The sequence below is a fragment of the Nycticebus coucang genome, chromosome 11 (genome assembly GCF_027406575.1).
Source record: "Nycticebus coucang isolate mNycCou1 chromosome 11, mNycCou1.pri, whole genome shotgun sequence".
Classification (NCBI taxonomy): domain Eukaryota; kingdom Metazoa; phylum Chordata; class Mammalia; order Primates; family Lorisidae; genus Nycticebus; species Nycticebus coucang.
This window is the reverse complement of record NC_069790.1, coordinates 106,483,990-106,772,347: the sequence shown is the minus strand read 5'-3', so window position 1 is coordinate 106,772,347 and position 288,358 is coordinate 106,483,990. Positions and strand designations below refer to the sequence as shown.

Below are 288,358 nucleotides of genomic sequence, written 5' to 3'. Positions count from 1 at the left end.
TCATAGGTCCTAAAACGAAGCCATGTGCTTAGAAAATGCAAGTATGAGGTGTGGTGCTTCTTCCCATGGATTTTATGGTCTATTCTAGAAAGCCAAGACTAAACTACATGAAGGTGCAGTGAATACAACACAGCAAATCAAGAAGTGATAGTCTCAATGGACCACACAATTTAAATGCTTTGCATTAGATGTCTACTAAAGTAATTCATAGTAACATATTAAAGAAGAAAAATCATATGATCATCAGATGGGGAAACAGCATGACAAAATCCAATAGCTAGCCACAATTTTTTTTTTTTTGAGACAGAGTCTCACTTTGTCACCTGGGATAGGGTGCAGTGGCATGATAATAGCTCACTGCAACCTCAAACTACTGGGCTCAAGTGATCCTTCTGCCTTGCTTGGACTGCAGGCATGTACCACCATGCCTAGCTAATTTTCTTTTTTAAAATTTTTTTGCGGAGATGGGGTCTTGCTCTCTCACTTAGGCTGCTCTGGAACTGCTGGCCTCAAGCTATCCTCCCAAAGTGCTGGGATTATAGGTATGAGCCACCGCATCCAGCCAAAACTCTTAAGCTAGAAATAGAAGGGAATTACTTTAATCTGTTAGAAAATATCACAAACACCATACTAAAACTTGAGAAGTATTCCCCCTAAAAGCAAAAACAAAACTAGGATGTCCCACTCTCATTATTTCAACTTAAGTCCTACCTTACATGATGAAAGGGAGGACGGACAAATAAGAGTAATAGAAATTTAAAAAGAACACAAAACTGTCAATTTTGCCTTCACTGGAGACACCAATGCCTTTGCAGTACTGCCTTCACCGGCTCACTTTCAAGTGAAGTGACAAACTACTGGAGCCAAAAGACAGGCAAGATTGCTGGATCCAAAATCCATATGCCAAAGTGATTAATATTTCTATGCAACAGCAACAACTAATTTGAAAATGTAATTTTGAAAAAGTCACCACTCACAATAACATAAAACGGAAAAGTGCCTAGAAATAAATACAACAAATAAGGTATAAGATAACTCAGAAGTTGAAAACACCAATGAAAGACACACGTACTACATATAAGACATAAAGAAATGGGAGATGGACCATAATAGTGTAAAGACATAATGGCGTGAAGATGTCAGGAGCTAAATTCATCAAGAAGGCCTCACGAGAAAGATGGGAGGTAGTCCACGAAAAGCAGCGAGGAAGACAAAGACTAGGATAAAGGGGAAACAATGTGGAAAGTTTTGAGCACAAAAAGCCCACAGGTTGGTTAAGATTAGTCTAGCAAATCTAAAACAAAGGCCTCTATGTTGAAGGGCAATGTGAAAGGAAAATGGAGCCACATCACCAAAATCAAGTGAAAATCAAATAAAAGTTATTATGATTTCATGTAAAAGGATGGACACAGGGGCCACCGACAGTTTCTGAGCACATGAGTAAGGCAATTAATCTAGATGACTCTGGCAGCGGCAAGAAGGAAGGACAGAGCCAAGGGCAGCAAAAGATACATACAGAATTAGAGCAATAGCCCTGCTTTTCTATGGCTTATCAGATTGTCAGGGCAGTGCCATATTTAGAGAAGTGTAACCAGCATGAACTTGAAATCATGGATAATGGATGGAAGAAGAAAGGTTTAGCTGAAAGACAAGATGGAGGAGGGGTGTGAGAGGGGTTGAGAGAAGTGCCAAATATATAAAAGTATGTATAAGGTTTCAGAGGAAATAATGAGCCCTATTGTAAATGGAGGTGACCAAATGTAAAGGGGATGCAGTGAAGACTGAAACATCGACGTGTTAGCTGGACTAGAGAACCTAAAATATCCCTCCAACAAAAATTGACAATTCTATACCAGCTATCTAGTGTAGCTAGTACCAGACTGAAGTGGAAAAGACTTGCCCTGTGACACTGGCAGTGGGAACACAGAGAAAACTCTTCATAAGGTGGTTAGTGAAGATTATTGCTTAAAACAATAATTAACATATACTGAGTGCTTACTACATGTAAGGTAGCACTCTAACTCTTTTTTTCACGAATTAACTCATGTTCTTCACAACCTTATAAAGCGGGTACCATTACTGCACAGTTAATGTTTAGGAAACTGAGGGACAGAGCAGTTAAGTAACTTGCCCACAGATGCATAGTTAGTAAAATACTGTATGTGCCAGGCACATGATGGGTAAATTATATGGGAAATAAATCAAAGATCATGTCAACATTTCGAATTTGAGAGACTCAGGATAGGGGAAAAAAGAAAACTAGGTGTAGGGTAGGGAATGGGGGCTGGGTGGGACTGGCAGCAAGGCCAGACATGTGGGGTCTGAGATACAGGGTGAGAAGAGAAATGTTCTGTAGGCAGCAGATGCTAGAAACTATAACTCAGAGAAAAAGATTCAGGTAGTTCTGGAAACTGTCCACAAAGAGGTGAAAGGTGATGGCATAACAAAGATCACACACTGAGGGTGGGTTTGGAGAAAGGATCAAGGACCAACCCTTGAGCAACACATAGTAACCAAGAAACAGGAAAAGTAGCCAGTAAAAACAGGAGAATTGATATAGCAGTTCCCTAACTGGTGCAACCAGATATGATTCCCTCAGCCTGTGGAGGTGCCAGCACCCAGAGCCTATCACCTTCACTCTGTGCGGGATCCTCTGTAAAAATAATTCTGGTGTGTTGTAATGTGAAAGAATGTTGGAAAATATTGAGGTATGGGATCCCAAAGCCAAGGAAGAGGGATTAAAGATGATGTGATTTAAGAGTACGAAGTGCTAGGGACTTTAAGAGGTAAGAAAAGCAACAGATTATAACAGTAACAGTACCATCGGCAGTGTGCTGAAAGCCCCAGCAGTGCCTTTGCATATGTATTAGGCTAACCTTCCAAAGCATCCTTAAAATAACTACAGCTAAACCATACAATTAAGGAAGCTACTGCAGTACAAGGAAAGAAAAAAAGAGGCAGCAATATCTCATGAAGGAGGAAGAAAGATGAGGAAAATGGGTATTTTAATCCCAGGAGGAATCAACACTGGAAGGAACAGCACAATCGAATATAGTGGTTTTCAAACTGTGCTCCACAAAGACAACTGTAGGAAACATCTTAGAGGGTTCCAAAATGTGTGATGACAATGCACGTGCTTAACTTGTGACTGTTGTATCACTTCCAAACCTTTCCCATCACATACCCTTCTTAGGGAAGCTAATCCCCATTTCTGAGAAGAAACTACATCACAGTTCAACTGACACCCTGCAAAAGAAAACCCAAACAATATCTGAATCCATTTTTAAGTACTTTAATGTGCTAATTTATTTTTAATCTTCACGATGAAGGCATGAGTTGAGTTTCCATTTTCAGATGTGGAAACTGAAGCATAGGAAATTTAAATAATCTGCCCAAGTTCCCACTGCTTGAAAATGATGGAGGCAGGGATCAAACTCAAAAGTCTGATTCTGGAATCTAACCTCTTAAATACTAGGACACAATAGTCATTGTTTTATAGATGAAATGACTGAAAGCAAAAAGACAGACATGCTCACCTTCACAGACTTAGTGAATCATTTGACAGAGGTAGAATCAATGTCAAAAGTATCCACTTTTTTTCAAGGAAAGAAATGAAGTGAAAAATCAGAGAGGAATAGAACATCAGCATTCCAGTTACTTCCAAGCTAGGAACTGAATGGATGGTTTGGGCATCTTTGCTTAAATGCTGAGAATTCTGAGTTCTCAAATCAAAATCCACATTCCTATATAGCAAAAAAGTTTATCAATTTATTCCGCAAAAGCCCTTAAAAAGTTAACTGTAATTGAGTCAAGTCCTCTAAATTTATCAACAAGCAACAGATGTGGTTAGGTGTCTCAATTATATCATCCTACACCTGGACCAAAGTGATACTGCTTTTAACCTAGTGTTTCCTCCAAGTAAATGACTGTAATTATTCCCAACTGTAAATGCCTAGTTAGGATACTGGAGAAACTCCTCCAGGTAAAGGAGCAGACCTGTCTTAGCTGGGCAGTTTGGGTGAAGGATACTCTTTTGATTAACTGGATTTCACTATCAATTACCTACCATCTTTCAAAGCACAGATGAGGCATGTTTTGTGTTTTAATCTCCTTTATATAAAATACAGCATCTCATTCCCAGAGCACCAGATCTGCACTGAACACCTGAAAGATAATAGCTTATCTGCCTCTTTTAAGAATTAGCGGGCAAAAACTTCAAGTTCTGAATGCACAAAATCTTGGTAGAAAAAAGCTTTCACTTGCAAATTTAGCAAGTCTTCCTGGAACTTTCACCAGGTGATCTTTGAAATATTCAGTTTTGCCAGAAAATTCGTTTTTAACTCAAATAAGGAAGGCATAAAAAAGAATCTGCTTACTCATGCTTACTCATTTTGGAGAAAATTACTTGTATGCCAGTGTCTGACTCCCTCCTCAAAGTCTGAAAGATATGAGGAGGGCTCCCTAAGCCTCTGTCTCTGACTGACCTCGGATGATGGCTAATTTAAGGTTTATTCCTGTCCCTCCCGCCCTCCTACTTTCTAAAAATGCCAACCAGCAGGGCTCTAAGTCAGGGATAGGGTCTGTGTCTATGTCGGGGGCGAGAGCGCACAAAGGGGGTCGACTACACAAGGTCATTAAGGATTACACACGCTTTAATGCGAGGTTTACACGACGGGGCAGGGCGCGGCTCACAGTAAGCAGCTTTGAAGACGGACACTCTCTTGACACCTCACAGTTTCAGACTTGGATGGCTGCATGAAAATACTGGCAAAGGGATTTATGGGGAGGCACTTTCCGCGGTGCCCTGAGCCCCCGCGCCAGGTCGTCAACCTCTCAGGGTGGTCTGTGGGTTTTCTTTCTGCCTCCCTACAAATCCCGCTGCCGGTGAAGAAAACCCCACGGCCACCCAGAGACACGACGAGCAGGCGCGGGGCCGAGGGGACCGCAGGACTACGCCCAGGTCCCCAGGCCAAGGCCGCCTCGAGGAGAAAACGGGCCTGAGCTGAAACCCAAGGCGCAAACCCTCTACTCGGCAGCTCCACTCACCAGGAACTGGAGCATGATGTCGACGGAAAGGGTGCTAAGGAGGGCTGCAACTCCGCAGGCCGGTCCTAGCCTGGCCGCTCGAGGGGCGGACCCCGCCATTGACTTCCGGGTCACGGCCCGCCCCTGCCGCACCCGGAAGCAGTTCGCGGCGGCCCCAATGGCGGAACGCACCTGGCTCACAGCCTGAGTCCACTCGCCGATGGTTCTGATGCGCATTCCGGCTTAGGGCTCCCAGTCCTATAACGGGACGAGGCTCGGTACCATCCCTTGGCGTGCAGCTGAATGGCCCTTGCAGTCTGGCACAGCTGGGTCCAAGTCATGATTGTCTTGCACCACCTGGCCGCCGTGAGCAAGGCAGTTAACCTCACGTTCGGTTTCCAACTCTGTAAACGGTGCCAACACCAGCCCCTTTGCTGAGCTGTGGTGGGGACTAAATAAGACGTGAGGGATCAATAAATGCTAGTCATCGGTCTGGTGTGGACAGATATGTACCTCCTGATGGGACACACTGGGGGCACAATATCACTTATACGGTTGTATCTGGGCCAAAAATGCTTAACATGAATCTAATCAAATGAAATTGTGGGTCCTTCTTTAAAACAGGTAAAAAATGTCATTTATGAAATCCACTCACTCCTCCAAAAAGGCAAGGAAGTGTTACAATAAAGGTAAATTAAAGAGGTAGCTAAATGTAATGTGTAATTCTTGATTAAATCCTTGGTCAAAAAAGAAGTTCCAAAGTACATTTGGGGGATAACTGACATTTTAATGTCAGAATATTAGGAATTTTTTTTTCCTTTTTTTTATTGTTGGGGATTCATTGAAGGCACAATAAGCCAGGTTACACTGATTGCAATTGTTAGGTAAAGTCCCTCTTGCAATCATGTCTTGCCCCCATAAAGTGTGACACACACCAAGGCCCCACCCACCTCCCTCCTTCCCTCTGTTTCCCCCCCATAACCATAATTGTCCTCATATCAAAATTGAGTACATAGGATTCATGCTTCTCCATTCTTGTGATGCTTTACTAAGAATAATGTCTTCCACGTCCATCCAGGTTAATACGAAGGATGTAAAGTCTCCATTTTTTTTAATGGCTGAATAGTATTACATGGTGTACATATACCACAGCTTGTGAATCCATTCCTGGGTTGGTGGGCATTCAGGCTGTTTCCACATTTTGGCGATTGTAAATTGAGCTGCAATAAACAGTCTAGTACAAGTGTCCTTATGATAAAAGGATTTCTTTCCTTCTGGGTAGATGCCCAGTAATGGGATTGCAGGATCAAATGGGAGGTCTAGCTTGAGTGCTTTGAGGTTTCTCCATACTTCCTTCCAGAAAGGTTGTACTAGTTTGCAGTCCCACCAGCAGTGTAAAAGTGTTCCCTTCTCTCCAATCCACGCCGGCATCTGCAGTTTTGAGATTTTGTGATGTGGGCCATTCTCACTGGGGTTAGATGATATCTCAGGGTTGTTTTGATTTGCATTTCTCTAATATATAGAGATGATGAACATTTTTTCATGTGTTTGTTAGCCATTCTTCTGTCGTCTTTAGAGAAAGTTCTATTCATGTCTCTTGCCCATTGATATAAGGGATTGTTGGCTTTTTTCATGTGGATTAATTTGAGTTCTCTATAGATCCTAGTTATCAAGCTTTTGTCTGATTCAAAATATGCAAATATCCTTTCCCATTGTGTAGGTTGTCTCTTTGCTTTGGTTAAGCTGTACAGAAGCTTTTCAGTTTAATGAAGTCCCATTTGTTTATTTTTGTTGTTGTTGCAATTGCCATGGCAGTCTTCTTCATGAAGTCTTTCCCCAGGCCAACATCTTCCAGTGTTTTTCCTATGCTTTCTTGGAGGATTTTTATTGTTTCATGCCTTAAGTCCTTTATCCATCTTGAATCAATTTTTGTGAGTGGGGAAAGGTGTGGGTCCAGTTTTAGTCTTTTACATGTAGACATCCAGTTCTCCCAACACCATTTATTGAATAGGGAGTCTTTCCCCCAAGGTATGTTCTTGTTTGGTTTATCAAAGATTAGGTTGTTGTAAGATGTTAGTTTCATTTCTTGGTTTTCAATTCGATTCCAAGTGTCTATGTCTCTGTTTTTGTGCCAGTACCATGCTGTCTTGAGCACTATGGCTTTGTAGTACAGACTAAAATCTGGTATGCTGATGCCCCCAGCTTTATTTTTGTTACAGAGAACTGCCTTAGCTATACGGGGTTTTTTCCGGTTCCATACAAAACGCAGAATCATTTTTTCCAAATCTTGAAAGTACGATGTTGGTATTTTGATAGGAATGGCATTGAATAAGTAGATTGCTTTGGGAAGTATAGACACTTTAACAATGTTGATTCTTCCCATCCATGAGCATGGTATGTTCTTCCATTTGTTAATATCCTCTGCTATTTCCTTTCTGAGGATTTCATAGTTTTCTTTATGGAGGTCCTTCACCTCCTTCGTTAGGTATATTCCTAGGTATTTCATTTTCTTTGAGACTATGGTGAAGGGAGTTGCGTCCTTAATTAGCTTCTCATCTTGACTGTTATTGGTGTACACAAAGGCTACTGACTTGTGGACATTGATTTTATATCCTGAAACATTACTGTATTTTTTGATGACTTCTAGGAGTCTTGTGGTTGAGTCTTTGGGGTTCTCTAAGCATAAGATCATGTCGTCAGCAAAGAGGGAGAGTTTGACCTCCTCTGCTCCCATTTGGATCCCCTTTATTTCCTTGTCTTGCCTAATTGTATTGGCTAGAACTTCCAGCACTACGTTGAATAGTAAAGGTGACAGAGGACAACCTTGTCTGGTTCCAGTTCTAAGAGGAAAAGCTTTGAGTTTTACTCCATTCAGTAAAATATTGGCTGTGGGTTTGTCATAGATAGCTTCAATCAGTTTTAGGAATGTGCCACCTATGCCTATACTCTTCAGTGTTCTAATTAGAAAAGGATGCTGGATTTTATCAAATGCTTTTTCTGCATCTATTGAGAGGATCATGTGATCTTTATTTTTGCCTCTGTTAATATGGTGGATAACGTTTATGGACTTGCGTATGTTAAACCAGCCTTGCATCCCTAGAATATTAGGAATTTTTATTGTACACATATTTTGTCGTCAAATGCCTTCAATGTGATAATGGCATTACTGATTAGGAAGGAAAATACACTTGTTCTCAGTTAGTAAAGTGTCATAATGTCTACAACTTAAGAGAAAACCAGTGTATAAATATAAAAAGTAACAAATGTGCAAACTGTTGACAACTGGTGAATCTAGGTGAAAAGTCCATGGGTTCATTGTACTTTTCTTCCAAGTCTTCAGAAGATTCAAAATTTTTCAAGATAACTTGGGAAAAACAAATATTTAGAAAAGGCTAGATTGTGTATCAATAGCTATTACAACTCAGATAAAGTTTGGACGTACAATTTCTATATCAAAACTACAATAGTAATGACTTGGAAGAATACCCGTTTTTGATATTCTAATCCCATCAAACTGATTAACTCGGTAGAAACAACAAATAAAAATCCTGCATTTAGTATTGTTGATGAATAAACAAACTTACCTTTACATGCTAAAACTTTTATGAAACAAAATATCTAAAACCTGGTTTTATCCCCTTTACTTTGCTTTATTGGAAAGGGCCCACTCTCCATGCCCCACTGCACAGAATGCTCCAGGGCACAGAGTCTAGCCCAGTGTTAGCCTGACCTTCCTGTTTCAGACAAGCAGCATTTTCTGGTCAGCTGCACAATGAAGCTGTTGTCCTTCTTGCCACTGCCTCCCACACACGTCTCCACTGCCCAAACTTCTGAACCAGCCAGCTGTAATTTAAAAAAATTAGAAAACAAGACAATGAAGGTTGGTAAATCCAAAACCTTAAATAATTCCAAATTTAGCTAATATATTTGTCCTGTTGGGAAGTCTTCACACTTCAGAGGTTTATAAAACACTTTGATTTCATGCCCAGGGCCCTTAGCTGATTATTTCTGGGTTCATACCTGTGTTAAACAACAAAGATTACCACGGACCTGAACAGCAGTGCACCAGGCATTATGACATTTTGGATCCAGTTATTTATTTATTCACATCCCTCTAAGCCTTGAACTTATTAATTGGATGCTTTCCACATAAACGGTAATGTTTATAACTAGTGAGCACTGAACACTGACAAAGCCTATTTTAAAAGATGATAAAAAGCCATAGAAATGTTACTGTAAGTTATTTTTTAAAGCAACACTATAAACACTATAGAATTAAGTATTAATTTTCTGCTAGTACATGAAAATCAGGACATTTTGCTCTCTCAGCAGTCTCTCCTATATATTTGGCTGAAATAACTGTTGGCCAGAAAGGGAAAAATGTACTTTAAGATAATGTGATCACTTGAACATGATAACTAGCTAAGAAATGAGTGGTGATTAAGTAAATTTTTTGTCCTAGTGGTAGATAGCTATCATAGTAATTATATAAGCAGATGATCACTTTGAGAAATTTCATAATCATTTCTAAGGAAAAATGCAAATTATTATACAGTCTTCTATTTTCTCAGATTCTACCAAAGAACAAAAATATTTGGAAAATAAATGGAACTTTACCCTGGGAGTGAGAACGATGTAACCTAAAAATTTGTACCCTCATATTAATTTGAAATTAAAAAAATGAAATGAAAAAAATTGGGAAAATAAATAATACAATGAAAAATAATTTGAAAATACAGTGTAACGATTTTTTATTTAGCATTTGTTAGGCATTAGAAGTCATCTAGAGATGATTTAAAGCATATAGGGAAATATGCCTAGGTTGCATGCAAATACTGTGCCATTTTATATAATGGACTCGAACATGAGTGGATGTGGAAGTCCTAGAATCAATCCCCTCTGGGTTACAAATGACCAATGTAATTTGGTCATTTGAAAAGAAAAAAAGAAAAAAATGAAAGGCTAAATAATTTTAGGAAAGAAATGCCTTGATTTTCTGAGATATTTCCATAATACATTTTCACATTATTGAGTACATTATAAAGAACAAGGTTATGGTTTATTATCTACTCTACTCCATGAAATAATCCGGAATATCAGAAAAATGTGATGTAGGTACAAAAGGTGAAAAAATTGGAGTCTCCAAACTGTGCCTTTAACTTAACCTTCAGAGTAGCATGATACCAATGATACTACTATTTGTTAGACTGCTGATAATGTCGATCAGTTTCTACATAAAATTTCAAAAGACTAAGTAGATGCTTGTTTTGTTTCTTTTTAAAAGTATTTATTTTTTAACAGTGAGGATGGAACCAGGCAAAGAAGTTTACAGAAAAGATGTCCATATATAAAGAAAGAAATAGCAAAATATTTTTTGGTCATAATTTAGAAACAAAGTAGTCTATAAAAAGGAGACAGTTTCCCTAATTCATCTCTTTCACAGAAGAGCATAAGCACAAGCTGTCAGTTCCTCGATATCCTCAGTAGGCCACGGATACGTCTGACAAGAGCCTGTATGAAACTATATCGAGATCGAACTTTGGAATATAATCCTTCAATGTCCAGAAGTTTCTTTTGTAGTGATTCTCCGAAAGCACTGATGGCATCAGCCTGGAGCTAGAGGTAACAAAGATGACATTTTATTATTAAAAAGTTGCTGTCATAAATATTTCTTTCAGTCTATGTCTTCCTATTTAAAATATCTTTGAATTTTTGTCATGTGGTCTTTCCAATACTTTTGAATTTTTGTAACATGGTACAAAAATTAACTAAACATTCATGTATTCTTTTTTTTTTTTGGAGACGGAGTCTTACTTCGTTGCCCTCGGTAGAGTGCTGTGGCATTATAGCTCACAACAACCTCAAATTCTTGGGCTCAAGTGATTCTCCTGCCTCAGCCTCCCAAGTAGCTGGGACTTACACATGGTCGCCACAATGCCTGGCTGCTTTTAGAGACGGGTCTCACTCTTGCTAAGGCTGGTCTTGAACTCCTAAGCTCAGGCAATTCACCTACCTCGGCCTGCCAGAGTGCTGAGATTACAAGCGTGAGCACCATTCACATTTTCTATCTTAGATTTTGGGCTATGATTCTAATGTTTTCCCCTCTCTCCTTTCCTGTATAAATTTTAAAATCTGCTTTAAATAGCAATGACTGTTGATACTGACATACACTAAAATATTTCCTCAAGGGCCATACAAGAAGCTAGTATGAGTTAAGTGCCTCATTTTGCAACTTTTTTTTTTTTTTGAGACAGAGTCTCACTCTGTTGCCTTGGGTACAGTGCTGTGGTGTCACAGCTCACAGCAACCTCAACAAACTCTTGGGCTCAAGCGATTCTCTAGTCTCAGCCTCCCAAGTAGCTGGGACTACAGGTGCCTGCCACAACTCCCGGCTATTTTTTGGTTGGGCTGGGTTCGAACCCACCAGCTCCGGTGTATATGGCTGGAGCCCTAGCCGCTGAGCTACAGGTGCTGAGCCCCTCATTTTGCAATTTTAAAAAACTATTTGCATGCTTTTGTTTTCAAGAACTAAAAGGGGATAAACCTGGTATATGCTTTAGAATTCATATGTATTCTAGAATGCATATGTAGGGTTAAGTCGACCCTTTTGATATTAGACTGAAAGGCTAAAATTAACAAGAAAATAAATCTACTTGCCTTCCATTTCTCAATAAAATCACACATTGAGATTATTTATTAATCGTACATTTTTTTCTAGCTTTATAATATAGACCAGTCTAAATGAACAGTACTATCAACATGTATTCATTAAACATCTTCTGGATGATCTACTCTTCAGCTAATTCTGCTATTCTTTAGCTAATTCCACACATGGCACCACTTAACACTAGTTTCCCTAAACAAACCTAGCAAAAAAATGAATTTCTTTTATAAAGCCACTGAAGACTCGGATGAGAGTGTGGTATCCATAACATCTCGATAGGTGTGGTCTGTGGGCTGCTTAACTCCACCTCTCTTTCCTGGGTAAGGCTCAACCTTTGGCTTTAAGAAAGGCAGCAACAAAAAGGGATTTTATCAAATCATGCTAAAGACATTCAGAGGCCTACTCGCACATCTGACTATAATTCATCTTCCCTAATGGCGCACACCCTGATAGATACATGACTTTTAGAAACATGACTTTGCTATTTGTTTAATATGAGGTTTTCATTTTAATTGTTTTTGGAATGTTCTTCATTCATTCCAACACTACTAGATCAAGAGGTTAATAAGAGCATAATGCCATATATTATTATAGTCTATTCCAGTGGAATTTTTAATGGCTTCCTTTGATCTTACCATTAAACTATTTCTTGAAAAATTAAGTGTGACGTGATACTTCGTGCCTAAAAATTCTACAAAGTTAATCAGAAGATATTAGGGGTTTCCAGATCGTAATGCCTGCCAATTACTGAACATTTCCCACATTCCACATGTAACACTAGTCTCATATAAATGAAATCTCATTTAATTCTAATAAAACCCTTTGAAGTTAAATTTTTCTTCCCATTTCTTATGTGAGGAAATTGAGGCTCAGTAGTTAAATTGTTTAAAGTCATATAAACTGTTAAGGGGCCAAGCTAGAATTCAAATCAGGTCTCTATATGCAAACCTAAAAATCATAATCTTATTAACACATTAGGCATTAAAGAAAAAAAATGTAAATAAGAATATAAATAAAAAAAGTAAATAAGAATATAAAAATAGAACTTTACCTGGTCTATATCATGTTGGCTCACAATGGTCAGCCCATTTCTAAAATCTAGATTGGTTTCTGAGGCGAAGGAATCTGGAGATAAAAGACACAGTCATACCAGCTCTGCAAGTACTTATCTACTACCCAGAGGAGGAACCTGAATGACAATGAGCAAACAGTATCAGGAAAAACATGGTCTGAGACTGGGGGCTCAATTTTCAACTTTCAGCAAATGTAAGCCCCTGGGAAGTACGTCACTGCACCAGACCAGGGTTGCTAGCTTTTTTCTATTTCTTCCTACCTAAGGAATATAACACATGTTCATCAGTCAGAGGCCCACTCCAGCAGTAAGAATCCTAGGCTAGTGGCTGACCCACTTCCATTCTTTCTTTTTTTTTGGTAGAGACAGAGTCTCACTGTACCGCCCTCGGTAGAGTGCCGTGGCGTCACACGGCTCACAGCAACCTCTAACTCTTGGGCTTACGCGATTCTCTTGCCTCAGCCTCCTAAGCAGCTGGGACTACAGGCACCCACCACAATGCCCGGCTATTTTTTTTTGTTGTTGCAGTTTGGCCGGGGCTGGGCCTGAACCCGCCACCCTCGGCATATGGGGCGGGCGCCCTACTCACTGAGCCACAGGCGCCGCCCCACTTCCATTCTTTCTGGAGAATTATATGTGACCAGAAGACTCTGGAGCTGGGTCAGCCCTTAACTACAAGAATCTGAGGAACAGCTGCTGAGTAGGCTCTAGAATACTTTTGTGCTCAGCACAATTTTCTAAGGACAGAAGGTAAACCGCAAGAAATAGCTTTGTCTGGCTCAGTGCCTGTAGCTCAAGCAGCTAAGGCGCCAGACACATACTGGAGCTGGCGGGTTCAAATCCAGCCTGGGCCTGCCAAACAACAATTATGATAACTACAACCGGGAAAAAAAGAAAAAAGAAGAAAAGACAATAGCCGGGCATTGTAGCGGGCGCCTGTAGTCCCAGCTACTCGGGAGGCTGAGGCAAGAGAATCGCTTAAGCCCAAGAGTTGGAGGTTGCTGTGAGCTGTGATGCCACAGCACTCTACCGAGGGTGACATAGTGAGACTCTGTCTCAAAAAAAAAAAAAAGAAATAGCTTTGTCTAGTGACTCCATAAATCCTGATTTACCCAATTTACTCTTAGTAACATGGAAGTATAAAAAAGAAAAATGTAACTCTTTTTTCAAGGTGCTAAAATCTATAGGCATTTGTGGTTCACTAATTTTCAGCATAAAGTTTACCTTGTAGTCTTCGGCTTTTAAGTAAGGTTCTGGAGGCAAATAAGGAATCTTGAGAATCTGTGGGTGTGCAATGTAACAAGTAGTACTCCAGATGGCGCCAAAGAATAAATAGGCAGGTCTCTATGATGACTATAGATGAGAGCTCAGATTAAAGGAAAATAATCTCCTCAGACATTCCTCACAAAGCAGTTTCTGAGGGCATAAAGGAAACACTGCACTCACTGAATGATGCACCCACAGCCTCAGTATAATGGAGAAGGTAAGCTTCCACCGAAGGTACCTCCAGGGGAAGCAGCAAGGCATGATGAGGAGGGGGGCGGGAGGGACCATGGGGTTCTGTGCCTGCGGTCTCACTTACTGCTGCCCCAGACAGAAAATGTTGGTACATACCATCAGTGTTACTAGCTACTTTAAAAGGTAAGAACATAAATTACAAGTTGAAACTAGACCGGGCATTTACTGGAAAAAAATTAACAGGAATTATGTCCTCTACCACCTGGTTTTGGTGGCCAAAGCATGTGAGAGTAAGTAAACAGTTCCTCCATTTAAAGGTCACCATTCAAGTCTATGATTTCACAAAGGATACAAGAACACAGGGAAAGCAGTTTAGCTCGATTGTTGATCAGCTTCACCAAGCGCCGTCTTGCTAGAACATACTTCTGGCCAGTGGAAATTTTATCAACACCAGCAGGCATCACAGACTGACACAACTAAAAGAAACAAATGTAATATAAGAATGACATAAATGGTTAAATTTAGTGAGATCTACTACTATAAAGCAGGTGTGGTTAAGTGCTATGAAAAACACTCAAATTTAAATATCCTCGAGGACAAGAGTTTATAATCTAGTTAAAAAGACAGTAATTTTTCAAAATGAAGGCAAAGAAGGAGTCACATTCACAAATGAATATTTATCTCCTGCCTCTTAAAAAGGTCTGCCCCTGAAATAGATACTTGCCAACTGCAGATGGGGCCACCAACCCTGAATTTCCTGGCATATTAAAATAAAACAAAAGAGAGGGTGGCGCCTGTGGCTCAAAGGAGAAGGGCCCAGCAGCATATGCTGGAGGTGGTGATGTGGCGGGTTCAAACCCAGCCCCGGCCAAAAACTGCAAAAAAATAAAAAATAAAATGAAAGAGTAGGTTTTTCTAGCAGTGGCTTATACATCCACTGAGGACAGAGTGAAGTGGACTTCTAGAGCATAACAAATGTATAATCACCAACCCAAGCCTCTCCTAATCGCTTCTCAGTCTGGCATACACCCAAGCAAGCATCAAGTTAGTGTTCTGACACTGGGTTTGACAGAAGGTGTCTCCAGTGAGGCTGATGGAATGCTGTGTGCTTATATTATGATGATACAACTCCTCTTGTGAGTCTGAGCATCACCAACAAGCTGCATGTTGGAGAGGAGGGACTGCCAGGTGTAAACCACACAATTTCAGGGGTTACTAAATTCAGTCAATAACTTCTGCCTCTCCCTGTTCCTGCTAGCTATGTGCTTTTGGGAAAGTTATTCAAGCCTGCTGTGCCATTTGCTCACCTGAGAAATGGAACAGCAACAATATCTGTTTCATGTATTCAAGAAGAACTGGCAGCTCAAGGACTGACACATCGTAAACTCTCAATAACTGTTCTCTATAATTATCAAAAAAGGGAGGAGGCTTTGATTACTCATAAGAGTGACATGGAATTTTTAGAAAGCCTGATGTGATCCAGAAATGACAAAATGGCTCAACATCCAGGCTGCGACTGGACACCAGGAAGCTGCAGCACAGCCTTGGGAGCTGTCTAAGAGATGCCTTATACGTGTATAGTTCAGGGGCACCAAATAAATAAGAAGGCACGCCCTAGGGAGCAAGTCTAGTTATTCAGCATCATTAGTTATAATACGTATTCTGGGTCACTGAATGAAGACAGTTAAGTCTGATATGCTGTCTCATTCATTTGAAAAATTCACTAAACAGTATCAAAGATGTTGAAGGTACAGAGACACTCACTTAAATTCTACTTAAAAAACACCTAAAATAGGGTGGTGCCTGTGGCTCAAGGAGTAGGGCACGGGCCCCATATACCGGGAGTGGTGGGTTCAAGCCCTGCCCAGGCCAAAAACTGCAAAGAAAAAATAGCATACCATGTTTCTCAGCACAGATTTTATGGTACCACTTATCCAAAACTCTTTATTCAAAGGCCAGCTGTCTTTCTAGTTTCTTAAACAGGTGCTACTTCACTGTTTTTTGCAGTTAAAGAAGTTCTATGCTTATGGGGCTGGTGCTAAAATGAGAGATTCTTTTTCAAGTCGCACAGAAGAATCATTGCAATTCCTTTAGTCAAATCAAAAACATCTTTACTCAGTCTGAGACCAGTATCCCCCTAATAATAGCAATGACTTCTCAAGTCCCCACAGCTCCTTACAAGACTCATACCTCTTTTATCTCATCTGGGGGAAGCTGCTCTACATTCTGTAGCTTGTTGACACTGCGTCGATGACTGTCGTAATAGCTGAAGAAATCATTTGCACTCTGTTTCAGCAGGTAGACAATGATGCCTAAACCAGGCAGGCGCCAATATGGAACCACTGGAGCTTGGGTATCTAATAGAGTTGACGATATAAAACAATGTTCCACTTATAAACATTTTATACAAATTTCAAATGACCTCTTTTAAAAACAAAGGATGCCCCAGAATTTAAGGACATGTAAACTATCATTAAAATCAACCCATGACTATTTTTAACCTTCACTGGTTCAAAGAACAGGTGGTAAGGAGCTACTACAATCACGTACATACATAAGGCTGGAGACTTTGAGAGAATAAAGAAATTCGGCTGATAAATAGCAAGAGCCGCCCCCTTCAATGGATAAGGACTCTGTCAAAGTTATAAACCGCCCTCCCCCAACCACTTACACAATTCTGGAGCTTCCTGACCCCAGGTGAACACTTTCTGCCTTACTCAACAGCTCTAGTTACATAGATTCATTTCTGGTTTACATGTTTCTAGTTACTATGTTGATAGCTGAAAGTCGTTTTTTCAAAGAGACAACAGACATTAACTGAAATATTCAAAAACTATAACTGGATTTCAGCTTTAATAAGTCTTTTATGACAATTCCACTAGGGTAGCAAAAAAAAAAAAAAAAGGCAACAAAAACTGATTTGCCTTTATCTGGCTACCTTCTAGTAAAGGGGGCAAAGGAACAGTGGGATGTCATAAAAGCTATTTGCAGAGGGAAGAAGAACATCATCATCCTACAGACAGTGTGTGGTGCAATTACAGCACGTTCCTCTAACATTAGAGGGATCTCTTGGAAACACTGTGGTAATTTCAAGTTCATTGGAGACAATCTTTATTTAATGCACCAAACTGCTGTGCACACTGAAGGATAGATATGTGTTGCCTTTCTTCACTGCCAACTCCCTTAACTTTGCCCTAAAGTCAGATCTCAAAGATCTTTATACAGAAGGGGAGAGAGAATACTGCCTTGTCTGTGGATACAGCCACCAACCAGGATATCCCAGACAAGTTCAATGTGCCAGGTATCTTTTCCAAGGATAAAGTAAAGATGTTACAGTTAGGTAATACAGGGTGTTAGTGACCACAGCAGAAGCCCCCCAGGACAGGGGGAGGTGGCAGACTAGGTGCTACTTCATGCCTATGACCATGGGCACACAGACCACTTAAAGACACTAATCTGGTAAGACAAGTAGAAAGAAGAAGGAAAAAAATGTGCAGACTGAGTATGTATTTAACAGGTTCTTATTTAACCAGAGAGATGGGTCTAGGATTTAAGCTGAGAAGACTAATAAATTTAAGATGGCAAGTAACAAAGGCAGAAGCTCTGTGGAGTGGTCCTGATGAGGCTGCTTAGTTATGTTACGGAGAAGTAAATTTCAGTTTCATGAATCAGAATCACTTTGACTTCTCCACTAGAGAGTGCCTCAAGGCAACTCTGTATTTCCTGGTGTAGTGCCTAGATTTTGTCCCTATTGTTAACTATTTTTTCTTGATAATGTAAGTGCTAAACTTAAGTATCAAATTTCAAAAGTACTACTCGTTCACTAAATACTACATCATTCACTAAAAAAATTTTTAAGTTCATCTTCAAGTACTAAAGATCAAAGAATAACCTTTAGGACTGGCTCGAAATGAGTAACAACTAGAAGATATTTTAACAATTACCAGCGATATATTATTAGCATATGATTAATGTTATTAAAGAATAAACAACAAACTAAATTTTTGTTTGAAAACTTTATATTCACATTAAGCGTATTTTAAAAGGTTACTTTCAAAGCAGAAAAGCTGCTCTTCTGAGGCAGAGGTCCCTATCAAGCTACATCAGTCCACAGAGATTAACAAACAGACTGATGTTCATTTCCAAACTTCTGGATAAAAAGGGGATCCATTAGGTTACTAGTCACTGCTGGGTAATGGGAAAACCCCTTTACTGAATGAGAAAGGGTCTTTGGTTAAGATTCTTAATTATTCCATGCCCTTCCAAAGAGAAGATGACCTCTCTTTTCACATTTGTTCAGTCACCTTGACTAGAAAGACAACTTTGCCCTTATGCTGATGAGGCCACGCAAGGATTGGAATCCCCTTTTTATTCTAGAATGGTTTCCTGGCAGCAAACTTTTTGAATATAGGACAAAAAAGAACTAGGTAGAATTATACCAATTTGCTAACTAAACCAAAAGAATTATTTCACACATCCAGTCTAATTTAAGCATTTTACTCCACAGAAGATAACTATAAATCTTTACAATTACTCCCCCAAATTCCTTAAGACACACTCTCACCCAAGTAAAATTACTCCCAATGAATTCCTGAACAAAAGGTGTGTTTACGTCAAGGTATCTCACTAGCTATTAAGGACTTCTGCTTTGAATTGTGACAACCTAAGATCATACCAGATCAGACTCTCCTTTGTGCTCCTCTAAGGCAAAACCCTAAAAAGCCAACATATAAAATACATAGAAAGAGAAAAAGTGCTTTTGGTGGGAAAAAGTGAACTACTGTGACAGAAATCAGAATAGTGGATGCCTGGGCCAGGGGCTGAAGGAAACAATCAAATGTAAAGAGGCAAGAGGAAACTTTTATGGAACGGGGAGTTATTCTGCATTTTAATTGCAGCAATAATAACCCAAATGTATATAATTACCAAAAATTATTCAAACAAATTTTAGATTCCATATCTGAAATGGGTGAATTTTGTTATATATAAATAATAGCTCAACAACAAAAAATTTTGACCCCACTGGCTAGGACATTTTATAATAGAGCCTGTCTATTAATGGAGTTCTTAGCATAACTTATATATGATACAGTTATATATTGTTAAACCATATTTTTCATAATATTTTATACTATTATTCTACTAAATACATTTTTTGTAATTAAGCAATTTTCAGGGAAAATAAGATCTTGAAGAAGATGAAAATGTGACAGAACTATTCTCAGAAACCTCAAAGGCTTCCTGAAATCACCAACGGTACATTCCATTACACAACCTCGATACTCATGGGCTTTGTTTTCTGAGGGTCTCGTAGGATAACAGCTTTAACTGATCCATTACCCTATCCCATATTCCAAATCCTCCCCACCAAGTCATTAGAAAATCATAGGCTAAGTCAGCCTACTTACTATCTAAATTTTATTTTGTTATTTTATAGAAATTTGGAGCTATAACTAAAAAAAGAGCGTTTTTTTGTTTGTTTTTGAGACAGAGTCTGACTCTGTTGTCCTGGGTAGAGTGCTGTGGCATCATAGCTCACAACAACCTCAAACTCTGTGGACGAGAACGATCCTCTTGCCTCATCCTCCCGAGCAGATGGGACTTCAGGCACCTGCTACAAAGCCCGGTTAGTTTTTCTATTTTTAGTAGAGACAGAATCTCACTCTTGTTCAGGCTGGTCTCAAATTCCTGACCTCAAACAATCTACCTGCCTCGGCCTCCCAGAGTGCTAGGATTATAGGCATGAGCCACTGTGCCCTGCCCTCAAACCCCAGTTTAGACACTAAATTCAACTTAACATGATTTAACATATAAAACTATTTTCATATTTTTCATACACCTAGCTTACGCTCCAACCCTAGCTTCTTTCTTTGGGAACCCCAAGTAATATTCAAAATTACCCTCTCCCCCTCCACCCCAGTCCTCCTTATTATCCCCAGAAAAACCTGAATTTCTCTATTCTCTCTAACTCTCTAGGCTTATACATAGGTCTAACAATAATACCTCCTACTCCCTTAAAAAGTTGTTTAAAAATTTTCCGATTAATGACTCTTAATGAAAAAGACAGCATCTTACTGGAGCCAAGATAAAGAGCTGTGTCATGGTCACAGAAACGTAGTTCCTCAGATACAGAATGAAAGAACTAGGCTCACCTTGCCGAGGTCCATCTCTATTAACAGTTTCTGAAAGACTAGGTGTGAAAAGGCACACAGCATGCTGGAAGGTGGGGGAACTCTGTAGCATGAGTGACTGGCAATATTCCATTACATTGGCACGAATCTACAATGGAAGAGCAGCAGTGATGAAAACATTAACCCCCGAAAAGCGCTGATATCATGGAAATCTAGATTTGAAGGAGAACAGGTTACAAATTCATAAAATTTCTCACATCTGTTATTTTCATCAAAATTTTCCAAAAACATAAAAACCTTACAGAATTATCACACAATTCTCACTCCTCTTACTTGTTGCATGGCCAGCTCAAGCTCATCTTTCCTGCTCACTCTATCCCCCTGCACATGATCATCTTGAAATTTAAACTGACGAAGTCTGTCAGAGCCACCAAAACGACTTAGTAGTCCTAGGCACTGGCGCTAAGAAAGAAGAAAGATATTTGGTTAATATGTAGCTGAATATATTTAAAATTAGTAACCTCTCTTTTTTGAGGGATAGAAAAAAGAAAAACTCAGTGGACAATGGAATCATTGTTTAAAGCATCTAATATTTTACTTCCAATGGAGTCAACTAAAGGTAGCACTATTAAAATTCACCTTTTTTGAAAAGGCAACTCATGAAAAGAGTATCAATGTTTTTTAGCAATAAATCCCTAATATGATCTAAATGTTTGCCCATGAATTTTCTGTATCATATCATATCAAAAAAACTATTTAATAATTCTGTGGAAGATACTCATTAAATAAAATACAAGTTGATAAACAAACGTGAAGTAGAATGAGAGGCAACTACAAGATGGTTCATAATTAGCACACCATGACAACTTGGGCTGCAGCACAAAATCATCATGTGTCTACGGCACAAATTTAAAGGTTGTAACTAACTCCTGTGACTGCTTCTAAGGACTTCAGAAAGGGACTGGGAACACACAGGTAGCCATGGGAGATAAAATGCAAATGTCACTAGCTTTCAATGTTGGTACTTTTCACCTGAGAATACCACTGTTCCCATGGTTCTCAGGGGGAAAGGACAAGCTTTTGATTCGAGAAATATGTATTCCAATAGCAGATGTAACTTTTTGCTATTTGATCTGAGACAAGTCACTTAATTTTCCCAAGCCTGTAAGTTCACATTTCTAAAGGTAATAACAATTCATATTTATAAGATTGTTGTCAGAATTAGAAATTATATTGTATTTAAAATGCTTAGCACAGTGCTCTGCACATAAATTCATAATAGAAACATTTTAAAAATTGGTTACACCATAAATATAAACATACAAAAAAATATATATATATAACATATAATATCTTAACTATTTTCTTTTTTTGGAGACAGAGTCTCACTATGTCACCCTGGGTAGAGTGCTGTGACGTCACAGCTCACAGCAACCTCAAACTCTTGGGTTTAAGCAATTCCCTTGCCTTAGCCTCCCAAGTAGCTGGGACTACTGGTATCCGCCACAATGCCTGGCTATTTTTTTGTTGTTTTTTTTTTTTTTTTTTTTTTTTTTTGTGGTTTTTGGCCGGGGCTGGGTTTGAACCAGCCACCTCTGGCATATGGGACCGGCGCCCTACTCCTTGAGGCACAGGGGCCGCCCTATTTTTTTTTTTGTTGTTGTTGTCATTGTTTAGCAGGCCTGGGCTGATTCCAACCCGCCAGCCTCAGTGTATATGGCCAGCACCCTAACCACTAAGCTACGGATGCCAAGCCTGTCTTAACTATTATAAATGATGTTAGTTTAAGTACGTTTGGATAAGGCAAAACATATCAACAAGACTATAATATACTTACTTTGCCAGAATAGTTATATCTATTTTAAAAACTTATAAATGTGTTTCCTACTCTTAGAGATAATACAGATGTACTCAAATAATTCCCAAGGTCACATTATGAAAGATTCAGCAAAAAGACCTTTTTCTCCCTTTAAATGAAAAAGTACAGGACTTAAAAAACACATGGTATCTTGGTTTTGCTAGAGAGTATAAACCTTTCTGGAGAACTACTTGACAATTATGATGTAAAAATGTACTATGTGTATGCCCTTAATCCCAGTGATACTACAGGTTATTTAGCATAGAGTTTAAAATATGTACACAACAACACTCATAGTATTTTTCTTTGAAAACTTGAAAAACAGTTCATAAAAACAAGAGTAGTTAAGAAAATTATTGTATCAAAAACTATTGAATATAAAATTCTAGTATATATAAATAAAATCACTCTGCAGCCAATTAAACACGAAGATGTTGGATTAAAGCTGGTCAGGAGGCTCCCAGAATGATAAAAAATCTAATTGATAAACCATCTAATATGTTTGAATATATTGAAAGTTTACAGAACTAGAGGACAGTATGGGAATAAATTAATAATAAATAAAAATCAAACAAATAGCTGAGCGTGCTGGCTCACGCCTGCAATCCTAGCACTGTGGTAGGCCAAGTTAGGTTGCCTGAGCTCACAGGTTTGAGACCAGACTAAGCCATAGTGAGACCCCCCATCTGTAAAAAAGGCCAGGCATTGTAACAGGTGCCTGTAGTTCCAGCTACTCAAAAGGCTGAGGCAAAAGAATCGCTTAAGTCGAAGAGTTCGAGGTTGCTGTGAGCTATGACATCATGGCATTCTACCAAGGATGACAAAGTGACATTTTGTCTCAAAAATATAAATAAATAAATAACCAAAATAAATAAATAAAAATAAAAAGCAAATAAAAAAAGAAACAATTACTAACTCTAAGGAAAATGAAACATCACACAGAAAAGTCACAGTATCACCCATGGCTTAATCATAAATGCCATTATACAATTATAAGGATGTAACACTAAATATTAATATAACCAAAGTTGTGATGTAATATATTGAATTTCAGGAGGGTATGATGAGAAATGTGCATACTGCAGGATGGAGAAAAAGGAGTAAAGGAATCTAAATTCCTATCCTCCACAATGGAAGTTAACCGTTGATTCCTGAAACTGGAAAATCAAGCAGTAGCAACATATGAATGCTATTTAGAAATACTAAAGAATCAATTAAAAGAGTTAAAAGGGGTTCCCAAATCAAAAGAGCAAAATGGAGAGGATGGGTCAGAGGACTGTTACATTTTGTAACATGTCTTGTAACTACTACTTAAAGAAATAAGAATCAGTTACCTGGAATCTGCCAATATGTCCCTGCAGCTCCATTAGAGATCCTTCATTTACATCAACATCAAGTTCACTTAATATACCTATAAAATTAGGAATCTTGATTTAGATTTCAAATACAGTTTTACAATAAATAAAAGCTTTTATTAGAAACTAGGAAGAGAAGTCTTAATATTTTACATTCTGTATGTACATGAACAAGTATTCTTGCCATGAAAGAGTTTTGAGATATACACTTTTACAAAGACTGTAAGTACCTTTTATATACTATGTTAATAACAGCAGCACTAGCACATGTGCATTCATATGTAATCTAAAACAGAGCAGTTTTAAAAGTTTTCAAGAAAAAAATCTAATTGTGGGGCAGCGCCTGTGGCTCAAAGGAGTAGGGGCGCCGGCCTCATATGCCAGAGGTGGCGGGTTCAAAACCAGCCCCAGCCAAAAACTGCAAAAAAAAAAAAAAAAAAGAAAGAAAAAACCTAATTGTTTTTATAACCATAGAAGTTAAAATTTTCTAAATTCAGTAGTAAATTACTTTCTCATGAAAAGTGTTTAGAACACAAAACACCAAGAATGAAAACCCTGGCTCAGTGGCTAGCACGCCAGCCACATATACCGGAACTGGCGGGTTCGAACATGGTCTGAGCCTGCCAAACAACGACAACTACAACAACAAAATAGCCGGGTGTTGTGGTGGGCACCTGTAGTCCCAGCTACTTGGGAGGCTGAGGCAAGAGAACTGCTTAAGCCCAAGAGTCTGAGGTTAATGTAAGCTCTGACTCCATGGCACTCTACCCAGGGTGACATAGTGAGACTTGGTCTCAAAACAAAAGAATGAAAATCCTATCTTTTTCACTTCTCTAGGTACCGTATCACTTGATTTTTCTTTTCCCTTAAGCAAAATAGTTTGCAAAAAAAGTTTCCATTCAACTTCTCATCATGGACTCATTATAACATTCTAAATCAAGATACTAACTCATAGTACCACGGCCTCTCTTGGTTTCTATTCGGCCCTCCAAACAAACCTGCATGACATTCTCACCATTAGTTTCTCCCCTTGTCCTCTGACCAGTCATTCTGAGGAAAACCCACCTAAACCTGTCCTAGCCACTCTAACTTTGTGTATTCACAATCTCTTTCTCTCATTCCTTACTCACTTCTAAGCATATATCCTCTATAGCACATCACAAGACCTTTATCATCCTCCCCTCAGAATGATAAGCCTTCCTGTTTCTAGATTAGCTCAGCCCTCAACACAAACTGACAAAAAATTCTATCATCTGCTACATGAGGACACATGCTTCTAGAATGACTTTCCTTTCTAGCATACTAAAATCTACGCTGCCACAGAGGATCTTTCCTCAAAAGAAGAGCAGGTTCCAAGTACCTGATCAGGCACGGTATTCAGCCCTGCCCAACGCTCGACTTCTCCCAACCCTGAGGACTCAGGTATCTAAACATTCCCAGACAGGAAAATCATTCTGATGGTGGGGTGACTAGACTCAGGGGTGACTCAGACTTCTCCAAAGCAACATAAAAATGGAGGTAGTATAGTCTAGTAGTTAAGTGCACAGGCTCAGAAGCCATTCAGACTCTATACTACCAGTGTTACCTGTATGACTCTGAGTAAGTTAGCCTCTCTCATGCCTCAGTCTCCTCATCTGTAAAATATAGATACTACTATGTCCTCAAATCAATTAACGTGTCAAGAATTTAACAGTGGCTGGCATATAAATGCTTAATAAATGCCAGCTATTAACACTGATATTCCACATCCATGTTCTGAGAGAAAGAAAATCATAACTGGCCATACTGTCAATCAGGAACAAAAGCAATCTTAGACATTCTGAAACATTAGAGGGTTTAGGAAATATAAAACAGTATATACTTTTTCCTAAGGGAGGAGACCTCAATATAAATTAAAAATACCAAGAGATAAATCAAAAGAAAGAACTTATGAATGGTGGAAGCCATGGAGGTGCAGTGGACATAAATGATGTTTTGTAAATATACAATTAAAACTAAGCAGTTGATTGTAGGACTAAACGTAAATGTTATAAAACCTGACTTGGCGAAAATCATGTAAGCAAATATAATCTGAAGGTGGAAGAGGAAGTGTAAAAGAACTAATCATTTCATCTTTCCCATCAGGGAATAACTGATTCTAAAATTTACATGTAGTAAAGAAATTACATTGGGAAAAATAACTAAAATACCTTCATAATTTTTTTATGATCTTTTTTCCTTAATCATACTGATTTTTTAATAGATGATATCTCTATACTCATGTAGTAATGAAACATTTGCCTGGAATTCAGCAGTTCCTTCACTTTTTCTTCAAATAATTTATCTCTTAAATTTTTATAAAATTAAATGTTTGTTATCTAAAACAGCATGTAAAAGGCAATCCCATTCTCATAAGTTACTTCTGTATATCTCTGTTTTTATCTGTCTTTCATGTGTACATAGACATAGAGCAATGTTAGAAAAGCTATTTATCAAATGTTAGCAGGTAGTGAGCTTTTAATTATCTCCTTAAACTTTTTAGATTTTTTTTATAATGAGCACATTATTTTAATAAACATAAACTTACTACTTACATAAAGGCAATTAACTCTGTTAGTAGTATCAACTGCAAAAAAGTCTTACATAGTTGCAAGGTAACAAAATCTCATTCTGTCAAGGGTAAGTCAGTCTGTAAAGAATTATTAAAAGTCCATTCAACATCCTCAACTTACCAGGAAGTGCTGCTTTACTTATAATTCCTGTCAGCAGAGCCAATTCCTGCAAAGACCCAGCACTGACATCCTGACAGCGTAGAATTGCTTGTATGGTGTCAGAATGCGAAATAAGAAACTGTAACACCTAAACCATGGAAAAGGTGAAATGGAAGAAACTGAAGCAGAAGAGTAGAAAATTATAAATGCATAACTCATCTTTTAAATAATGTTGAAGCAAGTAATTCCTTGTAATGAAGAAGAATAAGAGATAAGCAATTGTTTACAACAGTTACGTAGTTTATTTCTTCAGAAAGCAAATATTTAACTAAAATTAACAAGAGCAGAGTACGGTAGCTTACACCTATAATCCTCACTCTGGAAGGCTGAGGCAAGTGGATTGCTTGAGGTCAGGAGTTCGAGAACAGCCTAAGCAAGAGCAAGAGCAAGACCCCCATGTCAACTAAAAATAGAAAAACTAGCCAGGCATAGTGGTGCGTGCCTGTAGTCCCAGCTTCTTGGGAAGATGAGGCAAGAGAATTGCTTGAGCCCAGGAGTTAAAGGTTGCTATGAGGTAGGATGATTCCCACAGCATTCCTCTAGCCAGGGCACCAGAGTAAGACTGTTTTGGAAAAATAAAAAATAAAATTAACAAGAAAGTAAATGATTATTTCTAAGTTTATAAATTATTATATTAATGATTATTTCTAAGTTTACATTTAGAGGCTACTATAGAATACTGTAACTTGAAACTATCATGTGATAACTATGTGTATTATTTGACCTCTGTTTTGAAGCTTCTCTATGAAAATGTGATTGACATGGGGGAAAAAAAAAATCAAACAGTTGTGCCTAATTCTCATTCTGATGTGGTAAAAACAATGCAGACATAAATCAGGGCCCTTCATATTCTGCCCTTCACCTTGGCATTTTATAGTGTACCAGGATGGAAGATTCCCTTGGTGTATTTACATGTTAATATCTCAATTAGATTATAAACACCTTGAAGGCCAGACTATAACAAAACAAGTTGAGGATTTGCATTACTCAGGAACTATGACTGTTTTTATTTTATTTTTTTCTTTGAGACAGAGTCCCACTTTGTCACTCTTGGTAGAGTGCATGGCATCATAGGTCACAGCAACCTCAAACTCTTGGGCTCAACCAATTCTCTTGCCTGAGCCTCCTGAGTAGCTAAGACTACAGGCGCCCACCACAACACCCAGCTATTTTTAGAGACGGGGTCTCACTCTTGCTCAGGTTGGTCTCAAACCTGTGAGCTCAGGGCAATCCGCCCGCCTAGGCCTCCCACAGTGCTAGGATTACAGATGTGAGCCACTGAGCCCAGCCAGACTTTTTATTTTTTAATACCCAGCCTTCACCTATCATCACTGGATACAGAAATCATCTATACTTTTCTAAGAGGCTACTCAGGTGATTCTGCTTCAGTCAGTACAAGAACAGTGCTGGGGGGCGGCGCCTGTGGTTCAGTGAGTAGGGCGCCGGCCCCAGATACCGAGGGTAGAGGGTTTGAACCCGGCCCCGGCCAAACTGCAACAAAAAGTAGCTGGGCTTTGTGGCGGTGCCTGTAGTCCCAGCTACTTGGGAGGCCGAGGCAAGAGAATCGCCTAATCCCAAGAGCTAGAGGTTGCTGTGAGCTGTGACGCCATAGCACTCTATCCAGGGCGACAAAATGAGAGCCTGTCTCTTTAAAAAAGAACGGTGCTAGGAAACCAATGTCATGTATCAAAAAAATCTTAATCTCAGTCAAGGAGAAGATAAGCAATGAAATACAATGCCCCTTTAGAAACCACAGCATGTACCCTGGTGAGATAGGCCTGAGGCTTGATGGAAGGAAAGCAGATAAAAATCATCAGAAATTAAAGCATTTAGGACATAGTTCCACAATACAATAAAGCAATACAATATAAGGTTTGAAATTAATTACTCAAATATTAAATCATACATTGTTGCAGCCATCATTGTTGTTTGGCGGGCCTGGGCTGAATTCGAACCCACCAGCTCAGGTGTATGTGGCTGGTGCTGTAGCTGCCATATATTGTATTATTAAAGAAAAACATAAATCTGTTTGAAGGTTTCACTGAAAAGTAATGTATATAAAACTAATTTCTAGTGTTTAAAATGTTTCTTGATAATTCTAAATATCGTATATGTATGTGGCATTATCACCTTTTGTATTTTTGCCAAGGCCTAGCTTAGGCTTCTCTCAATAAATATCTGTTTAGATTACATTTTAGAAGCCAGCTCATTCCTATCACAATAACTGCACCCTTTTATAGAAGAACAAATTTCCACTTCTTGCTCTCTATCTCACTAATCTATTAGCTGTTTCCTTCAAACAAGAGTACAAAAATGAGGCAGGGCAGTTCAGAGCAAAGTATAGGGACCTGTGGCAAACTACATCCAACTGTGCCAAACTTTAGGATTAAATTCACTTAAGTTTTCTATTGGTAGGGTTTCTGCATTTGTAAAATGAAGATTTTGCACTAGACAATATCCAAACAAAGGCTTCCTCTTACCTGCCCTGCTGCCTGCAGGTGCTGGGCCATACTAGATGTGAGGATGACCTGGCACAGCTGGAGAGCTGGGAGGAGAATCTGACGGTAGCGATCCACTGGGGTAGGGATGAACACTGGAGGGTCTCTCATGCTGAATATCCTTTATTCATTTCAACCAAAGAAGAGCAACATTACAAGAATTAGGATATACTCTCAGCAATTCCTTACCATTTACGTGGCATGTGGGGCACAGCCAGGGGATTAACGTGTGAAACTGCTAATGAGCATGATCCATACCATATGTACATCCGTGATTCAAAGAAACGTGTTTTTGCCTAAACTCATGGTGCATTTGGATTTTGAAAAATCTTATTAAGGAAAGCCTATATAATTTGAAAAACCAATGCTTGAAACTTCCCAAACATATTTATTCTTCTCCAAATGCTCCCTTGGGCCACAGAGACTGTGAGCAAGAAATAGGCAAAACCCAAGGTCTCTCTCTCCCCATTTCCTTCTCTACCCAAGTTGAGTATCCCTTATCTGAAAGACTAGGTACTGGAAGTGTTTTGGATTTTTTTTTCAGATTTTGGAATATTTGCATTATATACACTCACCAATTGAACATACCTAATCTGAAAATTCAAAATCCAATATGCTCCAATGAGCATTTCCTTGAGTGTTGCATTGGCACTCAAAAAGGCTCAGATTTTGGAGCATTTGAGATATGAGATTTTCAGATTTGGGATACTCAACCTGTATAAAATAAAACAAGATTTAAAGGAGTTTAAATGAGGTATAAAACACTTAATCTTTAAGATAAAGTCTCAGAATACTGTATTAGTAAATCTTACTTATTATAAATGTTTACATATTTACATTTTTGGACAAAAGAAAATGGCTGCCTCTTAGAATAGAAGCAGCATAAGGAAATATATAAGAAGCTTTGTACAGACAAGTGATACTATGCCACGAACTAAGGAGTATTTAACTCGATGCACTTTACCTAAAGTGAAAATAATAACTCTTATATTTAAAACTTTATTTATTTTTTTTGATACAGAGTCTCAAGCTGTCGCCCTGGGTAGAGTGCTGAAGCATCACAGCTCACAGCAACCTCAAACTCTTGGGCTTAAGCGATTCTCTTGCCTCAGCCTCCCAAGTAGCTGGGACTACAAGGCACTCACCCAGCCTTGTTTATAACTTTAGAAAGCAATACCAAAGCAAAATTTTTCCCCAGGAGGCAAAATAGTTCTGTAGTTAAGTTGCCCCAAAAAACATTCAATTTGGGAATGGATCCTCTGAAAACAATTAGTAAATCCAACCAAAGTATTATTTACTGCCAAGAAGGTATACTGTCTCTTTAACAAGGCTGCAGTCAGGTAGCACCTGTGGCTCAATGGGTAAGGTGCCGGCCCCAGATACCAAGGGTGGGGAGTTCAAACCTGGCCCCGGCCAAACTGCAACCCGGGCATTGTTGCAGGTGCCTGTAGTCCCAGCTACTCAGGAGGCTGAGGCAAAAGAATCGCCTAAGCCCATGAGCTGGAGGTTGCTGTAAGCTGTGATGCCACAGCACTCTACCAAGAGCTATAAAGTGAGACTCCGTCTAAAAAAAAAACAAGGCTGCAGTCATGCAGCCAAAAATAAGAAAATGCAAACTGAATTTTCCCTTTTCTAATTTCACTGAAAAATCTGAAAAGCATAAAACTTAAAAATAATTTCATTTGAAGCTTTCAAATTAGCAGGCAGTAGGTAAAAATTAAAATAAGAAAAAAATACATATATAAATGCTGAAATTATATTCAAATCACCAGACAGGAAATCTACAACAAATTATAATTTTACTATAATTCTTTAAAGGACCACAGTAACTGAAAACTAGTATTTCTACTGAACAGAATACTGAGGTTGGGAAGGTACTCCTTCACCAACAAAATTCTCTCCTATCTCTACCCATTTTTACCATTATTACCAACTTCTATTTATTAGTAAATGACAGGAGCATATGACCAAAAAACCCACATCCAGTAAGCGTACTGCTTGAACAGTGGCAACACTGTGTTTGAAAATTTTTCCCTTAATTATCCACATGGACACTTACCCCTGTGGGTCCATTTCCGGGCGCATGTCATAAACCTGGCATTGCGCTAGTCTCACAATCACCCCAGATCTCAGCAACTCTAAAGCACCCTGCTGTATCTTAGCCACTCTTGTGAGAAATGCCTAAGAAGTTACATAAGAAAAAAATCATCAATCCTGAAATCATGCCCACGGCCCTCATATAAAACTGAAACACTCCGATAGCACATTGCTCACCTTCAGTCACCACTGAAGAGAAATTCTGGGCTAGCCACAGGGGCATGATATACCACCTTTTTCTTAAGATTTTTACAAGGCCTACATGGTCCAACACCTAAAGTGCCTATAGACAGTGCCTTGTATGCTTTAAGTATTTATTTAAACTGTGGCTTATATCATCATGTGGGCTTAAGGGGGGAAAAGATAATCTGTTTTGCTCACAGTTGTGTCTCTAGCACCAAGTACCTTGTCAGGCATATAGTAGCATTAAATTAACACTCGTTGAATAAATGAATGAAGGAGGAAAAAGAGTTAATGAAGAACCTAAGACTTTAGTCCTTCTATTATTTTGATATTTATGATCATTTTAACCAGAGAAACTGAAACAGATCTGGAGGCAAGGAAATGATGAATTATATACTGGGTTGAAAATTCTGTGTTTGAAGTAGAACTAGTACAACTAAATTAAAATTTTCAATATGGAAACTAATATAGTCAGAATTATGCTATAAGAGGACAATTCTGCTCTCTCCTCATGGAGCACTGGGTGCCATATCACCATCATTAGCAGGCTGAGCCAGTAAGCAGCAGTCCCATTATCTTATTAACCCTCTCAAGATCATTTCACCCATTTTTGCATACTACAAAGATACACAGATCTCCAAATTTTAAACTCCTTAAAAATGATTACAGCTTATATGATAGAAATATTCAAAATGTATGCCACATTAACTTTGCTAATATATCCTTAACTCCAAGAGGAAATGACCTGTTGATTGAACATCAATGTCTATAAAGCCTTACCATTTTAGATTCATAAGTATAAAGGGCTTTTAAAAGGGGAGGCTGTGGAGTGAGTAAGCTCTGCAAAATATGGTCATCTTCAATCAAGCTGTCCACAAGGACCTTCAAATAGCCACTATTAGAAAGATACAAAAGCCACTGCTGCTGCTTGTCCACAGAGACGATCCGATCCAATAGAGCCAGGGCCAGCATCTGAAGAAGAAGAAATCAAAGTCTAAAACACAGAGATGGCTACCAAAGTCAATGAGAGTAGCTACCTTCATTTGGAAATACTACAAACTTTTTTAATAAGGAAAATGGTCATTCACAATAAAATTTCCTTATTTTGTTTTCTTGAGAAGTAAAAACTATGGATCTAGAATCTCTATTTATTAAACAAAAAGAAAACTTTCAGGGTAAAATTATATTTCTGAAACAAAATCAAAAACACTAAAATAATGGCATTAAGTGTATTTTGGCAAAATCTAAACATCATTAGAGGAAAGGAATTTTTAAAAAAGAGCTTTTTTTCTAATTGTAAAGTTTTGTACCCTCATTAGAGAAAATATAGAAAAGTACACAAGAAATACACAACCTGATAAACACAGTTAATCCATTTTGTTCTATCTCCTCCCATTCTTTTTTTATGCATAAAAATACTTTAAAAAAATTTTTTTAAATAACACATTTTGATATAACTCAGAGATTGCTATTATACGTAGTTTATATTTTAGCCCATTTTTTAAAATCCTGTTTCCCATGGTCTTCAAAACCATAATTTAAATGGTACATAATTTTCCTCTAGGAGAAAATTATCATTTCATTGCATCTTCACCACTGTGCCACAGTATTTAAAGAAATATAAATGCAAATTCTCTATGAAGCATTGAGGCAGAGAAAGATACACTCAGAATAAGGGCAATTTATCCAGCATTCTCTTTTTTTTTTTGGCCAAGGCCGGGTTTGAACCCGCCACCTCCAGTATACGGGGCCAGCACCCTACTCCTTTGAGCCACAGGCGCCGCCCTATCCAGCATGCTCTTAACTCAACATCTTTACTAATCAGCATCTCTGTTGTTTCTGCCAGTGTTGTTCCACCAACCTACCTCAAAATTAGCAAAAAAGATAATTCTAAGGGGAAGTTATGAATTAATTAAGATTCTAAACATAATAAAACATGAATAAACAAAATACAAGTCTTGAATTATAACAAATAAGCAAATTTACTAATACATTGCAAAAAATAATTCTTAGATATAACACACATTTTGAAAGTTGCTTCAAAAATATTTATTCAGTTATAACACTAAAGAAGAGTCACCTTACCCTTCCAATCTCATGACCATCACAAGCATCTCGACAGACTACTTCCATAAGGGCAGCCCCATAACTCTCAATGATAGCTATATTTTCTCGCTGCAATTTACTAAATATATCTTCAGGAGCTGTCAGCCTCTCCCACATGGTTTTCTTGGCTAAAAAAGATTCAAACAGAAAAAAGCATTTCAATAAAAAGCAGTTTAATAACTAAGCAATGACTTTTCTCTCATACGCAACATCAAAAAACTGCCTTTAATTACTGCTTATACACAAAGACCACTGACGAATGACCCTCAGTCTAGCCAGGTGAACTTCAATGACACAATGCGCATATTTCATGCATGTACACAAAACTATACTATTTGGTTTCTTAGAAAATCAAAAAGAATTATGAGGCTCCAAGAGAACTCTCAAGAATATCCTGTTCTTTATCCTGCTAATCAATCTTTTATCTTTTACTGAGATCTTTGTGAATTTGGCTAGAAACAATCTGGTACAACATAAACAAAAATGTGCCTCCAAAAAATCAGATATTCTTATTCCTTATGTCTTTTAGGGTGAAATACTTACTAAAAATAAAAGCACACCCATTATAAAGCTAACTTTAAAGTACAATGACAATTAGTGATATGATCATACATTTTATTTACATGAGATTGCTATAAACCTCTTAGAAAAGTTTCAAAAATACATTAAATAAAGTAACAACTGAAGCCAGATGCAGTAGCTCACATCACACACTTGGGGAGGCCAAAATAGGAGGACTGCTTGAGGCCAGGAGTTCAAGACAATCTTGGGCAACATAGCAAGACTCTGTTTCTACAAAAACTAATTAGCCAAGTATGGTGACACATCGCTATGGTCTCAGCTACTCGAGAGGCTAAGGCAAGAGTATGCGAATGCCTCCAGCCCAGGAGTTTGAAGCTGCAATGAGCTAGGATTGTGCCACTCCACTCTAGCCTGAGCGACAGAATGAAACCCTCTCAATCAGTCAAGCAAGCAAACAAACAAGCAATACCTGATTTGGAACTAATCTCATGATTTCCCCTCCCAAATACTACACAGCACAGTTTTTAGTCATCCTGATGACTTAATACAAAAAGCCTATTGTAGGGCTCCATCTAGTGGTTAGGTAGTGGATTTTGCAGATTCAAAGTAATAGTATGTTTAAAAAACTTTGGAAAAGGAAAACATGGTGGGACGTGTTGGAGACAAGAAAATCCCAGTACTTTATCTCTTTTTAAAAGAAGCTCATGTTTGTTTAAAAAACATCTTCTATCTATTCTGTTATTTTTCCTGACCTTAAAAATATCTTCATGCATTATTCAAGTTTCATTTCTATAAATCTACTATTTGGCTATTAAGTCCTAGGTTACTACTTATGGCATAACATACAACCACTACAAGAATAATATGAGATCAAGCAGCGCCTGTGGCTCCATGGGTAGGGTGCCAGCCAAACTGCAACAAAAAAATAGCCGGGTATTGTGGCGGGCGCCTATAGTCCCAGCTACTTGGGGGGCTGAGGCAGGGGAATCGCCTAAACCCAGGAGTTGGAGGTTGCTGTGAGTTGTGTGACGCCACGGCACTCTACCAAGGGCAATAAAGTGAGACTCTGTCTCTACAAAAAAAAAGAAGAATATGAGATCAACTGAGCCTTACACACACAATGGTTTTTAAGAGTCTGCATATAAAATAGCAAGCACTCATAATGGAGAAGGTACAAACAAAGCCTGCTATCAGATGGTGCTGCTTATAAGCTCTTACAAATAACAGAATAACTCTGCCAAAATTATTATATACTCAACTGTTTAGCAGTCCAAAACATTTTTCATGTCTGGAAACCAAAGGTCCCAGATTATTATTCTCAATTAAAAATGCTAACTACATTTTAGAAATCAGCATTTATCAATATTTTGAATATGTAAGTCTTTAGGCCAGGAGTTCTACTTCTTGGAATTTCTCTAAAGAAACTTTGCACTAGTACAAAAAGATATATGTATAGTACTGATGAGAGTTTACACGGCTAAGCTTTTTTTTAGAAAGCCATTTGATAGAATCTAGTAAAATAAAACGTGCATACTCTTTCATGTGGGAATTCCACATGAAGCATACTCCTTGAGAAATATAGGCACATAAAAGAACAGTTGATGCAGCAGTTTTGTGACAGTAAAAAATCAGAAATAATTTAAATACCTAAGAGTGAGGAAAGTGGCTAAATGTTACATCCATGCCTTGGAATAACAGAGCCATTTTAAAAGCATCAACTACGTATGTACTTATGATACAGTATGAAGGAAAGAATGACATTGTACCACTCTATCCATATTGTTCAGTGGGATGGGAGGCAAATGAAAGAATTATAGAAGTGTACAAGGTCAGAGTATTATTTGAGGGTGTTTTATTTATTTATTTATTTTATAGAACTCATGCACTATCTTCATAATTCCTTTATATATATATATATATATATATATTTTTTTTTTTTTTTTTTTTTTTGGAGACAGAGTCTTACTCTGTCATGTTAGGTTGAGTACCGTGGCGTCATCATAGCTCACAGCAACCTCAAACTCTTGGGCTTGAGCAATCAATCCTCTTACCTCATCCTCCAGAGTAGCTGGGACTACAGGTGCCTGCCATAATGCCTGACTAATTTTTCTATTTTTAGTAGAGACAGGGAGTCTCACTCTTGCTCAGGCTGGTCTTGAACTCTTGAAGTCAGGCAATCCACACACTTTGGACTCCCAGAGGGCTAGGCTTACAGGAGTGAGCCACTGCACCTGGCCTGAGACAGAGTCTTGTTGAATTGTCTAGGCTGGACTGCAGTGACACAATCCTAACTCACTCCTCAAACCCTGGGCTCAAGCAATCGTCTGGGTCTCAGCCTCCCAAGTAGCTGGCACACAGGTACACGCTACTGTGCCTGGCCAATTTTTCTATTTTTGGTAGAGACAGGGTCTTATTATGTTGCTCTGTTGGTCTTGAACTCCTAGTCTCAAGTGATCATCCCACCTCAAGCTTCCAAAGTGCTAGGATTGAGCCACCATGCCCAGTCCTATCTTCACAATTCTTAAAAAACTAAACATTCTTCCTCATGAATAAAGTGCTTTAATGACTACACCAAGAATCATTTATTACAGTTGTTCTTAGTCAAAAGGCAGAGAAATTATTTTTTAATTTAAAGTTATATTTCTAAAAACAGAAAGAAAAGATTAGGAACCAATCTAATCCTACCTGTTTCTAAGGTGTCTGGTTCATCTGGTCTCTGGGCAATCTGCAAGTAATAAAGCAGAGAACCATACAGGTGAGTCCTCACTCTCTGGAATCCACCACCTATCGAGATAAGGGAGATATTGTCAAGTGAAAACCTTTTTTCAATGAAAGTTAAAAACAAATACAAAAGCTGTTATTTATAAAAAATTTAGATGCACAACCTGTCTTCAAAATGAAGTCTAATAGTTTCTTCAATATGATGTGAAGTGAAGAATCTCCAATAGAAGCAAAACCCACCAGTGGGCTCTCTGCTGGAGAAGGTGAGGTCAAAGAACAATCCAGCATAAAAGCATAATGAGTCTCTCCTGGTCCCAAGACTAAAGGCTGCTTCTGTTCTGTGCGGACGGCCTGGCTTAGGTGAGCAGTCAGGGTGAACACTGCACCAGCAACCACAGGCATCAACTCCTGTGCTGCTTCATCATCCAGTATCTTAAAGTACAAGAGCAAATTAGGGTGAGGACCCTGCTTTCAGCTATAATCACAAACATAATTTACATATATTCAGCTTATCAACTACTATAACAATATAAGAATGAAATACAAGAATCATTTTATAAAGAAAAAAAGGAAAACTTACATACAAAGAGAAATGTAAACATGACTCTGGGTAACATGTTTTGTTCTTAACCAGAAGATATTCATATCAGAATTCCCTAGGGAGGTTTCTGTTCTTGAAATTCACACAAATGGTCTCCCCACTAGAAAGTCCCATTCAGTAGGTCTGAGGTAGGATCCATACATGTGTATTTTTACAAAGCTCCCTAGATAATTTCTGATACACATTCTGGTTGAAAGCCACTACTGCGCAGAATTAATCCCTTTCTCGAGGAAAGTGTTAACACTGGTATTGTATAATTCTATTTTACTACTAATCTAAAATAGGAAAAACTTAGGGTGGCAAAATATATCTGTTCACATTTTATATATACAAAACCTATATATATATAATTTGTTTGGCAGTATGTATAAAGTAATTTAGGAAGTTAGATCACCTTATCGTGTACATCTTGTAAAATATCCCGAATGATCAGCTGTCGATCCTCTGCTTGAATGAGATCCTGCGGACAAGCTGTCAGTATAATTTCTACCAGCTGCCTCCATGACTCCAGCGCGTGCCGTTTTGCATGAAGACACTGCAGCAATTTATTTCTTCCTACCACATACTGAAGTATGGTGCTGATTTCCTGAAACCATAGAAATTGAATTGAAAGGTTGACACACAGGCAAATAAGGTCTGTAATCAACAGAATCTTTTAAAAATTGTCAGTTACTCAGAAAATTTGAAAACTTACCATCTGCAAGCCAGGCAACAGATACCTTTCCATATTATTTTAGTGGCCAGGGCTCTACCAAATAATATACAAGGCTGAAGGGGCACACCGTGTGTGTGCACCCGCACCTGTGCACGCACGCATGAAAGGCCAGGCACAGAGGTAGTAGAGATCTATCTTCTTTTTCCTTACAACTATTTACTTAAAATTACTCTAGAGTACTAAAATTGTCCCAAACCCAAGTTCAAAGGCATGTTTCCTGCCATACCTTTTATTTCTTGGTCTCTTGCTTTGGCCTGGCCAGTTGTGTTTCCATCTGTGTGCTGATTCTCCACCCCCAGCCTCATACCCATTACTCCCCATCTGTGATTACAATGACTCTCTCCTCCATGACAGGACGCAAGCAAAGTCAGGCTGCAATTCCTTAACTAGTCTAGGAGAAAAGACGCTATTTCTTTTGTCACACAGACATTAACTTCAGTTTACAAAAGCTATAAAATCAAAGGCGAAAGATTCCATTAATGTTTAATTTTTAGTTTACTAATTAACAAACTACATGTCAATTTACATGTCTTTCCACCAGCATTTATATAGGCAAGTAGTTAAAAGCTTAAAAGTAACACATACCCAGTGGTGCTTACCTCCATTAGCAGAGGCCTCTGTCCTATGGCTGCCATACCCTGCAGGGCATTTACTTCTGCTACAAGAACTCTATGAAGAAGCTATATAATTAAGAAAAGAGAGAAAAACAAGACCACATTACACACTGGTAGAATAGTAATACCCAGCAATTATTATAAACTGTCCTACAGAAGAAAGGTTCGGATACCTTTATATAAAATCTAACAATGGCACTGTCCAATTTCCAGACAAAAATATTAAATATCCCTCATATTGCAGAGAGTGGTACCACAGAGCCTCTGTAGCACCTAAGTGAAGGCAAACGCTTTGGATATCCTCTTCCTATTGACAAAGCTATTACCATTTACCTGGTAAAGAGTTAAATAATTAAAACCACTCCATAGCTCTAGCTGGGCAGGATAATGACTAAAAGAGTGATGGGGAACCTTTTGAATAAGTTAGTATAATCTAAAAAATTAAGCTTTATTTCAGGGTTGTTTAACAAAATCCCCAGTCCAATAAATAAGAAACCAATATCTCTATCAGGAAAAAATCCTGTATGGTTATATTTTTTCCTGATGAATCAATGTCTGAACCACTTGATAATGTAGACACATACTTTTATTTTTATTGTTGTTACAGATGAGGTCTCATTGTCACTCAGGCAGGGATGACCACAACTCCTAGACTCAAGTGATCCTCCTGCCTCAGCCTTCTGAACAGGTAGGATTACTGGTGTGCACCACCACACCTGCTACTTTTTTCCTGATGAATCAGTGTCTGAACCACTTGATAATGTAGACACATACTTTTGTTTTTATTGTTGTTACAGATGCGGTCTCATTGTCACTCAGGCAGCAGTGTGATCACAACTCCTGGACTCAAGTGATCCTCCTGCCTCAGCCTTTTGAACAGGTAGGGTTACATGTGTGCACCACTACACCTGGCTACTTTTTAAAAAATTTCTTATAGACATGGGGGTCTTGCTGTGTTGCTCAGGCTAGTCTTGAACTCTTGAGCTCAAGGATCCTCCCACCTTGGTCTCCCAAACTATTGGGATTTTAGGTGTGAGCCCCGACACCCAGTCTACAGATACATACTTTAAAACAATCCTTACCTTGACATTGCAGACCGTCTGTCCTCGTAAATTCTTGTGTTCACAGTTAGCAATAACTTGTTCAATTTGAGCCCGATCAAAAAAGTCCAGTTGCAAAGGTTCAGGGATCTCCTGACTGAAGTCAATTGAGTCAAGAATACTTAGAATTTTTCGACGTACTAAAAGTAATAAAAAGTTATTCAATTTTACTTGGAGTACTGAGGAGAAAAGCAAAACCATCATATTCAGCTCACTCTCAAAGACAGTGCTATGTTCAAAAAGGGCATTAGTCCAGAAACAAAACAGTGTGTTGAAACCTAAGTTTGATTTCCATACATCCACTTACAAAAATATTTTCATTCCTATCCTAGTTTCATAGTTACAAAAAAAAATTTGTTTTGATAAGAAATAATCCTCTATATAATAGCTTTTCTATACCAGTTCAGAATTTGAAGACATAGGCATAACAATCTCTTGAAGTTTTAAGCAATTTAATATATGTCTATAAAATACATTCATTACAAATTCAAAAGTCTTTACCTTTTGTAGTAGTGTCAAAGTGAAGGAACCCAGAGACAGACCTATTTTCATCTTCTATACCTCCTTCACCATCTGTTGGAAATTTAGATCAGAATAATAATAATAGGTCAGAATAAGATGGACTTATTCTTAAAACTACATTTATTTAGAAATAACAAACAAAGCATTTTATTTTTAGGTCATTGTTTTTAGGTCAAAGAGCCCTTTGCAAATAGGTAATGAAAATGCAAACATTGATGAGAACTTACTATCAACATCCATCTAATTCTTTCTGTCCCTTTGGGATCCACTTCACAATTATAAAGAGAATAATCAGAATTCCAAAACTGTAAGACCTAAACATGCCAATAAGCTGATTTAAAAAGCCTGTGCTTAATTTGCATGTATAAAACATAGTGAAGGATCTTGGGTCATGCTGGCCCAGTATGACAAACTCCACTGAATATTTTGTGTATAATATCTGTATGACTATGGCATAATGTGGATGCTTAAAACAATAACAAAACATCTAACTACCATGGGATGATTTTTAAAATGTATGTTTTAAGAGAAAAAACATTCTCAAAGTAGGAAGAACTGTTTTGGTCCTTAAACACACACTACGCATAAGATTCAGATTCATGCTTGTCTTCTCAAAGCCCAGTCACCAGCTCGATAAAACAAATGCCAATATTTACATATTCACCTGAGTATGGTTTCACTGGCATGTCATCCAGTAAGAGGTGAAGGAGCCTCTGGGTATGTGACCGTTGACGATTCAGAGAAGTCACCCTAAGTTCTATCGAAGCAGTCTTCATAAGCCATGACATTTGGTTCAACATAGATATTTCATATTCTAGAATTTGAACACATAAATTTCAACTCACAGAACAATAACAAGATCAGAGCAGACTTAAATTCCTTAACTCAACCATTTCCCATCTAACAAAGTCAATAATTTATGAAACTTAGCAACACAGTAATTTACCACTCCATAAAATACAAATGGAGAAAAAAAAGATACCAAGGGAGAAAAAAAATAAGCTAGTATATGATGTCCATGAAAGATGAGCTAAGGCAAATGAAGAACAAGAGACAAGTTTTCATTATCAGATGATTTCACAAAGATCCTCAGAGTCTGTCATATTCTGACATTAATACACAACTTAACATTTATTTAAAAACTATCATACAGACTGATACAGAATTCATAAAATATTTTAAAGAAATTAAACTGAGGCTCGGTGCTGGTATCTCAGGGGTTAGAGCACCAGCCACATACACCGGGGCTGTGGGGTTCAAACGCAGCTCAGGCCTGCTAAACAACAATGACAACTACAACTACAGCCAAAAAATAGCTGGGTATTGTGACGGGTGCCTGTAGTCCCAGCTACTTGGAAGGCTGAGGCAAGAGAATAGCTTAAGCCCAAGAGTTTGAGGTTGTTGTGAGCTGTGACACCACAGCAGTCTATCCAGGGAGCCATAGTGAGACTCTGTCTCAAAAAAAAAAAAAAAAAAGGGAAGGGCGGCGCCTGTGGCTCAGTCAGTAAGGCGCCAGCCCCATATACCGAGGGTGGCGGGTTCAAACCCGGCCCCGGCCTAACTGCAACCAAAAAATAGCCGGGCGTTGTGGTGAGCGCCTGTAGTCCCAGCTACTCGGGAGGCTGAGGCAAGAGAATCACTTAAGCCCAGGAGTTGGAGGTTGCTGTGAGCTGTGTGAGGCCACAGCACTCTACCAAAGGCCATAAAGTGAGACCCTATCTCTACAAAAAAAAAAAAAAAAGGAAATTAAACTGAAACGGCATAATTTTATAATATTTCTTAAGATAATCAAGGACATTGGTTTAACAAATATTAAGTCTATAGGAATCACTTATGTAACGGGAGTTTTTAATGTGATATTATTTACTATGGTTGGCTTTGAACTCCTAAATTCTGAGAGCACAAACATAAAATTCATCAAATAATAATCATAATCATAATAATTTCAGGGAAAACTAAATCTTTTTTAGAAAACACATACCATAACAAGCAAGATATTAATGATTCTTTGCAATTAAGTATAAAAGAGGGTTTCTAAAAGCTTCTTATATAAACAAAATCTCAGGACTAAAAATAAGATATGTAATGAAAATAAGGTGAAAAATCTTTTTTTGGTCCAAAACTAAGTGGCCAGAATGAAAATCTTTTTCTCATTATATAATTCCCTAGAGTCTGATACCAGTACTCTATTAAAAGCTGACAATAATAAAGGAAATTTATTTACAAAATGTGGGGTTCTCAATTTCCTAAAATATAAAGAAGATACAAGGTAAATTTTAAAAAATCTCTGACAGAGTAAGAGTTCTTAGTGAAAAAAATACCTCAATAGCCAACACTGTCTAGATTTAACCTAAATTTAGAAAATTATTAAAAATCAATCAAAAACAGGGCGGCACCCGTGGCTCAAAGGGGTAGGGCACCAGCCCCATATGCTGGAGGTGGTGGGTTCAAACCCATCCCCGGCCAAAAACTGCAAAAAAAAAAAAAATTAGGATAAAAGGCGGCACCTGTGGCTCAAGGAGTAGGGTGCTGGTCCCATATGCCGGAGGTGGCGGGTTCAAACCTAGCCCCGGCCAAAAACCACAAAAAAAAAAATCAATCAAAAACAAAATTAAGTAGAATCCTGATAAGACATCAAATGCTTGGGATAATTATTAGCTAAGTCAAAAAACTAAATGAAGCCTACCATAATCAGTTTTCAAATTTTTGTTTCAAAATCTCAATTGGTTTTCATATACACAAAAGAAATAAAAGTAAATCAAGGGGGCGGCGCCTGTGGCTCAGTTGGTAAGGCGCCGGCCCCATATACCGAGGGTGGCGGGTTCAAACCCGACCCCGGCCAAACTGCAACCAAAAAATAGCCGGACGTTGTGGCGGGCACCTGTAGTCCGCTACTAGGGAGGCTGAGGCAAGAGAATCGCTTAAGCCCAGGAGTTGGAGGTTGCTGTGAGCTGTGTGAGACCACGACACTCTACCGAGGGCCATAAAGTGAAACCCTGTGTCTCTACTAAAAAAAAAAAAAAAAGTAAATCAAGGATTTTTATAAAACTAAATGTTCATAAACATTGTTCAACACAATCTTTATATGTTATAAGTAAAAGAATCAAATTGCATCCTTGATGGTCTATGTTAAATGAGTTTATAGTAGCAGCTAAAGCACCAGGCTTCTCAAGTAGGAATTACAAAAGCAACCCAAAGTAACAAAGAAGCAAAGTCTCAAAATGAGAACAGAATTCCCTAAATATTGTATAAATAGAAATCACTCAACATGGACTTACAAATTTGTTACAATATTAAGAGTAAATAATGTCCTACCTTTGTTTGAAAAAGGCAGATGCTGCAACTGAGAAAATAAGAAATCCTGGCTGGTTCTCAAGTACCTCATAGTGGGTCCAGATGTATCAGAACATGCACATAACTGATAGATGACCTAGAGAAGTAAAATGAGAAAGTCCTTCTATCAGCCTCTCTACACTATACATTTCAAGACAAAAAAAAACATAAACTGAAATCTAACAAATAAAAAACTAAGACCAATCAACAACTCAAGCAAAATGGATATAAACAAATATATGAATCACAAGCTCCAAGTTATGGACATCCATAACTAGGATGGATCCATATGGACTAGGCTTTGGCATCCTAGTTCAAAAAAATATACTGAAATACAATTACGAGTGCTGATAACAGTGTTATAGGACTAACCGTGAAATCACTCTAAATAAATAAACTTTTTTTTTTTTTTTTTTTTTTTGAGACAGTCTCACTATGTCACCCTTGGTAGAGTGCTGTGGAATCACAGCTCACAAGCTGTGAACATTAAACTTTCAGGATTAAGCAATTCTCTTACATTAGCCTCCCAAGTAGCTGGGACTCAGGCGCCTGCCACAATGCCCAGCCATTTTTTTGTTGTTGTTGCAGTTGTCATTGTTGTTTGGCAGGCGTAGGCCAAGTTCTAACCCGCCAACTTCGGTGTGTGTGGCCAGCGCTGTAACCGCTAAGCACTAACTTATAGGCACCAAGCCAACAAATAAACTTATTAATGTACCACATTAACACATAGTTTATTAACAAAAAAGTTTTTAGTATTTTAATTCGTAGTAGTAGCAAATTACTTAGAAGTAACTTCTGAGAACCATAGCCATTTCATCTAAACCTCAGGAAGATAATGAAATTACTATAATTGAAGCAAACACAGACATTACAAAGAAGATCTATGGGATGCAACTAAACAACAACTATAAACTCCAAATAAAAATTAGATGGAAAACTATAGATGAGGGGGAAGTTTATATAACAAATATAGGAAAAAGTGACTAGCTCTAAAAGATCTCCATTACAAGTATCATAAAAATGATGAATATGAGTATCATAAAGATCTAAATAGACAAAATGACAAAAAAGAAAACATTTTATATGAGAAAAGTAAAAGATAGCCCATAATCAAAGAAAAATGTCCATCAGTTTTCCGGAATTAAAAAAAAACTCAGGCAACAATAAGGCAAGTACCATAGTACATCTTGCATAGCAACAACAACAAAAAAAAAATTCTTTTTTTTTTTTATTTTTACATATACATGTGTTTATTAGGTTTCTACTTTTTTGCCTTCAAAAATTAAAAAGGCTTAAAATTTAATCACAATAGGGCGGCGCCTGTGGCTCAGTGAGTGGGGCGCCAGCCCCATATGCCGAGGGTGGCGGGTTCAAACCCAGCCCTGGCCAAACCGCAACCAAAAAATAGCCGGGCGTTGTGGCGGGCACCTCTAGTCCCAGCTGCTTGGGAGGCTGAGCCAAGAGAATCGCGTAAGCCCAAGAGTTAAGAGGTTGCTGTGAGCCGTGTGACGCCATGGCACTCTTCCGAGGGCAGTAGAGTGAGACTCTGTCTCTACAAAAAAAAAAAAACATTTAATCACAATAACAATGTTTAAGATAAGGACTAGAAACAAAAACCTCGTAAGGAATGAATGAACGTAAATACATTCAGAAAAGGAATCAATTGCTACATCGAAATATTAAGCAATAATAGTAATAATAATATTGCAAAGAAAGTAACATTCACATTGTCAAATAAGAGTATGTCTATTATAGAATGCTTTGATTCTGAGATTCAGTATGGAGTCATCAGTTAACCTCTTATTTTTTTTAAGTCTCAAAAAATAGACAACTAATATTTATAAATAAAAGTAGAAGATAATTTCAAAAAACAGATCATGCCAAATCTTATGGACAACAGAAAAAGAAGAAATACTTCAAAATCATTCTACTTGATCTGGGTACACCTGATATTAAAATTGGAGAAAATATTTCTTATAAAGGGGAAATTACAAACATATATCACTTATAAATGAGGATGCAATATTCTTTTTTTTTTTTGTAGAGACAGAGTCTCACTTTATGGCCCTGGGTAGAGTGCCGTGGCATCACACAGCTCACAGCAACCTCCAACTCCTGGGCTTAAGCAATTCTCTTGCCTCAGCCTCCCAAGCAGCTGGGACTACAGGCGCCCGCCACAACGCCCAGCTATCTTTTTGTTGCAGTTCGGCCGGGGTGGGGTTTGAACCCGCCACCCTCGGTATATGGGGCCGGCGCCTTACCGACTGAGCCACAGATGCCGCCCGAGGATGCAATATTCTAAACAACATATTAACAAGTTGAATTAAAAATTAACGTTTAAGTAATATACTTTGGTCAAAATTAAAACACACTGTAGTGTGTGCACTACAAACTGAGATTCTATACAATAAAACTAATAGGAGGTGATACAGTGTACTATAAACTGTATTAAATAAACACAAATAAAATAGGCTCTCAAATAAAAGCAACACTCTGCCTTCTTGTTCCAGCTCTCACAGTGTACCCAGGGCCTTCTGGTCCTCTGAATATTATTTAGTGCCACGTTTGTTGAATTTTTTTCATGGTTTTGTTGGTGATCTTCCTGTTTACAAACAGCCCCAAGCATGGTGCTGAGAAGCTGCCTGATGCTCCTGGGCACAAGAAGGCTGTGAGCTTTTCAGACAAAATAATGGATGTTAGAAAAACTTCATTCAGGCCTAAGTTACAGTGCTGTTGGCCATGAGTTAAATGTTAAGGAATCAACCATATAGATTAAATAAGATGTTGTTAAACAGACACATAAATAAAAAAGGCTATGGACTCATCAGTTGACAATAATGTTGGAACCAGTACTTTCCACAGGGACAATGGTTCAGGATTCCCAGTTCACAGTGACTTTATAAAACATAACTACTGTGAGACAACACATAAGGGCTCTGTTACAATCATCAGTGAAAACCAACACATGCAAACAAGTGTCCCCAATGATGACAGTGAAATAACATTTGTTCTGACACTGTGCCAGGTACTGGGCTAATTACTTTAACTGCGGTGTTTATTGTTCAATCCTTCAGCAAAAATTTACTGAGCGCCCACTGAGTGTCAGGTGTGTCCTAGGCACCTATATTGAGTATATTCTTAAGAAACATACAAAACAAAAGGTAACTAAAAATGTTCATTAGAGCAGAGTAAACAAACTGGAAACAACCTAAATGTAATTTACATTGTAGCAGCACAGAAAGTTTATACAAAGAGGGAGAGTAAAAGGACAAAACAAAATAGTATGCATACTAAATACAACTAAATAAACAATAGGCATACACCGAAAAAGACGAAAAGAAATCACGTGGTAAAAAGCGTATGATTTTACTACAAATGTAAGCTTGACTTTCAAAAAGCTTTCATACTGTTTTGATATTCTATGAACCAGTAGTTCTCAACCCATAGGAACTGTATTAAAGCGACACGGCATTAGGAAGGTTGAGACCCACTGCTATAAACAAATAAAAATTTAATAAGCTAATACTTCTTAAAATAAAGTTATGCATATTACATGCAAGTTAAGAAAATACAAGAAGATGAGTTAGAAGTAATACTGTTAGAGGGAAAAAACACAAAAAGTAAGTTCAAAAAGCACTACAAGCGATTCTTCTTAGTTTCCAAAACCGGGTAGGAGAAAAGGAAAAAAAAAATCTATATCCCCCTTAAAGAGAAGAGGGCAAAGACATAGGCTTGATCTCAATTTCTTCATCCAGAATCCCTTACGTTGCAAGACGATGAGGCTCAAATTGACAAGGCTCAAATTATTTTCTTGTTACTACAATCAGATTCACTTAAACTGACAAGCTCTTCTTAAAGCTTTTAATTTTTTCTCTGAAGCAAGGTAAAGTATAAACCTATAGGTGAAGGAACTACTTTTCTTACAAATAGAGCTACATTTCTTGTTAAAAAGCAGATTCTGATTTAACAGGTCTGAAGTGAGGCCTGAGATTCTGCACAACTAAACTAGTAGGAGGTGATACTGATAATGCAGTTTCTGGGGCACAATGCGAGTAGCAAGCCCACAGAGCCTATATTATACACCGGTAGACTCCTGGTGTAGACATGCCTTCTTTGGCCAGTACAGTGTTCTAAGAATTTAAAAAAAAAAAAAAAAAAAAAATCACAAAAGTTCAGATTTTCAAAGCCTACCAAAAAAGTAAAGATATAAAAATAACATTCAGAAAATCTGGCAAAACAAGGTTTGCACTCTGACATGATAAAATTAGCAAGAGCTGCCAGGCGTCCTGGCATACCCTGCAATCTTAGCATTCTGGGAGGCTGAGGTAGGAGGATGATTTGAAGCCAGGAGTTTGAGGTTGCAGTAAGCTATGTTGATAGCACTCTGGCACTCTAGGCAAAAGAGAAAGACCCTGTCTCCAAAAAAAGAAAATAGCAAGACCTGAGTAGTAAGGAATGTGCTCTCCAGGCTGCTGGATTTTCCTCTCTCCTTCCCTTTCTGACTTAAACCTGGCTTTATTCACTTACTTTACCTGCCATCAGCCTAGATGATTAAGCTTATCAATTGCATCTACCTAGATAACAAACTCTACAACACTGTGCTAAAATTGACATCGAATTTGTTCCCCATATTAAGGAAGAATAAATTTTGATTCAGAGGAAAACCTAGGTACAATACTTACAGTGAAAGGATGTACAAACAGAGGACAGAGGATGATAATAATAAAGAATTACAAAAAGAAAAGCAGGAAATTAACAAAGAAAAATCTCCATGCCATTAAGGTTAATGATGCATTTCTTATCACGAAAATGTGAATCAGGGTGTCATGAAATTGAGAAATTAGTCGCAACTTATAAAGCCTAGCTTGTAAAACACTTATAAAATGAATAAAGCAGGAAATAAGTAAAAGGAAAGTTCTCGTTATACTTTAAAGTTTACACTAAGCTGATATTCTACCACTTCATATAGCTGTATGCTTTCACTCATATTCTCATTTAAGTCTCAAGACAACAGCCCATTTCTCAGAGTGAAAAACTCAAGAGAAGTTTCATGGCATCCCCAAGGGGAACTCAGCCTGTTATAGGGCAGATATGGGATCCAAAGGTCTTTTGACTCAAATCCACTGCTCTCCCCATCAAAAAGAGCTACTTTTAAAGCACAGTACTATTACAGAGTTTCTATACTACCTATTCAAAATCCATCATAAAAAAAATCTAATTTCTCTGCGCGGCGCCTATAGCTCAAGGAGTAGGGTGCCAGTCCCATATGCCGGAGATGGCAGGTTCAAACCCAGCCCCAGCCAAAAACCACAAAAAATAAAAAAATAAAAATAAAAAAAAGTCTAATTTCTCTCATTTTTCAAAAGATTAATATATGGATTTAGATTTATAGGATCTTGGAGTTTGTGCTCTATAGGTTTTATTCATAAATGAAAAGACTGGCCAAACTACTAAATGAACTCATTGCAACTCAGTTTTACTAGTACACTCTCATATCTGTAGTGCATTCAAGCAGCTGGTCAAGCTTGTTCTATTCGTTGCTACCAAGCAGTCTTCTGTATACCTGGTAACACAGCTCAGCCAGTTGAGGAGATTCCCGCACTGCCACAGGGCCTGTTCTCCGCTCTGTTCCTTTTTCCAAGATGTTTAGAATGGCATGAAGGCATGTCCGAGGGCAACCTAACACTCCTACACAAAACCAAAAGAAATTCAATCTTTTAGAATTTCGGTATTACATAGCTTAGACTGCTTTCACAAAAGCTAAATTCTATAAATATATGCTCTACTGTAAACACCTCTTTCAAATACTGGTTACAGCATACTGAATGGAGTAAAGCTGAAAGCTTTTCCACTTAGAACTGGAACCAGACAAGGTTGTCCTCTACCACCACTGCTATTCAACATAGTGCTGGACGTTCTAGCCAATACAATCAGGCAAGAGATGGAAATAAAGGGCATCCAAATGGGGGAGAGGAGGTCAAACTCTCGTTCTTTGCCAATGATACGATCTTACACTTAGAAAACCCCAAAGACTCAACTCCAAGACTCCTGGAAGTGATAAAATAAATACAGTAATTTATTTTTTTCCTCAGGATATAAAACCAATGTCCACAAATCAGTAACCTTTTTATATGCCAGTAACAACCAAGTTGAGAAGCTAATCAAGCACATAATACCCTTCACAGTAATGTCAACAACAACAACAAAAATGAAATACCTAGGAATATATTTAACAAAGAGGTAAAGGACCTCTATAAAGAAAATTACAAAACCCTAAGAAAAGAAATAGCAGAAGATATTAACAAATGGAAGAACATACTATGTTAATGGGCTGGGAAGAATCAACATTGTTAAAATGTCTATACTTCCCAAAGCAATCTACACATTCAGTGCAATCCCCATTAAAATACCAATATCATATTTTCAAGATTTGGAAAAAATAATTCTTTGTTTTGGAGATTTTGGTTCCGAGGCCGCGTAGATGCGGGCTACGCAGCAGTAGCGTAACCGGACGTCTGGGCTCGGTTGGGCGCCTGGGCCTGCGCGCTGCTCCGGGACTACGCCGAAGCCTGTGGGGACAGGGCGGCGGCTCGACGTGCGGTTGTGTATGTGGGGCTGCTGGGCGGGGGTGCGGTCTGCTGCGCCCTGGCTCCAAGTGAGACTGCCTTCGAGGAGGCGTTGCTCGATGCATCTGGGACCCTTCTGCTGTTGGTGCCGGCCACGCGAAACCGCAACTCGGAAACCTATGTGCAGCGGCTGCTCTGGCTGCCGGGCTGTGGCTGCCTGAGCCACGTGAACCTGGGGCTCTACTCGCTTGTGTAGGAGGCCGCCCTTTGATCCCCAGGCCAGTCTCTATCAGGCCCGCTGCAGCTATCTGCAGCCCCGTTGGACCGACTTCCCGGGCCGGATCTTGGATGTGGGCTTCGTGAGTCGCTGGTGGGTGCTAGAGGCCGGGATGCGCGACAGCAACGTCAAGAATGAAGAGTTCCTCACCTGCCAGCACACTTACACGTCGTCGGGCCCCACCAGCTGCTCAGAGACCAATGAGCGGCTCTTTGATGAGAAGTACAAGCCTGTCGTGCTCACTGATGATCAGGTGGATCAGGTTCTATGGGAGGAGCAGGTCTTGCAAAAGGAAAAGGACAGGCTCGCCCTGAGCTAGGCCGACTTGCAGGTGTAATCGGAGGTCCAGAGATGAGTTCACGGCTCCCGTTTCTGGGAGACTGCCTGGAATTGTGCAATTGTTTTTTTGGCCGGGGCTGGGTTTGAACCCACCATCTCCAGCATTAGGAGCGGGTGCCCTACTACTTTGAGCCACAGGCACTACCCAGATAAAGCATTTTCTGATAATCTATGTGGCATCATGGATTCTGGGTATGTTAATACTTCAGTAGCCCTAAAACACAGAAGTCTAAGAAAAGTAATAAGTTATTGTATATGGCTGGTACTTAAAGAGGTTATGATAATTATACTTTTAAAGCTGAAATATTAAGGGAATGAAAGTATCTCTGCCACCTTGGTGTTCTATGGCTAGTTAATAAAAGTAGGCATTGAAACAACAACAACAAAAAATTCTTTGTTTTGTATGGAACCAGAAAAAACTGAGTATCCAAGGCAATTCTTAGTAATAGAAACAAAACTAGGGACATCACTCTACCAGACTTTCGGCTATACTGTAAGGCCATAGTGATCAAAACAGCATGGTATTGAAAACAACCATGCTATTGGCACAAAAATAAAGACACTGACATTTGGAACCAAACAGAAACCATGAGATGAAACTAACCTCTTATAACCTAATCTTTGACAAACCAAACAAGAACATACACTGGGGAAAAGAATCCCTATTCAATAAGTGGTGCTGGGAGAACTGGATAATAACATGTAAAAAACTACAAGTAGACCCACACTTCTTAACACTTATAAAAATTGATTCAAGATGCATAAAAGATTTAAATCCAAGGCATGAAACAATAAAAATCCTTGAAAAAAACTGGGGAAAACACGTGAAAATATCGGCCATCTTTTATGAAGATGATTTCCGTGGCAATTCCAACAACAAGAAAAATAAACAAATGAGACTTACATAAACTGAAAAGCTTCTGTACAGCTAAGGAGACAACAACCAAAGCAAACAGACAGAATGGGACAGGATATTTGTATACTATGAATCAGACAAAAGTTTGATAACTAGGATCTACAGAGAACTCAAATTAATCAATAAAAAAAGAGCCAACAATCCCATATATCAGTGGGTAAAAGACATGAATAGAACCTTCTTTAAAGAAGACAGACAAATGGCTAGCAAACATGAAAAAATGCTCATCTTCCCTAATCATCAGAGAAATGCAAATTAAAACCATTGAGGTATCACCTAGCCCCAGTGAGAAGGGTCCACATCACAAAGTCTCAAAGCTGCAGATGCTGGCATGGATGTGGAAAAAAGGGAACACTTTCACACTGCTGGTGGGACTGCAAACTAATATAACCATTTTGGAAGGAATTATGAAGAATCCTCAAAGAACTCAAATTAGACCTCCCATTTGATCCTGCAATCCCATTACTAAGCATCTACCCAGAAGAAAAAAATCATTTTGGGCATCTGTCTCTTAGGTCTCCTTCCATGACTACGGGGAAGTTCTCTCTCTCCCTCTTAGTGAAATAAATCGGCTCTGAAGCACACTTAAAAAAAAAAAAAAATCATTTTATCATAAGGACATTTATACTAGACTGTTTATCACAGCTAAATGGGGAAACAACCTAAATGCCCACCAACCCAGAAATGGATCAATAAACTGTGGTATATGTATAGCACAGAATACTATTCAGACATTAAAAAAAATTGGAGACTTGGGGCGGCGCCCGTGGCTCAGTCGGTAAGGCGCCGGCCCCATATACCGAGGGTGGCGGGTTCAAACCCCGCCCCGGCTGAACTGCAACCAAAAAAAATAGCTGGGCATTGTGGCAGGCGCCTGTAGTCCCAGCTACTCGGGAGGCTGAGGCAAGAGAATCGCTTAAGCCCGGGAGTTGGAGGTTGCTGTGAGCTGTGTGATGCCATGGCACTCTACGGAGGGCCATAAAGTGAGACTCTGTCTCTACAAAAAAAAAAAAAAAAATTGGAGACTTTACATCTTTTGTATAAATGAGAATGGAGGTGGAACACATTAAGCAAAGCATCACAAGAATAGAGAAGCAAAAATCCAACATACTCAATTCTAATATGAAGGCAGTAGATGAGTTATTACAAGGTGGGGGGTAGGGGAATGAGGGGATGGGGTAGTGGGCTGTTACGGTGTATGGCACACCTCTTGGGGGCAGGCCATGATTATAAGAGGGATTTTACCTAATAAATGCAATCAGTGTAACCTAACTCTTTGTACCCTCAATGAATGATACAGCAAAGTGATAAATGCTAAATCTCTAAGTTGAAGCTAATTCTCTAAGCGAGGGATCCTCAAACTACAGCCCGTGGGCCACATGCGGCCGTGTGATTGTATTTGTTCCCGTTTTGTTTTTTTTACTTCAAAATAAGATATGTGCAGTGTGCATAGGAATTTGTTCATAGTTTTTTTTTTTTTTTAAACTATAGTCCAGACCTCCAATGGTCTGAGGGACAGTGAACTGGCCCCATGTTTAAAAAGTTTGAGGACCTCTGCAAAGCTCAATTTCTCTAGTCTTAATCTAAGTCCTAAAGACTGATATATCACCTTTCATATGCTAGTTTTCCTTTCAATGAAATATCCTATGAGCCTAAAATTCAATTAATGCCACTGAAATACACAAATATGAAAAGAAATAAACGCATAAATATCTTACGGCTATACCTGGATCTTGTAGGTTTGTGGTACTGACAGGTTTCTTTAATTCAAAGCCCAACAGGTACAGAGCAAGATTGGGTGGATTGCGCTCTAGAGAGGTGATGAGAAGATTCAAGATGTGGATTCTTGTTTCATGACGGATCATAGCTAAATTCTTTTCAAATTCTGATCCTTAATGTAAAAATCACAAGAGAAAATTACAAAAAAAAGTTAACATAAGTCAAGTTTGCAAATATACAACTTGTATTTCACTTCCACATTTTCTTTAATTTCAGTTTACCTGATTAGCCATTACATTGGCTTCAGATTTATTTAAAGAGGAATCCTAAAAATTTTATAAATTTACAAGTGAGTAAATCCGAGATGCCTGGTACCAGAGTGTTTTAGATTTCAGACATTTTGGATTTTATAACACTAGCATTACACTAGCTGAGCATCCCTAATCCTCAATGACATATCGGTGCTCAAAAGGATCTTACAGTGCTTTGGACTTTGGATACTCAAAGTGTATTTTAGCAAATTCTCACTTTCCCTTACCTCACGACTACAGAGTTAACAGTTTTAGGTTTTTTTCTTTAAATCAAGTATATATACAAAGTAAAAAACATGCATGTATGCATGTTAATCTAAGGCAGTGATTTCTAACCAGTGTGCTGTGAGAGGACGTTCGGTGTGCTGTGAGAGGACGTTCGGTGTGCTGCGAAAATTTTTATAGATCATTATTTTCAAAAAAAATTCAAAGTACAGTAGGTATATTCTTTGTCTTACTTTTCTTTTGGTCAACATTATTATTATTTTTTTTTTTTGCAGTTTTTGGCCCAGGCCAGGTTTGAACCCTCCACCTCCAGTATATGGGCCCAATACCCTACTCCTTAAGCCACAGGTGCCACCCTTTGATCAACATTATTTAAGTGTGCCATGGAAGTTTTAACTATAGGTTCAAGTGTACCGTGAGATAAAAAAAGGTCGGAAAACACTAATCTAAGGCGTACCCTCATCCAGACGTACAAATTCTTCTGTATCTTCACTATCCAAACACTCCACAAATCCAGCCATCAGCTTCTGACTTACACTCTGAAGTCATATAAAGGCAGAAAAATGACAAATTTTAAAAAACTTCTATATATGACAGAAACTATGGCAGATATATTTGTAAATATTTATCTATAGAGAAAAAAGGCAAGTCTGCTCCCAGGAAAGTATTTAGGTTTTAGCTATATTCTTAATTAATACAAAACTTGGTTCCTTAACTTGTCATAAGTTGGCTCTCTATAGAAACAATTTAAAAAACAAAAACTTAAAAAATGTGTTGGCTTTCTGGAAGAAAGTAGAATGATTTTGAATTATTTCTTCTTTTTCTATTGTCTATAAGATTTGGCATGATCTGTTTTTTGACATTATCTTTTATTTTTATTTATAAATATTAGTTGTCTATTCTTTGATACTTTGGGGGAAAAAATAATAAGTTAATTGATGACTCCATACTGAACCTCAGAGTCAAAGCATTCTATAATAGACATACTGTTATTTGACAATGTGAATGTTACTTTCTTTGCATTACTCTTATTATTATTGCTTAATACTTTGTTGTAGCAATTGTCTGATTTCTTTTCTGAATGTATTTGTCTTCGTTCGTTCTTTGCGAGGTTTTTATTTCTTAAACATTGTTTTTGCTGTTAAATTTTGAGCCGTTCTAATTTTGTGAAGGCAAAAAGTGGAAGCCTAATGAACACATGTATTTGTGAAAATAAAAAAAAAAGTATTGGCTTTCTTAATTTCCCTTCCCAAAGCATCAACCTTTCAAAAAATAGTATTGTCATTTCTTTTATTTATTTATTTTTTATTTTTACATATACATGTGTTTATCAGGTTTCTATTTTTTTGCCTTTGCAAAATTAAAAAGGCTTAAATTTTAAAACAATGTTTAATATAAGGACTAAAAACAAAAACCTTGTAAAAAACGAACGAACATAAATACATTCAGAAAAGGAATCAGACAATTGCTACATCGAAATATTAAGCAATAATAATAATAACGCAAAGAAAGTAACATTCACATTGTCAAATAAGAATATGTCTATTATAGAATGCTTTGACTCTGAGGTTCAGTATGGAGTCATCAGATAACTTCTTATTATTTTTTTTAAGTCTCAAAAAATAGACAATATTTATAAGTAAAAGATAATTTCGAAAAACAGATCATGCCAAATCTTACAGACAATAAAAAATGAAGAAATACTTCAAAATCATTCTACTTGATCTGGGTACACCTGATATTAAAATTGAAGAAAATATATTATTATAAAGGGGACATTACAAACATATGTCACTTATGAATGAGGATGCAATATCCTAAACAACATATTAACAAGTTGAATTAAAAATTAATGTTTAAATAATGTACTTTGGTCAAAATTAAATCCAATTTATATGAGAATTAGTCCCTATTCGATTCATAGGGATCAATCCCTTAGTCATTTCTGATTGAGGTTATTAGAGATTTTACCTTTTTATTTCTAGTTAGTCTAACCAAAGGTTTATCTATTTTATTTATTTTTTCAAAAAACCAACTCCTTGTTTCATTAATTTTCTGAATGATTCTTTTGTTTTTAATTTCATTAATCTCTGATTTAATTTTGGATATTTCTTTTCTTCTGCTGGGTTTAGGCTTAGATTGTTCTTCTTTTTCCAATTCCATCAGATGGCTTGTGAGTTTGTTGATGTGCTGTCTTTCTGTTTTTTGAATGTAGGCTTCTAAAGAGATAAATTTTCCTCTCAGGACTGCTTTTGCTGTATCCCGTAAGTTTTGGTAACTTGTGTCTTCATTGTTGTTATATTCAAGGAAGTTAATGAATTCCTTTTTTATTTCTTCCCGCACCCAACTGTCATTCAGCATAAGGTTAACTTCCATGCCTTTGTGTGAGGTTGAGCATTTTTGTTGGAGTTGAGTTCCACTTTTAGTGCCTTGTGGTCTGAGAAGCTGCAAGGTAGAATTTCAATTTTTTTGATTCTGTTGAGGTTTGTTTTGTGTCCTGGGATATGATCAATTTTGGAGAAAGTTCCATGGGACGATGAGAAGAATGTATATTCTTTATCTTTGGGATGAAGTGTTCTATATATGTCTATCAAGCACAGTTGTTCTAGGGTCTCATTTACATCTCTAACATCTTTGTTTAATTTCTGTTTAGAGCATCTGTCCAGCATTGGGAGAGGGGTGTTGAAGTCCCCTGTTATTATGGTGTTAGAGGATATCATATTGCTCAAATTAAGCAAGGTCTGTGTCAAGAATCTGGGTGCATTTAAATTGGGTGCATAAATATTTAGAATTGAGATGTCTTCTTGTTGTATTTTTCCCTAGACCAACATGAAGTGATCATCATTGTCTTTTTTGACTTTAGTTGCTTGAAAGTCAGTTCTTGATCTCTTCACTATATACTTGATGTTATGAGATCTTAACTAAAATATAAAATTTTCTTTTTTTCCTCTTTAGAAATATATTACTTACCACTAGTTTTATATTTCTGAGCTGGTTTCTCTTTTAGAAATCTAGCACAATGTTAAATCAGCAATAATAATTTATACTAAAATCAAATAAAAAATCAGCTAACCCAAAACCTTCAACATTCCCTGATTATCACATGGTTTCACAACCTCATCCATAAGCCACAGATTTGACACACACACTTATTATAAATAGTGGTTCTCAACCTGGGTGGTACTACCACTCCAGAAGGCACTTAGAAATAGTGTGGTCTTTAAAGAGTCATCACAACTAAAACCACTGATGGTGGCAGGGGACTAGGGTTGCCAAAGGTCCTGTAATGTGAAGAATAAACGATTAAATACTAATGAAGATCTGTCCCACTCAACACGTCAGAAGAATCCCTATTTCAAAATGCTGTGAAAGAGTACACAATAAAATCCTTCAACTAAAGAAGTGATTTCCAACATAAAGATACAATGGGATAAATGTTCATAAAGAAAAAAAAGCAAAGTCGCCAACGATAGCTATTCAGTGAATAGAACTATTACAAACTCAATGAAAAGAGCAACTCCTAAAGAATAAAAAGCAGATTCAATATAAATTAAATAAAAAATTAAACAGAAAGAACTCTATAGTGAATTACCAAATGAAGTCATACACATGTGGATCACAAGAAAATCATAAAAGTAAACAACTCATAAAGTGAGACACAATTAGAATTGCAGAAACTCACTTAGAACAGAGGCAACTGACAAGTTGGGGACAGAAACCTAATCATTTCAAATGTGCTCAGTCTCATTAGGATACACAGTCACATACTATGGTACGTGTAATATCACTAAAAAAAGCGTTAACTTCAAAGACAAATTACAGCCAAGATCACAGGTAAGTTTTCACTTATCCTACATAAATATACATACTTACTGTTAAAAAAAATTTTCCACAAACAAAAATATGATTCCTCCACAGACAATATGACTTCCACATGTACCAGACACCAAACAAGAACAAAATCAGTTACCTGGTCATGCGTGAAATCTCCAACCAATTTTATCTGAATATTGGAATTGCAGGAGATACAGCAGAGGATCTTGGCACTTTCAAAACCCAATTCTGGATTAGTATTTCCATGGTACAGGTATCTTTAAAAGAAGAAAACATCTGAGGAACAGTGTGATAAAACTTTAAGCTTCTCATTATTATCAATAAAGTTTAGGCCAGGACCAGTGGCTCATGCCCATAATTCCAACACCCTGGGAGGTTGAGGCAGGAGGATCCATTGAGCTCAGGAGTTTGAGACCAGCCTGAGCAAGAGCAAGATCACACCTCTACAAACAATACAGAAAAACTAGGCATGTGTTGTGGTGGGCACCTATAGTCCCAGCTATTCCAGAGGCTGAGGCAGGAGGACTGTCTGAATTCAGGAGTCTGAGGTTGCTGTGAGCTAGACTAACACCATAGCACTGCAGCCTGGGCAAGAGTGAGACTGCCCCCACCCCCACTCCCAAGAAAACAAAAGAAAGAAAGAAAGTAAGCAAGTTTAGAACCAGGGCCTCCCCTACCCATATAGAACTTTAGGTAAATCAGAAAAAGCTGTTCCCTTCTAGATAGATGCTAAAAATTCCTATGTGAAATCCTAACACATATGACTTTACTTGGAAGTAGGGTCTTTGATCAAGTTAAGATGACATCAATAAGAAGGACCCTAAAACAATATGATTGATATACTTACAAAAAGGGGGAATCTGGACCCAGATATACGAACACAGGGAGATTGCTATGGGAAACTAAAAAGGAGTGATAAAGGTAATGCTTCTTTCTACAGGCCATAGAACACAATGGAGATAAATGTATCACCCAGTTCTGTAGTAGTTTGGTGTTCCACATCTTATAGAAGCATGTGTGTGTGTGTGTGTGTGTATAAAAGTTTGCTTCCTATCCAGCCTTATCCTGCAGCCCCTATTCTCCAAACACCTAATATCCTTACAGGAGATAAACAACATTGTCATTTTAGACTTAGAAATTGTTAGTATATAGAACAAGTAAGGAGGAATAAAGTAATTAAAATCAGAAGAACAGGAGAAAGTAAAAATAAAACGAGGCATAAAGGAAAAAAAGTGATGTATTAGATATCCCATAAGATTTGGAAATCAAAGTTAGAATGTCTATCTGATTAATTTCATCACTTCTCTACCTACAAATGTAACTTACCTGGCAATATTTACTACATTATCAGCCTTCTTAGTTCTGGGATTAATTCCCTGCAAAAGCTGTTCTAAAGGAGAGACGATGAGAGCCAGCTGACTCTCTCTTAGAAGATCCATAAAGAGATTTTCCTTTTGCAGAGTAAGATTGAGAAGTGCAAGACAATGCTGCACTGCTTTCTCCAGGTGTTTCTTCCCTATAAACCAAAAATAAAGGTAGAAAGTTCTAAATGAACCCTAGAAATTCAGTCAATTCTTAGGAAAAAAAGATAAAGAACAAGTTTTAATTCAAAAGCTCTCATTTTTTCAAATTTTCAGTAGCAACGTCACAAAACCATTCGCCTATGCAAGTCATGGTTATTTTTGTCCAGATTATTTTCATGGAATGGCTTCTTGAGTGGCTTCTCCTTCTCCCATCTCCAAAATAAAGGAGATCATTATCCCTGATCATTTAGAGCAGTGGTTCTCAATCTGTGAGTCGCGACCCATAGGAACTGTATTAAAGGGCCACAGCATGAGGAAGGTTGAGAACCACTGATTTAGAGCAGTGATTATTAGACTGGAGTGATTTTGCCCCAGAAGACATCTTACAATGTCTGGAAACACTATTGGTTACAAACACAACTGAGCAAATACTACTGTCATCTAATGCACAGAAACCTACAACATATAGGTCATTACCCACAACAAAGAACTATTAGGCCCAAATTATCAATGGTGCCAAAGTTGAGAAAATCTGATTTAGAGTAAGTTCGAATCATTGTGGAAAATAAAGTACAAACAAGGATCATGTAGAATACCACCACTCAAATTTACAATTCTAGCCTCTTTCCATGGTTTCTTATCTGTGTGATTGATATGTTTAAAATCTCTTTTCTCACATCACAGCCACATTAAGTAGAAACAATATAGCACAGTGGTAAAAAGCACGGGCTCCAAAGCCAAACTGCCTAGGTTCAAATCCCAGCTCTGATGATTAGTGGGGAAAGTCAATGGAAGCATGTGCCTCAGTTTCCCTACCTGTTAAATGGAAGACCTACCGTATAAGGCTTTTGAACAGATGCAATGTGCTTTTAAAAGAGCCAGATAAGCACTTAATAAATAGTATTAATAATAATATTAAATAGAATGTATTGAATACTATGTATCAGGCACAATACATATTACAAATATTATGGGGAAAGCAAAGCAAAAAGTACTTCAAAGCTGGGCGGCGCCTGTGGCTCAGTCGGTAAGGCACCGGCCCCATATACTGAGGGTGGCGGGTTCAAATCCGGCCCTGGCTGAACTGCAACCAAAAAATAGCCGTGCGTTGTGGCGGGCGCCTGTAGTCCCAGCTACATGGGAGGCTGAGGCAAGAGAATCGCTTCAGCCCAGGAGTTGGAGGTTGCTGTGAGCTGTGTGATGCCATCTATCTACCGAGGGTGATAAAGTGAGACTTTGTCTCTACAAAAAAAAAAAAAAAAAAAGTACTTCAAAGCTAGGTATGTTAAAGATGTTAAAGTGATAGCAATATCATTTTATTTATAAAAACCCTGCCATGAGACATAGTTACAGTGAGGGTCTCTATATTTCAGGCTATTTTACCCACAATGCACTCTCATTTAAACGACTCACTGAAAGGAATATAACAGATCCAGAGAGAATCTTACAGTGAAAAAAAAAAAAAAAACCGTTCAGAGATCATCTATTTCAAACTTTTAGTTCAGAAAAGATAAATAAAGATAAGAAAATGGTTTTCAAGGCATAAAGATTTTCAGGCACATACCCGGAAAGGGGGCATAGGTATCAAGCTGCTTAACTCCTTCCTCCAATAAACTAAGAGCGAGCTCCAACATTGGTGACTCATTCAGGAGATGATACATCAGACTGAATCCAGGCGGCTTATATGCTATGATTTCTTCTCCTGAATAGAATATAACATATTCCAAGAGATGATGAATTAGTATTTTTGCCACACCCTTGATTTATAAGAAATATAAGAGATTTTTAAATTAAATGGCATCTAAACATATGACACAAACTGTATACAGTAATATTTTCTGTAAGGACTGATTTGCACATAGCAGGCAGTCACCTGTTATATGTTAACTCATTAAAGAAGCTATAATGCAGTATTCTGGATCTTCCATTCAGTAAAATTTTCCTTTTCCTTGATTAGAACAACTAAAAATTTTAAAACAAAAATTTAAACTGTAATTTAAAAATATAATCTTAACTTGCATATAATATACAATTTATAAACAAGAAATAACTTATAAACAGCTGACATCTTATTTGAAAGTGACAGAATTAAATTACCTTGTAGTTCCACAAACTGGTCCACAAAATCTTCAAGCTGCGGCTCATAATCTCTGAGCAATTTATAAAACACTTCCAAAACAACCTCAGCAACTTCCCACTATAGAAAGACACAAATATTTTAATAACAATAAAATAGCCCAAGGTTAGTTAAGGTAGCCTTGCCAGGCTTTTCATTCCTCCCACTTTTTTCTCCAGAAAATGAAGGAAGTCCCTTATCTACTTTTTTGACTTATACTAAATAATAAAGAGATACCAATTCATTTTGCATTATTTTGCTAAAAGATAATGAATTGGCTTATTTTCAAGGTAAAACATTTTTTAATGCATTCCTAAAAAGATTCATTTTTATAGCAGATGCTTGGGCTTCATTAACAAATCTAAAGCATTTAGCATGAAATGCTCACTTACTAATTAAACATAAGATTTGGACACCTCTCCAAGTGTCAGAAATTTCACATTGCCTCTAAGAATCTCAGCTGGAAAGGATCTGAAAATCATCTGATCATCCAGAGCAGTGAATGAATCCCCCAAGACCATAAAGCGTGACCGCAAACAGGCCGGAAGGCAAGCCCAGGTCTTTTAATTCTTAACAAAGGATCCATCCATGGCTGTAGTCAAAGAAGGTAAGAAGACATAACCACCAGGAGGCTTGCCCCAAAAGACTACATTGTCATCTTGTTAAAAATGTATTTAAAAGTTATTTACTAAGGTAAGGAAAAATACTTATGCCAAAGGAAAATTACATACAACTGTAGAGACAGTAAAACTAAAACTTTGCTTAAAAAACCCACTACAAAAAAATGTAATAAGATTGGTTTGGTCATTACAGACAGAGTGGGTTTTTAAAATTATGTTAAAATCATTATTTCCATTGCACACAGTTTTATCAAGCCTGAGTTTGGGAATAGGACAATAGGATGACATTTTAATATTTTTAAATTATTCACTTTTTTATATTTTCCAAAATTTTCCAAACATTGAAATAAATTTTTTATTACCACATAATAATGGATTTTATGACTGAAACACTGCTTCTGTCCCTTCGCATTTGTTATTGATCTCTATCCAAAGCACTGTTTTTGTGAATAGCTAGCATCCTAAAATAAAGTTATGCGAGTAAGTCAGGCTTCAAGAAGACTTTTAAGTAAAGTAAACCCACCAAATTAAGGAGAAATTTTTTAGAATAAATATTCTGGGGTAGAACTGAAGTCACTGGCAAGCAGAAAAAGCAGCATCACTTGAAGTGGAGCTACGCACCAGTGAAAAGTGGTAACATCTGGAAAGAATACAGCTGATTGAATCTTTAAACACTCAGGTCATAATGACCTTTTCAGGAAAAAGAACACAAAATATTTTTACAAGTGCAAAAAAGTGTTAGAACATTTTATTGAAAAGATCTCAAGTACCAGCATCCATTATTCATATAAAATGACTTTTATTAATAAGGCATGGTTGCTGTTATTGTTTATATCCAATCAAGAAATATATGTTAACAAGGTAGTTCAAGAGCTTAAATAAAATATATAACCCTCTCAGTGTTTATTTTTATTACAAGCAAAAATTTAAAGCAATTGACAAAAAAGGAACTTCAGTTATTTGTGACCGAATAGTAAGAACGAGTTATGTCCAATGACAGGGAAATGAATAAATAAACTTTGCTACACACAAGTAATGGATATTGAGCAGTCACTAAAAAGACTATTTTCGAAGAATCTCTATGTTCCTGAAAATATGACTACAGGCAAAAAAAGGGAAAGAATCTCTAATGACATGAAAATTTTTCATGATGCTAAGTGGCAAAAAAGGAATATAAAGTAATATAACAAATTATCTCAAATGCCATTTAAGTATACATGCATAGGAGAAAGATCAGAAGTAGTTATCCTTCCTTTGGAAATAGGATTAAGGGTGATACGTGAGTCACTACAAAAGTTTTGAGACAGACTGTGCTATGGTCCGTTATTTCACTTCCAAGAAACACAATAGACAGCGTCCTTTCCGATTTACTGGGCAAGTTACAACTTGCTTGACTTATCGGTGTTGCTGGGAGGGCTTGAGAGCTTCATTTTTTGCATCTGTACAGATTTTACATTTCTTGATTTCTGTGTATCTCAAAACTTTCCTTATGACCCACATATAATTTCTTCTTTTATTTTACATTTTCCTAATTGCTCTAAATTAGCATGAACTTAATTATTTTTATAATCATTAATACAACAAAAACCCAACAGGTTCAAAAATAGCAATCTATATAAATAAAGCAAAAATGTCCCTACAGAATACATCGAAGGATATTCTGTGAGGTAATAAACAGTTTTATTGACTAAAATGAATTACATCAGAACCTGGAAAAGTCTCTTACATAGCTTAGTGGTTATGAGCTTGGATCTGGAATCAGAGTCCTACGTTCAAATCCTGGTCCTGGACCTTAGGCAAGTTCCTTAACCTTGCTAAGCCTCCATCTGTAAAATGGGAATATTAATAGTACCTGCCTCACAGTAATACTGGAATTACATAAGATAATATACACAATAAACTCAGTCATGAGCATCTTATAACCAGAGTAAATGTGTGCATAAATGTCAGTGTTCCCATTGCCGGGGGGTGGTGGCTCATGCCTGTAATCCCAGCACTTGTGAGGCCGAGGTAGGTGGATGGCCTGAGCTCACAGATTCCACACCAGCCTGAGCCAGAGCGAGACCTTGTCTCTAAAAATAGCAGGGCGCTGTGGCGGGCGCCTGTAGTCCCAGCTACTCATGAGGCTGAGGCAAGAGAATTGCTTAAACCCAAGAGTTTGAAGTTGCTGTGAGCTGTGACGCCACTCTACCAAGGGGTGACAAAGTGATACTTTGTCGCAAAAAAAGAAAAAGTCAGTGTTCCCTCCATCCATTGCAGACATGTCTAATGGATCACAATATCCTTTCCCATTAAGCCAACACTCCATTAGCCAGTGCTACTCATCAATAGAAATTGATGTGCAAATTTAAACCTATTCTAATCTCTAACCTAAATCATACCAATAAAGTGTAGCAGTGCGTTTCCAATAAACATGATATTTTTGGTTCAATTTCAATCAAAATTTGTTCAACTAAGAATCTGAATTACTAGCAACTCCTATCAATTACATTACTGATCACTAATGTGTCTATCAGTGCTTTGGTTTTATTTTCTAACGCACACAACTAATCAGACTATAGACATTTCAGAATTAAGACTGAATTTTATTACCTTTCATGAATTCTTATTAACTGACATGAATTTATAGCATCTTATACCTTTGATACTACGTAAAAGAAAAAGCAGCAGTAAATAAGGAGAAAAAAGTCTTTCTCTGGACATCACCTTTTCAGCCGCTCTCCGGTAAGCTCTTGTACGGAATCGAAGAAACACAGAGTCTCTGAGGAATTGTAAATAAGGATCAAAGCCAGGAGGCCGTAGTCCAGCGCCCAAATTAGAAGGAAACGAGCTCTCCACCAGGGTACTAATGAGCTGGCAAAAGGCTCGAGTCAATGGGTATTCTTCACACCGGGACTCTATTTCATTGAGTTCAACCTTCCAAAAAAAAAGAAAAGAATATTTGATAATATAAAACTATCACCTATGAAGTTTAGAGCATTTTATAGTCATTTACTCATTAATAGTGCTATACCACACCAAAAGACGTTAACAGATTTACCATTTTTCATTTAGATGAAAAGATACAAAGACAGTATACGAATCTAGATAAGTCAGAAGGAAGAATTTCAAATTCCCACATATCATCCCCAACAGTGAATCAAATACAAATCATTGGCTCAGTGCCTGTAGCTCAGTAGGTAGGGCACCAGCCACATACCAGCAGAGCTGGCAGGTTCAAACTCAGCCCAGGCGTGCTAAACAACAATGACAACTACAAGCAAAAACCAGCCAGGTGTTGTGGTGGGCCCCTGTAGTCCCAGCTACTAAGGAGGCTGAAGCAAGAGAATCACTTAAGCCCGAGAGTTTGAGGTTGCTGTGAGCTGTGACACTACAGCACTCTACTGAGGGCGACATAGTGACACTTGGTCTCAAAAAAAAAAAAAAGAAAGAAAGAAATCATGAATGTTTCTTTAAAAAAGAAGAGAGTAGATAGAAAAGAAAAAAGCTAGAACAATTAAATTTTCACTTCAGGTTGACTCAAGTAACCTCATTAAACTGAGTTCAAACCAAGGATTTTCAGTTTGGATGGCTGCTAAGTAGCCATTTGAACTCAATTCTGAAATATTACATATTGTGCTTCCTTTCATTAAGTTTCATGTCCATTTCAACACTAATCAGAAATCACTTCAAATGAAAATACCTTAAATTTGAAAATTATAGAAACTTAATAGGGTAAGAGTAAGTTTTCAGTCTTTTTATCATTACATGTATGAATGATTGATAGCATAAAAGGAAAACTTTACCTCAATACCAATAGCTTGCCTCTGGCTTGGAACCCTGACGGTCTGCAGTATCTTAAAACAGTAAGAAATAAATGTCAAGAGCAGTCTTCATTCATCAATGAATAGTACTGGCTTGGCAATATAATAGTTATATAACCTCACCCACTGCACCCACACATCTCACAATGCCCACCCAAAAGGATAATTGAGGAGTCCCTGACGGGCTTTCATTAGCAATTCTGTCAGGTTCAGGTGGAAATGTTGATTGTCCGGAGTTATGAAAACAGATAACTTCTAAGAGCACACAAGGTATTTTTTTCAGCAAATTTCCTCTCACATATTCTAGGAATGAATCTTAAAAAGGATTTATGGGATGAAATATTACCAGTGCTCAACACACTGGTCTGTTTACGACAAGCCCTATTGCTGGCACCAGAAAACCCAAAGTAAGCTTATTAATGGGTTTCCTTTTGGAAAGTTGAAACAGGAGGATCACTAAGCCCAGAAGTTTGAGGTTATAGACCTACAATTGTACCACACCACTCCAACCTGGACAACAGAGTGAGATCTTGTCTCTTAAAAAAAATTCTGTTTGTTCAATTTAAAAAATGGTTGCTTTGCGGTGCCTGTGGCTCACTGAGTAGGGCGCTGGCCTCATATACCGAGGGTGGCGGGTTCAAACCTGGCCCCAGTCAAACTGCAACAAAAAATAGCCGGGCGTTGTGGCAGGTGCCTGTAGTCCCAGCTACTCGGGAGGCTGAGGCAAGAGAATCACCTAAGCCCAAGAACTGGAGGTTGCTGTGAGCTATGACGCTACAGCACTCTCCCAAGGGCGACAAAGTGAAACTGTCTCTACAAAAAAAAAAAAAAAAATGGTTGCTTCTATGAATAATGAGTTAGAATTATAGCCTCCTTATGTTACATTACTTCTAAGACAAACACACATTCCACCTAACCATTTTCTTAGAGATGTTTCCATAAAGCATATCCTTACTTTTCTTTTTTACTTTACGTATATACAGTAACTATACTTGATATAAAATTTCCAATAGAGCCTACATTTTGGGATGAACAAAGTTAATAATTCTGAAGTCATTGAGATGTCAATCATCGTATCACCCACTTATTTCCCCTCCCATGTCAGAACAGGTATATTCCCTCGGTGTGCAGAAGACAAAAATTCCTACTCTGGCATTCCCACTTTGCCCAAAATTAAGTTTATGGTCTTAGAAATAAGCCTTCATGACCACCAATAAAAAGTCTTCTGGTCACTGGCAAAATTTCTGTGCAAACTTGACAAATGATTAGACCCACTGGTAGAATTCCAGTTCTAAGAATGGGGAAAACAACCACAGTGGCCACATGTAGCTATATAGAGATATGTATCAGGCAACAGGGACACAAAAGGAACAGAAAAGAAAAACACACAAACAGACACTCCCCACATTTAATGAGTGCAGATGACTTCTTTCTGAAGGCTTATGTTAGCCTCATCTAACGACTGAGTGAAAGAATTCCATTCATCCAGTAGTATCTTATAGACATTGAGGAACCAGTCTCCAGCAGCCTACTAAAGTTATCAATTGATCTGAGAGAAAAACCCAAGCCTATTAGTTTCTGTTGCTGTTCCGTCCTCAAACCATAACTCTAGTTGAGAAATTCATGATATAGTGTCCAAATCATGATAGAAGTCCCAATCGAGTGCCCATCCTTCTAAGAAATTATCAAGCCTCACCTTTCAAACTGGAATAATAAATATGGGAGTTAATAACACTACCTGAGTGTATTCCAATGACTGCCAGAGAGAAGCAGCAATTTCGGGAGATTTTCCAAAAGCTGCAAGTGTCTTCAGGAGCTCAGCTTTTAGAACAGGAGAAATACTGCATTGCAGAAGACCCAGAATTACCACAACAGGGGTCCACTGAGGATGCTCACAAAGTGCCAAACGAGCATTTTCACTCTGAGAATTGAACACAAAAAGAGTAAGAGAGACTTTCCATTGTTAAAAGCTAGGAAAAATGACCAACAATCATCTAAATTGCTAGGACTACAGTAAGTCCTCAGAGGTTTAATACATACTAACACAAGGATAAGCCCATGATTTATATTGGAATTCTACCAGTGGTTCAAATCAGACCACTAGTTCAGTCACCATAAAGAATGGAAGTGGAATAGTCTTTGTAGAATTACTTTTGCATCTACAAGTATGGAAAATACTACAAACAGAGATAAATGATCTGCTAGGGTCACAAAACTTATACCTACACATTTTATATACTTTCTGGAACAATACAATTTATTATTCTACAATATAATGTGTGAAGGAAAAAAATGGAAATTATGGCATCAAGTATCACTCCATTATTTTCCCTTTTATTCTTAGTTGACATGTAATAATTTTACACATTTACGGGTTACAGACTGATCTTTCAATAAATGTCTATAATGATCAAATCAAAGTAATGACAAATCACCTTGAATATTTATCATCTTTTTGTTGAGAACATTCAATATCCTCCATTACAGCCTTTTGAATATACACAATAAATTAGTTAACTACATTTTCCCTACCATGGTATAGAACAATAGAACTTATTCCTCCTATCTAGCTGTAGTTTTGTTAACTGTTAACCAACTTGTCCCTATCCTCCCCTCCCATCTCCATTTTAACTCAATGAGAAATAATTACTAGCTTGACATTTTGATGCCTAATAAGGTATTACAAAAACCAAAAAGTTAGAAGACACCATTTCTATCCTTTAGAGACAATGTCAGACTAAGCAGTTTAACTTTACTGAACACAGAAACGAAAGATATTTCTCAGTTGGGAAATTATGTGCAGTAATGAAAAATAATGTTTTTCACAAAGATTAATTTGGTAGTGGCAGGTAAGATAGTTTGGTATAAGGAAGAAAAATAATAATTCAATAAGTAAATTCTTTTAATTAACTAATTTATTTATTTTGAAACAGAGTCTCATTTTGCCGCCCTTGGCAGAGTGCCATGGTGTCACAGTTCACAGCAACCTCAAACTCTTGGGCTTAAGCGATTTTCTTGTCTCAGCCTCCCAAGTAGCTGGGACTACAGGCACCTGCCATAATGCCCAGCTATTTTTTTGTAGTTGTCATTGTTGTTTAGTAGGCCTAGGCTGGGTTTTAACCCACCAGCCCCTGTGTATGTGGCTGGCTCCCTAACTACTGAGCTATGAGCACCAAGCCTAAACTTTAATTAAAAATTTTCTTTATGGGCTGGGCAGCACTTGTGGCTCAGTGGGTAGGGCACCAGCCCCATATACCATGGGTGGCAGGTTCGAACCCGGCCCCAGACAGCTAAAACAGCAATGAGAATTGCAACAAAAAAATAGCCAGGCATTGTGGCGGGCACCTGTAGTCCCAGCTACTTGGGAGGCTGAGGCAAGAGAATCGCTGAAGCCCAAGAGTTGGAGGTTGCTGTGAGCTGTGATGCGACAGCACTCTGCTGAGGGTGACAAAGTGAAACTCTATCTCAGAAAAAAAAAATTGTTTTTCTTTATGGGCTCAGCACCTGTAGCTCAGTGGCTAGGGCACTGGCCACATACACTGGAGCTGGCAGGTTGGAACCCAGCCATGGCCTGCCAAACAATGACAACTACAACAAAAAAATAGCCCGGCATTGTGGCAGGCACCTGTAGTCCCAGCTACTTGGGAGGCTAAGGCAAGAGAATCACATAAGCCCAAGAGTTTGAGGTTGAGGTGAGCTGTGACACGACGGCACTTCATCGAGAGTGACATAGTGAAACTCTGTTTCAAAAAAAAAATAATTTTTTTCTTTATGTATACACACATACCCACCAACACACATATACTAGGAAACCTTCTAGAAGGATGTGCATCCAACAACTGATTATCATTTGTCCTTCTATTTTCTCTCAACCTATTATATTCATACTGAGAGTATGTCAATGAGCAGGGATATCCTAACTTCTATCCTTTAAGAGGTCAAGAAAGCAAAGAGCTTAAGGACAGAATGCTACATACAGAGGGTGCCAAAAAATCTTATAAACATTTTAAGAAAGGGAAAAAAATATTAAAATTGTAATACTCAATATATACCAACATTTTTATCCTGCCTATTGTTTTCTCTATCACTTACAATTATAGAAGTCTTATGTGACTTGAGTATTACAATTTAATACAGTCTTTTTCTTTCTTAAAATGTATATACATTTTTTGGCACTTTCTGTATATGCATGTTAGCTCATAAACTTTAAGCATGTGTTTGGGCTCTTAAACTGCCGCTGTGCTATAATACAAAAAAGATTAGGCTGTGGATGAGTTACCTACCCAAGTAATGATGGTAGATGTGAGCTGTAAAAAAGCAATCAATCCATCTTGCTCCTTTTGGGTAATGCCACGTGAGGGAAGATGGCGGTACTGGACACTATCCGCACTAGGAAGATCCTTCCGGAGGTGTTCATGGTAGAGCATTAAGGAATGAAAGAAGTGTTCCCAGGAAACAGGACTGCCACCTGCTCCCTGAATATTTTCAACTATTTAAAAAAAAAAACATGGAATTTTTTTTTTTTTTTTTTTTAAAGATCTAGGCATTTGCTTAGAAATGAAGAGAAAAGGAATTTAAAAATATAAACTTTGGGGCTAGATACAGTGACACAGGACTGTACACCTAGTACTTTGGGAGGCCGAGGCAAGAAGATCACTTGAGGCCAGGAATTTGAGACTGACCTGGGCAACATTGTTGAGATCCCTCACTACAAAAAATTTTAAAAATGAGTCAAGTGTGGGGATGCATGCCTGTAGTCCTAGCTACTTGTGACATTAAAGTGGGAGGATGACTTGAGCCCATGAGTTTAAGGCTACAGTCTGGGCACTCCAGCCTGGGCAATAGAACAAGACTGTGTCTCAAAACACACACACGCACACACACACACAAACAATAAATATTTTTCCCCCTTGACTTAGCACAAAGGCAATCTTCATCTGAGATAAAGAGGATACTGAAATGGGTTAGAATCTGTGAGCTAGAACTCAAGATTAGTTTTTACTCTGGATTAGTTTTTAATAATGGCGTAATATGCATGTTAACCTAAAGGAAAATTACTTTCAGATGTCAGTTATATATTAATATCCCATAGTGTGCTGTTGTGTAACTATATAAAACTGGTTTTTCCCCATAGAATAATTCATAAACGTTGTGTCTGAATTCCTAAAGAGATAAATATAGATTTGTAAATTATAATACTCCATTACAAATACCAAGCACTGGAAATAAAAGCACAGCATACAACACAGGCAAGACTTGACATATTAAGCAAAAACCTGGCTTTGGAGCCAGGCAGATCTGCATCCTAATCATGGCTTCTGAGTTACCTGTAACCTTGGGTAAATTACTTAATTTCTCTAAACCTCAGTTTCTTCGCATATAAAATCGAAAATAATAACTACCTAACAAAGCAGGTATTTTTTCCCCCTTTTGCAGTATTTTTGGTTTAACTAGACCTAAGTCTGAAAATTAAACGATGAAATTGGAAGATGATCAAGACAAAAATTCTTAGTACAGAAATTTAGAAGATAGGGCAGCGCCTGTGGCTCAGTCGTAAGGCGCCGGCCCCATATACTGAGGGTGGCGGGTTCAAACCCAGCCCCGGCTGAACTGCAACCAAAAAATAGCTGGGCGTTGTGGTGGGCGCCTGTAGTCCCAGCTACTTGGGAGGCTGAGGCAAGAGAATTGCTTAAGCCCAGGAGTTGGAGGTTGCTGTGAGCTGTGTGATGCCATGGCACTCTACCAAAGGGCCATAAAGTGAGACTCTGTCTCTACAAAAAAAAAAAAAAAGAAATTTAGAAGAAGATAAAGAAATAAAATTTATGGGGCAAAGGTATATACTTTGGTTTGTTCACCAGGTATGTTCTTGAAATTTTATGTATAAGGCCAGGCACAGTGGCTCACGCCTGTAATCCTAATACTCTGGGAGGTCAAGGCAAGTGGACTACTTGAGTTCAGGAGTTCAAGATCAGCCTGAACAAGAAGGAGACCTTGTTTTTACTAAAAATAGCTGGGCATGGTGGTGGGCCCCTGCAGTCCCAGCTACTGAGGAGACTAAGCAAGAGGATAACTTGAGCCCAAGAGTCTAAGGTTGCTGTGAACTATCATACCAGCACTCTACCCAGGGTGACAGAGTTAAGACTCTATCTCAAAAAAAAATAAAATAAAATTTTTATATTTATTGGGATTTGTTAAACTGAACTATATTTCATAAAGGAGAATGGCAAAATTCCCCAATCTGTGAGACCATAACCAAAGCCACCAGTGTGTACTTCTTTTCCCTATTACTTTAAAAATAATTTATACTTTTGTCCTAATGAACAACAACAAAAGAAATTTATACTTCTGGTAGAACCTAGCACAAAAAACAGTATTATTTAATACACAGTGGGATACCAGAAAGAGTGTAACAAAGAATTTTAGCATTGAGATTTTCCTTACCATGACTACTACCATTGACTTTGAGCAGGCTGAAACAGTAGTGGGCACACTGGGGCCCATTGGCCAACCCCTGGAGCATTTTCAAATAGGGAATATAAATAGTGGGAGGCAACAGGTCACCCATTTGCCTAACAAACTTTGATAAGACAACCTGAAATAAAGAGAAACAAATAGTTTATATTATGTAAATTTGAACTTTAAGGCAAATAGACTAGCTAGTAAAGACTATACAGGAACTATTATTTTTGTTTTCTTTTTTTTATTAAATCATAACTGCATACATTAATGCATTTATGGGGTACAATGTGCTAATTTTATATACAATTTGGAATGCTTACATCAAACTGGTTAACATATCCTTCACCTCACTTATTATGTTAAGACATTTATACCCTACACTTAATAGATTTGACATGTACCTTTACAATATGTATCATAGGTGTGGTATATAGGAACTATTAATAAAACCATGTGCTCTGATTCAATCCTCACAAAAGATAAATGTAACTGATATTCTATTTACAAAAAACTGTTTTGCCCAGGCTTGCTGTGAGAAATTTAATCCAATTATAGAATACCTTTGTGAACACAAAGTACATTTTTTCAAAAACATCACAATGTCTGGCCAGGCACGGTGGCTCATGCTGTCATCCTAGCACTTTGGGAGGCCAAGATGAGTAGATTTCCTGAGCTCAGGAGTTCGAGACTCGCCTGAGCAAGAGAGACCTCATCTCTAAAAAATAGCCAGGTGAGCAGCACCTGTGGCTCAGTGAGTAGGACACCGGCCCCATATACTGAGGGTGGCAGGTTCAAACCCAGCCCTGGCCAAACTGCAACAGAAAATAGCCAGGTGTTGTGGCGGGTGCCTGTAGTCCCAGCTACTCAGGAGGCTGAGGCAAGAGAATTACCTAAGCCCAAGAGCTGAAGGTTGCTATGAGCTGGGATGCCACAGAACTCTACCGAGGGCGATAAAGACTCTATTTCTACAAAAATAAAAAATAAAAATAAATAAAAAACTAAAAAAAATAAACCACCAAGTATTGTGGCGGGTGTCTGTAGTCCCAGCTATTTGGGAGGCTGAGGCAAGAGAATTGCTTTAAGCCCAAAAGTTTGAAGTCCTGTGAGCTATGAAGCCATGGCACTCTACCAAGGGCGACAAAGTACAACTCGGTCTCAAAAAAAAAAATACATCACAATATCACAGCCAGGCCCAGTGGCTCACATCTATAATCCTAGAACTTTGGGAGTCTTAGGCAGTGGATTGCCTGAGCTCAGGAGTTTGAGACCAGCTGGGGCGAAGTGAGACCCCATCTCTACTAAAAATAGAAAAGCTAGCTGGGAGTTGTAGTGGGCACCTATAGTCACAGCTACTTGGAAGGCTGAGGCAAGAGGATTGCTTGAGCCCAACAGTTTGAGTTTTCTGTGAGCTATGACACCACAGCACTCGTACCTAGGGCAACTGAGTGACACTGTCTCACAAAAAAAAAAAATCACTAGGTCACAAAATGTAAGACTACTCCCATTTTAAATATATAAAACACCTGAAGAAATTTACAAATCCAAAATTAACCAGCAGATTCCAAGGTATACTTGGAATGGAGAGATCCTAAATCTCAGTCACTTGAAATCACTTTGGATGGTAACTTAAACGTCTGCATTGTGTTCCCATCAATAGCATGTTCCTATATTCATTTCTCTCAGTCCACCTCTGTGTTTTTCATTTTTTCTTATTTATACCTTAAATATTTTCTGAACAAATGAAAACATTATCAAACCTATTAGCTGGAACTCAAAAACTAAAAGTGTTAACAGATCTCTGGAAATTATTGTTAAATTTGTTAAGAGTAACAATCATTTTATAATGTAGAAAAATATCCTTATTTTTAAGAAATACACCTTTACTTAACTACTGAGATGAAATGTCACATTGCTTATGGTTTACTTAAAAGTAGTAAAAATAATAGTGGTAGATAAAGCAAACATGGCAAGATGTTAATTTGAGTATTTATTATAATTATTTTCTCTTTCATGTTTCAAATTGTTCATGATAGACAGTTTTTTAAAAAACTTTTGACATATTTTTTAAAAATCCCTCTCCAAAATTTTCTTAAATGAGAAATAAACTGAAACACCAAATATAAGTTTTTTACAAAAGGAAACTGATTCTAGATTCTTGGAAAAATGAAAAATATATGGCTTGAAAGCTTCTAGAAAAGAATGCCCCTCACAATGAACACTGATACGGTAATCCATTTTATTTGCTTCTGTTTCTCAGACTTTAGTTAATAGAGACTAAAAACAGACTTTCACCCACATTATCTACAGACGCAAAGGAATTTTGCCATCAATCAAAACATTTAAGCCTTTTTCTTTTTTTTGTAGAGACAGAGTCTCACTTTATGGCCCTCGGTAGAGTGCCGTGGCCTCACACAGCTCACAGCAACCTCCAACTCCTGGGCTTAAGCAATTCTCTTGCCTCAGCCTCCCAAGTAGCCAGGACTACAGGCGCCTGCCACAACGCCCGGCTATTTTTTGGTTGCAGTTTGGCGGGGGCTGGGTTTGAACCCACCACCCTCAGTATATGGGGCCGGTGCCTTACCGACTGAGCCACAGGCGCCGCCCTTAAGCCTTTTTCTTAATACTCATATCCTATGGTCCCCAACCCGCAGGCCATGGACCCAGGTCTGTTGCCTGTGAAGAACTGGGCCACACAAACAGGAGGAGGGCAAGCAAAGCTTCATCTGTATTTACAGCTCCTCTCCATTGCTTGCATAACCACCTGAGTTCTGTCTCCTATAAGATCAGTGGTGGTCTTACATTCTCATAGGAGAGCAAACCCTATTGTAAAGTGTACATGCGAGGGATGTAGGTTGGGTGTTCCTCGTGAGAATCTAATGCCTGATGGTCTGAGGTAGAGCTGACACGGTGATGTGCTGGAAATATAGATTATCATTAGCAGAGAGGTTTGACTGCACAGAGACAACAATCAGTCAATCAATCGCTTGCAGACTCAAATCAAAACAAATCTCCACTCCACCAGGCCATGGAAAAAGTGTCTTCCATGAAACCAGTCTCTGGTGCCAAAAAGATTGGGGACCACTCTTTATATTTATTCTATCTTCTGCAACTTGATAAGAATTATAATTGGTTATTGTCACACCAATAGAGGACAGACTAAAATACTATTAATATTCAAATAACTGATACACAAAGAAAGTAGATGCCTTTCTACTTTCAACACACATGTAGTATCTAATAAAGGGCTAATCACCTAAACTCCAAAATGATCAGAACTTAAATTTAAGTATTCATAATTTTCTTAAATAAAAGACAAAAGTGTTCATTTTTAAAGGTTACACTAGTAGTTATTTCTGTTAGTATCAATAACATCAGATAAAAGTAGGAAACCAGAGTCTTTACTCACCTGGCGTTGAGGGGGTCGCTGATGAGCTACCCCTAGATAAGAACCCATGATAGTAGGAGTCTGAAGAGGCTCTGAGGGACACCAATATTCTAGAGCAAGTTCCAAGTGAAAAGGGTTCTTTTTGTATAGCTCACCAATCTGCAAAGAGAAAGTAAAGCCTGTGAGGAAATACACATGACTGAAAAATTACTTTAAATTAGAAAATAATATTTGTATTGAAATTTCTTTTGGATTTAAAGTATTAGACCTGAAATTTTCACAAGTTGGAGAAAAAATAATGGAGGGAGAGAAAAATGACAAGCTTTCCAATACAATGGCTTACCAAGAGCATTAAATGTTCCAGATCCCTTCTAAGTGAAATGGGGGGCTCATTACCCATCTGCATACTCATGTGAATCATTCGAGCATCTTCATCTGCCCGATTCCTCAGCTGTTTCACCTATTAAATTTAGTAGATACAGTTTAATTTGTGAATTTATTATGTATGGGTTAATAATAATGAAATCAGAAAGTCAGGCAACTATCTGAAAAATGATTACACAAGAAAAACACTATTTAAATATCTATTCCAGTTTAGTGGCCTAAAGAAATATGCTGGGGGGCGGTGCCTGTGGCTCAGTCAGTAAGGCGCTGGCCCCATATATCGAGGGTGGCGGGTTCAAACCCAGCCCCAGCTGAATTGCAACAACAACAAAAAAAAAAAAAAAAAAAAAAAAATAGCCAGGTGTTGTGGTGGGTGCCTGTAGTCCCAGCTACTCAGGAGGCTGAGGCAAAAGAATAGCTTAAGCCCAGGAATTGAGGTTGCTGTGAGCTGTGTGATGCCATGGCACTCTACCGAGGGCTATAAAGTGAAACTCTGTCTCTACAAAAAAAAAAAGAAAAGAAATATGCTGGGAATTTTATTACAATACAACTATCCATGATTTATGTCTTAAAACTTCAGTGCTTTTTCTGCTACAGACAAATGGAGTTTAATCACAGTGTTACTCAATGGGGACATTCCTGACATTTTGGGTAGAATACTTCAGTGGATGGATTACCCTGAACATCGCATGACATTTTAGCATCCTACCTACTAATTACCAACAATAATAACATGACAGTTATAACAAGCAAAACTGGCCTCACTCATTTTCGTAAACATGCTCTGAAGAACATTTTAGGCCCACCTGAGAATTACAGCCTTGTAACATATGTGTGAACTAAATGCCAAAAGAAATAAGAAACTAATTCTCCCTTAGAAAAATAAATAAATCACAGCTAGACAAATCTACAATTATAGGTGAAGATTTCAACACCTCTCTCTCAACATTCAATAAAACAAATACACAAAAAATTAACAAAGCTATGGAAAATTTGAACAGTATCAACCAACCTGACTTAAGTTGATAGTCATGGAAAAATCCACAGAACAGCATTAGAATATGTGTTCTGTAAACATATACATTTCCCAAGACAGTCTATATTTGGAGTCATAAAACAAACTTCAATAAAACTAAACCTCAGTTTAGAAATCCTATAAAGTATGTGCTCTGACCACAACAGAATTAAACTAGAAATCAGCGACAGAGCAATATCTGGAAGTCCCCAAATATTTGGAAATTAGACATACTTTCAGATAATCCATTGATCAAAGGAGTCTCAAGGAAAATTAGAAAATATATTAAACTGAACAAAAAAGAAAACACAACTTATCAAAATGTGTGTAGCACAGCTAAAGCAGTGATTAGAGGTAACTTTAAGGCACTATTAAATGCTTACATTAGAAAAAAGAAAGGTTTCACCAATCGAGCCAGGTTAATTAAGAACTGAGGGAGAAGACACAAATTACCAATATTAGAAATTAAAGAGAAAACATCACTATAGCTCCTACAAAAACAAAAAGTATAACACAGGAACATTAAGAATAACTTTGTGCCAATCACTTTGATAATTTGAAACAAATTCATTGACAGACATCAATTACCAAAGTTCATGCAAGAAGACACAGATTACCTAAGTAGTCCTATATCTGTTAAAGAAATTCCAATATCCCAGAACTGTGTGAATAAATTCACTGTTCACCTTATCCGAGCCATTTATGAGTTTTCTATTCAAACCCTTCAGCCTTCATCTTTCCAGACAGTTATCTTTCCATGATCAAAGTCCCACCTGGAGTACTAATTAAGAAAAATTTTTAAGCCTTAACTTTGCTAAAGGTTCATTTTCACAAATAAAAAATGAAAAGATTGATAAGCTTCTTCCTATTTTAAAATTCTGTGATGCTAACCTGTGAAGTCTCAACGTTGCAGAAGTCTAAAATTATCTGTTAAATACATCCTGACTTTTCCAGTCCTAAGTGAGCTATCCTTAAAACAAAGAAATCCATTGTAATTTATTGTCTTCTCACTTACTGTTACTATCTATATTTGTCTTACCTCTCCAACGGTATTAAACTTTTTTGCTCCAAGAAATAGATCCCCTACTTATCTCCCTTCTTCACAACATCTAGCATAGTATCTAGAACACAGGAAAGACTAAAAAAATACCTGATCCATTAAATAATGTATAAGTACTATACTCTTTGTTTGCTGCTAAGCTAGGTACTTTTTCCACTTGCCTTATGTTTTTCAGGAGATATGGTATCAGAACTGCGTAATTAATGTATTACAAGTGTAGACCTTTCAGGATACGTTTTAAAAATACACATACGAAAAAAGCAATTTTATAACACCCACACAAAAAATGCGGCTTTCTCTAAATAAAGTAAGCCAGTCAGTTCTTTTTGGGAAGAAAAAAAAAAAATGCAGCTTTCTCCTTCATTTAACTCCTGCAACCATTTTGATGGCTTCTTTGGCACACAGAGTACATACTATGAAGGAAATGTCTGAAATGGTTCTACAACCCTTCTTCTTGTACCATTGGATCACAGTTAGACCTTGTACCATTTACTCAAAAGTAGCCTTTGCATTACTTTTGTAAATCCACTATCTTTACCTAGTTTACATGCATCCATGTTGAAGCTCATTTATATGCTACAATTAAGAGACCACCCAATTATCTATCTATGCCTTTTCCAAATTGTGTACAAAAACATTCAGTTAAGTCACAAACTGATTCACAAACTGTCATACAACTACTGTCAAATTTTAGTCTGTATTGAAAGATGTTATTAGTTTTCAAAACACAAAGATAATCAATCAGCTTTAAATTATGTTTTAAATTCTTCTACTTACTCATCCTACATTACTACACTTACCTTCATTGGCATAAGTGCAAGGAAATCCGTGATGAGATTATGGACTCTACGAACATAAAATTCCTCCTGATAAAAGTTATCTGAAGCCACTACTGATTCAGTGAGGAACAGGAAAACATTGTCAGCAATTGAGAGCTCTGCCATAGCTTCATCTGCTTCCGTAAATTCAGCCAGAGCTAGAAATAATATGACACATGGAGGAAAAGTCATTAACCAAGATTATATCCCATGATACTCTGCTGATGGTTCAAACCACTTCCCAACCTTCTAGCATGTGCTCTGCACAAAATGAGACTATGCATAACTGTAATTTATAAACCCAAAGAACTACTGAAAATGTACATAAGAAATACACATGCTCTTTTAGTAACATTATGAGTGATAAAAATTATTTCAGAGATTTGTGACATTAACACTGATGTAGCCAGGGAGTATTATATAAATACTAACATATTAAAATCCATGCTAAAGCCTTAATCCCAGGGAATTTCATGAGTCATTTGGAAAAAGTTCTCACAGCCAAGTGAAGACTAAAACCTGAACATAACTAGTTAAATAACTCTACAAATTTGTTACCACATAGCTAAAACTGAAAAACTAAACCTTATTTGAAGACAATCTGATTTGCTTATAATTCTTAACATTAGAAAAATTCAAATATCTAAAAATAGAAACACTAATATAATGACTCTCCACATGCCTATTATTTCAGTTCAATATTGTCAATTTATGACGAATCCTTTTTTTTTAACTTTTTGTAGATCAGGGGTCTGGCTATATTGTCCAGGCTGCTCCTGAATGCCTGGCTTCAAGCAATCCTCCTGTCTCAGCCTCTCAAAGTACTGAGATTACAGATATGAGCCATTGTGCCCAATTTATGGTCAATCTTATTTCATCTCTATCTTCCCCCTCTCTTCATTCATGTTACATTGAAACAAATTATGAACAATTTAACATTTGACCCATAAGTATTTCTAATACACAACACAAAAAGATACTTAAGAAACAAAGCAAAAATAAACTACACACATAACACCATATCTTTTTTTTTTTTATAACACCATATCTTAAAAAGTAAATCCTCGGTGTCAAATATCCAACAGTAGTCAAATTTACAATTGTCTCATAAATGTTATTAAAGGTTTAGCTTTTGCATTTTATCTTTGTGCAATCTGTGGGCTTAAATCAGGATGTGAATAAGGTCTACACAGTGCAATTAACTAATACACCTGAAGCTCCCCATCCTTTTTATTTTTCCATTGCCCCTAATTTGCTGAAGAAACTGGGTCATTTATCCTGTAGTTTTATACCCCAGTGGTATAGGTTACCACATTCCAGTGGCATGGATTATCCTCTTTCATCTGGGTATACCAAAAACTGGCAGTTTGATCTAGAGGTTTGATCTTACATTCAATTTTTTGGTAAGAGTATCCCATAGGCAGTATTGTATCCTTCTATCAAGATTGAAGGATACGACTGATTAGTTCTTTTAAAATAAGAATTGCTATGTGATTTTGTAGCAATCTGGTTTGGAAAAGCAATGTTAAATAGTTTACTGTGTTTGACTGTCATAGAGTCCAAACACAAAGTGTGTTACTGAAAGTACATTCATTGCCTTAAAAAAAGCCACCAATAGATAAAAGCCAGAACAGTCTCGATCAGAGAAAAACAAATGGTTTGAGTTTGTTTTTTTGAGACAGATTCTCACCTTGTCACCCTAGGTAGAGTGTTATGGTATCATAGCTCACAGCAATCTCAAACTCTTGGTCTCAAGAGTTCCTCTTGCCTCAGCCTCCCAAGTAGCTAGGACTACAGGTGCCCACCACACCACCTGGCTATTTTTTAGAGATGGATATCACTCTTGCTCAGGCTGGTCTTAAATTCTTGAGCTCATGCAATGTACCTACTTCAGCCTCCCAGAGAGCTAGGATTATAGGGATGAACCAGTACATCTGGCCCTGGTTTGGGTTTTCTTTATTGGTTTATGTTTTGTTTTGTACATCTACTCACAACATAGAAACTCCTTGAAAACAAAACATTTTCTTAATTCTTTACTATGACTAGTAATGATTACTAAAATTATCAACTAATTCCAAACCTCCACTAAAAAGTTGAAAATACTGGAATTAAAATCACAAAATAATCAATTCAAAGCTATTTCCTGAACACTATTTAGGCAATAAGGCATCATTTTATTTATATATATATTTATATATATATAAATATATATATTCACACACATATATACACATACACACATATACACACACATATAAACATATGTATATTATTTTATGTACATAAATTGAGTTTTAATGCCTAAAGCAGTACGTTAAAACTTTGTATAGTGAAATTGCAAACATGCTTTTTATAAAATAAGAATGCAATAAACATGTTCAATAAATTTTTCAGAATCCTATGAAAAGAGTAGGAAATACTTTTTCAAATTTGAGATTTTTGTTAGAACTCATCTGGATTATTTCAAGAAGTGGCCATTTCTACAATAGAAGATAAGCTATCCATCTTTTCAAGCAAATTTTTAATACAAATTGACACAGAAAAGTTTTTAGTTTAGAAATTCTAATTATAATACTCCTACTTACTGAAGTTTATAAAGGTTATGCACATGTAAATCCGAAAAGATTAAGTAGCCAAACATCCAGGACTTGAAAAGATTGTGATTCCTAAGGTATTTTTATCTGCTATTCCATAGCAAATTATAGCGTACTCTATTGTGCCTGTCAAGGTTAGGAAAATGGTATGGAAAATTATAGTATAAGAATTTGTTAACTATCACATAGCCACTTAAAAGTTTAAAGGGTAATTTAATGCCAAAAAAAGTATTGCAATAAGACTTACAAATGAATAGGGTATATGTAGTTGAGAAAAAGAATTTGTGCATGAAAGTAAAGGCTAATTAGCTGTTGACAAGGTATTAAAATCTGTTGACACTTTAGGACTAGAAAACATCAACATTTCGTAAATTTGACCAAGACTTACTAGATTTATCATAAAAACCTATAGAAGTGACAATTCTTTAGGCTTTGGATTGCAGAAATAGTTCTCTTCCTGTTAGATTAAACCACTATTACTATGATAATTACATGAATGTAAATAGCAAAATAGGATATGTTATGGTATATTAACAGAGTCTTTAAAAGTCAGAATTCCACACGTTTGTTTTTTTTTTTTAAACATATAGAGATTGGGTCTTGGTATGTTGTCCAGGTCAGAATGCAGGTGGCTATTCAGAGGTACAGTGTTCAAGGCACAGCGGTAGCCTTGAACTTGAGGGCATAAGCACTCCTCACACCTCAGGAAGGGTGCAGTGGCTCACACCTGTAATCCTAGTACTCTGAGAGGTTGAGGCAAGTAGATTACCTGAGCTCATGAGTTCGAGACCAGCCTGAGCCAGAGTAAGACCTCATCTCTAAAAAAATAGCTGGGCTTGTGGTGGATGCCTGTAGTCCCAGCTACTTGGGAGGCTGAGGCAAGAGAATCGCTTAAGCCCAAGAATTTGACTCTGTCTCAATAAATAAATAAATAAATAAATAAGCCAAGAAGCAAAAAAATATAAAAATGAAAGTAAGAGTAAATTTTAATCTTTTTTTTTTATTTTAATTAAGAGATGGAGTCTCACTCTGTCACTCAGGCTGGAGTGCAGTGGCATGATCTTAGCTCACTGCAACCTCAAATTTCTGGACTCAAGTGATCCCCCTGTCTCAGCCTCCCAGGCTGCTGGGACTACAGATGCATACCAATATACCATTGTCCAGGCTGGTGTTGAATCCCTGGCCTCAAGCAATCTTCCTGTCTTGGCCTCTGAAAGTACTAGGATTATAGGTTTGAGCTATCATGCCCAACAACGGTAAATTTCAATTTAAAAAAATATTTAATGTGATATTATCATTTCAAATTTTAAACTCTTAAACTCTTACTCTGGAGATAAAAAGATACTGTCACCGGCTCTAAGAAAGGGAAATAATATTTCATATAATTTATGTGGGGAGACAGAAGAAAAAGTTTGTATTTTACCACTATATTACAAAGTTTCATTCAACACAACTCTAGACACCTTCATATGCTCATGCTTATTTGTCAAAGACAACAGCCCTTCCAAAATTTCATTAAGTGCTACTCTTTCTCATAATAAAATTATCTATAGTCAACTTACCTGTCACATCAGGTAGTTGAGATATTCCCCTCAAGGCCAGTGCCCAGGCAAGTCTAACAGTGGCTTGCAGCCCAGGCAGTTTCCAAGGCTGTGAGTCTTGAAGACGAGAGTGAATTGTTGCAATGTACTGTCTCTCTGTCAGCAGTGGAAATTGATGAATCATATCTGACAACACAAAACAGACACTTCACCAAACACTAGATAAATACATTCTTACCTTTGATACATGGGAATAATGTTTAAAAGTCAGAAACTCTGAGTATACTTACCAGAAAATGACTAACATTAATTTTTAATATATCAAAAAGTACACTACTAAGGATCATAAACAAACTAAAAATATAAAAGGAAAATGACAACAACCCTAAATTTCAATTTCACTATTATCAGTGACTTTTATATGTGTTCTATAAACTAGATTAAAAATTAGAGCCACTCGTTTTTTTCTGCATATAAACTATTTTTTTCCAAATCTGTCTTTGAGAAAGAATTGCATATAAATCCTAATATAAGTTAATGCTATCTAAAGGCCAAAAGTATTTTATCTACTTACTTCACAGAAAATATAGGTCAAAGATAAATATATCACAGAATAATTTCTATGTCATCTCTTAGAATGTTTTCACGAATGGTTTGAAAATGTAAATAGTTAAGGAAACAAGTAATTAAGCAAGCATGTCTAACTCATGAACATGTATTATCTATCATTTTACACTTTCCACACCAAATACCAAAAGGATAACAGAAATAACTTGGTAATTATTTTAAAAATAGGATCATATATATAAATATTCAAATACGGATGAACAGTACACAAAGGAATATAACAATTTTTTTGGTTTTTTGACTTTTTTAAATTTTTGTAGTCAAAATACCAATGTTCTTAAATGTTACCTCCATAATTTAAAATGATTTTTTAAATAAAAGTATAAAAAAATAAAAAATTCAATACCATCTCGTTCCTCCGTGCTTTGTTCTAGAAAACTGATATCAAAACAGTACAAAAGCGCCATAAGAAGACCCAGATTTACAGCATCCAGTGAGCCATTAGCTTCAACTGACACTCTTTCCAAATGTCCAATGAGGAGGAGGGTGTCATCTTTGCCTAAAGGTGACTGACAAGCCCAGGCATAAAGGCTTTCTGCCAGAGCCTGTCTGCACTCCTTTATGAGATCAGAAACCTAGAAATATAAACATATGATTATCAGTGAAGCCTATAATATATTCCAAAATATAAACTTTAATAAAAAAACCTATCTGAATCCACAAGTAATCCTAAAAATCTCACATCTGGGATTCTGGTGGTGCCCGTAGCTCAACAAAAACAACAACTACAACAAAAAAATAGCCAAGTGTTGTGGTGGGCCCCTGTAGAGCCAGCTACTTAGAAGGCTGAGGCAAGAGAATCACTTAAGCCCAAGAGTTTGAGGTTGCTGTGAGCTGTCACACCATAGCACTCTAGGGAGGATGACAGGGAGACTCTGTCTCCAAAAAAAAAAAAAAAAACAAAAAAAACTCACCTCTGGGATTCTGAACAAACCCTATTGTTTCTTCCTTGTTCTTAAGTTCCTTAAGAAATTGGAATGACCAATTTCTTAACAGTCACCAATTTCCTTATTGGGCAATTTCCTTATAATTAATGATTTATTGCATACTGTATTTTCAAATAGCTAGAAAAATGGATTTTGAATCTTTCCCATATTAATAAATAACAAATGTGGTGATAGATATATTATCATGATTTTATCATTACACACTGTATACATATATAGAAACATCACACTGCACCCTGTAAATACATACAACTATTATGTGTCAATTAAAAATAATAATAGACACCTGCGGTGCATCTTACAAGGGTATATGTGAATCCTAGTAAATGTGGAATGTAAAGGTCTTAGCAAAATAACTAAGAAAATACTACAAAGCTACGTTAACTAATGTGATGAAAATGTGTCAAACGATCTATGAACCAAGTGTATGGTGCCCCACGATCATACTAATGTACACAGCTATGGTTTAATAAAAAAATAAAAAATAAAAATAATAATAGGGTGGCACCTGTGGCTCAGAAAGTAGGACACCAGCCCCATATACCGAGGGTGGCATGTTCGAACCAGGCCCTGGCCAAACTGCAACAAAAAATGCCAGGCATTGTGGCGGGCGCCTGTAGTCCCAGCTACTCGGGAGGCTGAGCCTAAAGAATCACCTAAGCCCCAGAGCTGGAGATTGCTGTGAGCTGTGATGCCATAGCACTCTACCAAGGGCAAAAGAGCGAGACTCTATCTCTAAAAATAGTAATAATAATAATAGCAAAAAGAAAGGTGGTAATTAGGCATGGTGTGAGCTACATGATTCTTCCTGGAATATTAAAAACCCAATATAATTAGTGTAACAAAAACGCATTACTAATTTTTCTTTGCCTATATTAAAAAAAAAATCCTAATTGTCATGATGTTTCTGACTATGATATTTGACATAGCCCACGAATTGATTTCACTGAACCCTTGCCTCTTTACGATGTTTTTCTCTGCCCAAACCTCTCTCTCGCTGCAGCTTCTCAAATTCAGTATTCACATCAATCTGTGACACCAGAGTAAGGACTTTATAAGTCAATCCTTGCTCCATCAACTCATCTGTAAAGCGTGTTATCATGGAAACCAGTTCTGGACTGTAACGAAAAGAAGTCAATAAATAAAGCAATCTTAAACAATATTGCTCATACTTCGTTATGATAACAGATACAGCATACTCTTTTGACAATAGTGCATTACTGAAAACAACCAAGATGAATTCTAACTTCTTTTCATCCTTTCTAGATCATTAGGCTTCAAGAAACTTTTAACCATAAATAACTGAATTATTATTTTTTTATTTGTAGACAAACAGGTTTAAACTGTGATGTCATTCTTCACAAAAGGGAGTAAACTGCTCAGCATATGTTACGTATTTTACTTAAATTATACAATACTAAAGGGATATTTTTGTTATTTCTAAAACTGTAACTATAAGTAATTTCAGCTTAACCCCTGAAATCCCAGGAAGTAAACAGACCTCAGTTCTAGGGTCCATGTCTTTCCCCGTCTAGACTGTATTAAGGCTTTCAGAGAATTTGCAATGCACCGCTTTCCATCCCAGTATAAAAGCACAGCTACTAATCCTCTGGTGAGGCCAGGAAAATGTGGCTGTTGGTGCTCTCCTAGAAAAGAAAGTTGAGAAATAATTTAGAAAAAAAAAATGCACATGTTTAGGATACGACAAAAATCACTATACCAATGTTCTGCTCAAAGAATCACAGCAGCTCAGAGTTTAAAGGGTTCTATGATTCCTCTACTTCAAAAATCCATCCCCTGTTTTACTCCTGGCACAAACAATATACATAGGGACCATCTAACCTATGCCTGAACACCAGCAGTCACATGGAATCTACCACTTTTCAAACTTTCAAGTTTATCTTCATCTGTGTATACATATGACAAGCAACAATCATTTGGTCTCACTGTGGTCCATGGAATCTAATTTTATACAAGACCATTTTACTCTCTTACCTGAACTCTTTCAAATATTGGGAAGATTTCTTCCTCCAGAATCTTTTCTAAAAATTAAATAACCTTTTTGTGCATTTCAAGTTCACTCACCCTTTTAAACGCTCTCCTTGGAATGAGTTCCATTTTATCTTTTTAGTGCACCTTGCCTATAGTTCCAGTTTCATATCCTATAACTTTCTTCTCTCCTTACTCCAGTAACACCTCCACTCCATTCCCTTCAGTCCCCCCAATTCATCCCCTTGCTTCATTCTCCTACACAGGTGATTTTTTCTGTTGGGATGCCCTTCATCCTCCTGAAAGCTTACCTATTCTACCATATATACATTTATTCATTTTGCAACAACTACCTTAAGCCTTACTATCTTTGTAAAGACTTCTCTGTACAATCCTTGGTCAATTTAATCACACTTCCTCTGCATCATCTCTAAGTCTTGCATAATCTTGCATTAATGTACTTAATTGTGTCAAAATTATTTGTTTCCATGTCTTTCTCAACTAGACTATGAGCTTCTTCAGATTAGTTGAGACTTTATTCATCTTTACATTCCTAGAGGCGTAAGATAGTGCCTGGTACATGGTAGGGATAGAATAAATGTTTGTTCATCAAAAGTTCTGAATTCTAAACACAAACAAACTGGGTATGGTAGTTCACGCCTATAATTCTAGCACTTTGGGAGGCCAAGGTAGGAAGATCACTGAAGTCCAGGAATTGAAACCAGCCTACCCAATAGAGAGACCCCAGTCTGTACAAAACCCCCCAAAATCAGCCAAGCATGGTGGTATGCACCTGTAGTCCCAGCTACTTGGGAGTCTGAGGCAGGAGGATCCCTTGAGCCCAGGAGTTCAAGACCAACCTGGCCAATTCCAAGTCCCTATCTCTACAAAAAGTAAAAAATAAATTAGCTAGGCATAGTGGTGCACACTTATAGTCCAGCTAGTTGAGAGGCTGAGGCAGTAGGATACCTGAGCTCAGAAGTTGGAGGCTAGAGTGAGGTATGATGATGCCATTGCACTTTAGCCTGAACAACAGAGCAAGACACTGTCTCAAAAAGAAAAAAAGAGAAACTACTATGGAATCTAAACAATATAATATTTTAAAATATGAGTGGATAATTTTACAATTCTGTATCAGTGTACCATAGTTTCCGTTAAATGTCAACCTACCAGCAAGGAGAAGCTCAACAGCTGCTAATTCTCCAATATCAAAAAGGTCACTGAGAATGAAGGCTTCTTTAATGAGTTGTTCAGGAAGAAGTCGGGTTCCCTGTTGACCTTGAATGGCAACTCCCTCTGTACTGGCTTTCTGAACCTTTTCATGCTGTTGAACATTTTTTGGCTACAACGATAAAATTATAATCATAATGAAAATAGTACTTTGGAGACAGGTCCTAAATTGTTACCTACAGAAGTTTAATCAGGATAAACTTCTGGTAATATGACAAACAAAAATATTTCTTATTAGATAATCTAGAATTATACCTTTATGAGCTAACATTATGCGTTACCTTCAACTTTTTATCCTAATACTATATTTACAATAACTGTTTTTGTTAAACTCTAAACTATTAAAGTTTAGAGAAAACACAAAAAATAGCATACTATTTTTAAAGTTTCTAGGAAACTTTTAAATTATATATTTAAGGAATAAAAATAACAAGGCCTTCAGGCCAAGTGCAGTGGCTCCACCTTTAATCCCAGCTCTTTTGGGAGGCCAAGGAGCGAGGATCAGTAGAGGTTAGGAGTCCAAGACCAGATTGGGCAATGTAACAAAACCTCATCTCTACAAAAAAATAAGAAATATTATCTAGGTGTGATGGTGCACAGGAGACTGAGGCAAGAGATCACTTGAGTCCAGGAGTTGGGGGCTGCAATGAACTATGATCGTGCTATTACTCTTCAGCCTGGGGGACAGAGCAAGACCTTGTTCCTTTAAACAAGCAAACAAACAAAAAGTCTTCAAATGGGAAATAACAAATGAATACGTAAATTATTAAATTACCTAATTAAGTGAATAATAGTTTGTTAATATAGTATATAAAATGTGGCCTTATTTCAAAAAAGATTGTTTGGTTCAAATATTTAATAAATGACATAGAATTATCTGAAAGATCATAAAATTGTAAAATTTTAGACCTTGAAAAAGCTCATTTCCTCCAGCTCCTCTATTACAGGTGGGAAAACTGAATGCCCAGACAAGTCAGATAACTTGTCTGTCATACAACTCTCCAGAAGTAGAGCCAAGACTGGAACTCAGCTCAACTGGCTCCCAGGCTAAGACTCTTTCTACCAGAGTATGCAAAAAAGACCAAAAAGAAAAGAGGCATTATTGTAACACAATCCTGAAAAGTTAGATGGTCTTTTTATTATGTAAAAGAAAATTGTCAAACAGCAAGGAAAGGAGTTTCCCAATTTTAATCACCTCCACTGAAATACTCTATTCCTGGCTGTCAAGAATTTCAAGATCCAATTAATTAATGACACATAAGGACAAATTAATTCAGCTAATACAACTTACTTAAATAACACTATGAAGATTTAAAACGCTAAAGTGTACCTGGGAATAAATAAAATCATCAATCTTACCATGATATATTATTAAATATAGGTCAGAAATTCTAAGACAGCTAGCATTTCTGGAATATTCTGAATATCCTAAATTGTCTTCAAATGCTATCATATCTTACTTATCTAGATACATAATAACTAATATTTATATTAAATATATCACCATGATAACTGGGGGAAAAAAAGGAAGATGATAATTACTCCTAGGAAGAATTACATTTTAAGAGAAAAATCACAGAATCAATGAAGTAGACAAGTATGAATATGTTTCATTTACATGTATTAAGAGTTTATTTGCTCCTTCAATCTTATTTAAAAAACAAAGAAATTTAAAAAAAAAGTCCTACTGGGTTTCTGAACAATGAGATGAAGTCGGGTTTGTGTTTCTTCAAAATCATGTCAAGAAGGTGGGCAGCTTCAGGTTGTCTTCTCCAAAGAACATTTCCCACTGTTTGCCAAATGTCTTTGTAAGGACCCCACAGACTAGCAGCTTAAAGAGAAAAGAAAGAAAACCAGCATCAAATAAAACATACATTTGGAAAACAACACAAGATTATCGTCCACATATTGTAGTCACATTCACAGCTACTTTTTAACGTGTAAGTTATGTATATACAGGCTGGACATGGTGGCTCGTGCCTTTAATCCTACCACTCTGTGAAGCTGAGATAGGTGGATTGCTTGAACTCAGGAGTTCAAGACCAGCCTGAGCAAGAGCAAGAGCCTGAAAAATAGAAAAACTAGCCAGGCGTGGCAGGTGCCTATAATCCCAGCTACGTGGGAGGCTGAGGCAAGAGAAATGCTTGAGTCCAAGAGTTTGAGGTTGCTGTGCACTCAACTCAGGGTGACAGAGTGAGACTCTCAAATAATAATAACAATAAAAGTTATATATACAAATCAAACATTAAAATAAAAGCACAGTTTAAAAGAATTTCTTGGCAACAATAAAAATGTTATTTTATCTAATGTAATAGAAAATAGATTCTGACATCAAATTGGAGTATCAGCTGAATCTGGTATTATCACTTTATTAGCTGTGTGACCTGGAGCAAGGGAAATAATCCCTTTAAATTTTGGTTTCCTGACATATAAAACATGATCATCATCTACTTCAGAGGGTTGAAAGTTTTTAAATGAAGTAAACGAGGTAAAACATATGTAATTGAATGCATTATAACCCAATAGATGTACTGAGAAGTATTTTTTAAAGAGGGCGATGTGCAGGGAGAGGACACACGAAATCAGTTAAGCTGATCGCACATTCATTCTTTATTCACTCAATAAATACTTCCTGAGGGCCTTCCAGATACCATGAACTACAGACTGAATAAGAGGGACAGGATCCCTGACCTCACAGAACTTACAGATTGACAAGATAGACATTAAAGATAAAAGTCAAAAAAACAGTATCAGTACAATAAAAAGCACCATGAAGTACAGAGTGTTATGAGAGAATATAAAAAGAGAACCTAAACTATTCTGAGGATCAGAGCAGGAGATGGTATGTTAGGTCTTCAGTGGGGGTTGTGGGAGCATGGGAATCTGCACGTTTAAGACCTTCCTTTCCTAGAAAGATCATCCAATTCCTTGCTTTGCTTCTCCTGCTTTGATACCATACTAGCTAATCTTCTGATTTAAAATACTACTTGTTATATAAATTTCTAGAATGAAGACTGTGCTGACAGACCAACATGAAGACCCATGCAGATACACTTTCCATTAAATCAATAAACTGGCATGCTACTTTGTAAGTCTTTTCGGAATCTGATTAGAGAAAAATCAATGAATGGGACCTAATCAACTCTGGATACACTGACAAATATCAGATTTCTGGGCCTGCCAAAATAAGGATCCGACCCCAGATCCTGGTGACTAGATGACTTTCCTCAGGATCATTTTCTTGACCTCTCTAAGGGCAAAGCATTGGGTAGATATGAACCTTGGATTCCAATGTCAAGATGAAAATTTTCCCATTAATAAATGAGAAAGTTCAAGTACTAGATGACAAAATGAAATTGGCATTATTGGACAATGGAGTTCTAGTGTGGCTGACAGACTAGAAAGGTAAGTGTCAGGAAATAAGGATAATGGATAGGTAAGCCACTCACTCATAAGATAATGGAACCTAAACTAAGATGAAGGCAGTAAATGAGGAAGGAAAGGCCTGTTAGCAGGAGAAGCCAGAATTGGTAACCAAACAGCATAGGGCATAAAAGGAAGGTACCAAAAATGACTCTTAGGCAAATTTGAAATATGCCTTACCATAAATACTTCAGAAATGTGACAAAGAGCTGACAAAAGTTAATACTCTTTCCTTAAAAGTAACATTTAATATATACTAGGGACTCTAAAACAGTAATACATTTCCTTGTACTACACACACTTAGTTGTAGAGGAAAGTTCCTCCCCTCTCCTCCATTACAGGAGGCATCCAAAAACAGGAAAAAAAAAAAAATCCAACAGAGAAAAAAACTGGCTTTACTCAGTTATTAACATCAACATATCACCAAGGTAACTACAGCAAAGATTGGTCTGCAGTTGGATCAATTTTTTTTAAATACCTTCTTTCTAATTATAAATTAAAGGAGATAAAGTTTTCAGAAATTATTGAATATGTATTCTTAACATGTAGTTTACTCATTTATCTTCCTTAATGTTTAGGGATACTTCCAGCAAGTCACATTTATTCACTTATTTTCATGTAGGAGGTACCAGAAAGCTTACAATATAGTAGGCAAACACATTAATCACATAATCGTACACAAAATGTAATAACAAATTGTGGTTAAGTGCTATGAAGGAAGTACTCAGGACAAGAGATCACGTAATAGGAGAATCCTACATAGTTAGAGAGGTCATGGGAGGGAAGGGTTCTTTGAGGAAGTGACAATTAGGCCGAAATCTGAAGGATAAAACTGGGAGATAGGCTTGGCGCCTATGGCTAAAGCGGCTAGGGCGCCAGCCACATGCACCTGATCTGGCAGGTTCAAATCCAGCCCAGGCCCACCAAATAACAATGACAGCTGCAACCAAAAAAATGGCCGGGTGATATGGCAGGTGCCTGTAATCCCAGCTACTTGGGAGGCAGAGGCAGGAGAATCACTTGAGCCCAGGAATTGGAGGTTGCTGTGAGCTGTGATGCCACAGCACCCTACCCAGGGTGACAGCTTGAGGCTCTGTCTCAAAAAAAAAAAAAAAAAAAAAGTGGGAGATAACTGAGATAGGAAGGACAATATGTGAGTTCCTATGGCAAGAGGGAACTCGGCACAGCAAGAACTAAAACAGCTAAGAAAACAGCAGTACAGAGAACAAGGAAAGGGAGGCATCCACCACACCAGGCAGGATTCTGGGGACAGTGTAGCGGCTCATGCCTGTAATCCCAGCCTTTGGGAGGCTGAGGTGACAGGAGGGTTTGAGGACAAGTGTTCAGTATCAATCTAGGCAACAAAGTCAGACCCCATCCAGACAAAAAAAAAACAGAAAGAAAGAAAAATTAGCTGGGTGTGGTGGTATGCACCTGTAGTCTTAGCTACTCAGGAGGCTGAGGCTGAAGGATCACCTGAGCCCAGAATTCGAGGCTGCAGTGAACTTGATCATGCCACTGCATTCCAGCAAGGTTAACAGAGTGAGACCCTGTTTCAAAATAAATAATTTAGTTTTTACCCTGGAAGATGAATCAAGCAAGATGAAGATTTAAAGTGTCTGCTGGACTGTGATATAGGAAAATACACTAATCTTATTGAAAGCTATTTATGAGAATAAGAACAGACTAGAATGGGTGGAGAAATAGGAGTTATGAAAATACAGTCAGTGACTACGGCTACATCTTTCCAAAGCAGTGATTCTCAACCTTCCTAAATGCTGCGTTATATCAAATGGAACAAAGGCGTTGTGACCTACAGGTTGAGAACTGCTGTTCCAAAGGTTTAACTGCAAGGAGGATGAAGAGCACAGTAACTGGAGTGAAAAATGAGATAAAGATAAAAAGCCGGGATAGTGAAGAGGAAAAAAAAAAAGCAAAAGAGAGGTAAATGCATAAGACAGAGAAGGGGCAATAGATCAGGACAACATAAAAGGTAGAATTTACCCTAGATAAGAAAACAGAGGGAAACTGATGTTTTCCTATCTAGGAAAGTGTGCAGATGTATCTAGGATTGTAGGGTAAAAAAGGAAAGTTCATGCCTGTTGGTTCCTATTTTCTTTGTAAATACAGGAGTTTGAGGGGTCAGTTGAAGGTTAAAGTTTTGAGGAGTATGAAAAGGTCTGAAATCGGGCAGCGCCTGTGGCTCAGTGAGTAGGGCGCCGGCCCCATATGCCGAGGGCGGAGGGTTCAAACCCAGCCCCGGCCAAACTGCAACAAAAAAAAAAATAGCCGGGCGTTGTGGCGGGCGCCTGTAGTCCCAGCTGCTCGGGAGGCTGAGGCAAGAGAATCGCTTAAGCCCAGGAGTTGGAGGTTGCTGTGAGCTGTGTGAGGCCACGGCACTCTACCAAGGGCCATAAAGTGAGACTCTGTCTCTACAAAAAAAAAAAAAAAAAAAGCAAAGAAAAGGTCTGAAATCATCACTGCTGGAAACAGGGGTGACCAGGCTCCCAAAGAATTGCCAAGCAGTATTAATGGTTAGTTATTCACAACAATCCTATGAGTGTATCTACTCACTTGCAGCTGAAGTTCAAGCATAGGTCTTAGATCTCTTCAACCTCTATTTTTTTTTCCCCTACAACTCTAAGATGCTGAACTTTTTAAAACTGTGGTTAAACACACACACAACATAGAATACACCTTCACCTTTTTTTAAGTGTATAGTTCAGTAGGGTTATGTATGTTCACTGTGCAACCAATCTCCAGATATTTTTCATCTTGCAAAATGGAAATTCTATACCCATTAGAATGGGTACCCAACTCCTCATTTCCCTCCATCCCAGCCCTTGGCAACCACCAGTCTCATTTTGTCTCTTTTAACTGGCTTCTTTCACTTAGCATAGTGTCCTCAAGGGTAACCCATGTGGTAGCATGTGACAGGATTTTCTTCCCTTTTTAAAGGTTCATAATATTCCAGAGCATATTTGTCACATTATGTTTATTCATTCATTGATGAACATTAGGTTGATTCCCCAAAATGTTTAATTAAAAAAAAAATCTCCAGACTCTTGGCTTTTAAAAAAGTTTCCTATGTTACCAATTAAACTCTCCTGCCACAGGCTTTATTATACAATGTATACCATTTACAGCTGTTGGCAATTCCTTTTCCTTCAAAAACTGTTTAATGATTAATAACTTGAGATAAGTATGTACTAAAGAAATGTATATAACCACTATAATATGCAAGCCTTGCTTTTAAGTACATCTACTCAGGAGGGACTAACATTCAGACATACAAACATCTGATGCCATAAAGTGAATTAGGTCGTGCTTAAGTAGTAGCATACATGCAACAGTTTAAGCACTAAGACTGGGTTAGAATCATGAGCTGTTTATATCTGGGAAAGTTACTTAGCCACTTGAAGCCTCTATTTCCAAACTTATAAAATAGGGTATCTAATACCAGCTACTTCACAGATGTATAATCATTTACAGATTTAGACTTTTCAAGTGTATCAATCCTGTGCAAAGTAGAACAAACCAGAATAATAATAAAAATAAAAACTTGGAAAGGGACAGAAAATGAACTCCGATAAGAGGGTCAGAGTCATCTTGAGTAAGACTCTCTACAATCAGTATACCACACAGTCTCTTAATTTTGCTCGCGAATTTAAGTGTACCTCAATCGAGCTACTAACATTCTGAGCAGAGAATTCTTTTTCAGGACTGTTCCTCCCGGTGCAGGACTTTTGGCAACCTTGCCCCACCTATTATACACCCGCAACGTGCCCCAGGAAATGTGACAATCAAAATGCACCCGTTTTTTCAGACACCCTAGAGGGCCACACGCAGCTACCGATTAATCGCTAAAATGGTGCCCATCCCAAATCTTCCAGAGTTCCTTTATACCTTTTAGATTTTACCCCACCCTGAAAATCTATTGCTCCAAAAGTGCAAAAGCATCCAGGGCCGAACCACACCCGCCGAGCTGGAAGACATCAGCTGATCCTGAGCCATTCTTCTTGGCCACCTTCTGGATGGCAAGCTTCTTAAGAGGGGTACTAGCTGCCTATAAGACACCCCATATCATGAGAAACCCCAGTGCCTAGTTTGAGGTGTAAGTTTTCAGCCTCCTCTGGTGGCTGAAAAATATCTCAGATCGTCTGGCTTTATTTACTGGAGACTTGACGTGCATCCCCGAGAAATCCGGGTCACAGACTCATGCGTGAGATTGGGAGTGAGAGGAAAACAGGCTCAGCCCTTGGATGCGAAAGATTATACATCTAGTTCCAGCGGAACAAGACCTCACTATCTCCTCTCTCAACCCCCAACCCCAGGGCCAGAGCCGCAGCGCCGACGCGCGCCATTCAAACTGGGGAGGGGAGGGACTGCAGTTCCACAGATAGAAAAAAAGCAGACACTGCACACAAATGAGCACCTAGTCTCCGAGAAACCTCACACTCCGGGTCTCTCCCTGAAGAACGGGTCACCGCTCTGCCCCATCGTTTCCCTTCTGCCTGGCCGCGCTTACCAGAGTTTACCGCCAACAGCGTCGCCATCTTGGAGGCGCACTAACGGAGGCCCGCTGCAGCAGGAAGGCCCCAGGAAAGGAGAGGCTGCCCTCGGCGACGCCTGAGCAAAACAGTACCACACTCTCGCCTCCGAAAACCGCCCTCTGGCCGATGCAGGAGTACAAAGGACTACCACATCTCCTTTGATTTACCAATATCAACTTTTTCACTGTCATTATTCCCATTCAAATAAGGCGAGAGCAACCAGGTCAGAGACACGAGGTCCTCACTTTGACAGTCATCGCGCAGTGCATCCTGGGACTGGTAGTTTCTTTCTAAGGATGAGAGACGTTGGGTAGGCGAGGGAAAGTAGGTAAAATAGAAAAAAGTATGCAGAGACTAGTTATTAAAATGATACCCACTTATGATATAAAAGCTGTAAATTCAAATAATCTCCATTTGAAATTATTAAATCTTCCCTGCATTACTCCCTTGCCTTGTAGAGTGGGGGGAGTGAGGTGTCTGCACCCCAAAAAGGCATTTGACCTGTTACTCCTTACCAAGTGTATTGTGTCAACATAGTTACACAGCCGGAAACAAAACATAATTTGTTACTATGAAATTTTCAGGGCTAGGCGTGGTGGCTCACGTCTGTAATCCCAGCATTTGGGGGAGGTCAAGGTGGGGGGGGGGCAGTTCAAGATCGGCCTGGACAATAGCAAAGCCCAGTCTAAAAAAAAAAAAAAAAGCTGGGCGTAGGGGCACACCCCTGTAGTCCCAGTTAACTCGTTAACTCGGGTGGCTGAAGCAGGAGGATTGCTTGAACCCAGGAGTTGGCGATTTCAGGGCACTGCAGCCTGGGTATCAGAATGAGACCACTGCACTGCAGCCTGGGTATCAGAATGAGACCTCATATCAAACCAAAAACAGAATTAGAATAATGGGCCAAGCTGGTGGCTCACTCCTGTAATCGTAATACTCTGGGAGGCAAAGGCTGGTGGACTGCTTGAGCTCAGGATTTCAAGACCAGCCTGAGCAAGAGTGAGACCCCATCTCTACTAAATAGAAAAAACTAGCTGGGCATTGTGGCAGGCACCTGTAGTCACAACTATTGGCCAGGCTGAGGCAAGAGGTTCGCTTGAGACCAAGAGTTTGAGGTTGCTGTGAGCTATGATGTCACAGTACTCTACAAAGACGACAAAGTGAGACTCTGTCTACACACACACACACACACACACACACACACACACTTAGAATAATGAACACCAAGCTTTAAACATTAATGGCCAGTTTCCCTTACCCCTGCACATAGATCATTTTGAAGCAAATTCCAGGCATATTTCATAATCACTGGGAACTTTCCTAGCTAACATCCAAAACAGCTGGACCCTCTTTTCTTCACTTGTTAAATTTTAGTTTGCTATTTTTCAAACTAAATGAATAATCATTATGATTTACCATCACATGCTAAATATCTGTCAAGAATTTTACATGTATTATCTTATTTAATCCCCGCAACAGTTATTTTGGGGGGATGATAGGTAGTATAACTACAACGACTCATGTCAAAGATGCTCTGTGTGCCTTACAATCTTAATCAATTCTCCATATTCTATTGAGGGTGAAAGGAAACGGAGCTTTTATTCCCATTTCACTGTTGAAAATCAGAATCAAATAATTTAGACGAAATATAGCATATGTTATTCAGAATATGTGGCATATTCATTCTTTTGAACAGATACTATCAAGCGACTTGGTGTACACTAGGTGAAATACAAAAGGCACGGGTGATTTTTTTTTTAAATCATTGTTACATAGAGACAAATGCCAAACTACAATGAAAGCAGTTTTAAGGAGTGAAGAGAGGAAGAGAAAATGAAAAGGCAAAGGGATTTTGAATTTTATTTTTATCATGAAGGTTGAAGAATAGTGAGCAGGAACTTGACAAGACGTGGCATTCAAAGGTTTTCTTTCTCTGCAGAGCTATTACAAGGCTTCTTTCCCCTTCCCCCACACATTCTTTTAAGCCCACATACTTCCCTCTCAATAGATCATTTTGCTTTCTCTTTAACGTGGCAGCAGCTTCCCCTCACCCATCATTGTATGTATGAGCTTTCTCACACAGGATTCCTCAGTCTGTAGCAATCAGGATACTGCTATCATTGCTATTGTAACCCCTTCTAAAACTGCTCTCAGAATGGTCACCAGTGATAAACCGTCAAATTTCTTGGGCACTTTATGTCTGAATTGTAAAAATTACTGTGGCTTGTAAGACACCACTGTTCCTGGTTTTCCACCTATCTTTCCAGTTTGTCTGTTTGGGGTTGTTTAAATTTTGTTTTGTTTTGTTTTTATGAGACAGAGTGTCACTCTGTTGCCCAGTCTAGAGTGCTGAGCAGTAGCATGACCATATAGCTCACTGCAGCCTCAAACTCCTGGGCACAAGCGTTCCTCCCACCTTAGCCTCTTGAGTAGCTAGGACTACAGGCATGAGCCACCACACCTGGCTAATTTTTTAATTTTTAGAGAGATGGGATCTTATTGTGTTGCCCAAGTTGGTCTGAAACTCCTGGCTTCAAGTGATCCTCCTAGAACTCCCAAAGCCCTGGGATTATAGGCGTAAGCCACTGCACTTGGCAAAACTGTTAGATTCTTATGGTAGATTATTATTTAAAGCCCCCCACCCCCCGACTCACAGGTCCCTGAATTCAACCCATTGTATAATTATCTACCATCCTGACTTGCTTGGACCAAGAGAATGTAGAGGAAATGTGCAAGTTCCAAACCTAGGACTTATAGGTCTTGTCACTTCCATTTTTTGTTCTTCTGGCCATGTAAGGAAACCCAAGCTAGCTCCTCTGAGGATGAAAGAAGACCATGAGGCGGGATGTCTAGTACGTCCCCAGCCACCAGCCATCCCAGCTGAGATGCCAAACATCAGTGAGACTGTCTTGGATCTTTAGTACTAGTTGGGCCACTAGGTGACTGCAAATGTGGGAGTCCAGACCAGATTACAGACTTATGAACAAGTAAATGGCTTTAAGTCATAGTTTTGTGATTTGTTATGCCCGAGAATTAACTCCTGGAGGACAATAACTACGGCTTTGTATTCCCTGCTCTTATCACCTCTCTGACTTGCAATTACAATTCAGAAAAATAATTTGCAGAGCTTGTTGGTGCCACTGTCTCCTGGAAGTGAGAGACCACATCCAATTGTGGTTAAAAGCACAAACCTTAAACCCAGGCTTCCTGGATTCAAATTCTGTTTCAGTCGTTTATTAGGTATGAAACCCTCTGTAGTATTTCCCTTTTTCCCTCTCTAAACGGGATGATATTATTATTACCTACATCATACAGTTAAGAGGCTAATGTAAAGTCCTTAACATGTGCTATATGAGGTTTACTTAAATAAAAATAAACTGTTTCTCAGGTAAATAAGTATAAATAAAGGTATAATTAATTACCTTGAACTAATTTAACCAAATTGTTAGAATGCACTACAGATGTGGAAGCACTCAGCAATTAAACAGTTGTGCCCTATTCTAATTAATTCATTATTGGTAACTTCCCTCACTGCCTTTCAATTATACCAGTGGTTCTCAGCCTGTGGGTGAACTGTACTAAAGGGCCATGGCATTAGGAACGTTGAGATCTTAAGATAAGCACAGCTAACTCTACTTGGAATCTAGACAATGAAGGTTAGAGAAAATTACACAAAGTAAGTGGCAATTTAATGGCTAGATAGGACTTTATGTAGTCATGAAAACAGGTGGGGTAGGGAGAAAGGGAATAGACCAGTGAAAAAGTGATAAAGCCCAAAGTTTACAGAGCTGCAACAACTCCTCTGGATAAGGCTTAGAAATTTAAATGTTTCGAGTTCTGTAATTTTCCATATCTTGCCCAGTAGAGGACCCCAGACATGACAAGTTCACTATTATGTGTTTTTGTTTTTGTTTTGAGATAGAGTCTTATTATGTTGTCCTCAGTAGAGTGCCGTAGTGTCATAGCTCACAGCAACTTCTAACTCTTCGGCTTAAGCAATTCTCTCGCCTCAGCTTCCCAAGTAGCTGGGACTACAGGTGGCCACAACAACACCCGGCTATTTTTTGCTGCAGTTGTCATTGTTGTTTAGCCGGCCCTGGGCCAGGTTCAAACCTGCCACCCTTGGTGTATGTGGCCGATGCTGTGACCACTGTGCTATGGGCACTGAGCCCACCATTGTGTTTGGTACCCCAGTCATTGGCTAGCTGTGGGCCGCAGTTGCAGAACGTGGCATACTGGCAGTCTCAGGTGGAGCAGGAAGCCAATTTGCCCTAGATTTTCCTGTAGGAACCCACAACCAAAATGCAGCAAGTGGGACCCACAAAAGGGCTTCCTTTCAGAGGCTGAATTACCCTAACAGCCTCCTAACCAGTCTTTCTCTCTTTCTTTTATTTTATTTTATTTACTTATTTATTTTTTTTTTTTTGAACCAGAGTGTCATGAGCATCTTCATAGCTCACAGCAACCTCAAACTATGAGGCTCAAGTGATCCTCTTGCCTCAGCCTCCTAAGTAACTGGGACTACAGATACGTGCCACAACACCTGGCTAATTTTGTATCTTTCCTTTCTATTATAAAATATAGTTAGCCCCTTCTTCATCTGGTTAGTCTTACTTAACCTTCAAACCTCAACCTTCAAGCATCACCTTCTCCCCACTCTATTACTACTCCAGACTGGATTAAACACCCATCTTGGCTTTCTCATAACACATTGTAATTTTTTATAACTTGGTGCCTCAGACTGAAAGCTCCACATGAAGGAACAGATAGAGCCAATAAAAGTTTGTTGAATGAGTAAGGAAGAGGAAAGGTCAAGCTGCCATCTTCTATCCACTGCCAGACTATATTGTGGGTTCTCTAGCAAGTATCTAAAACTCTGAGATAAAAAGGCAAGTCCTTCTTTTCTGATAAATGGACCACCAATGTGGTTCTAAAGGGGACAGGCAACTCCACATGCCCCTTGACCCTGTATGTCAAGCCTTTGGTTCTGCATGTAGCACAATGGTGCGTAACATAAAACAGGAAATCAGGCAAGAGTAGTGTGAAAGTGACTTTGCATATATATATGGCAAAGTCAATATACACATGATCGTTAGGAATCTGGATTGTATTCTGGGACTTAGCATGAATTCTTGACCATCGCCCTTGGCAACAGTGTGTAAAGGAGAGTGGGGAGCTGCTGAGGAAAGCAGAAAGTCCTCAGAAGTGGAGGAAGATCACAGTCGTCTTCCTGTCAGACGAAGGCTCAAAGTGAAACTATGTGTGAGGATCAAGGAAGTTTTAATTGAAATCAACTACAACTGTTATACTGCTTGGGACATGACAGAAACTGACAGAAACTCACAGAAATGAAGGACAATGGGAAATAAATAAGGAAATATGCCAGATGTGGTGGCTCACCCCTATAATCCTAGCATTCTGGGAGGCAGAGGTAGGAGGATCCCATGAGCTCATGCATTCCAGATCAGCCTGAGCAAGAGCAAGATCCCATCTCTACTAAAAATAGAAAAATTAGCCGGGTGTTGTGGCTAGTGTCTGTAGTTCCAGCTACTCAGGAAGCTGAGGTAGGAGGATCACTTGAGCCCAGAAGTTTGTGGTTGCAGTGAGCTATGATCCAGCCACGACAGTATAACCTGGGCAACTGAGTGAGACTCTGTCCCTAAAATTAAAAAAAAAGTAAATAAATAAAAGAAGATTTTAATTTTTTTCAAGGCAGTCTTACTCTGACGTTAGCTAGATATAGTGGCATATCATAGCTCACTGAGACCTCAAACTTTTGGGCTCAGGTGATCTTCCTCCCTCAGCCTCCAGAGTAGCTGGAACTACAGGCACATGCCAGCATGCCTCACTAATTTCTATTTTTTGTAGAGACAAGATCTGGCTAGGTTGCTCAGGCTGGTCTCAAATTCCTGACCCCAAGTGATCCTCCCACCATAACCTCCCAAAGTGCTAGGATTACAGGGATGAGCCACCTTGCCCAACCAAAAAGATTTTTTAAAAGATTTCAGGTTAACATGAAACTGGTGTACATGGCATTTCTCCTCCTAACTTGGCTTAGGGAAGTTCATCAGTGATGTGTATTTTGTGTCTTCTCTTCCCATGTCACAGGACAGCTGAGATTTCAGAAAGAAATGGGTAAACAATGGAAGGCAGAGCGTGCTGGTAGAGCAGAGAAGAGATTCCAGAAACAGATTGCCCAGAATTTAAATTTTTACTTCACCAGTGGCTTACTGTGTGATAATGAGCAAGTTATTTAATCTCTGAGCCTGAGTTTTCTCATCTATTAAAATAGAAACAACAATACTTCCCTTGGATTGCTATGAAGATTCAGTTAAATAACATATGAATTTAACGTGAAGTACTTGGACGATCTCCGGGGCTAGTAATAGGATGTTTACACTGAAGAATAAAAAGTATAGGAATTAAGGAAAGGAAAAAGGAGCTATTGAATAAAGGGTCTGATAATATTGTATTAATTCGGTACTAATAATAGTACAGCATCAGTGAATTCTATTAATGAAGTTCTCATGGCAGAGTTAATTCAGCCATGTTGTGTACCCTGTATGTTTTAAATTGCACATTTAATAAGCACAAAAGTATCAATAAGGCTAATTTCATGCTTTTAAAATTATATAGAAAATTGATGTGGTACTCAGAGTTGAATTTTACTGTGATTTTAAGATTTCAATCTCTAGCCATAAGAATAACTCCAAAGCCAGGCAATCATTTTTTAAATTTAATTGAAAAACAAAAAGGGGGCTAGGCATGGCAGCTCCATGCCTGTAATCCTAGCACTCTGGGAGGGTGATGAGGGTGAATTGCTTGAGCTCAGTAGTTCAAGACCAGTCTTACCAAGAGCGAAACCCCATCTCTACTAAAAATAGAAAATCTAGCCAGGCATAGTGGCACATGCCTGTAGTCCCAGCTACTTGGGAGGCTGAGGCAAGAGGATTGCTCAAGCCTAAGAGTCAGAGGTTGCTGTGAGCTATGACACCACGCACTCTACGCAGGGGGAGGGAATGAGGGCTCTGTCTCAAAACAAAAACAAAAACAAAAACAAGAACAAAAAAGATACCACCCAGCATTAAAATATTGTTAATTGTTAAAGTTACTGGTATTGTTCTACAGTTAACAGTTAAGTACTGTAAAATCATAATGCAGATATAGGAAGGAAACAGTATGTTAAAACTTCAAAAAGAAGAGAATCCTTGGTTAGGGATAAATACAAGCCAAATCATAAAATGGTAACCCCATACTAGAATGCATGCTCTGTGTGGGCAGGGATATCATTTTATTCACTCGTGTCATTTAAGTATCTAGAGTAGTACCTAGCACCTTGTGAGAGGTATCAACTAATATTTGTTGAATGAATTAATGTACAGGAGGAGAAGGTCAGTTCAGGAGACAGAGTGAGCTCTTGCCATGTGGCGACTTCCTCCATGTTCTGATGCAGCAAGAAGCACAAGACGCTGTCCCCTCAATCTTGAACTTCCCAGCTTCCAGAACTGTAAGAAATTAATCTCTGGTTTTTATAAATCACCCAGTCTCCAGCTTATGCTGCACAAGAAGAATGACACTAACCACTAGTTCTTTGAAAAATAAAATTGATAAATCTTTATAGCTCAGTTGTTTAAGCAAAAAAGGAGAAATTACAGATACATCACTTCAGATCCTACAGACACTTAAAAAGACAATAAGGGGACAGGTTCAGTGGCTCATATCTGCAAATCCTGCACTCTGGGAGGCTGAGGCAGGTAGACTGCTTGAGCTCAGGGGTTTGAGACCAGCCTGAGCCAGAGTAAGACCCCATCTCTACAAAGAAATAGAAAAATTAGCGAATTGTGGCTGGTGCCTGTAGTCCCAGCTACTCAGGAGGCTGAGGCAAGCAGATGGCTTGAACCCAAGAGTTTGAGGTATGATGCCACACACTCTACCCAGGGTATAGAGTGAGATTTTGTCTCAAAAAAAAAAAGGCGGCGCCTGTAGCTCAGTGGGTAGGGTGCCAGCCACATACACCCAGGCTGGTAGGTTTGAAACCAGCCCAGGCCAGCTAAAACAACAATGACAACTACGACAAAAAAATAAATAAATATCCGGGCATTGTGGCGGGCGCCTGTAGTCCCAGCTACTTGGGAGGCTGAGGCAAGTGAATCTCTTAAGCCCAAGAGTCTGAGGTTGCTATGAGCTGTGATACCATGGCACTCTACCCAGAGCGACAGCTTGAGACTCTGTCTCAAAAAACAAAAACAAAACCAAAAAAGATAGTATTTAACTTTATGTCAACATATATTAATCAAAAACTTAGATGAAATGGTCATTTCCTCTAAAAAGTGATATTTTCCAAAAGCAAAAACACAAATAGCTTTATAGCTGTTAGCTGTTAGTGAAATTGAATTTGTAATAAAGAACCATTTTATAAAGAAAACTCAAAGCTTCAATGGCTTAATTGGTGAAAGTTAATAAATATTCAAGTAAAATATGATACCCATCCTACACAAACTCTTTCAAGAAATAGAGGAGTAAACCTTTCCCAGTTAATTTTATAAGACCATTATTAACCTGATAGTGTCAAAGTCATTACAAGAAGAGAAAAGCATGGACCAGTACTCCTCATGAACATAGATGCCAAAATCTTTAACAGGAAAAACTATTAAAAATAGCAAAACAAAACCAGCAATATATAGACTATATCATGACCAAATGGGCTTTAAAAATTCAGTTTGGGTAGTTTCTCTTCAATCACAGAACAAACTAGCTCTTAATAATTCAATTTTATAAGGAGAGTAAATGACAAAAGATCATATTAATTTTTTTCCCCCCAGAGATATAACTAAGCCAGCTGAAATCTTTGGAGAAACTAGTAGAGGTACTCTCTTTAGAGAACCAGTCATAAACCTAGCTCTTTTGCTCTCCCTTTCCCAAGAAGACAGGCCATTTTTTTCTGATAACATTTTTTTATTTGTTTTACTTTTTTTTCTAGAATCAATTCCATTAGCAATTTCTCCATGAGATTAAGAAGCACTCCTGTTTCTAGTTTGGATGTGGTATTCCCAACTTTTATAACACTTTAATACTTCATCTCTTAGGATTTCATACAAGTGACGATTTCATCCATTAATCTGTATGATCACTATTTTAACTTATAAAATCTGTATGATCTGTATGATCTGTATGATCTGTATAAAATCTGTATAATCTGTATGATCACTATTTTAACTTATAATAATCAGTGTTAGCTGTGCTCTTAGATTATCTGGCAAATTAATTGTTTCATGGCTAACTCTGTCTCTAAAGGATAGAAGGCACAGACCCTCTTCCTCTCACATGTCACTTTCAACAACTGGCACAGTGCCTGGCTCAGTAAACAATTCAATGAGTAAGTCTGGGAATCTTAAATTATTAACACTTTCTTGACATCATTCTCCAATTCTAGGACATCTCATTATCATGTTACTATTTTATTAGGCATGATTTAACCAAAAGTCCTGTTTCCTTTTTGTAGTATTTTTGGGTAATTTGAGTAGCAGTAATCCTGTCTCAAAAATATGGGGATGGGAAAAAGTACAAGAATCCTTTCAATAGCTAGGACCTGAACATAGATGCCAAACGTAATACTATTTTTTTTTTTTTTTTGTAGAGACAGAGTCTCACTTTATGGTCCCCAGTAGAGTGCCATGGCCTCACACAGCTCACAGCAACCTCCAACTCCTGGGCTTAAGCGATTCTCTTGCCTCAGCCTCCCGAGTAGCTGGGACTACAGGTGCCCGCCACAACGCCCAGCTATTTTTTGGTTGCAGTTTGGCCGGGGCCGGGTTTGAACCCGCCACCCTCGGTATATGGGGCCGGTGCCTTACCAACTGAGCCACAGGCGCCGCCCCAAACGTAATACTATTTACTATTATGTAGGACAACATTTCTAATTAGGGTCAACCAAAAGTGTTGTCCAAAAATGACAGCACCCACATAGGAGTCTCCCTAGAGAGTCACTCACTACCACAAACCAACTTGACTTTCTTGGCCCCTAACCCATCTCAACATTGCCCCCACCCCTAACCTGCTCATGGGCAGGTGACCAAATGGAGCTCTGAGCAGCATTTGTCTGTTTGCTGTACAGATAGGAAGCATGGATCAGTACTAAAAAAAAGCTTCTCCAGGATGAAACCTCACTTCTGTGCCCTCCTGTTAGCTCCTGAGTACTTGGGGTATTTTGAATCATGGATCTAATTGCAGGGTCCTCAGCTAGACTCAGAACACGAACAGCCAAAGAATTCAATCAGTCCTGGACCTTGGCTGGAGGAGAAACTGCACCCTTGTATATGAGCTCAGTTTGCTGACCCTGAAACATGGATCTGAGAGGCTCAGTTAAACTGTAGGGCGGCCCTGTCCTATCAGCTGTGCTGGCAGCTCACTCTGTGTCCCACTCAGAGTGGGAAGGACCATGTTGCTAAATAGGTAAAGGAAAGGCTGGAATGAGGGCTGGAGTCAGTTCAAACAACCATTTTTCATCACAGAGACCTACAAACCAAGTCTAGGCTAAGAAAACTTCTGCAAGGAAAGAAGGTCCCCAACAGGTTTTGGAGAATAATAGGAGACAGAACATGGGGAGATGGATCAAGGCTCTGAACCTGAAGGCCAAGAGGCTGTTAACTACAGCCCTACCCCAAGGCCCAGGGTGCTGCATAGTATCACAGCATCATCCCAGCTTAGATCACCACAGTATGGTGCCAACTAACATTAAGATAACTTAACTCAATGATTTTCAAATTGTGAGTTGTGACCCATAAGTGGATGTTAGAGTCTCTCTCTCTTGCCCAAGCTAGAGTTCCATGGCATCAGCCTAACAGCAACCTTAAACTCCTGGGTTCAAGTGATCCTCCAGGCTCAGCCTGCCAAGTAGCTGGGACTACAGGCACCCACCATGACACCTGGCTAATTTTTTCTGTGTTTAGTAGAGATGAGGCTTTGCTTTTGTTCAGGCTGGTCTCAAACTCCTGGTGTCCCCAGAACCCCCTTGCCTCAGCCTCCCAGAGTGCTAGGATTACAGGTATGAACCACTACACCCAGTCCCATAAAAAGATCTTGAAATCAATTTATTGGGCCCATTCCTCAATATTTTTACTAAAAAAAATAGAAAATAGAATATAACACGCTGGACATAGTGGCTCACACCTGTAATCCTAGCACTCTGGAAGGCCATCGCGCCTGGATTGCATGAGCTCAGGAGTTCAAGACCAGCCTGGGAAAAATTGAGACACTGTCTCTACTAAAAATAGAAAAATTAGCTGGACATTGTGGCAGGTACCTAGTCCCAGCTACTTGGGAGGCTGAGGCAAGGGGATCGCCTGAACCCAAGTCTTTGAGAAAGAAAATATTAGTGTTTCAGGAGTATAAGCCTATATTCTGATTTGTAAAAATTTTGTCTTAGCTATAATTTTTGTGATATAAACTAGGTCACCATATAAAAATGTTTCTCCAACTAGGGGTCACGTTTGCTAGCTATAGCTGTCATTAATACCCCTTGCTCTCATTTTTCACAATCCCTAAATTAAAACAACTATTGGTTTTAATTTAGCTTCCCATTTAAAGAGATGCATTAATCAATTAATATAGGAATTTAGACCGATATTTTTATTTTTATTATGAATTAATGCATTAGAATTATGATTTACTATCATCAATCTCTTATAATTTACTTTAGTATGAGTCAAATCCCTATTTCCCATATTATGCCTGGTAATTAAAAGAACAGATTTCTTAGCCAGGCACAGTGGCTCATGCCTGTAATCCTAGCACTCTAGGAAGCCAAGGTGGATGGATCACTTGAGCTCAGGAGTTCAAGACCATCCTGAGCAAAAGTGACTGTATTCAAAATGACTCCTGACTGTATTCAAGTGAATCCTGACTGTATTCAAAATGAAAAACTGAAGCAAGAGGATCACTTGAGCCCAAGAGTTTGAGGTTGTGTGAGCTATGATGCTATAGCACTCTACTGAAGATGAAAAAGTGAGACTCTGTCTCAAAAAAAAAAAAAAGATTTCTTGGCTAGACACGGTGACTCATGCTATAATCTTAGCATTCTGGGAGGCCAAGGTGGGTAGATTGTCTGAACTCAGGAGTTCAAAAACATCCTGAGCAAGAGTGAGACCCCTCTCTACTAAAAAATAGAAAAGCTAGCCAGGCATGGTGGCCTATGCCTGCAGTCCCAGCTACTCGAGGGGCTGAGGCAAGGGGATGGCTTGGGCCCAAGAGTTTGGGGTTGCTGTGAGCTATCATGCCACAGCACTTTACCCAGGGCAAGAGAGTAAGACTGTCTCAAAAAAGTCTATATATGGAGAGATTTCTAAGCTAACGAATCTGAGGGCTGAGTATTAGAACAGGTCCATTTCAAAGCAATTGCATCCTCACTGATCTTTTCCCTGCCTTTCACCCGCTTCTTATCTACCGCCCACCCAGTATCCAGGGCAACCCTTTCACCACTTGAATCCAGTCATGATTCTGCCCATTTTAGACCCTTTTAAGAGAGTTCTATTTTATTAGGTTGAATCAAGTGAAATGGTTGATCAAAAATGAAAATCAACAATTTTATATTGATCAGTTTAATATTAAAAATAAAACAGAGAGGGAGGGGGGTGGGGCCTTGGTATGTGTCACACTTTATGGGGGCAAGACATGATTGCAAGAGGGACTTTGCCTAACAACTGCAATCAATGTAACCTGGCTTATTGTACCCTCAATGAATCCCCAACAATAAAATAAATAAATAAATAAATAAAACAGAAACTCTATCTGTATGGATACAGGTATGCATGCTTTGAAGAGGGAAAGGGGAAGGGCTAGGAAGACAGGTAAGCTCATCTAATAGGTACAATAGAGGGGTATATGGCACACCTCCTGGGTGAAGGGCTCAACTACAACTTTGACTTTACCCAACAAATGCAAACAATATAACCTAATCATATGTACCCTTATATTAATCTGAAATTAAACAAAGAAAGAAATATTGGACACTAAAGAAAAGCTAAATATACAGAATTTGACTTGAAAGAAATGACACATATCCCCCCAAAAATCACAATGGTAAAACCGACAGTTTGTAAAAATTGTACAAAAATAGCCTGGTGCATGCATCAAGTGTTTCACATAAAAATGGTCCTGATAAAAATGACTTATATCAAATAAAAGTGAAAATTGGAAAACAAACAAAAAAAGATATGTACGCTCTGGATCCAAACTTTTCTCACCCTTTTACTCATGTCGATACCTTCACCATGCAATGATTTTTAATTTTTTTACGGCAACTCAGTAAGAAATACACTTTATATTCAGGATTTACACATATATAAGCAAATGTATAGCACTTCTGGTCTTGATTGGACATTGCTTCTTAAGAGAAGCGTGGCCCCTTGGCCTCTTTACCTACTTGCCCTGGCAATGGAGGCCAGTTCGCTGTCTATGGCATAAACTCACCTTTTTCTTCCTCAATAAACTTTTTTACATGCTATGCCTTAAAAAAAAAAAATAAATCCAGTTCAATGTAATTTAATTTAAAAAAGAGAGAAGCTTTTTAAAATGTGTTAAAAATTAGGCTGGCTCATGCCTGAAATCCTAGCACTCTGAGAGGCTAAGGCTGGTAGATTACGTGAGGTCAGGAGTTTGAGACCAGCCTGAGCAAAGTGAGACCCTATCTCTACTGAAAAGAGGAAAAAGAAAACAAAAACTATCCAGGCATGTGGCAAGCACCTGTAATCAGTGCCAGCTACTTGGGAAGCTGAGATGAGAGGATTGCTTAAGCCCAAGAAATTGAGGTTGCTGTGAACTATGATGCCACGCACTCTACCTAGTCTCTTTTTCAAAACAAAAACTTGTCAAAAATTAATTTATTTTATTTTTGTAGCTATGAGGGGTGTGTCTTACTATGTTATCCAGGCTAACATCAAACTTCTGACCTGAAGCAGTGCTCCTGCTTCAGTATCCCAAAGCACTGGGATTACAAGTGTGAGCCACCATGCCTAGCCAAGACCAACCCTTACAAATGGATGCCAATCCCAACCCCTTGACTCTCTGTCATTACGTCCTCTTTATTTTGCATAGCACATAGTATTATCTACGGTTCTATACTTACACATTTGCTTGTGAGAAAGACAAAAAGTTCTGATATTTGGAAGCAGACCTGATACACCCATAGTTTGCTGTTTATAATACACTTCTGTGTATAATGTGCACCCACATTTTGGGCCCAAACTTTCAAGAAAATGACCCTGGAGAAAGTAGCCAGCTCTTACCTGAGAGAGACACATCTGGGGAGGGATAATGCTCCTTTAGTAAACGTGCAGATCACCCCACCCTCCCACAGCTACCCTTTCCAAAAAGGCTGCTCTTCCCTTTCTCCCAGGGGCCCTTCACTTCTCACCACATTGGGGGTTGTGGCTGAAATGGCCATGTGTGTAGCTGGCAGGAGCTTCTGAGGATGCTTGGCCCACATGCAGCCAAGTCCCTGGTCCCCTCCATGTGGCCAGGCCTCAAGCCTCAACTCTTTTCCCACGCAGCCACAGCCTGCCTCCCCAGCCCCACCATGACCCCTCCCCTGATTGTGTGCTCAGCAGAGGCTGCTTGGTTTGCTCCCGGCAGATCCCAGATCCTCCCAGACTGGGATTCCAGGCATCTGATGGGCCCAGATGGGAGGGCATGGCAGCCCTGTGAGGTCTGTTGGACTGCCCCACACCTAAGCTATACTACCTAAGTATAACACACATCTTTATTTTCCATTTCCCCTCAAAAATGTGTGCCAAAAAGTATGCTTACACATGGCAAAATACGGTAATCTCTTAGTTCTTGGTGTTGGTACAAGGTATCCCAGTCCTCAAGGCTAAGTTTTTCTGTTTTTCTGTTGAATACAAACAACATCATAGATAGAATATCAGCATCGGAGAAGGACACTCTGTGTCTGTGATGAATCAAGACAAAAACAAGACCACTCAGTAATCATGTCAGAACACAGAGAAAACATTAACATTTTCCAAGCCATGAAATACCAGATATCCTCCCTGCAGCTAACATGAGTGACTGCCACTCCTTTGCCAAGTGGAGTTTCCTTCCCTCTGGTCTGCTCTCCTGATGGGTAAGACACATAAAGACTCTATCACAAAGTCATAGATTTTTCCCTCATTTCCTGAAAGCACCTAATCCTCTGCTTCCTTGGACCCCACCCGGAAAATTCAGACTCCTGGGCTCAAGTGATCCTCCTGCCTCAGCTGCCAGAGTAGCTGAGACTACAGACACATGCATGATGCCTGGTGAATTTTTCTGGTTTTGGTAGAGACGGGGTCTCGCTTTTGCTCAGGCTGGTCTTGAACTCCTGAGCTCAAGCAATCCTTCTGCCTTGGCCTCCCAAAGTGCGAGATTACAGGTATGAGCCGCTGCACCAGCCTAAATCACCATTTTTAACTTTCTTTCTTTCTTTCAGAGGACTGTGTGCTGAGAACTCAAAGCCAGCATAATCCTCCAGTGCGTGGATATAGAGTCCTAACTTTATGTAACTTCTCTCCTAATACTGAATGTTTAGATTACTTCTAATTTTTCATTGCCATAAATACTTAGATGAACAACTTCAAACATGAATCTTTGTTAACATTCTTCAAAAAAGGTTTCCTAGAAGTAACATAATTACTAGTTTAATATGTGTGAATTTCTTAATACTCTCAACGTACTGTAAAATTGCTTTAAAGATTCATTTAATTTACATTTCTGCCAGAGAATTCACTAGTTTCCAACTTTCATCAACACTGAATACTAAAATTTTAAAACAGATCTTATTTGGAATCTTATCTTTGTATTTTTGATTGCCAATGAAGTGAACTAATTCTTTTTGTAACAACCTAGATGGAACTGGAGACCCTTCTTCCATAATGCAAGAATAGAAAAAAAAAACACCACACATACTCACTATTAAACTGGAACTAATCAATCAACAGCCATGTGCACATGTCAGTAAAACTCAATGGAAATAACGCAGGTGGATGGGGGCTGCAGGGGAGGAGTAAACTCATACCTAATGGGTACAATGCACACTTATCCAGGTGATGGTGACACTTACAACTTTGACTCAAACTGTACAAAATCAATTGACATAACCAAAACATTTGTACCACGTAATATTCTAAAATTAAAAAAGAAAAATTCCCCCAAATGGATTAGTAAATTGTGGTATATGTACACCATGGAATATTATGCAGCCTTAAGGAAAGATGGAGACTTGACCTCTTTCATGTTTACATGGATGGAGCTGGAACATATTCTTCTTAGCAAGGTATCTCAAGAATGGAAGAAAAAGTATCCAATGTACTATTCCCTACTATGAAACCAATTTATAGCTTTCATATGAAAGCTATATTATAGCCCAAGAATGTGGGGAAAAGGGAGAGGGAGAGGAGAGGATGGGTGGAGGGAGGGTAATTGGTGGGTCTACAACTATGGTGCGTCTTACAAGGATACATGTGAAATTTACTAGATGTAGAATATAAATGTCTTAACACAGTAACTAAGAAAATGCCGTGAAGGCTATGTTAACTAGTTTGATGAAAATATTGTATATAATTTGTATATATACAATCAAATTGTATATAAAACCAGCACGTTGTACCCCATGATTGCATTAATGTACAGCTATGATTTAATAAAAAGAAAAGAAAAATTATGCTTTCCCTATCCTATATTTTAAAACACAATTAAATAAAGCATAATATCTTATGAAGTAGGTAGTTTTCTCACATAAATATAATGAACCAAAAATGGGACAAAGTCTGATGTTGAGAGATAATATTTTAATCAAAACTGTGATGAAAGAAAAGCCACGACATGCAGTAGACATATTTAAAGCCATGTTAATTCCGGAATTATTAGGTGGGGAAGGAATCACCAGATCATAATCTCAAGGGATCAGGCTTTAGGAAAACATTTCTATAAATTTTGCATATTTATTATGTGCTACTGGGTTAAGCCATGAGATTAGAGCCAAAAGGGAAGAGAAGGAAGTACATTCCAGACAGAAGTACATCTCTGCCAAAGGTTCAAAACTGTCCAGATGTTTCCCTGGTGGTATTTGGCAATTCTTCATATATTGCATTTTTCCGATAACAAAGACCCTAGCCTGCAGCCAAATCTATTTTGCTCCCTTAAAATTCTCTAAACAGAATTGTACAGATTCCCTGGATCCTAATCCCTATTTGTAACCCCTCTGAAATTCTCCTTGAATAAATCACTCGATTTGAGTGTGTGAAATATGCTCTCTCTAAGGTTTGAGTAGCTTCAATTATACTATAGTCTATTCAGATTAATTCAATCCAACAACATTTATTGAGACTCCACCATGAAAAAAATGGGGAATAAAGAGATCCAGGGCGGTGCCTGTGGCTCAAGGAGTAGGGCGCTGGTCCCATATACCGGAGGTGGCAGGTTCAAACAAACCCAGCCCCAGCTAAAAAACTGCAAAAATTAATTTATTAATTTATTTTAAAAAAGAGAAAGAGAGACATCCAGGGCCTGGCACAGTGGCTCATGCCTGTAATCCTAGTACTCTAGGAGGATGAGGCAGATGGATCATTTGAACTCAGGAGTTCAAGGCCAGCCTGAGCAGAGCAAGACCCCATCTCTACTAAAAATAGAAAAACTAGCTGGGTGTAGTGGTGGGGGCCTGTAGTCCCAGTTACTCAGGAGGCTGAGGCAAGAGGACCACTTGAGCCCAAGAGTTTGAGCCTGCTGTGAGCTATGTTGCCACTGCACTCTATCCAGGACATACAGTGAGACTCTGTCTCAAAAAAAAAAGAGAGAGAGAGGTTTAGTAAAAGTAGCAGATACATCAATACACAACCACAATAAACTGTGACTGTCTGTGTAATGTGGATGTACGTAAAGCACTACAGAATGGATTACTCAATTTTCTTCAATCAGGACAAGGAAGAAAACCCCTCGTACCTCTTCTCCTCTTGTTAAATAGGTGGATTAGGGTTTTTCAGAAAGGAGAGAGAAAAATGAGAATGGATTGACAACTAAGAAATTAAGTTCAGTGTCTTTCCCATTCCTGCAAAACTACCCCTCCCAAAAATTTAATTCCTAGGTAGTCTTCCTACAATGATCTGGAATTTAGGTAAGTAGTTAAAGCTTTGGGACAGATAGCTAAGGATTTATTGGGCAACATGAATGGCCCACAGGAGTAGCGGCTATATAGAAAACTGGATCAGATATTATAAGAGGTAAATACACGTGGATGGATTTCTAAATGAGTGGATCTGTACAGGTTGCAAGGTCCTTCTTCCTCTCTCTATTATCTCCTGTGTCCTTATGACAATTCAGTAAATGAGGAATTATTATTCTTTCACTTTAAAGATAATAAAATTGAAGATTATACAGGTCAAGTAATTTACTCAAGGCCACCTAGTGGCAAAACCAGGCATAAAACCTAAGTTGTCTGCCATGTCCTGTGTCCTTTCCAGAACAGGAAAGCTGAAATACAATGTAAAGCATGTTATTATCTATGCATCCGATGGCTCTAGTTTCTAGAATATGCTTGATATTTCCAAAGAGGTCCCCTTTAAACCTACGCTTAAGAACTAAACTTAGAAGGGAAGAGAGGGGGAGGAAATTTTCAGTTATAACATTGACTTAAGCAAAAGATGCAGGAAAAACATAATGTTCTGAAATATTTACCTGTCTTATAAAAGGAGAGGTAAAACTAAAAAAGAGATCTAGGCAAGATCAACACAATAATATTATTATGTTATCATCCTGTTTTCAACATGTAATAATAATACTTCATAGGTGGTGCTTCCTATACCACAGGTACTGTTCTAAGTGTTTTAGATGGGTTAACTCACTTGGTCCTTACCACACCCCAAGAGGCAGATACAATTATGCCCCCCATTCTGTTGATAAAGAAATCTGAAGTACACAAAGGGCTAAGTAAGTTGCTCAAGGTCACATGACTAGTAAGTAAAGAAACCATGATACAAACCCACAGAGTTGGGCTTCCCAGGGCCACTTAACCACTATCCTGTATTGGCTCTTCTGGTGCCTAAGAAGCACCTTCCTAGAACAGCCCAACTTCCCTTTGATCTGGGTTACAGAGGTTCCTCCACAGGATGCTCCCCAAGCACCTTACTCTCCCCTGTCAAAACACTCCTCATATTATGTGTAATCACTTGTTTGTCTATCTTTCACTGTAGCCTCCAAGTTATGGAGGCAGCTGCCATGACCATCTCATTGTATCCCAAACACCTGGCTCCATGTCAGGATCGCAGTGATAGCTCAATGCATACTTGTCAAACTAATTAAATGAATCTAAAAACACTTCTATAATATTTAGTATGTTCCAGGCACTGTTCAAAGAACAAATACATTAACCAACTCTATGAGGTAGGTACCATTTTACAGATAAAAAAACTGAGCCACAGAGAGGTGGAATGATCTGAACAATGTCATACAGTAGGACTATGTAGTAAAGTTAGGATCAAAAACCAGTCAGTCTGGCTCCACTGTCTACGGCTCCACATGTTCTTAACTATTAAGCTGAATGAATGAATGAACAAATGAATGACATTCATCGGTATGTACCGTAAATCTCTACCACCATTCTGAGATTTCTGTTCTGTAGGCTTCTGTGGTCAGTTTTCCTAGTGGCCTCTTGATGGCTTCCTTTTTGGCTTGGGTTTGCTATTTCTCACTAACCACCCCATGGAAAGATGATGAACATTACAATTGCAGCTTGGCTGGGTGAATGTACCACATACTTCTGTAGCAGTTATTCTGCTTTTCATTTAGTCTTGGCAAACATCTCAAGGTGGAAATAATTGTCTAAATCCTTGGAAAAGAATCGAAGAACTGGATTCTCCTAACATTTCTAGCTGTAAGTAGAGTGCCAAGTGCGAAAAAAAGGCTAAAAGATTTATTGTAATCCCAAACTTGCAGCATTATTTTGCTGAAATTCCTAAGATCCTAAGTAAACTGTGAAAAGTATTCAGACAGAATTAAATATATGTTTTAAAAATTCTTACACAGGGCTTGGCGCCTGTGGCTCAAGCGGCTAGGGCGCCAGGCACATGCACCTGAGTTGGCGGGTTTGAATCCAGCCCGGGCCTGCCAAAAAACAATGACAGCTGCAACCAAAAAAATGACCGGGTGTTGTGGCGGGCACCTATAATCCCAGCTACTTGGGAGGCAGAGGCAGGAGAATTGCTTGATCCCAGAAGTTGGAGGTTGCTGTGAGCTGTGATGCCACAGCACTCGACACAGGGTGACAGCTTGAGGCTCTATCTCAAAAAAATTCTTACACAGAAATTTCTCCTATGACCTTTTCTATTAGTCCATTATTTACCTGGTTTATTCTATAAAAGCTCATGATGTGAAAATAAGATCCTGGTTTCTTTAAAACTATTTTAACACCTTCTAGAATATTAGGAGGAAAAAAACCTTATATAGTTTGGAAGTATATTTGCCTGAATATATAAGTTCTTTTGTTTGGGGGCTTTTTAATTGCTAAGTCTCTTTACTCGTATGTCAAGGACTTGGAATGAGAAAATTGCACAAAACTATGATCTCACTGGTAGAGCAAGAGTTGGCATTATCAGGTTTATATTTTCTTCTGCTTTATTATCATAAGAAGATCTGAAACCTGCTTGCAGCATATAGGAGGGACTGACCTTGGTGTCCCTATGGGTGCTTAATGAGTGAATAACATAGAACATACAGTTAGATATCCCACCCTTATGTTCTAGAATGGCTTTTCAAAAATGCAGATCAGCCTCTCCAAAGAGATTAAAGTAAAACCAAAGATCCTGTTTTTCCCAAAGTTTCTGTTGCAATCAAACCAAGAGGAGAAATCAGAAAATATCTAAACTATAAACCAAATCATCTTTAAATGTAGTAATTTTTCAAGGTCTTTCAGATGAATTATAAATTATCATAGTTTTTTATGTCTTTGGATTTTCCAGGAGAATTAATTTACAGTATTTTATTTTGGTGCTACATTGAGCAGGCAGTAAAAGAACGTCTCTCTCATGCTATTTCCCCTAGCCAACAGATTCCTTCTCCAGGGGCAATCAACTATTACTAGTTTGTTGTGTACCTTTCTGAAGATATTCTTGGCACATACAAATGTCTTCATGAACAGTAATATTCCTTACATACACTTCTGTCCCCCTCCTTTTTCACTTACAAGGACATGTTGGTTATGGCTCTATGCCAGAATATAAAAATCTATATCATCCTTTTATATTTATTTATTTATTTAGACAAAATCTCACTTTGTCATTCAGGCCAGAGGGCTGTGGTATCAGCCTAGGTCACAGCAACCTCAAATTCCTGGACTTGGGTGGTGCCTGTGGCTCAAAGGAGTAGGGCACCAGCTCCATATGCTGGAGGTGGGTGGGTTCAAACCCAGCCCCAGCCAAAAACTACAAAAAAAAAAAAAAAATTCCAGGACTTAAGACATCTTCCTGACTTGGCACCTATGGCCCAGTAGTTATGGCACCAGCTACATACACCAAAGCTGGTGGGTTCAAACCCAGCCTAGGCCAGCTAAACAACGACAACTACAACAAAAAAATAGCTGGGTATTGTGGCAGGTGCCTGTAGTCCCAGCTATTTGAGAGGCTGAGGCAAGAGAATCGCTTGAGCCCAAGAGTTGGAGGTTGCTGTGAGCTTTGATGCCACAGCACTCTACCAAGGGCAACATAGTTAGACTCCATCTGAAAAAAATAAAAAAAGACATCTTTCTCCCGGACCCTCCTGGATAGCTGGAACTACAGGTGCTCACTGCAACACATGGCTAATTTTTCTATTTTTGGTAGAAATGAGGTCTTGTTCTTGCTCAGAGTGGTCTCGAACTCCTAAGCTCAAGCAATCCTCCTGCCTTGGTCTCCCGAGTGCTAGAATTACAGGTGTAAGCCCCTGCACCCAGCCTGTATCATTATTTTAAATTACTACATGGGATTCCATTATACAAATACATCATAATTTCTTTAACCAGTATACTATCGATGAACATTTAGACCCTATTTTTTCTATTATAAATATTATTTTTTAAAGTACACAAACATACAGACCACAAATACTTAGGGAGAAAATAATATTACATAAAAATAGAATTTTTGAAACTTTATTTGCAGTACTTATTTTCAAAATTTTAAAAATTGTAGTAATACAGGAAAACAATGAAATGTCATAGAAATGAGAGGTGTGTAACATGCAAAAGAAAACAAAATGCTATTTTATGAGTAGCCTGGTTTATTCCATTTTGTTAGGATGAAATGTTCTGTAGATGTCTGTTAAATCCAAAAGTTGGATGGTTAAGTTTGAATCTAAAATTTCTTTGCTTAGCTTCTTCTTGGAGGATCTACTCAACACTGCCAAAGGAGTGTTAAAATCTCCAACTATTATGGAGCTGGAGGAAATCAAGTTGCTCATGTCTTTTACAGTCTCTCTTATAAATTAAGGCACATTCTGGTTGGGTGCATAAATGTCAATAATTTAAATCTCATCATATTGAGTGTTACCCTAAATAAATATGAAGTGACCATTCTTATCCTTCCTTACTTTTCTTGGTTTAAAGCCTATTATATCTGCAAATAAAATTGCAACACCTGCTTTTTTCTGATTTCCATTTGCCTGAAATATAGATGACCATCCCTTCACCCTGAGTCTATATTTATCTTTTAAAGTAAGATGAGATTTTTGTATGCAGCAGATATCTGGCCTGAGTTTTTGTTCAGCCAACCTGTGTTCCTTTAGAGGACAATTTAAAACATTCACATTAATTGAGAATATTGATAAGCCTGGTAGAGTTTTGGGTATCGAGTTTTTCAAAAGTCCAGTGGACATTTTTTTTTTTTATTTGCAGTTTTTGGCCGGGGCTGGGTTTCAACCAGCCACCTCCGGTATATGGGGCTGGCACCCTACTCCTTTCAGCCACAGGTGCCTCTCTCCAGTGGACATTTCTAATCTTTTCGCCACTGTGAAAGTTGGAATTTGATCAAAAGTTTCAGAGTCAGTTTACTTTTGTGGTGGAGGATTGCGCTGGTCATTATGGAGGATAGGTCTGAGAATATCCTGGAGAGCTAGTTTGTTATGGCAAATTTCTTCAGCATGTGAATGTCATTAAAGTATTTAATTTCTCCATCATAAATGAAACTCAGTTTAGCTGCATACAGGATCCGGGGTTGAAAGTTATTTTGTTTTAGGAGATTAAAAGTCGATGACCACCCTCTTCTTCTAGCTTGAAAGGTTTCAGCAAAGAGGTCTGCAGTCATTCTAATATTCTTCCCCTTGTAGGTTATGGTTTTCTTACGTCTGGCTGCTTGCAGAATTTTCTCCTTCATATTAACTTTACTGAAGTTAATTATAATGTGTCTGGGGGTTGTCTTATTCAGGTTGAGTTGTGCTGGGGTTCTGAAACTGTCTGCTATCTGAATTTCAGAATCTCTTGGCATGTCTAGGAAGTTCTCCTTTATAATGTCATGAAGAAGGGCCTCTGTGCTTTGCGAAGCAACTTTGTCACCTTCAGGAATTCCTATAAGGCAAATATCAGTTTTCTTCGAATTATCCCAGAGCTCTCTGAGACAATGATCTGTTTTTGCTCTCCATTTCTCTTCCTCTTTGAGAGCTTGGGAGCATTCAAAAGCTTTGTCTTCAATGTCAGAAATCCTTTCTTCTGCTGGCTCCATTCTGTTACTGAGGGATTCCACTGTATTTCTCAGATCTTTGAGGGCTGCAAATTCTTGTCTCAATGTGTCAAAATCTTTGGTGATTTTCGTCTTTGAAGTCATTGAATTCTTGAGACAACTTTTGAAGTGCTCCTTGAATTTCCAATTCCAACTTTACCTCCATTCTATTAATTTTATTTAGCTACTGGGGACTTACTTGGTGTGGTGGGGCTAAGTGTCTTTGTCTTGTTTTCAGCTGGTCTGTGTCCTACCCTAGTGAATTAGTTACTCTATGTTGAAGTCTCAGCTGTGAGAAATACCAGCAATTAAATCACCTCACCCCACAACGGGCAAAAACTGGAAAAGGAAAATCAAACCTTCCCACAACCACACACCCAGGGTACCACTTTGGACAGTCCTCAGGTAATTGGTCCAGTCCAAGAAATCCAAATCACTTGTCCTAGTCAACACCTGGTCTCAAGAGAGGGAGTTCAAAAGGTGTCCAGCAACTAAATAGCAGGGATCTGCTGGCAGCTCGAGTGTGACTTGTTCTAGTGCTCTGTGGAGTCAGAAGGAGCCCCCCCCCCGCACCTCTAGCAAATGAATTATTCTGGGAAGGTCGATGCTTCCTTCCCCACCTTGCACCTCTGTCACACCCAGTCACTGGTAACCCCGCAAGGCTATGACCCAGTTCCCTCCAATGAGCAGATCCTCCAGAGGTTTGAGCCTGCCTGAGTCACAGAGAGATCTTATGTCTCCTCTGCCAAGCCTCTGCACTCTGCCACCATCCGGCAGGGGAAGCTGAGGCCTGATAACCTCGGGTGATTAATGGAAGCTGGGCCAGTTCACTCAGTTCCAGTGCCACCCCTGATTGAGTTGCTGACACTTATATTTGCACAGAATTTATGATTCTGTCCTAGCTATATTCCCCTGCAGACCAGGTACTGTTTGAGTTCACAGAAACTGCAACTCATCCCCAGTCTGTGCCACAGCAGTCTGTTTCCCCTGCAGTCTGTGTTGGGGTGGGTGTGGTTAGAGCTTATACTCAGCTTTCGGTTTCCCACCTGCCTTTGTCTCAGCTATGATCCCCCAAGGGCTGGGTGAGTCTTAGGCACAATAAAGCAGTCCTCTGGCTCAGCTCCCGGGGAGGCACAATAAAGCAGTCCTCTGGCTCAGCTCCGCCCCGGGAGTCTCTGCGTTCGTGTCTTCAATTCTCCATCTCACCATGCTCTACCCAGGCCAGTACCGCCTCGGGCATACTCTTTGCTCTCTGGGTCTGTGTTATCATCCCAGATCTATTCCACCAGTGTCTGCCACTGGAGAAAATGCCTAGCTTTCTCTGGTTTCCCAGAGATACAGGGAGTGTCCTTCCAAAAAACTCCAGGGGTGTGAGCCCTATTGTTCCCACTTCTGTCACTGCTGCTCTGTGCTGGGGGCTGCCACCTCTCCCTTTGCCAGTTACGTCAGTCCACTTTTTTCTCCTTACCGCTGTGCCGCAGAATCAGCACAGACCTGCAACAGTCCACACCCTGTCCACACCTCTCGAGAAAATGCCCCAAAATCTGGACTCCATGGGGGACAGGCTTCCAGACTTTGGGGTGAAGAGTGGAGGAGAGTGCTGAGAGTTCAGAATTGCAGGTAGAGAATATGTACAGTTTTATACAGTTTTATGCCTGGCAGGAGAGTGCCATGGCACCCTAGTAGGGGAAGGAGGTCCAGTTTTTAGAGGGTCTCTCACGTGGTATAAAATGGGAGCACATTTGAACTCTGCCCACTTGTTTGTATGGAGTATACTGCGAGCTGCTCTCATGGGCTAGGGAACTGCCATCCGCTTGGCAATGGATTTTGTACCTATTGTTTGTATCCTTGGGTTTGCAGCTCGCCTCTGCAGGGTTGATGTGCATTCTTTAACCTTCTCTCTTGGCTTAGCTCCAAACCATCAGCTTACTTGCTAAACTTCTGGCCTTTAACTCTCCTTCTGGATGGAAAGCTGGCTCCAGTTGGCCATCTTGCCTCTGCCCTCCTCCGAGTAGGCTGGTTTAAAAGATAAGTATTTAGGCCAGGCACAGTGGCTCATGCCTGTAATTCTAACACTCTGGGAGGCCGAGGCAGGTGGATTGCTTCAGCTCACAGGTTCAAGACCAACCTGAGCAAGAGCGAGACCCTGTTTCTACTAAAAATAGAAAAATTGAAGCAAGAGGGTTGCTTGAGCCCAAGAATTGGAGGTTGCTGTGAGCTATGATGCCACAGCACTCTACCTAAGGTAACAGCTTGAGATTCTGTCTCAAAAAAAAGTTACGTGTTTGGATAGCAGAATGAAATGGTTATAGAGAATTAACTTTATGTGTGTACAGATTTTTCCAGTTTCAAAAGGCCCTAAAGCTGAAAAAGGTATAGAATACAGGACTGCAAGTTTGAAAGGTTTAAGGCTGAGAGAAGAGTGTCAGTCATGAAAACACTGGTTCAAATAGTGTTACAGAGAAATGTAGCAAAGAAATGTGGAGAACAAAGGCAAGGAGTTACAAATGAACTAAGGGCCAGTCAGGATGAAAAAGAAATATTCCAAAGGATGGTTATACAATGATGGACCTACATAGCATTAGCATGAAACCCACAGAAGCCCTTTTGTAAATATGATTTTTGCATCTCAATATAGTCAACCCTGATCCTTCCACAGTTCGTCAGCCAGAAGATTTGGGGGAAGTAGCCACCAGGGGAAGCTGGGAGCAATAAAAATGGTAATCAATTAATCAATATGACATTAAATTTTGCCTGTGTTTCTGAACAGCTCAAACATAGGCCAAGCCCAGGCAAGACCTACGGTCTTTCTAGGACTCAGGGTGAAACAGCAAGTCAGATTTATCGGGGGCAGTGTGCAACAGACACAACAGTGCTGCCATTGGAGCCATGCACAACAGTGGTGATGAGTGTGATGCCAGCAATGTTTGTCCAGCTGTTCAGACCTCTTCAAATGCCAGCCCTCTGGTTCTTGTCTGTTTTCCAAGCCTGGTTCTACATTTCCCAGCCAGTTTGATGAGTCATCCAATATCCTTCTAAGAAATACATTTTCTACTTACGTTAGCCAGAATCCATCGTTCTTTGTATTCAAGAACCCAGAGATAGTGTACATAAGGGTAAGCAAGCAACTTCAGCACAGGAAGCCTCTTATAGAAATAAGAACAAGGGTAAAGACCCTCAGAACTAGGCTCCTAAATGGGTTAACACTGGGCTGCACACTTGGTCTCTTCTTGGAAGGCCAGGGAAGTAAAAAAGCAGGGCCAAGATAAACAAAGGCTGCACTGGTCTCTGGGGATTAAATTACTCTCTTTCCTTCTGACAAGGCTATTAGGGCTATCTCCAACAGACAAATATCTGAATTTTCTTCTCTCCAGCAAATGGGAGCTGGTTGGGTAAAAGAATGGGGATGGGCAGAGTCAAGAGAAAACTAATGAAAGTAGCCAGTGCAATGCTACCGAATTCAAATCTAAGTCCAAATGGAGCTTGGTGAAGAGGAGGCAAAAAGTCTATAACTTGGAAATGTCAAACACCACAAGCAGGCTAAGGAGTGATTGTCTGTGGCACTAGCACGAAGGGAGGTGAGCCTTTGCTCTTCACCATAAGTAAAAGGAATTCATTTGCTTTTCCCACTCCCATACCCCCCATGGTGCCTGATACATTGTAGGTCCTCAATCAATATATTTTTTTGACAGTGAAGGTGGGCAGACACCACTAAGTGATCAAGGTGAGTTATCATCAATAATAGGATGACCTGAAATCATGCAGCACACAGTAAGACACAATGAGAACCCAAAAAGACACATCTGGGATATTCTGGCTGAAGACGTATAATCTAAATCTAATTATAAGGAAACACTAGACAAAAGCAAATACAGGGTCAGGCTATAAGGTAGAACTGGCCTATAGTCTTCAAAACTATCAAGGTCATGAAAATAAAAAGGAGTTGGGGGAACTGTTCCTGACTGGAGGAGACCTCAGAGATGTGAGAAGTCAAAGCCCTCATTTGTGACTCTCACCTGGATGCTTTTGCTACAAAAAACATTATTGGGACATTAGACAAAACTTGAATGGAGCCTAAACATTAGAGGCCCTGTGTTTGGAGTCCCTAAGACCACTCCCATGTTTAGAGATTTTCCAGAAGGATTCATGAGACTCAGCATGCAGTTGTCCTCACAGCTCAGAGTCTTTACAGCAATGGACTGAGAACACACAGACAGACCACACAGGAGCAAAGATAGATTGAGTCTGGAGGGATCGCACACAGGCTTCCCTATGCTCGCTCCCTCCCTTGAGAGGCTGCACAGCACATTCTTCCCCCAGCAACAAAAATGCAGCAACATGTGTGTGGTGTCCATGGAAGCTCATTCGAGACTCAGCACTCAAAGTGTTCACTGGGGGCTGCTCACGTAGGCACCCGGTGCCTAGTAGGCACCAAAATTCCAGACTCCAAGAAGGCAAGAAAATATTCAGTGTAAGCCACAGTTTGCGTGCTCTGGGCACAGAGACGCATCCCTCTCAGTTAGGGAATGATGGGAACATTCTGGGTACCAAACTCCCAGATGGCAGCCAAGGGCCAATCTTGCAAGCAGGCCTTTCTAAAGAAAGTTGTCTCAGGCTTGCTATGTTACCCCTTTTCTGTAATCCATCCCCAGCCACAGTGCCTTTATAACAAAATTATCATCAGTAGGACCCCATGAAGCAGGGTGAGACCAACTTGCAATATGGCCTCAGCTATGCCCCCTAGGGTTGTGGAGTTAGCTGGTTGACCGGAGGCATCACCATAGGCATAGCACAAATCTGGGGAGTAAGCTGACTTAAACGCCTTCCGAGGCTGATGCATTGTCCTGTTCGTCAAGGGACAACACACACAAGTATAGTCCCAGAGGGCTCAGGTGATACCCCGGGAGACACAGAGTTTACAGTTGTTAGGTCACCCCAAGAAGCACATACATTAGTCTGACTATACAAGTTCAAGGTCCCCAACGTGGCCTTCCACCTTGGACCCTCCAGCCCTAGAGCTGCCAGACCAGTACAACTAGTTCAGCTCAGGACTTACTTTCAGAGGGAATGCCTGAGGCAGTCATTTCCACATGGTTGTGCTTATCCTTGACAAGAGTTCCTCTTTCTCAGGAGTGTGGATAATTCCCCAGGTGTCCTGATGGGCCACACAGGGCTGCCTCCTGCTGGCTGCTCCTCAGCATCATCAGGTGTGATCAGTTGGGGAGCAGGTGTCAAATGTAAGGTCACGGTCAATTTGAATTCAAAGTGGTCCAGTAGCTTGGAAAGATCAGTCAGAGCATTTCTCTCATTGTTTTTCTTTGCGAGGAGGGGAAGCTTCCAGGAGTTCACCTCTGGGTGTGTCTGGCTGCTTCCCTCGGTGATGTGTGGCAGCTTGTTCCTCTTCTCTGTTTACCATTTACAGTCAGCCACTCCCCACCCCCCCATCCAAATCTGTGGGTCTCCCCTCAGTAGAATAGGCCTCCCCTGAAAGCAGCAGTAGCAGGTAGATCTTCTCCCAGTACTTTCCAAAACCTGAAGACAGGGCCAGGCAGGGCTCTTGACCAAACCCAGGAGTTCCCACTATGTCAGAGAGATACAAGCTCTTTGTTAATGAGTGGGTCTGGCCAATGGTCCCAAGTTCTGGAATGCATGGTCCAGCTGCCTTGCAAGAAGGGGAGCTTTTGACTAGGACAGATGGACTTGCACAATCACACTGGAGTTGGTCACACAGGCTTCGTAGTCACCAGCCCAGAAGCACGTCTACTCATGCCAGTGTTCGAAAGACACAAGGTAGATGCCCATCTTGATGTCACAGAACACATGGTGACCCGAAGGCAGCTACTGTCCCACTGCTGGCGGGGATTGGGCACAGCAGAGAATGTATCTAGAATGGTCTACTTAGCATCTAGAATTTGGACAAGGAGTCAATTCACACAGGGGCTGCCAGCTCAGACTTTGTGCCAGTTGGAGGCACAATCTCAATCTTGCCTCTATCCGGCAGTTCTGGCCACAGGTCCAAGAACTCCTTCTTGAGACATCACCCTGGCCGTCACAATTCCAGATGAGATTGTGTCTGATGGGTCTCACAAGCAGAAGCAGCCCAGAGAACAGAGCCTGCTGTCATGGGCGTGGGGCACACAGCTGCAGCGTAGCAGCAATAGGGCACAGCCAGTGGCCCTGTGGTGCAGGCCAGGATCAGAAGCCACAGGGCCTGCCTATCCACCAGGGAGTGCTAGCCTGGCACACATGGTGGCAGCTCCAGAGCAGCACCTGTGCAGGCACGTAGCTCAGCCCACCAGGAGCAGCTCCAGTGGCAGCTGGCTCAGCCCAGCAGGTCCCTGGGTTCGGGTTCTGGCTCTGGTGTGGGGACCCAGGTGGCCTGGCCCCTGGAGGTTGAGGCGCCCATGGAGGTTGAGGTGCCCATGGTCCTCCTGCCAGGCCTGGCTGTGGAAGAGACTCAATCAGTAGTGTTGAATGAATGAAAGAACTGTTATGGATTGGATGCCCCCATCAATAGGCATATGCCTTATATTGGGACCCTCCTTGAGGCAGACTAGAAGGATATCTGGGGTTTGGGTCTGGATATGTCTGACTCTAAAGCCCATATTCATTCATTCTTCTTCCTCATTTCTTTTCTTTTCTTTTTTTTTTTTTTTTTTGAGACAGGGTCTCCCACTCTGGCCTAGAGTGCATTGGTGTTATCGTAGCTTGTTACAACCTCAGACTGCTGTGCTCAAGTGATCCTCCTGCCCCAGTCTTCAGAGTGGCTGGAACTGCAGGCCCAACCCACCACGGCTGGCTAACTTTTAAAATTTCTTGTGTACAGACAGGAGTCTTGCTATGTTACTCAGGCTAGTCTCAAACTCCTGGGCTCAAGCTATCTTTCCTCCTTGTCCTCTTGAAGTGCTAGGATTACAGGTGTGAGCCACCATGTCCAGCCTGAAGTCAATATATTTTTTTAGAATTTTTAAAAATTTAATACAATTCAAATCAGTATGTCTGCTTCATTTCAGCTCCTTCACTGCCAAACCAGGGGGCAGGTAGGGACTGGTTCAGTTTCTAAGCCTTCTCTTTGTCTGTGAGGATTATAGTATAAAGGCTGAAGTACATAATCTTTTTTTTTTTTTTTGAAGTCCATATTCTTAATTATCAGGCTATATTGTCTATGTCCTTAACCCAGCAGCAGGGAGTGCTCAGGATTCTGCTGCCTGCCAAGCCTTGTGAAATGGCCCATGACAGCTGCTGTGCTCACCAGCCCTGAATGCCACCTCCTCTCTCTCTAAGCATCATCGTGATGGATATGCTGAATTTTTCAAGGTTCCAAAGCTCCTCTAAATTCCAGGCAAATGTGATTTTGGATGTCACGCTTTATAGGTTAGTATAAAAGACATGATGCTCATATACCAATGTTGTACAGAGATTTGAGGGAAATTGGGCTTTCGGTATTGACTCACAGCTCATATGAGTTTACAAAGGGGGCTGAACTGGGACACAAATCTGAGTAACAAACTGACTCAGTGTCATCTCCTGCCTCTCCCATGACTAAGGCTTTGTTACAATCTTGGATGCCAGGTGTTTGCCTGGAGATTCACCTCTCCCAGGAGATTTCTTGGGATCTTCTACAGATAGACTCCTGGTGGCTCAGATTTGTATAAGTTCCATCACTAGACACAAATGAGAGTCTCCCTGAGATGCTCCTTGGATAAAGTTAGCAATTTCAAGCTATATAATAAATTCTTTCTATTAGGTGATTAACTGTGAAATGTCCAACTTCTTTAAGAATTAAGTATGACAGTTGGTATCTCTTGACATTCCACTTTGACACTTCTTGTTTTGTTTATACTGTGAAGATACTTCCTCATTCTTTCAAGTGCATATTTTGGGCTGGGCATGGTAGCTCACGCCTGTAATCCTAGCACTTTGGGAGTTCAAGGTGGGGGTTGCTTGAGGTCAGGAGTTTGAGACTAGCCTGAGCAAAGCTATGCTAAAAATAGAAAAAGTAGCCAGGTATGGTGGTGTGCACCTGTAGTCCCAGCTACTTGGAGGCTGAGACAGGGCAATAACTTGAGCCAAGGAGTGTCAGGCTGCTGTGAGCTAGGCTGAGGTTGTAACACACTAGGCTGGGCAATAGAACAAGTCTCTGCCTCAGAAACCCAAACCAAAAAAAAAAAAAAAAAATGCATTTTATGGCTTGTGATTATCTTTTCTTTCTTTCTTTCTTTCTTTTTTTTTTTTTTTTTTTTTTTTTTGAGAGAGTGTCTCACTCAGTCACCCTGGGTAGAATGCCATGGCATCATAACTCATAGCAACCTCAAACTCCTGGGCTTAAGCGATCCTCTTGCCTCAGCCTCCGGAGCAGCTGGGACTACAGGCACCTGCCACAATGCCCACTATATATTTTTTTTCTGTTATTAGTAGAGATGGGGTCTTGCTCTTGCTCAAGCTGGTCTAGAACTCCTGAGCTCAAGCAATCCACCTGCCTCAACCTCCCAGAGTGCTAAGATTATAGGTGTGATTATCTTTCAAAAATTCTTTTTAGAGTGATCCAGTGAAACCATGGCTAAGTAAAAAATTCATGTTATAATCACATATGAGTCCCATCGTGGAAACAATGCAGCACAGACAGCTTGAAATATCAATAAAGTGTTTGGGAAAGATGTGGCTAATGAATCCACAATATATTGATAGTTTGAGAAGTTCCATTCTGGTGATTTTAATCTTGAAAATGAGCCTCATAGGTTACCTGAGACCAACGTGGATCATGAAGAGCTGAAAGCTGTAGTGGAAGCAAATCCATCTCAAGCTATGCATGAATTAGCAACAAGGTTTGATGTTACTATTCCAACAGTATTGGACCATTTGAAACAAATCAGCAAAGAAGCCGGATAGATGCGTTTTACTTTAATCAAACAAGTGTCAAAAGAAACATTAGCTTGAAGCTTGCCCTTTTTTGCTGTCATGACATAAAGGCAAACCATTTCTACACTGTATTGTTGATGAAAAATGGATTCTTTTTGACAATCAAAAGCCTTTGGCACAATGGTAGGATAACGATGAAATAGAGAAACACAACCCCCAAATGAAGAGTCATCAAAAAAAGCTACTGGTGTTAGTTTGGTGGTCCAGCACTGGTGTTATCCACTACAGCTTAATGAAACCTCGTCAGTTGATAACAGGGATGTCTATTACAGCAAAGTGGATGAAGCGATGAGGATATCTGTGATTAAGCAGCTCAGGTTGGTCACTAGAAACAGGCCAAACCTCCTGCAAGATTCATAACATTTGAGCATATGTCACACGAACTACGCTGCTCAAACTGCAGAATCTGGACTTGGAAACTGTCATCTTTGTATTCACCAGACATTGCGCCAACTGACTACCGCTTCTTTTAGGCTTTGGACCACTGCTCCCAAGGAAAAATATTCAATTCTCAAATAGCTGTGAAAAACACCTTTTGCAATTTCATCACCACTCTCCAGGGTTCTTTGGTGTTGCCATAAACAAGCTACTTTTAAGATGGTAAAATTGTGTTGATAGTTTAGGTGCATACTTTGATTAATTGTACTGCTTCTTGTTTTTGAAACAGCAAACTAACCTTTTAATTCAAAATCGAACATTTCAGATTTAATAACCTAACTCCCATGCCCTAAATTCAAGAAGATGAAAACTTTTTAAAGTGAAATTTCCATTTCATATGAAAAGCTATGAAAGTAAATGATAATGACATAGTCGGTCACTAGTTGCTTCAGGCTGGTGGAGGAAAGAGGAATAGCTAACTGCAAGGGGCACAAGGAAACTTGGTGACTAAGGGAACCCATCTAAATCTTCACTGTGCCTCAGGTGCTAGCTTGGACTTTCAAAATCAGACTCTGAGGTAACAACTTAGGTGAAAGTACTTATGTGGGAGATGATCCCCAGAAGGACAAGTGAGGAAGCATGGAAAGTGAGACAAGGAAGAGAGAGGAATGGTGCAGCGATGATCAGCCGGCTGCTGTGGACAACTGCAGGATCCTGCTGAAGACCCTGAGTTACTAAGTAGGACATGCCTCAGAATTATCCCACCAAGAGGACAAGAACGCTGGGGTATTTCTTCAATTCCCAAACCTGCTTTTTGTTGTTGTGTTTTTAAGAGATGAGGTCTTGCTATGTTGCTCAGATGTACTCAAACAGGGCTTATGTGATCCTCCCACCTCAGTCTCCCCAGTAGCTGGGATTATAGACATGCACTACTGCACTTGGCACCCCAAACCCAGTTACTTCGAAGGTTATCCCTGCTGCATTAGCCCCCTGACCCCCACACCTTCTAGCAGATTGTTCTCACCTGCAGCCAGGCCCTCAGTGAGGTGGAATTCAGCAGCAGCTGCGGTGAACTCTAATGGGTGGACAGGATATGGATTGGGGCAACACTGCCATTGATTAACACACCAGTACCAGACACACTTCGTGGTTACAAATTACTGAAAATTCAACCCAACCTGGTCTGAACAAAAGAGAGAATATCTTGGCTAACAGCATCATATGATCATAAAGTCCAAGGACAGATCAGGAAACTCGACATTATCATGTCTCTCTTCATCTTTCAGGCCTGATCCCCTCTATGTGGGCTTTGTGTCAAGTTCTGTGTGGTAACAAAATGCTAAAAAGCTCTTGGATCTACTTTCCCTATACTCAAAATCAGCAGCAACGAACAGTAAAGGAAATTGGGAAGTGAATGAAGTGAGGTAGGAAGCTTTCCTGAAGGAGTAATTAATTAAAACCTTCATTCCTGAGGTGTCTGAGCTCTTTGTAATTATAGCCTCTTCAAGCCAGGATAGCAGCGTCCACTCACAATTAAACAGGCTAAGCAGTAACAAGAAACACCCACCCCATCCTTCCACTGAGTAAAAGCAGCCCACCTCCCATGGCTGATCAGGTCAGTTCAGTTACCCTGCTGAAATGCAGGCCCTTCTCACCTACTGCTCCCAGGTCACAAGGAGTTCAAAGTATACTGGTGGCAGCAGTAGCTTATTTATGGTTCAATGGGACCCTTACTGAGTCCTCTAGCAAGGAAGTGGCCTTTAGGAGTACCAAGATGTTTAACCCTCCAGAGTCCAGCAATACAGGATGGATGGCAGCACAGGATGGGTCATTGGGAGTGACAGGAAGTAGGGCCACTTCTGCTTTCATTTTTACTTCCTGAACTCATATATTCTTCCTATGGGGGACACTGTGCCATGTGGACTCTGATTTAATGTATACACTGCCTCTGGGAGAATGGTATCGTTCTCTTACAGTATATTGCATCTAAGCCGGTACTTAAGTTGTGACTTCAGTGGGCATTCCAATTTTTTATGAGGCTGGGTGATTATGAATGATGTGGTAGATTAAAAGGGATAGCATCTGAGATTATCAGTTAACTATGCTCTCTGCAGTAAGTTCTCTTCAAAGGACATATGAGCGGTGCAGCTCCATGGCTGACACAGTATTTAAACTGCTGAAACCCAAAGATACCTGTTAACATTCACATGCAGGGAAAACATCTTTCAAAAATGAGGTCAAAGTAAAGCCTTTTTCAAACTAACAAAAGCTGAGAGAATTAACTGACAGATCTGCATTACAAGAAATGTTAAGGGGAGTTCTTCAAGCATAAACATGATATCTGACAGACATTTGTATCTACACAAAGAAATAAGAGCTCAACAAATAGCAACATGAGGGTAACTGTATGGTATTCTTTCTCATTTTTGAAAGAGATAATTGATGTCTAAAGCAAAAATGTATGATGGGTTTATAATTTATGTAAAAGTAAAATATATCACAAAAATAGCACAAAGAATGGGAAGAATCAAATATAACTATATGTTAAATGGTAAAATATCATTTGAAGTTAGACAGTAAAAATGCATTAAAGATGTAAACCTTAGGGTACACACTAAAATAATTTTTAAAAGAGGTATAACTAATAAGCTAATAGCAGAGATAAAATAATAAAAATATACCCAATACAAATAAAATAGTAAAAAATGTCAAAAAAGATGGGACAAGGCAAGGCGCAGTGGCTCATGCCTTTAATACTAGCACTCTGGGAGGCTGAGGTGGGTGGATCCCTTGAGGTCTTGCCTGAGCAAAAGCAAGACCCTATCTCTACTAAAAAAAAAAAAAAAAAATAGCTGGGTGTTGTGGCAGGTGCTTGTAGTACCAGCTACTTGGGAGTCTGGGGCAGGAGGATCACTTGGGCCCAAGAGTTTGAGTTTGCCATGAGCTATGACACCATGGGACTCTACCCAGGGTGACAGAGTGAGATATTGTCTCAAGAAAAAAAAAATAGGAATGGGACAAATAGAAAACAACTAGCAATTTGTTATATTTAGATCCAACCATATCAACATTATATTAAATGTAAATGGTTTAAACAGCCCATTAAAGGTGATGATTGTGAGATTGCGTTAAGAAGTAAGACTGGATAAGGCTGGGCAAGGTGGCTCACACCTGTAATCCTAGCACTCTGGGAGGCCGAGGTGGGTGGACTGCCTGAGTTCCAGAGTTCAAGACCAGCCTGAGCAAGAGTGAGACCCCATCTTTAAAAAATAGACAGGCATTGTATCAGGTACCTTTAGTCCCACCTACTTGGGACAGGCACCTTTAGTCCCAGCTACTTGAGAGGCTGAGGCAAGAGGATCACTTGATCCCAAGAGTCATAGCACTCTACTGAGGGCAGCAAAATGAGACTCTGTCTCAAAAAAAAAAAAAAAAAGGTAAAACTGGATATGGTCTGTCTATATAATATATGCTGCAACTGCTTCAGATCAGGCCTCAGAATGAATACACATGGCTTTATTTTCTCTTTGGGGGAATCTCAAATCAATAAATCTTTCAGCCATTATCTCCTAATATAAGTATTGCCTTAAATCCATATTTTTCTCTCTTCTTTTTCTGGGATACTAAATATATCGTTTCATCTCACTGCATCATATATACCTCTTGTTCTCTGTTTTGTGTTCCACTTCTTTTTGTGTCTGCAAGCTTCACTGGGGATAAATCTCTCACAATCTAGTACATTAACATTCTTTTCAGGTCAAGGATGTGCACAAGTTGTAACTAACCCACGCTTTAAGAGCTTGCCTGGGGCAGTCTGCAGGTGCCCCAGGCCGTGATGCCAGAGTCTGCAGGGAGAAAAATGAGACACATGGGGCAGAATCAAGGGTTAGAATCAACATACTAAACAAGACCGCCCAGACCTCCGTAAGAGCTGTGCCGCAACCATGATCGGCGCCCACTCAGACCACTTTAAGAGCTGCACCTTGACCACGATTGGCGCCAGCCCAGACCTCCATAAGACCTGCACTGTGACCACAATCGGAGTCCGCCTGGACCTCTGTAAGAGCTGCACCATGACCACCATTGGCGCCCGCCCGGACCTCCATAGAGCTGCACCGCAACCCCGCACCCGTGACCTGCACCTGCCAGGCCTCCGCTCCCTGACCAGAAACTGCGGGAGCTGTGCAACCCCGCGTCCTCCCTCCTGTACTCTCCCGCCTCGACTCTGGCCAGCTTGTCTGGCAAGGGACTCTGGTAGCGCGTGCCCGTGCCCTCCACAGCCCTCCCTGCCTCTGCGTGGAGCCCTTCTCCTGGCCAGAGACTGCTGGAGCCTTGGGGTCTCTGTGCCAAAGTCACTGGGTGCCAGGCACTCCCAGAACCGTGTACACCACCCTCCGCCCTGTTGCTGGATCTGGGTGTGTCACACTCTGGAGCTGCTCCACAACCAGAACTCCCTGGCTGGGGCAGCCCCAGAGGAACTACACAGGGTCACTCCCTACAAAGATCCAGCAACAATAGAGTGATCCTGCTGGGGTCTAATCTTGGAGAGACACCTCCCCAACTCTGAAGACGCCCAGAGGCAATGGTGAAAAACAAACAGGCGAAATCAACAGAAAAACTCTGGCAATATGAATAATCAGAGTAGATCAACTCCCCCAAGAATCAATGGAGCACACACAGCACAAGATCCCATGCACAAAAAATAGCTGAGATGTCAGAAATCGAATTCAGAATCTGGATAGCAAATAAGATCAAATTAGAATTCCAAGCAGTAACCCAAAAGATATCTCAAGAATTCAACGAATTCAAAGACCAAATGACCAAAGATTTTGACACATTGAGATAAGAAGTTGCAGCCCTCAAAGATCTAAGAAATGCAGTAGAATCCCTCAGTAACAGAATGGAGCAAGCAGAAGAAAGGATTTCTGACACTGAAGACAAAGTTTTGAATGCTCCAAACTCTCAAAGACGAGGAGAAATGAGGGCAAAACAGATCACTCTCCAAAAGAGCTCTGGGATAATTCAAAGAAAACCAATATTCATCTTATAGGGATCCCTGAAAGTGACAAAGTGGCTTCACAAGGCACAGAGTCCCTTCTCCATGAGATTATGAAGGAAAACATTCCATACATCCTCAGAGATACTGAAATTCAGATAGCACACAGTTTCAGAACTCCAGCATGACTCAACCCAAATAAGACATCCCCCAGAAACATCATAATCAATTTCACTAAAGTTAATATGAAGGAGAAAATTCTGAAAGCAGCCAGAGGAAAGAAAACCATCACCTACAAGGGCAAGTGCAGATCTCTCTGCTGAAATCTTTTAAGCTAGAAGAGGATGGTCATCGATTTTTAATCTCCTAAAACAGAATAACTTTCAACCCAGGATCCTGTACCCAGCTAAACTATTTCATTTATAACAGAGAAATTAAATACTTTAATGACATTCACATGTGAGGAAATTTGCCATAACTAAACCAGCTCTCCATGATATTCTCAGACCTATCCTCCATAAAGACCAGCGTAATCCTCCGTCAAAAAGTAAACCCACCCAGAAAATTTTGATCAAATTCCAACTTCCACATTCACAAAAGGATTAAAAATGTCCACCAGGCTCTCAAAAGGCTTATCGATATTCTCAATTAATGTGAATGGTTTAAATTGTCCTCTAAAGAGGCACAGGTTGGCTGACTGGATACAAAAACTCAAGCCAGATACCTGCTGCATACAAGAATCTCATCTTACATTAAAAGAAAAATATGACTCAAGGTGAAGGGATGGTCATCTATACTCCAGGCAAATGGAAAGCAGAAAAAAGCAGGCATTGCAATCCTATTCGCAGATACAATAGGCTTTAAACCAAACGAAATCAGGAAAGATAAAGATGGACACTTCATATTTGTTAAAGTTAATACTCAATATGATGAGATTTCAATTACTAATATTTTTGCACCCAACCAGAATGCACCTCAATTTATACGAGAAATTCTAACAGACATGAGCAACTTGACTTCCTCCAGTTCCATAGCAGTTGGAGATTTTAACACCCCTTTAGCAGTGCTGGATGAATCCTCCAAAAAGAAGCTAAGCCAAGAAATGCTAAATTTAAACTTAACCAGTCAACATCTGGACTTAACAGACATCTACAGAACATTTCATCCCAACAAAACTGAATACACATTCTTCTCCTCAGCCCACGAAACATACTCCAAAATGTACCACATCCTAGGCCACAAATCTAACCTCAGCAAATTTAAAAAAATAGAAATTATTCCTTGCATCTTCTCAGACCATCATGGAATAAAAATTGAACTCAATAAAAACAGGAATCTGCATACCCATACAAAAACATGGAAGTTAAACAACCTTATGCTGAAGGATAGATGGGTTATAGATGAGATTAAGAAGGAAATCACGAATTATCAGAACCTCTGGGGTACTGCAAAGGCAGTCCTAAGAGAGAAATTTATAGCACTGCAAGCCTTCCTCAAGAATACAGAAAGAGAGGAAGTTAATAACTTAATGGGACATCTCAAGCAACTGGAGAAGGAAGAACATTCCAACCCCAAACCCAGCAGAAGAAAAAAAATAACCAAAATCAGAGCAGAATTAAATGAAATTGAAAACAAAAGAATTATACAACAGATCAATAAATCCAAAAGTTCGTTTTTTGAAAAGCTCAATAAAATAGATAAACCTTTGGCCAACCTAACCAGGAAAAAAAGAGTAAAATCTCTAATTTCATCAATCAGAAATGGTAATGATGAAATAACAACAGACCCCTCAGAAATTCAAAAAATTCTTAATGAATACTACAATAAACTCTACTCTCAGAAATATGAAAATCTGAAAGAAATGGACCAATACCTGGAAGTATGCCACCTACCAAGACTTAGCCAGAACGAAGTGGAAATGTTGAACAGGCCTATATCAAGTTCAAAAATAGCATCAACTATACAAAATCTTTCTAAAAAGAAAAGCCCAGGACCAGATGGCTTTACATCAGAATTCTACCAAACCTTTAAAGAAGAACTAGTACCTATACTACTAAACCTCTTCCAAAATATAGAAAAAGAAGGAATATTACCCAACACATTCTATGAAGCAAACATCACCTTGATCCCCAAACCAGGGAAAGACCCAACAAGAAAATAAAATTATAGACCAATATCACCAATGAATATTGATGCTAAAATACTCAATAAGATCCTAACAAACAGAATCCAACAACACATAAAAAAAATTATACACCATGACCAAGTGGGATTTATCCCAGGGTCTCAAGGCTGGTTCAATATATGTAAATCTATAAATGTAATTCAGCACATAAACAAACTAAAAAATAAAAACCATATGATTCTCTCAATTGACACAGAAAAAGCTTTTGAAAATATCCAGCATCCCTTCATGATCAGAGCACTTAAGAAAATTGGTATAGAAGGGACATTTCTTAACTAATAGAGGCCATCTACAGCAAACCCACAGCCAATAACGTATTGAGTGGAGTTAAATTGAAATCATTTCCACTTAGATCAGGCAACAGGCAAGGTTGCCCATTGTCTTCATTGCTCTTTAACATTGTAATGGAAGTTTTAGCCATTGCAATTAGGGAAGAAAAGGTGAGCAAGGGTATCCCCATAGGGTCAGAAATGATCAAACTTTCACTCTTTGAAGATGACATGATCGTATATCTGGAAAACACCGGGGATTCTACTACAAAACTTTTAGAAGTGATCAAGGAATACAGCAATGTCTCAGGCTACAAAATCAACACCCATAAATCTGTAGCCTTTATATATACCAACAATAACCAAGCTGAAAAAACAGTCAAGGACTCTATTCCTTTCACAGTAGTGCCAAAGAAGATGAAATATTTGGGAGTATACCTAACAAAGGACGTGAAAGATCTCTACAAAGAGAACTATGAAATTATAAGAAAAGAAATAGCTGAAGATGTTAACAAATGGAAAAACATACCATGCTCATGGCTGGGAAGAATCAACATTATTAAAATGTCTCTACTACCCAAAGCAATAAATAATTTTAATGCAATTCCTATTAAAGTTCCATTGTCATATTTTAAAGATCTTGAAAAAATAATACTTCATTTTTATATGGAATCAGAAAAAAACTCAAATAGCCAAAACATTACTCATCAATAAAAACAAAGCAGGAGGAATCAGGCTACCAGACCTGAGACTGTACTATAAATTGATAGTGATCAAAACAGCATGGTACTGGCACAAAAACAGAGAAGTAGATGTCTGGAACAGAATACAGAATCAAGAGATGAATCCAGCCTCTTACTGTTATTTGATCTTTGACAAGCCAATTAAAAACATTCAGTGGGGAAAAGATTCCCTATTTAACAAATGGTGCTGGGTGAACTGGCTGGCGATCTGTAAAAGACTGAAACTGGACCCACACCTTTCACCATTAACTAAGATAGACTCTCACCAGATAAAATATTTAAACTTAAGACATGAAACTATAAAAATACTTGAAGAAAGTGCAGGGAAAACTCTTGAAGGAATCGGCCTCGGTGAATATTTTATGAGGAGGATTCCCCAGGCAACTAAAGCAGTATCAAAAATACATTACTGGGACCTGATTAAACTAAAAAGCTTCTGCACAGCCAAGAACATAGTAAGTAAAACAAGCAGACAGCCCTCAGTATGGGAGAAAATATTTGCAGGCTATACCTCCGATAAAGGTTTAATAACCAGAATCCACAGAGAACTCAAATGTATTAGTCAGAAAAGAACACGTGATCCCATCTCAGGGTGGGAAAGGGACTTGCAGAGAAACTTCTCTAAAGAAGACAGACGCACAATCTACAAACACATGAAAAAAAGCTCATAATCCTTAATCATCAGGGAAATGCAAATCAAAACTACTCTGAGATATCACCTAACCCCAGTAAGAGTAGCCCACATAACAAAATCCCAAAACCAGAGATGTTGGCGTGGATGTGGAGAAAAGGGCACACTTCTACACTGCTGGTGGGAATGCACAGTAATACGTTCCTTCTGGAAGGATGTTTGAAGAATACTTAGAGACCTAAAAATAGACCTGCCATTCAATCCTATAATTCCTTTACTAGGTTTATACCCAGAAGACCAAAAATCACAACATAACAAAGACATTTGTACCAGAATGTTTATTGCAGCCCAATTCATAACTGCTAAGTCATGGAAGAAGCCCAAGTGCCCATCGACCCACGAATGGACGAGCAAATTGTGGTACATGTATACCATGGAATATTATGCAGCCTTAAAGAAAGATGGAGGCTTTACCTCTTTCATGTTTACATGGATGGAGGTGGAACAGATTCTTCTTAGCAAAGTATCTCAGGAATGGAAGAAAAAGTATCCAATGTACTCACCCCTACTATGAAGCTAATTTATAGCTTTCACATGAAGGCTATAACCTATAGTACAAGACTATGAGGAAAGGCCCAAGGAAGGGGAAGGGTGGGGGGAGGTTAGGGTGGAGGGAGGGTAATGGGTGGGGCCACACCTACAGTGCTTCTTAGAATGGGTACAGCTGAAACTTACTAAATGTAGAATACAAATGTCTGCATACAAAAACTAAGAAAATTCCATGAAGGCTACGTTGAACAATTTGATGAGAATATTTCAGATTGTATATGAAACCCACACATTGTACCCCTTGATTGCACTAATGTACACAGCTATGATTAAACAATTAAAAAAAAAGATTCTTGGGCGGCGCCTGTGGCTCAAGGAGTAGGGCGCCAGTCCCATATGCCGGAGGTGGCGGGTTCGAACCCAGCCCCGGCCAAAAAACCACAAAAAAAAAAAAAAAAAAAGATTCTTTTCAGCTCTGCTTAATTGTTAATCCCATACACTGAATTCTTAATATTGGTGATTATCTTTAACAGTTTCATAATTTCTAGTTAGATTTTTTTTCCAATTCTGTGTAGTTCAAGTTCCTTGTAGAAATTTTAAGTTTTATCTTTTGTCTACATGAAAAGAGAAAGTATTACTGTTTTATAATTTCTCTTTGATAATGCTTAATACTCAGTGTCAATGTAGATTTTGTTTCTGTAGTGTTCTTGTTTGCTTTGTGGGTTCTGACTTGAACCATCTTGACTTTATGTATATTCCATAATTTATTGGATATTTTATTTAAAAAATAAAATTCTTTCAGGTATAATTTAAAAGCTAGCATAATGCAGGCTTCCTCCAGAGACTTTCTGTTTCCTTCTTCCAGGCACCTGATGGTGCTAATAGCTCAAGAGCAAGGCTTAGTCAAACCTGTGTTACCCTCTGAAGTTGAGTCCCTATCTTTCTTTCCTTCCTTTTTTTTTTCCTGTTGCTATAACAGAAGCTACCTTTCTTAAGCAGAGCATTTCAGAGTGCCAGTCAAGGGAGGAGAGCACTGAATTCAAAGCCCTGTTCCTTTAGCCTCAGATACACATGAAATTAGTCCACTTTTCAGCTCTTCCCTTTAGGATAGCAAACGGTCCCAGGGTAAAAGCAGTAGCTCTTTAGCATATTTAATAAGAAGGGGGGAATTTTTATCTTTGGTAGCCAGAGGATTCTTTACCTTTGGCCACTGGCCAAAGACAGCTTTCTCTCTCAGATGCCTTTTTTTGGATGATCAAATACACTTTGGACAGAAATGGCTTCAACTCATCCCTTTAAGCTCCAACTCTTTCCCAGTTCAAGGCCTGCTATGTTTTTGTCTTTCATGCTTTTTAGTAAATCCTTCTGTTATTTATCAGATTTCTTTTCAGTTGTCTTTAGTGAAAAATAAAGGGGCTTATATTTAATGAGCCTCAAAAGGCAGAAAGTGAAGAGAGACAAATCTGAATGGTCCTGGAGGGCAATTCCTTTCCTTCTTTCAGTATTATGTTAGATTACTGTCTAGCAAATACTCACTTTCCCCAACTTCCAGGAGAAAAATCTTTCCCCCAGCAATTTTGATGTTGAACTTAGCCATGTGACATGCTTTGACTACCGAGATGTTAACAACAAATGTGGTACAGTGAGAGGCTTAAAATATACTTGTGTATCTGGGCTTGTCCTCTTGTACCTCTACCATTGCTATGAGAACAGCTTTCCTCAGAAAGCTGCTGCCCCTTCACCCTGGGCCCCGGAAAGAACACATGAAAGCAATCCTGAGCCTAAGCTGCAAAGTGGAGCCAATCCCAGCTGGATTTACAGTTTGAAGCAGAGCCCAGCTTATAACCATTGACCTTCCCTCCCCCACCAATGCCTCCCTGCTCTTTACAGAGAATAAATGACTATGGTCCTCTACATTTCAGGGGTAGTTTGTTACACAGCACTTTTGTGCCAGTAGCTAACCACAAGTACCCTAGCAAAAAGCTGGCTCAGCATGTCAGATTTAGCTTGACAGATAAAAGGATATTACTAGAATTTGAGCTCCAGAAGCTCCTCCTTTCTAACAAGGAAATTTCCCCAATCAGAAAGTTCTCATTGTTACAAAGAAACTGCCTAGACGCTCTCTTTCCCGCTCTCAACCTGTAGTTAAAACATCACAGCAATGTGGTCTATCACCTGGAATCCCCACCTGGGTGGTGGTGGTGCAGTAAACCTGGTCTGTTTTCACCAGGCTGTAGCGTGTTTCTCCATTGGATAATGAGGAATGGGGCCTCGTCGCATCCCTGCCAGTATTGTTTCCACACGAAATCTTATTTCACACCAGGTAGCACTAGCGGTGTGTGCCTATGCCCTCTTTGCACAACAAGGGAGAAGGTTGATCAGAACCATTTGTACACTATTACTGGAAGCCACAAATCTCTATGACTCTATTAAAAACCTGTTACCAAAATTTAACAAATCCGTTTGGGGTCGTGAGCATTTTTCAGAATATGGCTTCTGAAAAAGTGACATATAGAAGTGCTACTAGGTTTTGTATGTTGATAATATCTAACAACCTTGCTGAACTCTCTTTAGTTTTCATTGCTACTTCACACATTCTCTTTAATTTCTTGAATTTCCTATATTGACAATCATAATGTCTGTGTATAATGAGAGTTTTTTTCCTTTTCTTTCTAGTTCTTTTATCTCTTGTTTCTGTTTTAATGTCTTTTTGTATTGGCTAGACCCTCCAATATGATGTTAAATGGTAACCATTTTTTAACATGTTTTAAAAAATGTATTTAAGTTTTTCATATTAACTATCATATTACATATTAACATATAGTAATGTTTGCTATAGGTTTTTGATCCTTTTGTTCCTAGCTTGTAAAAATGTATATTTTTATTACTGAGCATTAACTTCTATTGAAAGTCTTTTCTGCATCTATTAGCGTGATCATATGTATTTTTTCTTTTAATCTGCTGATGTGGTATATTATACTGCCCTAATCTTCGTAAGGGAAGAAGTTGAATAAGAGAGGGATTATCTATTTCTTGAATGACTGGCAAAACTAGCCTGCAAAACTACTCAGATCTGTTATCTTTCAACCGAAGAAACTTGACTACTAATTTAATTTTTTCATGCCTATGACCCTTAATAATATTAACTATTTTCATGGTGACATATATCATAGGTATAAATGACAATTCAAAATGGATAGTAACATGTTATACCCGTGTGATTATAACACAGATTAAGTAACAGACCAGTACCAGTTCCTTCGACAGTCCTATGTAACTCTTCAAGGTCAGGTTCCTTTTTCTCTCCCAGGAGTGCTAGATTATGTATAAAACATATACTTGATTTTCTCTGTAATTTTAACTCTGTATATGTAATTCAAGGCATTATTATGTAGTTCTGCCGATTTTTGAATTTCACATAAAATGAATCATACTATTATCTATATATGCAACTTTTTTCCTTTACCCTATATTTTGTTTCTTTTTTTTTTAGACAGAGTCTCTTTCTGTTGTCCTGGCTAGAGTGTTGTGGCATTATAGCTCACGACAACATCAAACTCCTATGCTAAAGTTACCCTCTTGCCACAGCTTCCTGAATAGCTGGGACTATAGGCACGGGTCACAATGCCCAGCTAGTTTTTTATTTTTAGTAGAGATGGGGTTTCACTCTTGCTAAGGCTGGTCTTGAACTCCTGAGCTCAAGCAATCATCCACCTGTCTTGGGCTCACAGAGCACAAGGATTACAGGCAAGAGCTACTGTGCCCAGCTTTATATTTTGTTTCTGAGAATCGTTCTTTGAAATTGAAATTGTGGTTCATTCATTTTTTGCTGTATAGTATTACACTGTATTAAATTACTACAATTTATCCATGCTCTATTGATCAACATTTGGGTTGTTTCCAATGATTTTGCTGTTACAACTAATGCTGCCATTAAGGCTCCTGGCATACCTGCATAAGAGTCTCACACACACATACACACACACACACACACACGAGTGGAACTGTTTGGTTGTGGGCTATGCATTAACGGGTCATTTGTATTTTCTCTTATATGAACAACTTAAAAAGAATCAAACCTGCAAACTACAGCCTTCTAGTCTGTTTTGGTAAATAAAGTTTCACTGGAACTAGGGCTGAAATTATGGAGAGGAAAGGGAGGCAGAATTGTGTAAATTCAGACTTATATTTTAACATTTTGTTGATCATGAATGTTTTTGCATTAATTTTTATTTTTTTTACTTAATTAATTAAGTTGTCATTGTTTGGCAGGCCCAGGCCAGATTTGAACCCGCCAGCTCTGGTGTATGTGGCTGGCATCTTAGCTGCTTGAGCTACAAGCGCCACCCATTAATTTTTATTTTATTTTATTTTTTGTAGAGACAGAGTCTCACTTTACTGCCCTCGGTAGAGTGCCATGGCGTCACACGGCTCACAGCAACCTCCAGCTCTTGGGTTTATGTGATTCTCTTGCCTCAGCCTCCTGAGCAGCTGGGACTACAAGCGCCCGCCACACGCCTGGCTATTTTTTTGTTGTTGCAGTTTGGCCGGGGCTGGGTTTGAACCCACCACCCCTGGCACATGGGGCCGGCACCCTACTCACTGAGCCACAGGCGCCGCCCACATTAATTTTTATTTTTAAAAATGTTTTACCACTTCTTTTCCTGCCTCACACATTTGTGGGGGAAATGTTTTATCAAAATAATATAATTTATTGTGATTACTGAGTTTTTTGGTAGTAGTGTAAGCTTTGTGCTCAGAGCTAATGCCTCACTCCCCTCACTTTGGTTCCAGTCCTGCCTTGGTCTAAGCCAATGTTTTTCAACCTTTTTTATCTCACGGCACACTTGAACCAATAGTTAAACTTCCATGGCATGCAAAATGTGGAAACAGCCTAAATGCCCACCAACCCAGGAATGGATTAACAAACTGTGGTATATGTACACCATGGAATACTATTCAGCCATTAAAAAAATGGAGACTTTACATCCTTTGTATTAACCTGGACGGAAGTGGAACACATTATTCTTAGTAAAGCATCACAAGAATGGAGAAGCATGAATCCTATGTACTCAATTTTGATATGACGACAATTAATGTCAATTAAGGACACGGTGGGGGTGAGGGAAGGGGAGAGCAGAGAGAGAAAGAAGGAGGGTGGAGTGGGGAAAGGAAGAGCAGAGAGAGGGCAGGAGGAAGGAGGGTGGGGCCTTGGTGTGTGCCATACCTTTTGGGTGCAAGACAGGATTGAAAGAGGGACTTTACCTAACAAATGCAATCAGTGTAACCTGGTTTCTTGTACCCTCAGTGAATTTTCAACAATAAAAAAAATAGAAAAACTTCCATGGCATATTTAAATTATGTTGATTAAAAAAAAAAAGGTAAAAAAAGATGGGCAGCACCTGTGGCTCAAGGAGTAGGGCGCCGGTCTCATATGCTGGAGGTGGCGGGTTCAAACCCAGCCCCGGCCAAAAGAGACAAAAAAAAAAAAAAAAAAAAAGAATATACTTGCTGTGCTTTGGACTTCTTAAGAAAATAATTAATGATCTTTAAAAATTTTTCTTGGCACACCAGCATTGGAAATCACTGGTCTCAGCCAGGCATCATCTCCAGGCTGCTCTTCTGAAGCAGCTAGCTAACTAGTCTCTCCATGTCTACATTTGCCACCCATCACTAATCCACAATTTACATGACAACCACAGTGATCTTTTGAAAAAAACAAATTGAGGCCATGTGCACAGGAGCTGGCGGATTAGAATCCAGCTCAGGCCTACCAAACAACAATGGCAACTACAACCAAAAAAAAAAAAAAAAATAGCCGGGCAGTGTGGTGGGCACCTGTAGTCCCAGCTACTCAGGAGGCTGAGGCAAGAGAATCACTTAAGCCCAGGAGTTTAAGGTTGTGCTGTGAGCTGTGATATCACAGCACTCTACCGAGGGCCACAAAGTGCAATTTGAGTTATACTATTCTTTTGCTCTGAACTTTTCGATTGTCTTTTACTCTACTCAAAATAAAACTTGAACTTCTTGTGAAGCTCTGTGTTGCCTGGATTTTACCTTCTTCTTTAATCCCATCTGGTACTGATTTGCCTTTGCATTCTATGCCCCAACTCTGCTAGTTAGCTTTCTATCCCTGGAACTGTTAAACTTGTTCCCACACTGGGGTCTTGCCATAGGGTATCCTTTAAACGGATAATCTCTCCTAATCGTTTTAATCTCATATTATGTCATCTCTTTGGAGAGGCTTTCTGATCTAAAGTAAATCCCTTCCTGATATTTCTATCACTCTGTTTTTGTTCCTAATACTTTGACAACATAAGTAATTTGTATAATTTTGCTTATTTGTCTGTCTTCCTTTTTAATTGTTTTGGTTTTTGAGAGACAAAGTCTTATTGGAGAAGAGGGGCAACCATAGCTCACTGCAGCGCCAAACTTCTAGGTTCAAGCCACGTATCCTCCCAAAGTGCTGGTATTGCAGGAATGAGCACTGCACCTGGCCTATCTTCCCCTTTCAACTCTAAGATCTTTGAGACAAGTTAGTGCTTTGCTTGCTACCATATACACAATATTTAGCACTCAAATATTCACTAAATGATTAAAACTAGAAATAAATAATAACAATAAAACCCAAAGTTAATGGGATTTTGGGAAAAAAGTCCCATAAATAAAGGGGTTTTACTATTAAAGCAATTCGGACATGACAAGGATTATACAACTAATCATTTCCTTTGGATTAGTAGGTCCACATTTGAGACTATACGCCAAGAATGTAACTTGAACATTTTATTTATTTAAAGTATTCATGTATTAATAATTTATAAAAATTGGAAAAATGGGAAATAGCTCATCATACCTTGGTTGCCCATTAATACTCACCTGTTTTCATTCTCCGCCTTTGGCCTAGATGAACTCAATTGTATGTTGTTTCTATGGCAGAACCCAAGCAGATAAGCATTATTAGCAAAGAATCACTAAGTTGGGCAAAATACAATTGCTATGATTTTAAATTCACCAATCACAAATGAGAAATCATCATCTAACTGAAATCCTGCAGTGTTTCTGATAAAGCTGTCCTCCTACTTTCTACAGATGGCATTTTGACATTCACCATTCTCCTTTTGCCAAAAGAGCCACCATCTACAAGGCCATTTAAGCCAGAAAATATGACAGTCATTCATGAGAACTCCTTTGTACCCAGTTCATCACTAAGTCCTGTTATTTCAATTTCAAATATATCTTTTTTTCTGTTTGTTTCAAATGTATCTTGAATTTGCCATCTCTTTTCTATCTAGACTGCCACCACAATCAAAGCCACCATCTGGATGACTAAAATATTCTTAATTAGTTGTTTCATTTTCATTCTTTCCCTTCTCCAATCCATTCCCTACACAGCAGAATGGCCTATTTTTTAAAAAATGCAAAATTAATTCCTATACATAATAATAAATCATTGCAGCAATTCATAAAGAAAACTTTACGTTTGCCCTTTACCCCTTTCCAATTGCAATACCCCCAGGGAACCAACACACACTAAATATTTGATGGGTATGTATGTCCTTCTATTCTTTTTTTCTGTGCAGAAATGTTTTCATACACATATATTTTTGATTAGTTTTTTGTTTCTAAAAAATGGATTTTTTTTTTTGTTTGTTTTTGGCCGGGGCTAGGTTTGAACCCGCCACCTCTGGCATATGGGACTGGCGCCCTACTCCTTGAGCCACAGGCGCCACCCTAAAAAATGGATTTTTATATACACACATAAATGAATTTATTTATTCATTACTTGATATGTATCATGGGGATTTCTCTAGGTCAGTACACAGTATTTTCTTTCTCTCTCTCTCTTTTTTATATAGTACAGAGAATGGAAGAACTGAAATTAAGTTAATAACTTTCCCATTGGTGGACATTGAGTAGCATGATCTTTTAAAAATGTAAGTTAGATTATGCCTCTTTACTCCACAGGCTTTCTGTTTCCCAGAGCATAGTTCTATGTCCTACCATGGCCTACAAGGCCCTGTATGATCTGGACCTTGCCTCTCTTTAAATTCACCTCATGCCACTCCTCCCCTTGCTCACCAGGGTCCACACTCACCTTCTGGTGAGGTTTCTTGTTATTTCCTGTTCTTGCATATTTTCCACTCTTTACCTGGTAAAAATCTCTGACTATCCTCTTCTTCCCCACCAATCTAAATTAGGCTCCCCTTTGACTTTCTCCTAACATCTTTTTTTTTTAATTAAATCATAGCTGTGTACATTAGTGTGATCATGGGGCACCATACACTGGTTTTATAGACCATTTGACATATTTTCATCACACTGGTTAACATAGCCTTCCTGGCATTTTCTTAGTTATTGTGTTAAGACATTTATATTCTACATTTACTAAGTTTCACATGCATCCTTATAAGATGCACCGTAGGTGTAATCCTACCAATCACCCTCCCTCCACCCATCCTCCCCCTTCCCCTCCCCTCCCTCTCTCCCTTCCCCATATTCTTAGGTTATAACTCGGTTATAGCTTTCATATGAAATCCATAAATTAGTTTCATAGTAGGGCTGAGTACATTGGATACTTTTTCTTCCATTCTTGAGATACTTTACTAAGAAGAATATGTTCCAGCTCCATCCATGTAAACATGAACAAGGTAAAGTCTCCATCTTTCTTTAAGGCTGCATAATATTCCATGGTGTACATATACCATAATTTATTAATCCATTTGTGGATCGATGGGCATTTAGGCTTCTTCCATGACTTAGCAATTATGAATTGGGCTGCAATGAACATTCTAGTACACACATCTTTGTTATAATGTGTTTTTTGGTCTTCTGGTTATATACCTAGTAGAGGAATTATAGGATTGAATGGCAGGTCTACTTTTAGATCTCTAAGTGTCTCTCCTAACATTTTGTAAGCACCTTCCTAGTACTTATCACCAGTAATCATATATAAGAAATTATATTTATATACTTGTATTTATTCATATGCATGATTAATCTCTCTGCCTTCTCCACTAGGCATGATGCTCTATGAGGACACCATGTTTTGATGATTGCTTTTTTTTTGAGATGGAGTCTCACTTTGTCGCCCTTGGTAGAGTGCCATGGTGTCATAACTCACAGCAACCTCAAACTCTCGGGCTCAAGTGATCCTCTTGCCTCCACCTCCCAAGCAGCTGAGACTACAAAGTGCCTGCCTAACACTGGGCTGGGTGCAGTGGCTCACACCTATAAATCCTAGCAATCTGGCAAGGGCCCTAGCTCTGGAGTTAAGACCGCAAGAGCACTCTTGCTTAGGCTGGTCTCTAACTCCTGAGCTCAGGCCATTTACCCACCTTGGCTTCTCAGAGTGCTAGGAATCATTAGGCGAGCTAGGTAATAGAATTTATATTCCTTTTTTTTTTTGAGACAGAGTTTTACTACTTCCCCTTGGTAGAGTGCTGTGGCATCATGGCTCACAGCAACCTCAAACTCTTCAGGCTTAAGCAATTCTCTTGCCTCAGCCTCCCTAGTAGCTGGGACTACAGGCGCCTGCTACAACGCCCGACTATTTTTTTGTTGTAGTTGTCATTGTTGTTTAGCAAGTCCAGTCTGGGTTGGAAACTGCCAGCCCCTGTGTATGTGGTTGGTGCCCTAACCATTTGAGCCACAGGCATGGAGCCAAGGTAATAGAATTTAATGTAAATTAATTTTTAAAATTTTATGATTAAGTGTTACATCTTAAATAACACTTAAGTGTTATATGGATAAGTCTATATGAAATTATACACGTAAATATATGAGAAACTGGTAATACTATATATAGTGTAGTAAAAAGGAATACTGGCCTGAGAAGATAGTGACTCTGTCATTAGTTAGTTGGTGACCTAAGAACTGTCAGTTCCTTTCTGTCAGACTCCATCAATAAATGCTTCTCAATATACCTAAGTATTGCATTGCCCCCTACTGTTTGAGATTTTAGTCATAAGTGCTAGCAAATGATGACTTGTTTTTATTTTCTATTAATAGTCACACCTGAAAATTTACATATTGAAATACAACTAATTTCATTATATATTACTTTCTTTGCATTTTATATTTTAATTTAAAACATAATCATATAGGTAGGTAGGTTATATTATCTACGAATTTCTTTTTAGGCTAATAAAGGGGATTATGAAAATATTTACCAAAAGAAGAGTGCTGCATAAGATAAGTTTGTCACTGGATTTGGTGATGCTTAGGATCCCTTCAGGTTTTTACTATGATGGTTCTAATCTTCAATAATGGAAAAAATTCTTTTTATTTTGTTCTTTTCATATTTTGAGGTATAATCCTGCCACTGCCCTGCAGCCTGGACAACTGAGTGAGATCCTGTCTCTAAAAATAAGAAAATGAATGCATAAATAAAGGAAAGAAATGAGGGAGTCTCATTATGAGATGAAGTTTGTAGCTTCAAAACTGCAATCATGGCTGGGCACAGTGGCTCATGCCTATATATCCTAGCAGTCTGGGAGGGAGGTCCATGTGGTAGATCCCTTGAGCTCTGGAGTTCAAGACCAGCAAGAGCAAGATTTCCTCTCTACTAAAAATAAGAAAAACTAGCCAGGCGTTATGGCGGGTGCCTATACTCCTAGCTACTGGTGTTATGGCGGGTGCCTATAGTCCATGACGATTGCTCAAGTCCAAGGGTTTGAGGTTGTTGTCAGCTATGATGAGGACACTGCACTCTAGCCAGAGCGACAGAGTGAAACTCTGACTCAAAAAAAAAAAAATCAAGTAAATAAAATTTCTAACTCCCTACTCTCCTTCTGTTTTAAATGTTCTTATCAGTTAAAATGACATTCTATGCATTTTAACCACATTATTTTTAAAGTTGATAGCCTCTTTTCCTTTCTGCCTCACCCTAACACACCCGCAGGAATGGGGACAGGGAATTTTGTCTGTTTTTGCTTACCGTTGTATTTATTCCCAATGCATAGAATAGCGCCGGGCACACAGGAGGATCTCAGTGAGTATTTGTTGTAAGAATGGGTGAATACACGCAATAAGCAAAAATGACAACCTCGAGCGTCACTTCCATCAGAGTTCTAAGAGGCAAAAGGGAGGGACCAGTAAATTGACTGATTTTTTGATTGAGGATTCCTCCGTGCCAGCAGGGACTGCGATAGCACTCTTTGGGATGTGTGCGGAGTTTGTGAAGTTGACGTACACAAGGCTGTACAGGGAAGACACTGAACTAACCATAATTTGCCCGAAGTCCGCATGTTCTCAAACACACCAACAGAAACACGTTATTGTAAGTGCACGGGTTTTCCGTTTTCTTGGGCAATGTGCACAAGACGAGTTAAGATAGTTTCTCACTGGAGATTTTCGGTGAAGATGGGATCAAGGGTGTCAGCTCCAAAATGCAAAGATAGAAATACGAGTTAACGCTCACTCTTAGCAAAACTCCGCCAGTCTGTACTAAATTCTTCTAGATCAAATCCCGCGCTCTTTCCACCCCAACCTGCCTCCACCTCCACCCCGCCCCCTTAGATATCCCTGGTGGGCGTGGCAGGGAAGAGACGTTCTCTACTCCCCCCAAATTGATTAAGCTTGCCCGGAGTTTTGGCATCCCTCATTTCAGCAAATGCCGAGGAAACGAAACCACTAATCAAAACTGCCGACCATATGACATTGGGACAGCACATGCGGAAAAAGGAGGAAGCAAAACACGAAGAAAGGAAGCGGTGCAGCAGCCACGTGAGACTAGCTATCCCATCCACCTTCTGCAAGAGGACTTCAACTCCCGGCTTGCCCCTGGGCGGCCACCCTCAGAGGACTACAACTCCCAGAGTGCTGCGGGAGCGGCCGCCGCAACCTCCCACTCAGCCGCCCGCCGCTCCTCCCGCCCCTTCCCCGCCCCTCCCAGCCGGATCGGCGTGCGCCTGCGCACGGGAGGCTGGCGGAGTCTTACCCTAATGTAAGATGGTGGCCCGTCTGGCTGTGGAACCCACCGAAAGCTGAGAGTCCCTCTCTCAGCCGTAAAGGTCGGACTCGCTGAAGCAATCAGGCCCGGTTCTGAAGAGTTTTTTCCCCGACACCCGTTCAGTGGTCTCTTGTGAGGACGCGGCAGCGCGTGGAGTCGGCTAAGGGAAAAGCGAGGCAAGGCAGGCGGGTGAGTCTGTGCGGGGCTGGGCTTAGGGGAAACCCGGGGCTGACCGGCTACGAGAGAGCGGAGGCTTCGCTGGGACTGTGCAGGCCGCACCCCCCTTTCTCCCCACCCCCAGCCTCATCTTCACCCTCCTCCTCGGTCTTCCTCCTCCTCCTCCTCGTTCCCCCTCTCCGCCTTACGCCACAGCAGTTACCATCAGGAAACGGGAGCGGGGCAGAAGGCGGCGCGGCGGCAAGCACCGACTCTCCTTCAAGAATTTCTGTAATTGAGGAGCCGAGGAGGCTTCTGGTTTCCAGCTTGCTCCCCTACATTTTTATAGGGGCAGGATTCGTAGGTCTCGGCTCTCCTTGTTTCTCCAGCCCCTCTGTCCCCTGTCTGACGTCTTTTCCGACCGGCCGGCGTCTCCCAAGACCAAAGCCATCACTTCCACTCTGACCCTTGCTGCTGCTGCTGCTGCTGCTGCTGCTCATTAATCCCACTGCTCATTGCCCACTCGTCCTGCTGCTTGTTTTTGCTCTACTGCTACCTCTCTGGAGTTAGCCTTTGCCCCTCTCTGGTGCTTGCAGTCAGCTCCCAGTGTATCTGCCACACTAGAGCTAGAGCTGCTTCCGATTTGCCGTCTGTCTTTTAACCACATCTGTCATCTTACAGCTGCCCCTTAAATATCTGGATTATGCTGCTGCTCTTCATAACCCACCTGTTTCTCAGTCTTCTTGAGGATTGTCCGTTCCTGCCCTCGTTTTTATACAGATTGTTTAAACATACACTTCCAGAAAAAGGGATGCACTGTGTTGGCCCTTAAAAAGTAAAGGAAGTTGGGAAGTGAATGAAGTGAGGTAGGATACTATTAAACGTTATTCAGGCTACTGAGAAGAGGAACGTTTTCGTTTTGCCTTTTTTGATCTAGTTGTCCATTATTCACTCTGTTGTGGCTTTCCCCCCCTTTTCCTTTTGAACCGATTTCACCATGCTACTAAGCGTTCTTCGGATTGCGTGTCCCCAGGACATTTAGTGTGGCCTCTGATTATACCAATAAATATTAGCTTCAGCCTTTCAAAATAAGCTAAATATGCCGGATACACAAAATTCATATGTGAACTCCACAGCAGATATAAGTGATATTTTGATTATATGTGGGTTACAAAAATCAATTCTATATTGAGAATTGGTTTTTGGCTAAGTGAATTATATTGATGTTCTGCTTAATTGATGACATTTTATGGTTTGGGTGGAAATTTCCTCTCCAGTTAATAATCAGATTTACTTAGTATCTTTGCATTTGGGAAGTTCTTTTTTGACGTTTTTAGAATGATAATTATCTGAGTAAATTATCTTCTCTCAAAAATAACATTAGTTATGTATGCAAAAGAAAATTTGATTTTTTTTTTTTTTTTTTTTGGTGAACCTGAATTCCTCATATTTTTTCCATAGAGAAGAAGGGGGCTGGGAAGAGAGTGACAAAGCTGTACACATTACAAGCATTTGGTAGAACTCACTGTCACTGTGATCTATAATAAAAAGCAGAAAACTAGGAGCAAAAGGTGGCCTATGATGTCCATGTTTTGGTGAAAGCATAATTGAAATGTAATGACTAATGGCAGAATGGGAAGAAGGAGCCCTTACTGTAATCAGACCACTGTGAGATAAAGATTTACCAGAAAAACAAACAGGATTACATGGTTCAGATACATACATCTCAATTTAAACATAAATAAGACATTAGGTACTTAAGATACATGTAAAAATGTTTAAAGTCATAGTAACAATCTCATGCAGCAATCTTATCTCTTATTTGCATTAGTAATAATACCGTAAGTATAAATAAGAACACATTCAGTTACTTTTTAGTCTCTTTTGCACATTGTTGTAATTTTTACAGATTTTACCTGTAAAACTTGAGAAGTCTTACATTTGGTGCTGTGTTCACTTGATTGCGATAAATGGTCTGTTTTACCAAATGTGAACCAAGGTTAGAAAAGCTGTTTATATCTTTTTTCCTTTCAGCCACTTAAGCCCCGATTTGGGGAAACTAAATAAATCTCTACTCATATTAGGGTGAAGCAATTTTATAGTAAATGTTGTTCTAAGTTACAACTCGAGGTTTTACAAAAAATATTACTTAAATTTAGTTAGCAGTAGGAGTGTGTTTAATACAATTAATCTTAAACTGTAAATTAAAAATTTTCTTTTTCTTTTTTTGATAATATGGTAGTGGAGAATCTTTCCACTTTGAACAATCCTAATACAGGTTTAGAAACATTTGGCAGTCATACTTGGCTGAATTGTAAGCAGTGTGTTCTGGGAGAGGACTGTTTGTCTGGCATAAGGGAGTAAATGATTTTTAATACAACTTTTCTTTTAGAAAGTCATTTCGCCTCACTAAATATTTCTTAAGTAATTTTCTGCCTTCTGTACTTTTTTGCCTGCAGTCATCAAATTCTTTAGTTTCAACCCTCTGAAGTCAAAATGAGTACTTGTTGGGATCTTTAGTATGTTTAAAGAAGGTATCTAAAGGTCTTTAACATTTTAATAGGAGAAAGGGAACTGAGATTTCTAAATATGTTTGTATTATTTAACTTTTTAGATATAACATTATGAACATTGCAACTTCGTACTTTCAGGGTTTCTTTTGATAATTTGGAATACTTCTGCTCGGTTCAGTAGTTGAATTGTTCAGATAGATTCTTTCTATAACGTTTTGAATATGAATCACTTAAAGGTGGCTTGTTACCAGATTTGTTTTCAGAATGTTGTATAGACAAATCTTTAATTCTATTAGTTTGTAACAGTTATAATCAAGTGACAAAATACAAGAAAATAAGTGTTTTGTAATGCCCTTCAACTTCAGGCCAGATGAGAGTACTGGTGATAACTTGGAACTCATTACTTTGTAAAAGAAAGAGGGTGTTGCTTACGGATGAACTCCTAGCTTTAGGGGAGGATTTTTTTTTTCTTTTTAACGTTTTTATGTGCCTTCATAGAATCAAAAAATATCTTCTCAGTTTAAGCAGTTGGTTTTAGAAATTTTGCTTTTATCATTCTTATTACTCCTGGTTTTAAAATGAAGCTACACTTTTCATTTTAATAATTTTGTTTATGTGACGATAAACAATACTTGATTCAATATATTTAAACTTAGTGTTATTATTTTTATAAACTGTTTAAGTGAAATAGTTTTAATTTGTGAAAAGTTCAGCCTCTGTTGAAATCTGTTTAGCTGTCAGTAACTATAGCATTATCTTGACGTTTTGTGAAGGAATTATATTCAGCTCACTTGGTTCTGAAGGAAACAGTGGGGAAATAGGTTATAGAGATTTTTGCTGTTCTAGAAACAGTATAACTAGAATGTACTACATACTTTTCTCAAAGGATTTCTTAATCTAAGTGGAACTTGTAAATGGTTTTCATCCCACTGGAATAGCGTGTATTGGATATTGTTTAACGCATTCTGAGATTTTATAAATTTTATGTTACCTCAAAGATAGTAGGAAAATCTGCAAATACCTTTTCTTGAATTAAATATGACAATATCCCTGATATTTTAAAGATTGTGATACTTTTCTAAACAGCTGAGAGTATACAAATTATAAAGATAACACAATTGGCTCAGTTATTTTTGTGATGCAATAAAGGAAGATAAATAAAACTTTTAATCACTTATTTAACGTTTTTTTAAAAGAACTTTTTTCAAAATTGTTTTAAATCTTGTTATTTGGACTTCTTTATCAGAAAAGACTGTGTGGTGTAAATGTCAACATTTTCAAATATAGTAGAATCTAGTGCAGTGGTTCTCAACCTTGCTAATGCTACGACCATAACATTATTTTTGTTGCTACTTCATAACTGTAATTTTGCTACTGTTATGAATCATAATGTAAATATCTGATAGGCAGGAGACCCCCAGAGGGTTTGTGACCCACTGCTGAATTCTAATGGGTTCTGTTACACAAGAGTCTTACTATCTCACCCTCAGTAGAGTGCCATGGCATCATATCTCGCAGCAACATCAAACTCCTGGGCTTAAGCCTTTCTCTTGCCTCAGCCTCCCTAGTATCTGGGACTATAGCTGCCTGCCACAATACCCAGCTATTTTTAGAGACAGGTCTCTCTCTGGCTCAGGCTGGTCTCAAACCTGTGAGTTCAGGGAATCCACCCACCTTAGCCTCCCAAGTGCTGGTATTACAGGCGTGAGCCGCCACACCTGGCCCACATTTCTTTTTTATGATATATATTTTTTAAATTTCAGATTAATGTGAAGGCACGAACGATTAGATTACAATGTTTGCATTTGTCAGGTAAGGTCCCTGTTGTTGTGTCCCTCACCCAGAGGGTAAGCCCTATTACCTGTCCTAGGTGGGAACACATCAGTATCTCTCCCTCGTCTCCTCCCCTTCCTCCTCCTAACCCCTAGCTTGAATTGAGTTTTTCTCTTGTGTGAGGGTATATTAATTTGTCTACTGGCTTCATATTAGTGTTGAGTACATTAGATATTTGCTTTTCTGTTATTGTGATACTTCATTAAAGAAAATGTTCTCCAACTCTGTCCAGGTTAGAAAAGATGTGACGTCTCCATCTTTTTTATGGCTAAATAGTGTTACATGGTATACAAATACCACAGTTTATCAAACCATTCATGGATTGATGGGCACTTGAGTTATTTCCATATCTTGGTGATTATAAATTGAGCTATGATAAACAATCTAGTGCAGTGTCCTTAAGATAAAATCATTTTTTTCTTCTAGGTAGATAATACAATTTTTTAAATCATAATTTTATTTGTAAAAAATTTCAGCACTATTTTGGCAGTACTATTATGCTACTCCTAGATTTTAGTAGCATGTTTTCTTTTATCAGAATAGAGAAATTACATGCTGTCTTTTTTCTAAGGAGTTTATTTGGGAGGATGGCTTTTATTGTTAAACTCTAGTGTACAGGAGAGTTGTCCTGTTTTAAACTTTATTGCATTGGGTAATGGGCAGATGATGTATTGCCATTATGGCATAAACCTTGTTATTTTTTAAGTATATATATCACACATATGTTCAAAAACAATTTAGTTATGATTACTAAATTTCCCCTTTTGGGTATTTAAAACAATTATGGAGTAAAGTTGGAAATCAAAATAATCCAAATTGGTTTGTGTATATGCCTAAAACCAGTTTGGAAAAAATGTCAAAGGCAAAAAAGCAGTGTAATTAGAAGGATAAACGCTTTCACTAAAAAATAATAGAATGTTGTATTACTGTTTTTGGAAGGAATTAGTGAAGATGTTATAGGCAAAATAGTGATTGAATTTTGAAAAGCTATTATAGATTAAAATTTCAAAGGGGTGGAGCATTCCTTAAAGCAACAAACAGATACATTGTTATTAAGCCAAATATCTGAATTTTTTTTTTTTTTTTTTTTGTAGAGACAGAGTCTCAGTACCACCCTCGGGTAGAGTGCTGTGGCATCACACGGCTCACAGCAACCTCTAACTCTTGGGCTTACGCGATTCTCTTGCCTCAGCCTCCCGAGCAGCTGGGACTACAGGTGCCCGCCACAACGCCCGGCTATTTTTTTTTTTGTTGCAGTTTGGCCGGGGCTGGGTTTGAACCCGCCACCCTCGGCATATGGGGCCGGCGCCGTACTCACTGAGCCACAGGCGCCACCCAATTTTTTTTTTTTTTTTAGAGACAGAGTCTCACTTTATTGCCCTTGCTAGAGTAGTGCCCGGTGTCTCAACTTATAGCAAGCTCCAGCTCCTGGGCTTAAGCGATTCTCTTGCTTTAGTCTCTGGAGTAGCTGGGACTATAGGCGCCAGCCATAATGTTTGGCTATTTTTTGTTACAGTTTGGCCGGGGCTGGGTTTGAACCCGCCAGCCTTGGTATATGGGGCCGGCAACCTACCCATTGAGCAGCAGGCGCCGTCCATAATAACTGACATTTCTTAAGTATGTTTTTCAATGCTTGGAATAAAGTATAAGTGCTAATTCTTCTAATTATTTAAGAACTATTTATTCATTCCCTGTTCTGGCATCAGATATATTTAGATTGTGTATTTCTTGAAATAACATTGGGTGATTCGGGTTAATATTGTTTGTAACAACTTTTTCTCCCTTTTCCGTTATTTCTTTCTCCCATATTTGCCTATGATTTTTCCTGATGTTATTTTCAGCAATTATTTGGTTGGATTCTCTTGTGAATGCTGTAATTGAGTGAAAATTTGTAATATAAACAATAATGCTTTTGTTGGTAAGATTAATTTCCTTTTAATGGAGATTACCTTCATTTTGATTTTATTTTTCTTCTACTTACTTTTATTAATTAATTCTTGGATGAGGATTAGGATGCTGCAAGTTTCCTATTAAATCTTCCAGAAATCTTTTTCTCACACTCAGTGGGGACTTAGGTATTTGTTGGGTAAAGAAAGTGTTATAACATGTTTTGGTTTTGTGATTTAAAATAAAGTGAAGGCAGTATCAGTACTTTTTTTAAAAGACACTTTTTGTGAAAAATTTGAACAAGTATGAAAGTAGATATGAATGGCCATGTAGCTGTCACTCAGCTTCAAAGATTATCAACTCAAAGCTAATTTGCTTTCATATCCACCCTCACTTGCTTTACCCCGCTTCCCCTTACTCTTTGCTCTGCATTATTTTGAAACTAATTCTAGTCATCATTTGCACTAGACCAGTGTTTTTCAACCTTTTTTTATCTCATGGCACACTTGAACGCTATAGTCAAACTTCGACAGCACACTTAAATTATGTTGATCAACAAAGAAAAAAGTAAAAGGCCAGATGCTGTGTCTCATGCCTGTAATCCTAGCATTCTGGGAGGCTGAGGCAGCTGGATTGCTTGAGATTAGGAGTTAGAGACCAGCCTGAGCAAGAGTGAGAGACCTTGTTTCTATTAAAATTAGAAAAGACTAGCAGAGTGTTGTGATGAGCATCTGTGGTCCCAGCTACTCAGGCGGCTGAGGCAAGATCATTAAGCCTAAGAATTTGAGGTTGCTGTGAACTGTGATGATGCCACAGCACTCAATCCCAGAGCAAGTGGGACTCTGTTTCAAAAAAAAAGAAAAAAGGGTGGCACCTGTGGCTCAGTGGGTAGGGTACCAGCCTCATATAAACGAGGGTGGCGGGTTTGAACACGGCCCCTGCCAAACTGTAACAAAAAATAGCTGGGCATTGGGGCGGGCGCTTGTAGTCCCAGCTACTCGGGAGGCTGAGGCGAGAGAATCGCCTAAGCCCAGGAGTTGGAGATTGTTGTGAGCTGTGACGCCACAGCACTCTACCAAGGGCAAAAAAGTGAGACTCTGTCTCTGTAAAAAAAAAAAAAAGAATATACTTACTGTGCTTTGAACTTTTTTTTTTGGCCGGGGTTGGGTTTGAACCCGCCACTCCGGCATATGGGACCGGCGCCCTACTCCTTGAGCCACAGGCGCCGCCTGCTTTGAATTTCTTTTGAAAATAATTTTATTAATGATCTTTAAAAATTTTCCCAGCACACCTAAGATCCTTTCACAGCACATTGGTTAAAAATCACTGTACTAGACTCTTTTGGAATAATAAACTACTTTTATTGTTTTTAATCAGGATTATTCAGTCAGCTTTTCAAATAATCTTTGAGTGCTTATTATAGACTCAAATTTTGGAAAATGTACAGTCTTTTCATAGAGTTTATTATTTTGTCAGGAATACTTCCATAATTTATCTTATATTATTCTGAAATTATATAATCTTACGTTAATATATAAAAAGTAGTATGTATACAAATAATGTGTCCTGTGTACAGTGCACAGTGTACAGCAGCATACAAATAACGTGTACCATGTATAGTTTGGGTCCAGAATTTTAGTGTGAGGATATCTTCAGACTAAAGTTCTAGGAGTCAGGCTTTGTGGAGATAGTGGGACTTGAATAAAGAATAGGTGCTATTTTAATAGGCAGAGCAATCTCCATAAGAACATTCCATACAGTCTATGTAGGGAATGGATGCATATTTTCAACCATTTTATGCTGCTGTGTAATGAGAATACTACAGACTGGATAATTTGTAATGAACAGACATTTATGTCTCACAGTTCTGGAGGCTGGGAAGTCCATGGACATGGTGCCAGCATCTGGTGAGGGCTTTCATGCTGTGTCATAGTGGACAGCAGAAGAGCAAGAGAGGGCAAGAGAACCAGAGCAGAGGGGGCCCCGATTATTGCCTTATTATGGGATGAAGAACTGTCATGGCCTAACCACCTTTTAATGGTCTTCTCACCTCTTAATACTATCACAATGACAATTAAATTTCTGTATGATTTTTGGAGGGAGCAGTTAGTCCATAGTAAAGCATGAGCAAACACTTGATGGTGGAGACCACCATGATGTGAGATGGATTTAAGGAATCCACTCTCAGTAGAAATAAGCATTAATTTCTCTGGAGATGGATTTAAGGGATCCATTCTCAGTAGAAATAAAGCATTAATTTCTCAGTATGGTAACAGATAAATTTATATAAGTAGGGGAGAGCTGGAGTATGGAAAGTATTCATTGTCAGATTGAATTTAATCTGCTAAACAATAAAGAGCCTTTAGAGATTGGTAGAGGGCAATACATGATGCAAAGTGCTTTTTTTTTTCTTTTATTTCGCAAAGATTTCCCTTTCAGTAATATGCATCATATTTGGGACTAACTGTTGAGTTTTTGCAAAATTAGACACCAAGCCACTGATACAGGGGACCATTCTGAGAGATAGTAGGGTTGAAATTTGACAGGATTTGCAGCTTAATTAATTCCATCTTCTCTTCAGTCCCTTTTGCCCTAAAGTGACACTAAAGTATTGGACAGTAGAAAACTGAGGAGGTGCGGTTTATTTATCTTTAATAGTAAACTGCAGTTTATTATTCATGCCAAACTTTGGAAAAGGAAGTGGTGCATGATTACTGAAATAACAAAACCTCAAAAAATTTCTGTAAAAAGGCCTACCAGTGTTTTTGAATGATTTTAGAAATTCATTCACTTGAGAAAAAGCTTGGAAAAATAAGGAAACATTATCTTTATTATGTGATAGCAAGATGGAACATTTCATTCGTAAAAGAGAAATTTCTTTCTTGTCTGTTTTCTGTGTATGTATTAGTTTAGAAGGGGTATTTGGAAACTTCTTTTATTTGAGTAGCTAGAGCCAGTAAATATCATACGATATCATTAAGGTTTAATAATGGCCCTATTAGAGCAGAAAGAATGGCAGAGAATTCTGATGAAGTAGGACATTAAATATCCCAGCCCCAAGCTCCCTTAAGGACGGAGAAGGTTAGGTCAGCAGGCTAAAGAAGAATGATTATAAGGATATTGGAAAATGAAAATTTACTTTTTGATTTACTTTGAGATACTTAGTTTTACAAAGGTAATATTAAGACAGATCTGGTTAAACATCAGCAATAATTGGTTTGGTTGGAATTTTTTTTTTAAGTTCAGAGACCCTTGAAGTTATTCTTGGTTTTGATGTGTTGAGCCTTCATTAAGCCAGCTTTCTGCATCTATTGTCTATTTCTGGGTAGCATGCTTTCTTTGTTTTATGAAGAAAAATTTCATCATTTTATTTTAAAGCTGAGAAAGGAAGTCGGTTTCTTGCTTCTGGCTTTGTAAGTGGTAGATGAATAATACTCAGTTGTCACTTAACTCTATTCCTGCTCTCTTCATTATCTTAGGTATTTCTTCTCTGCTGAATTTAGCATGAGGATCAAAAAGATTCTAAGAGTTGAGTCTGAAAACATCTCCAGCTCAGATGCTTACAATTTATTTTTTAAAAAAATTTTATGCTTATAATTTAAAAGATAAACTCATCTGAATTTTACCCATCTCTTTTCCCCCTGTTATTGTACGTGGAAATAATGTCATGGACCTTTTTGGTACTGGGAAAATATAAATGATAAAGATGATGATGCACTGTAGTACATTATTGGGGAATAATCTGGTTTTCTCCTCCATTCTTAGACCTCCTGATTCTTATAATGTGACAGAGCTATTTTTGACATATTTTTACTACTTTATTTAGCTGATCATATGTGCTGTCAGATATGACCACTAGAATGGAAAGCTATTGCCGTCTCCTTGGGAGTTTGCTTTAACAGGGGGCTTTAATGTGTTAACTCTGGATTTGAGATATGAGTTGAAATCTTTGTGCAGGAGAATCTTGAGAAGGTTTATATTACCTTTTTCTTTACCCCAAGTATGTGTGGAAGGGAAGTATATATCAAATATGGAGTATAGGAGAACCTTAGCATTAGAGAATATCCTCAGTGGTAGCTGCCAATCCAGTCTTTTCCCCAAGAAGTTTGTATTTACTATCTTATAAATATAGAATCAGTTATGAGTATCCCAGTGGCTTGCAGTGGGTGAGAGGGAGAAGAAAATGAATTCTTGCTTCAAAAAATCTCTTCTACATAGTTTGAGAATAAGAAACTAATTTGAATTAATCTCAAATTATTTATAGTTTGTCTTTTTTAATCATACAGTGCTTGGGAAGAAGTTGGTTTTGCATGAGGGGCTTTACAGTGCCTTTGCTAGCCAGGAGGGTAGGTGCATTATAGATTCAGAACAGGGAGGAGAAGCATAAAACAGAGTGAGAAGACTTCACATTCTGATTGTAGCTAGTAAGGCATTGATGACATTGTGCCTTTGATGCCTTTATATGGTTCATACTTTCTTTTCTAGATTAGGCTGTCATTACCAGTTGGGAAGGCTACGTACAGTCTTATGCCTTTTCCAGATCAAACTGTTGTCCTTGTCCAGGTTTGTGTATTTTAATCTCTCCATCTCAAAATGTGACAAATGCATGTCTTTGCTGGAAAGGAAGGAGAAACTGGAAGGAGATGAAAATGATAGTGTGGTACTACCCATCTGCTCGTGTGTAGGATTGTTTTATAGAAGAACCTCTGAAGGCAGAGGTTCAAATTTTGGGGGGGGGGTGTTCTTAAATCAGATGTCTGCTCTTTATTAATCCCATAAATTGACACACACTTGGCCTTCTGGTTTTAGAGCATTCTATTGTTACATCCTTTTCCTTTTAATGAAGGAAACATACTACTTTCAAGGAATTTGCTTGGTTGAAAACTATTATTAAATAGAATTATGAATGAATTACTGTCTCAAATCCTTTAATACAATAAATAGTTGATGATAGTAAGATGAAGTTTCTCTATTGTTAGTAGAATAATGTAAAAGATAACCAAAGTGAAGTTCTGTCTTCAATTTTAATTTTATGTAATGTCAGATAACTTCATAAATTTTCAAGTTGTCCTTTGAAAAGGTCCTTTAGCCATAGAATTGGTGATAGCTTGAAGAGTACCTCTGTGTAAGTTAAATGCTTGGTTGTAGTTTTGGGAAATTTTTTACTTCTACTAAGATCTTTTCTGTCATACTGGATTTAGTACTAGATGTGAATTTTGTTTCCAAAAAGTACAACTGGTAGTTTTTCTTTAAGGTAGATACTTTGAAGATTGTATCCAACTCTATTTTAATCTTGATGAAGGGGACAGTAAAATACTTTAATGTAGCCATGCTAACAAAAGAACATTAGTTCTAGTCACCATATATTCTTTGTCATGTCTAGCAAATATGTTTAGCAGCTTTGAGAAACTGAATAATTTACAGTGTATTCATGTTTATAGATTGTGCTTTTTCTTATATACTATTAAATTCTATAATTTAACAAACTTATTAAAGGAAATATTGTTCTTCATTATTTGGAGTAAAGAACTAACTTAAATGACCTTTTATAGTTGAACATACTTTTCATTAGCCTATAGTTTTCAGTTTCAGCTTTAAACTATTTTTTTTTTTTTGGTTTTTGGCCGGGGCTGGGTTTGAACCCACCACCTCCGGCATATGGGACCGGCGCCCTACTCCTTGAGCCACAGGCGCCGCCCAGTTTCAGCTTTAAAATCATCTTGCAGTGTAGTATGGAGCCAGATTTACTAAGTGTGAATCTTGACTTAATGGAGGCTGTGAGATAAAGAAGTACAATGGACTCAAACTTTGGGGGCCTCTCTACCTTTCAGGTATAGAAGCAGAAAAGGAACAATTTGAGAGGTAGAAAGAAGATGGAAAAGTTCAAGTCTGGGAAAACAAAGGAAAAGATTGTCTGGGAGAGATATCAGAGAGAGGGATAGGAAGATCCAGTATAGTGTAGGTAGCCAAGGAAGTTTCAAGAAAAAGGAAAGAGGTTGACATAGTCCAATACAACATTGAAGGAAAATGAGAGTAGAGACAATTCTTCGGCTTAGTGGTGTGATAATCACTATGTCCCAGCAATTTCAAAGCCTGGGAATAGGAACGTAAATCAGATTGGGGGAAGTTAAGGTGGTAAGCAAAAGACTGTAATAAAGGCTGTTCAGCCAAGACAATCACTATAAAAATGACAAGAAAACATTGTAATAGTAGCAGTCATAGTATTGTATGTGTACTGTGAGAGATTCTATTTATTAAAAGATGAGAAAACTTGAGGCTTTTTTGTGCTGAATAGTCTTTTTTATTTTTTTTTATTTTTTTGGGGCACGGCTGGGTTTGAACCCGCCACCTCCGGTATATGGGGCCAGCACCCTACTCGTTTGAGCCACAGGCACCATCCTGTGCTGAATAGCCTTAAATTTCATGCTAGAGAAGGTGTTTTACACATGCTGCTTCAAGACTCTCCCACTTGTTAATTAAATGATCTTGGGATAATTGGCTTTGTCTTTTGTGCCTCAGTTTTTTCCCTTGTGAAGTGGAGGCAGAAGGAAGACTTTATTTCATAGCTTCATTGTGAGGATTAAATTATTTAGTCTTTTACAAACTCTTGGAACAATGCTTGGTATGTCGTAAATGGTAAATATTAGCTATTATTATCATCCACTGCTGAAGTGACGTAGAGGAGGATTGGAGGATCGAAGAGAAGAAATAGAAAAAAAATTAATAAAATTATTGCCAATAGTGACAAGAACTAATTGGAAAGGCCTTAAAGGTCTTTTCTCTGGGCTGTTCCTTCTGCATGGAGAACACTTTTCCAAATGTCCAAATAACTACCTCAAGTCCTTCAGACCTTTGTTCAAACAATCACCTTTTCAGCAAGGCCTACCCTATTTATTTGCACTTGGATTTCAGGCCCTTTTTCTACCATATTTGCACTATTTTACTTTTTTCTATAACCCTTATCTTCTAATACTGTAGTCTCTAACCCCTGAGTGGCAGGCGGTATTGGTCCACAGCCTGTTAGGAACAGGCTGCTCACCTCCTTATGTAGTGAGAGAAAAAAGCTTCATCTGTATTTGCACCTTCTTGAATCACTGCCTGAGCACCACATGAGCTCTGCCTTCTGTCAGATAAGTGGGGACATTAGAGTCTCATAGCAGCCCAAGCTCTGCTATAAACTGCGCGTACTGGGTGGCACCTGTGGCTCAGTCGGTAAGGTGCCGGCCCCATATACCGAGGGTGATGGGTTCAAACCTGGCCCCGGCTGAACTGCAACCAAAAAATAGCTGGGTGTTGTGGCGGGCGCCTGTAGTCCCAGCTACTCGGGAGGCTGAGGCAAGAGAATCGCTTAAGCCCAGGAGTTGGAGGTTGCTGTGAGCTGTGTGATGCCATGGCACTCTACTGAGGGCCATAAAGTGAGACTTTGTCTCTGCAAAAAAAAAAAAAAGACTCTGTCTAAACTGCGCTTACTAAGGATCTAGGTTGCATGTTCTTTGGAGAATCTAATGCCTGATAATCTGAAGTAGAGCTCTAACACTTTTGAATTGTCCTGAAACCACCCTTACCCCTACCCCCATCCCCTGGTCCATGGAAAAATTGTCTTGTATGAAAGCGGTTGCTGATGCCAAAAAGTTTGGGGACTGCTTTTCTAAAACATACATGTATCATATAACTCGCGTGTGTACTATTTGTTACTGATCTCTCTCCAGTAGGGCAGGAAAGTTTGATTTGGTCCCTAAATAGTATCTGGCACATAATGGGTGCTCAATATGTGCTTGTTGGATGAATAATCTGTATTAATAGTATAATCAGTATTAATCTATAATACAGTATCTTTGAAATGGGATGAATGGAGAAACAAGTTCAGTTGATTGTGATGATACTTTTAGAGAAGAGCTAGTGTTTTGAGATTGGTGGATGTTACAGAAGTTTACCTTCTCAGAGACTTCTTCCCAGATGAATTTTCTGAGTTCATTTTGGTATAACTTTTCCTGGAAATGAGTTGGGAAACCCATTTAACTGAGGAAACGAAAATATAAGATGAATTTTCTTAGCTATCATAATTATTTTACATTTGATTAGTAAGAAAAGCTTTATTGTCACTGCTTATTAGATGCTGGGCACTTTTCCAACCACTTTATGTTGTTATTGTTCTGCAACAACCTTACAGGGACATTATTGTTTATTTGCAAGCCGTTTTCAAAGTTCAAGGGGAAGCCTTTTGCACAGAGACCAAGAACACGCTTTCCTAAACTGTTGTCTTCCATTAACAAGGAGCTTCAAATACAGGCAGTCCCCAAGTTGCAAACATCTGACTTAAGTACAACTCATTCTTACGAATGGAGGTTATTATAGTAAATCCCCAAGTTACTTTTGCCTGATGTAACACTGGCACTTACAAATGGAGGCCATTACAGGTAATAAGGTAAATGCCTACTCCAACTTACATACAAATTTTACTTAAGATCAAACATACAGAACATATCTTGTTCATAACCAAGAGACCGTCTGTACCACATTCCTCCCTCCAACATTGGTAGCCTTGACACCACTACTTGGATTAGTCCACCAGGACTAATTTCCTTTATCCCTTTTATATATCAGTTACTACCAGTCTCCCAGGTGACATTCATGTCTCATATTTTAATCCCCACCAAGGTTCTGTTATATTTTCTGTCTCTTCAGTCCTCTCTAATTCTTAAAATCTTACCATTATGTAACCCAGTGGAATTCAGTCTTATCACCAGCAAAATTTCCTGAATCCTCCTTTTTTCTTTTTTCTGAATATTTCCTCTACTTTGTATTATTCTGAGGTCGCTGTTTCACCTGTAGCTCTCTTATATGTTGGCAATTAAATTTTGTATTTTTTTCTTACATGTAGTATACTGTCAAGGATCAGCAAGGAGTCCTATGCACTTAAATGTAGAACTACATTTCCTGGCTGGGTTCACTGGCACACTCCTATAGTCCAGGTACTTGATAAGCTGAGATAGGCGGATCCCTTGAGCCCAGGAGTTGGAGGCCAGTTTGAGCAACATACCAAGACAGTCTCTGAAAACAAACAAACAAACAAAAAACCCACTACATTCGTCTACTCTGACTTCTTTTATTGAACAGGAGTCAAGAGAGACCCTGGGTCCATTGAGCCTGGAGAAGGGGCATGTGTCTACCATTCTCTTCTCTAAAAATTTGTCTATTAACAGGTTCTATTGTTTATAGACCCTCATGTTTGCTGGCACCTACTGCATCCTGGGCTACACCTCTTTTCTTGACTTGTTTAGCTCTTAGGTCACTGTCAATCTCACTAGCACTGTGCCTTTTAATTCTTCGTAATTTCAATATGTACCATTTGAATGGTACTGTTGCCTCTAATAATATGGCCTCTTAAGTTCTGAAAGTCCTCTTCTGTAATGATCTTACTGTCCAACCTATCTTACCCACTTCATAGTTGTATTTTATACCTTGTTATCACCAGTAACTTGAACCTTACTTACTGCATCCCCATTTCTGACCACTGTCTTTCTACCTGGTACACCAACTTAGCAATTTTTTACTGTCATTGAGACCCCCAGTCCCTGATTCTAGCCCTTTTCATTCTCTTTTGCCTCCTTGATTTCTTTTTTTTTTTTTTGTAGAGACAGGGTCTCACTTTATGGCCCTCGGTACAGCTCACAGCAACCTCCAACTCCTGGGCCTAAGCGATTCTCTTGCCTCAGCCTCCCGAGTAGCTGGGACTACAGGCACCCACCACAATGCCCGGCTATTTTTTGGTTGCAGTTTGGCCGGGAACGGGTTTGAACCCGTCACCCTCGGTATATGGGGCCGGCGCCTTACCGACTGAGCCACAGGCGCCGCCCGCCTCCTTGATTTCTTTTCTTCCCTCTTTACTTAGTATAATTCTGTGACTAATATATTAATTCTCTTTCACATGCCCTTAATTCCCTTGCTCCTTTCTTGCTTCTTCATACATACTTGACAAAATCTCAATTAAATCAACTCTGAGTACTTCATGTCTGCTCCTGGATAGCTGAAAGTGACTCAAGAAAAATACAATTATGATTACTCTCACTTTAAATTCAAGGTAGAAAACCTCAGGTGACTTCAATATTAACCAGCAGTCACATTCCATTTCCATAATTTATTAAGTCTCCCCTCAGTTTATGCCCTTGTTTTTCTCTTCACACTTCCAACTGTCCTCAGATTCACTTTCAGTTGATGGACCTACTTTCCACTTCACTATAAAACAAAAGCAGTCAGAAGAGTGCTTACGGACTACTTTTGCCTTGTCTTTATGCAGACTGCATCTGTGCTCATAGACCTTACCTTCTTTGTGTGACTGTCGATGAGCTGCCTCTGTTTCTATCTAATTCCAGTTCCTCTACTTAATGTATTAGACCACATTTTTTTTTTTAATTTACTCTGGGCATTGTCCTAGCCATTGTCCTTTCTCTCAGTACATCACTTCTTTTCTGGATCATTCTATCAACAAACATACAAACATGCTGTTATTTTTTTTAGCACGAAAATATCTTTCCTTGATTACTCTTTGTTGCTCTTTATTTCCTTTACTTCAGAACCCCCTAAAGCTTTGTCTAAATGCATTTGTTCTAATTTCCTCTCATGTGCTCTCTGAAAGTTTATTCCAATCAGGTTTTGCCCCTCAAAATGTCATATAACAATGACATTGTTAAATCTAGTTGTTCTATGTCTTTATTTTGATAAGCAATCTATATTTGACAGTCTTTTTTTTTTTTTTTTTTGAGACAGAGTCTCACTGGTAGAGGGCCATGGCATCATAGCTCACAGCAACCTCAGACTCTTGGGCTTGAGTGATTGACAAAGTTATTTTCTCCTTATCTTTGATATACTTCTTTAACTTGCCTTTTAGGATAGCACATTACCTTGGTTTTCCACAAAACTCACTGGCTATTCCTTCTTAGTCTGTCTTAAATAGATTCCTCTTTCTGTCTGTGAACATTGGAATATCCCAAGACTCGGTCTTTGGTTATTTCCACTGTCTATGCTCCCTCTTTTGGTGACCTCTGCCAGTTTGAAGGCTTTTCATTCCTTTTCTTTTCTTTCTTTCTTTCTTTTTTTTTTTTTTTAGGGACGGAGCCTCATTTTGTCGCCCTCCGTAGAGTGCTGTGGCGTCACAGCTCACAGCAACCTCCAGCTCTTGGGCTTAGGCGATTCTCTTGCTTCAGCCTCCCAAGTAGCTGGGACTACAGGTGCCTGCCATAATGCCCAGCTATTTTTTTTGTTGCAGTTTGGCTGGGGCCAGGTTCGAACCCCCCATCCTCGGTATATGGGGCCGGCACCCTATTCACTGAGCCATAGGCACTGCCCGGCTTTGCGTTCATTTTCTCAAATTTATTCCTCTAGCCCAGATCTCTCTTTTGAACTCCAGATTTGTATATCTAGTATCTCCACTTGAGTGACTATTAAGCATCTCAAACTCAAAATGTCTAAAATGGAATTCCTATTTTCTCACACAAACCTGCCCTTTCATTCTTTGCACATGTAGCCTTTCTCATCTAAGTTGTTGACAGTTTCCAGTTGCTCGGGCCAGAAACTGGAGTAATTGTTGACTCTCTTGTGCTCAGGTCCCACATCCATTCCATCAGAAAGTTATTGGTTCTACCTTCCAAAAACATCCAGAATTCAGCCATTTTTCACCGTCTTCACAGCCACTGTCATTTCATGCTAGGTTATTGCAGCAGCCTTTTAACGGGTTTTCCTGCTTCATTCTTGGTCTCTATACTTTCAGTGCAGCAGTTTGAAAGATCCTTTGAAAACATGAGTTGAATGGCAAGAAATTTTTCACCACATTTAGGAAACTTTATAATTGTTGAAAAGATCCAGAGATTGTTCTAGTTGTTTTACTAAATCACATTGGCCCTGAAGGTACATTTAATGTAGGCTGAGTATGCCTGTTAGTATGGGAGGGAAAGGAGTTGGTAGGGATGGTTTATGTCCTCCCTTATTTTCCTCAGTAATGTGTCCCTTTACTATCCTATGCATAAAAACACATCTATGTTCCTGAGGAAATTGGAAAGAGAAGGTCTGAATTGGTTGCTATTCCTGAAAAGTTGCTTTGAATGGTTTATGAGGCAACACTGATAAGCCAAGCAAGTTGAAACTTGCATGGGTGGGCGGCCCCTGTGGCTTAGTGGGTAGGGCGCCGGCCTCATATACCAAGGGTGGCAGGTTCAAACCTGGCCCCAGCCAAACTGCAACAAAAAATAGCCAGGCATTGTGGCAGGCACCTGTGGTCCCAGCTACTCGGGAGGCTGAGGCAAGAGAATAACCTAAGCCTAGCAGTTGGAGGTTGCTGTGAGCTATGACGCCATGGCACTCTACCAAGAGTGACAAAGTGAGACTCTGTCTCTAAAAAAAAAAAAAGAAAAGAAACTTGCATGGGTGACAGGAGCTTGTCAGCTGTGTTTCTTGGAAGTGAAATGATGGACCCATCAGTCTGTCTCAAAACTTTAGTAGTGACCCACGTACTGGACTACCCTTTCTTAATAGAGGTCTGTTATTTCCTTACTACCCAAACCTCCTTTATAACACTTTTGCTTTCCCCCAACCCTTGCCAAATTTAGTGTCCTCTCTATATATTTGCCTTGTTTCCCATACTTCCAGGTGGAAACATAGCCCTCAGAATTGGCTCCTGTCCTGTTCAGATAACCCAAAACACATTCTGAAGATTTCTATGTGAGTTGGTTTTATTTTTGTTAGTAACATTTCCAACAAAATGATACTGGACATGTGGACATGATAGTAAAAAGGAAGTTGATACAAGTAGGTGATGAAGAAGTCATGTGTGAAATTGTGGGGAAAATGAAAGATGTTTTTATTGGACACTCTGAATGTACTTGTCATAAGCTAATAATGCTGATGATTTCTAGAGAAGTTAGGCTACATATAAAGAACCTTGGAGACTGGTTAGCAAAAAAGAACTTCATAGTTCATTTCTTTTATCTCATTGCATTCTTTTCTCTGAAGGCAAATGTTCTCTAATCAGTTTTCCTTTGATTCCTTTTTAGAGAGCACTCATATATTGGGATCAACAATTATATCACTATAGTAGTGTTATATATACATTAACTGTTGATTTCATATTATAACACTTGATCTCTTGGTCTGAAGGTAGACATATTCCTGTTAACTCACGATGTTTCTTAGACCTCTGTAGTCTAGTATGGTACTCAGTGGCCACGTGGCATCTGCTGAACACATGAAATGTAGATAGTCTGAATTGAAATGTGTTAAGTATAAAATATGCACTGGAGTTAGAATCCTTAGTACAAAAAAAAAAAAGAATATAACATTTTTCATCATTATTGTTAGTAGTTTTTTTTTTGTTTGTTTGCTTTTTAGAGATAGAGTCTCATCTTATCGCCCTCGGCAGAGGCTGTGGCGTCACAGCTCACAGCAACCTCCAACTTCTGGGCTTAAGCGATTCTCTTGCCTCAGCCTCTCAAGCAGCTGGGACCACAGGCGCCCTCTGGAACGCCCGGCTATTTTTTTGTTGCAATTTGGCTGGGGCTGGGTTCGTACCTACCACCCTCGGTTTATGGGGCTGGTGCCCTACCCATTGAGCCACAGCCGCTGCCCTGTTAGTAGTTTTTTTAATATGAATTACATGGTGAGCTAGTAACATTTTAGATATGTTAGATTAAATAAAATCAGTTTTACTTTTTGTGAGATGGAGTCTCACTCTGTTTCTCTGTTGGGCTGGGTAGAGTGCTATTGACATCATAATTTACAGCAACCTTAAACTCTTGGGCTCAAGTGATCCTCTTGCCTCAGCCTCCTGAGTAGCTGGACTATAGGTGCCCACCACATGCCTGGCTAGTAGTTCTGTTTTTAGTAGAGATGGGGGTCTTTTGCTTAGGTTGGTCTGAAACTCCTGAGTACAAGCAATTCACCCATCTCAGCCTCCTAAAGTGCTACTTTGTGTGTGTGTGTGTGTGTGGCTAATAGTTATGTATGTGGTTTGCATTATATTTCTTTTGGACAGTACTGTCTTAAACTTATCGTTCTCCTCTGTCCTCACATTTTTGGAGCTGTTTTAACTCAGTTGATGATCTGTTACATATTCACTAAAAAATGATTTTAACATATTATAAAACAATTTTTTTCTAAAGTGAACTTTTATGTTTTTGTCCTTTTATTATTAACTACCTTGAGCCTTGAGTTTTCTTTATTTTGCTTAAAAAACTGTTTGGCTTTTGCTATACTTTACTCATGGTACAGCATAAGCATAATTTATTCTTTATATTGTTAGGAAGAATTTTGGAAAGGGAATATAAAAACAAAAGTATCAGACTTCATCTTTTATTCACTTTGCCTCTTAATGCTGGGCTATTAATAGTAGATTTTATAATTCCTCCATTATTAACATACAATTTTAAAATTCAAAGGCAAATTTTATCTAGTAAAAAAAACACATGGATCGACAGTTTTACATACAAGGAAAACAATTTTGTCTGCTTGAACACAAAATCCAGCAAACAAATTAAAAAAAAAAAAAGAAACACCTGCACTGACTCATTCTTCTGTCATAAATTTTATAAACTTTATGCACTTTGACCCTGACAGCCATTACAATTGGATTTGTTCCCCTGTGTTATGATACTTCAAAGATTTATGATTTTATTTGTATTAACTATTTAAAAAAATCTTTTTGTGTAGAGTTCAGTGAATGCTTTTTAAGGTTAACTCTTTAAAACCAAGTGGTATGTGCATAGCTCAAATTTGGGTAGTTTTATTGAGTGGATAATAATATAGCTGTGGATTATTAAAGGAAAGATGTTGATTTCTGAGATCCAAAGTGTATTTCAGGAGTAATTTATGAGATAGTTATCATCAATGTACTAACAAAAATGGCTTTGTTGGGCATTTGGAAATAATTTATTTACTGAGAAACTATTATTTTTGCTGTTTTTTACCCACTCGAAGAATCCACAATACCTACTTAGGTATTGAAAATTTTATAAAAGCACATTCGTAATAATAGTATACATGAAATCAAAAAGTTTGGGCCAACAAGCTTAATTTTTTTTTAATGTTTAGAATTGAGAATAAAACAGGTTTATAAACAGAACAATTAAGGCAAGGGAAGATATTTAGGGCAGAAAACATAGGGTTATATAGCTAATAGGAATTGGGGGAAATAAGAAGACAAGTGAGGTCACAAAAGTTCACATTCTTGGATACTCAGTGGAAGGATAACTTTGATAGACTAAAACAAGAATTTTGCCACTTAGTAGTTTTCGGGATCTGTTTGCCTTTTTGGTTCGTTTTAAGCTTTGAAGATAGTCCTGATATCTGTTGGTTGTGCAGACCTAGATTTAGATTGATCCATAAGAATAATTTCAGAATCTATATTGTGACTGTTAATTCTTTGATCCATTTTATTGCTTTTTTTTTTTCTTTTAAGAGGCAGAGTTTCACTTTGTTGCCCTCAGAGTGCTGTGGCGTCACAGCTCACACCAACCTCCAGCTTTTGGATTTAGGTGATTCTCTTGCCTCAGCTTCTGAGTAGCTTTGACTAGAGGCGCCCACCACAACACCTGGCTGTTTTTTGTTGTTGTTGCAGTTTTGGTCGGGGCCGATTCGAAACCGTCACCCTCAGTATATAGGGCCGGCACCCTTCTCACTGAGCCACAGGTGCGGCCCCATTTTATTGCTTAGTCTTATTACATGGTGTGCATTTACCACAGTTTAACTATTTACCCGTGTTCTTTTCTTTAATTAATTTTTTTTTCTTTTTTCAAGATGCTACAAATAACTTATTTTCAAATTATTTTTATTTTTATTTTTTTAAGAGATAGGGTCATTTCTCTCCTATCTTGGAATGTAGTGATGTAATCATAGCTTACTGTACCCTCAGAGTGATCCTCCCTTCTCAGCCTCTGAGTAGCTGGGACCGTTGGCATGTGCCACCACCGTTGGCTGTTTCTTTTTTCTTTTTGAGGCCAGAGTCTCACAGTATCACCCTTGATAGACTGCCATGGCATCACAGCTCACAGCAACTTCCAACTGTTGAGCTGAAGTGTTTGATTCTCTTGCCTTAGCTTCCCGAGTAGCTAGGACAACAGGCACCTGCTATGATGCCCCGCTATTTTTTTTTGTTGTTGTTGTTGCAATTGTCATTGTTGTTTAGCAGGCCCCAGCTGGGCTCGAACCTGCCAGGTTCAGTGTCTGGCTGGCACCCTACTCACTGAGCTATGAGCGCTGAGTTTCTTTTTAAGTATTTTTGTTTTTTGTTTTTGAGACAGAGTCTCACTTGGTCACCCTCGGTAGAGTGCTGTGGCATCACAGCAACTTCAGACTCTGGGGCTCAAGTGATTCTCTTGTTTCAGCCTCTCAAGTAGCTGGGACACAACACCCAACTATTTTTTAGGGGCGGGTCTCACTCTTGCTCGAACTCATGAGCTCAGGTGATCCACCCGCCTCGGCCTCCGAAGTCCTGGGATTACAGGTGTGAGCCACCGCACCTGGCCTCTTTTTAAGTTTTTGTAGAGATATGGAGGTCTCGTTGCGTAGGCTGGTGTCTCACTCCTGGCTTCAAGTGATCCTCCTGCCTCAGCATCCCTGTGGCTCAGTGCCCTTTGCTCAGTGGTTAGGGCACCGTTCCCATACACTGAGTCTGGCGGGTTTGAACCCAGCCTGGGCCTGCTAAACAACAATGACAGCTGCAACAAAAACAAAAAAAAAAGCTGTGTGTTGTGGCAGGCACTTGTAGTCCCAGCTAGTTGGGAGGCTGAGGCAAGAGAATCACTTAAGCCCAACAGTTTGAGGTTGCTATGAACTGTGATGCTATGGTACTGTGCTGAGGGCGACATGGTGAGACTCTGTCTCGAAAAAAATGAAAATTGGGATTTACAGGTGTGAGCCACTGTACCCAGCTAACTGTCTATTGAAGGACATTTAGATTATTGTCTCTTTTTGGTGTTATGAACATTAGTGTGCAGATTTTTGTACGAACAAGTTTTCATTTCTTTATGATGAGTGTCCAAGAGTAAAATTGCTGGGTCATTTGTTAAATACATGTTTAGTTTTAAAAGAAAACTGCCAAAATATTTTTCCAGTGTGCCTGTACAATTTTGCGTTCTCATAAGCAGTCTATGAAAGGTCCATTTTCTCTATATTAACCAGATTGGTTGTCACTGGTTTTTGTTGTATGTAGTAGTAATTCTGATAGGTATGAGGCAATATTTTATTGTTGATTTTACTTGCATTCCCTAATGGCTAAAGATGTTGAATATCTTTTCATGTGCTTATTAATGTTTTATAATTCCTCTTCAGTGAAATGTCTGCTTATGTTTGTCCATTTACTAATTGGATTATCTTTTTGTTACTGAGTTTTAAGAATTCTTTATGTATTCTAGACACAAATTCTTTGTCAGGTATTTGCAAATATTTTCTCCCAAACTCTTAATTTGTCTTTTCACCCACTATATAAGGTTATTCACAGAGCAAAAGTTTTTAATTTTGATGAGGTTCAAAATTAGTTGTGCATAATTAGAGGTTCATTCTTTTGTGGATTGTACTTTTTGTTGTCATGTCTAAGAACTGTTTTCATCTATGCTACTTCCTAAAGATTTTTCTCTAAATTTTTGCCTAAAAATTTTATACTTTTATATTTAACATTTAAGTATGTGATCCATTTGAGTGTCATTTTTGTATGAAGTATGAGATTTAGGTTGGTATCTCTTGTCTAGTTGCTACAGCACTGTTTATTGAAAAGACTGTCTTCCTTTTATTGAATTGCTTGTGCTGGGTGCAGGAGCTCATGCCTATAATCCTAACACTCCATGACAAAGCTCCTGTCAAGGCATCACATTGAAAAAGAGTCTACACTAGTCAACATTAAAGATGTTGGCATCTTTGAAGCCTCTGGTGAAGTCTAGGAACTTTCTAATGAACTCTTCCAGAGCCTCTTCTGGCACTTCCTTGGATTCCCCACACAAGACTTTCAGAGAGATTTTGTATCATAGTTTAAATTTCTTGAGCCAACCACATGATGCCTGGAAATCTGCCACCAGAAGTTCCTGGGCAAATTCTTAGCAACTTCTTGGATCATTGGACCTGAGATTTGGGTGTTAACTGCCCTCATTTATTTGAATCAGCTTAATGTGGCTTTACTGATTTCTTTGAGGGAAGTTTTCCTTCTTTTCTGTTGTAAGTCTCTGCTTTACTTACCATATCTATCCAAGTACTGATGTTCACGTTTCTGGATGTTGCTAACCATGGTCTTGCTAGCACCAAAATGTTCTGCTGTCTTTCTTTGGCTACTGCTTTCCAGAGAACGTAGATCCACCTTTTCCTACAATGTCAGCTCTTAGAGTTCTTTCCTTTGAACCATCATGTCTCAATTAACTGTAAGTTTTTTCCAGTAATTGTAGGATATACCTACAATTCAGTCCAGTCCTTCACATTGAAAAAATCTTCTGCAACACATGATAAACTAGGTAGGATGGTATGCCTAATCTAACACATCATAATAATAAAACATGAAAAAAGAACTTATACTATAGAAAAAAATAATACAACTAAGGGGCAAAGCCTGCATCTCCTACCCTTTGGTATACACTGGACTCAGTTGGTCAAGTTACAGAGGATAAATTAATATTGTGTGTCACAGACCAACCAAATGGTCCAGGTACAACTTATAGAGGTGGTCAGTATACAGAGGTCACTCTTCACTGAGTGCAAGTGGTACAGGTCAACTCAAAGAGGTGGTCAATGTAGGGTGGCGATCAATTATGGAGGTCCTAAGGTAGTTGTTGTTGGTAGTTGTGATTTTTGAAGAAGAATTTGTCCCCTTTTTTCTATGTTGTTTATTAGTGTAAAATTGTTTTTATTTATTTATTTAATTTATTTATTTTTGAGGCAGAATCTCATTCTGTCGCCCGGGGTTGAGTGCACTGGCATCAGAGCTTTTAGCAATGTCAAACTCCTGGCTTAAGCAGTCCTTTTGCCTCAGCCTTCCAAGTAGCTAGGACTATAGGCTCCTGCTACAATGCCGGGCTAGTTTTTCTATTTTTAGTAGAGACAGGGTCTCACCCTAAACTCAAGCATTTGGACTGCCTGGCCTCTCAGAGTGTTAGGATTACAGACATGAGCCACTACAACCGGCCAATTAGTGTAAAGTTGTTTTTAGTATTTCTTTATTGTCCTTTTAATGGCCACATGATGTATGGTGATGATCCCCTATTTCATTTTGATATTAGTGATTGTGTTTTTTCTTCTTGTTAGTCTTGCTAAAGGTTTATCTATTTCATTGATTTTTTTTTTTAAAACAAAGAATCAGTTTTTTGTTTCATCGAGTTTTCTATTTTTTTTTCAATTTTATTTATCTTTGCCCTTAGATTTATCGTTTACTTCCTTCTGCTTCCTATGAGTTTATTTTCGTCTTCTATTTGTATTTTCTTGAGGTAATAGCTAATATTATTGATCTGAGAACTTTTTTTCTCTAATGTAAGCATTTAGTGCTATAAAGTTTCCTCTGAGCACTGCTTTAGCTGCATTCCACAAATTTGATATGTGTTTTCATTTTCATGTATTTTTAAAAATTTATGTATTTTTAAAAATTTTCTCTAATGTAAGCATTTAGTGCTATAAAGTTTCCTCTGAGCACTGCTTTAGCTGCATTCCACAAATTTGATATGTATTTTCATTTTCATGTATTTTTAAAAATTTGTGTATTTTTAAAAATTTTCTTGAAGACTTCTTCTTTGGCCCCTAGATTATTCAGTACTATGTTGTTAAATTTCTAAGTGTATGGAGATTTACCTGTTGTCTTTTTATTCTTGATTTCTAGTTGGATTCCATTTGGTCAGAGAACATATTCTGTATGACTTCAGTTTTTGAAATTTCTTGAGGTTTGTTTTACAGCCCAGAATACTGTCTCTTTTTGTGAGTATTCCAGTACACTCAAAAAGAGTATATGTTTTCCTATTTATTTTTGACTTCTAGCCTTACTGGAATACCACGTATTTCTTCCTTTGCAACTTCTCTGACCCCTGGCATATCCCTTCTTTTTATATTCTTGTTTCTTATTATTGGTTTGTGTAGTATCATTGACTATTGATTTCTTTTCTTTCTTTTTCTTTTTTTTTTTATTTTTGAGACAGAGTCTCATTTTGTTGCCCTTGGTAGAGTGCTGTGGTGTCATAACTCACAGCAACCTCAGACTCTTGGGCTCAAGTGATTGTCTTGCCTCAGCCTCCTGAGTACCTGGGACTACAAATGCCGGCCACAATGCCCAGCTATTTTTAGAGACAGAGTCTCCCTCTAGCTCAGAACATGTCTGGAACTCATGAGCTCAGGCAATCCACTGGCCTTGGCTGGGATTACACTGTGAGCCAGCACGCCTAGCTGACAATTGATATCTTTTTATATCTATTTCCTCCTCCTAGAATTTTTTAACCATGTCTCATCTGACATTTTATATACTTCTAAACAAAAATTCATGTTCTTTGTTCTGAAAAATCACTGGTTTTTATGTTGACTGTTTAATTTGTACTTAACACTGGTTAGTGGCAAAATGACTTTGAACTATTACTACTCTTTTAAGTATGTTTTTGTTATTCTTCCAAAAGCCACCCACAGAGGATGATTCTCTCAATAAACCTAGACTGAATTAGGAATTGTATGTTAAGTATATAGCTAAAAATTAAATGGGAGGAAAATTTGTATCTCTACAGCGTTTCCTGGGACATAGATAAATGCCTCTGCAGTGCTTCTAATAGTAAGACAATAGACCCCAGATGCTTAATGAGGAAGTATTACAAGAATTCAGAGAAGGAATAATCAAAGAATGTGGGCAGGATTAATTCACATGGTCTTCTGAAAAGATAACACCTAAATGAATGGTAGGTGAAGTGGAAAAGAAAGTCGAAATTAAATTACAGAAGTATCTGTATAAGGTGACTCCTAAGCCAAAATGAGCATGCCTTGTGAGGAGCATATTCTGGGAGGCAGTGGAGGAGAGGGTTCTTCAGGCACAGGACAGTATTTAAGTTTGAACAAGAGGCAATAGCCAATTTAATGGTTCTTAATCTGAAGAATGCCCTAAAAAAATATAGTTTAAGCATTGGCATCACCAAGAGGCTTGTTAGAAATTCAAAATTTCAGACTCCACCTCAGACCTACTGAATCAGAATCTGCATTTTTGACAGCATAACTTAAGCAGTTTGTATGCATGATTTGGTTTGGTAACTACTATTTTGAAGGGAAGTTAATCAAATAGAATTGTATATAAGATGAATCCTTCCTAGAGAGAGATTATGGTGAGGAGTCAGTACAGATTCATTTAGGTTGTATATTAGTAATAATACAATTGAAATGAAGACCAAAGGACATACAAGAAGAGCCTTCTTAAAGAAATAAAATCAGCAGGATTTAACAAAAACAGGGTTTTTTAGAGAATGGAGGAGAGTGCTTAAATCAGAGCTCATAATCAAGTTTTGACATTGGGTAACTGAAAACTGGTGTGCCATTTATAGGAAATCAAAAGCTTAGGTGGCATAAAAAGCTTTGGTTATTCTTTACTCGCAGGCTACTAAAACTTACTGTTAACAGAAAGTCAGCATAATAATAACTGTGGAGTAAGTCTTGAAAAAGGTACTTTTAAAAACCTCATAATTCAAAAATCCTAAAATAGCATTTCATTTTTATAAGTCTTGTTTTATTAGCATGTAAACTTGTATTGATCATTGTTAGTAGTTAAAAGCTAGTGTACTTTTAACACTTACTATGTAAACATTTTTTATTTTTCATAATTAGTTTTAAAGGAAATTTTCCCATTAAAAAAGATAATTTTTGGCTGGGCATGGTGGCTCATGCCTGTAATCCTAGCACTCTGGGAGGCCGAGGTGGGTGCATTGCCTGAGCTCACAAGTTTGAGACCAGCCTGAACCATAGCTTGACCTCGTCTCTACAAATTGCCGGGCGTTGTGGTGGGCGCCTGTAGTCCCAGCTGCTTGGGAGGCTGAGGCAAGAGGATCACTTGAGCCTAAGAGTTTGAGCTTGCTGTGAGATATGACGCCACAGCCCTCTAAAGGAGGCGACAAAGTGAGACTCTGTCTCAAAAACAAACAAACAAAAATTTTTTAAATGCACATTAAAATAATAATTTCAGTATTTTTGTGGTAGATTGGTGAGGATTACAATGTTTGGTTCTAATGAATAGGCTTTGGTGAGATGTAGAATGGTGCAACTTTTTAAATGACAATTTGGCAATGTTTGTCAAAGCTAAAAAAACGCACAACTCTTTGATCCAGCTATTTCATTTCTAGGAATTTGTTCTACCAATATACTGTCAATCCACAGCCCAGTTCATCAAATTTACCAATTGTATCATTGTGTTCAGGAAATTATTTTTCTAGTAGATATAGCCAGAATTGAATCACTTCTTGGGAGAGTTTTTCAGTTTATTCTGATTTGTTTTTAGTCCTTTTAAAAGTTAATTTATGGGCCAGGCATGGTGGCTCACACCTGTAATCCTAGCACTCTGGGAGGCCAAGACCGGTAGATTGTTTGAGCTCACAGGTTCAAAACCAGCCTGAACAAGAGTGAGACCCTATCTCTAAAAATAGCCAGGCATTGTGGTAGGTGCCTGTAGTCCCAGCTACTCTGGAGGCAGAGGTAAGAGAATCGCTTCAGACTAAGAGTTTGAGGTTGCTGCAAGCTGACACCACGGCACTCTACTGAAGGCAACAAAGTGTGACTCTCTTAAAAAAAAAAGGTAATTTTATGTTTTCCTACCCCAGGATTTTAGTACTTTTAGGATTCTTTATTCACTTCTAAAGTTCATATACCAACTTGTTTTTCTGTGGATTTTTTTCTTAATTTCATAATAATAAGGGGGTACCAATATTTGTGTTACATGGATTGTTTTTATAATGCTTGAGTCATGGCGGTAAGAGTGCCCATTACTCAGCGAGTGTTCATCATACCCATAGGTAGGTTGTTTTTTTTTTATCTCCTCCCTGTTCCCACTTGACTTCCACTGAGTTTTACTTCCCTCCACAGACATGTGTGTTCATAGATTAGTTCCAGTTTAGTGGAGAGTACATGTGGTATTTGTTTTTCCATTCTTGAGATTCTTCACTTAGGATCATGGTAGCCAGTTGCATCCAAATTATTGCAAAAGGCATTAATTCATCCTTTTTATGGCTGAGTGGTACTCCATGACATACATATACCACATTTTATTAATCTCGTGAATTGATGGGCACTTGGGTTGATTCCACATGTTTGTGACTGTGAATTGTGCTAACAAACATCTCAGTGCAGGTGTCTTTTTGATGAAATGACTTCCTTTCCTTTGGGTAGATACCCAGTAGTGGGATTGCTGGATTGAATGAATGATAGGTCTACTTTTTAGTTCACTAAAGAATCTCTATACTGTTTTCTATAGAGATTGTACTAATTTGCAGCTCCACTAATGGTGTATAGTATTGACTATATTTGGAAGAATACACAAGAATTGTTTACTGTAGTTGTTATTAGGGCTATAAAAGATGGAAACAAGGTAATGGTACTCTTTTATTGTTTTAATTTTGATTATCCAGTTAGTAAAAGTAAATTCATTGTAGAATATGTGAAAAATGATATAATAGAAGTATTCAAAGATAACTGTTGTTAAATGTTTGTTTTATTGTGCTTTTCTTTTAATCTTTTTATTTTGTAATTTGCTTTTACTTTTTTTATATTAGCTTATTTTACTTAACCATAACATTAATGTTGAAATGAGATGGGGACATAAAATAGATTTGTAAGCATCATTTTTAATAGTTACTTAATATTATAATTATGGCAGACACAACACAGTGTTAACCTGCCTGATCTGATGGCTAATCTTCTGAGTTTGGTGGATGGCCTTTTTCTTTTTTATTATTATTATTATTATTATTATTTTTGTTTGCAGTTTTTGGCCAGGGCTGGGTTTGAACTTGCTACCTCCAATATATGGGGCTGGCGCCCTACTCCTTTGAGCCACAGGTACTGCCCTGCCTTTTCCTTTTTTATGATTGGGTATCTAAGTTTTGTCCTCATAGATTGAAGATAACAGTTTATGGATAGGAAAACCTTCCTCTGTTGGATATTGAGACTTTCTCAGTTTTTTTTTTATTATTATTATTGTTGTTCATAGTATAGTAATCTTTTATTTTTTTGAGACAGAGTCTCACTTTGTCGCCCCCCTCCCCCCCCGTAGAGTGCCGTGCTGTCATAGTTTAACCTTCAGACTCCTGGGCTCAAGCAATTCTCTTGCCTTAGCCTCCCAACTAGCTGAGGCTAAAGGCACCTGCCAGACTGCCTGGCTATTTTCTTTTGAGACAGAGTCTCACTGTGTCACCTTCAATAGAGTGCTGTGGCATCACAGCTCACAGCAACCTCAAACTCTTGGGCTCAAGTGATTCTCTTGCCTCAACCTCCCAAGTACCTGGGACTACAAGCACCTGCCTCAACGCTTGGCTATTTTTTGTTGGAGTTGTCATTGTTGGTTAGCTGGCCTGGGCCAGGTTCAAACCCACCAGCTTTGGTGTATGTGGCTGGTGCTGTAACCACTGTGCTACGGGTGCTGAGCTGCCACCCAGCTGTCTTTAGAGGTGAGGGTCTCGCTATAGCTCAGGCTGGTCTCGAACTTGTGAGCTCAGGTGATCTGCCCACCTCGGCTTCTCGGAGTGCTGAGTTTGGCATGAGCTGCCGCACCCAGCTAATATATTTTTTTAATTTAGTATAATTTTGACCCAGTGGACATGTTGATCCTTTAAGGATATTGTAAATATAAGCATTTTAATCAGTTATATCAAAATTTATGAATTTTTATAGATTACTTTGTTTAGAAAATTACACTAAACTAGTTTATTAGTCTGTTTTCTACATATCAACATTAATCAAATAAGTATACTGGGACACCCTCCATTCTCACCTAATCTGAGCCCCAAAGACTTTTTTCTTTACCTAGAAACAAGGGAAATATTAAAAGGATGACATTCAGGACATCAAGGGTAATATAAGGATAGCTCTGATGGCCATTTTAGAAAAAGAGTTACAAAATTGCTTTAAAGGGTGGCCTAGGCACTGGCGTCAGTGCATAGCTTCTCAAGGAGACTGTAGTGATATTAAGCAATGAGGTATATAGCACTTTTTCTAGGATGAGTCCATGAACTTAATTGTCAGTCATCGTGTATTTCATCACTTCTCGCATCTCCTCTGAACTCTTAACGTGTTTATTCAAGTGATCCTCATCATCAGAGTAGTGCTTGGTTACATATTAGATGCTCAATACATGGTGATGAATGGACAAATATCCTTGAGCATTCTTGGCAGTCATACTGGAAAACCTCTGTTTCGTAATTGCCATCATCTGTTCTATCCGCCTGCCAGAAGTATTTCTCGAACATGTCCATTTTTCTCAATTTCTGCTGTCATTACATGCTTGGTTGCTCTCCTCTCTTTGAGTGTCTTTTGTGGTCTTCATTTGCGTCTTCTTTCTCTACTGCAGTCTCTAAAGTTTGGAGTTGCTCAGGCTTCTCTCTCATGCCTTTCTTTGGATGGAAAGTTGATATAAAAAAAGGAGGATGAGAGTTCTGATATTAGAAAGCTGTGGATTTTTAAAGTGATTCTGATATACAGTGAACTACATGCTAATTTGCTATAAGGGGAAAGTATACCAGTAGTTACTCTAAACAAAAATCTGTGGAAGTGGGCGGCGCCTGTGGCTCAGTCGGTAGGGTGCTGGCCCCATATACCGAGGGTGGCGGGTTCAAACCCGGCCCCGGCCAAACTGCAACCAAAAAAATAGCTGGGCGTTGTGGCGGGCGCCTGTAGTCCCAGCTACTCTGGAGGCTGAGGCAAGAGAATCGCTTAAGCCCAGGAGTTGGAGGTTGCTGTGAGCTACGTAAGGCCACGGCACTCTACCGAGGGCCATAAAGTGAGACTCTGTCTCTACAAAAAAAAAAAAAATCTGTGGAAGTAAGCGAGATAAAATTTGAGAGAACATTTCTAGTAGAGTTCTTTATGGTTTGTTTGACAGTGAGGAAAATATATTTATTTATATTATTACTTTGCTTCTAGATTCTATAAGAATCCAAAATATTGAATAACTGTGGATTTAGTAATCTCTACGATAAGTAAAATGACGTGATTTTGTGTTGTGGGAGTTGTAGTCTGTGTGTACATAGGCATCTAGTGTGGATGGAGATTCCAGAGGAAGATACAGTTTAAAAGATGTAGGAAAAAAACACTAAAATGGATATGTGAAACGATTATTCATTTATTTAAATTTAAACAAGTAAATGAATAAAAAAGTGAATCCTGTCCTTTTATTTAAAATTAATTTATTAAAATCAGAGAGCAGGAGCTTAGGAGATAAGCTAGATTTATTAAAAAGCTGCTTTAATAGCTCAGCTGTATTCCAAATCATCTTCAATGATTTAGTGCATTCGTTGCAATATGCTGTGTTAAGATAACAGTATGTATACAAAGAAGTACTCTAATTCAGATTCTCTTCCAATCCAAATTAGTAAAACATTAATCTGTGTTAGTTACACCTTAGGAAAAACTTCTTCTTGCAATAACTTCTTTTTAGATTTTTCTGGTTATTATTTTATAACACTAAAATTAAAGCTGTTTGTTAACATTATATGTTAAAATGTGGTCTTCATTAAATACAACTTAGAGTTTTCTTGGGACAGTGACAAATGTAAATTTTGGAGTCAAACTATTCATTAACATTTTATTTCTTCTGTAGTGAGTCATATATTATTTAATTCCTTTAAAATATTTCATTAAAAAAAGAATAAAAATAAAATATTTCATTTAACTGACAGGCTTTTGTAAGTTTTTGCATTTTTGGAGTTTTAGAACCAGGAGGGATCTTAAAGGTTTATCTAATACAAACTGTTCATTTTCTAGGCAGGAAAACTCAGGTGCTTAGAAAGCTAATGACTTGAATAAACTTCTCAAAATTAGTTATAAAAATTAGGACTGTAACCTAGATTTGCAACACATACCTTATTTTTTAATGTTTCCTAAGTTGAGTTAAATTGAAATACAGAATATGCTGAATATAGGCAGTCCTTGAGTTACAGATGACGTCACTTTACAGCGTTGCATATATATATATTTTTTTTTTGTGTGTGTGGTTTTTGGCCAGGGCTGGGTTTGAACCTGCCACCTCCGGCATCTGGGACTGGCGCCCTACTCCTTGAGCCACAGGCACCTCCCTGGGTTGCATATTCTTGAATGGGCTCCAAAGCCTCCCTAATAATTAAAGAATTAAATTAATAATTTGGGGATTTGTTTGTTTCATGTATGTGAGCAAATCCGCATGGCATCAGCAGTTCATTGGTGCAGCATCTTAATGCTAGTGGCATCAGCATCACTTTCCTCTTAATTTTTTATTCAATTTTGCAAGTCTGTGTTTACCTTTATGAACATGACTTTGAAGTGGAAGCCTCTTGCAAGTCCAGGTGACCCTACAGTGAAAAGAAAGGTGACTATAATGCAAATAATTAAATGTTCAGAGAAAGGCTAGATGCCATAATTCGTTGAGAAAGCACTAGACTTCATTTGTTTTGACTATAGGAGAAATTGTAAAGGATAAGGTGACAGTAATTGAACATATGAAAGACAGTCCTCCAGTGAAAGTATCTATTGTTAGTAAACAACATGGTAGATTAATTATTGAAATGAAAAGGTTTTTATTGATTTGGTTAGAAAAGTTTGAGTCTAGCAGAGGTTGGTTCATGAGGTTTAAAGAAAGAAGCCATGTTCATAACATAAAAGTACAAGGTGATACAGCAAACTTTATTGTCTTATTTTAAGAAATTGTCACAGCCACCTCAGCCTCCAGCAACCACCACCCTAGTCAGGCAGCTGCCATTAATATTGAGGCCAGATGCTCTACCAACAAAAAGAGTATGACTTAATGAAGGCTTACGTGATTGTTAGCATTTTTTAGTAATGAAGTATTTTTAGCTTTTTTTAATACATTAATGCATTTATGGGGTACAATGTGTTGATTTTATATACAATTTGGAATGCTTATATCGAACTAGTTAATATATCCTTCACCTCGTTTACTTAATTATTGTGTTAAGACATTTATACTCAGCTCAGTGCCTGTGCACAGTGGTTCTGGCATCTGTCACATACATCAAGGGTGGCAGGTTCGAACCCAGCCCAGGCCAGCTAAACACCATGACAACCACAACAAACAAAAATAGTCGGGCGTTGTGGTGAGCACCTGTAGTCCCAGCTACTTGGGAGGCTGAGGCAAGAGAATTGCTTAAGCCCAAGAGTTTGAGGTTGCTGTGAGCTGTGACACCATGGCACTCTACCGAGGGCAACATAATAAGACTACTCTAAAATATCTTGTTCTTTAGTTATAAAAGTTGAAGAAAAATTTTTTAAATCTTGCTCTCATAATTTATATGCTGTATATTTTAGTCTTTTAAAAATTGTATAGTCTTAAATTCCCTCAGGCTATTTAAAATATATATGTGTATTTATTAAAATAGACCATTTTGAATAAATTGCTTTACTCATATCATAGCTAAACATGGACTTTTAGTTTGAAATCTTAAAGTATGTGTCTAGAATATATTAGTATGTGCAATTTAAAGATTAATAAAAGCAGCACGCGTGTATTAACTGTGATTTTCCACATTGGCAGCATAGCCTTCGAGTTGATTGAATAGATTTGCATTGCTGTATGGATTTAAAGCTTTTTTCTCCCACATAATACTTTGGGGGAGATAGGCAATGAGTTTTCACAGTTGTAACTGATCTAGTGTTGTATTATCAGCAGTCCTTTATGTTTATAGAATAATGTTTATTTTTGAAAACACTCTGATTCATTCTCTTTGAGACTTTCTGCACAAGTATTAGTTTGGCTAACATTTTCTGTCAGAAATAGAAATGAAATAGTTTTACATGGAGCAGAGACTTGTTGAGAATACTAATTTAATTTTATAGTATAAAAGTTATTCTGGATTTTACTGAGGTACAGTAAAAATGAGGCACTCATGCAAATTAGGAAGGAGCAAAAATTAAAATATTAATTGTTTCTTTGTAAAGAATTAAGAACTATTATTTCCATATTTTTGGTTCCTTAAGAATCTTCATTATTAGTTAATTTTATCCTAATGCCTACATGTTAGCATATTTAGAAATCAAATATATATTACTAATAATCCTAGTAATATTCATATGAGCTTGAAAGCTCGCTCGTGCGTGCGCTCTCTTTCTTTCTCTCTCTCTCTCTCTTTCTCTATATATATATATATTCTTTTGTTGTTGTTGTTGTTGTTGTTGAGACAAAGTCTCACTATGTTGCCCTGGTAGAGTACTGTGGCTTCACAGCTCACAGCAACCTCCAACTCTTGGGCTTAAACGATTCTCTTGCCTCACCCTCCTAAGTAGCTGGGACTACAGGTGCCCACCACAATGCTGGCTATTTTTTGGTTTTAGTTGTCATTGTTTGGCAGGCCAGGCTGAGTTCAAAATCGCCAGCTCCCATGTATGTGGCTGGCGCCCTAGCCGCTGAGCTACAGGCACCAAGCCTTGAAAGCTATATTGTTGCTTAAATTTTTTTTATTTGTACAAATTTATGGGGGTACGTCTGCATTTTTATTACATGGATAGATTGTGTAGTGATCATGTTAGGCCTTTTAGGATTTCCTAAACCTAAAATTCTAAGTAGACTTTTACCCATTAGGTAATTCCTTATCATTCTTGTTTTTTAAAATTCTTTTTTTCCACTTAAAAATTATTATTTAAGTTTAAACCTCTGACCTCTCCTAAATGAATGCTGTCTTACTGTGCTTTTCCTCCATGCCTCCACCTATCCAAAAACATCGAAAAGGTGGGCTTCTATATCAATGAGTGCTGTCATGAAGCAAAACCACAGAAGTGGTGGCAGTATCTTCCTGAATAAAATTAGAGATGGATGAACTGGCAGTGATCTTTCAGTCGAACAGGAGCATGTGATTGGCAGCATGCCATTTGGGATAAGAATGTAGAAGGTGGTAGAATCTAAATGATTTGGGACACTTAGATTTGGCTAAAGAAGTGGTTGCATTTAAGCATGCTAATAAACATGAATTTAAAAAGAAAAAATTTTGAGAAACCAAGACTGGCCCCCTTGCACTTCTGTTTAGTGTTTTTCCTTAGATTAATTTTTTCTGTCTTACCCATTATTACTGGTATACTGTAAATTGAAGTTCAGAAGCATTTCTAAAAGGACTAATTTACAAATCTAATCTAACTAGAAGGATTTTACGAGATAGAGAGGTTTTACCTGGATGCATTTGTTTCAAATAGTGTCTCCATCAGTCCTTGCAAATTTTAACATAGACATACCCTTCTATTAGGTTTTCCCCAAATAAAACTTTTTTTCAAATTGAAAATAAGTTGATACAGGCAATTCTTTTTCTTGACAGTTTGCACAAGTGTGATAGAAAACTAATTATTACACTAATTAGTCTTTTCTTTGATTTTGTGCAGATTTGATTTTATCTTACTAATATCTTTCATCAGGCTTAGCCTGTAATTTTTTAAACACCTACCCTCCTTAGAGAGCATTAAGTTAATAGGAAACATGTTGATGCTGATTCTCTAATTATACATTTTTTCACCTCTTCTGTCACTTCCTTGTCTCTTTGTTGGTTATACTTAATCTTTAACTGTAATAATACAGTTTTCTCATGATAAAAGTAAATATTGACTGGGTGTAGTGCCTCACACCTGTAATTCCAGCACTTTGGGAGGCCAAGGGTGGGAGATCCTTTGATGCAACATAGAAAGACTCCATCACTATAAAAAAATAAAAAAAATAGCTGGCACATGCCTATAGTCCTAGCTACTTGGGAGGCTAAGGCAGGAGGGTGGCACATGCCTATAGTCCTAGCTACTTGGGAGGCTAAGGCAGGAGTTGGCTTTAGCCTAAGAGTTCAAGATTGCAGTGAGCTGTGATTGGGCCACAGCATGTACTGCTGTTTTCATATATTCCTTTCATGCCTCTCCTCTGATTCCCCATATACAGTTGTGGGAGCCCCTAATTTGCAATACATGTCTGTGGTACAGTATTGATTAAAATAGGCACAGTATTTGCACTCGAAGTCTAATATTCTTCTTTTTTTTTTTTTTTGCAGTTTTTGGCCAGGGTTGGGTTTGAACCTGCCACCTCTGGCATATGGGGCCGGCGTCTTACCCCTCTGAGCCACAGGTGCTGCCCACAAAGTCTAATATTCTTTAAAAATTTATATTTTAAAATTAATTTGCTATCATAGAAGAAATATATAGTCTCTGTAGAAAACACGGATAATGTTCAAGTTTCTAATTTCTCCTGTTTCTGGTCTTGTTTTTTCTAAAGGTAATCACTGTTAACTGGTTTGTGTGTAATTTTTTCTGTGATTTCACATACATACATATTTAGTTTAGTTTTGTTCTTTGAGTCAGGGTCTTGCTGTGTTGCCTAGGCTGGCTCTTGAACTGGGTTCAAGATGGGTAGTTAGGATTATAGATGTATGCCACTGTGCTTGGCTATTTTTAGCTTTTTACCATGAAAATTTTTTAGAGTTTATGAAATTAGATCAAATAGAATAATGAAATCTGGTATATCTATCCCTCAGATTCCACACTTCTTAAAGTTTTAGTATTAGGGGTTCATCTCTTTACCTTTCTCTGCCTTCTTTCCTGATGGAATATCGTATCATGAAGTTAGATACTTCAGAATGTATCTCCTAGAGAAGAGGGTTTAAAAAAAAAAAAAAAAGCACAATACTATTATTATACCTAACTAAATTAACAGTAATTCCTTAAATCATCTAATACTAGTCCATGTCAGGATCATCTTGATTATCTCAAAAAATGTCTTTTTAATGATTTTATTCTCATTCTTCAGAGTTTTTGTTTTTGAGGAACTCAGTTGTACCTTGGCAATAATTTTCTCTCATTATTTTGAAGGTACATCGCTGCCTTCTGGCTTTGTTGCTGTTGAGAAGTCTGCTGTTATTGTCATTATCATTCCATTGGATGATTATCAATCCTTTATGACTTCTTTTAAGATTTCTGTTTCTTTTAGTGTTCTGCAATTTTATTACTTTGTGTCTGAGTGCAAATTTGTTGATCCCATTTGGGTATCTGGTACTTTTTGGGTCTGAGGATTATTTTAACCAACTCTGGGAAATTTGCAGCTGTTTTGTTTTGCTTTCAAAACTTTGAAAAAAGTAAGAACTATGTATCCAGAAACGTATAATAGTATGTAAACGTATAATAATATGTATACATATAAAACATGTACAGTTTGATTATAAAGTAGATATGCTTATAACCTCTTCCAATGGCAAAAGTAGAATATTTTAAGTAACTCAGAATCTCCCTGACCTGTATGTCTTTTGCCATTTGTATCCATTTTTCTTTCCCTTAATGGTAATCATTATCATGACTTCATCACCTTATATATACATCCCTAAAATATTGGTTTTTTTTAATCTGTTGAAATTTATATGACTAGCATCATATTCTTTATGTCTTGCTTTTTTTTGCTCAAATTATGTTTGTGAGATTCATTTGTATTGTTATATAGCTCTATCTCGTTCTTCATTTTCAGCCATATTTCTTCAGATATTTTGTTTTCTCCCTTTTCTCTCCTGTTCTTCTAGTACTTCCATTATGTATATATTGATGTGCTTAATGGTGTTCCACATTTCTCTGAGGCTGTGTTTTTTGTGTGTTTAGTTCTTTATTCTCAGTGTTCTTTGGCTTGCCTAATCTCTATCAATCTGTCTTCAATTTTGCCATTTCTTTCTTCTGTCAGTTCAAATGTACTTTAGAGCGCTTCTAGTGAAGTTTTGCAGTTCTTTCCAACTCTAGAATTTCTGTTTAGTTCTTTTTAATGTCTGTATCTTTATTGGTATTATCTATTTATTGTATTACTGTCATCTTTCCTTTACTTCCTTAATTATGGTTTCTTTTAGATCTTGGGACAAATTTATAGTGTGTGTTTTGAAGTCTTCAGTAAATCCAGCGTCTGGTCACTCTTGAAGATAGTGTCTTTTTGCCTTTATTTTTTCAGGTATATGGGTTATATTTTCCTGTTTCTTTGCATGGTTTGTAATTTTATGTTGGAAAATGAAGATTTTATATAATATTGTATCAACTCTGGGTACTTATCTTGCAACTTCCCACCCTCTCCCCAGGCTTGTTATGTTGGTCTGTATATTAGTGACTGGGTAAATTATTTTAGTGATGTCTTTTTCCCTCTTGCAGTGTTTAAGTCTCTATATTGTTCCTTAAGGGCTCATATTTGTACCCTTGAACTGCAGTGTTTCTCAGCTCTCTTTTACTTTATTTCCCTGACTACACCCAGCTTTTAAGCTCCACTGGCTGACTGCCCTCTTGTTTTCAGCCATACCTTAGAATTTAAATTGCATCTCAACCAGATCCAAACAGATGTTGAGGTCCATGCTTAAGACTTATTTAGATCCCAGGAGGGCTCATCTTGGTTGTCTTATTCTCTGGTTCTTTCCTGCATCCTTAGCTGACCTTCAATGTAGCATGTATCTTCAGTCTCATCCCAAATTGCCTTTCACTTCATCCTGCTTGGGTTTGAGATTGCCTTTAGGCTTAGGGACTTCATCACATTCTTCCAAATGGAGTCTGTTCTTTTGGAAGGAGATTCTCACCTATCTCTGGGGATGTGTTATAGGAGTAACTTGTAGGTGTCTCTTAGTTTATGTCTTAGAAAAGTTCAATACAAATATTTTACCAAATAAGTACCAAAGTGGTGGAGAGGTAGAATGCAGTTCTGTATGGTTGATTTTCTATATAACTGCAGTTTAACCTTTTATGTGATAGATTTTTGAGTTCTTGGGTGGATATTTTTCTAAAACTTAAATAAGCTTTCCTGGTTTCCTAAAGGTTATATAGTCAGTCTTGAGTTCAATAGTGTATGCATATTAATGGTGCATATTCATGGTATAAGTATATCGGTACCTTGGTACTTGACTTAAAAAGGAGAATAAGTATTCATGCTGATATTTAAACAGCCACTTATCTTGCTTTTTGACTTAGCAAACTCCCTATACTTACAGTTCAGTCTGTATTTTGTCTTTGTGTAATTTATATAAATAACATACTTTGTGAAAGATATGCCTAATACAGAAGCAGTATACAACTTAAGGGTGCTATTTTTGAAAAAGTTGTGAATTTACAGCTGACATGTAGCATAATTCATTCATTCATTAAATATGTAAGTGCTTACTGTTTACTAGCTGTCATGTTGTAGCTGCTTGGCATACTGTCATAAATGTGATGTACCAGGTAACTTCTCTCTTGAACTTCCAGTCTAATGTGAATAGACTAATAGTAAGTAAACAATAAATTTCATAATAAAATCAATTTAAAACATTGATTAGGTAAAGTATATTGTATATAGTATTATATACATAAATTATAAAAATTCATAGTTCTATATATTGAATAGCATATATGATTTTTATGGAAACTTTTAAGATGTCATACTAGATACCAAAGTGTGTATGTTTATATATATTTTATATCAATAAATAGCTTTCAATTATGTTTAGTTATAGTATGTGTATCTTTGGTTGTATAGAATATTCAGGCGTGTAATTTCTGTGTAACTATATGTAGTAGAGTTGCATCATACACACATTTAACTTATTAAAGTTTACTATTAGATTGGCAGAAAACTAAAGGGTTAATTAAATAAAATAATCAAATTCTTAAAAAATTTTGCAAAAGTACTATTATGCACTATATATAAATGTATATGTATGTATTATATATATTTATTTATTTATTTATTTTTAGACAGAGCCTCAGGCTGTCACCCTGGGTAGAGTGCTGTGGCATCACAGCTCACAGGAACCTCAAGCTCCTGAGCTCAAGCGATCCTCTTGCATCCCCCTCCCAAGTAGCTGGACTACAGGCACCCGCCACAACACCCGGCTATTTTTTGGCTGTAGTTGTCATTGTTGTTTGGTGGGCCCGGGCTGGATTCGAACCCGCCAGCTCAGGTGTATGTGGCTGGCGCCTTAGCCACTTGAGCCACAGGCGCCGAGCCGAAAATATTTATTTTCGTATATATATTTTGATTTTCTTATTGTGACAAAATATATGTCATATAAAAATTTACTGTTCTTAAGTGTACAATTCACTGGTGTTAAGTATATTCACAGTGTTGTGTAACCATCTCCACCATGTCTATTTCTAGAAGTTTTTCATCATTCCAGCAATTTTCCCTCCCCTAAGCACCTGGTAAACTTTATCCTCCTTTCTGTCTCACTTTGCCTATTCTGGTATGAAATCATAAAATATTTGTCTTTTTGTGACTGGCTTATTTCACTTAGCATAATGTTTTCAGTATTCATCAATGGTGTAGCATATATTAGAATTTGATTCCTTTTAGGGCTGAATATTCTATTGTACTACATTTTGTTTGTCCATCTGTGGATAGACACTTGGATTCTTTCTACTTTTTGGCTGTTGTGAATAATGGTGCTGTGAACATTGGTGTACAAGTGTCTATTCAAGTCTCAGTTTTCAATTCTTTGGGTGTTTTCAATTCTACCTGGGAATAGTGTTGCTGGATCATCTGCTAAAACTATGATTAACTTTTTGAGTAACTACCTAATTATTTTCCACAGTGGCTGTATCACCTTATAGTATATTTTTATACATATCTTTTGAACAAGGTTCTAACCACAAAACTAGTACTTCCTAAGTGATAAGGAATTTTTGAGCATGATTTTCAGTATATGATTTTGTGTACTGTGTGAGATATGTGAGATTTTTGATGATGCAAAGCATCATTATGCTTAGTATCAGTTTAGGTAATGAGGTAAAATTTTGCTGTAGTATATAATTTTGTAAAAGTAATGCCATTTTACTTTTTGGGCTTTTGCAGTCAAACCAAGAATATGCAGCTTCAACTTTAGTAATCATGGCTTCTGTCTTATTATGTTGGAAAGGGGATGAGTTTTGAATTTGATAATCTTATTTTTGAATTTGATAATCTTGTTTTTGAATTCTGTTTTCAACACTTTAGCCTCAGTTTCATCTTTTATAAAGGGTGTACTATGTTGTTATTAATTGACTATGAGAATTGGGTCATGCATATGAAAATGAATTTTTTTCCTGCAGAATTAATTACTGAATCATAAACTGATGACTTCTAAAGACTCTCAGAGCCCATCTAGGAAAATTACTAGCTTTCCTTGCCTTTTTCATCTAAAAAGATTTTTTATTTCTGTTGCTTCTAACATTATAAATCTTTTTATTTCAATTGATTCTGTTTTATTTTTATTTTAATTTGGGTTAACTGACTTATGAAATAAAATTATATTCTGCAAGTGAAAATTTGGATTAGGATATTTAGAGAGGAGAAAGTTTATTTCAAAGCTTATTTTAAAAGCCTATTTCAGGCTCAGCACGTGTAGCTCAGTGGCTAGGGTACCAGCCACCCAGCCCAGGCCTGCAATGAGACTCTGTCTCAAAAAAAAAAAAGCTTATTTCAGAGGAATTACATTAAGTACATTTATCCATACTTGAAATTCCCTAAAAGTTTGTGTCACTTCACATTTTCAGATGAGTAAATCAAGTCCTGTAGCTTTTGAATATCTTATTCTAGATAATACAGCTATTTAGTGAACGAGATGAGGCAGAAGTCAGTTCTTTGAACTCCAGTGTTCTACTACAGCAGGCTGCCCTCCTACCTTTTACTATTCATGAAATTACATATGACAGCTGACTTGTGTGGCATCTATCCATGGTGCTAGAAGTGTGCCAATATATTTGGTTTTGTTTTAAGTATCCTAAGGGATTTCTTGCTGCTTTATTACTTTTTTTCCCGCTAAACATCCCTGTAAACTGTACTCTTGCAAACTTTTTTAAAATTAAAAAGTAAAGAATCAAAAACCAAAGCCTCAATATGTCATCTTTAATTTATAGTAATTTACTTTATAGAAGCTTTTTAATTCATGAGCCCCAATGTATTTGCTTTCCAACATTCCATAAATTATATCACTAAAACTCTATAAGCTAAGGCTAAGGAAACAATTCCTTAGCATCAGAGATATTGGAAGTATAGATAGCACCCTTCAGTGTTTTTCAGTTGAGTTTCCTGTTAGTGGACCCTCCATTTGAGCCTGTGTATACATACAGTTTTTCATACAGTTTTTGGATGTTTAAATTGGAAGACCCATTAGAAATCACATAGATGAGGAAAATGAAGAGTGGCAAATCTGTGTCTGCAAACAAGGAATCCTTGAATTGTTTATAAATACATACATGATTTCTTTTTTTAAACTTATGTTTTGAAGTAATTGTGGGTTTACAAAGAGACTCCACTTCATTGTACTTTCCTTCTAATTATTGAGAAAAGTCAGAAGTAATTCAATTTTCCTAAAGGAAAGGAAAATAATTTCTTTTTTTTAAGTTTGTCCATTTGAATTGCAAAAAAATACATTTTTAGGCTGAACTTGGTGACTCATGTCTGTAATCCTAGCACTCTGGGAAGCTGAGGCAGGTGAATTGCTTGAATTAAGGAGTTTGAGACCAGGCTGAGCAAGAGCGAGACCCCATCTTGAAAAATAGCCAAGCATTGTGGTGGGTACCTATATACTCAGCTACTCTGGAGGCTGAGGCAAGATGATCACTTGAGCCCAAGAGTTTGAGGTTGCTGTGAGGTGTGACACCACAGTATTCTACTGAGGGTGACAAAGTGAGACTCTGTCTCCAAAAAATAAAATACATGTTTTTGGCAACAATTTAGATAATACACATTTTTCTTGAAGTTAATAGTCTCCTGTTTACCTCAATTTTGTTTTTTGTGATGTAATAACATTTTGGTGTCTAAACTTCCAAATGTTTTATTTTCTCAGTGAAATAAATCAAATATATACACATACAGGGTTTAAGTAATTGTATATTCATGTTAGTCTTAAGCTTGGTAGTTTTAACAAGCTTAACTATAGAATAAACAGATATGTTTCTGAGTCATAGATTACCTATGGCTATATCATAATTACCTTAATGATTTCCCTATTGATAGACAGTATGTTATTTGCAGTTTTCTGTTCTTGTGAACAGCACTACAGAGTATAGCCATATATTTGGTACACATCTGTCAGTATTTATGTTCAAAAGGTTCTTAGATAGATGGCATAAGGGAAGAATTAAGAGCATAGATTCTGGGGCTGAGAGTTTCTGGAAGGAATCCAGGCTAAACTAATAGCTGTTTAACTTAAGGAAAGGTAATATGCTCTCATTTCCTCTTTTGTAACGAGCAAATAGCTCAGTATCTCTACTTTCAGGGGAAACTAACTTGGACAGAAAGATGGTGGGCGGGGGGGGGGTGCTTTCTCCCTGTTGGCTAAAGAGGTTAATCATCTTTTTTATTTATTTTGAGACAGAGTCTCACTCCGTTGTCCTGGGTTGAGTGCCTCCAGAGGAGCTAAGACTATAAGCACCTGAAACCACAGCCAGCCAATTTTTTCTATTTTTGTTATAGCTGGGATCTTACCTTTGCTCAGGCTGATCTTGAACTTCTGATGTTAAGCTATTCTCTTGGCGCAACCTCTCAGAGTGTTAGATGGCATGAGCTATTGTGCCTGGCTAGATCTTTTTTTCTGTTTGTTTTTTGAGACAGAGTCTTACCACGTCATCCTTGGTAGAGTGCTGTAGAGTCACAGCTCACAGCAACCTCAAACTCTTGGGCCCAAGTGATTCTCTTGCCTTAGCCTGCCTAGTAGCTGGGACTACAGGCGTCCACCACAACGCCCGACTATTTTTTTTGTTTGTTTAGCAGGCCCGGGCCAGGTTCGAACCCACCAGCCCTGGTGCCCTAACCACTGGGCTACAGGTGCCGAGCCTAGATCATCTTTTCATATAATTGTTTTTCTTTTCATATAATTCTAGTTTTTGACCGGGGCTGGGTTTGAACCCGCCACCTCTGGCATATGGGGCTGGTGCCCTACTCCTTTGAGCCACAGGCACCACCCTTTTCATATAATTCTAATTACTTGTAATGGGATGTGAACTATGCATAATGTTCTTTTCTTTTTCTTTTAACTTATTTGCCTTTTATGGTTTCTTTGTACATTTTGCACATTAACTTCATCATGTATAATGAACAGATCTTTTACTCTGTTGGTTGCCTTTAATTTGTTTATATTGGCTTCCTTCCATGTTGCTAAGTTGATCATATCGTATTAGGACTTTTTAGTTTTGCTTAAAAAGGCCTTTAATATCCCAAGATTTAAAAAAAATAAAGTCTCTTTTTTCCTTCCAAATTTCAGTAGTTTTCAGTAGTTTCATTGTATAGCTCTTTGTCAGATCACTTGGGATTTATTTTGACTGTAGTGTGGATAGTCCACGTAGCTTCAAGTGGATTGCCAAATGTCCCATTACCATTTATGGCTTCATGGCTTGGATCATGGCTTAGGTCTGTAATTCTAGCACTCTAGGAGGCCAGGGCAGGAGGATCCCTTGAGCTCAGAAGTTTGAGACTAGCCTGAACAAGAATGAGACCCCATCTCTACTACAAACTTAAAAACTGGCCAGGCTTGGTGGCTCATACCTGTAATCTAGCACTCTGTGAGGCTAAGGCGGGTAGATTGCTTGAGCTCAGGAGTTTGAGCTCAGTCTGAGCAAGAGAAAGATCCTGTCTCTACTAAAAATAGAAAAAATAGCCCGGTGTTGTGGCAGATGCCTTTATTCCCAGCTATTTGGGAAGCTGAGGCAGGAGTTTGAGGTTGCTGTGAGCTATGACCCCACAGCACTCTACCCAGTGTGACAGAGTAAGATTTTGTCTCTAAATAAAGGAATGAACGAAGGAACAAATGAATAAATGAACGAACAAACAAACAGATAAATAAATGGTTGCCATGAGCTAGGTTGATGCCATGGCACTCTAGCCAGGGACTCTTATCTCAAAAACAACAATGACAAAAAAAAAAAAAAGAGTATTAAAATCTCATAAATTCATTGATCTGTTTCTAGATTATTTTGTTTCTTTGCTCTTTTATCTATTTTTCTGCCACAGACATTTTGGGCTTGTTTGTTTGTGACAGTGTCTCACCTTACAGCAACCTCAAACTCCTGGATTCAAGCAATCCTTCTGCATCAGCCTCCAGAATAACCGGCATTACAGATGCCCGCCTAAACACTCAGCTAATTTTTTTTTTCTATTTTCAGTAGAGATGTTGTTTCGCTCTTACACAGGCTGGTCTCAAGCTCCTTGTGTAATTATCCCACCTTGGTCTTACAGAGTGCTAGGATTACAGCTGTGAGCCACTGCACCTGGCTGTAGTATACATTTTGATAGTATTTATTGTAGCTTAATGGTCTGGTTCATTATCAGATAGGGCAAATCCCAACATTTTTCTCCCAATAAGCTTCAAAGTAGTTTTCAAGTATTTACTCTTTTATGTAAACTCTAGTTTGTCAAATTATGTACAAAAATACCGCCATGATTTCCATGGGGCTTACCATCAAGTTACAGATTAGTTTTGTAAGCTATCAGTTTTTAACTTAAAATATTGATTTCAACCTAACCTTTTTGTCTAACCATGACTTTAACCTAAATTTTTACCTAAAAGTTTCAACTCTACATAATCTTAAAAGTTGTATTGTTAAATTTTTTAAAAGTGTTTGGGAAATAAAGGTCTATCTGTTCCCTTCTCCCTTCCTGTTTGTTGTAAGCTTTTTGTAGCATAACCATAGGGGTACTTTTGTTTAAGATGTGTTTATTTTCCCAGAAGTTTTCATTGGCATATTATTGTATAATTATAAACACTTAGGTTCTAGGTCATCTTAATTTTGCATTCTATCTTGTTTCCCTTTCATTTCTTTTTCTTTTTTCTATTTTCTGTGGCAAGAGTTTGATATTAACATGCAACCTACTTTTAGTTCAAAGATGAGACAGGTTTTTGTTTTTGTTTTTTTTTGGTGACAGAGTTTTGCTGTGTTGCCTGGCCTAGAGTATAGTAGTGTTATCATAGCTTAATGTAATCTTAAACCCCAGTGATCCACTTGCCTCAGCCTCCTGAATAGCTGGGACTACAGGCACATACCACCACTCCCAGCTAATTTTTCTATTTTTTGTTCAGATGGCATCTCAGTCTGTCTCTCAGGCTGATTTTGAACTCTTTCCTCTCAAAAGTGGTAGAATTACAGATTTGAGCCACTGCCCCGGACTGGTGCTATTGTAAGGCTGAAGATGCTTCTTTACATTGTATATTCCCTTAAAATGTGGATGATTAGTGCTTATAGGTTAGTACTAAATGTTTTATCAATATATAGAGAAAAGGAAGTTGTTTTGTATTTGTGTTGAATCTAAAACATTAATAATGCCAGGCATTTTACCTTGATATGCAAAAATTTTAAGAAATCCATTCTGAAATCTACTGTATGGTAATAACAATAATTGTTCCTCTGTCAGTATTTTTCAAAGTTTTTGATACTGTGACTTTTGGTTGTTGAATATGAGATTTTTTTTTCAGGAGTAAACAGTGTATTTTGTTTCTTCTCATGCAGGTCTTCAAAGTTCTACATTTTAGCTCACAGTGCTGAACTTCCTTCTCCCTTAAATTATTATAAACTTTTGCTGCTGTTTAATAAAAGTGAAGATGTCTCGCAGTCCTGACGCGAAGGAAGACCCTGTGGAATGTCCTCTTTGCATGGAGCCCTTGGAGATAGATGATATCAACTTTTTCCCTTGCACCTGTGGCTACCAGATTTGCCGATTTTGTTGGCATCGAATTCGCACTGATGAAAATGGACTGTGCCCTGCATGTAGAAAGGTAAATACTTAAAAGTAGCTTTATAGTTATTTGTTTTAACTGTACTTTTTTTTGCCATTGTAAGTATGAGCAAGTGAATTTAAAAGACTACAAGCCTCTGGTGAAAATATGGTTAGCGTTATATTTTCAAGACATAATGAGGTGGAAAGAACACTGCACTAGGTGTCAGGGTCAAGTCTTGACTTTATTGTTCACTAACTCTGTGACCTTTGTAAAGTCCAGTAACCTCTCTGGCAGTTTTTTTTTTTTTTTTTTAATCTTAAAAGAAGGACACAGTCAGGAGTGCTTGCTGTTTAAGCAGATTAGGAGTAAAGAGGTAATTGTTTTTGAGAGGATGGTGTGAAATTGGAAATCATTTTGTATTACACGTAGGAGGAAATTCATGTTAATTTTTAGTTCAAAGTAGAAGAGATATTTACAAAAGGGGTTAAAAGGACAGAAATCCTAGTTTTAGAAGATAAATAATTGCTCATTTTGTTGAGCCCTTACAAAAATTCTAACCCGATATGGCTATCCCTATTTTATATTTAAGGAAACAGGAGATTAGAGAACTTAATTTGTCCAGAGTCATCAATTAGCGAGGAGGAGGTTTGGGATTCAGATATATCTTTCAGTCCAAAGTCTTTGTTTTGAAACTATCACATTATTGAAAAGCCCCTTCTAACTCTAAAGATCCACAGTTGTTAATATTCTCTGGGGTGGTTGTTTTGATAAGTATCTGCAACAGAGTTACAGTATAGTCAATGAGCTATTAGTGTAGATAGGACTGCTGCATTTCTATTTTGAAGAACTTTATTTGTCACCTTAGGGATTAATGCAAATACCTATCGTGTTATAGAATTTGCCTTCTCTTTAATGTCTGTATGATTAAAACTTTCTTTTCTAGTTACTATTTCAAAGAGCTCTTTTTTAAAAAAATTTTTTTCAAAGAGCCCTTATATTCATTACCACCAAATTTTGAGAAGGTTGAAATGTGTTTTAGATACCTAAAATTTTTAAAATGATATACTATTAAACTTTGTTACCTAAGAATTTAAAAGAAATCCCAAAAGGCAATAAACACATTATCCATTTTTTAAAAAAATCTAATGTGTGTGTAATATATATTATATGAATAAACAACATTTGGTCTAATAAAGTGTTAGTTAATATAGATTATACATTTATAGATTATTATATACATATTGTATATGTAACATGTATTATATATCTCTAATATATATCTCTAATATAATATCTCTAAAGTATTTTTATATATAATGTATTTATAATATCATTGTATATAATTAATATTCTTTAAGAAAGTGAAAGGAAAGGTAAGTAAAAACTTTAACAATTAGCTTTGGCCAAAATTTTTATGAATTTTTATTTATGAATTTTAAAGATGTAGTCATATTTTTAAAATTTCCATAAGAAGATAACCATGTTGTACTATTTCATTGAGAGTAGTGACTTTCAGGATTACCCAAGATTCTAAGGACCGTAAATTTGATCAGTTTCAATGATATTTTTTTTCCCCTCCTTTGGAATGTTATGAAATAGTCTTAATAAAAGGATCAATTGTTAAATTATCTTTAGAAAGAAATTCATTATTTGGGGAAATTGCAAAGAAAATCATAATCACTGTTAATAGTTTACCTGGAAATACTCCAAATCCTCAGAAAGTAGAGAAAAATAAGATATGTTAAACATAGAAAATAAAATGACTTCAGCAAAGCTGGTTTTGAATAAGAGGGTGCCCTCGGAAGACCAAAAATTGTGAGGAATCTCGGAAAGATAGAAGGCCATTGGGATCAGTTTCAAGAAAAAAGCACTAGCTCAACTCAGGAGAAAACTGCTGGAAAAAATGAATAGCAATGCTTCAGGATCCTAGGAAAAATATCAGTGTGGTTGATTGAGCAGCCATATGGGTCCAGCCCCCTTTTGTGCTATGTAGTAGAGACAGATGCCTTCTAGCTAGAACAGTGATTATAAATTTGGATCAGAGCCTTAAGGTGAATGAAAACACTTCAGAAGAACTAGGAGCTCTTGTGCTCAGCAAATTACCTACTGGCACACACTGTCCAGCAGTTTGTCTTTGCTGTAGTCACAGGGCAAAATCTTGGAGTAACAGCAAAGTACTGATAGACAAGTTGACAGGGTTCTTACATGTAAAGATGTGCAACAGCAAATAACACAGATTTTAGCATAATCAACATCATTAAAGAAAAGTACAAAAATCAATGAGAATTGCCTAACATAAAGAAGCAAACAGATACTTTTAAAAGTAACATTGGTCCTTTCAGAGAAATGAGAGAAAATGCCATTCATGTAGAAAGAATACATTTTTTTAAAAAAAGAACCAATTAGATGTCTTAAATGAAAAATATCATAGATGGCATGAAAGCAGAATGGTAAAGAGCATCCTGGTAAATTGGAAGATTATGCTGAGTGGTTTTGTTTTTCAGAATATAATACAAAAAGATAAAAACTAGCATGAAAGAAAAGTTAAGCAACATAGACTATCCATAGCAGGTGTGTCCAAAATTTTTTTTCCTCTGCTATACATTGAAAGAAGAAGAGTTGTCTCGGCATGTTAAATACACAAATGCTAATGAAAGCTGATTAGTAAAAATAAGGTCCATGCATACTTTTCTTGATACCCAACATCACAGATAATCAAAAAAAGTCCTCACAAAATCAGCATATGGCTTATGTGCCACGGTTTGACACCTCTGTTGCCCCTCAAGATTCAGCAAATCTCTGATGATCAGTCCCAGTGATTATTAGCACCTAATTCGCAGGTTCTGGTATCTGCTGAGAGCAGTTTTAGAAGGAGTAAATGAGCTCAGCGCCCATAGCTCAATGGTTAGGGTGTCAGCCACATACACCAAGGCTGGCGGTTTCGAATCCGGCCCAGGCCTGCTGAACAACAATGACAACTGCAGTACAAAAAAAATAGCCAGGCATTGTGGCAGGTGCCTGTAGTCCCAGCTACTTGGAAGGCTGAGGCAAGAGAATTGCTTAAGCCCAGGAGTTTGAGGTTGCTGTGAGCTGTGATGCCACGGCAGTCTACCGAGGGCAACATAGTGAGACTCTGTCTCCAAAAAAAAAAGGAGGGAACTGAAAATAGGTGTGAAGAAATAATCAAAGAACTAATAGAAGAAATTTCCTCATGATGAAAAGCAGTTGTCTTCCAATTAGAAGGGCGCCATGAATATAAAACAAGACTGTAAAAGATCAATGTCTATTTATATAAGTTTTAGAACATATAGTAAAGACAGAGTTCTACAACTTCATAAGATATAAAAATATATGTAGACTACAAATCAATAAGAAAAATTAATACCAATATTTTCATTTTACAATCAAAGCAGGAAAATAATTGAGAAATTATTTCCCCAAATTTTGAGGGAAAACACTTGGAAAGAAAAATTCTCAAGTTTCCTGGGGTGGTGGCTCATGCCTATAATCCTAGTACTCTGAGAAGCTGAAGTGGGTGGATTGCCTGAGCTCAGGAGTTCAGGAGTTAAGACCAGCCTGTGCAAGAATGAGACCCCTTCTCTAAAAATAGCCAGACGTGGTGGCCGCCTGTAGTTCCAGCTACTTGGGAAGCTGAGGCAAGAGGATCACTTGAGCCCAAGTGTTTGAGGTTGCTGTGAGCTATAATTATAAGGGCACTCTAGCCTGAGTGACAAAGTGAGACTCTATCTCAAAAAGAAAAAAAAAAAAAAATTCTTAATTTTATTCATATGTTAAACCTTAATAAAACATCTGCAGACATGCAAAGATTCACAAAATTTATATACCACCCTGTAGACAAGTAGAAGAGTTGAGGATGACTGCAAGGTTTTGAATAGAGCAACTAGAAGTAAACAGTGGCCAAAAATGGGGAAGACTACAACAGAAACAGGTTTGTTTTTTTTTTTTTTTTTTTAAAAGAAGATCATGAGAGCTTGGCGCCTATGGCTTCAGCGGCTAAGGTGCCAGCCACATACACCTGAGCTGATGGGTTCGAATCCAGCCCTGGCCCACCAAACAACAATGACAGCTGCAGCCAAAAAAGTAGCTGGGCGTTGTGGTGAGAGCCTGTAGTCTCAGCTACTTGGGAGGTGGAGGCAGGAGAATCGCTTGAGCCCAGGAGTTGGAGGTTGCTGTGAGCTGTGATGTTACGGCACTCTATCCAGGGTGACAGCTTGAGGCTATGTCTCAAAAAAAAAAAGAAAATCATGAGACTCAGAGCCCATAGCTCAATGAGTAGGGCGCCAGCAACATACATCAAAGTTGGCAGATTCAATCTCTGCCGGGGCCTGCTAAACAACAATGACAATTGCAACCAAAAAATAGCCAGGTGTTGTGGCAGGCGCCTGTAATCCCAGCTACTCTGGAGGCTGAGGCAAGAGAATCACTTAAGCCCAGGAGTTTGAGGTTACTGTGAGCACTCTAGCGAGGGTAACATAGTGAAACTCTGTCTCAAATAAAAAAAATTAAAAAAAAAATAAAGAAGATCATGAACTCAGTTTTGAGTATGTTAAGTGTGTGTTCTTTTTAGAAATCTAAATGGAGATATTGCATAGACAGATGAATGTTCAGGTCTGGATTTCAGATGAGGTTTTGGTATGGAGGTAGAAATTTGGGAGTCAGCAGCATATAGTGTGTTATTTATAAAATCATGAAACTAGATCATGAGAGAGAAGGTAAATAGATTAGATAAGATCATGAGAAAGTGGGTAAATGGAAAAGATGAGGGACTATCTAAGGATGAGTGCTCCAACATTTATAAGGTAAAAAAAAAATCTAGATTATAAAAGTCTAACATAACCTCCTTTTAGGTCTCCAACTTATATCTTTAGCTAAGGTAGTTATTGTTATTAGGTGACTGTTTGGTTTCTTGTTGACTTAACTATATCTCTTAGAACCTCTCCGTGGTCTCCTGGCTGCCAGACTTGCCCATACCTTTCTCATGGCTGGACTGGTTCATGGAAAGCACACAGGGCAAGCAACAGAGGGCCTTGGACCTGAGGTCCAGTTTAGTCTTGCCAGAGAATGTGTTGAGCACAGGTATTATTTATGAAGTTGTCCATCTCAGTCAGGGTCCAGCAAATCTTCAGTCTCTGATGATCAGCCCCAGTGATTGTCTTAACACACAGGAAAAGCACAAGTGTTGCTAGTGGCCTGGAGAGGACCCTGAAGCTACCACTTACACAGCATCCCAATTGTGCAGGGAAGGGCCTGCAGAGGCCACTCTGAGGTAGCATATTGAGATTATTCAAATAAACTTGGAGATGCAGGAAGAATGCTAGTTGAATCAAGCTGTGATTTTGGTCTACAGGGTGAAAACTGCCTGTTAGAAGAAAGGCCTTCTTTGCTTTAATAGCTTTGACAAACAAAAACAGATAGGTATTAACATCCAACAGAGTTTAATTTTTGGTCCTAGGCAGGCTACTTGGTCATTTCTTAGACTGCCTTTATATGTCCTTATAGTGGAAAATACATGGTGAAAGCAGCAGATGTGGGAACACAGGTTTTGTACTGGCATAGAATTATATAATATTGACTCACATGGAAACCAGGACAAGGAAGGAAATGAGAACTTTAACATAAGTGTTATTATTTTTATCTCAGAAATAATAGAAGATACTGTATCTGTGAAACAATAAAATTGCATAAAAGAATATTCAGTGAACAATAACCATTGTTATTAAAAGGATGACAGCTGTGCCCATAGTAAAGAGGGCAACCAATTCAAATGCAATACATCAGAAAGCTCCAAAAGAGATTTCTGTAAGAAGATAAAAGTGAAGGAATACTTGGTGTTTCAAAAGTGAAAAGCCTTGTGAGGCCACTTTGAAAATTGGAAGAGATTCAGTGATTGAATTAGTGATAAACACTTAAAAACATTATCAGGCTTTCCCCCTTCCAGCTCTGGTGCTTTTTACTACTTCTGTATTCCTTTATAACTTATAATAAAAATCCTATCTTACCACTAACAAAAAAAAAAAAAAAAAACATTATCAGACAATAAACTTTGGGGTAAACAAAGTTGTACAGAAAAGAAAAAATAATCATGTTACGCTACAGTAGCTCACATTTAAGGGAGGAGCTTAGATTTATTTTTTTCTATACAGGTAATCTATTGTTGCAGCAGCATTTGTAGAAAATTGATTCAGGAATCTCTTCTTGAAAATCAGTTACCCATTAATGTAATATTTTTAATATCTTAAAATTTAATATTTAATATATTTAATAAATATATTAATGTAATATATTTCTTGAGTCTGTATTCTGTCCATTGATGATTATATCTGTCCTTATGCCAGTACCACATTGTCTTGATTACTGTAAGTTTTAAAATCTGGCATAAGTTTTTCAACATTTTACTCTTATTAGAATTTATTTAGGGTATTCTAAGTCCTTAGCATTTGCAAATAAATTTTTAAATCAATTTTTCAGTTTCTATAAAAAGCCTACTGCAGCAGTTCTCAACCTGTGGGTCACAACCCCTTTGGGGGGGTCTGATGACCCTTTCACAGGGGTTGCCTACGATCATCCTGCATATCAGATATTTACATTACAATTCATAACAATAACAAAATTACAGTTATGAAGTAGCAACAAAAATAATTTTATGGTTGGGGGTCACCACAACATGAGGAACTATATTAAAGGGTTGCGGCATTAGGAAGGTTGAGAACCACTGGCTTACTGGGATTTTGGTTAAGATTTCCTTAACTATATAGAACATTTTATTTTATTTTATTTTGTTTTGTTATTTTGAGACAGAATCTCACTTTGTCACCCTGGGTAGAGTGCTGTGGCGTCATAGCTCATAGCAACCTCAAACTCTTGGGCTTGAGCAGTCCTCTTTCCTCAACACCCCCAAGTAACTGGGACTACAGGTGCCTGCCACTACACCCAGCTAGTTTTTTCTGTTTTTAGTAGAAATGGGGTCTTGTACTTGCTCAGGCTGGTCTTGACCACCTGAGCTCAGGCAATCTAGCCGTCTCTGCATCCCAGAGTACTAGGATTACAGGCATGAGCCACCGCACCCAGCCAAATATATAGATTATTTTAAATGAAAATGACATCTGAAAAATGTTGATTCCTTCAGTTAATAAATAATATATCTTACAATTTTTCTAGGTTCTAAAAAATTTTTAGCACTGTTTTTTAGTTTCTAGTATACAGAGTGTAGTATAGAATGTTTTGTTAAGTTTATCTGCATTTAAAATTTTCATTTTCTAGTTCTTTGTATATTGACCTACAGTCTTGTTAAATAGATTCCTTAGGGCATGGTACAGTGGCCTTGTGTCTATAATCCCTCCCAGTGCTTTGGGAGGCTGAGGCAAGAGGATTGCTTGAAACCAGTGGAACCCTGGTGTTTGGATAAAAGTCCACTGGTAAGGATGTTTGAAACCAGTGGAACCCTGTCTGTAAAAACATGAAAACTACTAACCCAGCGTGGCAGTATACACCTGTAGTTGGCAACCACTCTGGAGGCTGATAGGAGAGGATTTTGCTTGAGCCCAAGAGGGGTCAAGATCAAGCCCTGTCTGGGGGACAGAGTAAGGCCCTGCCCCCTCAATCCCCCCCTCAAAAAAACCCAAAGATTCCTTAGGATTTTCTGCATAGATGCTCATTATGTCTTCTGTGGATAAAGGCAGTTTCACTCCTTCCTTTCTAATCTCTATGCTTTTTAATTTTGTTTTTGCTTTACTGCACTGGTAACTCCTCCAATATAATACTGAAAAGCAATGATAAGAAAGATGTCTTTGTTCTCAATTTTAGCAGGAAGGTGTTGAGTATTTTGCCATTAAGTATTGGCTGTACTTTTTTTTTTTTTTTTTTTTGCTGAGGATGGTCTTTTCCAGGTCAAGGAAGTTTTCTTTCATTTCTAATTTATTGAGAGATTTTACTGTGAATGGGTTTTGAATTTTGTCAAATACATTGTTTTACTTCTATTTAGGTAGTCATATTTTTTCTTCTTCATTCTGTTGAAATGGTGATTTATGTTAATTTCTGAAACAACTTTTAGGTGGGGGGGGAACCCTACTTGATATGGTGTATTATTCTTTTTATTCAATTGGGCAATATTTTCAAAAGATTTTTGTGTCTGTGCTAGAAGGGTGTTTATTTGTAGTTGTCCTTTGTATTGTTTTGAGATCTGTTATCAAAGCTTTGTATTGTTTTTGGATTTATTATCAAAGTAATACCAGCCTCATAAAAGGAGTTGAGAAATGATGTTTCCTAATTCTCTATCTCCTGAATGATTTTGCATGTAATTGATATTCTTTTTTATTTATTCCCCAAATTCATTATTGGTGTGAACTCTGAGATGTCTTCGTTGGAAAGCCACCTGTGAAAACTAGCTACCACAGTATTTCTCTATGTTTACTTTTGGAATTCCATTTGGGCTAACTCCCTCTTTGTGGTATTTTGCCCTGTAAATGTTACTTGACTTAGCCTCTTCAAATTTTGATGACTATTCTATTCATTCTGACTTTTGGATAATACTGAATATTGGCCCCACCAAAAGTTAGGATAGGTTAGAAAGTAGACTTGGGGTGTGTGGGGAGGGAGGCTAAGAGACCTAAATCTTCAACTTGCATAACATAATATCAAAGACTGAAAAAACCGAAGAGTAGTAATGCAAACAAGTTATTTAGAGATATGATAGTAAATAACAAAGAATCGTCTAAAAGAGCCAACTTAATTATTTCTAGGGAGAGACAGCTGGTGTGGAGGAAGAAGGAAATGGAGGACTGTTCTTTTTCCTGATAAAAGTTGTAGAACTCATAGACTGGGAGCATGCATATACAAGAAACATATCAATGGAACAAGGGAAAAAAGATTTTATGGGCAAATGGAAAGAATAGGAAAGAAGATTTAATAATACTAATATTAGTCATAATAAAACTCAAGATCACATTTTAAAAGAATGAAAAGGAATTTTTCTTGCTGATAAAAGGTTCACAGAGTCTTGAAGTATTAATACATTGAGGTGTTATAAATACCAAGGTAAACTGGCGCTAATATTCCTAATCAACTTCTGTATTTTATAAATTGACAGATAAAGCAAACAATAAAGCAGAAATGGAGAATTTTAATAACTCAGCAATGTGTGTATGTGTGTGCGTATAACTTTGTACACAACTTAAACTACAAGAGTCGTAATCACAAAAATTTTTAGGTCTCAGTGGAAATATTAGCCAATTCCAAAAAGTACACTTGTGTATTTTAAAAAATTTCTTCTGCTTAGGGTTTTAGAACTTTTTAGATCTGTGGGCTGCTAAGTTTTCTTAGTTCTAGAAAAAAAGCCATTATTTCTTCAGATATTATTATCTTTTTTTCCTTTCTTCTAGGACTCTGACTAAATATTTTTCAGATCTTTTTACTGTCTCCCGGGTCTTTTAATCTCTTTTCTGTATTTTCTACCTTCTCCTTAATGTGTTCCTTCTGATCTGTCTTCATGTGTGAAGAGTTTATTATTTGAATCCAGTCTGCTGCTTCATCTGTCCATTGAGTTTTTAGCAATTGGTTTTATGTTTTCTAGAAGAAATAAATGTCTGCTCTTTTTTCCTACTTGCTATGATATTTTAAAATATATTTCTTATACCCTGCAGATATTTTCAAGTTTATCACTCCTTCCTTCCTTCCTCTCTTCCTTCCTCCCTCCCTTCCTCCCTCCCTCCCTCTTTTTCTTCACCCTCACCCCCCAGCAGAGTCATGATCTGTTTCCCTAGGTAGGGTGCAATGGTGTCATCATATCTCACCGCAGTCTTAAACTCCTGGGCTCAAATGATCCTCCTGTCTCAGCCTCCCAAGCAGCTGGGACTACAGGAGCCTGCTACTATATCTGGCTAATTTTTTCTATACATATTTTTAAAACAGACATTTTAAAATATTTGTTCTGTAATTCTAGTAGCTGAAGTCTATGCTGGTTGTTATTCATACTGTTTATTTTTTTTATGTGCTTAGATTTATGTGCCTGCTTCCTGAAAGTCATTGTCATTGAAAAAGTTTTTTTGTACAGAGTGTTCCAAAAGTCTCAATACATAGGAAAAGTGCATAGTGACAGATATCTTGGAATGTGTTCTCCTTGAGTGGGAGAGACTCGTGTATGTAGAAGGATGTGGCCAACACATGGAGAGTATTTCATAAAATTTTATAATGAATATTTTGTAAATAAAGGTACAGTAGCTACAATCTCCCATTTTCCTTTATGTACGGCAACTTTTGAGACACCTTGTACATTCCCCAAAAGAATGGTGTTGCCTTCTTCTAGATCCCTTAAACATTGCATTAGGGATGCTGCATGCCTCAAGGTCTTTGGTCTGGCCAAGCTGTACATCTTCAGGGCATGATTTTTCGCTAGGGCTGGCTGCAGTAATTTTTCAAGGATGGTTTCCCCCATCCTCTTTGCTTTTTATCTTACCTTATTTTGACCTCTCTACAAGTTTGGGTTGTTTTTTTTTGTCCTGAGATTACCTTTGGAGAGTGGGCTGGGTCTCTTCTTAACCTGGGACCAGCTTTGCCAAAGACACTTTGGGCTTTGAATGCTGCCTCTTTCCTCTCATTTGCCTCTTTCCTCCTATTTGTTGCTAATTGACTTTAGTAAGAGAGTCTTTCACCATTATCAGAAAGCCTCAAAAATAGTATAATAAAATTAGATATTAACAGCCAAAGGATGTTAAAAAGTTCATCTAACTGTAAAATAAAATAACTCTTGGTTTAAAAAGATCAGAATGAAAATTACAAATTATTTTGAATCAATAGTTAGAACATGACTTCTCCAAACATATGGAATGAGACCAAACTGGAATGTAGAAGAAAAATTAAAGCTGTGAATTTATTAGAAAACAAAAAAAGAAATGAACTTATTTCTAAATCAGAAAAAGTGAAAGACAAGAAATAAGCAGAATTAGTGAAATAGAAAAAAAAAAGTTTTTTAGTAATAGAGCTGGTTCTCTGAAAAGATCAATAAAATAAAGTTTTGGCAAGTCTAATAAAAAAAAAGACATGTAAGTAGCATTTGGAAAAAAAGTGGAAACCTAACTACACATAGGGAAGAAATTAAATGATTGTAGTAAAAACTACAAACCCTGTTAATTAGTAACTTGGCAACTTATTGCCAGATAAATTCTATTAAAGCAGTGATATATCTAAGTGCATCTCTACTGGCAACCTATTTGGCATTAGTTTGATATACAGGGTTTTCATAAAGTTCATGTGCAATTTAAAATAGTTATTTGTATAAAACACAATAGTACTTTTAAAGCAAAGTTATCTGCTTATAATACTTCATTTGCTATTATATTCCTAGAAATTTAACGTGTTTCAGTAAAACAGTTGACCAGGTATATTTTTCTTTTTATTCATTATTAGTACTGCATTGCTAGCTTTGTGGGTCTTGTTCACTGCAGTTATTCAAATTAGATTTCTTCATCTTCCATCTGTACACAGTCCACTGCCTTTCTTCATTTCATTGTGTCAGTTCATTGATGTTCTGAGTTTGGGTTTATATAGTAGATATATGTGATGATGTATATAGAGAAGGAATGGTCACAGAGGAGGAACTGTTATGGATGTGAGCTTTTCCAACTTTAAAATGAAACTTCTGCACAAGTTAGGCTAATAAGCCTTTGATTGTGTATTTGCTATGTATGGTCAGATTAAACTAGTATATTTAAAATTTTTCAGATGTTAAGATTGAAAAGCTAGTACCTGTAACTTCCTTTAAACTATTGAAATAAGATATATTTAGAGGGTAAATTGGAGTAAAATAATTTGTTTCACTGTTCCGTGGTGTTTGTGTTTGGTGTATCTTGTGTAATACAGCAGTTATATTCCAACAAAGTTGACTTTGAAGCCTGATGAAAGTATATTTCCATAGGCAGGAAAAAGACTAGGATTAGCATTTTTAAAAAGACTAGGATAATAGTGTAATTCAGTGTTAGAAACTCAACACGGTGGTGCATCAATAATATATTTGAAAAAAGGTTATATTGCAGCCTAATTTTTTTTACTTGTCACTTTCCATTAGTTTGATATTTATGCGTTTTTTGGTTTTACCTTACTTTGCTTCAGCTTTAATCAGGATTTCATACTATCAGAGAATGCTAACAAAAAAATCTTAGAATGTTTGTGAAATCCCACCTGTTCTTAGAACAATCTGAGTCCCAGAAAAGTTACCTTATTGATTCTCACACTGTGATAAGGAACCAGATTTTTCTTTTTTTTTCCTTTCCTGCCAATCTGTTAAAGACTGATAAAGAGCCCTATTATTATTCATGCCTCATATTCTGCAGAGTCCACTGATAATGATGATATACTTGAATGGTAGGATAGCATCATATTCCTATGAGAATTTTCCGTTGCTTATTCTTGATTTTTATACTGTTCTTGCTATCGACTGGTCGAATGGAGTGCATAGACCACACTTTGAAACAAAACTAGGAGCAATCTATTTGTTTGATCCTTCTAGGGAGTGGATAATTGTCATTATAAACATTAGTGAAGAGCAACTGCTTTCATTTCAAAAGAGGTTACCCTGAGATCCAGAGGTAAAAAACAGCTTTACTATGTATAAATAAAAAATTTAAGTGCTCTTATAGGAAAGTATTTTAATTAGTATGTAGTTTATTTTTATACTTTTCATTCTTTTTTTTTTTTTTTTTTTGTGACAGAGTCTCAAGCTGTTAACCTTGGATAGAGTACCATAGAGTCATAGATCACAGCAACCTCCAACTTGGGCTCAAGCGATCCTTTTGCCTTAGTTTTTCTATTTTTTATTAGAGACAGGGTCTCTCTTTTGCTCAGGCTGGTCTTGAACTTGTGAGCTCAAGCAATCCACCTGGCTTGGCCTCCCAGAGTGCTTAGGGTTATAGGCATGAGCCACCGCACCTAATCTATACTTTTCTTTTTTTCTTTTTTTTTTTTTTTTTTAAGAGACAGGGTCTCATTTCGTCGCCCTTGGTAGAGTGCTGTGGCATCACAGCTCACAGCACTTCCAGCTCTTGGGCTTAGGCCATTCTCTTGTCTCAGTCTGCTGAGTAGCTGGGACTACAGGCACCTGCCACTTACACCTGGTTATTTTTTGTTGCAGTTTGGCTAGGGCTGGGTTCGAACCCACCACCCTTGGTATATGGGGCTGGCGCCCTACTCACTGAGCCACAGGTGCCACACTGGCCTATACTTTTTATTCTTGATATGTAAGTTTGATGTCTGTGTCTTTATGGCTCCAAGTAATGTCAAGGTATTAAAATTATCAAGGCAGACAGAATAAGATTTGATAAAGATGATTAATGTAAGTATACAAAATAAATAGAGAAGAAAGTGAATAAGAAGTTTTGAAAGGAAGCATTGAGGAAAAACTTACATGAGGAAGTTTTATATAATTGAGGAACTGAACATACTTTAATAGTCTTTAAACATTTGATTCCTTAAATTAAAATGTAAAAGGTAATTTATATTTTAATCCAGAAATGTAAGGGGTTTTGTTCATTTTTGTTTTTTGGTGAGTTGTTTTTTTAGCCCATTAACAGTAGCAGATTTCTAATTCTAGAGAGTGGCTTGGTGTTGGCATGTATTTATTTTTGAACTTTACAAAAGTCAGGTAAAATACTGAGTCATCTATTTTGTCTTGTCTTCCAGTCACAAGTAAGTTAAAGTATGCCAAATAAGACCAATTAGCTAAGAAATTCAGATTCAAATTGAATAGTATGGTGCTTATATCCTATAGCACCATTGAGAAGTATGCCAGAGGCTGGGCGCAGTGGCTCATGCCTGTAATCCCAGCACTCTGGGAGGCCCAGGCAGGTGGATTGCCTGAGCTCAGGAGTTCGAGACCAGCCTGAACAAGAGCAAGACCTCATCTCTAAAAAAAATAGCTGGGCATTGTGGTGGGTGCCTGTAGTCCCAGCTACTCATGAGGCAAGAGAATTGCTTGAGCTCAAGAGTTTGAGGTTGCCGTGAGCTATGATGCTACGGCACTCGAACCCAGGGTGAGTAAGTAAGACTCTGTCTCAAAAAAAAAAAAAACTTTTTTAGGTAACTAGGTCCAGTTCATTGATGGTAAGGGTAAACTATGAAGAGTGTAAGGTTTTCTTATAAAACAGGAAGTTAAAGTTAAAAATGGGCATAAATGAGAAAGAATAGGTGTCCTTAGGATAGATAATAGAAGAAGTCAAGGAATATAAAGTGGTATCACATTCTCTTAATTGCCTTTAGCATTAGTCCTGTAAGTTCACAAGTTAAAGAGCTTTTATTGGCTTTTATTTTTTACTTACATGTAAAGATATGAAAGTAACTCTACATTAAAGGGAGAACAAGGTTTCAGGCTTATGGAATTCTTTCACTCTTCTTTTTTTCCCTTTTCTTCTTGTTGGCACTGTTTCTGCTCTTTCCCACTCTTAAATTCTGATAGGTACAATTCCTACCCAGTTGTATTTCCCATTTTTGGAATCTCTTTTTATCTAGCTTTAAATATCACTGTATTTAATGTAATTCATCTTCCACTTATCATTAACAGTATTTATTATTATTAGTAGTAGTAACTGACTTTTTGAATGCTTAAGTGCAAGACATGGTTTTAATCACATTGTAAGTATATTATTTTAATTCTCACTGAAACCCTCTAAATAAAATACTGAAATTTCCATCTTATAGATGAGAAGACTGAGGCAGGAAGGTCACAACAACTTAGCCAAAATGTCCAATAGATGGTAAAGGGTGAACTAGAGTTCAAAGCCAGCTGCTCTGACTCCACAGGTCTTAGAAATGAAAATGATATCATAATGGTGAGAAGAAGATAAAGATATATAACAAATGAAATCAATGGTGTTTGTTAAGGGATAACTGTATTCTAGGAACAATAATTGCTTTATGGTGTTATTTTTATCTTCACACTAGCCTTTAAGATTATTTTCTTTTAACCATGAGGATACTAAGGCATAGTTTCATTAATTTGACTAAGGTCAAATGGCTAGGAAGTGTTGAACCTAAATTCAAACTCCTGAGTGAGAATATTTGTATATTCTTACTTATTTGCCCATCTCTCTTCCTCTTATATCAGCAATATATAACCTCATTAATCTTCTAGCATGGAGTAAGTTTTCATTAAATATTTGTTGATCATACTATGTAAAACCCATATTTAGATGAGAGAACCTAACACTGTTTACCTCGTACATAACACCTTAGAAGCTTACTCTTCCCATAAATCATGTTGGGTACCTTCAAGAATACCAAGATTGGTTTGCTGTTTTTGTGTCTGTTACGTGTAAGTTTTTATTATTGTTTTTGTCTAAGCACCTTTTATGTTAATTTTTAGCGCTGAAGGCAGTCCCTACTAAGCTCCCAAAATTAAATATTTTTAGAACTATTTCAACATTTACCTTTTATTAAATAAAAAATATTTTTAATTAATTAAAGTTGAGAAAAAGGGATAATGTAACAAATAATCATGAATGTGCCATCTGGTTAAGTGTTGTTAAAGCAGGTTTTTTATTAATTTATTTAATACTAAACTCTGTTTGTTTTATGCCTAAAGCCATATCCAGAAGACCCAGCAGTTTATAAACCACTCTCCCAGGAAGAACTGCAAAGGATAAAGAATGAGAAAAAACAGAAACAAAATGAGAGAAAACAGAAAATATCAGAAAATCGCAAACATTTGGCTAGTGTACGTGTTGTGCAAAAAAACCTCGTCTTTGTTGTAGGTCTGTCTCAGCGCCTAGCAGACCCTGAGGTAAGTCCTCTTCTGTTTTCTTTGTCATCTTGATATTTTTCCCATTTGCTTAATTTATTTGGAAATAAACAGTTGCCCTTGCTTAACTGTCAGAGTCCTCTGAAAATGTTAAATCTTAGGAGAAAATAAGAAATGACTTTTTAATAATTGCTGAAAACTAATGACTAGTTCTGATCTTTGGCAAGTGTCTTAACCTTTCTTGGCCTCAGTTTCTTCAGTTGTAAAACTAAGGAGTTGAAACAGACTTCTAAAGTCCTCTTTAATGCTAATGGTCTGTGACAGTTGAGTAATGATTCTCTTGCTATTAAGACTTACCATGTGACATGAATATTCTATTTCTTTCCTCTTTTCTGTAGCTGTATAAAGACCAACAATGGAGATGCAGTTTCTTGAACCCACTAGAGATCATAGTAACCTGCCAAAGTAGTAATTCTTGCTTTTTCAGAACTGTTGCTATGCTGTATCATCATAATTCTTTATTTGTTTATTCTAAACCAGTTTGGAGGGAAAAGGGAGAGACAGATGAAGTGAAATAAAGTACAGAGTTCTTTGTCATCATTTTGGGGCAGGGGAGATTTTAACCTTTTTGTTTACTACTTCTTTTTCTCTACTTCCACTACCAACCTTATTAATTTAGAACTCATACATTCCTTGAGACCCTTGGATATGCATCTGCTAGTTTTTACTTTGAGATATATCATGAGGTGCTGACTAGATTTTTGGGAAGGCATATAGAAGCTTTTTTTGTCAGCTAGAATGTTTACTTAAGTAGGAGAGAGCTAGATTTTAGGGATCTTCCAAAAGTACTTGCTTGGGTTTAAAGTAATATTTAAAGTAGAAGAATGTTTAAAGAAAAGGGTTTAAAGTAATGTTTGTCATGGTACCAATCAGAGGCAGGGTCGTAGTGAATATGCTTGAGGAGGTAGGAACCTTCATACTTGGCTAAGCATACTAATGGCCCAGGAAGAGGAACTTTATGGAGGATAATATCTGTTTTATGATGAGTTTACTGTAAAGGCTTCAAAATCAATAGAGGCGAATGCCAGGGATTTGTTATGAAGAAGGATCTACCATGGACGATAAACATGGAGGCAACCTAAGAATTACTAGGACCTAGGTCCAAGGATGCTGGCAGTGGTGGGTTATGTGATACTCAGGAGACCAGATTCTTTCCAAAGGCAGTATAAAGTTTATACAGAAAAAGACTTCTTCAATAAGAAATGTTAAGAAGGAAGCTCATTTTAGGCCTGTGACCCAACTTCAGCAGCCAGTTTTCCCTTCTGGTTACTCCCTAGAAAGGCAGAATCCTATCTTATCTTGACCAGCTCCTTGAGCACTACCTCAACTTTGTTCTAACTCTTCTATCTCTCTCAACTCTATTTATTCCTTCTAATCCTGTTGATTAGAATCTACTTTAGTCTTTCCAAAGCTTTTACTTTTTGCCTTATTGAAAATGAACTTTTCTCTTGATTTGAGAGCTCTTGGATATAAGTATACTTGTTTTTGTAGCTACATCTTGGGTCTGGTCAGCTAGTACTAGAGGCTTATGGAGCAGCACCAAAGAGCTGGATGAAATTAAGCCATAGACTAACTTTGTTTTTGGATTATAGGTTTCCTACCTCTTGTTTTGTGTCTATGATTTATACATTTTTATTTACTTGCAGAGATTTCTTCCATTTCAAGTAACTCTCATAAGATTAATCTGAAGAACTATTATACAGAAGGAAATTAATCTAGGTGGTGACTAATGAGAAAAGTACTTTATCATATGTCTAAGTAGATCTAAAAAATATCACTCAACTAGTTTTATACTTTTTAAATCACTTTGCTCGGCAAGAAGGACAGTGAATGTTCTTAAACATTGGCTGCTATCAATTGTTTCTCTTGAAAGCTTAGGAAGACCAGAGACAGGTGTTCTGCTTTTTATTAAATACTGTCACTTCTAAATATCTTTTAAAATTTGCTTAATTTCTCTAGATAGCATTTTCAGTTTTTGGAAAACTTACAGTTGATGTCACCAAAAACACAAAAGGATTTTCAAATTATTAGTGTTTCTTTCAAGCCAAAGATGATCCCTTTAGTTTATTTATCTTTTGGATAATGAACTGTTCACTACTTGACTAAATCCGGGTTAAAAAAAGTGGGGGGAAATTTAAGAATAATTAAGGTTTAGTTTGAAAATAATTTTTGTGCATCAGAAAACTTCATACCAAGATTAATTGTCAAATGTATATTCATTTATTGGTCAATGGAAAAAAAACTGTCTTAGAAGACATGGTAATTAGAGTCAATGATTAGAGTACTGATCATTGTCTTCTAAGTCCTAAAATTATAGATTTGTAGGAACTTAATTCATTTATTCTGAAAATTCTTGAATACATACACACACACATATACATATATTCTTGACTATATATTAGGCACATTGATGTTGGAAATAAAGTAGTTAGCAAGCACACAGTCGTTACCCTTAACAGGCTTACAGACTAATGGAAAAGACAAAATTGCAATGTTTACATGTATGCTGAGCATTTATAAAAAGGGAAGTACACAGCCCTTTAGGAACATAACAGTTTAGTACTTAACTAGTGTGGAGATTCACAAAAAGGCTCTCTGAGGAAGGATAATTAGGATAGGCTTAAAGAATTAATAGGTGTTAGCTAGGTAGCATATAAGGACAAGAGTTTCCCAGGTATGTGTGGTAGCTCAAGAGAACGGCTTGTTTGAAGAACTAAAAGAGATAACATTTTACAAATAAGAAACTAAGGCAAAGGGAAGTTGAGTGACTTGCCTGTGGTCTTAGAGCTCCTTTTCCAGTGTTTACTGATAATTGGCCAGTTGTTCCTCCATCCATTCCATTTGTTCACTCTTCTGTTCATCTGATTACCAAGTTTTTGTTCTTCTCTGTAGCGTCCATGAATACTTGACTGTGTTTCCAAAGAGTATACAGCAGTGCATTTTAGTCATTAGGCATACCACTGGACATTGATAAATCTGTCAGATAGCCTCTTATAGTCTGTTGGTACTAAAACTGGTCCACTGTCAAGTAAATACATGACATTGAGTATTTAGGTAATGTGCTGATACATAGAGTGCTCTATTTCCCGTATCCTTTACTTTATTCACTAGAACCCAGTTTTGCTGGCAGAATCTGGAATGTTAAGGTTAATGTGAAAACTGAAAATTCTTTGGATTTCCCTTGCCTGGGTAGTCTGTTCCTTATCAACCACTAGCCATTTGCTGTAAGGCCCCCTAGTGATAGATATCCATGTAATTGTTACTGTTCAATACTAAGTTCAGTTTTTCAGTAAGCATTTACTGTGTACCTACAATAAGACCTTAGCGTGTACTGGATAAGCAAGATAGTGCCTGTTTATTTACAGAAGTAATAGTATGTATGAGAAGTACTGTGGGCTATGAAGGCACAAGGGGATAGCACCTGACCTTGGGAGGGAGGGAGGTAATTGCCCCTCTGCTACCTTTGGGGTAAAGTGCTTCTGGCACAGGAACTGTACAAATGCTTCTGGATGAAAAAGACCTCGATCTGCAAGTGATTTGTTTTCCTGGAAGATTAGAGTGCAATGGTGAGAGATAAGGTTGTCAAGGTAAGTGGATCCTGAGGGCTTTCTAACCATACTAAGGAGTTTGCACTTCATCTTTAAGGCAATGGAAATCTGTTGAATGTTCTTATGAACTAAATGGCATAGCTAGGTTTTTGCTTTGAAAATACTATTCTAGCTGCAATGTGGATGTGTCACTGTCATTATAGACCAGTTTCATGTTGCTGTGAAGGTGTTACACACAAATGTTGGCAAGGTACTATTTTCACAAACCAGTGGTGTTCAACCTTATCAGACTCAGTGCCCACTTTTTAAAAACTAATATGGCATAACGTCCCTTGACCTTTTGGAAATGATTTCTTGATAATGTACTCTGTCTACACACATAATTTGAGAAAAGTATATAAAGGAGAAATTAAAGGAAAGTACATGGAAAGGCTATTTCTGCATCTAAGTTCTTGAGCACAGCTACTCAAGAACTTTGCTATTCAAGGTATGATCTCTGGGCCAGTAACAGTAGTATCACCTGTGAGGTTATAATGCATATTTTCAGTCCCTGCCTCATACCTACTGGATCTGAGTATGCATTTACTAGGTTTGTATGTGTATTCAAGTTCTTAAAATACTATTTTATACTATATAATAAAGTATTAAGGTTCTTGTATCTGTTTATAGAATCACTGAATATGACAACTATAAATGTAAATTGTTACAGGTGTATATATTAGCATCTGAGGTACCATGAAATCCTAATGTTGTGATATTTTTTTTCTGGAAAAACTTAGTAAAATTTCAAACAAAGTATGTGTAGTCCTCCCTTAATTACATATTATTTACTTTTTGGTAAATTTAATGAATGTCAAAATGAGGAAATATTTCATGTTTATATATAATATGGCATTTATTTCTAGGTTCACTTAATTATAAACATGCTTCTCAACTTCATAAACATCTTGTAGGACATTAAAAAGTAATGGAGGATGATTCTTTGTTGGGTAGGGCTAGCCTGAGCCTCATGAGACATTCCTAGGGTCCTGTCCACTGAATGCCAGTAGTGTGTCCCAGTCACTTTAAAGTATTCCCTTAATACAAGCTTCCACAAATCTCAAAAATGCCCTCTTGAGTGCTTCCCTCATTGAGAACTACTGTCGTAAATTCACATAAAGGAGATACTGACTCAGGATGACCTGTGACCAGTCTAAACCCTGTGGAGCAGGTATTTAAGAGGTAGCTAAGTTGGAATATCTAAATTCCAAACTCCATTTGTTAGAAAAAATTTTCAAACTATACTCTTCCCTATCCTCAACCCAGATTCTTTGTTATGAGTAACCCAAAGGTCATTGCATTAGCCACTATTAGTATTATATATCCCTCCAGGGATTTGAATAGAAAAAAAGATTAAAAACCAGTGTTAATAAGCTCATCTTCTAGTACATTAAAATTGACTGTAGCAAACACCACAACCCTATATTTAAAAGAACCTAAAATACAATGAGGGTAATTATAGATTACGTTGAAGACTAAGAATTAATGCCACACCATCCATAGACTATTTCATGAAGCTTGATTCTATCAAATGCAAAACATTTTAGCTGCATTTTAAGTGTTGGAAAATATTACTAAATATGAGTAGAAAGAGGAATACTATGCACACACTTGAACAAGTATATACAGAAAGAGTTCATTGAGAGAAAACTTGCTGTTTGGAGAACTTACAGGAACAATAGATCTAAAGGTAAATTCTAAGACGAGAAGTTAATTTTAAGGTAATTTTGAGGGAGAGGGTTTTTTGGTTTTGTTTTTTAATTTTTTTGTCAAGATGGAGTCTCGCTGTGTTGCCCAAGGTGGTGTCAAATTCCTGGCCTCAAGCCATTCTCTTGCCTCAGCCTCCCAAAGTACTGGGATTACAGGTGTGAGCCACTGCACTCAGCCATGGGATATTTTTAGGATAAAGTTACATACTAGTCAAATTAGCTAAGGTTAAGTTTCTAAGAGAAGCTAAAAGAATGTATATGGTTGTCCCAAAGTAAAGGAGGTAAGATAAATATGAGGGGAAAAATAACCACTGAGAATTAACCAGGTAATACAGAATTTGTTTTCCAACTATTATTTACCACAAAAGAGTGGGGGGAATAAAGCAGTTAAGAAATGGTAAAATTGATTGGCATAGGAAACTATATGTATGATAAATCATAAAGCATATAAGGTTGAGGGTGTAGCTTATAGATAATATTTTAATGTGTATCAAATATTATATACAATAGATTTGTGAGTGAAAACAGTTTCTACTTATGTCTGTTCTTTCAGTTCTATCCCTGTCTGTAAGACATAATTTTGGTCATTGTTTTGAGAATTACTTTCTTACAATCATTTATTAATGATAATGTAGTTAAGATCCTTTGATCTGTTATGTTTTTAAAAGTACTGTGAAGGTAAGATCTCACAGATTGTTGGTATAGATATTAGAACACATAGTAGGTAATAGTGAATCTCAGACTATGTAATATATAATATCACTATGTAATATCACTATGTAATACCAGACATAGTGAATCTCAGCTTCTTCAGGTCAAAAAGGAGTAACTTAGACTCTTTTGATCTCCTTTAGATTAGCTATACAAAATACATTTAGGAAGTAGTCACGTGTATTGGAAAACATTAAAAATTAATATTTTCTTTTTACTGAAGAGGGATATTGAATGTCCCCATTATAAGGCTAAAGTTGATGAAAATGGGGACAGTTTATACCTTATTTCTTCTTCTTTTATAGGTTTTAAAACGACCAGAATATTTTGGGAAGTTTGGTAAAATACATAAAGTTGTCATCAATAATAGCACATCATATGCAGGCTCACAGGTAACTAATTATAGGGATTTTTGCCTTTCCTCTCTATGGTCTGGGCTTGACCTGGGCTATTCAGAAGGAAAATTTGCTTTCTGTAATTAGAAAGATTGAGGGGACATGGACTTAAGTAGCACAGTGACCTCTGTTGGTGGGATGGGGGAAGTTTTGGTGCTCCTTTGTCCTAAGACTTAATGAATTGATAATAATAAGGGGGAAATAGTAAAGATTAGTGATGGAGTAAAGGGGAGGGGGAGTTCAGTCTGTTATCAGGCAATCTGATAATTAAATAGTGATTTCTAATTTATTCATAGTGTTTTTAGATAATGAAAACTTAATTACAGCATCTTTGTTATGCTGGCATTAGCACATACAATACTCCTGTAGATTGCGTTTATTTTTTGACAGAACATAGTATGACATAGGGTCTTTAAATCTGATTTTTTTTTAATCTATAAATTTCAGATTTTTTAACCCTGACAAGCCTGTCAAATGACTTTAAAAAATAATAAACTCAAAAGTAAAAGATAGTATTTTATTCACATATGTTACAGTCTACCTAAAATCAGGTAAAATTCATTAAGTGTGATTGCTTTTAAATGAGTTAATATAGTGTTTAATCACAACTGCTACCACTTCTAATTATTGTCATTTTTATTAACAATAGTAGTAGGAATTCCTTAGGTTGTAAAAGAATTTTTTAAAAGAGTTGTTTAATTTAAAACTGCTAACAGTGGAATGGTATGTTTCACTTTAGGGTCCAAGTGCCAGTGCTTATGTTACCTACATCCGGTCAGAAGATGCTCTCAGAGCCATACAGTGTGTCAACAATGTGGTAGTAGATGGCAGAACACTTAAGGTAATATGATCCTCTTGATTTTTTTTTCTTTTAAGGGGGAAGGGTAAGATGTAATAGGTAAAGGAGAATCTATGTATTAATGTAGTAGGTAGAGGAGAACAGCATGTATGTATTAAATTTGAAGACTATTAATTTTAAGATTGTGTCTTAGGTATCCTTACTAACCCATGATAACTAATTTGTTTACTGCTGTTTTAGATAGGGTTACTAGGTGGGAATAAACATACTCATTATTAGGAGATAATCTGTACAAATCTCCCATTTTGACATAATAATTTTGTGAAAATGAAACCATTATTCTACTCATCACAAATAGATAATGGTTCTAATTTTTTGTACTCTAATATTTGGTTATTGATTCAGATTTTAATGAAAGATCCCACCAAGCAATGCTTTATATAAATAGAAGAAGGATGGCATATTTAGAAAAAGGATTTGCCTTATTAATGTGCCTAACCACTCATATATAACATGAATCAAATTTTTGTCTATCTCCTCTCCTGATGTATTAAGAGAAAAGATTTGGGTATTTTAAGTTCTGGAAACCATAGACTGAGATGTTTTCTTTAGTTCTTCCAAATGAGCATCATCTATAACAAATCCTGCCAGTGACAGTTCATTTCTGTAGTGTTCAGAGCCATACTTCTTGTTTTGTCATACCTCTCTGCCTCATTTTAGGTGAAGTGAAAACAGTAAATATGAAATTCTCATGTAGCGTCAGTTCACATTTTTGAATCCTCTTTTCCTTTACCCTTTTTCTTCCCGCAGGCATCTCTAGGTACAACAAAATACTGCAGTTACTTCTTAAAGAATATGCAGTGTCCCAAACCCGACTGCATGTATCTACATGAATTGGGGGATGAGGCTGCAAGCTTCACAAAAGAGGAAATGCAGGTAGTAAAGTCATGTGAATTATCAACTTTATAGAAAAGGGAGTACTTTTTCTTTATAAATTTAATTTGCAATAGTAAAAACTAAGGATTTGTTTTTTGTTTTTTTTTAAATTAGTGTTACTTTAAAGTAGCATTTTCTAAACATAGTGTTCCATGGAATGTCAGTTCTGCAGGGTAGTATTACAATAAAAATGGGTCAGTGGTCAACCAAGTTTGAAAATTAATGAAAATAAACAGGTTTCATTGCTCTAGGACTTCTGAAAGGCTTTAATATACTAATGTCTAAGGGGGAGGGGGTACAACTAGTAAAACCAGAACTTATTTGACCTAGGAAAACACTTTGGGAAATGCTGCTTTAAGGGGAATGTCAACAAAATGAAAGCTAAGTGGGATTCTGTAATTATTAATTGTTTTGTTGGCCCAGTCTCTACTCTTACAGAGCATGCTAGCAAATAATATTCTATCAAACAATACTGACAAACTAACATTTTTATTAAACTGATTCTCCCAGTGAGAGTGTCCCCTGAGTTATTATCCTGTAAAGGATGAATCAAAGGCTTAATATTCTATGTTCTTCTACATTTCCTCTTTTCCTGTCTCCTTTCAATTTGTAGTATAAACATGCCTTTACAAGTAAAAATGTTGATCATACATCATATTAAACGAGGATTATACCAAAGCACAATGCTGCATTTCCCTATTGTAGATGAACTTCACATTGTTGTTGTGGAGTTTTCAGGAATACTTCTCATTTAGAAGGTGGGGGGCATTCATTGCTACCTTGCGTTCTGCAAGTCAAACTAGAGAAGGGGCTCCTTTAAGGGAAGATTGTTGAAGAAAATGAATTACCTTTTTTGACTTGGAGCTAGTACTGATTAAATCCCATTATAACAAATGCACTGGAGTTTCTTGACATTATAGTCTTTATGATTAAAAAACAGTGTTACGATGAGATCTGATATTTGAGAACTTAACTGATTTCTTCAATAAGTTTTTTGTTTTGTTTTTTGGATAAAAATGTTTTGAATGAAATTTAAGGTTAGAACCATTTCAAACTGAATTCTAACTAGTGGTGGAGAATGTACTTTACTGACATGTTCTGTTACAATGAAATTTTCTGTCAAAGAATTTTCACATCCCAACTGATAATAATTTAAAGCTTTATTAGACTGGGTGTGGTGGCTCACATATCTAATCCCAGCTCTTTTGGAGGCTGAAAGGGGAGGATTGCTTGAGGCCAAGAGTTTAAGACCAGGCTGGGCAACACAGCAAGATCCCATCTCTTAAAAAAAAATATATATATATACACACACACACACACACACACATATATATTTCAAATAGCTAGGTGTGTTGTCATGGGCCTGTAGTTCTAGCTACTAAGGAGGCTGATGCAGGCAGTCCCTTGAACCTAGGAGATCAAGGATGCAGTGAGCTGTGGTCATATGCCTGTACTCCATCCTGAGTGACAGAGTAAGACCCTATCTCTAAAGAAAAAAACAATTACGTTTTATTGAACAGTAAAAATGTACAGACAGTCCTTTGTAACTATTTTGCAGTGGGATTTTAACCTGTTTTATGAACTGCCATGGTAGAGTCATTTTGATACCAGGTTGAACTCTTTATGGCTAATGAAAGCCATAATTACTCCTGAGGTATTGATTACAGAAAGAATTTTGAAGGCTTTTCATGTTTTAAAGATGTAAAATTTGTATCCGAATGTATTTTTAAAAATAATTTAAGGCTGGGCATGGTGGCTCACACCAGTAATCCTAGTGGTCTGGGAGGCAGAATTGGGTGGATTGCTTGAGCTCAGGAGTTCAAGACCAGCGTGAGCAAGAGTGAGACTCCCATCTCTACTAAAAATAGAAAAACTAGGCTCAGCACCCATAGCACAGTGGTTATGGCGCCAGCCACAGAACACCAAGGCTTTGGTGGGTTGAAACCCAGCCTGGGGCAGCTAAAGCAACAATGACAACTGCAACAACAACAAAAAATAGCCAGATGTTGTGGTGGGCTTCTATAGTCCCAGCTACTTGGGAGGCTGAAGCAACAGAATCACTTAAGTCCAAGAGTTTGAGGTTGCTGTCGCCATGGCACTCTACCGAGGGTGACATAGTGAGACTCTGTCTCAAAAAAAAAAAAATAATAATCAATAAAAATAGAAAAACTAGCCGAGTGTGATAGCTTACATCTGTAGTCCCAGCTACTTAGGAGGCTGAGGTAAGAGGACTGCTCAAACCCAAGAGTTTTAGGTTCCTGTGAGCAATGATGCATGGCACTCTACCCAGGGTGACAGAGTGAGACTTTGTCTAAAAAGTAATAATAATAATTGAGAATTTTTTTTTTTTGTAGATACAGAGTCTTATTTTAACCGCCCTCGGTAGAGTGCCATGATGTCACAGGACTCAAAGCAACCTCCAGCTCTTGGGCTTCCGTGATTCTCCTGCCTCAGCCTCCCGAGCAGCTGAGAATTCATTTATAGTATTGTCCTGAATTCATTGTGCTCTTCTTTACCTGAATGTAAGAGTACTTTGAAAAGGGATTTCTTGGCCATGCTTGGTGCTGTAGTCCTAGCACTCTGGAAGGCTGAGGCAGGTGGATTGCTTGAGTTCAGGAGTTTAAGACCAGCCTGAGCAAGAGTAGAAAAAAACTAGCCAAGCATCCTGGTGGACACTTGTTCTCCCAACTACTTGGGAGGCTGAGAAAAAAAAAATCTCTTCAGTCCAAGAGATGAGGTTGCTATGAGCTTTGATGGCACCATGGCACTCTACCTAATGCAACAAAGTGAGACTTTGTCTTAAAAAAACAAAGAAAGAAAATGGATTTCTTTGTTAAAAAACTCATCGGTGTAGAAAGGAAATTTAAGTAAGTTATATCATGATACAATGAGAAAGTCTTACCTTGTTAATGCATATTTGGTACCATAGGAAAAATTCTAGGTCCAACTGAAATAGGAAAGTTGCCTCCGAGAAGGGAGATACATGATGCAGTCAGACTCTTTAAATGACGTTCCCTCGCTTGTTGTGATTGTTTTGCTTTTGTTTTGATCTGTTCATTTTGATTTTGCTGAAACATCTATTAAGACCATAATTTAAAAATAACATCCCTAAAGGTAAGTAAAAATATTCTTTCAGTCATGATTTGCATACGAATAGTAAAAGGTTACTCAAAGTGATTAATTTTATTATTGTTTATTTTTGTGTATGATTAGCTTCCACAGTCAATCTTTGCCCAGTTTCTCCCAAAACATTTGTAATGTTGCCTTTTGCTCTACAGATTGTCAGCTATAGTAAGTACAGAGTTCTCTTTTTGTATATGGAATGGAAGTTGGCATACTTTTTCTTAAAAGGCCATTTAGTAGCCATGAAGGCTATGTTAACCAGTTTGATGAAAACATTTCAAACTGTATATAAAACCAGCACATTGTACCCCATGATTGCATTAATGTACACAGCTATGATTTAATTAAAAAAAAAAAGGCCATATTTTAGGGTTTCTGGGCTATGTTGTCTCTGTCCTAACAACTTTACTCTGCCTCTTGCAGTATTTCACTCTGCCATCTTAGCAGAACAGCATCTGTAGAAACTATGTAAATGAATGAGCATGACTGTGTTCAACTAAAACTTTATTTACAAAGATAGGCAACTGGCTGTAAATTGTTGACCCTTGATCTAGAGTTTAAAATACATTAATTTTTATTTTACTCTTGACAACAACAGAAGAAAGGAGAGTAAAAACAAATTAATGTTTTTTTTAAATACAGTGAAACTATTCATCTGTGTTAATCTCTAAATTAAAAAGGAGATTGGATTGATTCATCAATTTTGGGTGATTTTCAGAAAACTCAGTTATGACTTGTTAGAAGACTTAATTCTTACGTGGAAGATTTGGAAGTAGATTTAAAATGGACCTGTATAGTTTTTGAGCTAGTGAAAATATTCTCTCCTTAATATCCTTTTGTTTTGTTTTGTTTTGAGACAGAGTCTCTCTCTGTCACCCTGAGTAGAGTACCATGTATCATAGCTCACAGCAACCTAAAACTCTTGGGCTTGAGCAGTCCTCTTACCTCGGCCTCCCAAGTAGCTGGAACTTCAGGCATACTCCACTACACCAGCTAACTTTTCTATTTTGAGTAGAGATGGGGTCTTGCTCTTACTCATGCTGGTCTCAAAACTCCTGAGGTTAAGCAATCCACCCGCCTCTGCCTCCTAGAGTTCTAAGATTATAGGTGTGAGCCACCACTCCCAGTCCTTAATATCCTTTTCTACACAACAGAAAGTGTGATGAAATGCCTTAATTTGATTTATGGGATATATATCATATAATTTTGTTGGAATAATTTTCATTGCTCTAGGAGTTTTGTGAAATCATCCTGACAGGTTTCTCTGATTCCATGAAAATACCTTATATGTTCTGTTAAGGATATATTGAATAATGCAGAGGAGAATTCAGTATTTTATACCAACAATTTTGTGACTCCCACTGCAGTTTTAACTTCTTCTTTCATTAGGCGGGTAAACACCAAGAATATGAACAGAAGCTACTTCAAGAATTATATAAATTAAATCCCAATTTTCTTCAGCTTTCTGCGGGTTCGGTTGATAAGAATAAGAACAAAGTGACACCACTGCAGAGGTATGACACGTAAGTATTACCATAAATATAGTCAGACCCCTTACCCTCACATCTGTCGGTCTTCTTTCATTCTGTCTTTTTCAGGCAAAAGCCTTGTTGACAAGATCTGTCGTTTATGAAGAATTGTGTAGCTATATATGAGAAATGTTGAATGACAATTTCTAGGTTTGAATATTTGCTACTTACTGTATCCCCAAAATACTTCGGACTAGCCTCTTGAAGGCTTCACCTTTTGCAGGGATTTGCAGACTACCCTGAGTGCAGGGAGCACCCTCCTTATTAAAAAGGAAATTAAAGGATGTCGAGTATTAAAAGGCTTTTGTCACTCAATTGAAGGTTTTTCCCTGATTATAATAAGAAGTGGGTACATATGGTAAAAGAGGGAGTGGCAGTTAGCTGAGGGAAGCATTATGTGTTAGGGACACAAATATTCAAGGGTGGCTAGTCTCAAGATCACTGAAGTGTTACGTCTTGTGAGTGAGGAGAGTATTCCATATTCAGAATCTTACTCATCTTAAGAGACAAGTCATTTCCTGTCTCCCACCCCCAACATTGTTTTGGGTATACGTTTTATGTCAGTGGTTAGACAGAGTTATAGTCTTTAATACTAAGTCTCATTTTGATATGGTGATCTTCATATCTTAAGTTATATTTGGTTTTGGCCTGTCAGAAAATCATGTGATTAAGAAATTAATAATTGTAGGATTTTATTCGACTCTGAACATTCTATAAATTTGATTTGTTAGGAACTTTGTTCTTTTTTTTATTGGTAAGTTTAGCTTTTATCAAATAAATTTTCAGAGTAAATAGCTATAATTAATTTGGATAGGTTTACTGTTGACTGTCTTCTTTTTAATTTTCTTTTTTTTTGAGACAGAGTCTCATTATGTTGCCCTTGGTAGAGTGCTGTGGCATCACAGCTCACAGCAACCTCAAATTCTTGGGCTTAATCAATTCTCTTGCTTCAGCTTCCCAAGAAGCTGGGACTATAGGTGCCTACCACAACACTTGGCTATTTTTTTGTTGCAGTTGTTATTGTTGTTTAGCGGGCCTGGGCCGGGCTCGAACCCACCACCTTCAATGTATGCATGTGTCCAGCGCCCTACTCACTGAGCCACGGGTGCCGAGCCCTTTTTAATTTTCAAAGTTAAGTTTTTCTAAGTGATGTTTTAATGTCTTTGTGTTAAATATTATAATACAGTATCTAGTAGTAAAAAATGTAGCTGATAATAACTACATGGATTATTGTCTGAGTCCATTTTTTAAAAAAAATTATTGTTTTTAAATTTTTGAAGTCCTTGGTTTGTTCTCTTTGATGGTAATTATTTAATATTAAAGACTATTTAAATACTTATTTGTACACATACACATATATGTACATGTACATGTAAGTAGGCCACAAAGCAAAACGTAAAGTTACTGTGTAGTAAACTATGTGAAATTTGTTTATATCAAAGCTAAGAATAAAAGCTCATTTGACAAGTTTTGATTTTTTTCCTTTCATCTTTTGTATCCACCCTTTTCTAGTCCTGTATGTTTATTTTATGGTGAACCGTGTGCTATTACTTATCTCATTGGTTGCCGCTGCTGTAGTGCTTGATTTAAAAATGTGGTTATTGTAGTAAACATGTATTTCAGATGTGTTTTAACATTTATACACATCATTGTTCTCATTAAAAAAAAAAAAAAAAGTAACACTGGGTGGCGCCTGTGGCTCAAGGAGTAGGGCACCGGTCCCATATGCCGGAGGTGGCGGGTTCAAACCCAGCCCCGGCCAAAAATCACAAAAAAAAAAAAAAAGTAACACTTTATTGGAGGAAATGTGAAAAATTTATGAAAGTATGCAGAAGAATATAACCCAGTTACAACCTGAGAATAGGGAGAAGGGGGAAAGGGAGGGGAGGGAGGGGGGAGTTAGGTGGAGGGAGGGGGATTAATGGGATTACACCTGCGGTGCATCTTACAAGGGTATATGTGAATCCTAGTAAATGTGGAATGTAAAGGTCTCAGCAAAATAACTAAGAAAATGCTATGAAAGTTATGTTAACTAGTGTGATGAAAATGTGTCAAACGATCTATGAACCAAGTGTATGGTGCCCCACGATCATATTAATGTACACAGCTATGATTTAATAAAAATTAAAAAAAGGGAAAAAAAAAGAAAGTATGCAGAAGAAGATAAATATTACATATGATCTCAATACCCAGAAGTTTTCACTAAAAATGATTTGTGTATAGCAGGCCCACAAATAACATCATTTCATTCAATGTTGTTTTATTATAATGTTGATGAGAAAAAAAATTGACTTCCAGCCTGGGCTACTGTCTCGTGGAGTTTGTATGTTCTCCGCATTTCTGTATGGCTTTTCTCTGAGTATTCCAGTTTTCCTCCCACATCTAAAAGCTGTGCATGTTAGGGAATTGGTGTGTCCAAATTGTCCCAGTGTGAATGAGTGTGGGAGTATGTATGAGTGCACCTGCTATGGAGTGGCATCTTGTCCAGGGTTGGTTCCTATTTTGCATCCTGACCTACTGGGACACACTCTGGCCATTCGAGACCCAAAACTGAAATAAGTGGGTTGGAAGACCAATGACTACAAATTAGTAAAATGAAAGTTTTTATATGGTAATTACACAAATGCACAATAATTGATGTGGTATGAAAGTGCTCAGTGAGCTCACTATTTTAGTTATTGTTTATGTTTAAACTGTGTGGTGGCAGAGGTGCTTTTTACAGTTTTCACTTTGCAAACATATGTCTCTTGATTTAACCCACTGCTACACCAATCTTTATCACTCACTGATTAACCAAAGATTGAGAAATTATCTTAATTGTTTTTATTAATCTTTCTTAAATGTATACATAGCTCACATTTATTTCAGTTTTGGTATTAGAGTGTTTGGGGTCTTTATTTAAAAGTTTGGTGATATTTTTGTGGTCAGCAGTATACTGCAGGAACGTAACTCTTATTTACATCAGTCAACCTCTGGTAAACCTGGCTTTGTTCTGTCTTCATTTTGCTTGAAGTCTTAATTTCTGAGACTTATCGATGGCATTAAGCAAGGACTTACTGTATATTTCCTTGCATTGTGTTATTACCTTGGTCCTACCCAACAGATAGGTTTTTTTGCTTCTTCAGGGTCAGTTGAGGGTTAAACTTTCTAGGGAAAAGATAAACTCAAAGAAGGGCTCCATTGTCTTGTTTCTTGGCGTTCCTGGATAGTACTATTTATCAGTCTACAGGAAGAATTACAAGAAAGCAAAGCTTGGAACCTTACATATTGAGACACTCCTTGAATTGTTGTTTCCTCTTTTTAAAATTAAGGCAAGGCACAAATCTTTTTTTTTTAAACAAAGAGAAATTTTATTTAAGAAGAAAGAATATGAACAGCCCTTCAAGGAGAGTTGGAAGTGGGTCCCTCTCACGAAGGAGAAGAGGTGAAGGAAACCCAAGGTACAAATCTTAGAGTGCCACAGCTACAAATCCCCATGGAATCCTGACGTAGACCTGATACACACCTCGTTACTCAGTAAAGTTTTCTGTGATATGTCTTGCTACTTTCTCAGTGAGCAAAAAACTTCGAAAGGGAATTTGTCATTTGCTCTCCCACCAAAATTATTGATTTGAGGGTATATCAGTCACGTTTGGTTTTGAGATATAGACGTGCTATTTTCCATATGAATAAATAAGATGCTATTTACATATCAGCTAACAACCGTGAAAGGAACAGTATCTGGGTGTGCTGCTATGCCCAGGACAGAGAGCAGGCCTAGTTACAAGAAGTGTAGTGTGTGCAGGTCACTCATTGTAAGTGGTTATGACTCGATGCTGTGGCTCAGTCAGATAAGCCACCATTGAGAAAATAAGAGATGTTCAACTTTACACGTAGGTGGGTGGAGAGTTGACAATTTGGTGTCATCTGTGTTCATTTACTCTCCTTATTAGTTCCTACGTGGTGTATATTGTTATTTTACTACAGGAAAGGAAACTAAGTGTCCGAGCATTTAATTTGCCACTATCCCACACAAATAAGTGATAGACCAGGTTCCGATCAAAGTGGCTATTACTTTAAAGCCCAAATTCATTCTTCCAGAATGCCATAGCTTAGTCAAGAAGAGGCAAAATTCTTATGAACCACTCTTAGGAAAACCTCGTTAACATTAATCAAATTAATGCAGTTAAATGAAACCATGCCATAACTACACATAGTTTGACTTTGACAATCTCTAGTTCTTGAGGCTTTTTATAGCAGGATAAGTGTAGGAATTCCAAGGAATTCAAGGAATTGATAGTTTTTTTTATTAAGTCATTTGTACATAGATCATAAATACATTTATGCCATTATGGGATTTGATGTGTTGATTATTTGTACAAATTAGAGTGCTTACATCCTACTAATCAACATAGCTTTCACCTCATTTACCCAATTACAGCATTATAAGACATTAGATCCAACTTGTACTTGCAATGTGCTCCATAGATGTGGTCCCCCTACTAACTCTCCCTCTATCAACCCTCCTCCCCTTCCCTCCTTCATCCTAGACTATAGTTGTGTTTCATTTTTCATATGCAAGTGTGAGTGATTATATATTGGTTTCACAGTAGTACTGAGTACATTGGATTTTTTTTTTTCCATTCCTGAGATACTTCCCTAAGAATATTTTCCAGCTCCATCCATGTAAACATAAAAGAGGTAAAGGAATTGATAGTTTTTAAGCAAAAATTTCCACAACTCACAGATTGGTGGCAGTAGTGAATTGGCTAAAGAAATGGGAAAAGGAAAAATTATACAGAAATTTATTAATTTTTATTACATAGAGAGGAAGTGTACGTCTTTTAAAAAAAATACAGCTATGTCCTTTTTGGAAATCAAGTGTAAGCTCTGACAGACTTGAAGTTGTAGTCAGAATACCTTATGATTCAGCAGAATATGAGCAGTCACTGCCTAAATCCTGTTCTCATACCTTGACATTATTTGATAAACCCTGGAGATTAAGAAAAGATATGATCCCTGGAATTGTAGAAAAAAGTCTGGAGCAGAGCTTAAGTCATGGCTAGGCCTCAGTATATCTTTGAACTCTGAAATTTTATGTAAAATTTTCCTTGCGTATATGTTTTTCTTGAGAGAGGATTCATGACCTAAAAATAGTTAATCAATTATTGGTATGGAGGGTGCTGCTCTGCTGACACCTATCAATAGATTAGAAATGAGTTTAGGAGTGGTAAAAAGCAGTGATTGTCAAAGTATGGACAAGTGCCATGAAAGGTGAACTACCTACGTTTTGTAAAATTGATCTCCAGGAAGATACTTATTTTCTCCTTTATTACAAATAAATATTTACAGTTGCCCACTTTTAGTCTTGCACAAAACCAGGGGCTGTTTACTAGTAAACTACATGGATGAGTTATGGTCTGCTAAAATTTGATGTTTACATTACAGTTAGTGGATTATTAGATTATTTTGAGTTTGTAGCCCAGAACCTTACCTTATTTCTCTTACGAAGTTTTCTTCTTGACGGCACCTGTGACTCAGTGGGTAAGGTTGCCAGCCCCATACATCACCCGAGGGTGATGAGTTCAAACCCAGCCCTGGCCAAACTGCAACAAAAAAATAGCCGAGAATTGTGGCGGGCGCCTGTGGTCCCAGCTCCTCTGGAGGCTGAGGCAAGAAAGTCGCCTAGGCCTAGGAGTTGGAGGTTGCTGTGAGCTGTGTGACGTCACGGCACTCCACCGAGGGCGAGTGAGACTCTGTCTCTACAAAAAAAAAAAAGAAAGAGAATCGCTTAAGCCCTGGAGTTGGAGGTTGCTGTGAGCTGTGTGAGGCCACGGCACTCTACCGAGGGCCATAAAGTGAGACCCTGTCTCTACAAAAAAAAAAAAAAAAGAAGAAGAAGAAAGTGTTCTTCTCATGTTTGGATAGATACAGTTACTACACATGTGGGTATACCGTAGAAAACTAGTAAGTGAGCTGGGGTATCTTGCCTGTCCTAAGTAGAATAGTCAAAAAAGAAGTTAGAATTACTAGTGTAAAGTATTTGTTCTATGGAGTGGGGCAGGATGAGTGTGGGGAGAAGAGTGGCTAAAAATAGGGTTGTTTGCATCCTCGTTTCCTATAGTAGAAAGAAGGCACATTAAAAAAAAAAAGAAAGAATTAGAAGGCACATTAAACAAGCAGTTTTGTGTTTAAAGTCAATTGAAACAGTGTGGTTTTTCAAGATTAGATTTATTTCTGTAATACAGAATTAAAGTGAATAAATGTATGCTTGGTGTTTTTGAAAGGTTTTTTTTTTTTTTTTTTATTGTTGGGGATTCATTGAGGGTACAATAAGCCAGTTACACTGATTTTTGAAAGGTTTTGAAACAAAACATTCTGTGATATGTTTGGGATGATAGATGTCCATCTTTCAACTTTAATATTATAGTAATAACTAATTCTTTGTACTTACTAGCAGTTAACTAAAACATTTATTTTCCTTCATGTTAAGTAAGTCTTGGAATTATGAGAAAATTCTTATTTTCAAAATGTGCTTAAAAACTGATATGATCACTCTGATTACTTTTTTTTTTTTTGGCCAGGGCTGGGTTTGAACCCGCCACCTCCGGCATATGGGACCGGCGCCCTACCCGCTGAGCCACAGGCGCCGCCCTGATTACTTTTGTTTTAAATGTGGTAAAGAAGAGAACTGGACCTCCTCAACATATTTTTAGCCCACCCCTATTTGCTGAAAGTGATTTCTTATAATCTTTCTACTATGTAATTGTTTCATGTTGCAAATTTCAAAAAGCGGCCATGGAGTATTTGCTATCGCCACTAAAGGATGCCATTAAAGACATAGTAAAAGGAGTTAAAATTCAAGCACTGCCTTTGGGATAAGTTAGAAAAGAGCAAAATTTGGCTAAGCATCTGAAGATGCAAACTGAGACCCGGCTGTGTCACTGCCTTTTGAAGAAAGTTTAGAATTTGATTTCTTTATCTCTAAAATAAAGTATTTAAATTTAATGATTGCTTCTAGCTCTGAAATCTCATAATTCGAGAGACTCTGAGGAGACTTTTTATGCCTTCTCACTTTGTTTCTCTTCACTTACTCTGTTTCAGTGATCATCCAATACCAGATGTTTCAGTTAAGACTAATTGAATCAGGACAGCGCCTGTGGCTCAAAGTCGTAGGGTGCCGGCCCCGTATGCCAAAGGTGGCAGGTTCAAACCTAATCCCTGCCAAAAACTGCAAAAAAAAAAAAAAAAAGACTAATTGAATTAGAATCTCCAGAGATGGAGTGTGGATATATACTTTATACTTTAACAAATATAAATTTATGCTTTTATTATATATGTGTGCGTGTGTGTGTGTGTGTGTATTTTAAAGCTCCTTAGGATTTGGGTTTTTTTCACATTTTGAAATATTTACATACTCAACGAGTTGCACATTCCAAATCAGAAAATGGGATATCCAAAATGCTCCAGTGAGCATTTTTTCTTTGAGTGTGATGTCAGTACACAAAAAGTTGAATTTTCAGATTTCAGTTCAGATTTGGTGTGCTCAACCTATACTTCTTTGTGTTTTAACATTTAACCTAATGTTTGCTTCACAGTATTTCAATAGACATTTATGAAGATGATAAAATGTCTTATTTTTCTGGCTTTGAGGAGTTTGTTTTTATGGTAGGAAAATGACTTTATTCTGATTTTATTCGATTTTTCTTTTTACAGCCCCATTGACAAATCTTCAGATTCTCTCAGTATAGGGAATGGTGATAACTCCCAGCAGGTAAGATTTAGATGCAATATTACTTCATTTATCTGCCATACTCTGAAAATAAGCTATTCTTTGCAAGTAAATTTTCATGAAAAGTACTTTAAATACTTAACACAGTTTCAAAATACTTTTGATGGGTATCTTTATTAAATAAATGATAATTAGCCTTCTTTTTCTTCACAGAATATATAGATTAATCCTTTCTTGATGATTTATTATGACTATATATTATTATAATATTCATCAATATCTGGCACCTGTAACTCAGCGGCCAAGGTGCCAGCCGTGTACACCAGAGCTGGCGGGTTTGAATCCGGCCCGGGCCTGCCAAATAACAATGAAAACTATAACCAAAAAAAAAAAAAATTCCTCAGTATCCTTAGAGGCTGCTAATGTTAGTGGTATTTTTGACTCTATACCAAATGGCCCCAGGTTTGCATGCTTTTTGAGTTCTTGCTTTTAAAAGTCATATTCCTACTACATATTCTCCTTGTCTCTTGCTGTCAACTTTAATTTTCTGTTTTACTCAGTATACTCGCCCTAACAGTTTCCTCCCTTTGTTTCTCTCAAGTAACTATTAGCTTTGAATGATATACCAGATAAACTGTTCAAAGTGGTATCCACTGTGAAACTGGGATGCTGACAATTAGAGCATGGTTTGCATTGTCTCATTCAGGAACTTTTTTCTGCTAGTTTATTACTGCTTGCATTTCTGTACATCATACATTGGTGAAATAAATGCACTTCTAATCTCTGCCATGATGAATGGCCTGTTTCCCACAGTATTTGTGAATAAGTTAGAGCTCTATGAAACAGTACTTTTCTAAACTTTTTGCTCACAAAATTTTTTTTTTTGAAACAGAGTCTCAAGCTGTTGCCCTGGGTAGAGTGCCGTGGCTTCACAGCTCACAGCAGCCTCAAACTCTTGGGCTGAAGCAATTTTCTTGCCTCAGCCTCCCTTGTAGCAGGACTAAAGGCGCCCACCACAACACCCAGCTATTTTTGTTGTTGCTATTGCAGTTGTCATTGTTGTTTTAGCTGGCCCAGGCCAGGTTCAGACCCTCCAGCCTGGGGGTATGTGGCCGGTGCCCTACATACTGAGCCACAGGCACCGCCTCACAAATTTCTTAAAAGAATTTGAAAATCTGTATATCCCCTTACATATTTTAGTTTTATGTTAATTTTTTCATAAGTTATTTCAATAAATATTGATAATTCTAAATTAAAGTGTTACTTCACTTTTTAATATTTTTAATAAATAAATAATCAAATGTTTTGGTACCCCATCATAATGTTCTGACCAGAGTTAGGTTCTATTACCCTTCCAGGTTTCAAAAATACACAAGCTCTCAATCAGCAATCAGAAATTTTACATCATTTCTTTTTCCCCATGAACTTACTTTTCTATTTCTAGAGGTGTAGAGGTTTTTCTTGATGCCTTATAATTTTTGCTTAGAAAGCATATATTTCTGTCAAAATACCCATACAAATTTCAGACAAAAATAAAAATGTTGTCACAGCTTTAAATGGCCAGTTTTTTCTTCTGAATTTTTGTTAGTAGTATCGAGCTGACCAAAATAACTTATATAAGTGTAGATTTTTATAAAAATCATTAAACATAAGTATTAAAATTATATCAGAAATTTATCTCCTAATGAGATGGATAGGGCCATTTTCAAATTAGTTTTTGTATATCCCTAGATGAATATTATTATATATAGTGGTAAAATGAGACAAGTTTCAGCACCAATCCGAGCCATGTTTTTCATTTTTTAATGATGTAAATATTGAGATATCTTATTCATATAAGTAAGTACATGGAAAAAGGAGGAGTATTATGTCAGTATGGCTTAAATCTTTGAATTCCTTCATAAATAAAGACCTTTTTTGTAGGCCAGGCATGGTGGCTCACCCCCATACTCCCAGCACTCTGGGAGCCTAGGCGGGTGGATTGCCTGAGCTCAGGAGTTCAAGACCAGCCTGAACAAGAGCAAGACCCCATCTCTCTGTCTCTGTCACCTTCCGTAGAGTACAATGGCAGTGTAGCTCACTGCAACCTCAGACTCCTGAGCTCAAGCGATCCTCCTGCCTCAACATCCTGAGTAGCTGGGACTATAAGGGCCAGCCACCATGCTTGGTTCATTTTTCTATTTTTGGTAGAGAGAAGATTTCATTCTTGGCTCAGGCTGGGTTTAAACTCCTGAGCTCAAGCAGTCCTCCCACATTGGCCTTCCAAACAGCTGGGGATTACAGGTATGAGCTACCATACCTGGCCAAGACTTCTTTCAAAATTATCTTTTTTTTTTTTGAGACAGAATCTCAAGCTGTCACCCTCAGTAGAGTGCCACGTTGTCATGGCTCACAGCAACCTCAAACTCTTGGGCTTAAGCGATTCTCTTGCCTCAGCCTCCCAAGTAGCTGGGACTATAGATGCCTGCTATAATGCCAGGCTCTTTTTTTTGTTGTTGCAGTTGTCATTGTTGTTTTAGCTGGCCTGGGCCAGGTTTGGACCCGCCACCGTCGGTGTACGTGGCCAGCATACTGCCAACCGAGCTACAGGCACCACCCTAAAATTTTCTTTTAATGATGTGTTGGGTAATAAATTGTTTAGATCTTCTTTCAGTTTTTGTTGAAACTAAAATATTGGTTTTACAAAAGATCTAGTCATTAAAGTTAGTTACTGTCTTAGAACCAAATTAATTATTTCTATAAGTTGTGTTTATTTAGTGCCTGGGAAGTTTTATTCTTTTTTTTTTTTTTTTTTTTGAGACAGAGTCTCAGGCAGTCACCCTGGGTAGAGTGCTGTAGCGTCATTGCTCACAGCAACCTCCAACTCCTGGGTTCAAGCGATCCTCTTGCCTCAGTTTTTTTTTTTTTTTCTATTTTTAGTAGAGACAGGGTCTCACTTTTTGCTCAAGCTGGTCTTGAACCTGATAGCCTCCAAGCTATCTGCCTGCCTTGGCCTTCCAGAGTGCTAGGATTATAGGCATGAGCCACCATGCATGGCCAAAAGTTTCTTTCTTGAGCATAATACCATAGTGAAATCTCAGAGAGTATGAAATAATTCTTTTTTCTGTCAAGTGAGAAAAGGGAGATCATAAAAGGAGAGGAGACCGTAAAAGGAGAGGACAGTGGTTTACTCTTTTCAGGTGGATTAATTTTAAGAGTACACGTGTTAAGTTTATGATTTAATTGATTTTCTGAAACTACATGCTTTTATTAAAGTCTTCCAAATACCCTGTTTTAAAGATAACCTCTATTCTAATACATTTAGGTACAGACCTTTTTAATTGTGGTCTATTAAAATGTGTAAGCATGTATTAATGTTTGTTTTCCTTTTTGATTCAGATATCTAACAGTGATACGCCCTCACCACCTCCTGGTTTATCAAAATCCAATCCAGTCATCCCCATCAGTTCATCCAATCACAGTGCACGGTCTCCTTTTGAAGGGGCAGTAACAGAGTCACAGTCGTTATTCTCAGACAATTTTCGCCATCCCAACCCTATTCCAAGTGGGCTTCCTCCTTTCCCCAGCTCTCCACAGACATCCAGTGACTGGCCTACAGCACCAGAACCACAGAGCCTCTTCACATCAGGTATATGACCATTGTACCAAGTATTAATCTTAAATATTATTGATAGACTGACATGAAACCCATTGGTAAATATATTTTTAGCTTTTTTCTCTCTATTCCCTTTTTATAGAAATATAAACATTTAAACTTCATGGTATTAGACAGTTAGATAAATTGTCATATGACCTAGAAATTAATATGTTAAAATATTTCTCCATAAATCAAGGGTCATACCATTTTCCCAGTAATAAAAACTTTATTCTTCTGGAAATTATTAAGGGCTTACATTTTTAATCAGATTTATATAGTTAAATATAAGATATTTTCCCCTCCAATTGACAAAGTGCTATTTAGTCATTTGGTATTTTAGTAGCAGTTATGTTTCAGCATTTTCTAGCCTTTTCCATTTTAATTCGTTCTGAATTCTCTTGTTAATGTAAAAGCATAAAAGTAACAAAAATTATGACAATTCATATAAATAGATATTTATTAAAAATTTTTTTCTTAGTGGTATATGAAGCATATAGTCAAAATTATTTGTTTTATTTTAGATAAGTATATTTTTAAAAATAACCTTTGCTAATTAAAATTTGTTAGATTATATTCATTTCATTTTAATGATTTATGCTAGTTTTGATTATGATTGGTTAAGAGTACAATTCAGGTATTAAGTACATTTTTTCTCTTGGTAAGCAAAATCACTCTATCATTTAGTTTTTTAAGTTAGTAACTTAGAAATGAAATCACTGCTAGGGTTATATAAAGCCTTTTGCAATTATATGATATTAATGTGCTAAGAAGTCATACTGATTTTTCCACACACTTGATTTTATTCTATAATATGACATATTTAACTTTCCCTACTGTGGGTATTCATTAAGTTTGAAAGTGAGTGATGTATTTGATATTCATCACTATTTTTTCTTCCTAACAGAAACAATCCCAGTATCGTCCTCTACAGACTGGCAAGCAGCGTTTGGCTTTGGTTCTTCTAAACAACCAGAGGATGACTTAGGTTTTGATCCCTTTGATGTCACTCGAAAAGCCTTAGCAGACCTGATTGAGAAGGAACTGTCCGTCCAAGACCAACCTTCCCTTTCGCCTACATCTCTTCAGAACTCCTCTTCACACACTACAACCGCCAAAGGTCCAGGCCCTGGATTCCTGCATCCTGCTGCACCTACAAATGCCAACTCTCTCAATAGTACCTTTTCAGTCTTGCCACAGAGGTTCCCTCAATTTCAGCAGCACCGAGCGGTTTATAATTCATTCAGTTTTCCAGGCCAGGCAGCCCGCTATCCCTGGATGGCCTTTCCACGCAATAGCATCATGCACTTGAACCACACAGCAAACCCCACCTCAAATAGTAATTTCTTGGACTTGAATCTCCCGCCACAGCACAACACAGGTCTGGGAGGGATCCCTATAGCAGGTAGGTTTATTTAAAGCCTTTGAAAATTTGTGAATAACTTATGCTTTCAGGTTGTTGGGTGGGTAGGAAGGGAATAACAGAGATTACTTACTAGTCTTGGACGTTTCTTTGAAAAAAAATTAAAGCCTTTATCATAATCCAAAAATATTTAATTGGATGAATGCCTTGTAATATTGAGCTTTATAAGGATGGTGGAGTATTATTAGTCTTTATTTGGAAGCATTTTATTTAATAGGATAGTTACAAACTTTCATATGGTATATGAATGCAAAAAGAAAAAGAAGAGAACGAGCTTTGAAATTATGGTGCTATTTCAACACCATGGTAAAAATTCTGATTTTACATTCTAAAAGTAAAGTGGTTAAAAAAATTTTTTTTGATTGATAATTAATGAGAGCATGAGGGGATAAAGCCACTTGCTAAGTACTTTTGGCAATTATTTTGACTCATACACAAACACACACACAAAACACACATCAAAACTGCGTTATATATTAATAGAGCATTTAATATTTGAGAACTCTGATTATTAATGTTTCACGATCATATCATATTTCACAGGCATACACCTTCTGTGAAAAAGAAATTGTTCAAGGAAAGATATTTTCCCATTTGTCTGTCATGTTTTTATTTGGGGGGAAAATATTAGGTATATGTAAGGTAATATAAGTTTGATGCCAGAATACAAATACTTCTGGTTTTGTACTGCTACCCCTGAAGGTTTCAGAACTTTTGGGTTTTAAGAGTTGTATAATATTTTTTAGATGAAGTATCTTCTATATCTAAAGGAATAATTCTTCTTAATAATGTTCTTGTTTAATTTGGCTTTAGAGATGATATGGGGGGAAAAAGTTTGTTCCTCTCATGAATCTCTCAGGGAAAACTGAATAGTTCCTCACTCTGTTAGAATAGATCCTCACATAATTCAGTTTATTTTTATCCCTGTCATAGTCTTTAAGATGCGGCATGGCACAGTGTTATTGTAATAGTGTGTTAATACCAGCAAGGTGTTCATTCTCTTGTTTTTAGCAAGTTTGATAGATGAATTTACAAAGGTCCATCAGAAGTCTTTGCCTCTATTCCCCTTGGGATCACAGCATTTCATGTATTAGACAAGTGGCTAGGTTAAGAGAGTATAGTCAGAGGCTGTTGACAAAGTTAACAGTTGTTACAGTAAAGATAATTTACATAAGCTTGATAGCATCTAATGCAGTGATTTGCACTCTGATGGCACTCATGATATTTATTTAATTATAGTAGTTTGTAAATAATCCAGAGTGACATTTTTCAGTCCTCTCCTATACATGTTATTCACTTATGAAGCAGTAAGTCCAGTTCCTGGTCCTCCTTTTTTTTTTCTTCCATTCAGGATAACATATTAGAATGTAATTATTTTGTTTTGCTTTGTTTTAATCATTTAGAAATGTGGCATTTTAATTACTAGTAGTGTATCTCATAACTCATTATAACATTAAAAATTAAAGTTATGTTCCCCTAAATAAAGTATTAAACCAATTACAATGAATAGTTGGTTTCCTATTTGCCAACAGTGAACTCTAGGCCATGTGGGGAATACAAAAAAAGTATATAGAATAGTTGAAGAGATAAAATTAAAATCATATTTGAAAATGGTATCTATTTGTATGGTACTAGAATCTGAGAGACATCAATGTAGCCCATCATTGTTGGGGAGGCTTCATAGAAGACACAGGAATTGATCCATACCATGATATCTTGGATTTGGGTTAGCAGCAGGGAAAGAGAAGGGTCATTTATGTTGATGGAAGCCTTTAGAATAAAGGCATAGAGGCAAGAATTAGTATGTCATTATTTGAAGAAGCAGTACAATGGCCTTCTGTGATAGGAAATGCTTCTTAAATCGTATAGATACAATGAGTGAGAAGATGAGCAGCTCTGACAACCAGGCAAGAGAACGTGGACTTGGTATGATAGGAAGTAGGATGCCTTTGTGGGACTCTGGTTCTTAGCTGTCTCCATTTTGTAGTTAATTATTTGACTCATTTCTTGACTATCTTTGATAAAGTATCTTTTCTTCCAATTTCATAGTCTACTGTTCCTCAGCAGTGAAGAGCAGTTTTAACCCAAATATTTCACGCGAGTAGATAAGTCTAGAAATGCCACACTGGTAATGAGAAATCTCAGATTTGTGAGTGTGGTTGTCCTCATGTTAGTCACTTGAAATCTTCATCTAATGTAGGTAATTTATGAAAAAGATGTAGCATTAAATATGGCCCTATGTTTGTGGGTTTTCTTTTGTTTTTAATTTTACCATGTACTTAACCCTAGAGCATTAAAAACTTTTTTTTTTTCAGAGATGCTGAAAATTAAGTCACCGACCATGTGGTGGGATCAGAGAGAGTTTATTTCACATTTTCAGTTTTTGTCCATGCAGACTTGATTGGTGTTTAAGTGGTGACTTGTGGTTAAGCTTTTATTTTAAGGCTTTGGTCACTAGAGAAATTTTAGTTTTAATTATGTACCAGAATATTTAAAATTGTTATGAAGAGTCACACCAGAATCTTCTCATGGCTTATAAATATTTGGCAGATACCTTAGGAAACTGAATATTCCAAACTTCAAGGTAGAGTAGTTGTATATTAAAAATGACAAAAAGTAAAAATCTGGAAAACTATATACATCTTAATGTGTGTAATTTTAACCAATTTAATATCTATATATACCCAGTTGTAACTTTGTTGTACTTGAGTTGAGTTTTTGAAAGGGGTTCAACTTTGTATCCTCCATCATTTATCATGGTACCTTACAAAGGGTAGCTGTTCTTTAAATGCTTCAGTAGTAAAGAGTACATACTGTTTCAGTGGGATCTGCTTCTCTAAGATTTTAGACAATAGTAGACAACTAATTCTATCCCCAGAAAGGCAATGTGTTTTTATTCTTTAGATAAGTACAGCAAAATAGGGTTCTTGACCTATAGGATATAGGAGCAAGACAGAGGTGGCAGTCACCTACATATCATAGATTCAGTGTCCATTTGTTAGATACTTTTACTTAAATTTTTATTTTTGGTTTATTTCAGTTAACTATAAAAGAATGTTATATCTGAAACCTATCATGGGAAGAACAGTTGCCAGAGGTTTGAAAGAAATGCAGCTTCCATTTCCTTTGTCTAATTGAAAACATTTTTGTGTTTAAAATTAGTTATGTCCTTAATTAGGTAAAGTCTTTTTTTTTTTTTTTTTGAGACAGAGCCTCAAGCTGTTGCCCTGGGTAGAGTGCTGTTCCATCATAGCTCACAGCAACCTCCAACTCCTGGGCTCAAGCGATTCTCCTGCCTCCGCCTCCCAAGTAGCTGGGACTACGGGCATCTGCCATACGCCTGGCTATTTTTTGGTTGCAGCCGTCATTGTTGTTCGGAGGGCCCGGGCTGGATTTGAACCACCCCACCCCCCCACCCCACCCCCGCCAGCTCGGGTGTATGTGGCTGGTGTCTTAGCCACACAGGCGCCAAGCCTGGTAAAGTCTTTTTAGCAGCATTTTCTGAGCTATATATTTGGTTTGCTAAGTTTAGAAGGATTTTCAAAATAAATAATCTTGGGGAGGAATTTGATTAGTGGCAGTTATAATCATCCATTCTTTTTTATTGTTGGAACCATGTGCTTTGTTACAAAAAGTGACATATTCTTGTCCTAAAAAGTGACTCACCCCGTTCCTTCATTTTAGGAATGGCAAAGCTGTGTTCCAGAAAGCTTAAATAATTTGGTAAAGGTCACACATTCAGTTAGTAGTAGAATTAGAATAAGAACTCAGATCTCAAATTCAGTAATGGAAATGTTTTTGCACATCACCAATGATAACTCTCCTTCACAAATGAAGATCACTGGCATGTATTTTAACTTGGCTTTCTTCCCGTGGTAATTGATTTTTGCTCTCACTCACTTGCAAGTCCCTATCTATTCACGAGAACAGTATCTATTCATGAGACAAATTGGCCCAGCTCAGAGATATACGGCCTATATTACAAAATAGAATGAAATTTATTGACTTCAGTCTCTTGCTTAGTCCTCATTAGGATCATGTTCTCACCAAAAACTCTAGGCTAAAATGTGCTTTACAGTCTCATTGCTGTGTACTTGGGGTTTATAATCATCTTTGCCAAATTACTAAAAAACTATAAAGTAACTTTGTTCTGTGGATTGAAATATTCTTCTTATACACTGTCAGTTATCTTTTCATTTTAATTTTGCAGATTCGTTTTTCAAATAACTCTCTGCCAAGTTGTTTCTGTTTCATAATTATAAAAATTATTTGGAAAACAAGTAGTAGTAGATCTAAATCTGTAAGCATTGTCGTTTCAAGTTATACCTTGAAAGATATTTGAAACTGTTTAGGATTGGATTTTTTTTCATAGTTCTATTAATTCAAATTTTATTTATAAGAGGGCATTTTTCTTTAAATTGTCTTTGTTTCTATAATAGCTGTTTTATCAGTGACTTGATTAAATTGAGTCACGTGTGAAACAAATCACTTGTAGTTAAATAATTATCATTATAATTAGAACGGATATCATTCTTGTATAGTTCTCTGACCTAGAAGTAGTCATCTCACTTTCAGTCAATTGGATCATTATATTGTTAGCATTTTACTATTTTCCGATTACTTCGAAAGTACATACTGAATTTTCAGATGCTATGTGTTACTTTACTAAGTTAATATTGATATCTTATTATTTCATGTTTTTAAATACTGTTTTAAAACATGAATTTGTAATTTTCCTCTTTTTAAGAATGAGTTTTTCACTTCTGTAAATCAAGTTTTAATTTTTCCACAAAATATTTACCCGTATAGGAGTATCTATATTTGTAAGAGGTCCAATTGGCTTGGAAAAGAATGGCTTTCCTGGTCTTCTTTTTTTTTTTTTTTTTTCTTTTTTTGAATAGTATACTTAAATCTATTATATTTGTTCTTATCTCTGACAGTATTAAAACTAAGGGTGTGTTTAGAGTATAACTACTTTCTAGGTACTTGATAAACTTATATTTTAAAATTCATGTCTTGTTTCACACCCGGATTCCATACATTAAGCATGTATTTTATATATGTATCAATATTCCAAATATTGAGATCATTTTTAAAGGGACTGTTAACAAATCTAGTCACCCATAACTAGACCATGACTGACTTTTCCACAGGGGAAGAAGAGGTGAAGGTTTCGACCATGCCACTGTCAGCCTCTTCCCATTCATTACAACAAGGACAGCAGCCTACAAGTCTCCACACTACTGTGGCCTGACAACAGAACTGAGAGGAGAGGATTAGACTCTGGGGTGCTTGCATGGGCAACCGGATTTTTGCATGATTCCTTTCTGATTTTGCTTTTAATGTATACACCCAAAAGAGCCAATATAAACGTTCCTCATGCCTACAGCTAGTGTGTTACCTCATAGTTGCTAAAATATTTCTTCACTAGGCCTTTAACACAATTTATTAGTATAATAATTTTGGCATTGTTTTCATGAGTGATACTATTTTTAACTCAAACAAATAAACTTGTAGTACTAATTAAGATCCCAGATGAGATTAGCTAGAACTGTTCTTATTTTGGCTCTGTTACTGAAAAATATACAAAGGTAATGATAGTTCCTTGTTTTCTGATTTGTGAAAAAATGGTAATATCCTAATTTACTTCTGAAAAATTGAAAATTGAGAAGATAATGTCTGTTGCATTCTTTGAATACTGAAGAAAATACATATAAAACAAAATTCGTGGTGTCATTTAATGCTCAAAAGGATGTTGTCAGCAATTGTTTTTAGTTGTCTAGATTTATATCTTATATTATGCATTACATGTGTAGAAATTGTTTTGTTCTCATTTGCACATTTGCACTTTCTTTTGAATGGTTGTTAATTATACATAGAACGTTAAAAGATTATTATTATAGCTTAAATGCAATATAATCTCTTTTCTAATGCACTGCCTAGTATACCAGGAAATGCCTCAAAAACAGAATTTCAACTTACAGTTACTTATCAGAAACTTGAATATGGGGTAAACATTGTATGTGAAAAACAGCCGTAGCAGTGTTTAATGTTTTTATTGAAAGAACAGTAATTCTGTGGGACATATGCTTGGAAATTTCATTGCTTAATAATTAAAATGTGCTGAGAAGACAATATTGTAAGTACTTGACTAAAATGAGACTAAGGCAGAGAGAAGAGATTGGGTATTCTCTAAAATTAAGCCACCTAAGTTGTAATAGATAACTTTAGTTAATCAGGAGAATAGTAGAATATTTTATTAGGACATAATGTGAAGTGATGTTTTTGATAATACAGAATTTCTTGAAATAGTTTTAAAACTGATAATAAAGAAACTGAACTCAGTTCTGACCAGTGGACAAAAGCTGATTCAGAAAACATGACCATATTCTGCCTAAATGAAGCATCTGGGAAGAAGGGGAAAGTCACACCTCCTCTTGAGATTTTAAAAAACAATTGTGATAAAAGGTATGCCTTAACTTGTTAAAAGATATGAAAGGGTTAATGTAAATGCCAAAAAGGAAGCCTAGGGATTAAAATAATAATAAGTATGTTATTAGGAGATGATACTTAATGTGGTTTTGGGTTTGGAGTTTTCAAGGTTGCCTCTTTATATGGAATTTGGTTACTTTCTGTTAGTTATAATGCAACCAATTAAATAGCTTTATCCCTAGGTATATTGGGATAAACTAAAATCTATTCTAAAATATCCTTGGATTTGGTAAACTGAGGGTGCAGAAGCCACTGTATAGCCATTTAAATTTATTTTTTTGAAGAATTCGGCATAAGTATCAATCTCTGATTTCTATTTAGAAGTGACTTTTAAGACATCGCAAGAAAATTACCAATGTAGAAAATACCAATAAAATATTATAGACGCATTAAACACCAGGCTTTTATTATATCAAATCTAATGATGGTTTTCATTTTTGCTGTGAGAGGGAGAAACTTCACTTACATCTCCTGTGGGGCTGAGGCTCCTGGGCTTTGTTAACAAACTCTGGCTCCTTGCCCTGATGGTACACTAGCTCAGAGCTTTCGGCAGCCTTTAGTGTCACCCTTTCACTGTCTGGATATTCTTACAAAGCCATAGAAGGTGGATAGCTCTCATTTTACTCACTTCTTGGTGTTGAGAGATACACCTCTAAAATAAGTCTTCTTTTCCTGGTAGCTTTCCCTGTCCTTTCTCATCCATAGCCAGTGAAGAAAAACTGTCAGGTAGATTTCCCAGACTTGGCAGGTTACTGAATAGCAACTCAAAGATATCTCCCTATCTGCTTCTCCCTGCTTCTACTTCTAGGCATAACATAAATGAGGGAAATGCTTCTTGGGCAATTATATTTCATCATCTAAATTTTTACATAAAATGTCTAAAGATAATCTTTTAACTTACTTTGTAATTCCTAGACCTTGTAAACCTCACCTTTCTGTTTAGTTACTATTTTATATAATACTGTTTTTTTAAAGAAGAAATCTTAAAATCATAGTCATAGTTAATTTTACAGATGAAATGTAGAACACATAAAAGAAAATACCACCTCAATTAGCAAGCAAATTGCATCCAAAGTGATGGCAAGGAATGAGAAATTCTTGAAAAGCTTTAAGTTTATTTTTGATACATTTCTACATGTTCCATCCAGCTCAAGGGAAACTTTATGTACTTTTAAGTCCTTAATCTTCATAAAGTGTCTAGTTTTTTCCTTAACACAGGAATTTTTAGAACTCAGAACTCCAAAAGTACGTGCAAACTGGGTGTGTGTGCATGTCCCTTTTTTATCCATTACATGTGTCCATTTTTAGTTATCAGGTTTGTGAAGGGTTTGATGGCACCTTTTCCCCTTCAAAGAAAAACGAGTGAAAACTGCTGCCTTGCGATGTTTTCAGTGCCATGGTGTGAAAGGGAGTCCAACACTGAATGATTTTAGTTGTGTTACGAATGTCAAGTGCCTCTTTGCTTTTTAAAGATTTCATTAGAAAGTATATTCTGATTAATAATGCTTTCCTTTTCATTCTGTTGTATTTTGGTTTTCCAGCCCTTACTTTTGTATAGTTTCCCTTATTTAAACAAAACACTAACGAGATATCTGAGTACCAATTCTGTGTAGTGACTTGAGCTAGTTCTAAGGGATACAAGGTTGAATAAAATACAAAGCCTCTCCCTAAGGGTAACAGCCTAATGACAGTTTTATTCCACATTATTTCTATCAGGTCAGCTCTTGATATATTTTAATCACAAGAACTACCATAGCAGTCCAGACTCCTGTCAGCAACCACTCTAATGGTGGCAACAAAGAGTGTTAAGTGCTTACACTTCAAATTTTAAAATACATCATACTTTGGAAGGAGCTGGAGAAAACCTTAAGAAAGACATATTCATTTTTCTAATTTATGCACGTGTATGCTCATGTCTTTTAGCTCCCTGGGAATTGAGTACACTGGAGCCTTTTATATATGTGTTCCTTCAAAGAAAACAACTTTAATGCATTTTGTCTGTGCACCTTTCTATTGACATTGCTCCTTCTATTTGTATGGTATTCTAAGCACCAAACTGCCCGAGCTGTCTTCTGCTGTGACACAGGTCCATCAGTGTCAGGAGGCACTCGCTCAGAGACATTGCCTGAGAAAGCTGAGCGAAAGGAACAAATTGCAGGTGCATTGAAATCTTACAGAATGAAGACCACCAAGTTATTTATGTGTACATACTCACTCTGGGACATTTTATCCTGTGTTGCAGTGTAAGGTTTTGGATTTTTTGCATTACTTGTTTGATCTTGAAGTCTTCTCAAATCTGTGACTTTTTCCTTAACTATTCTGTCAAGAAGTGATAACCTTAAACAATGATATATATGTCTTTATTCTACAAAATTGGCCAACGTCAGATTACCTGGTGTCAAGCTAGTCCTTCTGCCCTCAGTGCTATTTCTATCTGAACACGCACCTACTGTGTGCCTCCTTGTGCTAGATCGATGACAATAATAGATGGAGGTGTTCACACATGAAATGTTTAGTGAACAAATCAGACACTATGCTGATATAAAGTAAAAGCAGGAGTTAGAGAAAGTTATTGTGGGCTAGTAGAGAAGCTATATAAAAAGAGTGTGGGACTTTTTGACTTTGAAAGATGGCTTAAATGTAGATGAAGGCAGGAGACAATCAGAACAGTCAGTGACGCAGATTGAACATGGGACCTGAGGCAGAAATTAACATGGTTTGTAGCGGCTGGAAGAGAACAGAAAGGTGATAGACTCAACTGAGGTATACGGGTGCAGGCAAGTGGGAATAAGCGTCCTTAAAGCCTTTAAAGCTTGGCTCGGCGCCTGTGGCTCAAGCGGCTAACGTGCCAGCCACATACACCTGAGCTGGCGGGTTCGAATCCAGCCCAGGCCCACCAAACAATGATGGCTGCAACCAAAAAATATCCAGGCGTTGTGGCAGGCGCCTGTGGTCCCAGCTACTTGGGAGGCAGAGACAGGGGAATCGCTTGAGCCCAGGAGTTGGAGGTTGCTGTGAGCTGTGATGCCACTGCACTCTATCCAGGGTGACAGCTTGAGGCTCTGTCTCAAAAAAAAAAAAAAAAACAACAACATTTAAAGCTAGGAAGAAGAGTTTAGTCTTGATGTGGATGTGATCAGTAGTAGAGAACTATAGGTTCTGTAGCAAAACGGTAACTTGATTGCACCCTTTTAAGAATAATAATCCAGGTCAGACGTGGTGACTTACACCTGTAATCCTAGCACTCTGGGAGGCCAAGGCAGGTGGATTGCCTGAGCTTAGGAGTTTGAGACCAACCTGAGCAAGAACGAGACCTTGTCTCTACTAAGAATAGAAAAACTAGCTGAGCATAGTGCACACCTGTAGTCCCAGGTACTCGAGAGGCTGAGACAAGAGGATTGCTCAAGCCCAAGAGTTTGAGGTTGCTGTGAGTTATGATGTGATGGCAGTATTCAGGTTGACAGAGTGAGACTTTGTCTTTAAAAAAAGAAGAAGAGTAATCTGGTAATAGATTGATTGCTATTCAGACCACTTAGAAAGCAATTCCAGGGTATGTCATTGCTGACTAGTACGAATAAGAACAGAAATAGTTGGAATGGAGAAGAAATTGTGAATTAGAAATTAGAAGCATGAGATCTGAGAAAAGGTCTTTGGGTTTGGCTAGGTCTCTGGTGTTCTTTAAAAACGTAACTTCTCATAGAGAAGTGCAGAATGTAAGTCAGATTTTTAGGATTAATGAAGAAATGTCAGGAATATAGATGCAACAATCATTAACTACTTAGTTAAGACATTTAGCAACAAAGGTGAAGAGAAACAGGATCCTTGCTAGATAGTTGGTGGTTCTTAGGAGGCACTGCATTAACATAAGGGAGAGACCTAAATGTAGACCATATAGAAACAATCGAGGAAGGGATCAAAAGTGTTTTAAAGAAGATAGACTAATTCAGTAGGATGGCAGATGTCTTCAGGTGGTGGGAGGAGATAAGCTTCTGAGATGAGACTGTGCTTTACAGGAGTTGAGCCACAGGGCACTATGCTTGCACCTGTAATCCCAGCTACTCAAGAGGCTGAGGCAGGAGGATCAGGGCCAGCCTGGGCAACATAACAAGACCTCCTCTCTTAAAAAAAGAAAAACGGGTGGTGCCTAAGGCTCAGTGAGTAGGGCACCAGCCCCATATACTGAGGGTGGTGGGTTCCAGCCCAGCTCCAGCCAAACTGCAACAAAAAAATAGCCGGACATTGTGGTCGGCGCCTGTAGTCCCAGCTGCTCAGGAGGCTGAGGCAAGAGAATCGCCTAAACCCAAGAGCTGGAGGTTGCTGCTGTGAGCTGTGACTCGGCACTCTACCGAGGGCAACAAAGTGACACTCTGTCTCTAAAAAAAAGAGAGAGAGAAACAAACTACTCCTCTCCCAATTATTTGTTATTTTAAAAAGGAGAGGGGGAGAAAGGTAAGCCATATCTTTCTTTGTGATTTGTAAAAACAAGAAGAAGATCAGGGAAAGAAAAAACAAGATTAGCGAAAATAAGAATAGATGAGGGGGCTTTAGTAATTATTAAAATGTGTTTTTGTTTGAAAATAAGTATGATAGAGGAATTAGTAGCACAGAAATGCATTGGAAATAAATGAAAGAATTGCTGTCAGCTTAAAGATTTTTAGAGTTCAAAAATGTATGGCTTTGTTTAGTCCAGGGGTTTAGCAGAAAGCATTAGGACTTGAAAAAAGTAAATATTGAGTGTTTGGTTAGGCGAGGGCAAGGACGTAATGATATTCAAGAAGACCACATTGAAATACCTAATCTGTGGGCAAAAAGAGCCCAATAAAACAATGTCCTGTGAACCAGTGGTCTGAGTGATTTGGAAAGGAGTTTTAGATTTTCATGACAAAGAACAGGTTAGTGTTATTAAGGAATTAACAACTAAGGAGATAGTCTGGTGACCACTCAGTGCTAAATGATGGAAGGATGGTAGGTAATGTCTAACCTTAGCGCTGGAAATTGGAAAGACGGCTACCTCTCGTGGTCTCTTCTGTGCCCCATCTCCCTCCAGTCTTTTCATGAATGTGGGAAGTCAAACTATTTAAGAGAGAATTGTAGAAAGTATATTACCTAGAAAATCCTGGGTCAGGTTTTCTGTGGGTTGAAAATGATCTGAGGGAAAACAGCCTTCCCCAAAGCGTGATGATAGGATGACATGGAGGCAGAATGCTGAAAAGGCCAACGATGAAGTGAGACAAGTGTAAGTAAGCCCTAGTGAGTGCAAGGGATTAATTGGTGGAGATGTTATTTATTACGTGAAAGGTTTAAACAGTGGGATTGGGTATAGGATGTGATGAGTCTGGTAGTCAAGGAGTCCATATTATAGAGGAGCTAGCCTCTCCCAAGCTCACAAACGAACTGGAAAGCTTTATTTAAACATAGGCTTCCACCTGTAAAGGGAATGTATCTCTTCTTACATAGTTGGATTAGGCCATTCTTTATTTCTATAGCAAATAAGAATTAAAAGCCATATATTGGTAAAGAGAAGGGAGAAATTAAGACTTAAATCAGAACAGGTTATAAAAACATTTTGATAATTTTTCCTCAGAAAGAATATACTATGTGAATAAATAAAATCTACAAATGATTGAGCTAATCTACTCTTGGTTCTTGTATTTTGTATATTTAGGTTGTGACCTTTAGGAAAATATGCTGAAGTGTGGTAGAGTAGGATGAAGATGTTATATACAGTTGTTCCTCGGCATCCGGGCGGGATTGGTTCCAAGAGCCCCAGTGATACCAAAATCCTGCAGTGCTCAAGTCCCTGATATTAAATGCTGTAATATTTGCATATAATTCATGCACATCCTCCCAAATTCATTAGGTCTTCTCTTATACAATGTAAATGTTATGTAAATAGTTGTTATACTAACTGTTATGCTAGGCTGGGTGCTGTCTGCAATCCCAGCTCTCTGGGAGTCCCAGGAGGGTAAATTGTCTGAGTTTACAAGTTTGAGACCAGCCTGGGCAAGAGCAAAACCTCGTCTCTAAAAACAGTTGGGCATTGTGGTGGGCACCTGTAGTCCCAGCTACTTGGGAGGCTGAGGCAAGAGAATTGCTCGAGCCCAAGAGTTTGAGGTTGTTGTGAGCTATGACTCCATGGCACTCTACTGAGGGTGACATAGTGAGACTGTCTCAAAAAAAAAAAAAAAAATTGTTTAGATGCTGATGACAAGAAAAAAGTCTGTACATGTTTGAAACAGACACAATTTTTAAAAAAATATATTCTATTCCAATTTGGTTGAATTCACAGCTGTGGAACCCATGGATACCTAGAGCCAACTGTAGTATATTTCTTCTTATTATTCAAGTAATAGTAAATATTCCTAGTTTGGAACCCAACTTTAGTTGCTAAACCCTAAAATATTCTTAAACTCACTGGGCTTATTTTCATATATGTCAGCTGAGATACCAACTGTGACATTTAAAAGTGAATGTGCTTCAAATTGTAAACCATTGCTCAAGAGCACTGTGTTTGTGAAACCAGTCTGATGAATTGAAAAGCCACTGCTCCTTGAACCTTCTTACTGCCCTGTGAGTTATAATTCTAGCCGCCTTACATTGCTGGCTATACAGATCTACAGCTCCCTTAATCAGGAACTGTTCCCAAGGAATCAATCTTGACGGTTTAAGAATTAATTCACTAAGGAGAATCTACTCTGTTCTCATGGCCTTTTAGAGAGGTTTCCTTGGGTTTTGAGTTGTGCAAAAATCCATTTTATACCTGCTAGGTACCTAGAACTGAAGACAAGCCTGAGTAATTGAAGCCACTTGAGAATTGGATTAAAGTACCCAGAAGTTCCTCAAAACAGCTTGAAATTGTTGACCTTAACAACCAATTTATTTTCTCCCTGTTCCTCTTGACCACACTTCTTAAAAGCATCTATGGTCTTCACTGTCTTTATTCACTCCACTTCACCTTTATTCTAATCTAAAGGTTCCAGGAAGCTCCGAGCCAACCATGGAACACACTGTGCTTAGAACAATTTTGTTGTTCCAGCTCCTGTTTGGTGCTCAGACTCACTATTGTGCTGATGGAAAGCGACATTCCAAAAAGCTTTTCCCCTCTAAGTAATTTATAAAGCCTTTAAAGTACTCAGTACCTTTCTTTGATTTTATAGAAGTGAAATTCACGTAACATACAATTAACTATTTTAAAGTGTTCAGTTCAGTGCCCCAGCCCCATTCTTATCATCTCCATGTTAAAATAGCAGAATAAATAACCCACTCCAGCTGTGCGAATATTGGCCTGTTCCTTGCTGGGGCTGTGTGGTAACAGCTGCTTCTAGACTCAATAGGCTAAAAGTCAAATGCTAAATTTTCAAATATTCCATACTTCTGCATAGCCTTACTGCTTTAACTCAAGTTTGTGGATTAAGCAACTTTTGTATTCTCCTCTTAAAAAAAAAAAAAAAAAAGCATGGAGCTTCTAAGCAACAGACCCTTAGAAGATTTGCTTTCTTGAGTAAATAAAAATGTTTGAAGCAACTTTCTGAATAGTTTTGAATGGAAATAATAGTCTTACTGTCTTTGTAACACTTAATTAGCATTAGTAAGAAAGTTTGCTTAGCAAAGGGTAAACTCTAAGCCTCCCTTTCTGTGTACGCGTGTGCAGCTGAATGCATGCCCAAGTATGTGCGTGTGTGCCGATTTTTATATGAAATGTATTTTCAGTTAAATCCTCCACTTTGTGAATGTAGCAGAGGAAAACATCTCAGGCCTTTTTCTCTTTGACTTTTCATGTATTTACTTCTGCTGTATTCTACTCAATTCATATCTTCAGGATAAATGTCATATCTTTATTGTTTTTCTCTAAACTTTTTTTTAAAGAAACCTATTTAAATGCAGTGACCCTATTTAAATGCAGTGAGGTCAGAGTACTGGTGCCCATCTCTCCCTGGTCATGTTCTGTATGATCTGAACAAGTATTTTCATAGCTTTTTCTTATCAAATTCCACTACTATTAAGCATATCCATCCTATGTAACACTCTGGAAAAACCTAAGAAAGGGATAATTCAAGAAAAAATTTCCAAAATTTCAGTTAGGTAGAAAGAATAAGTTCAAGAAATCTGTTGTACAGTGTATTGACTACAGTTAATAATAATACGTTGCATACTTAAAAATTGCTAATAAAATAGATCTTAAATATTAAAGAAAATCTATATTGGAATCATGACACTTTAAAGCTGTGAGTAGATGTAGTCTTTAATAGATAATGATCATAATAAAGACTGAGAAGGATTGTGGTTTGTCTATAGTCAAATTTTAACAACAATTTAAAGTTTTTTTAGCCCTCACTATTTGAATTTGCTTTCATACTTATAATTCAGTAAAGAAAAAAGTTAAAAATTCGTGGTCCATCTCTTTCCTAAACACTATTGTGTTTTGCAGTTTAGTTATTACAGTACTTCTCTCAAGTCAAGGGCTTTCAACTGTGAATTTCAGTGCAAATAATGAATTGAGCCTTTCAAAATGACCATTGACTGGCAGCTATTATCACAGATTCTGCAGGTTGTCAAATCAGCCTGTGTTAAGTATGGCCCAGTGATCTTGGAGCAACTTTAGTAGGGGAAAAAATTATAACTTTGCAGGTACTTTTAAGGTAAACTTACAGTAATTACATAAATATCAATGTTAGAACTAAAAGAGTAAAACAGAGACGGAATATGATTTACCCAGGATTTTTCTGCAATACCAAAGAGGGTTTAAGGACAACTACACATAATCCTTGGACTGGTGACATCTTCAATATATGTATTACATATCGAAAAAAACCTTATAGGGATGGCACCACAATGTATGATCATACTAAAGGTATGAACTCTCATTCGTCTTTGAAGAAGAGCTACCCAGTGCTACACCATGTAGCACATCTGCCCTCCCCCCATTGTTTTCAGTCAAGGAGGTTGTTTTTGATATAGTGAATCAGGGAAAGCTCTGGAAGGATTTAAAGATGATAATACCATCACTGTCTTTAAGAAGAAAAGCAAGAAAACTGATCAACTTTTGTAGACTAGCGCTATTTCTTCATATGGTGAGATCTTGTCCCAACGACTGTACCAGCGTTTACACTCTGATGTCACTCCTACATACTGAAATTCTAGAATGTCAGGGGCATGTTTTTAAACATTGTTGGCTACCCAGCTAGAGGTTAAGGAAACACTGGGTTATGACTTCCTCAACCAATTAGGAAAGTTTGTCACTGATCTTAAATTGAGTGTTTGGTTACAGCCATTGTTCCACTTAGGTTTTGTCTGTTAAAAATATTGGTTTTTATTAAAATTGATAATCATGGATTGCTGATGTATGTGCAGTATGTCCCCAATCCCCAGTAAGGGTAAGATTTGCTACTAGGTATGTTTCTTTTTACTTCTAAACTGTTAACATTCAATAATTAACCTAATTATAATCCCCCTGTTCCCAGACAAATGTAACATGTCTTGACTTGGTCTAGCAGTGTTCATGGGTGTAATCTCCTCACCTGTATTTCAAATGGTAGGTGATTATTTAATTGGAATGAAGCATATCATTAAAATAAACAAGGATTTTATGTATCTCTAAATAAATACACAAAGCCCTGCTGTCTTTGTTTTATAACAAGCTTTCAAGTTTTAGTTCTTGACAACCATGGGTCTTAACAGTTTGTGCTCAAGTCCCTATCCAGTTTCTTTCTCTTTCTTTGGACACAGCAGTAATTTAAGTTACATTCTTCCCTCTGTAACTGAAATTAGCAGGGAGGTCATGCCTAGCTCTTAGTGTACACTACCCACATGATTTCCCTGCTGGGTCCTTGACATGCCTGAAGTTTCCCTTTCAGAGGAGAGAGCACTCTTGCCATCAGCCTGCTGAGTGTTTTCTCAGACTCTCTACATGGTTAGAAGAGTATCAGACTTTTTATCTCTCCAATAACCATTCTGCTAGCCTTTCACTTATTTCCAGACTGGCTTTTAAGTGAGTATCTCCACCCCCCTTCTCTCTTTTAAATCAAAACAGCACATTCAAATAGAAAAAATAGTATGGATTTTGGAGTTGATTGAGGAACAGGCACTGTACAGTTTAAATTTTAGATCAGTAGTTTGAATTGGTAAAGATTTGGAACATTGTAAAACTTTGGCATTACTCAGTTTCCTTAACTTTTTAATTCTAGCTCTCTAAAAAAGTCACTTAATACATTTAAACAATATGACTAAAATCCCAAGTTCTACAATGTGATTTTTAATAAAGTCAGTATTTTCACTAAAATGTTAATTCTAAGTCAGTATAAAACTCCAGCTTATCTGAAATAAGAATGTTGCAGCTTCTTATTTGTATTTGAAAATGTATGTGCTCTTTCTACCTTCCTTCTTTCGGAGTAAGAATTCAGGCCGGGCACGGTAACTCACTCCTGTAATCCTAGCACTCTGGGAGGCCAAACCAGGTGGATTGCCTGAGCTCAGGAGTTTGAGACCAGCCTGAGCAAGAGCAAGACTCAGTGTTTACTAAAAATAGAACACTAGCCAGCCATTGTGGCAGGTGCCTGTAGTCCAAGCTACTTGAGAGGCTGAGGCTGAGGATCACTTGAGCTCGAGAGTTTGAGATTGCTCTGAGCTATGACACCACACACTCTACCCATGGTAACAGAGTGAGACTCTGTCTCAAACAACAGCAACAACAAAAAAAAGTGAGAATTGGTTTTGTCAAGGCCATCTCTGGCAGTCTGTTTCTAATTCAGCTATAATAAATAATACCTAAGGATGAATACTGAAATAGTTATATATTTTAAATAATTTTTTAAGCTAAGCCCTCTTAGTGGACTGGTAGTCCACTAAGTAATTGATTCATCACAATCTTTTGAAATGCTGTCCTCCACAAAATTATCATCAAAAGATGGTAAGTCTGGAAAGGACGTGCTTTTAAGACTAATTCTTTTGGGTGGCGCCTGTGGCTCAGTGGGTAGGGCGCCAGCCCCATATACCAAGGGTGGCGGGTTTGAACCCGGCCCCATCCAAACTGCAACAAAAAAATAGCCGGGCATTATGGCAGGTGCCTGTCTTCCCAGCTACTCAGGAGGCTGAGGCAAAAGAATCACCTAAGCCTGGGAGTTGGAGGTTGCTGTGAGCTGTGGCGCTACTGCACTCTACTGAGGGCGATAAAGTGAGACTCTGTCTCACTTTAAAATAAATAAAAAATAAGACTAATTATTATTATTCTTTTTTGTAGAGACTGAGTCTCACTGTACCGCCCTCGGGTAGAGTGCCGTGGCGTCACACGGCTCATAGCAACCTCTAACTCTTGGGATTAGGCGATTCTCCTGCCTCAGCCTCCCGAGCAGCTGGGACTACAGGCGCCCACCACAACACCCGGCTATTTTTCTGTTGCAGTTTGGCCGGGGCTGGATCCGAACCCGCCACCCTCGGCATATGGGGCCGGTGCCCTACTCACTGAGCCACAGGCGCTGCCCAAGACTAATTATTTTTAAACTGAAACATCATTTGAAAATTGGAAGCCAAAAAGTTTTTATTTCCTCTGGTATGTGAATAGATAGTAAGAAGGAATAAAAACGAAAATTGTCTTAATAAAACACAGACTTCTTATTTTTAGATGTGTTTTAGGTTCATAGCAAAATTGAGTGGAAAGTACAGAGATTTGCCCCCTACCCCTACCCTCACACATGTGTAGCCTTCCCTCTTATCAACATTGCTAGAGTGCTGTAGTTGTTACAGTTGATGAACCTACATTGACATCATTATAACCCAGAGTTTATAGTTTACATTAGGGATCACTCTTGGTGTTGTACATTATATGAATTAGAACAAACTCATAATGACAAGTGTCCACCATTATTGTATCACACAGGGTAGCTTTATTGTAAAACTAATCTGTATTACCCAAATAATAATAATATTCTGTCTTCCTCTCATTGATCCTTTCCTCTTTCCCCCATAACACCTGGGAAACCACTGGTCTTTTTACTGCCTACATAGATTTTTCCATTTCTAGAATATCATGTAGTTGGAATTATAGAGCATATAGCCTTTTCAAATTGGCTTCTTTCACTTAATAATGTGCATTTAAATTTCCTCCATTCTTAATTTATTTTAATCACAATTCATACTACTAAAATAGTTTAATTTCAAAATATACATGCTTGTTTTAAAAAGCATTTTTTTAAAAAAACAATCTCCAAACAAACCTTAACAAATAGCCCTTGATTCAAGTAACTGGTATAAAAAGAAAGAACTCCTAGGGCGGCGCCTGTGGCTCAGTGAGTAGGACGCCAGCCCCATATACTGAGAGTGGAAGGTTCAAACCCAGCCCCAGCCAAACTGCAACAACAACAAAAAAATAGCCAGGCATTGTGGTGGGCGCCTGTAGTCCCAGCTACTTGGGAGGCTGAGGCAAGAGAATCACCTAAGCCCAAGAGCTGGAGGTTGCTGTGAGCTGTGACGCCACAGCCTTCTACTGAGGGGCAACAAAGTGAGACTCTGTCTCTTAAAAAAAAGAAAAAGAAAGAACTCCTAAAGATATGTACTTGGTCTTTGGTGTTGGAAATGTCTAACACCATGATTATACCCGTATGTGTTTCATTTAGTTTTAGTATAAAATGATAAGAAAGTTGTATCATTTTCTGAAGTTAAATAAAGTAAGTCATCTGTTTAATAACTAACAAATGAAGCTCATAACTGGGTCATGAGGGATTTGTTAATTATATTTCAGAAAAATAGATAATTTTAGTTGTCTTATTTGAGATTTTTGTTACTTTGAGTTAAACACTTAAGATAATTCTGTACTGGTAGGAGCTATCTTTTAGAAAGGGCTGATACTGACTAATCTCTATTGAAATAAAAGTGGGCTGTATAGCCTCAGTGTACATGGCTAGTGCCCTACTCACTGAGCTATGGGCGCAGAGCCCCCATTACATATCCTTACTTGCAACTTTTGTAATTTTTAGGAGTCATGTTAACGTGTCACTGAGATTTTCTACCCAATATTATTGGTTATTATATACAAAGAAACACAATTTCTACTAAGAATATTATTGTAGTTCTTGAAGTTTTAAACATTTACCTAACTAATAAATATCAGTACTAATAAAAAAAAAAAGTGGGCTTTATAATCAAGTGAAATAAAGAACTTGGTTTGTTCTTTTACATAACTTCCAGATAATTGGGGAATCTTTTAATTTGGAAAATTATGAACACCAGAAGTCTTAGGAATTTTTTGTAACCATAAGGGGACTTGCCACATAGGCAGCAACATACTTTGATCTGAATGCAAGCCTAAAGTGGAACCTCCTATCCTGATAAAATTATTTTATTGGCACTACACAACAAAAAGCTATCACTTCATTTGGAATGGCCAACCTCCAGGGATCCACTGAGGAAATAAAGAAACAAGCAGACTTCACTAGCCCCTAAACAAACAAAGAGGCAGAATAGCGTGGCTTTTAGGAGGCTGCTAGAAAATGTTATAACATCAAGCTCTGGAGAAAATTATAGATATTCAATAAATGTTGAGTGAAAATTGATGGTTGAGAGAGTGATTCTACTTCTGCAGGCTTGCAAAGCATGAATCTGCTTTGTGTTACATCTGGATTTTTTGAAGCATTTAATCAGGAACTTGGTTCCCTTTATGGTGTTCATTGTTAGAATCCTACTGCATGGTTATTTTGGGGGGTTGTGTCTTTTTTTTTAACCTCTGAGCTCAGAAATCATTAGCTCTTGGCTCTTGTTTTTCCAAACTAGCCCCTTTTTAAAATGTCACCTAATAATACTTTTCTTACCATCACAAATTCCTCATTTGTGATACAAATCTCTATAAAATATTGGTAAATCTTCCATGAAACACACATAGTTTAGAAAGTCTATAAAATACTTGCTTTTAAAGAATTCTGTGTGTACTGCTACTAAGTTTCAGGAACTTAAAAGTTGTCTAGGTAGAGAGTTCTTTAGGGCAACTTGTAATGGTTAGAATGTTGTTTTTCAGCTTATAATAGTTAGAAATGTTTTTCCCATTTGTACTTCTTGACTGCTTTCTGTTAAATACATGAAAGCAGATACAACTTGTCTAGTAACTTTTAGATGTACATCGAACATCCTAAGGTCTTTCAACCATCCCACACTTAACATGATTTTCATTTCTCTTATAGTTTAGTTCTCTATACATATTTTGACTTGACATTGCCTTTCTTAAAATATGAAATTCACAATTGGATAATTCACGTGATCAGACAGTAGATCTACTTTTTTATTACAACTTTTTATTACTAATACTTGCATTTTCCTTTATATTTACAAAGCCCTTTTATAAAAATGCCTTATAGGGTAAGTGTTATCCTCATTTACAAATGAGAAAACAGGCTCATAATGGTTATCATTTGTGATTTGCTTAAGGTTATAGTTGCTAATTTAGACATTGCACATGGATGTACGTGGTCTTAGTGTTACTTTTTTTAAAAGTTCCATTACCCAGATAAACCTGTTAAGTAAAGCCACTAAACCTTTTTCCATACAATTAGCTAGAGTTCTTCCATTCTTCACTGTCTTAATGCATTAAAAAAAAATGCAAATGTGTATCTGTCAAACTTAGGTGTTTGGATTTGGTGTGGTTAGACTATATTCTGTTTGTATATGTCCAATTATAAGTTTGTCTTATGAAAGAACTGTGTGGTTATAAAGCAAGAGATAAATGTTATTAATGACACTGTTGATAACATTTGTTATCAAGAATTTATGAATTTTAATTTAAGAATAATTTTGGTGTCAATTATTGAGTTTGTCATATATAGATTTGGCTTCCCAGTCACACACTTAAATGAACTTTTTGGATTTTGTTAAGTATAATGAAAAGCATGGAGTCAAATATAAGTCAAAGAGTATCACAGACTTTTAGGCTAACTCAGTATCTTAAGTTCTGTGTAAATTCATCTAAACACTGCTGTTATTCATACTTGACTATCTTATCCCAAAGGGAACCTCGGAGAATTTACCGGAAACTGGTGAATTCAAGATATGCTATAGTTCTGGGGCTGGGCATTGGCTCACACCTGTAATCCTAGCACTTTGGGAGACTGAGGTGGGAGGATTGCTTTAGACCAGGTTCAAGACCAACCGGGCAATGGTGAGACTGTTATCTACAAAAAATGAAAAACTAAGCTATCTCCACAAAAAATGAAAAACTAGGCTGGGTATGGTAGTGTGCACTTGTGGTCACCGCTACTCAGGAGGCTGAGGCAGGAGCATCAGTTGTGCTCAGGAGGTTGAGGTTGCAGGAACTATTATCACACCAATGCACTCTAGGCCATACAACAAAACCACACACTTCTGACATCTTAGGAAGTCAATTCAAAGAATAAATTAACACAATTAGTTTTCTGTCAAAATCTGCTTTGGCTCTCATTGATAACTTTATTATTTTGGGGGGACTGATGTGTCAGTAGAATGGGAATGGAACTGATTGAAAAGTCTGTGACTTTGAGCAGCAGAAGAAGAAAGGAAGTGGACCACGGTATACAGAGAAAAAAAAAACACTTCCAGTGAAAAACAACTGTCAACAGAAGCTGCCTTTATGTCCACTTGTTTAATTTCAAAATGCAAGTTTAACTGTATGGATATTTCAGTTGGAAGGTTGCTGAGGGTCTAACTAAAATGTTACATATTATTTCCCATGAAAAAATGCCCCCAAACACAAGCTGAGAGAACAGTGGTTGATAAACCTAGCATATTCTTTTCTAAAGAAATCATCAACCCCCTAATCAGTTTCAGAATTTTCCCAAGAACAAATTCTAAGCATATAGCTTCTAGAATCTTCCATTTCTGGCACTTCTCTTAACAATGGTTTTGTGGTCTAACCTGTGAGGATTAATATGCTGGGATACAATTTATTTTGTACCTAGAGATTTAAATTCATTTGAATTGAGTAGAAGCTTTTTTAGTGTCTTTGCGTCTCTCCTGATTTAGTTTCCTTGTCCACATTGTTTAATCTGTCCTTGTGGTTTGAAGACCATGCTCTTGCCTAACGATGGAAGGAAGCAAAATGAGCACAGAACTACACTGCTCTGACTTTTCTCATGGCTTAGTATCATGCCATTAAGCTGACAGGTGGCCTTTCCTAATTTTTTCCTTATTCCAAACAGTTTTTTCTTGCCTTAAGCATTTTTCACATTCCTCAGATCATTATGGATTCTGATTTTAATCCATAAGAATAATGATACTTTTATATACAAGTGGGTTTTATACCATTTTCTAAGCTTTCTTTTCTAATCTGATGTCATCAGATTATCCTTGTATAGCAGTTGGCTTCTTTTGATTTCTTTCTTACTTTCTTTTCATTACTAGAATTAATTATTATTGTGTAGTCTGAATGTCATGTTTTAGCATCTTCTATGGCCTGTGAATCACTGCTCTCTGTAACCATGCGACCACCCCTTCCCATCTTTTTCTGACCTTTTTGGGAAAGTTGTTTTCTAAAAAAACGTGGAAACAAATGTTCAGGGCTGTTGTTCAGGGCTGACCCTTCAGGTTCGGGTCTCCTCACCATGTAGAAATGATTAAATCAAGGCCCTTTTCCTGAAGGAGCTCAGTCTAGTCAAAAAAAAAAAACATGCAAATAGCTAATTGCAGTACACTGTGTAAGTGCAAAAATAGCCAGGTTGCCTACCATCCAAGAACTCAAGTACAGTTATTTTAATTCCTTGCTTCTGTAAAGCCTAAAATGATATCACATACTCCTAGGGTTTCTGTTATTATTTTTTCAATACCCAACAGTTTTGTTAGTCAGAAGTAAATCCATAAGAACAGTTTCCCTCCTTGTTTCCATTTTGGAAACAGCGTGGTCAGCAAACAGTATTTTTTCAGATTTATTTTCTTCTAGCAGATTTAGACCTCAAAGACAGCAGGATGGTTGCCACCCTCCATGTCTTGGCAATTTTATAATTTGGGGAAAATATGATAAATATTCTGATGATATGTATATTCTCTCCTTATTACAAGCGCTTTTGACCATCGTTGGATCTTCTCATGGGGCTTCATTCATGGTCCATGCTCAGTTTTGTGCTCACTTCAATGCTTCCTTCCAAGCTGCCGCTTTGAGCTTTTGCAGATGTCTTAGAGGGTTTTTTTGTCCCTTGCCTTCTTTTAGCACCATTGCTTACATACATATTCTGCTTTAAGTCCCATCTGATTTAATCTTTTATGCTTCTGAGAATGTGAGTATCCTTTGTATTAAATTTTCAGTTGACTTTTCTTCATTTTTTGATATAGCTTTACACATAGACGTCGTTCCATAAGCATCTGTTTTTTCCTTAGATTCTACTTCCTTAGACTTTTCTTAAAGGATCATTTAGATGTCTTCCTCTTCTCATCAACTGACCTGATTACCCTCTAAAAGAGATTTACAGATCCTTACAGGAACATTCTAGAAGAGAATAATACCCATTGTGTAAAACACATCCACTCCTATTTTGACATGTTCCTACTAGATTTTCTAGTTTGCTGCCTGCGCTTCCATCTGTTCTGCCCGGAATGCCCTTTCCCTCTTCCATACCAGCTTCTCTTCCTCTGATGCTTTCTTCGTCATCATTTATCCTACTTGCAGATTAGCAGGATTATTCACTTTGTTATCCCGCATAGGACTTTGTTCACAGTAGAATGTTATAGTTTATTAGACATGTCTGCCCTCCCTTTCAATTAGTTCATGAGTCCTGCCAGGACAAGGACTGGCTGGTAATATGCTTCATGGCAAGAACAAATGCTTCAGAGTCAGACTGGTTTTGATTACTGACTTCAGTACTTTTGAGCTTTATAAACTTAGGTAAAGTCTTTAAACTACTAGCATCTACTCAGCCTGCTTATAAAGCGAAGCTACAGTTTAACCTCATCAGATTGTTGGTACTAAAGTAATTGTGTACATAAAGTGCATAAGTGGGTGAATGAATAGGGTGTAGACTAGATAAATGAATAGAATGTATCTTATAGACCTGTTTGCCATACTGTACACATAATATTAGAATATTTTTTAAGATGTATTCCTTACTTAAACAATTTTGATGCATTTGACTTTTTAAAAGTATATTGGCTTGTGTTTTAGCATCTGAGGCACTGTTAGTGGTGTGTATTTCCTTCAGTTTACATGTAGAGAAGCTTTTGTACCCCAAAAGTTATTCCTCCTGCTTTCTGAAAGATTTACATCTTTTTGGAAAGAACCGTTTGTTCATAGCATTATACAGATAAGAATTAATTGGATTTGTTAGGGAAAGTCACCATCCAGCTCTTCTAAAGGCAGACCTTTGAATCTGCAGATATCTTGAAGCATTGAGCTATATGCTGAAGAATGTACAAGACGTCACCATGCAGGCCTGTCAGAGTTTTGGGAGCTGAGATGTGAGTGCCTGTAGGTTGGTAGACAGTAACTTCCGTGGTTGGCACAGCACAGTGTGCTGCCAAATGTGTGTGGGTCAGTCAATCAGTGCTATGGTCTAGAATGACCTAGGTAGAAGAGAGAAGACTTGGACTTTGGGAAGATTGTGTAAAAATTAACTGAAGTGAATGAAAAAGCATTCTAGACAGGAGAATGGAAGAAGGAAATAAAAGTCCAGAAAGCATCAGTCATACTTATATGGTCTAGATTTTTCTAACATAAATGTCATCATTCGTCTTCCTTGTAGTGTGAACAGATTTTGACCATTTTTTGCTATTACTTTGTTCAAGTTCTGTTTTTTTCTCAGAACTCTTTTTTTTTTTTAATTCTTAATTTTCTTTTTTACTTAATCTAAATTCTATTTTCACATCTGTTAAACCCTTAAGATTTTGTTTATACCCCAGCAATCTGCTCTGCAGTACTGGTCTATCTTGCTTTATAATAAACATAATCCTAGAAATTTGAGTATAAACTCTGTTTAAGTAGAATAACTTTTCCATAAACTGATTTTATGATAGCTATCTGTAACAATTCATTTGCAAAGAAGTCATTTTCCCTGCATAGTTTAGTTAATAAATTGGAATGATTTTTGTGACTTCTCTGAAGTACAGCACGCCTATATCATGAAGGCTTTAAGTTCCAGTATGACTAATTTTATTCTAAAGTGTGTTTTTGCATAATTCATTTGTATTTGAGTCACTTTGAGATTCGTTGTTGAGATTTGAGGAAGTTTAGGCTTGCATGAAATCAAATACTGATGGAGATACACTCTATCACCAAACTTGTAAAAGATAATATATAACAGGAGCATTGGGGGTGTTTAGGGGTACAGTGGCTAAGACAGGTCCTTCTAAAAAGGCATGCAGATTTGAAAGTTAACTGGTAAGGAGTAACCATAATAGGAACTAGGTAGGTTTCTGATGTACAAACACTCGCACCAAGAAAGATTTAGTGTAAGTAACATAACCTTTGGGGCCTCTGATGTTGGACTATGAAGGACAACAGTGAAGACAGGAAAGCTCACAGCTCTTCAGGAAAACTATCAGGTTGGAGATGAGGCTTTTGGGAGTGACCATTCGATAATGGCTTAAAAACCGAAGTGCAGAATAAACTCATGGGAATATTTTGTGACTACATCTCTCAAGAACTGCTTGCTGGTTGGGGTATGTCTGACTGCTTGAAATATGAGGTCTCTGGCCCCAGGTGCTGCTACCTAAAATGGAAGAGTCAGGGCCAATATGAGAGCTAGCTGCCCCTACCCAAACGTGAAAACTAGAGAAACTAATAGATTTGTAAATTTAGTTGCATCAAGCTAATTCAATTCATAAACCTGTGTGTTTATTGTTTTAATAGAAAAGACCTCGAGGAGGGGGTAGTAAAAAGAAGGTAGATGCAAGAATGCCGTGAAGGTGCAGTATCCTGATACGGTAGTACAGACGCTTATTAGTGGAGACTAGTGCCTGGAATAGTCTTGTTTTAGGGTTTGTGTTTTAACTCACCATGTTATCATCATACAGAGGTCTTCTATGTCTTTACCCTGTTAGTATCAGATCTTATTTTTCAAATGAAATCTTCTGTGGTACCCTAGTAAGTGGAAAAGATGGAATCAGAATGGGAGGGATGTATTGGTCTACTGCCCTGTCCCTCAACTTCGTTCTTTCAGGGTAAGACTTTATGCAAATTGGAAAAACGCATTGGTTTGTTGCCAGTGACAACTTACTGTACAGGTTTGCCCGTATTTTGCTGTTGATAGTTTTACGTTTCATAATAGTTAACATATTCCAGTTGATCTGAACGGAAAGGAAAGAAAGCCACCTGAAACTATAATGATAGGTGTGTGCGCTTGCCTGAGCCATCTGTCTTTTCCTGTTTTGTGATATTCTGTGAAAGGGCTGCTATCCGGACACAGCCTCATTTTATCCTGTAGCACAGTCATTACTTATTAATGCCTTTCTTTATACTCCTAGTAAGTCCAGTCTTATGTAGAAATACCAAAGATAGTTGCAACTGTTGAAAGATGTTCAGATTTGGGGGGATGGGGGTGGGGGAGCTACATTAAATACCAACTCTGCAAATGCTGCTGATCTTCACCTACCAGCACATTGCCACACGTGTTCCTAACTGGCCTCTCTTCCTCCTGAACTTTTATAACATCTTTAAAATCTTATACAGTCCTGGGCATTTCTTCTGTTGCTCTTTCAGATTGTAGTTGAACTCTTCACGTATTTTCATTGTCTCAGCATCTAGACTTCAAAGCTCCTTAAGGATAGAGGTTGAAGTGCTAATGTTCTGGCTCGGCATCTATAGCTCAAGTGGCTAAGGTGCCAGCCACATACACCAGAGCTGGCGGGTTCGAATCCGTTCTGGGCCTGCCAGACAACAATGACAACTACAACCAAAAAATAGTTGGGTGTTGTGGCGGGCACCTATAGTCCCAGCTACTGGGAGGCTAAGGCAAGAGAATCGCTTAAGCCCAGGAGTTGGAGGTTGCTGTGAGCTGTGATTCCATGGCACTCTGCCCAGGACAATAGCTTGAGGCTCCATCTCAATAAAAAAAAAAAAAACAAGTATTGATATTCTTTACACACTGCAGACACTCTGTAAACTGGCTTCTAGCTTGGCGACCTGAACACGTGCATTTTATGTTTTACTGTTGTTGCTAAAAACTAGATTGCAAACTCGCGTGGTGTGTGATGATGGCTTTGTTATGGGTTGGGTGTTAAGCTACCAACAAACTGGCAGGATTATAACCATAATTTCTTTAGTAAAAGATTTTCTGAATGTACTGATACTTCTAAAATGGTATGAGAATGTGGTTATGGCATCTTGAAAGTACTTTAAATTGTATGTGTTTGAGTTCTACTGTGCAAAATAAAACTACTGCAAACAACTTGTCCCCCCTTGCCCTCAAATTGTTTAGAACTAAAAATAGTGTTTTGTTATACATACTTACATAGTATAAAGTAAAATTAATAATATCAGAAAACATTTAAGTATATTAGAAATTCTTTAAAAATAAACACTCCAGGTGGTGCCTGTGGCTCAAGGAGTAGGGTGCTGGCTCCATATGCCAAAAGTGGTGGGTTCATAACTCAGCCCTGGCCAAAAACTGCAAAAAAAAATAAAAAAATTAAATTAAAAAATAAAAATAAACACTCCTCCCCCAGTGCATTATACTATTATAACTAAAAACTTTAAAAATAAAATTAGTGTCATTTTCGATATAAATATGTTCAGTAACTTGATTCTCATTGCACTTTGGTCCTTTCTAATCTTTCTTGTGGAAAGTTTACTTTCTCTCATCTTCCTTGGCTTTGCAATCTTTCAGTGATAAGAAGGCTTCTTGGTTAAACTGACCACACAGTACCTCTGTGACAATGATGATTGTTACCCTGAGTTCCTAGGAGACTGTTGTGTATAGTGCCAGCTCCTGGCAAGTAAGAAATCCCCTGCCTTGGCTTTTTAGAAAGTTTACTATCTTTTCAGTATTGACCATTAAAGGAGCATTTGTTGTTAGGCATGTAATGTGCTCTGAATAGCTTTTCCTTCTCTTGTTTTATAAGAGAGTAGGACAGTGTCTTTCCTACTTATGAAGTCAGGGTCCTGGGACACTAGAGGACTTAGTATGTCACACCTATGGTCATACTGATAGCCATTTGTGGAGCTGCCTTATGCAACCCATCTGCAACATTCAGCCCATTGTCTTCTCCATTAGATCCACTGACTTAGACATGTCAAACTGTACTCCAGTGTGAAATCCTGTAGAAATAAAAGGAACTCGCATCAGGCTGAGCCACTGGTCAAGGTCCTGGTATCTGAAAAGGAGATGTATATTCAAGTGGGAATATTATTTAGACCTTTAGAAACAAAGAGATCAACTTTGTGTGTCTATGGTTCTCAACTGGGGCAGTTTGCTCTCCCAGGAGATGTTTACAGTGCCTAAGGACAGTTTGGCCTGTCACAGCTGAGGTGGGGAGGATTGGTGCTGCTGGCCTCTCATGAGGAGAGGGCAGTCATGATGCTAAATACCGCATGATGCATAGGTCAGCATTCCACAACAGAGAGTGATAGAGTCCAAGATGTCGGTTGTGCCAAGGTTGATAAACTCTGTAGTGTGTATTTCCAGTAATGGAATTGCCAGAAGTCCTCAAAGGCAAGCCGGAGGAGAGGGAGGGAAAGGAGGTGACTTGAAGTGCACCTAGACTGACACGAGCTATTTTATGGGGCTGTGGTTTAGCAGATTTCCTTTCTTTTACCTTTTCTCTGTGCTAACACTTGGTATAGCAGTAGTAGAGAAAACGGTGAAATAAACGTTTCTTCTTTTCTCCTACATAGAACAAGGTCCCATTCCAAGAGGGAAAGGTGTCACTTTACTTCCCTATAACACCTGCAGCTTCACTGTACACACACTCAGACAACTAGGCTCCCAAAATGTCAGGCACAAGACTGTTTGCAAGAGGTCAGGGCTGTCAAGATTTTGTTATAAACTAGCTAAGTTGTTTCCCAAGTTACCTTATAATCACAGCCCACGTAGGAGAACCTAAATTTCTTGTTTCTATAGCATGTGCCATATGTGAATTTCTTTGATTACATACTCTTGCTTGATTCTATTAGTCATAGTCAAAAGAACAAATACCTTTAAAAAAAATAGACTTTATTTTTTAAGAATCATTTTAGGCTCAGCAAAATTTAATGGGAAGTACAGATAGTCCCCTTCTTTTTGTCTTTTAACTTTATTGTAATACTACTGATTTTCAAATAAATCATATAAATGTGAGCGTTATTCTGTTAATGCAAGATTAAGTATTCCTCAGTTTCCTTTCTCACTAAATGTAAAGCAAAAGTCTGAGTGAGTTACGGGGCACTCTTTCTCCCTGTTCAGTAGAAGAGCGAGGCCCATCATCCGCATAGACTTCCTGAGTGACTGTGGCCACCCACTTCAAGAGCATTTGTCTTTCTTCCTCACAATTTGTCCGTGCAGTTATATATCATCTTTTCTTGTCAGGGAGATTTTATTTCCTAGGAAGTTCTCCTTGTTTAGAGTTCAGTTTTTGGCTAATTGAAAACACTTTTAAGTTATTCACTTTGACTGTTGAAAGGCTAGAATGTCCCAAAGCCACCAAACCTTCCCGTGACTGAGAGTGTTGTTGGACTCTAATTTGTGATCTTGTGTGTGCCTCGTGCAGTTGGGGAGCCACAGGGAAGCGTTGATTGTATACTTAATTAGAATTTTTTTTTCCCAGCTGCAAAGTCCAGTTTGTTCTTTTAGACACAGCATTTCTCTGCTAATTGTAGCCAATGGACATACTTTAATGCTTCTGTGTTTCTCTTTTGCCTCCTAGTTCTAATCATGGGTCTTATGGGCACCCCCTAGGTTTTCCCTCCAAGATGTGATCCACTAAAGGAATCAACTAATAGTCTATACAAAGTAGATCAAGAGAGAGCTCTTGGTATTCTTTTTTATTTTTTTTTTAATTTTTAATCTCAAAATCTGGGTTCAGATTCTCAACAAGTTCTGTGAACTTGGGCAAAGTATTCTTGAGTGTGTTCCTTTATTAAGGGCAGATTATTCCTCTTCTACCTCATGGGAGGGTTGTTGTAAGGAACACATAAAATAGTAATTGACTATGAAAGTGCTTTATCAAATGTACAACGCAGTGTAAATGTAAAGTAACATGCAAATACACGAAGGATGAAGTTTAGCAAATCGCATCAGTTGTGAAATGAAAGTGGGTTTGAAGACTTTATTGTCAGTTGTCTTGTTTGCATAGCATAGAGTTCTTTTTCATCACCTCAGTAAGTTCATAGGTGACCTTTGTTGGGTTTGGTTGTAGGTTTTTGTCTTTTTCTAAATAAGGCCAGTGGAGTTAAATATTTCACTTGCTGAAACTTGGCATAGGTCAGTGATCGATGCAAAACAGAATTCTAAAAAGGAAATTCTGAATTCACCAAATAGCATAGACTGTGCCTGATAGAACATCAGCATCCTCCTCCTCAGTATTTTTTGCCAGTCGACTCTGTAGTTCCATAAATATTTCTCTATGCTTTTTTCAAAAACTCCAGTTGGTAATTTGATTTTCACTCCTGTTTTCAATAAAACGGTTTTCTAAATAGTTGTTAGGCTTTATTTACCGTCTACCCCCAAAGTAGTTATACTCTATGGATTCTGGATGGTAGGAGATGAAGTTAGCTTAGTCCAAATTTCTATAAAGCCTTTTCACATGTCCCTTTTTCTTTTGAGATAAAAATCTCACTGTTGCCCTTGGTAGAGTGCTGTAGGGTCATAGCTCACAGCTACCTCAAACTCTTGGGCACCGGTGATCCTCTTGCCTCCACCTCCTGAGTAGCAGGGACCACAGGTGTCCACCACAATGCCTGTTTTTTTTTTTTGTTTGTTTGTTTTTTTTCCTTAGAAATGGGGTCTCCCTCTTGCTCAGGCTGGTCTTGAACTCCTGAGCTCAAGTGATCCACTTGCCTCAGCCTCCCAGAGTGCTAGGATTATACGCATGAGCCACCACGCCCGGCCACAATTTCTAATCATTTTTTATGCTATTCATAAATAGACCCAGAGAACTGCAGGATTCAGGTCCCGAGTGATTGGTAGCTCTGTTGGAGCAGAGCAGGCAGGCTGTGTTGGAAATTATTCCATCCAAGAGGTGTCTTAGCCCCTACCTCTTTGGCCTTTGTGACTAGCAGAAAATTACTCTCTTCAAATTCAAAAGCCTATTCATTACTGCCTTTCTCCTCTGAAATGCATTACCAGTTTTATAATCAGGAAGAACTTAATTATTTTTCTTTTTCTGCCAGCTTATGTTTATTCTTCATAAAATGACTTTTCTTCCATTTAATGGGCTCAGAAATAAGCTCCCATAGTGAACTTTGCAGACTTGCTTTTTTTATAGCGTAAATCAGCTCAGCTGGCTAAATGCCTCACTAACTGAAACTTCATAATGTAGCTGAAACTCAATTGTGCTCTGGAGCATTGAGTCTTGAAACTGGATTATTGATTTATAAGCACATAACGGTGAAGAGGCTATAGAGAGACAAAAAGCTCCCTCCCTGATCCTTGAGCAAGTTTTCCCTCACTTATTTCAGGGGCTCTGAGCTCGCGAGCAAAATCCTAACCAAATTTAGCTTGCTTGGAAAACCCATTTTAAATGCTCAATAAAGAAAGAATAATTCTTCTCCCACTTAACCACTAAAGAACAACATATGTTTCTAACGTCAGCTTTTTATTTTTTTTTATCTTTCATTTTTTTGTTGGTAAATCTCCCAGACAACAGCAGTTCTGTAGAGAGTTTAAATATGAAGGAATGGCAGGACGGGCTAAGGGCACTTCTACCCAACATTAACATCAACTTTGGTGGACTGCCCAATTCTTCTTCCCCCTCCAACGCCAACCACAGTGCACCAACGTCCAACACTGCCACCACCGACAGCCTGAGTTGGGACAGCCCTGGCAGCTGGACAGACCCAGCCATCATCACAGGTAACTTTCTCACTCCCTTCAGCTCCACTGACTGCCATCATTTTGGTGTTTAGTACAGATTAAATAACAGCAGAGATCTCTTCAACATAGGTTTCTTTTCACAAAGCCACATGTGTGGGGTGGCTCATTTTGCTCTCAAGGGTCATGCAGTCTTGGTTAACCTGTTGGCCTAGTTGTATAATACAGCATTTGGTGCCTAGGTTGCTTCTTTTGGTCTAAGTCGGTGTTACCATCTGGCAACGTGTGTATTTTGTAGGCCTTGAAGTAAAAAAGGATCTGACTTATCCTTCTAAAAAGGAATATACTCCACTTTCTTTTATAAAGCTCTCTATTATAAGGCTATCTTGTTTATGTATCCCTGTTAGAGAAGGAAAGAGAAGCACAATTGGGAAATAACCATCCTACAATTCTTGGGAGTCGTTTTTCACAGCTTTGCTTGTGTGACGTGGGGGACTAAGTCTCTAGTTGAAGAGGAGGCTTGGGTTTGTGTGACAATAAGGCTTGGTCATTGTGGGGTGGGGGAAATAAAAGGAACATAAGGTTTGAAAGGTCTTATTTGGAAGAGATTTAAAATTGTGATTTTTTTTCTGTGTTTCTTTTTGGATAAACTAATCACTTGTTTTTAACATTTATTTGGCGACCTTCTTATTCTTTCTGCACAAACTCATCATTTTCCCTCTTGTTTTCTCTTCTCTCCTTAGGTATTCCAGCATCTTCAGGAAACAGTTTAGACTCTCTTCAAGATGACAATCCTCCACACTGGCTAAAATCCCTTCAGGCCCTCACAGAGATGGACGGCCCCAGTGCTGCTCCATCACAAACCCACCACAGCGCCCCCTTCAGCACACAGATCCCTCTGCACAGAGCCAGTTGGAATCCCTACCCTCCTCCTTCAAATCCTTCCAGCTTCCACTCCCCACCCCCAGGCTTTCAGACAGCCTTCAGACCCCCCAGCAAAACCCCCACAGATTTACTACAGAGTTCAACACTGGACCGCCATTAGGCAAAGAGGAGAAACCATTAGAAAATGGCAGGATTTGTCCCACCCTGTTTTCTCCCTCTCAGCCCACCACCCACAGCTCCCTTCTCATCTCTTACGTTCTGAAGAATCCAGTTCCTGATCAATTTTTTTTCTCCCTACCCCCAGATGCAATGCGATCACAGGGTCATTACCATCTTTTTTTTTTAATTGTCAAAGTTTCTTTTGATCCAGCATTTGAGTGACACTGTTGAATGTTTCTAAAAATGCCTTTTTAAGGAGAGGGAAAAGAAGAAATCAAAGGGCAGTCTCGATACTTAGAAAATTACTGTTTGTCTGTTGCGCATAATAATGACATAATCTGCTTAGCAGAAAATGACGATTAATCTCTAGGAAAGGTCAAGTAAATGCATTATCAACTGCAGAAGTTTGAAAACCAGGTTCATTGGAGTGAGATTGCTAAATGCATGGGAAAGCAGTGGTCCTGGCATCCATCTTGTGTTCAGCTTATCACTATTGCAGGGAAAATGCTTTTAATTTAATTTTTAATTCTTCTGGCTAGTTGATGGTGAGGACTCGATTGTGTCATTATGCAAAAGAATGTATTGGAAGTTGATGGAAAGACAAATTGATCTGTAGTAGTAACTGGCCTATTGCTAAAGAGTTTATAAGGAGGAGAGATGTGTGTTTTTTTTTTTTTTAACGGAGAAAAAAATTTTGGCTTTAGATTTAAAGTAAATTCAAATGTTTTAAAGGAAATTATTCACAGATTTAATGCCTATACGTATTGTAAGAGCTGAAATATAAGTGATTTCTTCAGCCTTTCTCCTCTGTTGGAATCTTTTTTTCTTTTACCTTACATTCACCTGAGTAGGAAGCTCTGAGGTAGCACTGCTCTGGGGCCATTTGATCACCATCAGGAGCAAATCTCTGACCTCCTTGCCTGCAGCTTTTACTTAATCCTGTAGTTTTTGGACGTTCGTGCAGTATTGAAAAGACAGGAGAAAAGAAAACAGAAACCTGGTTATAACCTGATGCTAAAACTAAAAACAAGGAAATGTACCTCTTTCTTCAGAATTAAAACTAAAATCTTAAATAAAACAGAAAACTTGATGATGACACTTGGATTGCTCTTGTTTTTGTTTTTCCATTTTGTTGTGTGTGAGTTTGTGACAAGCCGCCATCGGGTGTTTCCACTTGATTTTACATCTTCAACAATAGGGAGGATGGTTTAGAAGAAGCAGTTGGAGGAGGAAAACCACCTTTTGTTGTCAGTCACTGCCATCTTTGAAAATCAGCCCATCTTGTCCTCAAGAATTCCTCTTCCAATGGTTTTCAGTAGAAGATGCCTCTTCCTGCTATTGTTTTATGCAGGCCAGACCTTCTCCACTGAGAACACTTGTGCCAGGGCTGTTGATAGGATGAGATATTGGTTGTCTTGGGGACACCTGGCTGGAGGAGCAGCCAGTTTGCCACACAGGAAGCACCACTTCTGGGTGCCATGTTGGAGATCCTGTATGACAAGGATGGAGAGAGACACGCTGCTGACCACAAGAGGGTAGAGAGTAGAAATCACATATTCCCTGCCGGAGTCTTAGCAATCTGTGTGGTTTGTGTGGCCTGCCTTGGATGGCATTCAGAAGTCCAAAGCTGGAATTGGCATATTTTCAGCCACATCCATTAAAGGACTCTTTGTAGGCTGAATTAAGTAGATCCAAAATTGTACATTCTGTGCTTTCAGATTGATTTTCTTACACTTAACTTTGTTCTTGAGTTTGTTGAAAAAAAATTGTTAACAGAGTTTTTGAGAAACTTAACAGGGTATTCTCAGATGTCACCACGAATAGATGTTGACAGGGTGTATAGTAAAGTGTTTTGTAAAATTAACCAAAATGTCCAGGCTGTCTTTGGCTTTCACCCTGGTCTCCTAAACCTTCACATTGCACTGCAGAGTGATGGAGCAACACACAAATGATACTTGGGTGGCAGTGAACTATAATCAAGGCTTTTGGGGAGGGGGGAGAATCCTAAGATGAGTACATCAATAAAAATGTTGCTTTTTTTGTAAAAAAGGAAATTTTGGCTTTACAAAGCTGTGCTGTAATTGTGTGTCTGTTTAATGAATCATACATGCGAAAGACTTAAAGAATGATAATGACCTACCACCATGGTTAAAAATAGAACTTGCACTATCTTAAAAGTCCTCCATACGCTCCTGTCTGGTTACATTTCTTTTTATTCCTCATCCACAACTAACCATTCACATGGTTAGATGTGAATGGTTAATCTTTCTTTAGAATTTTGTCAACTGTGTATGTATCCCTGAATAATAAATATATTGTTTAGTTTTTAAAAGCTGAATAATAAACCAAAACCTAGCTAAAGGGCAATATTGTCACAAATAAAGGCTTTTAGGAGAAGACCAACAGTCTTCTGGTTCATAGTTTGGCCTTAGCTTCTCTGATAATTCATAAAAGCCCTTTCTAGAAAGATAGGAGGGCAGGGTCATGAGTGAGCCCCGGAAAACGGGACATATTGTTTGGGGCAGGTCAGTGGTCATGTGAACTAGTCCTGGCTGTGTGACAGAATAAGTCTGAAGGAGCAGTCTACCCGCGGTTCCCTGTGTCAAAGCCCACCATGGCTTCCTCCTAGTCCTCCGGAGTAGATCAAAGCACAACACTTGAGGCAAGGGGTGGGGTTTTAAATGCGTGTCGGTCAGTTATTTACCAGGGCATGGAAAAGAGGACTAAGGAGATTTCATTAGGCTTGGTCAAAACCAGATAAGTACAAAAAGAGCCTGAATCAGACTGATGACTGTGGCCTGCTGGCGTTCTAGCAGTGGGACTCTGGTACTGATCCAGGGGTCCTCAAACCACGGCTCGCAGGCCACATGTGGCAGTGTGATTGTATTTGTTCCTGTTTTGTTTTTTACTTCAAAATAAGATATGTGCAGTGTGCATAGGAATTTGTTCATAGTTTTTTGTTTTAAACTATAGTCCGGCCCTCCAACGGTCTGAGAGACAGCGAACTGGCCCCCTGTTTAAGAAGTTTGAGGACCCCTGCCTGTCTCAGCTCCCAGGACTCAGGTCTGGTACCCAGAGGCCATTCTTGAATTTCCCTTCTCTCTCCTCTCTTGGATTTTTCCCTTATATTCCTATATCCCATACTCTAGTCTATTTTTTTTTTTAATCATTTTGCTGGAGTGAGGTCCTCCAGTAATTTTAGGAGGAAAGGTATGTGGAAGGAACTTACTTAAATAATTTTCATGTCTGAAAATAATATTCTATCTCAGTTGATTAGTGGATACCAGATGCTAAGTTACAGGTATTTTTCTTTCAGAATTGTAAATGCATTACTCTATTGTCTTTTTCCTTTCAGTATTACTGTTGAAAAGTTCAAAGTCACTCTTATCCTTTATATGTAATCTGCTTTTCCCCTCTGGAGAAAAGCAAGTTTATCTTCTGTGTTTTGAACTTTCACAACAATAGTCCTTAAAAATTCACTGTCTGGGCAGAGTGGACATATGTAGCAGGCTTTTTAAATCTGGCAACTCAAGTCCTTAGTTCTGGAAAATATTCTTGGCTTATTTTGGTGGGTTTCTCGCACTTTCTCTGTCTCCCTTCGGGAAAGTCCTGTCATTCAAATATTGGACTTTGTGGCCTTTTCTTCTGCTTTTCTTACTTTTTACCAATTCTTCATCTCTATGTTTTGCTCTTTTTTCTAGAAAGTTTCCTCTCTGCTTTATTATTTAGGGTTTTCTTCGTGCTTTCTCTGTTTCTCCAAGTTGATTTAAATCTGCTCATTTGCTTTCATTTCTTTATCTTCTATATTAGAGACTTTTCAGATGTTTGATAATTCTTGCTTATCTGCTCATGAGTTAAGACTGAAAACTTGATTGGGACTGTGGAAACACGAGTAGAGCTTACCAACTTACCACCACCCAGTGGAAGATCTGGGTAGTCTCTCTTCTCGAGAGCCCATTTTCATGCTCTGGGCTTTGTCTCTTCCATAGACAGGGTTAAAGTGGCGGCCCAGAGGGCCAGGGTCTGGCTGCTGGGATTTCTGAACTGCATTCCTGGTCTCTATATGCCTTATACCATGTATGTTACTTAATGCCACTGTTCCCAGTACTTTCCAATCCAGAAATTGTCTCCAACTATCTGTCTCTTCATGAGAAGCATAGTTGCACTGTGTTGTAGAGTTGGGGGATGAATCTAGGGAGATTAAGACAGCTTTCTTGGTAATCTTTAGTTTAGCCCACCCCACACACTTTATCTCTGCATTTAGGGGTACCTGGTATTGTGAGTTTGTGTGCCCTTGAGAATTTTGTAATGTAAATTAGATGGGTCTCCCCACTGGCAGCCTGAGGTCGGACTTTCTCAAGTCAGCCAGATGAGTCTACTCAGCCACCTGCTTTCTAACATTTTGCTGCTGCTGTTTCCTCGCTTGTTCTTCCTGTGTCTTCTTCCTTCCTCTAATTTCAGTGAACTTTTAGAAATGAAATTAGATATGTAGGTTTCAGCTGCCACCCTAGCCCAGATTTGTGCTCTGATTTTGTAAACTCATTAGGCAGAGTTTATCTGCCAATAAGGTGTAGGGCCATGATCGCATTAATGTACACAGCTATGATTTAATAATAATAATAATAAAAGGTGTAGGGAACACTACCATTTGCTGTTGACCTGTGAGTACTAGCAACCATATTGCCCATCCCTGGGTTTAGATGGCATCTGCCATGTTTTGCTTACCTTGAAGTGGTTTAACATCATCTTTTCCAGTAAAGCTCACACTGCCTAAGTTGTAGGCAGAATGTTAAAGGCAATTTCGATTGCAGTTTGGAGGGAGTTGAAAGTTGGATGGATGTGGGTCGTTTTCTAGGCTTAACTGAATTGGACCAATTCTGGAAATTGCAGAGGAGGAGAAAATAGCCTACCCTTAACTGTATGTGAATTATATTTTGAGAATAGGTTATAGTAAATGTCAACAATGCTTTTCCATAGAGAATATGCTGTTAAAACAGCTGAATGCAGTTAGCACTCTCCAGTAAGGTTCGCCTAGACTTGAAGATAATAGTGTGTACTGCTCATGGTTTTTTGTTTGTTTGTTTGAAACCGGGTCTCACTCTTGTCAGCCAGGCTGGGGTGTAGTGCAGTATCATAGTTCACTGCCGCCTCTGTCTCCTGGGTTCAAGCAGTGCTTGCACCTCAGCCTCCCAAGTAGCTGGGACTACAGATGTATACCATCATACCCAGCTACTTTAAAATTTGGAGGATAGAAACAGGGACTCACTATGTTGCTCAGGCTAGCCTCAAACTCCTAGCCTCAAGCTGTCCTCTTGCCTCAGCTTCCCAAAGTGCTGTGATTACAGGTGTGAGCCACTATACCTGGCCAGTTTTTTGACTTTTTAAATATTTACCAACCTCATTTGATTGACCAGTCTTTGTATTATATGTAAACTTTGTTTTATTTTTTTGAGACAGAGTTTGACTTTATCACCCTCCGAAGAGTGCTATGAGATCATAGCTCACAGCAACCTCAAACTCTTGGGCTCAAGTGATCCCCTTGCTTCAGCATCCCAAGTGGCTGGGACTACAGGTGCCCAGCACAACATCCAGCTATTTTTAGAGATGGGGTCTCGCTCTGGTTCAGGCTGGTCTCAAACTCACGAGCTCAGGCAATCCACCTGTCTCGGCCTCCAGAGTGCTACGATTACAGGCATGAGCCATTGCACCCAGCCTTATATGTAAACTTTTAAAAGTCAGAAACATATATACCTGAAACATAATTGTGAAGGATGTCACTTGTCAGATGTAGCTACTTTTGCCCAAGTGATTTATCTGAGTTAAAGATGACCAGAGGTCGGGCGGCGCCTGTGGCTCAGCGGGTAGGGCGCTGGCCCCATATGCCGAGGGTGGCGGGTTCAAACCCAGCCCCGGCCAAACTACAACAACAACAAAAAAAAATAGCCGGGCGTTGTGGCGGGCGCCTGTAGTCCCAGCTGCTCGGGAGGCTGAGGCAAGAGAATCACGGAAGCCCAAGGATTTGGAGGTTGCTGTGAGCTGTGTGATGCCACGGCACTCTACCGAGTGCGATAAGGTGAGACTCTGTCTCTACAAAAAAAAAAATAAATAAAAAATAAAGATGACCAGAGGTCATCAATTCAGAAAAACCCCAAATGTTTATTTTGTTATGAAAATCAGTATTTTCTTCTTTGTGCTTATTAAGAAATTGTTACTTCAGTCCAGACTTAGCCTTCAGGCAGTCATAGGCAGGAAGAGCTGCCTTTGAATATTTGTGCCTAAAATTGTTTCTGAACAAATCGATTTAAGGAAGTGAGTAAACAATCTTCAAAATTCCTTGGAAGACAAAATAGTTATTTCTATCGGTGGTAATCCATATTATTAGATAAAGAAGATAAATGTGGCCCAACTGTTGAGAACAGCTCTGGTAAGAACTGGCCATTCTAATGACGACCTTCTGCATTTGACCCATCCCTGAAGGCAGCAGTGTGTTAAGCGGGTTTGGGTTGGCATCCTTACTGCACCTCCTTTCCCGATTCCCTTCACAAAGAAGTAGCTGCACAAGACCCGGAGAAATTAACAGACCGAACAGATTTCGGGTGTGTGGTCTAGATGATGTTAAAACTCTAGTAAATAACTCAGAGTACTTAAAGAGAAACAATGATCTGTGGTTTTTAGCTTTAGTATTTGCAAAACTAAAATACTATTAATAAAATGCTGGGTATGTTACATTCAGTCAAAAGATACTTTTTTATGTTGTTGTTTCAGTACAACGAATTCCCTTCCTTTTATCAGATTCCATGTGCAAAACAATAGACCAATAGGCCCAAAGATGTCGAGGTTTTTGTCCACGAATTTTATAGCAGAGCTAGAACTCATTGTTACCCATCTCATTTACATTTATCCATGACTTTGTTGCGCTCCCCTTCTGCTTCAAAGTGACAAGTGCTTGGCCAGCTTTCTTGTTTATATTTATAAAGTATAAATAAAATAATGGTGGTGTTATCTGTTTCCCCCTTATGTTAGCTAAGTGGTGGTGGGTGAAAGGGTGTGAGGGGTGGATAACTGCATTTATTTATCTCACATTATAGGGGGTGAGTCAAAGTTTGGAGGGGAAGTCCTCTAAGGACGCGTGATTATTTTGTGCTTATACAGAGTTGTGTTTCCATGCAGTTGGACTACCAAGTTAGTATCTTCTGGACTTCATGCAGATTAAGGACAAGGACAAAGTACTTAATCTTCAAGTGCGTGAAGGACAGTTAGGGAGAAGAGGAAATAGCATGAAGGACACAGCTGGGACTAAATGTGGAAGAGAGATTGAGGCTTCCTTTAGTCTAACATTTTTTAAAGACATCTGCTTTGGCCTGGGCATTGTGCCAGGTACTTCCGAGGTTACAAAACTAAAATGTTCCCTATTCTCACCATGAAAAGGTTTGGATAGTCAGCTCTAAAACAAGATTAGATGTGAGTGTCAGAAGTGCGAAGTATCAAGGTAACCCAAAGAAGTGAGAGAGATGCATAAACGGACTTGGGCGGCGCCTGTGGCTCAAAGGAGTAGGGCACCGGCCCCCTATTGCCAGAGTTGGTGGGTTCAAACCCAGCCCCGGCCAAAAGCTGCAAAAAAAAAAAACAGACCTGAGCGAGGCGACACCCTAAGCAAAGACACAGAAATGTGCGTGGGGCGTGTTTAGGCATTGCAACTTAGTTTGGAAGGAATGTGGGACTGGTGTAGGGAAACTTTGAGGAAGAAGGCTGGACGACGGGCACTGTTTTTGTTGGCAATGGCAATTTCTGAGCAGGAGAGAGACATGGTAGGATAGTATTTTATAAATATCAAGCCCTAGGTGGGAATGGTGAAAAATGGGAGAGACACTGAGGTAGGGTTCTTTAGGCCAGTGAAAGAACCCTCCTCTAAGAAAATCTAGCGTTTTCTTGGTCAATGACCCAAGAAATTGTTTGCAAAGTGTGGTATATACAGATGTACGTTTTATCAAATTAGTTTTAAAAGTCCATAATGCAATAAAGTCTATCTAGTAAACTGGAGGAATCGTCAAGACGAAGATTTTTGGCTGCTAAGGGGTTTGGAAATGGAAATAATTGAAGAGAGATTTCAGAAGTGCTGAAGAATTTTTGTGAGTTACTGGCCAATAGTTAATCAATAAAAGAAAGTCTCACAGGGGTGGCGCCTGTGGCTCAGTGAGTAGGGCGCCGGCCCCATATGCCAAGGGTGGCGGGTTCAAACCCAGCCCCAGCTGAACTGCAACCAAAAAATAGCCGGGCGTTGTGGCGGGCGCCTGTAGTCCCAGCTGCTCGGGAGGCTGAGGCAGGAGAATCGCAGAAGCCCAAGAGCTGGAGTTGCTGTGAGTCCTGTGACATCATGGCACTCTACTGCGGGCAGTAAAATGAGACTCTGTCTCTACAAAAAAAAAAAAAAAAACAAAGAAAGAAAGTCTCGCAGTCATTTGAGGTCTCTCCTAGCTCCTCCACTAGACTGGAGGCTCTATGAGAGCAAAGAACACATCTAGCCTGTTAAATATATTCTCAGAACCTAGCTGGCATAGAGTAGGCTCCCAATATTTGTTTTACCCAAATGAGAGTGAAACATATTGACTGCAGTTTTGAGTCAAATAATTGGAATAATAATTGTGTTTAAATGCTGACTCAGGAAAAGGAACTACTGCAAAAAGATGATTCTGGTTTTTGTTTGTGTTGCGTTTGAGGTTCTAGCAGGTCATCCAGGTGGAGTTGTCCAGGAGATACTTGGAAGTCTAGATCTGATACAGAAAATACAGGCCAGAGATAGAATCACAATTTTTGGAGTCCTTGAGAGAGAGGGGAAACAGGAACCTTGGGAAAAACGGATAGGTGGCCGAAAAGGAAAGAGAGCAGAGTGTATGGTCAGCGCAGGACAGTTTTAGGCGAGAATTATTAACAATTGCGTGCTGTGTCCGTCAGGGTTTCTTTAGGAAACCGGAGATTTCACAACCACTGAAAGGTGGGGAAAGCAAAGGTCAGGAAGACATGCTGGCTTCGAGAAGAGCTGGACGTGTGGGAGTCACAGGAAAGCCTCCACCACAAAGCCCTCCGCTGCCTGCAGCACAAAGGTGGTGCTTCCCAGGAAGACTCTGGGGAGCAGCTGCCAACCCCACGTTTGCCGATGGCCACTGCCCACTCACGGCTGCCACCGACAGAATGAGGGCTGCTTGTCTTTCACATGTCACCTAAGTGCCTCCTCTCAGCAGGATGTAAGCTGGGATCCTATTGGAAGGAATCACAACTGTGACACAGAGGAGAGGGACATGGAGGGTAGAGCTGGTGATTGTCAACAAACTAGCACCTGTGGTTTAGAGCATCCAAAATGGGGCACGTCGCTTCCCTGTCAAAACCCTCCAAGGACCCTCCTCCCCCAGTACCGTCATGATGAAATTGAAGTTTTCGTGGTGTCGGACCCAATGCCCTCTCTTCTACCAGAAGGATACTCTCTCTTTCAGGTGACTGTGCCTCTCTGCTCCTTGCCTATCTGTTCTCTCAGCATGGCTATGTACTTGTTCCCATCCTCACCCTGGCAGTGTGCTCCTTGAAGCTTTTCTCCACACCTTTAGGCAGGTGTAGATGGCCCTACCTCCCTTTGTACCTTCTATGTGCCTTCATGATACTGGACTCTCCTTAAAGAAAGGGCGTTTGTTTTGGTCTGTATAAACCCAAGGCTTAGCATAGTGCCTGCCTGCCAGTGTGAATGAATGACGGAAGGAAGAAGGCTTTGGGCAGTAGGGTACTATTAACTTTTATTGGCAGAAGATCAGTTCTGACAAATAAGAGACGGCAGTAACTCATGAGGTTGGAGCTCTAAGATGGGGGAAAGGGAACTGGTTTTCCTTGAGTAGAAATGTTAGATGCCAATTGCAGTCCACGCATTGAAGAGTGAAGAATGACTAGGAGTTAAAGGACTGGAGACAGCAGATTCTGAAGAAGATTGATAAAGGGTTAATGGCAACATAGTTTTGAGTAAAGGAAGGTCCCCCACCTCTCACCCTCCACCCCAAGGAAGTCCTACTCCTGTTAGAAATCAGAGGACACAAAAATTATTTGAAAAAGTAAATTTGAGTAAGAAAGCAGAATTGCATGGAATTAGGAGCATGCGTGAAGACTTGGTCTTAGGAAAGGGGATACTTTTCCCTCCAAGATAGCAGTGAAGGAAAAAAGAGAGAGGGATTTATGGATAAGACAAGAAATATTAAGGGAGCACCTGAGCTTGGTATAATAAGGGAGCAGGCAGGAGATGGAATGAGGATTTGGAGCTTGAGAGCACAAAATGTGCGACACTTTGGGGAATGTAATAGGAAGGTAAAAGAATGGATTAAAAGAGCAGTGAACAAATAGCAAGGGCCCAGCTGAGGTTAGCGGGCATCTGAAACGGGCTCAATCAGAATAATTTGATGTTGCGCAGAGATATTCATCAAACTCAGAGGATTAAGAAAGAAAAGGAGGTATTGGAAATCACCAGGAGGTTCGGACAAATAGAGATGGCAGAAACTCCTGAGGTTGGAGCTGTGAGAAGGGGGAAGGTAGAAAGTGCCCCCGGGGAGGTCTGGGCCCAGAGGAAGCCAACAGTAGGGGGCGCTCTTCAATCGTGCTCTCAGTCTCCTGCAAAGGGCTTGGTTACACAGCCTCTTATGAGGGGACAGAGCCAGACAGCGAATGTCACACCAAATAACTAGTCAAACCCCTCTGTGAGCCCTAAGTTTCTCAATGTAAGATTTTGTGACCATTTTAGGATCACTGCATAAGTTGGCAATAGCCAGAATTCAAAATTAAGTGTAAAATTTAGCACTGTACACTGAGTGCATTCTTCTATGAAATTCACCATAGTCGAATTACTTTTGTTGATTTTCTTCCAGGGACGCCATATCATTCCCCTCCTTTTTTCTCAATAAACATGTATTTATTTATTTAACTATTAGTTTTTTTAGACAGTCTTATTCTGTTGCCCAGATTAGAGTGCTGTGGCATCATCATAGCTCACAGCAACCTCAAATACCTGGGTTGGAGCAAGCCTCTTGCATCAGCCTCCTAAGTAGCTGAAATTATAGGCATCCTCCGTAACATCCAGTACATTTTTCTATTTTTTGTAGAGATGGGGTCTGACTCTTGTTCAACCTGGTCTTGAACTCCAGCTCAACTCAGGATCTTCCCGCCTTGGCTTTGCAGAGAGCTAAGATTATAGGCATGACCTACTGCACCCGGTCTCAATTAACATTTATTGAGCATTTAATGAGGTACCAGACTAAGATATGCCTTAAAGATACAGCTGGGAACAAAACAGACATGGCTTCTTTCTTAGAGCTCAGACTCAGGTGGTGGACATGATCATTAAATAATCCAGTGGATATACAATCAGATTTAAATTATAGAATAATACATTTATAACCTTGGGATAATGAAAGCATTTGTAAGCAAGACACAAAACATAAGATCCCGGAGGAAAAATATTGACCAACTCACTAAACCTAAATTTAAAACTTCTATAAGATGTTATAACCATAAACCATAAACAAAATTAGATCCAACAACAGGCTGGGAGAAAATATTTGTAACCTATGCAATAGACTGAGGATTAATATCCTAAATATATAAAGAATACCTACAAATCTATCTTTTTTAAAAAGACAAACCAATAGAAAAATGGTGAAAGACAACTTACAGACAGGGATCATTGAGACTGTTGTGCCCTCTCTCTTTCTCTCTCTCTCTCTCTCTTTTTTTTTTTGTACAGACAGAGTATCACTTTATCGCCCTCAGTAGAGTGCTGTGGCATCACAGTTCACAGCAACCTCCAACTCCTGGGCTTAGGCAATTCTCTTGCCTCAGCCTCCAGAGAAGCTGGGACTACAGATGCCTGCCACAACGCCTGGCTATTTTTTTGTTGTGGTTTGGCCGGGGCTGGGTTTGAACCTGCCACCCTTGGTATATGGGGCCGGCACCCTACTCACTGAGCCACAGGCGCCGCCCTCTCTCTCTCTCTCTTTTTTTTTTTTTTTTTGATGCAGAGTCTCACTCTGCTGTTGCTCTGGATAAAGTGCATAGCATCATCATAGCTCACAGTGACCTCAAGCTCTTGGCCTCAAATAATCTTCCTGCCTCAGCATCCTGAGTAGCTGGACCTATGGTACTCAGTGACTGCGCAGGAGAGTGATATGACATGAAGTTTGTGAATTGGCCAGGGACCTGATGGTTTGTGGCTTTAATAACTAGCTGTGAGGAATTCTATGTAGTTCCAAGAGTGATGAGTATACGATGACAGGTGTTCAACAAGAAAAATAAGTAGCATTGTGTGATTTGCCTTGCTTCCCCATCACCATGGGAAGGTGACAAGGATTAGGACTGGTTCTCAGAACGACCAGTGCACATTCTATCCATGGACCATGTGAAGCTTTTTGATTTTGGACAGGAGGTGGGGGTACAGGAGTATAGAGAAATAACAGTAAAGGGCTTATGGTATAAAGGTTCACACTGAGAGCTGCAGACTCAGACTGTCTTGATTTAATTGCCAGCTGATGATATAGGATATAAAGTTCAGTTTCCCTATGTGTTAAATCAGGATAACAGAGTGTGTACTATTCTCACAGAGTTGTGGTGAGGCTTAAATAAATGTGTCAAGTACATAGTATTTTACCTGCTCAATAAATGCTAGAAATTATTTAAAATGTCCTGCTAGTGTTAGTATAAGAAAGGCAGCAATGGCTAGAGGGAGTTGGGATTTTTAGGCCTGAAAAGAGAGGGGAACACCCACAAATATTTGAAAGCCTTTTGTTGAGAAGAGGAATTAAGCAAATTTTGCCAGTCCCATTGAGGACAATTAATGAGACTCATGGAAGGAAATTGAAGGGAGACTCAACGTAAGGAAGACCCAACACAGCAAAGGATTGGTAAAGGGCACTCCTTACCTTTATTAAGAGGTTGGACTAGGTGACCTCCAAAGTTCCTTCTGCATCTAGAATTCATTTATTAGTAATAGCACCAAATAATCACAGAAGTGAGGATAAAGTCAAGTTCTGTTGTGATTGATTTACAAGGGAAATCTCCAAATAACCTCAAGATCTCCAGGCTTCAGCTGAGACCCCTAATACAAAACAGCAAAAAGCGTCACCACTTACTGGGTGGCCTTGGCAAGACCTCAGTACCAGTTATGGCCTGTTTCTTCACCTATCTGCTGAGAACATTAGACTCATGTGGCTTCCAGGCTTAAATGAAATATTGTAAATGAAAATGTTCTGAAAATGAAGGTACAATACAAATGCAAAGATTGTTTGCTGTAATAATTTGTTGCAAAATGTTTTCTTCCCATGGCCTGCGCTGGCATGCTCTATGCTGGTGGCTGGCGATCTGGGCATAAATGGTTGGCCACGTGGGCTTCTTCAGCGTCTCTGAAGGAGCACCAAGGCAGCCACCCCAGGCCACTATGCGCTGCTCCTCCTGGGAACAGTACCCACAATTCCCCTTAAGAAGGCCTTCAGTTCAAGTGGCTTTCAGGTTTGAAATCTGCTGAGCAACCCTCCTGGGGCAAAGCCAATGCTTTGGGTTTGATTGCCTTAGACTATTAAGATGACAGCTTTGAGTAATTACCCTGATTATATCTGACACTTTAAGAGCTACTAATCTTAACCAGATGTGATAACAACTGTTATTCCAGCTTTTCATTTTGGGAGAAGATGCCCCTTTATGGTATATGGCAGAGTATCCAAAGTGTATTATGGAATCTGATGCTCCAGAAGCCTTTTATGGACCACCTAATGTGTCCTTATACATCCAGAAAAGGCTGAATTTCAACCTAGTATGGATGTGTAAATATTTTGTTGACTTCATTTTGTTTGTTGCATTGAACATACATTTATCAAGTTCCTACCAGCCAGAGTGCCAAGAACCAAAAGTGTGTTCCTGACCGCTAAGGAAATCACAGGCTCATAGGGGAGATTTATATAAGTGTTTCTTAAGCTTTTAAATCGCAAAATATAAGCTATAATGTAAAGTACATAAAGCCAAGATGTGCCGTGTGCTGTAGTGACATGTGGAGGGAGGAATTTGTGCAGTCGTGGAGAATCAGGGCCAACTTCACAGGTGGAAGAACACGGAAACTGGGCTATGAAGAATAAGCAGTTTGCCACAAGTTTCTCCAGCTGGGAGTGAAGTGGTGGATCTGCTTGTGAGGTCCTAAAGAAGCTAGATTCTCACTGGTTGGTGGCTCATGCCTGTAATCCTCACACTCTGGGAGGATTTGAGCTCAGGAGTTGAGGACTACCCCAAGCAAGAGAAAATAGAGAAAAAAAAAAAACGAAGAAGAAGAAAAATTAGCCAGGTGTGTGCCTTTAGACCCAGCTACTGGGGAGGCTAAAGCAGGAGGATTGCTGGAGCCAGGATTTTGAGGTTGCTGTGGGATAAGATGACCCCACTGCACTCTAGCTAGGGACAGAGCAAAAATAGGACTCCATCTCAAAAGGAAAAAAAAAATGAGAATGTTTCCTATTTCTACAAGAAGGTAAGAACTATTATTGGGGAAGCTATGTGGCAGTGATTCTGAAATATTGTATATGTTGCATTTCTTTTTTTTTCTTTTTTTGAGACAGAGTCTCACTCTATCGCCCTGGGTAGAGTGCTATAGTGTCACAGCTCACAGCAACTGCAAATTCTTGGGCTTAAGCGATTCTCTTGCCTCAGCCTCCCAAGTAGCTGGGACTACAGGCACCTGCCACAACGCCCGGCTTATGTTGCATTTCTTGACCTATGTGACTACAAGCATGTTCACTTTAAAATTATTGATGACATATGTGTGGATAAATTTGATGTGCTTATCTTTCTCACATATAGATTATACTTAAAAAAAAAAATAACCAGATGCAATAATCTTACATCTGCTTCTGAAACTATTCAGAGAGTAGCTTTTCAAGTGGCTAATAAATATTCAGTTTGTGGTATTGCATCATCATCTTTCAGTCACTCTTCCTGAAGAGGAAATAATCTTTATTTTAGTCAGTTTCTATTAATGAGGAAGGGAAGCTTAGTAACTTAGTGGCAACATCACTACTGCCAGGATCCTTTACTGGCATAGTGAGCATCTATTTAGTATTTAGTATGGTGAACAGAGGAAAAAAATAATATCTGAAGATGCTGGCGGCACCTGTAGCTCAGTGGTAGGGCGCCAGCCACATACACTGAGGCTGGCAGGTTCGAACCCAGCCTGGGCCAGCTAAAACAACAATGACAACTGTAACAACAACAAAAATAGCTGGATATTGTGGTGGGCACCTGTAGTACCAGCTACTTGGGAGGCTGAGGCAAGAGAATCACTTAAGCCCAAGAGACTAAGGTTACTGTGAGATGTGACACCACAGCACTCTACCCAGGGTAACGGCTTGAGACTCTGTCTCAAAAAAAAAAAAAAAAAAATTAAAGATGCTCAAAAATCATTGCTCAACA

General features: G+C 38.1%; 3 protein-coding genes and 1 pseudogene across 8 annotated transcripts in view; 2 read left to right on the top strand and 2 right to left on the bottom strand.

Moving 5' to 3' along the window:
• The window catches only part of STMP1 (short transmembrane mitochondrial protein 1), a 16,510-nt gene extending 11,248 nt beyond the window's left edge, over positions 1-5,262 (bottom strand). The window contains exon 1 of the mRNA XM_053608728.1: positions 5,047-5,262. Within this exon, the coding sequence (XP_053464703.1) occupies positions 5,047-5,262 (216 nt within the window). The remainder of the gene's footprint in view (positions 1-5,046) is intronic.
• Positions 5,263-10,304: 5,042 nt separating this feature from the next.
• On the bottom strand, positions 10,305-95,627 carry NUP205 (nucleoporin 205). Its single transcript, XM_053609333.1, has 43 exons — positions 95,576-95,627; positions 89,312-89,454; positions 87,564-87,735; positions 85,906-86,050; positions 85,363-85,522; positions 83,804-84,032; positions 82,852-83,016; positions 78,678-78,853; positions 75,762-75,878; positions 75,440-75,577; positions 72,016-72,166; positions 69,858-70,063; positions 67,313-67,495; positions 65,557-65,607; positions 64,478-64,687; positions 61,133-61,232; positions 60,600-60,737; positions 58,839-59,028; positions 57,649-57,769; positions 54,136-54,217; positions 53,150-53,314; positions 48,889-49,013; positions 43,308-43,422; positions 40,657-40,806; positions 39,972-40,043; positions 39,453-39,610; positions 38,356-38,436; positions 37,436-37,627; positions 36,605-36,872; positions 36,405-36,503; positions 33,177-33,325; positions 31,872-32,063; positions 30,871-30,992; positions 28,794-28,932; positions 26,275-26,401; positions 23,543-23,619; positions 20,684-20,812; positions 20,372-20,498; positions 16,410-16,576; positions 14,572-14,695; positions 13,986-14,114; positions 12,741-12,814; positions 10,305-10,641 (listed from the first exon to the last, which is right to left on the bottom strand). Exons 1-43 carry the CDS (start codon positions 95,601-95,603, stop codon positions 10,489-10,491), a joined length of 6,039 nt encoding a protein of 2,012 aa, XP_053465308.1. The 5' UTR covers positions 95,604-95,627; the 3' UTR covers positions 10,305-10,488.
• LOC128560237 (mitochondrial import inner membrane translocase subunit Tim29-like) lies at positions 49,151-50,487 on the top strand (annotated as a pseudogene).
• Positions 95,628-149,862: 54,235 nt separating the features above from the next.
• On the top strand, positions 149,863-273,988 carry CNOT4 (CCR4-NOT transcription complex subunit 4). Of its 6 annotated transcripts, none has more exons than XM_053608959.1 (12): positions 149,863-150,114; positions 197,907-198,172; positions 213,702-213,899; positions 220,230-220,316; positions 221,059-221,160; positions 221,929-222,054; positions 226,567-226,691; positions 234,402-234,459; positions 237,796-238,045; positions 238,959-239,456; positions 271,676-271,888; positions 272,590-273,988. In XM_053608959.1, the coding sequence occupies exons 2-12, from the start codon at positions 197,999-198,001 to the stop codon at positions 272,889-272,891; spliced, it is 2,133 nt and encodes a 710-aa protein (XP_053464934.1). In that variant the 5' UTR covers positions 149,863-150,114; positions 197,907-197,998; the 3' UTR covers positions 272,892-273,988. The 6 variants fall into 6 exon arrangements, with proteins under 6 accessions (XP_053464934.1, XP_053464933.1, XP_053464936.1 ...); XM_053608958.1 differs by having other exon boundaries at positions 226,567-226,700; XM_053608961.1 differs by lacking the exon at positions 271,676-271,888.
• The last annotated feature ends 14,370 nt before the right edge of the window (positions 273,989-288,358 follow it).

Coding starts and splice junctions, on each gene's coding strand:
- CNOT4 (XM_053608958.1), top strand. CDS start 197,999: ATGTCTCGCAGTCCTGACGCGAAGGAAGACCCTGTGGAATGTCCTCTT. Junction 213,900..220,229: donor AGCGCCTAGCAGACCCTGAG/GTAAGTCCTCTT, acceptor CTTCTTTTATAG/GTTTTAAAACGACCAGAATA. Junction 271,889..272,589: donor AGACCCAGCCATCATCACAG/GTAACTTTCTCA, acceptor TTCTCTCCTTAG/GTATTCCAGCATCTTCAGGA.
- NUP205 (XM_053609333.1), bottom strand. CDS start 95,603: ATGGCGACGCTGTTGGCGGTAAACTCTG. Junction 67,496..69,857: donor CATCTACCATCATTACTTGG/GTAGGTAACTCA, acceptor TTCAATTCTCAG/AGTGAAAATGCTCGTTTGGC. Junction 30,993..31,871: donor ATACTTATGAATCTAAAATG/GTAAGGCTTTAT, acceptor GTAACTTCTTAG/GCATTTCTCACAAGAGTGGC.